Below are 288358 nucleotides of genomic sequence, written 5' to 3'. Positions count from 1 at the left end.
CGGAAAGGACGAAGAAGACAACAGGAAGAGGTAGGAAGATCATGGCGCGGAATGTTTTGCGAGCGATTTTTAATTGCGTTTCTTATTTAATGGAAACACAGTAACTGTGAAATTGTGTGTGTGTTTTTTCACGAGTGGACTATAAGTTTTACGCCCAGTTGTAAAGAAAACAGACTGAAGGAGCTCTGCGGTTCTGCCACAGCTTTATGGATGTGGTGGGAGACATTGTCCATCGGCGATGTTATTTTTAATCGGCCATTTGTCTCTCAACTACCTGCAATAGGTGGAGGAAGCATCCTGGGTCAGAGCTGGCCTTCCTCATTAGCTTTTCTAACCTCTTCCTCTCAGCCAAATCCTCTGGGATGGGAGGTGTGGATCTGGGTCTGAAAAACAAGTAGGGCTTGATGATAAGAGGGGTTATTCTGTAACTATTGATCTGGGAAACCAAGTAAACACTCTCAGTATCTCTTGCCACTTGAAACAGTGAAGAATTCCAAGGAAGACCTAGATAAACTTAGTCAAAAGTCTTCTTTCCTTTTTTTTCTTGCTATAACTTCCTTACTTTAAGGTCTGGAAAGTTAGATGGAGGAAAGAAACAGCTTAGAGTAAAAGAGTGTCATTGTTTTGTGGCTGCTTTGATGTTGATGCTTTACACAAGCACACTGGGTTCTGTGAGGAAATTGGGAATCTTTTATTTAAAAAAATAGATTAATGCAATTCACTTGACTAGTTTAAGGACGAAAATGTAGTTTTGTTGATAATGAAATAATTCTTACATAAAAAAAATAAATAAAAATAGTAATCTTCCAACATCTCTCCCTACCCCATTTTATTTCCTCAAGTCGTTTGATTTCAATAAATTTAACCCAAAATAACATTATTAACATCAAAGGGAAATAAATAGTTACGGCAGATTATAAAGGCTTTTCTATGGACATGTTGTAGATAGTGATGATAGCTGGAAGGGCAGGAAGGGTCTCCTGTAGCAGTCAGTAATACAGAGTTTGTGGATAAGCTTCTGGCTGAAGACACTCTGCTGTTGGATCCCAGTCTTATGGAGAGGATGCTCAGGGCTCCAGGGGGCGAGGGGACGGACATACTGTATGTGAAAAATCAGCTGTGACCCAGAATCTCAGACGAATGCAGCCATCTGGGTCAGACCTGACAGGACGAGGTACTCGACAGATAAGGCACTCGTAAATGTGTTATATCTTATCATTTCTGACTTCCACACACGGCAGACATGTACGCAGACAGAATGGTTCTCTCAGTGCATATTGTTCAGAACAGTTTCCAGATAATCTCAATTGATAACGAAGTATCTACCAGGATAAACCTTATGTTTATCTGCTGGAGTATCTATTCGGGACACGTAGCAGCGATATCATGGATTGCATGTAATGCATTCATCAATGCATTACATTCAGGACAGGACACCAACCATGAACTGACCCACCACTGTGATCTTGATTCATATTGTGTAAAACAGTCTGACTTGCAATACATTGCCCTTTTGATGCCCAGAGCTGCTCCTTATTCTTAAGCAAGTACATGCTCTCTTCTAATAAGGTGGCAGGAGAGAAATTCAGCTGACTCGCATTTTCATGAATTAAAATGAATGTGCAAAGTTTACGTCCTAATAATCCCCAGAGTGTCCAGAGCAGCCTCCATAGAAAAAAAGAGACAACCCTTCTCAACGAGCTTCTGCGACATTTTTTTAAGTCGCTGGCTCTGATGCTGCTAACCAAGTGATGACGATATTGAACAACTCTCCATGACAGACTTATAGAAGATGTGCAGCGTCTTGTACTGAGGGACCAACGCTTCCTCAGTAAGTGCATTCGGTTCTGATTCTTCTTGTGAACAGCTTGACTCAGGGGTCTCAAACTCCAGTCCTCAAGGCCCGGTGTCCTGCAACTTTTAGATGTGCCTCTGCAGCACCACAGCTGAATAGAATAATTAGGTCATTAAGGCTCTGGAGAACTGATCTACACAAGGAGGAGATAATTAAGCCATTTCATTCCAGTGTTTTGTACCTGTGGCACATCTAAAACCTGCAGGACAGCGGCCCTTGAGGAGTTTGACACCCCTGGTGCATCTAGGTGAACACTAGCATAGTTATACTCCTCTATAACCTCCACTCATCCTACCATGATTGAAAGTGTTTGATCTGTTTCTGGAGAAAACGAAAGATTTTTGCGCTATTTACATTCAGCATAAGATGGTTGTTTTCACACCAGTTGTCTCTACGCAGCTTCTTGACCACCTTTGGTACACCTGACAACTGCAGAGGCATCTGAGTATTTCTGCAAACGACAGGAAGATGTTTTATACTGGAAGTCGGAGAAGGAATGGTGAGAGTTCCTTGTGGTTGGACACACAGTCCGTCGGTTTCAAACTGTGGTCTGTTGTTAGGTAATCATTAATTCAGGTGATTCTAGAGATTCTGACAGAGCTGATTTGAGTTAAACTGGAGGGAAACAAAGGAACACAGGGCTCACAGTGTTGCCTGCTTTTCTCCTTCTTATGTACAGTGAGCGGTTAGCAGAAGGCTTAGCTGTGCCTCCATGTCCTGCAGTAGCTGTCAATCAGAAAAATCTGGATATTTGTAGAAGGGGAAGAAACTTTGTATGTGAAAACAATTGGGCCCCAACAAACCCATGTGTGATAGCAATATTTTTTTAGTCTTGCATCAAAACGTCCTTCTGCATATCCTGAAGTATTAGGTCGAAGCATTGGAGAACATTTTTTCCTGAACTCCAATCAGCCAAAAATGCTTATTTACTTTTTTGGTGAACGTTGAATACAGAACAAAACATACCTACACTCACCACATGCTTGTGGACACGGATTTGCATTTTCCCAAAACTAAATGTTTTCTGCACCATTTGGTGGCACCGTGAGGAAGGAGGAATCTGTGAGCCACTGCTTAAATCAGTTTAAATTGGGATCTTTCTCTTGATAGATGTGTTCCAGTAATAAATGTAATGCACTGCATGGCTTAAACCGGCTGTGTTCTGTGTACTCAAGTTTAAACAGAACTCACCTTTACAGATCTGCTCACAGATTTTCCGTACAACTGAGATTGGGACTTTGTGATGCTGCTCCGAAATGTAGACTTGTATTGTCCTTTAAGCCATCCTGGATTGGAGTCTTTGGACTATCTGCAGTTTGGAAGACCTATTTGTGCTTTTACTTTAACTTGGCTGATATTAAGAAATATTGCTTCAATATTTCTACATTATATTTGTTCCTTAAGATGGAGGTCTGAGGCTCACACACTTCCCCCTTTCTTTTGCAAACATAAAAGTGGTCCTTACATGATCTTATCTAGTTTATTTACAAGAAAATTACACAGAAATAATGTTTTTATTACTTTATTTCCAATAACATGTATTTTTTGACAGCTCTCAATAATGTAGTCAGGGGTACCAAGGTAGTTTGTTAGCTGTTTGTTGGCAAATTTTATTTTTCATCACATATTTTCCCAAAACTACATTATTATTTTTTCTGCATCAAGTTATAATACAGGTAAGGACATGCTTTTACAAACAATGAATGAAAGAGGAAATTTGAAGTCTTTTTGATTGTTGGTTTGAGCTACATTTTACATCACTGCCACTGAACGCTCAAGGCCAAGCACAGCACTTGCAGCTGTCATCGAAGACGGATCCGGTTCCGCAGATCCGCTCGTACGTGGTGCCTCCAGCGCACATGTAGAACTTGGCCCTCTCGTCGGGGTGGGCATAGAGGCCATCAGGCTTGCCGTTGCAGTAGCCAGATCCCGGAGCATGTGTAGTGGTGGTGGTGGTGGTGGTTGTAGACGTAGTGCTAGCGCCAGGCTTGGCGGTGGTGGTTGAGGGCATTGGTGGAAGCTCTGTACAGGCAGAATTGTAGTATTACCACATAAATACTACTCATAAATTCGTATTTCCCTCTTGTGAAAAGAAAACACTGAATAGCATTGATGAAGACATTGTATCTTTCTAGTGTAGACTGAGGTCGAATGCTACCATGCCTTACCGATGTTGAGAAGACTGCGGAGATGGGACAGAAGAGGGTGGCTTCCTTCTCCACAGAATTTTCCAGAAAAGTCGTCTAAATCAAGGGCCCAAACAAAGGCTCCACCAAACTTCTGCTCCTGCAGGTAGTTGACCTGTTTGACCACAAATAAGAGATGTTGTTGGAATCACCTCACACACACTAAGTGTTCTGGGAGAACTTCTACGTACCTTGATCCTGTAGCTTTCCTTGTTGTCAAATCCTACCCACTCATTGTTTTTAGTTGCATATGGAACTTTCTGGTCATCGATCCATTGGATGGTGGTGTCCTTCAAGAAGTTGCAGATCTAAACAATATAAAACATTGTCAGGAATATAGAACTTTGTATTTTGCTTGTAGGCCATTGCCCGTCAAATACTACTAATATGATACATAAGTAAGTATCCAACGGCAGTTGTTTACTTCATAGTAGGACCAGAATCCAGCTTCACGGGTGTATGGTCCGGCTGAAGCGGGTCCACTAGCAGGGGCTCCCACACTTGTGTTTGATGATGTTAGGCGGAAGGTACGACCGTAGGCTGCGAATCCCATTCTCAGCTTCTCCAATGGGGCGCCATTGTCTTTCCAGTACCTCATTGCGTAGTCCTAAGAATTTTGATTGAACAAAAAGGTAAATAAATAAAAATACCATGGTACCAAAACAATCCATCCATTTTCTGCACTTGCACCGGTAGCCCTGGCAAGATAAAAGGAATGGGGGCCCTATCTCATATGGATGGCAGGTGGGGTGCACTCTGGACAGGGCAATACAGATTCACTCAGAACTAATAATCTTGCACACAATCACACCTAATGGCAAGTTAGGGGACATTTAACCTGACGTATGTTTTAGGATGGTATAAGGATGCTAAAGGATTCTTACAGTATTGAAATAGATGAGGTCGCCTGAATCCTCAGATCCTTGGTACAGTGGGCTGTTATGGCCAGTGAACGTCTCCCAAGTTCCATGGAAGTCATAGGTCATGACATTGATGAAGTCCAGTTCCCTAGGTAAACAAAACCCTTAGTCAACAACTCCCAGACTTCCTGTGAGAAACAACTTGTCGCAGCGCTTACCTGGCAACCTCAGCGACCTCGAATCCACCATCGATGGTCCCCTTTCCAGCAGGCACTGCAGCAGTCAGCATGAGCCGAGGTTTACCTGTGGCTGCAGCCTCTGCGGCAAAAGCTGCAGCAAGTTCCTGCAATAATCACCCCAAAACTGTGAGGATGGAGGTCAAAATAAAACATGGAAATATAGTTTAGGTTTGCAAAAGAAGCCTCTTTTTTTTCCAACCTACCCTGCAGAGAAAAGTAAACTTCTGCTTATCCTCAGGGGGGCTTCCACGGGCACCTGGGTACTCCCAGTCCAGATCCAGTCCATCAAATCCATGAAGCCTCAGGAATTTGACTGAAGACTGGATGAACTTCTGACGGTTTTCTGGTGTGGACACCATGATGGAAAACCTGCAGGAGACAGATTTTAAGGACCAAGACACTTTTTAGACAAAGTCAGCCAATAGTTATCAAGGTCATTTGTCTCAGGAGTTTAAAAGACAATCAAGATGTGTCATCCTTGTGTCAGGAAGTCATATTTGGTAACATTTTGATTTGCACAGTTACTTACTGAGTGGAGCCAAAGTTCCAGCCACCGACAGCCAGCAGAGTCTTCAAGTGAGGATTCCTAGAAAAAGAAAAAGAAAACAGAGGATTTGAAGAGCCTATAATGCAGTGCTGAATAGAAGTGAAACTGCTTTAAGCTTTAAATGTTCATTGTAGCATATTCTGTCATCGAACGTAATGACCTCAAGTGAGTTGACTTACTTCAGCTTCAGGTCGTTGAAGGCCTTGTAGAGGACATCGTCGTTCCACTCATAGGTTACCAGCTCGTTGGCGTGATTGATGATGGAAAAGGCATAGATCAGACTGGTACACAGAAAGGGGTCTACGTTTTGTGGCAGGAATTTGCCTTCACCAGGCCTGTACTGAGACCAGTTGGTGAAATAGCACTCCATTCTGCTTGTGTATGCTGTGAAAGAGCAGCAAAATATGAAATTATATCCTCAAAGTGCAGTTCTTCAAAATTAAGTATGTTAGTCATGTCGGTTGATGAAAGTATATCATATCTTACCCAGCTGGACAAGCACCAGACACAAGGCTTTGGTGGAAAAAAAGAACAGGGAGACAAATTAAACCATACATTCAACAACATAGATGGACCTCATAATGGTTGTTGAACCACGATTTCTACAATACCTGTAAGCAATACGAGCTTTGCCATGTTGTAATTTGTTGGGGGTTTTTCTCACAACTTCTTCAGATGACTACAAGGAAAAAAATAAACAGAGAGTTTTTAAATGAGTAACACAGGAAAGTCAGCACAAAGCCAGTTTCAGCTAAGAGGATGTCCTTCCCCTCATTGACTCACCGTGGGACCAGACCGAAAATCCAAAGAGTGGCAGCAAACTGTGGTCTTTTATACACTGCTGAAGAGAGAAAGTGGGCAAGGGAGAGAGCGAGCAAAAGTTGTACCAACCTCCAACAAACTAGAATCGTAAATATAATGATTATTAGAACATGTAAAGATAAGACGGTACCATGCTACATATGGACAATAATTGACTTAGTCAGGGTCTAGGTGTCATTGAGATTGTGCAACAGATTACATATTATCATATCATTGATCAGCCAAAAAGACCTTTGAGCACTGTACATCAGTACAATATTGTTGCTGTTGTCATGAGAACTTGCTAGGGGAATAGATAGGGTCAAAATAGTGAAGCAAATAAAATACATAAGTCAGCCGCAGAAATGGCATCCTTTTCACAAAGATAATGATGTACTTCAATTTGCTATTATATTTATACATTAATTGTTACGTTATACAGTGAACCCTCGTTGTTAGGGGGGAGAGGGGGGGTGCGGGGGTTACGGTCCAAAAAGAACCCGTGATAGGCAAAATCCGCGAATTAGAAACCTTTATTTATACAATGAAATACTCCATAATACATTGAATCCAAAGAACAAAACCTTTTTACAGGCCCAAACATTTGTTTAACAAATAAAAAATACTGTATAAACTCTTTTTTTTTTTTTTTTTTTTACAAATAACTGCTGTACTGTAAAATAATCATTTTAATACGAACTGAAAGCGGATTCCTGTGCCCGAATTGCGGAGATCAGCGCCGCCCCACTGCGACCCGAGTCATTGGATTAGAATGGAAGAAAATAAAAAATGATTAGGAAATAAAACAAAACAAAGTACAGTAGGACAAATAGTGACTCACGTGTATTTCACTGCTCTTTTGACTGAGCCGCTGCATCCTGACTCCGCTGTGTAGTGGGTTTTTTCTTCTAAAGCCCGCGGTGCAGGTGTGTTTTTCGAGAGAAGAACATAGTTATCGGTAGCTGTTGTCGCTCTTTTTTCTTCTGGGCAAAAAGATTCTTATAAACCGACATGCCACCATCGGTTATGTTAAATTTGGCAAGCTGTTTTACCTACGTGTACATATTAAACCGCAACGTTGTTGACACACAGGTAGAGAAGAAGCGGAGAGACTGTTTAGCCAATCAGAATGCAGAACACAATGCACAATGCAAATCCGTGAAGCAGAGAGATCGTGAAAGGTGAACCGCGATATGGCGGTTCACTGTATACGTAAAAAACATGCAACAACATAAGACAGAAAATGGAATAACTTCAAAAGGGCGAGATTTTTCTATTTTGCGTTCACACACTGGCAAGCTAGCAGAAAGGCTAATGGAGTATTTATCCAGCATAATTTGAGTTTTTTTCTATTCAGAGCTTTATTTGCTCTATCTTCCTTCTTTAAGAAACCACTGACTGTCATTCAACAATATATTCTGCAGCTTACAGGTCATATTTCCGCCCTCGGTGATTGAGAACTGCAGTACGGATCCAGCCCGGGACACAAAACTGGGATGAAAACAACACAATCAGCTGAGCAGCTCAGATTCAGAGTTACATAAGGGGGATATAAAGCCGTCACAAATAAACTCGGCAATATTTGATAACCTGACATTTAATTGCCAGTTAAATTACTGGCAATTGTGATGAATCATTACCTTGATGCATATACCTTGCAGCAATAATAAAATCACAAATGTAATGCCAGATGTCAAAGCAAAACAAGAACATTAAAATATGATATATTTCTGTTTGCTTTCAGCGTGACAAATTGTTTACTGAGTGCATATTAAAGAGGAGAGACCACTTTAAAAATATCCTTAAGTATAACTATGTAAAAGTCCCGAACAAAACATTTTATTAAATTACTTTAGTAACATTCAGTTTGATAGTAACTAATAACATTTACTCTATTACATTTACTTAAGTATTTTTAAAAATGTACTTTTAGGAGTATTTTCACTACGCTGTACTTTTACCGCGTAGTCATTTTATTTTAGTATTTCTACTTTTATTTGAGTCATTTTATTTTAGTATTTCTACTTTTACTTGACTAAAATTTCTGGATTCTCTACCCACTGAATGAAAAACAAACAAAGCAAAAATTCACCAGACACAGACACACAATTCCAGTTTTTGTTAAAGTTTCATAAGGTGTTTTTATTACTATTATTATTATTATTGAAAGAAACTGATTTTGAACAATTTTATTTTGCATGATTTTGTTGTTTTTGTTACTTATGTGAATTATTGTCATTTTTGTCCTTAAAATACCAAAACTTCCGCTTGACTTTATATTTCGGTCCATCTGATCATGTAATATTTAAATATTAAATGATTGATATTTGGATCAGTTACTCAGTACTTGAATAGACTTTTTTACTAAATACTTTTTTTCTCTTACTTGAATAATTTCTTGGATGACTGCTTTTTACTTTTAGTTGAGTAAAAATATGTTGAAGTAGTGCTACTCTTCCTGGACTACTAGTTTTGGGCACTCTGCCCACCTTTACTAACATCTCATGTCAGCACAAAATTTTGTAATGAGTACTATCAACCTTCTAGTTCAAGTAGATTTATAGTTCAAATTTTATTTACCATGGTATTTTAATGTCTCTCTTATGATTACACAGTGTTAAACAATAAAATATAATGATACTTATGTAATTGATGTGCAGGACATAAACACCAGGATAAACCTGATGTTTATCAGCTGAAATCTTTATTAGAGTTCCAGGCCCTGCAGCAATGACGTGACAGCATCAACATGAAACTCAATACATATAAACCATCTGTGCAACAAGGCGACAAAAAGTTACTAATTATTGTTATATAGTTATTGAAGTTACGCACTGACATGCAAACACAAAGGCTAATTGAGAATCTCTCCAGCATAACTTGAGACATCAGTCAATTCAAGTCAGTTTATTTCTATGGCAGTAATTCACAACAAATGTCATCTCAAGGTGCTTTGCAGAGAAATCGTTTCAATTCAGTCACACGTACATTCCATTTGGCCTCAGTCTTCAAACAGTACAGTATGCTCAATTAATTATTCAAAGTAGATTAAAATGTTGCTATGTAAGGAAACCAAGCAAATAGCATCGAGTCTTTGGCTTGCAGCTTTCATTCTTCCTGGACAAACACGTAGGAACAATGGCTTGAAAATCTTGTTGGGGGAAGCAATTCCGTGCAAAATATTTTGTGCAGAATTGATATGGGTCAGTCGGTGTACACATGTTTGCACAAAACTACACATTTCGCGTTACTTTGACATGATTTAGAAACGGCCGCATCTTTCGACAAAATAAAGTCGGAAAAGACAAATACTTTTTGATCTTTAAACTTTCTGATATTAAAGGATTCTATAGAACAAACGGTGGTCGTCTTTTCAGGTTTCAGATATTACATGACTTTGCTACGGATTCCTTAATATAGAAAAACCTCTTTGATATCTCCAGTAAAGGTTCAGTCAAGATCAATGTGAAGTTTTGCCAGTAAAAACTACAGAAACAAGCAAAAGACAGGTTACGAAACAAATTTCAGCGATTCCTTTGAACTAGCAATTTATGCTGTATGTTGTCATCAACGTGGCCTGTTTATCTAACTGCGCTATAAATAGTTATTAGCGTGATAGCTAATATTTATTAGCGTGATAGCTAGTGTTGTTTCCTTGTCTTTGGGTGTCATGTTCTTCCTTATCACCGGTTGAATAAAGTCATTAATAAATGAAACTCCTGGTATTTTTACATGTCTAATAAATGATTGTTCAAGTGGAAAGGACGAGAATTTATATCAGGTTGGCGCAGATCAGCGTAAAGTGTCTTAAATTGTTGTGGTAGATGGTGGTGACGGTGGTAGGAGTTTGTCTCTCCATCGGTGGATTGCCCATTCAAGACCTCGCTCTGCCGTTGTGACCTTGGGCAAAACACTTCACTTGAGTTGCCTGCTGGTGGTGCTCAGAGGGTCTGGAGGTGCCAGTGCATGACCTCTATGACCCCAGCAGTCTGACAGGCTGTAGCTTACCACCATTTGGTTGTCAATGACTGAATGTAGAGTTAGACGATTCTAATGAGCCATCATTTGATCCAGCGTTAAACCAGGAAGAGAACTGAAACATGTAGGATGCTGGCCCTCGAGAACCCACTTTGGGCACCACTAGTCTAAAGGAAGATATACGGTCATTTGACCTTGGCTTCTCTGAATAGAGATCGTTGACAGCCGCTGAGTTGGAGTCCTGGGAAGTTGACCCTAAAGGTTTAAAGGGGCGGTATCCATTAGAAAGCAACAGAGAGGCTTTTATTAATGTGATGCTTCAATTGGTGACTGTGTTCTATGACTTTATATTGATTGTTTTTATGATGTAAAGCACTTTGAACTGCCTTGTAGCTGAAAGGTGCTATACAAATCAACCTGACTTGACTTGACTATGCATTCTGCGCTGCATTGACGCAGTAATTCATGCTAAAGGAGACTTAACCAACTATAATGGGCATATAAATTGAAACATAAGTTTACATTCAGTAGGATTACTATGCCTTTAAACGGTTAGGAAAAGCCCAGATGATTATATTATTATATAGTAACGCCGGTTCTGTCAGGAGGAATGGGCCAAACTTCCAGTAAACTCCTTTGAAGAGATTTCTGTAGGAAACCCAACGTACTTGATCCAAGTCAAACAATTTATAGGCCATCCTACAGAAATGTTCATTTTAAGGAAATGTTTGAAAACTTCAGAATTTGAAGAACTTTTTAACTTTGTTCATCAAAACTGGAACACAAAATCTTTAGTCTGATTCAATGCCAGGCAGTAAAGAAAAAACATATTACTTACAGTATTCATAACTATCTGGGTTCAGCTGTAACATTCTATTCATGTTAATCATAAGTGTATTTTCAAATAGCCTAGTCTAGAAAAATATATCTTTATTGAACAATGTAACTCTAAAAAATGCATACATACATATAAATATACACAATTATTGTATTGTGCATACAATACAATAATTGTATACACAATTATTGTATTGTAAAGTTGTAAAGTTGTTCAACTTTATGCATATAAAACCAATTTGATCGGCCTTGACTTTAATACCCTACAACTCCTTTCAGAGGGTCACAGTTCAAATACAGAATCTGAAGGAGGTCCTGATCTGTAACTGCCCTGATTTTCTCAGGCTGTGCCGATGACCTCTGGACTATTGTTATCTGTGCAGCTGGCGGCTCAAGCTTCAAGGATCTCGCCTCTGTGCGTCATCTCCTCCTCTTCTGAAATGAGACCTACTAATGTTGGGTCATCGCTTAAGTTTGCTGACGGTGTTGATGTGATGTGTGAAGAGCAGGTAATGGGTGTCACGAACATGGAGGACGGGGTCAGAAGTAGTAAGACCTGACACAGAAACAGAGACTAACTCTGACCAGGGGACTGATCTGTGTTCTTTGTGTGATTGTGTTGAAGTCAGAACCAAAGTCCATGAATAGGTACAGGCAGCAGTTCAGTCAGCCATTCAAAACTCAAAAACATTGTAGAACCAGATTCTTTTTTATTACATCATGTTGACCAAAATCATGCATTCACATGAAGTGTGTGTTGACGCTGTAAGACTGGTTGCCAAGGTGAGCTCAGACACTAACAGACATAATGGAACAACCATCAGTCTAGTGTAAGCTGAGGTTTTTGATCTGAATCCATATCTATATTGCCTTTATCTTTTATATTTCAAGAAACACAAAAGCCGTTAAGCTGGGTGTAAAAAGTCATTGTTATTTTTTATATCTTGTATCCTGTTTATGTAAGAGAATAAAGGTAAATGATTAATCTCTCTATTGATATCATACAGTAAGTGATATGTTGCCTATGCATATCACTTATGAAACCGTTATAAGGTATTTAGAACGGTTTCATTATGTCAACAAGCCACGCTTCGAAAGATCAGATCATTTCAATCAAATCTTTCATTATTTTTATTCCCCTGAATTTTTATTCAGGGGAATAAAAATTAAGTGAAAAACAAATATATTAAAATTCTGTCATATGAAATCCATAAGTTTCAACCTAAAGTCACGTAGGCTCCGAAACAAAACTACGTTGCTGTTTATTGGAGGATATCACTCAATACATCAAGCAATATATTCCCATATATGAGATTTCATATCTGGGAAATTTGTATTTTCCAATATATTGCCATATAAGCAAAGAGCGTATATGTATATATATTGATAAGTATAAAAAGTGTAAAACATTAACTACCTGTCATTCTTTTTAAAAGGCCAACTAACTGATTACAAGCTTGAAAACATCTGTGATGCTAATTAGAGGACACGCCTTTAACATGTCCCTGTGTTCAAGTTATGTTGTCTTTTTAGAGGTATCATCATCATCATCATTAGTTTATTATTTAGAATGATTCGAATGAATAATAATTCAAAAGTAACATCAGATTTTTAATCATTAATATTTTTTATCGATTATTGCTTTTTAAGTTATTTCAGTGCTCTTTGTGGGATTTTCAAACATTAACAGAAAGGTATTGACATTTTAATCCACATGTGCATCCAGCTCTCATTTATGAATGACTTCTGAACGTAAAGCTTCAGCAAAGCATAGAGATAATCTGGGGCCTACTAGATATGCACCGACCTGATACTAAAAACTATTCTAGATCTGGTATCAGTGACAATGTGGCCTATGCATAAGGTCGGATCTATTAGGTATCTATTAGGTCTGGATCTATGCTTTGTTCTCTGATTTCATAACAGCTATCTTCAAGAGGCTAATTTCCACAGAATTTTTTGATGAAGAAAAAAATGTATTAATCACCTTGAAAATGGCAGAAACATTTCTAAGTGATGTTTAAAATGGCATTTACTGACACATGACTCTCTTAATTCATAATAAATAAATAAACACAGCCCTAATAATGCCCTTTTTATTTTTCAAAAATTGTTTTTCTATTTATTTTTAATCTGTATGTCATAAGGCCTGTTTGTGTCCCTCAGCAATAATATTTAGCTAAATATAATAATTTAGCAAAATAAGCTAGTCTGGCTGCCCTCAGTGTAATAATGACTCTCAGAGCCTCCATGTTGTTCAGACTCCGGGTCCATGGTGAGGAGGAGGAGGGCGGATCGGCCCTCTAACTATCAAATTATGGGCAAGAATATTTTTTCATACACTGGTTTGTGAATAAAAATGTATGTCTGATGTTGACATTAGAAAAACTGTTTCTATTTATATTTTCATAATCGTCCTTGCAATAGCGGGACAAAACCCGCCTCGCCACTAAACACAGAAATGCTGCAGAGAAACTTCTGACTTTAACTTCATCATTCTGCTAAAGGCCCGGTTCACTACAGGTAGTCTGAGTCAGTCCCACCGACTGATATAAAGAATGTCTGTCTTTATATCAGACGTCCTGATATAAGACACGGTACTGCGACTATCACCACGAGTCGCGACGCACCTCAAAGCCCCGGTACCACCTGGTACCACCTGGTACCACCTGCTCTCTGTTCGCTCTGCTTCTCCTTAACGTTTCTACCAGGCAGGTTAAAGCCGCTGCTGACTGGATCTGTGCTGGAGGGTTGAAATAAGCAGACATAAACTTCAGAATGTGTCTGACCTCCAGTTAGTTTTAGTCAGGCTCTGCCTGTCCATCATTTCCCGGATGATCCGTCCTGCTGTGTCTTTGTTAATGTCAAGTTAATATATTTGCTGTGACTGATGTCGAGCTTTTTGCGCTCCAAAAAAACCTGCACACATCGAGACTAATATGAGCAGCACAATAATCGTGAAAACAGCCACAAATGAACGAGTCCGTAAAGTTGTGCAACTAAACGCCATTATAATTATTAATATTAAGAGAAGTGTCACAAGTCTGTACAGCAGGACATCTGGGCCGTAACGCAGAACCTGGGCGCCGGGGCGGGTTAAAATCCTATTTATAGTTTTCCAGTCAATACTGGAACACACAAAAACAAACACACATTACAAAAGTTTTTTTTTATGCTGTTGCAACCTTTAAACAATTTCCCCTTCAGTTCAACCTTATAACTGGAGATACATTGTTGATGTTACCATTATAAAATAATTTGCAATTAATGAAGTTTTGGCAAAGCTCAATGTAATTTTCACAGTGTTGTTGTCAGCAGCTGCTGAAAGTAACTAAAAAAGTTACTTTTAATGTAACTTAGTTACTTTCCAAATCAAGTAATCAGTAATCTAAGTTACTTTTTCAAGGAGTAATCAGTAATCCAATTAAAGTTACTTTATCAAAGTAACTATGCCATCATTGTATGCAGTAGGATCCAATTAAATTATTGATTAATATGGGTTATTGCTATGTTGTTTTAAGATCTTGTTCAATGTGCCCCTTTTTAACTTTGAGCCCCGGCCCCTCCAAAGGTCTCTGCACGGCCCTGCATACACTACAAGGTCAGTAAGCCATTTTCTTGTTGCCTGCAACATTAAATATTTCACACAGTAGAAAGTCCAGCCTGTGTTATTGCTGCTCACAGATTATCTTGCTAAGCGGTCTAATATTCAACCGCTTCTCAAAATGCTAAATTGTCTCCTTTACATATAGAAATATGTCAGTGCAGTTGTGAATTTCATTTATTAGCATTTCAGGTCAGTTAGGATGTTTAACTCGCCCAAACTGGACCTAGAACCAACTAACCTGTAACACAAACCTCCTTTTCCTGCCACCACAGGGCAAATGCTTCATTTGTCATAAGCGTCTGAGAGTTTTTATGCAACAACGTGAGGGAGGATTTGAGTCGCCTCAAAGCCGGTTGCGAAAGTGAATTGATAAATGTAACAGCACCCCCTAGTGTCTTTCTCGGGAACAACGGGATGAAAATATTGCTTGTTTCCACCTTTAACACTTTCTCCTTCTCAACGAACCTCCTGTGAATGGCCCAATACTAAAATATATCAACATATAGATGAAAGAGAAATCCTGTAACATCTCTAACTCACTTTGATGTAACACCTGCGACTGCTCTTATAATTTCCTTGTGGCTTCTTAAAAATGAACACATTTGGTTGTTTTTGCTTTTAGATATTGGTTGTTTTGTAAGACCTCGTTAAATTGCTTTTCATATGTTATTGATTCGCTCTAGCAGAAGGAATTCTCTGTTTTTGACAACCTTTACAGATAAAGTCCATTGAATGTGAGATTCTGTGTGAGAACCTGAATTTGAACACAACTGGGTCATTTACTGGGTAATTTACTGGGTCAGGGTTATCAGGCAGCCGGTGGTTTGTCTTATTATTTAAACGTTTTCCACTGAGACTGCTTTGCTGTTTTTTTTTTTCTCTCTGAACCGTGTCTGACGGTTTATATGACAGGAACCTCCTTTAAAAAACGGTCATGTAGCAATATTTCTTTTTTTAAAGCTAATCTCGACACAACAATGTTTGAAATTGCCACCAAAGTGCAACGACCGTCTTGCGTTAAACATTTTGTCACACCTTAGCCGGATTACACAAATTGTCTTTTAAAGCGATATAATATTGTGATATGGATCATATTTGTTGCATTTGTTCAAAAACGCTCTATTGTCTTCAGAACTGAGTCAGACACAATGAGATTTTATCACTGATTTATTTTGGGCTCTTGAGCAACACACTTGAGGTTAAGCAGTAATGGACACTGTGGACAGATTTCTCTAACATGTAGCTCTGGGTGTGAACATTCAATGAGATGTTATCATTTCTTGAGGATGCTTGTCTGGCTTAGGGCCAGTCGCAACACTTGCAGGAATCCCAGTAGACGAGACCAGGCTGACAGTGGTGGAGGTAAGTGTTTCCCTGGAAACACTGGAAGTAGGTGGTCTTATCAGCTGCATTCTCGTACAGCCCATCAGGACGGCCGACGCAAAAACTGGCAATGGGATCCCTGGTGGTTGTGGGTCGTGGTGTAGTGGTTGGCTTTGGAGCAAAACCTTCATATGAGGACAACAGAAAAAAAAATCAATCTGTAGATTAAGTGGTTAAAAAAGAACATGCTAAGAGATAGTAGAAGAGAAGAAGAAAATGTACCCATTGACATTCTGAGGTGGTTGATCAGGGGGTACGGTCCTTCTGAACAGAACGATCCGCTAAAGTCATCCATGTCCAGAGTCCACACATGAGCACCACCCAAAGACTCTGCAGTCATGAACTGGACCTACAAGAGCAATAGAAAAGGCCATCAGGTTGATAGAAACAGGAACTATGACTGAACCAATGAATGAAAAACAGCTTTAGTTACCTTGGAAGAAAAGCTGCGTTTGTCATCGTAGCCCAACCAAGCACTGCCGTAGGTGGCATAAGGAACATGCTGCTCAGAGATCCAGGAAACTACAGCATTGTTGGTGAAGTCGCAGGTCTGGGAGCAGAACCCAAACAGAACATTGAGTTATAAAGCAATTAAACTTGGCACAACTAACGTAAAGATCCAACTTTCTGCTCTAAATGTGTCTTTTCTCATTACACGTCGATTTTATTCCACTGTTTTTTACAAAAATTGCTCTTTATCATAATTATTTCTGACTTGTGCCAAAAAAGTGAACCGAGTTCGTTAATGTCGAAGCCGTACCTCGTAGTAGGCCCAGAAGCCAGCGGTACGGGTGTAGGGCCCAGCGTCTGCGGGGCCGTTGGATGGAGCTCCCAGGCCGTTCGCCGATGTGCTGAGACGGTAGGTCCGGCCGTATGTTGGGAAACCCAGGAGCAGCTTCTCCGCTGGGGCCCCCAGAGACTTCCAGTGAGCCACTGAGGAGTTCTGTGGAAAAATAGTTTAGAAAGTGAAAGGTTTTACAATGTGGATATAAAACAATCACTCAAATTTGATGAAGTCTGTCCAGAAGGCTGGTTGGGTTGACAAGCAACGGTAAACTAGGATCTTCAGTTTAGAATACAATATTTACAATAAATACCACCTTAAAGTACTGGTGACACTTTTTTATTCAATCTATATTCACACAGTGTGAATGTAGATTGAATACAAGTTATTGACTTGTATTTACAAGTCGGTCCAGTGTCCAGTGTGATCTAGTTCTAGTTCCTTACGATGTTGTAGTGAAATTGTGATCCGATGTCAACAGAGCTGCGGTACAGTGGGCTGTTGTGTCCAGTCACTGCCTCCCAGTGTCCATGGAAATCGTAGGTCATGATGTTCATGAAGTCCATGTGGCTGTTGGAATACAGATAGAAACAGCATTTTTGATTAACATGAAGGCAAAATTCATAGAAACTTAGAAAATGAGGCTGTTCTTAACAATTAGGTCCTGTGAGCGGCTGCTGTGTGGCTGTCTGCTGATCCCATTCACTTTGGTCAATGAACGATTTCAAACTATTTCAGAATCAGATTTATCTCAATGAAGAAAATTGGAACAGAAATATTTAAAAATATAATTTCTCTTTCTTACTACTTTCTTACTGCTAATATGTAGTTATTTTTTACAAAAATGGAAAAGCAAGAGTGAATTAGTGCACATATGCAAGTATTGATCTGTAAAAGCATTGTATATACACATTTTTTTTAAAACTGCATAGGATAGCAAACAATTTATTAAAAAAACACTTAATCTGAAACAAAATATGTTCTTAATATCTTCGTTTGCTGAGAATATTAAATTATGGTAATAAAACAATCCATCCTCCTTTTCTAGGGTCATGTGTTTAGGGGTATGACAAAAAGGATGTGATAGTTTCCAGGTCTTAAAATCATTTAGACTTGACCCCAACTGTACAACATCATGCGACAGGCAGCTACTTTTAATACTTGTTAAATAAAGATTAACCCTGTTTGTGAGAATCAAAGATCTTCGCTCCTTGTATAAAGCTTAAGAGAAAAATAAGCAGCAGGTGCTGCAGATTAAATTCCCTTTCTTAACAATCAGCAAGTGTGACTGCCTCTATATAAGCAGTTGCTTTTACTAGTTTGTTGATCTGGTATTTAAGTCTGTCTCTGTTCCTCTCAGTCTGGACCGGAATAGATAACGACTGCACATTACAGTACAAGCATAAATGACTTCAGGGTCGCGAAACTTACGGTGCGATCTTGCTGACGTCGTACGCCTTGTCAATGGTCGAAATGAAGCCGGCCACATTGGCTGAAAGCAGCAGCCTTGTCTTCCTGTTTTCTGTGGCGTCATCCTGGAACGCATTGGCCAGCTCCTGTACGCAGAAAGACAGACAAAGATTTCAATTTTTAAATGAGAACCTTTGTTTTGACACTGAAAATAAGCAACAATCTAATGTACTGTTCCATCTCCAATTGAATGATCCTATCTTACATAAGGACTAAGGACAAACTTCTCCAAAGCAGAAGTTAAATAACAGATAACAGCACATTAGAAGTTGCTGTAAGGGGTAGTGAGGAAGGGTCTGCTTACCGAGACCAGCAGAGTGAAGCTGTCCTTGTCCTCTGGTGGGCTGCCGTTGTGTCCAGGATACTCCCAGGCCAGATTCAGCCCGTCAAAGTTATGGGTGCGCAGGAAGCTGATTGCTGACTTAATGAAGGCTTGTCGAGTCTCTGGTTTGCCAACCATGGCAATGAATCTGAAAGGAAAACATTTTATATCTGCTATAAGGATTCAGTACTTAGGAAACATTCACTGCATTTTACAGTAAGTGTTGATAAATTGGGACTTACGGGCTCACTCCATTTACAGTGCCTCCGACAGACAGCAGAGTCTTCAGTGCGGGGTTGCTAAGTGACAAAGACAGGTAGAAAATAGGGCAAACCTTAAAACAAGTGAAGAAATTTGCCATCATAATCATGCCAGGCCAATGTAGTTTAAACAGCTTAGCAGTGAGCTAGAAAAATATAACATTTCTATCCATCCATTCATTACTTTGTGGTTATCTGGGATCAAGTCCAGGGGGAATCCCTGATGCCCCTCTCCTTTGTGACACCCACAACTCATGTTGGGGAATCCCAAGGATTCCTTGGCCAGCTGGGATACATAATCTCTCATGTGAGTTTTGGCTCTTCCCCAGGGAAATCTTCCAAAGGAGGCACAGAAAGCAAACTAATCAAATAACCAACCTCCTCTGAATGACTGGGCCTTGAGATCCTGTTCATTACAACAGATTGTTGAAAAGGTTTCTCCAATCCTAGATGCATCATACTCCTGCAGTATTCCCCCACAAAGTCCCCCATGGGACATGGCCCAAAGTTCAACAATTCATCTGAGTCTCTTCCATATCACCTGGTAAGGAAGGTACTGTCTCTTGAGAGTTGGAACATACTCTCTAGTCTTCTTTCCTAAAAGTTGGAACCATCGTAGGAGGAGTGCATGCTGCAAGTTAATGCTTTGGCTAACTATGCTTGGTTTTCTTTGATCAGGAGAGTCAAACTCCAGTCTTTGATGGCTGTGCAACTTTTTTTTTTTAAGGTTTTGTTGGCTCTAGAGGCCTTTAATTGATAGTTAACTGACAGGAACGTTGAAAAAAGGGAAAGATGTGCTGCAAAGGTCGCCAGGCCGGGAAGTGAACCTGCGACGGCCGAGTCGAGGACTAAGGCCTCCATTTATGGGTTGTGCTAAACCCCTGCGCCACCACAGCACACCGGCTCTGCAACTTTTAGACGTGTCTTTTTCCAACATGCTGGAATCAAAACGCTGAACTGCCTCTTCAGTATGCGGTCCAGCATTCTGGATAATGAAATTTGATTCAGATTTAAGGGTAAGTAACATACTTCCATTAGATTTGTCACCACAACAGTTTTGTTTTTATCTCTCTTGGCGTTGCTTTCAGGGTTCCATTATGTTTTTAGTCAATTTTGTGCCCCAGAAATAATATCTGTGGCCAAGGCAGACAGATGCTCTTGGACTTGGCAAATACAGACATGAGAAATTGTGTCGCTGTGCAGACTTACTATTTCTTGAGGCTGTCAAGGCTGGCGTACATCTCCTGATCATTCCACTCGATGGTAGTGATCTGGTTGAAGCTGTTGATGGTGGCCAGAGCATAGATGACATGGGTGCAGAGGAACGGGTCAATGTTGTCCGGGGTGAATTTACCACCGATGGGTCTGTACTGGGCCCAGTTGGTCATGTGACACACCAGCTTATTGGATGAAGCTGAGGGCATTTGGAGAGAAGCCGTAAAGATGGTCAGCATTCGGTCACAAAAAAAAAGCAACTTTATTATTTATTTTACAGCTGAAACTCACCGATGTGGGCGAGGACCAGAAAGCCCACGGCGGCTAACAGACAAAGAGAGAGAGGACGATTATAAATATAGTAATTATAGATTATGCTTTACTGACAAAAATAAAATGTCACATCTTAATAAAAAAACAGCAAGACCATGGCATTCATGATTGGCAGATAAAATATATTTGTTGTGCTCCTATGGTCTGGTCCATATTTGTTCCGGTATGTATCTTTTTGTATATATATATATAATTTAAATATTTCAACAGCTGTACAAATAATTCAATTCAATTCAGTTTATTTCTGCAGCTCTGTCGCACAACAAACCTTGTCACAAAAAACTGCAAAAAATGTAATTTTAATTCAATCACACATACATTCCAATTAATCTTACGTATTTATCAAACAGTGCATAAAACTCAGTTTAATATTCAAATAGTTTAAAAAGTTTTCTTGCATCGGCTCATTGGCCTATGATAATAATAATAATAACTAAAACGTTTCAGTTTAAATAAAAAATATAGCGCTGTTTTTGTGTTTTGGCCTTCAGTGTCCTCCCTGCGTTTTGAAGCAAGCCGAAAAAAACAAACTTCAAAGCTGCATTTTCTTTGTTTCACTGGACTGTTGACAGGAAATTCAGTTTCTTACATTTTTGTTCAGCCACAATTACAAACAAGGTTTTCATTTCTCATGTTGCCATGTTACTTTATCTCAATATTATAGGTATCTATAACTGAAAAGAAAGTTAGACCATTTCTCAGCTGCTAAGCTCTTAATGTTTGAGGTACCGACTCCTATATCATCTTATTATCTATACAAAATGATCACCTAAACAGTTCAAATCTATAATCCAAACTTTACATAATGATTATGATCATGATGAGCAGGTAGAAGGAGGAGCGGCAACAGCAGCTTGACAATCGTATATATTTGACATACAATAAAATCCATTCTTTGCTTTGAATGCTCATCGGCTTGAAGAGTGAATGAAGAAGGTTTACCTAGGAGTAGTTTAGTCATTTTGTCCCGTTTGGAGTTCCAGTCCCTTCACTGCTGCAGATCTGCAAGGAAATTAATAACAGAAAGGGTGGAGGTTTTGAGAATTTAAAAAAATTTAATTAATTTAATAAAATTAATATATATATATATATATATATATATATATATATATATATATATATATATATATATATATATAATACCAATTAAATTTCTCTCTAAGTAATAACATTCTGTTTTTACATAAGACAAAAGTCGGTACCGTTCTTCACGAGGAACAAGGCAGAGTCCTGACTTCACTAAAGAGGGTTCTTATTTATATTATTCTTATTAATGACTAATAGAAGGTGGCAAAGTGCAGCTGATAAGAACTCGGCGTGATGGAGAGCTGATGACATTGATTAATAACTGGACTTGAAGGGCAGAGCGGTCAAACATCTGGAGGTCCGGGAACATGTGCCGCAGTATCAGGCTGGGAAGGTGCAATCAGTTTATACAGCATCTCTATAAATGAAAACGATACAAAGAAAGGTGATAAAATAAAATATTACTAGTAAAGGGTTAGATAAATCTCTGAGAAGGAAACTTGCAACTTCCTGCTTGGAATGTTGATTTGCGTCGCGATGAACTTTGACCCTGGAGCCAGGCGCATTTAATGAGCCAAAGGGGAGCTACTATTAAAGGGGCAATTCCACACAAACACTACATTTGTTACGTTGCTGGCCTACTGAACTTTAAAACTACATTACAGCCAACTAAGAAGTTTTACACATAGAGTTTCACAAAATGACAATTACAAACTTACCTGAGTTTTTTTTTTTTTTTGTAATAACTGAGATGGTGTTATGAACAAAGACAATAAAGCTTTATTGCCTTTGTGATGGTTGCAAAAGTGTCCACACCCTTAAAGAAAAACTGGAATAACCTTTCAGGATTCAGACGTTATGTCAAACTTCCTGTCACTCATATTTACCCTGAAAGTTAATTCATTTCTTGTGTTAAATCAGGGGTAATAAGAGCAGAAAACCATATCATGTACAGTTAGTTCAGGTTATTAAAATTGAGTCAGTATGTCATTATTTTTAATTGAATCAACATGATAGTTTCTGACATTTTTAAAAACAAATTAAAACATGGTAAAAGGAATAAAAACAAATCGTTTTCTATTTCTATTTACATTTTACTTTTAAAAAGTGAGGAAAGATTCAAAAACTTTGAAAAACGACTTCAATCATGAGGCGGAACAATTAAAAAGATCTATTTAATTCATTGGAGGCCTTGTGATTAATATAATCACATTTTAAATTTAATACAATCAGGAAAAAAAGTTCTTTCAATTCCAATAAGTCTTGGTTAATGACTAAATCAGTAAATAGTTTTGAATGTTGTGGTTTTCCTGCTGTTCAGGTCCAGATGCTTTTTGTTGGTATTAAATCGGCAGATAAACGCTTCATGATGCTACATCCAGCAAATATGATGGACAAAAAAAGTTCAAACTCTTTTGTCATTTTTCTACATCAAAAAGCTGAATGATTTTTCTCGTGTTTCTCTCTTTGTGTCATGGCAGACGGCTGGTCAGCTTCCTGTTAAAGCAGTTTTCCTTTCCACTGTCACCACATGCATGCTCAGTTCATATCAATAGATTGAACTGACTATCTTTCTCTATACAATTGTTTTTTTTCCATGTTTTTCAGGCCACATTTGTTGTGAATCAGAGGATAGACAGACAAAGCAGAACTTAATGTGATGAATTCATACATCCAATCATCCACTTGGATTATGTATGGATTTAGGAATCATTCATTTGTTGAAATGGATGAGTTATTATTGGTAAACAGAGGGGAAAAAAACACTAGTTTTATTCTCTCTGTTCTTCATGTTGGATATTTTGGTCTTATATGAACATAATTGTGTTTGTACAAGAAATCCTTCCTGTCCAGTCATCAAGTGGCAAAAAACATTTGATTTCCTTTTGGAATTAATATCATATTTTTGAACTGAACTGAATTCACCAACTTTGTGGGGGTTACTTGCATTTTATTTGAATAAAATTAAAAAACAACAAAGGTCAGGCAGTGATTCTTATGAGTTGACATAAAAGAAAATAAACACTTTGCTCAAATATAATTCCAATGTGTTTATTTAAAAACAGCTTTACATGTAGCAACCTTCTTGCCCCTTCCATTCAGTTACAATAAAATAAAATAATAAAGACCCAAAGGCAAAATAAGCCAGAACTGATTCAAGCTCGTGACTGGAGCCACCTGAAGGCAGGTAAACTCTAAGCGTACAGCCAGGTCTGTTTGGCCAGCGCTCCCATATATGGTCACACATCCTTATGGCTCTGCGTTGAACACTGAATGCATAAAAAAACACAAAAAAACAACACTGTACAGAGTATCAAGCACAACGACACACACCATAACTATATTCAGTGGTTCTGACAACTGCTGTGTGATGCTTTACATTTGGGAGTGGAAGACAGAGCAGGCGTTAAAAGTCGTGTATAAACAGGTTATGTATTTCATAAGCTGTTCTGGATGAGGGGTTGAATGGTGGGTCACGTTGCCTCAGAGTAGAGCCCAAATTAAAAACTATTAGGCAAAATGGCAACCTACTGTCTTCAGAAAATGTAAGCACTAAGAGCATATAGATTACATATGTCAAGAAAAAAAAATCAGGTTTTCATTGTTTTCCCAGCTAATATAGAAAAAGTTTCCCAGGTTTTAACTTCACACCCACTGCTGGAGACAACCAGCAGCAACATTACACTGCACTCATCTGCCACCACCAACACCAACCCTACGCATCGCTGACTACAGGAAACGTTTCCTGTTACATCACAAACTGACTGACTCAAAATCATAAAACAGCAACACAAAATATGTTGAAATGACCTAATAAAGCATTTGCATGTGTACAATCAAGTAGTCTATCATCCAACCACCAGCAAAGTAAACAAGTCTGGCCATCAAAGCCATTTAAATACGAAGACGTTCAAGGATTTAGGCACAACTCAACGATAAACTAAAGGTTTGCCTTCAAAACGGACAAAAAGGTGACATTTCTACCCTTTTTTTGCATTTGATTTAAATATTAACTTTGCAGTCTTCCTTCACAATTCTGTCACTATATAAAGACTGCAGGTTATATATTTATATTCCTTTATTTAATCGGGTAAACCCCGTTGAGATCTAGATCTCGTTTTCAACAGAGGTTGACAACAGGTCAGACTCGTAAAACCACCTGTGTAGTTTAAGTCTAACTAGGACTTCATCTAGAGTTTGACGGAAACATTTGCACCAGGCTCATTTTCTTGTACGTGCTTCAGTCTTCACTTGAAGAGAAAGCGGACCCAAACTTTGCTGACTTCTTCAGATGAGAGCTTAGGGGCACAAACAGGATGCAGAAACAGGCTGTTGTATAACTTCCTGCCAGTTTATGGACTCAGATCAGAGGCTAATGGTCACAGAAGACTATCAGTAATAGCTGCCGTTTATTCAAATGATAAAATCAGCCAAACGTCTTGGATCATAATTGTTATGAGCAGAATTGCAGCTTTAAATTAAAACTAGAACGTTTCAAATCTGCTCTATGCACTGATGTTTTGATAAATAGGCTATAATCCCATTTTCCAGTCAGTGCAGAAGTTACAGAACAGCAACTCTGGGTCCAAACGGGCCAATTGAAACTAGAGATGAGTCACAAGATTCATGAAATAAAACAAAAAGATTTATTGGGATTTTTTTGTCTATTCTTTCACCTTTTCAACAATAAACAAACTTTTATGAAATATGAATGTAATCGAAGATCTAAAACACAAAAAGGACTTTCGACTGTTACCTAAGCAGAACAGACAATTTTAAATGTTTTGGGCCACAAATGGCCCCCCAGCCACACTTTGGACACCCCTGAACAAAATCCTGCATAACAAATAAAAGATGGTGCAAACATTGACCAAAAAAAATGGCACAAATATAAAAAAAAAATACAGTTCTCGGCAAAACAAGAAATATATCAATAAAAATCAACACATTGAAATAAATAAGGCAAAAAACAAATTTCAGCGATTCCTTTGAACTAGCGATTTATGTTGTATGTTGTCATCAAAGTGGCCTGTTTATCTAACTGTGCTATAAATATTTATTAGCGAGATAGCTAACACGTTTTACACGTCTAGTGTTGTTTCCTTGTCTTTGGGTGACATGTTCTTCCTTATCACCAGTTGAATAAAGTCATTAATAAATGAAACTCCTGGTATTTTTACATTTTTACATCTGTGTTCTTTGTGTGATTGTGTTGAAGTCAGAACCAAAGTCCATGAATAGGTACAGGCAGCAGTTCAGTCAGCCATTCAAAACTCAAAAACATTGTAGAACCAGATTCTTTTTTATTACATCATGTTGACCAAAATCATGCATTCACATGAAGTGTGTGTTGACGCTGTAAGACTGGTTGCCAAGGTGAGCTCAGACACTAACAGACATAATGGAACAACCATCAGTCTAGTGTAAGCTGAGGTTTTTGATCTGAATCCATATCTATATTGCCTTTATCTTTTATATTTCAAGAAACACAAAAGCCGTTAAGCTGGGTGTAAAAAGTCATTGTTATTTTTTATATCTTGTATCCTGTTTATGTAAGAGAATAAAGGTAAATGATTAATCTCTCTATTGATATCATACAGTAAGTGATATGTTGCCTATGCATATCACTTATGAAACCGTTATAAGGTATTTAGAACGGTTTCATTATGTCAACAAGCCACGCTTCGAAAGATCAGATCATTTCAATCAAATGTTTCATTATTTTTATTCCCCTGAATTTTTATTCAGGGGAATAAAAATTAAGTTAAAAACAAATATATTAAAATTCTGTCATATGAAATCCATAAGTTTCAACCTAAAGTCACGTAGGCTCCGAAACAAAACTACGTTGCTGTTTATTGGAGGATATCACTCAATACATCAAGCAATATATTCCCATATATGAGATTTCATATCTGGGAAATTTGTATTTTCCAATATATTGCCATATAAGCAAAGAGCGTATATGTATATATATTGATAAGTATAAAAAGTGTAAAACATTAACTACCTGTCATTCTTTTTAAAAGGCCAACTAACTGATTACAAGCTTGAAAACATCTGTGATGCTAATTAGAGGACACGCCTTTAACATGTCCCTGTGTTCAAGTTATGTTGTCTTTTTAGAGGTATCATCATCATCATCATTAGTTTATTATTTAGAATGATTCGAATGAATAATAATTCAAAAGTAACATCAGATTTTTAATCATTAATATTTTTTATCGATTATTGCTTTTTAAGTTATTTCAGTGCTCTTTGTGGGATTTTCAAACATTAACAGAAAGGTATTGACATTTTAATCCACATGTGCATCCAGCTCTCATTTATGAATGACTTCTGAACGTAAAGCTTCAGCAAAGCATAGAGATAATCTGGGGCCTACTAGATATGCACCGACCTGATACTAAAAACTATTCTAGATCTGGTATCAGTGACAATGTGGCCTATGCATAAGGTCGGATCTATTAGGTATCTATTAGGTCTGGATCTATGCTTTGTTCTCTGATTTCATAACAGCTATCTTCAAGAGGCTAATTTCCACAGAATTTTTTGATGAAGAAAAAAATGTATTAATCACCTTGAAAATGGCAGAAACATTTCTAAGTGATGTTTAAAATGGCATTTACTGACACATGACTCTCTTAATTCATAATAAATAAATAAACACAGCCCTAATAATGCCCTTTTTATTTTTCAAAAATTGTTTTTCTATTTATTTTTAATCTGTATGTCATAAGGCCTGTTTGTGTCCCTCAGCAATAATATTTAGCTAAATATAATAATTTAGCAAAATAAGCTAGTCTGGCTGCCCTCAGTGTAATAATGACTCTCAGAGCCTCCATGTTGTTCAGACTCCGGGTCCATGGTGAGGAGGAGGGCGGATCGGCCCTCTAACTATCAAATTATGGGCAAGAATATTTTTTCATACACTGGTTTGTGAATAAAAATGTATGTCTGATGTTGACATTAGAAAAACTGTTTCTATTTATATTTTCATAATCGTCCTTGCAATAGCGGGACTGTTAGAGGCTGGAGTTTTTTTAGAGAGCTGTTTTGTCCACCAGGGGGAGCCACAAGGAGGCTTCTGGAGGAGGATGGTCACCGCGCACCTGTGTGTTATCAGCCTCATCAACACCAGCATAAGAGGAGCGGGTGGCCAGTTCGCTGGCGCCGGAGCGTTATACCTGTTTTGGTACCCTGAGCCCCTCTGAGCTTTGTTCTCTGAGAATTAATTCGTGTACTCTGCTAATCTGAGCCTTTTTCCTCTGACCTTCTCTCAGGATTCCTCCCGTGGAACCGTCCCTCGGTCGACTACGGTCCGATTCCCTGCCCGCCATCCGACGTGCCTCCCTTGGGCTACTCCCCGCCATCGGAACCCCTCTCTTGTGCAAGAACCCGGACTCCAGCCTCTCTACGACCTACCTCCCTGGCGAATCCTCTTCATCTCTCCCAGTAAGCCCGCTCCATTCCTCCTTCCCCATAATTACTACTACCCACTTACCGGTCATCTCTCCAGTCTTCAGATCACTGACGCCCCGGATCCAGTGGGGGCTCGAACTTGCTCACATTTCTCACTGTTGATCTGTTCATCAATAAATTTTATTTATCTGATTCCTTCATCTCCTGTTTGTGTTCTGCATGTGGGTTAAGCGAATAGCGTCCAACATGACAGAACACTCCGGCCTGCATACTGACCCAGCGGAAGCACTCAGGAGAACAGTAGCAGAACAAAACTCACTCGTTCAATCGCATGAGGCAGCGTTAAGGATCCTTGGCAACCAACAGCATGAAACCAACCAGCGTTTGGACAACCTGGCTAACTTGTTACAAAGGGCTCTTCAGCAGGGCGCTGCTGCCGGCGCCGCTCCAGCTCCCAAACCAGTCCCTGCTCCAGACTCGGCTCCAGATCCATCACCTCCAGTCCATCCCGGGTTTTCTGAGACTCGCCCGCCCAACCCAGAGAAATACTCAGGTGAAATCAATCGTTGTGGGGGATTCCTTTTACAATGCTCCCTAGCTTTTAATAACTCTCCACGGAGTTTTGCTCATGACGGAACTAAGATTTCATACATAATTTCCCATCTGTCAGGGAGAGCTCTGGATTGGGCAGAGGCTAGATTTAAAGATCCATCCAACTTTGGCTGCTCGTTTGACGAGTTCCTGGTGGAGTTTAAACAGACTTTCTGTCAAGAACCCGATAACACCTCTAGTTCTAGAAATCTATGGTCTATTAAACAAGGGCCAAGATCTGTGGCAGATTTTGCTGTAGACTTCAGGATCAGGGCAGCCTCTTCAGGATGGAATGAACGGGCTCTGAAAAGCATGTTTTTTCAAGCCCTTAATGAGTCACTAAAGGATGAACTAGCCACTACAGATGAACCAAACTCTCTGAATGACTTAATTTCCCTCGCTATTCGTTTAGACAACCGCATGAGGGATCGTAATAAGGAAAAGACCAGGAGGAGTCCGCCTCTGAAGTTTGCTCTCTCTCCAGTGTCACAATTATCTCAACCTCCGTTTCCCTCACAGACCCGGTCAGAACCAGAACCCATGCAGATTGGGAGAGCTCGACTGACTCCCGAGGAACGGCAAAAGAGGCTGAGTTCCCATCTGTGTCTGTACTGCGGGTCGCCAGGCCATTACATCGCTGCCTGTCCTAGTCGGGCAAAAGCCCAGGCCCGTCAGTAGATGAGAGGAGGCTGGCGGGCCAGTTAAAATAAGAAAAGAGAGATTCTCCTCGACTACTTCTCCCTGCCACACTGTTTGTCAGAAATGATTCTTTAAATTTTTCCGTACTCATAGATTCTGGGTGCGAACAGAATCTCATAGATTCCACCTTAGTCAAACAGATGGCAATTGAAACCATTCCCTAGTGATGGTGAGATGAAGCCTCATGAGGCATTGAACCACTTGAGCCAACTGGTTCGAGAAAGGGTTCATTTCTTGAAGCTTCATGTGCACACGAAACCACCTACTGGCCAGGTGTATAATCACAGCCAGCTGTATCTTAACACGTGTGATGCATTGAATTTTTGTCTATTAAGGCTCTTGGGAATGACTTCACAAAAGGTGTAGGACGAAATCATTTGTCTACATAAATTATGTATACACATATGTGTGTAATAAAATATTGTTTGAATGTATTCTCTGTGTGTAATTATTCCCAAAATAGTAGTGTCATGTGATATGGCATGTTGTGTAATAATGTTTTTCTGTGACTCTAGAAAAATGGCCTGGGCTTAATCAGACAGAGGACAGTGAAAGTGCTTGTGGAACTAGGGAGGGGGTCGTGAATAGGCTAATGCTTGTGTAACTTGGATGATTTCATGTATTTTTATTAAGAAACAACAATTTCTCCACAGTTTTTGGTTTCAAACGATTTCTCTTTTTTGTCACTACATGGATGAGGTGTTATTATTGTACCCCAACTCCTTGGAGCACAATAAACACCTCACCTTTACAGTAAATAAGAAACAGTGAAAAATACAGTTCCTCATAAGCAAACTAATGCATCTGCAAATATTCAGTTCACCTTACCTTGTTAGGGCTTATCAAATCAAAATGTTCCCACATAGGGGAAATCCTCCTCTTTCTCGCCGGCTCCATCCTGCTCCTATCCTGTCCTCGCGCTCCTAAATCTATCTATCTCTCTCCTAAACTCTCCAAACACCAAACTAACTGTCTCAAACTAAATAACCACTATCCAAACTCTGCTATCCAAACTATCAAAACTCTATCCACTCTCTCAACTGACCGCAACTCGCCTACAACAACCCACATTTTGAATGGAGCCTGTGGGGTTTCTAAAGCTGTCAAACCCCGCGCCAAACTCTGAGCCACTTCCCGAAGCAGTCACGTGGTACAGCCGGGCAGCGAGGCTTCGGACGTCATCGTTTTCGGCTCCTCCCCTAAATGAAGCAAGCTTCGATACAAGCTTTACGGAAACGCCCCCTCCATTACTTGACACACGCCTCGAAGCCTCGGCACATCACGTAACATCACTACCATTCCCCTTTCGGTTCCTCTCTGCGTTACCGCCCTAGACGGTAAATTTCTACCGCCAATAACTCACAAAACTAAACCACTAGGATTAGTCATTTCGGGTAACCACAGTGAATTGATTTCTTTCTTTGTCTTTCCGTCAGCTACCTCCGCTATAGTCCTGGGATTCGATTGGCTTCAGAAGCATAACCCTCATATAAACTTGGCAGATTCGCATATTGAATCCTGGTATCTCCGCTGTCACTCAGATTGTCTCCACTCTGCAGTGCCTCCAAGTTCACCACCGGCGGTTACGCAGGAGGTAGACCCTTCCGACATGTCCCTAATCCCTGCGGAGTATCGGGACCTAGCAGCAGTCTTCAGTAAGACTAAAGCGCTCTCACTTCCCCCTCATCGACCATATGACTGCGCAATAGATCTCCTCCCCGGAGCCCCTTTACCATCCAGTCGCCTCTATAACATCTCCCGTCTCAAACGAGAGGCCATGGAGACCTATATTAAGGACTCCTTGGCTGCAGGCATCATTCGTCCCTCATCCTCTCCTTTAGGAGCGGGATTTTTTTTTGTAGGGAAGAAGGATGGATCGTTAAGACCATGCATTGATTATAGGGGATTGAACTTGATTACAGTTAAAAACAAGTATCCATTACCTCTTCTTTCTTCCGCTCTAGAACCTGTTCATGGTGCTACGGTTTTCACAAAACTGGACCTACGGAATGCTTATCACCTGCTCCGCATCCGCCAGGGGGATGAATGGAAGACTGCATTCAAGACCCCTCTAGGTCATCTCGAGTATCTAGTTATGCCCTTTGGTTTATCCAACGCCCCAGCCTTTTTTCAGGCCCTAGTTAATGATGTTCTCCGAGACTTTCTCAACATTTTCATCTTTGTTTATCTCGATGATATTCTTATTTTTTCCAGGAACATTGCAGAACACAAAAGACATGTCCGGATGGTCCTTCAACGTCTCTTAGAGAATAAGCTTTTTGTTAAAGCTGAAAAGTGCGAGTTCCACCAAACATCTGTGACGTTCTTAGGGTTCATACTCGAGGGCGGGCAGGTAAGGACAACAACGGAAAAGATCAAAGCAGTGTTGGAGTGGCCAGTACCGCAGACCCGCAAACAGTTGCAGAGATTCTTGGGCTTCGCTAACTTCTACAGACGTTTTATCCGAAACTACAGCCAAACAGCCCTACCCCTCACCGCTCTCATTTCCACCAAAATACCGTTTGAATGGACACGCAAAGCTGAAAGGGCTTTTCTCCACCTCAAATCACTTTTCACTCAGGCGCCGATACTCATTCAACCCGATTCTAATAGACAGTTTATAGTGGAGGTGGACGCCTCTGAAACAGGAGTCGGAGCCGTACTTTCTCAGTTCTCCGACGCTGACAAAAAGACTCATCCGTGTGTGTTTTTTTCTCGCAGACTGTCACCCGCTGAATGTAACTACGATGTGGGCGATTGTGAGTTACTAGCCATCAAGCTGGTGCTGGAGGAGTGGCGGCATTGGCTGGAGGGTGCTGAACACCCAGTGCTAGTCTGGACGGACCATAAAAACTTAGCCTACCTCCAGTCTGCCAAACAACTCAATCACCACGAGTCGCGACGCACCTCAAAGCCCTGGTACCACCTGGTAACACCTTACACAAATTGTCTTTAAAAGCGATATAATATTGTGATATGGATCATATTTGTTGCATTTGTTTAAAAACCCTCTTTTGTCTTCAGAACTGAGTCAGACACAATGAAATTTTATCACTGATTTATTTTGGGCTCTTGAGCAACACACTTGAGGTTAAGCAGTAATGGACACTGTGGACAGATTTCTCTAACATGTAGCTCTGGGTGTGAACATTCAATGAGATGTCATCATTTCTTGAGGATGCTTGTCTGGCTTAGGGCCAGTTGCAGCACTTGCAGGGATCCCAGTAGACGAGACCAGGCGGACAGTGGTGGAGGTAAGTGTTTCCCTGGAAACACTGGAAGTAGGTGGTCTTATCAGCTGAATTCACGTAGAGCCCATCAGGACGGCCGACGCAAAAACTGGCAATGGGATCCCTGGTGGTTGTGGGTCGTGGTGTAGTGGTTGGCTTTGGAGCGAAACCTTCATATGAGGACAACAGAAAAAAAAATCAATCTGTAGATTAAGTGGTTAAAAAAGAACATGCTAAGAGATAGTAGAAGAGAAGAAGAAAATGTACCCATTGACATTCTGAGGTGGTTGATCAGGGGGTACGGTCCTTCTGAACAGAACGATCCGCTAAAGTCATCCATGTCCAGAGTCCACACATGAGCACCACCCAAAGACTCTGCAGTCATGAACTGGACCTACAAGAGCAATAGAAAAGGCCATCAGGTTGATAGAAACAGGAACTATGACTGAACCAATGAATGAAAAACAGCTTTACTTACCTTGGAAGAAAAGCTGCGTTTGTCATCGTAGCCCACCCAAGCACTGCCGTAGGTGGCATAAGGAACATGCTGCTCAGAGATCCAGGAAACTACAGCATTGTTGGTGAAGTCGCAGGTCTGGGAGCAGAACCCAAACAGAACATTGAGTTATAAAGCAATTAAACTTGGCACAACTAACGTAAAGATCCAACTTTCTGCTCTAAATGTGTCTTTTCTCATTACACGTCGATTTTATTCCATTGTTTTTTACAAAAATTGCTCTTTATCATAATTATTTCTGACTTGTGCCAAAAAAGTGAACCGAGTTCGTTAATGTCGAAGCCGTACCTCGTAGTAGGCCCAGAAGCCAGCGGTACGGGTGTAGGGCCCAGCGTCTGCGGGGCCGTTGGATGGAGCTCCCAGGCCGTTCGCCGATGTGCTGAGACGGTAGGTCCGGCCGTATGTTGGGAAACCCAGGAGCAGCTTCTCCGCTGGGGCCCCCAGAGACTTCCAGTGAGCCACTGAGGAGTTCTGTGGAAAAATAGTTTAGAAAGTGAAAGGTTTTACAATGTGGATATAAAACAATCACTCAAATTTGATGAAGTCTGTCCAGAAGGCTGGTTGGGTTGACAAGCAACGGTAAACTAGGATCTTCAGTTTAGAATACAATATTTACAATAAATACCACCTTAAAGTACTGGTGACACTTTTTTATTCAATCTATATTCACACAGTGTGAATGTAGATTGAATACAAGTTATTGACTTGTATTTACAAGTCGGTCCAGTGTCCAGTGTGATCTAGTTCTAGTTCCTTACGATGTTGTAGTGAAATTGTGATCCGATGTCAACAGAGCTGCGGTACAGTGGGCTGTTGTGTCCAGTCACTGCCTCCCAGTATCCATGGAAATCGTAGGTCATGATGTTCATGAAGTCCATGTGGCTGTTGGAATACAGATAGAAACAGCATTTTTGATTAACATGAAGGCAAAATTCATAGAAACTTAGAAAATGAGGCTGTTCTTAACAATTAGGTCCTGTGAGCGGCTGCTGTGTGGCTGTCTGCTGATCCCATTCACTTTGGTCAATGAACGATTTCAAACTATTTCAGAATCAGATTTATCTCAATGCCTCTCCTTGGGTTGCCACCTTATCGTGGTGGAGGGGTTTGAGTGCTCCAATGATCCTAGGAGCTATGCTGTCTGGGGCTTCATGCCCCTGGTAGGGTCACCCAAGGCAGACAGGTCCTAGGTGAGGGACCAGACAAAGCGCAGCCCGAAGACCCCAATGACGGATAAAAACATTGGACTTGGCGTTCCCTCGCCCGGACGCGGGTCACCGGGGCCCCACTCTGGAGCCAGGCCTGGAGGGGGGGCGCGATGGCGAGCGTCTGGTGGCCGGGCTTTAACCCATGGAGCCCGGCTGGGCTCAGCCCGAAGAGGAAACGTGGGTCCCCCCTTCCATGGGCCCACCACCTGTGAGAGGGGCCAAAGGGGTCGGGTGCAGTGTGGGATGGGTGGCAGCAGAGGGAGGGGACCCTGGCGATCCGATCCTCGGTTGCAGAAGCTGGCTCTTGGGACGTGGAATGTCACCTCTCTGGTGGGGAAGGAGCCGGAGCTAGTGTGTGAGGTCGAGAGGTTCCGGCTAGAAATAGTCGGTCTCACCTCGACGCACGGCTCTGGTTCTGGAACCAGCCTCCTTGAGAGGGGCTGGACATACTTCCACTCTGGAGTTGCCCAAGGTGAGAGGCGTCGGGCAGGAGTGGGCATACTTGTTGCTCCCCATCTCGGCGCCTGTACGTTGGGGTTTACTCCGGTGAACGAGAGGGTAGCCTCCCTCCGCCTACGGGTGGGGGGACGGGTCCTGACTGTAGTTTGTGCTTACGGGCCGAACGACAGTTCAGGTTACCCACCCTTTTTGGAGTCCTTAGAGGGGGTACTGGAGAGTGCTCCTCCTGGGGACTCCCTTGTTCTACTGGGGGACTTCAACGCTCACGTGGGCAATGACAGTGAGACCTGGAGGGGCGTGGTTGGGAGGAACGGCCCCCCCGATCTGAACTCGAATGGTGTTCTGTTGTTGGACTTCTGTGCTCGTCATGGATTGTCCATATCGAACACCATGTTCAGGCATAAGGGTGTTCATATGTGCACTTGGCACCAGGACACCCTAGGCCGCAGTTCGATGATCGACTTTGTCGTCGTTTCATCGGATCTGCGGCTGTATGTCTTGGACACTCGGGTGAAGAGAGGTGCGGAGCTGTCCACTGACCACTACCTGGTGGTGAGTTGGCTCCGGTGGTGGGGGAGGAAGCCGGTCAGACCTGGCAGGCCCAAACGTGTTGTGAGGGTCTGCTGGAAACGTCTGGCGGAATCCCCTGTGAGACGGAGCTTTAACTCCCATCTCCGGCAAAACTTTGAACACGTCCCGGGGGAGGTGGGGGACATGGAGTCTGAGTGGACTGTGTTCCGTGCCTCCATTGTTGAGGCGGCCGGTCGGAGCTGTGGCCGCAAGGTTGTCGGTGCCTGTCGCGGCGGCAACCCTCGTACCTGTTGGTGGACACCTTCGGTGAGGGATGCCGTCAGGCTGAAGAAAGAGTCCTACCGGGCCTTTTTGGCCTGTGGGACTCCGGAAGCAGCTGATGGGTACCGGCAGGCGAAGCGGCATGCGGCTCGGGTGGTTGCTGAGGCAAAAACTCGGGCGTGGGAGGAGTTTGGAGAGGCCATGGAGAAAGACTTCCGTACGGCTTCGAAGTGATTCTGGTCCACCATCCGGCGTCTCAGGGGGGGGAAGCAGTGCGGCACCAACACTGTTTATAGTGGGGATGGTGTGCTGCTGACCTCTACTCGGGACGTTGTGGGCCGGTGGGCAGAGTACTTCGAAGACCTCCTCAATCCCACCAACATGCCTTCTATTGAAGAAGCTGAGCCGGGGGACTCTGGGTTGGGCTCTCCAATCTCTGGGGACGAGGTCGCCGAGGTGGTTGAGAAGCTCCTCGGTGGCAAGGCTCTGGGGGTGGATGAGATCCGCCCGGAGTTCCTTAAGGCTCTGGATGTTGTAGGGTTGTGTTGGCTGACGCGACTCTGCAATATCGCATTGACATCGGGGGCAGTTCCCCTGGACTGGCAGACCGGGGTGGTGGTCCCCCTGTTCAAAAAGGGGGACCGGAGGGTGTGCTCCAATTATAGAGGGGTCACACTCTTAAGCCTCCCTGGCAAGGTCTATTCAGGGGTCCTGGAGAGGAGGGTCCGTCGGATAGTCGAACCTCGGATCCAGGAAGAGCAGTGTGGTTTTCGTCCTGGTCGTGGAACACTGGACCAGCTCTACACCCTCGGCAGGGTCCTGGAGGGTGCATGGGAGTTCGCCCAACCAGTCTACATGTGTTTTGTGGACTTGGAGAAGGCGTTCGACCGTGTCCCTCGGGGAGCCCTGTGGGGGGTTCTCCGGGAGTATGGGGTACCGGGCCCTTTGATACGGGCTGTCAGGTCCCTGTATGACCGGTGTCAGAGTCTGGTCCGCATTGCTGGCAGTAAGTCGGGCTCGTTTCCGGTGAGAGTTGGACTCCGCCAGGGCTGCCCTTTGTCACCGATTCTGTTCATTACTTTCATGGACAGAATTTCTAGGCGCAGCCAAGGTGTTGAGGGGATCCAATTTGCTGGCCTTAGGATCTCGTCTCTGCTTTTTGCAGACGATGTGGTCCTACTGGCCTCATCAGGTCATGATCTGCAGCTCTCGCTGGAGCGGTTCGCAGCCGAGTGTGAAGCGGCCGGGATGGGGATCAGTGCCTCCAAATCCGAGGCCATGGTCTTGAGCCGGAAAAGGGTAGAGTGCCTTCTCCGGGTCAAGGGGGGTGTCCTGCCCCAGGTGGAGGAGTTCAAGTATCTCGGGATCTTGTTCACGAATGAGGGAAGAAGGGAGCGGGAGATCGACAGGCGGATCGGCGCAGCGTCTGCTGTCAAGCGGGCGCTGTACCGGTCCGTCGTGGTGAAGAGAGAGCTGAGCCAAAAAGCGAAGCTCTCGATTTACCGGTCGATCTACGTTCCCACCCTCATCTATGGTCATGAGCTTTGGGTCATGACCGAAAGAACGAGATCGCGGATACAAGCGGCCGAAATGGGTTTTCTCCGTAGGGTGGCTGGGCTCTCCCTTAGAAATAGGGTGAGAAGCTCAGTCATCCGGGTAGAGCCGCTGCTCCTTCACATCGAGAGGAGCCAGTTGAGGTGGCTTGGGCATCTGGTCAGGATGCCTCCTGGACGCCTCCCTGGTGAGGTGTTCCGGGCACATCCCACTGGGAGGAGGCCCCGGGGAAGACCCAGGACACGCTGGAGGGACTATGTCTCTCGGCTGGCCTGGGAACGCCTCGGGATTCCCCCGGAAGAGCTAGAAGAAGTGGCCGGGGAGAGGGAAGTCTGGGCCTCCCTTCTGAAGCTGCTACCCCCGCGACCCGACCTCGGATAAGCGGAAGAAGATGGATGGATGGATGGATGGATGGATGGATTTATCTCAATGAAGAAAATTGGAACAGAAATATTTAAAAAATATAATTTCTCTTTCTTACTACTAATATGTAGTTATTTTTTACAAAAATGGAAAAGCAAGAGTCAATTAGTGCACATATACAAGTATTGATCTGTAAAAGCATTGTATATACACTTTTTTTAAAAAAACTGTATAGGATAGCAAACAATTTATTAAAAAAACACTTAATCTGAAACAAAATATGTTCTTAATATCTTCGTTTGCTGAGAATATTAAATTATGGTAATAAAACAATCCATCCTCCTTTTCTAGGGTCATGTGTTTAGGGGTATGACAAAAAGGATGTGATAGTTTCCAGGTCTTAAAATCATTTAGACTTGACCCCAACTGTACAACATCATGCGACAGGCAGCTACTTTTAATACTTGTTAAATAAAGATTAACCCTGTTTGTGAGAATCAAAGATCTTCTCTCCTTGTATAAAGCTTAAGAGAAAAATAAGCAGCAGGTGCTGCAGATTAAATTCCCTTTCTTAACAATCAGCAAGTGTGACTGCCTCTATATAAGCAGTTGCTTTTACTAGTTTGTTGATCTGGTATTTAAGTCTGTCTCTGTTCCTCTCAGTCTGGACCGGAATAGATAACGACTGCACATTACAGTACAAGCATAAATGACTTCAGGGTCGCGAAACTTACGGTGCGATCTTGCTGACGTCGTACGCCTTGTCAATGGTCGAAATGAAGCCGGCCACATTGGCTGAAAGCAGCAGCCTTGTCTTCCTGTTTTCTGTGGCGTCATCCTGGAACGCATTGGCCAGCTCCTGTACGCAGAAAGACAGACAAAGATTTCAATTTTTAAATGAGAACCTTTGTTTTGACACTGAAAATAAGCAACAATCTAATGTACTGTTCCATCTCCAATTGAATGATCCTATCTTACATAAGGACTAAGGACAAACTTCTCCAAAGCAGAAGTTAAATAACAGATAACAGCACATTAGAAGTTGCTGTAAGGGGTAGTGAGGAAGGGTCTGCTTACCGAGACCAGCAGAGTGAAGCTGTCCTTGTCCTCTGGTGGGCTGCCGTTGTGTCCAGGATACTCCCAGGCCAGATTCAGCCCGTCAAAGTTATGGGTGCGCAGGAAGCTGATTGCTGACATAATGAAGGCTTGTCGAGTCTCTGGTTTGCCAACCATGGCAATGAATCTGAAAGGAAAACATTTTATATCTGCTATAAGGATTCAGTACTTAGGAAACATTCACTGCATTTTACAGTAAGTGTTGATAAATTGGGACTTACGGGCTCACTCCATTTACAGTGCCTCCGACAGACAGCAGAGTCTTCAGTGCGGGGTTGCTAAGTGACAAAGACAGGCAGAAAATAGGGTAAACCTTAAAACAAGTGAAGAAATTTGCCATCATAATCATGCCAGGCCAATGTAGTTTAAACAGCTTAGCAGTGAGCTAGAAAAATGTAACATTTCCATCCATCCATTCATTACTTTGTGGTTATCTGGGATCAAGTCCAGGGGGAATACCTGATGCCCCTCTCCTTTGTAACACCCACAACTCATGTTGGGGAATCCCAAGGATTCCTTGGCCAGCTGGGATACATAATCTCTCATGTGAGTTTTGGCTCTTCCCCAGGGAAATCTTCCAAAGGAGGCACAGAAAGCAAACTAATCAAATAACCAACCTCCTCTGAATGACTGGGCCTTGAGATCCTGTTCATTACAACAGATTGTTGAAAAGGTTTCTCCAATCCTAGATGCATCATACTCCTGAAGTATTCCCCCACAAAGTCCCCCATGGGACATGGCCCAAGGTTCAACAATTCATCTGAGTCTCTTCCATATCACCTGGTAAGGAAGGTACTGTCTCTTGAGAGTTGGAACATACTCTCTAGTCCTCTTTCCTAAAAGTTGGAACCATCGTAGGAGGAGTGCATGCTGCAAGTTAATGCTTTGGCTAACTATGCTTGGTTTTCTTTGATCAGGAGAGTCAAACTCCAGTCTTTGATGGCTGTGCAACTTTTTTTTTAAAGGTTTTGTTGGCTCTAGAGGCCTTTAATTGATAGTTAACTGACAGGAACGTTGAAAAAAGGGAAAGATGTGCTGCAAAGGTCGCCAGGCCGGGAAGTGAACCTGCGACGGCCGAGTCGAGGACTAAGGCCTCCATTTATGGGTTGTGCTAAACCCCTGCGCCACCACAGCACACCGGCTCTGCAACTTTTAGACGTGTCTTTTTCCAACATGCTGGAATCAAAACGCTGAACTGCCTCTTCAGTATGCGGTCCAGCATTCTGGATAATGAAATTTGATTCAGATTTAAGGGTAAGTAACATACTTCCATTAGATTTGTCACCACAACAGTTTTGTTTTTATCTCTCTTGGCGTTGCTTTCAGGGTTCCATTATTGTTAGAGATTTTTTAGTATTATCATTTTATTTTCTTACTCTAGTTCACATTAAGTCTATAGATCTTTGTGATTTTCTGTTTAAAGTGTTCTCTTCTTTAAATGACCTGGAGGTCACTACTGTCTGTTCAACTTTACGAGAAATAGATAACACTGAGTTTCTCAGACTTTAAACCCTTTTGCAAGAACACCTCCTAATTTAGTAACCACCTGTGAGCAGTCGTATTTTGTTTTCTTGACAGTATTGACCGAGATTTGAACCGGGCTCAGACCTTTGATCAGATATCACATCTGGACCTGGGTTGTTAGATGTTTGGGTTAGAAGCTTTACGACCTCTGTTGTTTTTCCTGACTGCCCCCTTGCCTGTCCTTCTTAGACAATAAAAACAGGAGCCGTTGTAAGGGAGCCCAGAATGCTCTGTGGATTCCTCGGAGAAAAGGTTCTCAGAGCCTTCTCCCAAGAGTTCTCAGAGCCTTCTCCTTTTGCAAAAGCTCTACATAAAATTCATATACGTTGTCTGTGGTTCTTTCTTTTATTTAGGTTCGAAAGGAAAATACCTATCAATTATGTTTTTAGTCAATTTTGTGCCCCAGAAATAATATCTGTGGCCAAGGCAGACAGATGCTCTTGGACTTGGCAAATACAGACATGAGAAATTGTGTCTGTGCTGCTTTGACAGCATTTTTCGTTAATAGTTTATGGTTATTGTGTTAATGCCATTGTAAGTTATTTGTAATCGCAATAGGTGCGAAGGCTTTTATTTTGAAGAATTACTGTGTTGTCTGCCACGGACGTCCTGTTTGGTAATTTCCGGTTTTCTCCGTGAGCTGCAGCAAGCATGGCTGAATGTGTTGTGTCTTCAGCATTTAATCCTGTGCCATCCGCGAGAAATTAAGGCGAAGCAATGCTGTAAGTGTTATTTTCTGATAACATACATGTTGTGTAAGATGTATCAGATATTATTTTACGAAGATGTTAATGTTTAGTTATGGCGGCGGATATTCTTGTTTAACCATTCATAGTGGATTGCATATAACTGGAGAGTTTATGTATGTACTGTAAGTTTCTTCGGACACATAACTAAGTTTGTATTGTTTGTTCTGTTTACAGTTTTCACCCAGCTTATGATACGTGGAAGTCGACAGTAAATGTTCAATCTTGCTACACGTCTCCCTCTCATCAATTTGCTGTGGTTTACCTTGGTGTTTAGTCGGAGTTGTTACACTTTTGATGAGAACACTACAGTGAAAAAGCAAGATTCAAGGTTTCAAGTGGAAAATGGCATCCAGCAGCAGGTCATCTTTGTCCTCCAGTACGAAGACGTCAAAATCTTCAGCCAGTGTAGCTCGTGCTAGAGCCAAAGCAGAGGCTGCCAAGGTAAGAGCCTCATATGCAAGCCATGAAGCTAAACTCAAGCTGGAGAAGGCTGTCAAAGAGGCAGAAAAAGCTAAAAGAGATGCTCAAAGTCAACTGGAAACTGTACAAATTGACACAAAGCTGGAAATGTTAAAGTTTCAAAAAGAGGCTGCTGCAGCAGCAGCTGAAGCTCAAGTCTTAGAACAGGCTGAGGCAGTTCAGGTTTTGGATGAAACGGGGATGTCTGATTCGGACAAAGTGAAACTTGAACGCACTAGCAAGTATGTTCAGTCTCAAATTGAACTAAAGAATTCAGATCAAGCTTCTCTGCAGCATATTGATTCACATGCTAAGGACTTTCCAAAAGAGACACACAGTACAAAAACAGAGAAATCTGAAAATGTGGAACCTCGTGAACCAGTGTTTTCATCCAAACCTCAAATAAAATCATACAGCGAAAAAGACAGCCAGCCTTTGTATCCTAATTATGTCCCATTGGCTGCCAGGTCTAGAGAACCAGTAAACAGGATAGTGACTTCTGAGCCGTTAGCAGAGTTTTTGGCCAGACGCGACCTTGTCAGTTCAGTTCTTTACCAATTCGATGATAAGCCTGAAAATTATCGAGCATGGTACTCTTCGTTCAACAGTGCTGTTAGTGAGGTTCGACTCACAGCAACTCAGGAATTGGACCTTATGACCAAATGGCTTGGAAAAGAGTCAAGTGAACAGGTTAAGCGGCTACGTTCAGTTCATATTGGAGATCCTCAAGCAGCTTTGAACAAAGCATGGGAGAGACTTCGTGAGTGTTATGCTGCTCCAGAGATCATTGAAAGATCTCTGTTTCAAAGACTGGAAAGCTTCCCTAAAATCTCCGCTAAGGATAACGTCAGGTTACGAGACCTTGGGGATTTACTGATGGAAATCCAAGGAGCCAAAGAGGATGGATATCTCACTGGACTTGCATACCTGGATACTTCACGTGGAATCAGCTCAATTATTGAAAAACTTCCGTTTGCACTACAAGAGAAATGGATCTCTGCGGGTTCGTGGTATAAAGAACAAAACCACGATCGCTTCCCTCCTTTCAGCTATTTTTCTGATTTTGTGTGCTATGAAGCAAAGAAGAGGAACGACCCAAGTTTCATGAGTCAAGGAAACGCAGTCACGTTTGTCAAATCAGAGAGAGGAATGAGTAAGAGTTTTAACTCACACAAACCAGTTTTGGTTTCAAAAACTGATGTCTTAACCAATGATGATCTCAGCAAAACTTGTCCGTTACACAATAAACCACATCCTCTCAGGAAGTGCAGGGTTTTCAGGAATAAATCATTCAGTGACAGAATGGCCTTTCTGAAGGAGAAAGGAATTTGTTTTAAGTGTTGCTCCTCTGTCTCACATTTTGCTCGAGATTGCAAAGCCTTCCTAAAATGTTCTGAGTGCAACAGTGTAAATCATGATACAGTTATGCATCCTGAGCCATCCACCAAGTCAGCCAAAGTTCCTTCATCCCAGCAGGACAATGGCGGGGAGAGTGATGGTCAAGTCAGTGAGGATATCGTTTCGAACAGTTGTACAGAAGTTTGTGGTCCAAGTGCTTTGGGGCGATCATGTTCAAAAATCTGCCTGGCAAAGGTTTATCCCAGTCATTCCAGGCATATGGCAATTAAAACTTATGTCATCTTGGATGACCAGAGTAATCGCTCCTTAGCTAGACCAGAGTTTTTTGAACAATTTAAAGTGGAGAGCAAACCCTTCACATATCACCTTCGAACGTGCTCAGGCATGATTGAAACATCTGGAAAAAGGGCAGAAGGATTTCAGATTGAATCAATGGATGGGAAGGTTCAGATCTCACTCCCGTCACTCATCGAATGTCCAGAGATTCCAAATAACCGATCTGAAATTCCAACACCAAGTGCGGTACAACATCAACCTCATCTCTGTCACATGGCAGATCAAATTCCAGAACTGGATCCAGATGCAGAAATCCTACTTTTGCTTGGAAGGGATGTTTTAAGAGCACACAAGGTCAGGCAGCAGGTTAACGGACCACACAACGCCCCTTTCGCCCAACGTTTGGATTTAGGTTGGGTTGTGATTGGAGAAGTTTGTCTTGGGGATGTACATAAGCCAATGATAAGCACATACAAGACAAATGTGTTGGAAAGACATCGCCATTCAATTTTTCCACCCTGTACAAGCCTCATTCATGTTAAAGAAAGTGATGAAACTCTTAGCAGATTCACCGAGCCAGAAAAGATGCTCGGCAGCCAAGTATTTGTCCAAACAGAGAATGACAACAAGCCTGGTCCATCTCTGGAAGATACAGTGTTCCTACATATAATGGACAAGAACGTTTACAAAGACGAAAGCAACAACTGGGTTGCCCCACTCCCATTCAGGGAACCACGACAACGACTACCTAATAATAAAGAGCAGGCAGTCAAACGGTTTGTATCTCTGCAGCGAACTCTTGAACGGAAACCTGAGATGCAGAACCAGTATGTGACCTTTATGGAGAAAATATTCACCAATGGACATGCAGAGTTAGCTCCACCATTGAAAGAAGGAGAAGAGTGTTGGTACCTTCCCACGTTCGGTGTTTATCATCCACAAAAACCCAACAACATCAGGGTGGTTTTTGACTCCAGTGCCCAGTATTTGGGAATCTCCCTCAATGATGTACTTCTCTCAGGCCCTGATCTTAACAATTCTCTTCTTGGTGTACTGTTACGTTTTAGGAAGGAAAAGATTGCAATAATAACGGACATCCAACAAATGTTTTATTGTTTCCAAGTGCGTGAAGAACACCGCAATTTTCTGCGTTTCTTATGGCACAAAGACAATGACGTCAACAAGGAAGTAGTGGAGTATAGAATGAAGGTCCACGTTTTTGGCAACAAGCCATCTCCTGCTGTGGCTATATACGGGCTTCGGAGAGCCATCAGAGAGGGAGCGCAGAGGTTCGGTGCTGATACCATCAACTTTGTAGAAAGGCATTTTTATGTGGATGACGGTTTAATGTCAGTACCATCTGAGGCTGATGCAATTGACCTCCTGCACCGGACGAAAAACTCACTGGTTGAGTCAAACATCCGTCTACACAAGTTTGTGTCGAACAGTCAGTCAGTCACAGAAGCTTTTCCGCCAGAGGACCGTGCTCCAAGGACCAAGGATCTCGATCTTGAACAAGAAGCTACACCCACTCAGCGCAGCTTGGGTCTTCTTTGGGAGATTACGACTGACATGTTCACTTTCTCAGCATCTACTACAAGCAAGCCGTTCACTCGTCGGGGAGTTCTCTCTACTGTTAACAGTATTTTTGACCCCTTGGGGTTACTAGCCTCTGTCACCATCTATGGAAGGGCTCTTCTGAGGGAACTAGCAACTGAACCGAATGAATGGGATAGCCCACTACCAGAAGAAAAGCGTCTAAAATGGGAATCCTGGAGGGATTCACTTCAAGACCTGAAGCAGCTTCATGTTCCCCGGATGTACACGCAGACCTCACTCAGTACAGCGGTAAATACTGAATTGCATGTGTTCTCAGATGCATCAAATAAGGCCATTGGGGCTGTAGCCTACCTGAGAACAGTTCAAGAAGAAGGACAAACTGAGATGGGTTTTGTTATGGCCAAGGCTAAGCTTGCCCCTCAGTCTGAGCCTACAATCCCCAGGCTAGAACTGTGTGCTGCGGTCTTGGCAGTAGAAATGGCAGATCTCATTCAAGAAGAGTTGGATGTGAAAATAGATGAAGTCAAGTTCTATACTGACAGCAAAGTGGTCCTTGGCTACATATGCAATGAGTCGAGGCGGTTCTATGTCTATGTCCACAATAGAGTGATGCGCATTCACCAATCTTCAAGGCCAACTCAGTGGAACTACGTGTGCACAGACGAGAACCCAGCTGACCATGCCTCACGGTCTGTGCCTCCATCCCAGCTAGCACAGACTTCGTGGTTCACTGGACCCTCTTTTCTCTATCAATCACCTGAAGGCAAACAGTGTACAGGTCAGAGGTTTGAACTGATTGAGCCAGAAAAGGACATTGAAATCAGACCACAAGTTCAGACCTGTTCTACTGTTATAGAAAACGCTACTCTTTCTACAGATCGCTTCAAACGGTTTTCATCTTTTAGCTCCCTGTTGAGAGGAGTTGCATATTTGATCCACATGGTGAAATCCTTCAAGCGTTCCAACCACAAGACTGAGTGTGTAGGTTGGCACAAATGCAACTTACCCCGCTCTGCTGAAGAGACATCTCAAGCTAAAAAAGCCATCCTAAAAGCAGTGCAAACAGCTTTTGCAAAAGAAAGGTCAGCTCTACTGGCTAAGAAAACCGTGTCAGGAAATAGCCCTTTGCAGAAGCTAAGACCAATCTTAGAAGATGACCTGATTTGTGTTGGAGGCAGGCTGAAGTTCTCTGATCTGACACCTGCCGAAAAGAATCCCGTAGTCCTACCTAGGGATGATCATGTATCACTCCTTCTAACAAGACATTACCATGAGCAGGTTCAACACCAAGGTCGTCACCTGACTGAAGGAGCCATAAGAGCAGGAGGCTTGTGGATATTAGGAGGCAAGTCTCTGGTAAAATCACTTATCCATAAGTGTATAACTTGTCGTAAACTACGTGGAAAAATGGAAGAACAACAGATGGCAGATTTGCCACTGGAGCGACTTAAAGTATGTCCTCCTTTTACCTATGTGGGCGTGGATGTTTTTGGGCCCTGGTCTGTGACGGCAAGGCGCACTCGAGGAGGGCACTCAGAGTCAAAACGATGGGCAATTCTTTTCAGCTGCATGACATCAAGAGCAGTCCACATTGAACTAATAGAATCTCTGGACACATCTAGCTGCATTAATGCTTTGAGACGGTTTTTTTGCATTAAGAGGACCAGCCAAACAGCTCAGATCTGATTGTGGCACAAACTTTATTGGGGCTTGCAAAGAGCTACAGATGGACACAAGAATGCAGAAGTACCTCACCGATCAGGAATGTATCTGGGAATTCAACCCGCCTCATGCCTCTCACATGGGGGGTTCATGGGAGCGGATGATTGGCGTGGCAAGGAGGATTTTGGATGCTATGCTACTCCAGCAAAACATCTCCTTGACTCACGAAGTCCTGTGTACTCTAATGTCGGAAGTTACTGCCATTATCAATGCCCGTCCCTTAATGCCTGTTTCTACAGATCCAGGAAATCCTTTCATCCTGTCACCTGCAATGCTTCTTACTCAAAAGGTTGGAGTCCCACCACCTCCTGGAAATTTTCCTGATAAAGACTTGCTTACAAGGCAGTGGAGGCAAGTACAAGCATTGGCAAATCACTTTTGGACTCGTTGGAGACGAGAGTACCTGCCATCTTTACAACAACGTTCAAAATGGACAGTACCCAAAAGAAACCTAGAAATAGGTGACTTAGTTCTTCTGAAAGACAAGCAGGTTCCTCGCAACTGTTGGCCACTGGCAAGGATCACTGCCACATTCCCAGGACAAGATGGATATGTAAGAAAGGTCGAGGTCACAACAGCAGAGCAAGGCAACCCAAAATCATATGTTAGACCTATCACAGAAGTTGTTTTGCTTCTGCCTAATGAATGACCTATGGACTAATGTTTGATGATCCTACGACACAGTGACCTCACAGAGGTCAGACGGGGAGTGTGCTGCTTTGACAGCATTTTTCGTTAATAGTTTATGGTTATTGTGTTAATGCCATTGTAAGTTATTTGTAATCGCAATAGGTGCGAAGGCTTTTATTTTGAAGAATTACTGTGTTGTCTGCCACGGACGTCCTGTTTGGTAATTTCCGGTTTTCTCCGTGAGCTGCAGCAAGCATGGCTGAATGTGTTGTGTCTTCAGCATTTAATCCTGTGCCATCCGCGAGAAATTAAGGCGAAGCAATGCTGTAAGTGTTATTTTCTGATAACATACATGTTGTGTAAGATGTATCAGATATTATTTTACGAAGATGTTAATGTTTAGTTATGGCGGCGGATATTCTTGTTTAACCATTCATAGTGGATTGCATATAACTGGAGAGTTTATGTATGTACTGTAAGTTTCTTCGGACACATAACTAAGTTTGTATTGTTTGTTCTGTTTACAGTTTTCACCCAGCTTATGATACGTGGAAGTCGACAGTAAATGTTCAATCTTGCTACACGTCTCCCTCTCATCAATTTGCTGTGGTTTACCTTGGTGTTTAGTCGGAGTTGTTACACTTTTGATGAGAACACTACAGTGTCGCTGTGCAGACTTACTATTTCTTGAGGCTGTCAAGGCTGGCGTACATCTCCTGATCATTCCACTCGATGGTAGTGATCTGGTTGAAGCTGTTGATGGTGGCCAGAGCATAGATGACATGGGTGCAGAGGAACGGGTCAATGTTGTCCGGGGTGAATTTACCACCGATGGGTCTGTACTGGGCCCAGTTGGTCATGTGACACACCAGCTTATTGGATGAAGCTGAGGGCATTTGGAGAGAAGCCGTAAAGATGGTCAGCATTCGGTCACAAAAAAAAAGCAACTTTATTATTTATTTTACAGCTGAAACTCACCGATGTGGGCGAGGACCAGAAAGCCCACGGCGGCTAACAGACAAAGAGAGAGAGGACGATTATAAATATAGTAATTATAGATTATACTTTACTGACCAAAAATAAAATGTCCCATCTTAATAAAAAAAACAGCAAGACCATGGCATTCATGATTGGCAGATAAAATATATTTGTTGTGCTCCTATGGTCTGGTCCATATTTGTTCCGGTATGTATCTTTTTGTATATATATATATAATTTAAATATTTCAACAGCTGTACAAATAATTCAATTCAATTCAGTTTATTTCTGCAGCTCTGTCGCACAACAAACCTTGTCACAAAAAACTGCAAAAAATGTAATTTTAATTCAATCACACATACATTCCAATTAATCTTACGTATTTATCAAACAGTGCATAAAACTCAGTTTAATATTCAAATAGTTTAAAAAGTTTTCTTGCATCGGCTCATTGGCCTATGATAATAATAATAATAACTAAAACGTTTCAGTTTAAATAAAAAATATAGCGCTGTTTTTGTGTTTTGGCCTTCAGTGTCCTCCCTGCGTTTTGAAGCAAGCCGAAAAAAACAAACTTCAAAGCTGCATTTTCTTTGTTTCACTGGACTGTTGACAGGAAATTCAGTTTCTTACATTTTTGTTCAGCCACAATTACAAACAAGGTTTTCATTTCTCATGTTGCCATGTTACTTTATCTCAATATTATAGGTATCTATAACTGAAAAGAAAGTTAGACCATTTCTCAGCTGCTAAGCTCTTAATGTTTGAGGTACCGACTCCTATATCATCTTATTATCTATACAAAATGATCACCTAAACAGTTCAAATCTATAATCCAAACTTTACATAATGATTATGATCATGATGAGCAGGTAGAAGGAGGAGCGGCAACAGCAGCTTGACAATCGTATATATTTGACATACAATAAAATCCATTCTTTGCTTTGAATGCTCATCGGCTTGAAGAGTGAATGAAGAAGGTTTACCTAGGAGTAGTTTAGTCATTTTGTCCCGTTTGGAGTTCCAGTCCCTTCACTGCTGCAGATCTGCAAGGAAATTAATAACAGAAAGGGTGGAGGTTTTGAAAAAAAAAAAATATATATATATATATATATATATATAATACCAATAAAATTTCTCTCTAAGTAATAATATTCTGTTTGTGCATAAGACAAAAGTCGGTACCGTTCTTCACGAGGAACAAGGCAGAGTCCTGACTTCACTAAAGAGGGTTCTTATTTATATTACTAGTAAAGGGTTAGATAAATCTCTGAGAAGGAAACTTGCAACTTCCTGCTTGGAATGTTGATTTGCGTCGCGATGAACTTTGACCCTGGAGCCAGGCGCATTTAATGAGCCAAAGGGGAGCTACTATTAAAGGGGCAATTCCACACAAACACTACATTTGTTACGTTGCTGGCCTACTGAACTTTAAAACTACATTACAGCCAACTAAGAAGTTTTACACATAGAGTTTCACAAAATGACAATTACAAACTTACCTGAGTTTTTTTTTTTTTTTGTAATAACTGAGATGGTGTTATGAACAAAGACAATAAAGCTTTATTGCCTTTGTGATGGTTGCAAAAGTGTCCACACCCTTAAAGAAAAACTGGAATAACCTTTCAGGATTCAGACGTTATGTCAAACTTCCTGTCACTCATATTTACCCTGAAAGTTAATTCATTTCTTGTGTTAAATCAGGGGTAATAAGAGCAGAAAACCATATCATGTACAGTTAGTTCAGGTTATTAAAATTGAGTCAGTATGTCATTATTTTTAATTGAATCAACATGATAGTTTCTGACATTTTTAAAAACAAATTAAAACATGGTAAAAGGAATAAAAACAAATCGTTTTCTATTTCTATTTACATTTTACTTTTAAAAAGTGAGGAAAGATTCAAAAACTTTGAAAAACGACTTCAATCATGAGGCGGAACAATTAAAAAGATCTATTTAATTCATTGGAGGCCTTGTGATTAATATAATCACATTTTAAATTTAATACAATCAGGAAAAAAAGTTCTTTCAATTCCAATAAGTCTTGGTTAATGACTAAATCAGTAAATAGTTTTGAATGTTGTGGTTTTCCTGCTGTTCAGGTCCAGATGCTTTTTGTTGGTATTAAATCGGCAGATAAACGCTTCATGATGCTACATCCAGCAAATATGATGGACAAAAAAAGTTCAAATTCTTTTGTCATTTTTCTACATCAAAAAGCTGAATGATTTTTCTCGTGTTTCTCTCTTTGTGTCATGGCAGACGGCTGGTCAGCTTCCTGTTAAAGCAGTTTTCCTTTCCACTGTCACCACATGCATGCTCAGTTCATATCAATAGATTGAACTGACTATCTTTCTCTATACAATTGTTTTTTTTCCATGTTTTTCAGACCACATTTGTTGTGAATCAGAGGATAGATGTCATGATTCCAGCCCTCCAGCTCTGGCTTGGCTGTGCTGATTGCTCATTGCCCTCACCTGCACTGAGCTGGTCCCTACTTAAACAGCTGCTCGTCACCAGCTCAGTGTGAGATCGTCTGTTGCCACTGTCACAGCCTTCAAGCCTTGTCTCATGTTTCAAAGTGTTTTCTGGTTTCTGATCCTGCCTGTTTTTGACCACAGATTTTTGCCTTATCCTTTTGCTGTTGAAAGTCCTGTTGCTGACCCTGCCTCCTGCCTTCTGGATTCTGGATTTTCACTGCCTGAGATCCTCCCGTGCATGACCCTGGACCGTTTCACGACTCAGCCTCTGGTTGGTGGATTTTGTCCCTGTCGTCTGTTTGTCCCCTGAGACCCCCACAGCTCTCCCCTTGTCCATTCACCCTCCCCTCCCCCGGCTGGACTCCTGACCCCTGTGGATTCCTCGTCCCTGACCCACTAGTGTGACCACATCCTTCTACACCATTTACTTTAGTAATAAAACTTTTTGGTTAACCATCCTCTTGTTGTGGCTGCGTTTTGGGTTCTGGCTGATTCTGCTTTTACCATTACAATAGACAGACAAAGCAGAACTTAATGTGATGAATTCATACATCCCATCATCCACTTGGATTATGTATGGATTTAGGAATCATTCATTTGTTGAAATGGATGAGTTATTATTGGTAAACAGAGGGGAAAAAAACACTAGTTTTATTCTCTCTGTTCTTCATGTTGGATATTTTGGTCTTATATGAACATAATTGTGTTTGTACAAGAAATCCTTCCTGTCCAGTCATCAAGTGGCAAAAAACATTTGATTTCCTTTTGGAATTAATATCATATTTTTGAACTGAACTGAATTCACCAACTTTGTGGGGGTTACTTGCATTTTATTTGAATAAAATTAAAAAACAACAAAGGTCAGGCAGTGATTCTTATGAGTTGACATAAAAGAAAATAAACACTTTGCTCAAATATAATTCCAATGTGTTTATTTAAAAACAGCTTTACATGTAGCAACCTTCTTGCCCCTTCCATTCAGTTACAATAAAATAATAAAGACCCAAAGGCAAAATAAGCCAGAACTGATTCAAGCTCGTGACTGGAGCCACCTGAAGGCAGGTAAACTCTAAGCGTACAGCCAGGTCTGTTTGGCCAGCGCTCCCATATATGGTCACACATCCTTATGGCTCTGCGTTGAACACTGAATGCATAAAAAAACACAAAAAAACAACACTGTACAGAGTATCAAGCACAACGACACACACCATAACTATATTCAGTGGTTCTGACAACTGCTGTGTGATGCTTTACATTTGGGAGTGGAAGACAGAGCAGGCGTTAAAAGTCGTGTATAAACAGGTTATGTATTTCATAAGCTGTTCTGGATGAGGGGTTGAATGGTGGGTCACGTTGCCTCAGAGTAGAGCCCAAATTAAAAACTATTAGGCAAAATGGCAACCTACTGTCTTCAGAAAATGTAAGCACTAAGAGCATATAGATTACATATGTCAAGAAAAAAAAATCAGGTTTTCATTGTTTTCCCAGCTAATATAGAAAAAGTTTCCCAGGTTTTAACTTCACACCCACTGCTGGAGACAACCAGCAGCAACATTACACTGCACTCATCTGCCACCACCAACACCAACCCTACGCATCGCTGACTACAGGAAACGTTTCCTGTTACATCACAAACTGACTGACTCAAAATCATAAAACAGCAACACAAAATATGTTGAAATGACCTAATAAAGCATTTGCATGTGTACAATCAAGTAGTCTATCATCCAACCACCAGCAAAGTAAACAAGTCTGGCCATCAAAGCCATTTAAATACGAAGACGTTCAAGGATTTAGGCACAACTCAACGATAAACTAAAGGTTTGCCTTCAAAACGGACAAAAAGGTGACATTTCTACCCTTTTTTTGCATTTGATTTAAATATTAACTTTGCAGTCTTCCTTCACAATTCTGTCACTATATAAAGACTGCAGGTTATATATTTATATTCCTTTATTTAATCGGGTAAACCCCGTTGAGATCTAGATCTCGTTTTCAACAGAGGTTGACAACAGGTCAGACTCGTAAAACCACCTGTGTAGTTTAAGTCTAACTAGGACTTCATCTAGAGTTTGACGGAAACATTTGCACCAGGCTCATTTTCTTGTACGTGCTTCAGTCTTCACTTGAAGAGAAAGCGGACCCAAACTTTGCTGACTTCTTCAGATGAGAGCTTAGGGGCACAAACAGGATGCAGAAACAGGCTGTTGTATAACTTCCTGCCAGTTTATGGACTCAGATCAGAGGCTAATGGTCACAGAAGACTATCAGTAATAGCTGCCGTTTATTCAAATGATAAAATCAGCCAAACGTCTTGGATCATAATTGTTATGAGCAGAATTGCAGCTTTAAATTAAAACTAGAACGTTTCAAATCTGCTCTATGCACTGATGTTTTGATAAATAGGCTATAATCCCATTTTCCAGTCAGTGCAGAAGTTACAGAACAGCAACTCTGGGTCCAAACGGGCCAATTGAAACTAGAGATGAGTCACAAGATTCATGAAATAAAACAAAAAGATTTATTGGGATTTTTTTGTCTATTCTTTCACCTTTTCAACAATAAACAAACTTTTATGAAATATGAATGTAATCGAAGATCTAAAACACAAAAAGGACTTTCGACTGTTACCTAAGCAGAACAGACAATTTTAAATGTTTTGGGCCACAAATGGCCCCCCAGCCACACTTTGGACACCCCTGAACAAAATCCTGCATAACAAATAAAAGATGGTGCAAACATTGACCAAATAAAATGGCGCTAATATATATAAAAAAACAAGAAATATATAAATAAAAATCAACACATTTAAATAAATAAGGCAAAAAAATAAAATAAATAAATAACAGCAAGAACCGTCAGAAACAACAGAAGGCGGTGAGCGTTCCAGAGGCTCGGTGGGTTCTGGGAACCACAGAGGATCAGACGTGTTGCGTCAGCGCCGGTGGCCTGACCACAGCTCAGTAGTCCTGACGACTCTGTCATCTCTCCCTCTGATTAGCCTTATCGGCAGAAAACGATCGGCAATAAACACATCGAACATGAACGTTTTTTTTTTTTTACACTGCAGGCACAAATCCATCACTGATAAAAAGAGCGAACATGTTCTGCTGTCTGCTGCGGCTACAGCAGAGACAAAAACACAAACAAAGCGAGTCAGTTTAGAGGTCCGTCCGATTGCTGCGGTCAGAGCAAATGGCAGAAAGGACATTTATTTTTCTAATCTACGGGAACTTAAGTTGTTGTTTTGAAGGCGTCAACTTTTTTTTTTTTTTTACTTAAAGACAAAAGCCTATATTCTGTATTTAACACTTGCTACCATGAGCTAATCTGAAATACGAGCGCAACAGAAACAAATCATTTTCTTCTGCCGTGCTGAGGCACTAACCTGGCGGCTACAGCGGTTTGTTACACAAAACTCTTCGTTTTCATCAGAGTACAAAATTCTGATTTTCTTGGTTTCAGAATGGCCACAATATTTTTAGAGCTGACCGCCCCAGCTGTCCAATCATCCTCCCTAAAATATCTGTGAATGCAGAGTGAAACCATATTAACCCCAGAAATGCCATGCTTATTAGGGCAAAAAGTAAAAAAACAAAACATATATATATATATATAAAAATATTTTAAAGTTAAAAGCTTCAACTCAACTTTAACCAGTTTAAAGCATGTGCTTAGTCCCTGGTTTTGCAGAAACAATTAAGACCCTCCTCTCTAAAGATGGAGTTGCAGCGGTGTTGGGGTGGAGACGAGGGGATGGAGGGAACAACATGCAGCCTTCATTCCGTCGGGTTACGCTGCTTCATGCATGTCCAGGATAACAGGAAGACAGTGAGACCTGGCATGCAGAAAACAACTGCAGCAGATGAAAGATTTTTGCCAAATTAAACAATGTAGATAGCTGCTCTTAGAGTGAATTTCAGATCACACATCTAGAAGTTAACAATGCTGACCATCCACTCACTCGGTTCTGTTTGTACCTTAAGAGCTTATGTTCATAAAGAACCCAGAGCGGTAAGTTCTGGTTCCCTCCACTGCATTGAGATGTTAAAACTGTTATTATTAGGAATGAAATCTAAAGTCCACCTGCAGCCTTCGCTTCACTAACAGTAACAGACAGGATCACAGGAGGCTGAGGGCCAACAGAACCGGGCCAGTGGCCATGTGGAGGAGGGAGCTGGTCAGGGCGGAGGAGGCGTCCTTCTGCACCATCATTCCGGTTCCTGTGAAATGGAGAGAGAGAGCAGCACGGCTCAGTGTGGGTCAGAGTGTTTTTCTGTGTCTGTGGGGCTGAATGGAGGAAAGAGTCTCAGCTTTTTGGTTTAAACTGAAGTATTCAGACTCACAGAGATGGATCTACATACAGTCAACTGTTCTTAAGTTGTTGTTTTTTTTGGTTTTTTTGTATTTTGACTTGCCAAAGGTACAACAGACAAAAATTTGTTAAAAGCTAAAAACTGGTACAAATAGGCCTGTCACAAGATGAAATTCTGCTGGATGATAAATTGTCCCAGATGTTATTGCGATACACGATAATATTGTTGTTTTGAGACCATTTTCAAGTAGCATAATGGTTATGACAAAATAATGCAAGAACACATTCTCAAAGATCAATAAACTTTAAATTCTAATTAACATTTAACACAAACACTACAACAGAAATATCAAATAAACTGAATTATGATGTGTCTGAAAACAAAATTGTCCTTCGAAAAATGGGACAATTGAGACCAAAGCAACAGAGTGAAGACTTTTATCAATGAAATCTTGGACAGAAAGAGAGAAAAGAAAAAAATGATAAATCATCCAAATGGAAACTGTTGAGTTTGTTTTAATTTATCATGTGATTATTTGATTTATTGCTGTCCATTTCTGGGTTTTTTTTACCATGTCCTGTCTGGTAATGTGGCTCTCAGCGTTGTTGTTTGAATGATAGTTAGATTTTCTTTCACAAGCAGAGTGTTACAGATTATATGTATATATATCTAAAAAAAAATTTTATTTATTCAAATTTGCGTTTAGTTTATTTCAAACATAAAGGACACAGATATGGTATAAAAAAGAAGAAAGCTGCGACAGACTGGTGACCTGTCCAGGGCCTCTCGCCCGAAACATTGGCTGGAGATGGGCACCAGCGCCCCTGCTGACCCCACTAGGGTCAAGGGTGTTAGAAAATGGATGGATGGAAAAAAGGAGAAAAATGGGGAAAACAGTTTAAAGCAGAAAAAGAAGAGTGGGTGTTCATGGTAACTTCTTCTGCTTCCTCTAATAATCTCATTTTACTTCTCAATAGTGAAAGATGTCACTCAGGCTGTCACATCTTACCGGGGTCCTGGGACACGATAACCTCATGGGACGGCCCGTCTCCGCCCTCGCCCCACGTCCGGATCTCCAGCAGCGTGTAGCCGTAGTCTTTAGTTAGCGGCAGGGTCACTGAAGTCTTCGACTTGTCCAGGAACTTTATTACAGTCTGGTCTTCGTGTCTGTACAGAATCTGAAAAATAGCAACGCAAGCAGCTCTTAAAAAAAACACACACAAAAAAAACAACATTAGGCTTCATAGGGAAACGGCGAGGCAGGATCTTCAACATGAATGCATCTGTAAAGTCTCCTGAAATAAAAATTTACTTTCGCTACAGGGACAGGAGAGCATTTTGGAAACAGAAGATTTGCATAAAACTAAAACGAACCAAAATGGAAGAAATTCCTTTGTCCTGTTGTTGTTTTGAGCTGCAGCTGAGGTCAGTGCTGACCAGTTAGACTTCCTGTGTTCAGAGAACTGACCTTATAGCCCAACACGGCTGACTCGTTGTGCATCGCCGTCACATGACTCCACTTCAGCGTTACTTCAGAGCCTTTGGTTTCAGTTGACACGTTGCCCGGAGGACGATTGGGAGCTGAAATTGAAGCACAGGTGTTAAAAATATTATATATAAAATACTAAAATTAACTAAGGCAGGTTTGGAAAATGGCAGAAACGATCCAGTTTTCTGATGAGTCGACAAAGTTAAGAAAATTTGCATTTGGGCTGTATTTGCTCAGAGATTCAAATTCAGAGTTATATATATATACTGTACATATATATATATATACATATGACGTATATATCATATACACATAAGGTATTATATATATACAGCTAAGGTATAGAAAGTCTGCCCTGACTAGAGGTGACCAGGAAACATCCAGACTGTCATCACAATTAGCTTTACACTTCTGTACAATTTTTGTTACTAATTGTAATTTATTTGTCTTTTCAATGCTCAAAGAAACATGCACAAAACAACGCTTTGTTTTTTTGTTGTCTTTTTTTTTTGGCTGGCTTGGTTGGGATTGTTCTCTAGTTTCATTTTCAATAAAAAAATGTTTTCATTTTGTTGAAAAAGCAACCAAGAAGGGCTGAAACTGGTGCATTGTATTTCTGATTTTCTAAGTGTGTTGATGGGTGCAATAAGAATTGTGTATTGTAATTTGTTTGTTTGGCTCTAATAAAAAAGATTTTGTTTTTTAAAACTGCAGGAAGCCGAAGTAGCAAAGCGAACAGAATAACTGTATACTGGATTTTAGGTAAAGTCACTTTGTGAAAGCCTAAAAAAGCTCTCCAGGCCTGAGTGGTGTTGGGACTGGAATGCATGCGTTGCTATTGGAGAACTGCGGCCGTACGTGGTTTCCTGGTGGTGACGGCAGTACGAGGCGATGGAGGCCCCGTGCCGGCGCTGTTGTACGCCAGAACGGCCACGTTGTACCGCGTGCTCGGTCGAAGGCCGGACACCCGGGCCGTCGGCTGCAGCCCGGCCGTCCTCACCCGGTCCGCGGCCGCCTCTCTCTCGTGCTGCCGCCAGTATCGGATCTGAGGACAAACACAGAACGCAGACACTTAGGTTTCCTCTGCCCCTTCGTTCGTAGTTAGGGTTTTCCAGTCTTTGCACTGCAAAAACACAACATCTTATGCAGTAGTTTTGGTCTAGTTTCCAGTGCAAATATCTTAATACAGTTGAAATAATACAAAACTAACTCATAAGTAAGTTTCCAGTAAGATACAGGAGCTCATTTCAGTGAATAATGCCTTAATATTGATGAAAACGTTCTAGTTCCAATGGCAAATTATTTCACTAATAAGAATCTTTTTCAGTGTTTTAAGTTCAATAATCTTCTAATGGAACAAATACTTCATCAATATTAAGAAATTGTGTACTTTAAACAAGCTTCTATATCTTGCTGAAAAGTTACTTGTAAGTCAGTTTTGTCTTATTTAAAATGTACTAAGATATTTGCGCTAGATAATAGACCAAAAATGCTGGGTGAAATTTTGTGCTTTTGCAGTGCGCACGTAATGACCAGCTGAGGTTGACAAACAGGAAAATAAAAATTGATTGTCATAAATCTTATCAACCAGTAATCAGCTGCTGACATCAGCTTTCATGTCACTAATAAAAATGTTGCCTTTGCTCTGAACTGGACTGGAACCAAAAAAGCTGATAATGTGAGCCTGGATTATGGCAATGTGGAGTAATAAACAATCAGTCCACCTTTTACAATAGATCAAAGCAATTTATCTGCATAAGCAGCAATGAAAACGGTCTGAGAGAACAGATAGTGATTTATTATCCTGCTGGCTCTTTCATCAAACAACTTTCCTTTCATAGAAATTACACCAGATTACCAGAAACTGAAACGGTTCATACTAACAAATGCATATATTTGGTTGCCAAATGCACCTCGGTTCTCTGACGCTGCCCTGACTGGGCAACTTGTTGACTATAAAACCCCCTTCAACTATTTGGTACAGGTTGCTCTGCTTTGGGGGCTGGTTTTCCCATGTAAACACACAGAAATGACCATGGCATTTGATTTGCAGCCATGTTAGTGCGAGTGAAGCTGCTTACCTCATATCCTCTTAGGATGCCATTGCTAAGCGGCTGGATGGGTTCCCATGACACCTGGATCTCAAAGGCTGACAGTGCTGTGGCGTTGATGCCTGAAGGTCTCACAGTTGGCTCTACGGAGGGGCGACAAACGTCATAAAGCAAACTAAATTATAATATACCAACTAATGTTCCACAGGGGTCACGACTTGACCCCGCCAGTCTGACCAATTTACTACTAAAGCAGCTAAATCTGGTGTGGTTTCATGTATACAGTTCTATGTTGATGACACAATTCTCTACTTGTGTCTTCCAACAACTTCAACTTAGTCTCAGTGCAATCCTTTTGAAATCTTCAGATAAATACCTTTAAGACCAAAGTCATGTGGTTTGGTAAAAACAAACAAAAAAAAAGCCATTTACAATCAACTATCCATACCCTTGATGGGATTTCTTTAAAAAAGGTTCCTGAATGTCTAAATCTGGGAGTCGGACTTGACTACACTCTGTGTTTTTTAATACACTGACAGTTTGCAGACAAAGATCAAATCAATCTGCAAACTTCATTTTGTTATCAGCTCCTAAAACTTTGTAACAGGCTTGTTGTCCTTTAAGTCTGATGCAGGAAATCCAGACACACTCTCATCTCCTCAGATAACAAGCGATAACTAGTTTATTGGGTTCTTTTATGTTTATATTGTCTAGTTGTGTCACTTTAAATGCTGCTCAATGTTATAACTCCTTCTCCGTCACCTTCCTTTAGTCACAGTTAAAAAAGCAATTTCTTCTGGATAAATAAAGGTCTTATTTTTATGTACAAACTGACACAACATGTAAATATTTCACGGTTGTGCCAAAGCTGTGGCTGCTCTCTAGTGGTGGAAGAGAACATTGCCCTTGGAGACAATGTAAAGGAGGATTTTCCTGTTCGTCTTACAGTGGGGAGTTTCTATGACCATCTATGGCAGGGATGTAGAAAGTGTGGCCCGAGAGCCATTTGTGGTCCTTTGACAATACCTGTGTGAATGTTTCCCCCCCCCAAAATGATCTCACTGCATATATTTAGAGCCCAACTTCCAATGCATTTAATCACACTTTAAATTAGATCTATTAATAATCTCAAATGATCAAACATTGCAAGAATCCACGAGAATATGATCGGTGAGAGTTCAAAGCTGAGCTGAAAGACTCGCCTTCCTCTGCGGAGTAGACGTCTGAGATCTGGCTGAACGGACCTTCACCTCTGCGGTTATACGCTTTGATCTTTACTTCGAAAGGAGTGTAAGGCGTCAGGCTTTCATTGTAGTAGACGTAGCGGGAGGACTCGACATGCGGGATTTGCACCTCCGACCACGGTGGCGTGTCTTTCTTCCTGAAGGCCAGGATGTAGCCAAAGCCGTCCCCGTTCTGGTACTCCCTGGCCATGGGCTGGACGATTCAGGGCAAAGCAAGAACAAGAAAGGCAAAGCGTCAGTGCGATAACAACGGAGTTGTTATTGTTTGCATTACTAGCCTGTCCATTAAATTCAAATATTAGTCTCTTATTGTCGTTTTCTTTGTCCATCCTAGTGAGAAGGGAGGTGCTGTTTTGTAAATGGGACTGGCCACAACAAAGTCATGAACACATCTACTCAGGGTCGGTTTGAGTTATTTACAGATTCTGTACGTGTGGATTCAAAACTTTCCAATTATGTCAACTACATGGAAATCAAAAAAGAAGAAGTTGTTCTTTACTACCAATGTTTGTATACATTAATAACATTTTGGTGCTACCTGTAATTTAGAAACACAATAAAAGAAAAATAAAATCGAGTTACTTTGGGAGAAACAAATATCCTCTTCTGCACCATTAAATATAAAAGTTATCCACCATTTTCAGTCAATTGTATTTATTTGTAGATTAAATCATTTTTAATCAAATAAAAAAATAGCTAGCTGTTGACGTGAGAGCATAGCATTATAAGCAAGCATAGTCGCAAAAAACAGAACAGTTCAGACCAACAGAGACTCGCTCAAAAGAATCGAATCTCTCACGAACGTCACGCCAATAATCTGAGCACGTATGACTTGGCTTCCTCCGATCATTCAGTATTTCTGCCATCTTCAGTCTCTCTTTTGAGTGATCCGGTTTTAAGTCATTTATCCATTATTATTTTTAAACACAATCTTTTGGTAAGCTAAGTTTTGAGCTCACGTTACAGCAAGTAAATGGTCGTTTCCATGCAGTACCTCGCGGACCACGAGGGGGCGCCTGCGGACCGCAGTTTGAGAATGACCTGACCAAGATGTAAGTGGTCCAAGATCAATCTGTTACAATCACTCTGTGCCAAACTGGCTCAAAACATAATTTAAAGACTCCATTAATTGTGTAATTAGGCCTGTCACAATAGCAAATTTTATTGGACAATAAATTGTCCCAGAAGTTATTGCAATAAATGATAATATTGTTGCTTTGGGACTATTTTTAAGCAATATAATGGTAAAGGCATAATAATGTAAGAACACATTCTCAAAGATGAATAAAGTTTAAATTTTAATGAACATGTAACACTGGAACTGGATGACATTTTAAATATCCAAAATAAACAACAGAAAAACACAAATAAAATTAATTATGGAGACTTTTATCATCCAGTTTTTGGTAGAAAGAGAGAAACGATAAATTATGCAAATAAAAATTATTGAACTCATTTTAATTTATCATGCAATTAATTGATTTATTGTTTATTGTGACAAGCCTGCGTGTAATCTTGCGTAATCTCTTCCTCTCAATACCAAAATCCTCGTCTGGTTCTTGGTTTGGTTCGTCTTGGAGACTGGAACCTTGACGACGAGTGGTTCCCCGAAACACCCCACCTGGTTTCATCATCATCATTGAACCACTGCTGAATATAATAGATATGCCACACCAGAACCATCTGGCCTACTGCAAACCCACACAAAGTGGCCCAGACTATCTTTTTTAAAGTACTAGAACTTTACCACATTAATTATGGAAAGATATACCCCAATAAACAATTTGCCACTTCCTCCATTGTCTGTGAGCAACTGATGACAGCAGGGGGCAGCATCCTTGTGCAGGAACTCAATGTCATCAGGTATTTAGTTGTAGCATAGCTTAATGACATTGTTAAATGTTGAGTGATTAAACATGGGTGGACAACAGAAGAGCAAGAAAAGTTTTAGTGCAATGAGACGTTCTGATTTGATTAGGTGAGAGGAAATAAAAGTTGTGAATGGACAAAACTTATGGAGAGCTTTTCCTGTCAAAACAAGGCACTTGACCCCTGTTTACGCAGCAATACACAGATTGGTAGGCAATTTGGAGATAAAGTGAATTGGAGCACATTGACATGGCGAGATTAAGGCGGATCACTGAACCTACAACCTTCTAATTACAAGACAACTACTCCACCCACTAATCACTTTTTGGTTAATGCCAGATTCAATCTGGGGACTGAGGTGCTAAAAATGAAAAATTTCATATAAAAGATGAAAAACAAAATCTATGTATTAATTTTTCTACATGGACTATAAAGAGTGAGGCTCTTTATAGTCGGTGTGTATAGATCCTCCTCTGAATCAATACATTCTATGAGTACAGAACTAAATAACAGAAAGTCTGTCCTGTATGGAAATATTGGTCTTTTTTTCTCCAGTAGAGTGTGAGGAGTAAAACTGCTGGGGCGTTTTGAGCACAGCTGCGTCTGGAAATGTGTGGTTGGACGAATCGCAGCGTAAAAGCCAAAACATGACAGTTTCCACTAAATTCTGGTCAAAATTGTTTGATATCATTACAATCCAAATTGTATGCATATGATTATTGATTAAGTCACTTGTGAAATTAACAGGAATTTTAAGACCATTGTGTGAAACGTTGCTATTAATGTGACAAGTTGTAGTTACACAGCCTTTCTTTGTGCCTGTGTTACCCTGTAAGGTCTACCCCATTCTCTCAAATATTATCAGTAAATCCTCAATGGAAGGGGGAAAATTAAATAAAATGTGGTTTTGTTGCAGAGCAGCACTCTACTGTGAATGTCACATGAATAATAAGACAGTGTGTAGTCATGGACAACACAAAAGCTGAAGACCAGCTACTCACCGTCCAGGTAATAATCAGTTCATTGCGGTTTCCTCCCCCTCCACCGAGTCCACTTGGGGCCACCGTAGGTGCTGTGATCCAAACATGAGAACATAGAACACAAGGTGTGAAACCTCTAGCTTAGCCGTTAGCTTAAAAAGTACAATCTGCCTGGAAAATAGTTAAAGCATTTAAGGGAGAAGTAGCCTTGGAAACAAAATATTTCCTAACATTTGCAGAAGTTAAGAACTGCACAGTTCTGGTCGTCAGAGGTCCGGTAATTTATTTCCTCACTAGCTCTGGGTGAGCAACTCCAGCCTCGGCATCTCTAACATGTTGGCTTTCTATGGTTTTAAAACCCTAAAACACAAACACAACTCTTGAGTCTCTACTCAAACGTTAATGTATCCTAATTATTTGTTAAGTTTAATAATTTTTCAATGGTTTGGCTAGGCCGCTCTAGAGAATTTCACTTACAGCAAAAATGACTCTGCGTTGAAACGGTTGCCACGGCGCCGGTGTGAGACTGGGGTCTCTTTTTGGGACGTTACCTGCTTGCTTTGTGCGGATGACGTGGGACGGCATGCTGGGCTCCCCGCTGCCCAGAATGTTGCTGGCGATGACCTGGAATTCATAATCCATCCAGGGAATCAATCCGGTCACCCGCGCCGACTCTGCATTCCCCTCGATGTTCGCTGGTTCTGGTGTGAACATTAAAGAGTTTATTTCTATGGGCTTTACGGCGTATTTCGAACGACGAGGTGGAACACAGAAAGAAATGTGTCAAGATTTTGTTGTTTTAAAGAACAGTGGGTTACATTTGGACTCTCTTTAAATAACCACAAACAACAGCAAAGGACGTAGCTGTACAGCACATCGCTTTTACATTTCTCACCCTGCCTGAATAGCAGATGTATGGCTGGGACGGCCCATCATATAATTTGCGATACCAATTTTTAAAAAATCATACATTTTATCGCGATGTACTGATGACACAAAGGCTAAACATCAAAACACAGACAGTCAGTCGTTACTTCACTGGAAATGTCCGGGACAGATGGAGGAAATGAAAATGAACATAGTTTCAGGGGCCTCATGCATAGAAGAGTGCGCAGTTTTCACACTAAAACTTGGAGTACGGAAAAATTTAGAGCGCAGCTGCTGGTCCGCCCTGTCGCCGCCATAAATACATACATAAATTAGTATAAATACCCGGAAGTCTGCCACCAGGTGAAGCAATAACCATGGCAACATCCAAGTTTGAAGCAGTATAAGTATTTCTAATAATAATTATTATATATTTTATTTGAAAGGTGCTTTGAGGACACATAATGTCACCTCATAAAAATAAAAATACATTTAAAAAAAAATGTTTTAACATAAAAAATATGGAGATCGTGCAAATGCCTGTTAGAACAGCAGCGCGTTCAGCCGGGATTTTTTTTTTTCAGACAGCGAGTCAGAGAGTCATTGAGTGGGAATGTGGACGATTATTCTAAATACTAGAATCATGTGCATGAGTTGGACATTTACAGAATAGAGATGCTTCATGTCCATAAAGGCGCATTCACAAAGCGGGCAGCTCAACTGAAGGATGACTTCAGCTGGACCGGTACCGGTACCGCACGGCTTCTTCTTTAAGTTTTACTCAGAGCTCCAGGATGATCAGTCTGGATTAATCTAAACGCTCATAAACCATCATCTACATTTCCCAGCAGATCAATATGATCTCTGATCAATCAATCAATCTGAATCCTTCCATTGGCGATGTTCTCCATCAGAGCCAAAGCTCCACAATTACGCGGCTCACCAGCTACTTATATACGTGTGTTTGCATACACACCTTGATCACCTTAAAACTATTATTTTTAATCAGCAGGTTTGAGTTCATCTGCTGATCCAAACCTGTTTTCTTCTTTTAGTGAGAATGAAATGACCCCATAGATGCATTTCATGCGCTGCGGCGCACAGACCAATGCGTTACATCTTTATGAGACAAAAACTGAGGAAAAGTACTATTTACATTCGAGCGAGGTTTTCACATACTTTTATTTTCTTCATTTTGTCTGCGTGTTAGCTTATTGTCTGAGGATAAATGCGGTTCAGTTTCATCGTTTACGTTTAAACAATAACATATTAAAACCATGAAAAACATCGGGTTTGATGCTTCTTGGTCTAAATAACTGAATGTCGTCAGATTTCAGTGTATTTCGGTGAGTTTTGACGCTTTGCAGTTTGATATTGTCCACAGAAAAGGTTTGCGTGGCTGACGCACATTTTCACGCCAGTAAAAAAGTGTGCGTATATTTACGCAAACTTTGACACAAAGTTCATTTTTATACATGCCGACTCGTGCTTAAAATATGGCGCCGCACATTTTTTTTGCGCGCACGCTTTATGCATGAGGCCCCAGGTCACTAGGAAGTCCGCTCAAGTTTTTACTGTTTGCAGGTTGTTGTTTTTTTTATGTGACATATTTTTTGAGCATTTTTAAAAGGAACACATCCTTTTAAGAACATTAATCAAGATTCTTAGTTTTGCACTTCATGATTGAGTTTTGCAAAAAAAAAAAAAAAACATGGAGGAAGAAACACTTTTTAACATCTTGTAAAACAAATGTTTAGTTATTGTTTAAACGTAAACAATGATTTGCTTAATTTGTGTGTTTAAGTCTTTAATTTCTATTTGGTAGGACAGGCTGGTTTTTTTGTTAGCCCAATTGGTTTCGTTTTCTACCTCTGTGCCATCACATTTGACTAAAAGGTCAATGTGTTAAGTGTTGTGACACTTTCTACGTTCATGTCTTTAAATGAAATGACGTGGCTTATTACTTGTTACCCTGTCACTTCCACTCTATTGTGTGAAGTAATAATTTGCACACTGGAATGGTATTTTACTGAACGTTCGGCACTTGATGATCTCGCTATTCACACTGTAGATGTTCAAGGGTTATTGTCAACTAGAGTTTGGAAGCTCAAACTTGACATTTTGTTCATATATACTGTAGTTTACAGAACTAAAGTCCCTTGGAGCTACATTGTAGCTGCTAATAATGGAGTGGAGAGATTCTATTGAATGTGAGAGGACGATAAATCGCTCAACAAACCTCTGGAAAATTTGTCTCTCTCACTTTCTGGCTCAAAAAGTGATTTTGCACATGACGACATTTTGCCCATTGGACCAAACGCCACATCATCACACACCTGTCATCATCTTCCTCCACTCTGACGAGAGAGACGATCGACCCATTATGACGTATCTGCCGATGGGACTGTGGTTGTCATAGCCACGGCTCCACTTGAGTTCCACCGACGTCTCGGCCACGTTCTTCACCAGCAGACCACCGGGTGGTCCTGGGGGTCCTGGGCACCAAAACAGCACGTTGTGTCCACAGTATTCACATGAATCAGTCGGAAGTTGGGCTTTGACTCCACGCCTCAAATCAACATGGTTAGCAATTTGTCTCTGCAACTGCAGAAATTCAGCAGCAGATGCAAAAAAAAATAAAAATCTTGTATCACATAAATGTAAGTAAATTATCTTACAGCAGTCGACATGTAGAGCAAACCGCAGCTAAAGCTGTATGGCTGTGAGTTTAGTGTTTAAACTGCAAACATAAACATGCTAAAACAATAGAGATGAGCCGATCAGCCGCATGGTAAATTAAAATGAGCCTGATTATTTCCATTCTGATCATTAATATTTTCCTGACAGCAGTTTTGTTTACAGATAAATGATCCGTTTTATTTGTGGATTTGGATGCGTGTGGGATTTTGTTTGTTTTATTTTGGATATTTAAAATGTCTTCCAGTTCCAGTGAGGAGTGTTCTTTACAACATGGACGTGTGTTGATCTTTGAGAGGGTGAACTTGCATTATTATGCCATTATCAACATGTTACTTTGAAACTGTCTCATTTCCCAACACTTTCAACATCATTAAACATTCCAACTCAAGCAGGTGTTAGAAGCTCTGATGTTACTCACCTCGCACAACCAGTTTAGCAGAAGAAGAAGCGCTGTCCACCACAGTCTGAGCTGTGCAGGTAAATATTCCGGCCTGACTCAGCTGAGCGTTTACAATCAGCAGGTCGCCGATGTTTTCCTTCTGAAAGGACAGAGGGACAGACGGAGTACATCGGGAGTTACTGTAGGTTCTGCTCTGGCGACGGAAAACAATCTGCGAAGTCACTAGCGGCGTTTCCATCAAATGTATAATTGCGCAAAGAGGAATTACAAAAATTAATTCGCTTAATGGAAACACGGCAATTTCGGAAAAAACAACACCTGTTTTTTTGTTTTTCTATCGAATTTGGTTTTTTGCGCCAGAATGAGGTGGTTTTTCATCTGTATCGCGTCACACGAGTCACGTGATCAACATCCCGACGGCTGCTTCAGGCGGACGAGACGAAGAAAAAGACCGGAAGTAGCTGGAGCATGGATGATATGTTTTTAATGACTTATCCCTTGAACAAGTTTGTTCACGCGTGATTGTCACTGCGCAACTCCGCAGTTACAAAATCTCGGAGGGCGCCAGAGGGGAGGAAGGGGGCGATTCGAAATTAGCGGAATATATCAGAAATGTTTCGCGCCCATATGTAGCGGAAAATGTAGCTAGTGGTGCACTTAGAGCATCTGCCTTTAAGAGTACATTAAAAATATTTCAGTACAAATGAATGAAATAAGAAACTAATCAGATGTAGCATCTCCTGTGAAGGTTCTTTGCTGTAAAGTCACCAAGCGTTCTATTTTAGTCACATGCAGCTGAATCCTTTGTGTGATGTATAGTGTAATTTTATTCTTATTCATAGAAGGGCCATACTTGAAAATAGAACAGTAATGAAAGCGCTGACTGTGCTGTGAATTCCAGGTGTGGTGTAACAGAAATCAGCAGCAGAGTGCTAACATAGAATATGTTTTCTTTGCAATTTCTCTACCTTGTCACCTTCAATCATGACCATGCCTGCTATGCCTGTCGGATAAGCAATTAATCAATTACATAATTAATTAAAATGACCTCAATATTTTTCATTCTGATGATTCATATCTTTTGAAGGGGAATTTGGTTTACAGAGACTTCGTAATCCGTTTTATTTATGGTTTCAGTTGTGTGTAGCTCTCCTTTCCTTTATTTTTTAAATTGCGTTTGGTTGCTTTATTTTGGATATTTAATAAAATGTCTTCCAGTTCCAGTGTGAAGTGTTCTTAACAAAATTAATGTTTATTTGTGTTTACGGGGACACACTTGAATTATTATGTCATTACAAATATATTTCTTGAAAATTGTCTGAAAACAATAATATTATCGTTTATCACAATAATTTCTAGAGCAATTTATCATCCAGTAAAATGTATTGCGACAGGCTGAGGGGTACTTGGATTATTATGCCGTTATCGTCATATTAGTTGAAAATGGGGTCAAAATGACAATATTGTTATGAATTACAATCATTTTTGGCACAATTATCGTCCGATACAGTCTGTTGTCGTGACAGGCCTAATCATGACAAATGGATCATAAAAGAATGAGGATCCCACAGCAGACTGAAACGTCCTTCTACAATCAGGACTTCAGGCTGTGCCACAGAGATGAGGTTATGAGGCTCTGGGTCACGGCGCTCACCGCCTCCACCCGCTGGTACGGCCCAGCCGAGTTCTCCAGGTCCAGCGGAACCCCGTTGAGGGCCCAGGTGAAGGTCAAGTCCATGGTGGGGTCATGGGAGGCGTGGCACTGCAGCGTCACATTCTCCCCCTGGTTGATGTCAGCGTTGGAGGGAGCCAGTGTGATTTTGGTGGCATCTGCAAGTTAAATACATGTCTGTAAATGTGAAGAGATAATATTGAGCTGGGCTAGCAAAGTGCAAGAGGTAGAGATTCTCTCTTTAGGGATCGTTAGTTATCTTCTCGTTCCTGAGAGCAAAAGCTGGGACAGACGGAAACACAGTAAGAAGAGTGGCATAGAAACAAGTATTGAACCAAACCTGGTTGGCATTTTAATCTGCAAAATAATAAAAAAAATCTAGGTATATGTAAATGACGGAGCCTTACACAGATGGTTCCTAAAGTTTCCAATTTGTTGCAAATATATTCCATGCAAACTAGGACCAGGCCTTGATTTTCAGACAGTCATCAACACAGTATGCCAATTATCAGCAGTTGCTAATATTTAAATTGAACAAGTCCTGTGTTCGCTGTAAAGTCACTCAGAAGGGAGGAGGCCATTATTCAAAATGAAACAGAAGCAGAAGCCAGATTAGAGATTGAATAAATGCACTTAGGGAAAAAGCTACAACATTTTTTGAGGCGACGTTTGTGGTCGGATGAAGCTAATGTTGAAAAGTTTGGTCAACATTTAGTCACAGATCACAAATGAGTTGTCATGATCTGTTGATTACAGCAACAAAGTGTTTTTCTTACACAACAGGTAGCATCTGATTAGCATCTCAAAAGCTCACATAGTAGCTGAACTACAGTCCTAGATATAGCAGCAGAGTTCAAACCATCTCTTCCATCAATGATAATGGGCAACATTAGATCTGCGGCAAACAAATTGGATGAACTTCAAGTGGCAACAGGGACCCAGCCAGAGTGCAGAGTGTTAGGCATCACTGAGACGTGAAGCCACAGTTTACCTCTAACAGACAGGTGTCCGGTGCTGTTGGCTTTGCCCAGGTAGTTCTCAGCAAAGCAGGTGTATTTTCCTTCATCTGCCCGGCTGATGTTGTAGATCCACAGCGTGCCATCTGGAGTTACTGTGATTCTGGGAGGAGACAAACGCAAAGCGTAAAACACAAACACACAGCTGGATAACCAGAGCTCTGCTAACAGATATAAGCACAGTTTTCTGTCTTATTTTCATATCATCTATTTATCGGTAAAAAAAAAAAAAAAAAAAAGACTTTTTAATTTATTATGAAATTTCAATGTCTGACAATATGTAGATTTTTTCAAATCTGACTCGATTTAGCATAAGATCAACTTCTTTTCTGATGATTAGCAGAGTATGGCAGTGTGAGCAGGAAAATGGTTGTGCCCTGTAATATACAACTTTTTATATACCGTAATACTCCGCTGAAGGCACCAAAGTTTGCCTTCAGCATTATGACTTTGTAAGACGTTGTTGTGGAATGTCGAAGGGGGAAAAAAAATCAAATCTCAGAAATGTTTGTCTTTTTTCTGCCTGGGAGCAACAATGTATGTTTTCCTGTTTCTGCTACAGTCTGGTACCTGCTACTGTTGGTCAGAAGCTCCGTCCCACGGCTCCAGAACAGGATGGGCTTTGGTGCCGCACGAGGGCGACACTCGATCACCACCTGGCCGCCTCTGGCCGCCGGGATCAGCTTCCTCACCGGATTCAGCCTGAAATCCGGAGCCTGGACTGGAACAGGGACACGGCATGCAGGAAGTCAGAATGCAGCGTCATTCAGTGTGTAAACACATTTTATTTATGCAACTCCTTTCCCAGATAAAAAAAAAAAAAAAAGAAAAAAAGATGATTCACAGTAAGTTATAAAATTATACAGTATAAAACAGCGGTGCACAAAAAGTATTAGAAGCAAATGAAAAAGAGAAAAGGTAACAGAAGTGGGTTTAATGTTGTAAGGCTAAAATTACTTCAATGACAAGATACAAAACGAAACTCCAGAGTAACAAACGAATGGACAAGAGCATTACCCCATTTTACAAAGAGCTGCTTTTTTTTTTTTTAAAAAGACAACTGAGTCCACAGTTCTCCAACTCACAGAGAGAGAGTTCACATGGTGTTTAAAAGCCTAACACAAGCATTTTTAAACATCTGTAGCCGACCTGGGGGAGTTTCGTTAATAAAAAATAAAAAAATCAAGCTCCTTTGTGTTTTTCCTGTGGTCCTACAGCCATCTGCTGAAATACAACGCACTGTCAGAAACGACCAATCGGAGCCAAGGGGAGGGTCTTATTGCAATCAGTCAGTTTGAGTATGGGCTGCTCACAGCCTCCTCCTTCTTCTCTGCTTTGCTACAGTTTAGTCCTGATAGCACAGCCTACCATGAATGCTAATGCTAGTTAGCATACCTGACAATGATGGCGGATAAAGAGTTTTCCTGGAAAGGTAAGTTGTTTTCTGCCATCAGCACATTAAGCAACGAGTGCAGAAGGTTGACTGACAGCTCTAAGACCCTCCTCCTGGCTCTGATTGGGTGTTTCTGACTGGCATAAAATCCTTAAAAAATTTCACACTTCACTTTATCGGTTTGTCCGAGTGTGCGGTTAAAAATGTCTCTGACTGCATTGCCTCTCTTACCTTGGACCCTCAGCTCGGCAGATGAATAAATAGTGCCGTGTTTGTTCTCAGCCACACACTGGTACATCCCTGAATCCTCCAGGGCCAGGTTGCTGATTTTCAGATGCACTCCGTTCACCATCACCCGATCCTTTTTCACGACAGGAAGCATGAACCAAATAACGTGAAGGAAAGAGTGAAGTAATTGTCAGTACTGTCTTCAACTGAACAGCAAAGCGACTGAGCAAGAGCTAATTTAGTTATGGATAAAAACCAAGAAGCTCACTGCTGTTCTGCCAGAGCAGCGGTAGTCCTGATCAATCCATCCTAAATGTAGCTGTAAATTATTTAAAACTAGAATTTCACCAGGGAAGTATGACGTAAAATCAGGACTCTCTGAGCTCAGAAACAAAATATCTAAAACAGGATATCGAAAGGAGCAGAAATGATCGACAGAGGTTCTGTTGTGTTACCTGTGTGGTGAGAAACAATCCGTTGCGTATCCAGCGGACAGCGGGTCGAGGTTTTCCAGCAGCTAAGCAGCTCCAGTGAAGCTCTGAGCTGATCTCCACCTCCGAGTCGCTCATCACCTGCAACCACTCCGGCTGAGCTGCAGGAATGGAGAGAAAGAGAGAGAGAGAGAGAGAGAGAGAGAGAGACGGAGAGGCTGGTCAAACAGAGACAAGACACCCCAGATAAATGGCATATTTCACTACAATCTTCTATGCGTGGTACCTTGCACAATGATGCGTCCCTGGAATGTGTCACGTCCTTCTGAGTTATAGGCTTCACACTCATAAATTCCCTCATCATCAAAAGAGAGTTCAGGTAGGGTGAGGGTGTGACTCTGTGTAGAGTGTAGTAGACCTGCTTTGGACGGCATTAAACCATCGACCTTCCTCCACCGAAGCTTTGGGACTGGACTGAAAAATACAAAAGAATTTAGACATACTTACAGTCAGAAAACCAACAAATCAGTGAGTCACGAATAACTGCTCAGTCACTGAAGCGATGGCAAGTGAGTCTGGATTAAAACGCAGGTTTTAATGGATGTCTGAAGCTTATCCAGGAACTTTATGAAGTTGTGAAGCTACTGAACTCACAAGCCAAAGTGGTGGGTTTTTCATTTGAATTGAATGATAGCGTTTCATTTCTACGGTTAAGCTGCAGGGGGCATCATTACGCCTGACTGGCTGCTGGATTGCTACAAATTCCATAATTAAGACAAGGCCAGTTTATTTATAGAGCAACATTCATGTTAAAACCCAGGCAAAGAGCTTCACAGGACATCAAAGGAAAGACAACAAGAAAACAACATTGATCTGTGGGAAAAGAAAGCAGTAAAACTTCTAAACATCACGTACAATGGTCAAAACACCAATAATAAAGAAAACTTTGTGTCCAAATTGAGTCTTTACCCTTGTGCTTAACAAAGGCAAACATTTCATCGTTCAGAATCTGTGATCAAAATGTTTTTAGTCGCAATTTAAAGGAACCAACAGTTTCTGCATAACTCAGATCTTTCAGTGACGATGTTCCGACGGAGCCTCTCCTCATTTAGGTCTGAACATGCTGAGTCAGCAGGTCTCTGATACGACTGATCCTACTGCACAGATTTACTTTCACAAGAGGAGAATTACTCCTTGTGAACGAAGTCATTCTCTATATATGAATTTGTTTCTAAATAAAATTATATTTTTTTAATAAAACAGTACATATTTATATAAACAGAGGTCCTATGTGTTGCATATATGTCGTTCTATATATGAGAAATTGAGCTAAAACCCATTTTACCACATTTTTCATAAGACGCTGCTGCCTGATTTCATTTTATTTTACCACTGCTGCAATAATCGGAGCAACCTTAAATAAAAACAAGCTCCAGTTTTATTGTTTTTAAGTTAAATGTTTAATGTGTTAAAGACCATCTGAGTGCTTACTTTCAATCTCTCTTATAATTTAGAAATTTATAAAGTATTTTTATATTAGGGCTGCACAGTGGCGCAGTTGGTAGCACTGTTGCCTTGCAGCAAAAAGGTCCTGGGTTCGATTCCCGGCCGGGGTCTTTCTGCATGGAGTTTGCATGTTCTCCCTGTGCATGCGTGGGTTCTCTCCGGGTACTCCGGCTTCCTCCCACAGTCCAAAAACATGACTGTTAGGTTAATTGGTATATCTAAATTCTCCCTAGGTGTGAGTGTGTGAATGGTTGTTTGTCCTGTATGTCTCTGTGTTGCCCTGCGACAGACTGGCGACCTGTCCAGGGTGTACCCCGCCTCCCGCCTGGAACGTAGCTGGAGATGGGCACCAGCAACCCTCCCGACCCCATTAGGGACAAGGGTGAACAGAAAATGGATGGATGGATGGATTTTTATATTATCATTTTGTTTATTTATTTCCCTTCTTTCATAATTGAAATGTATTAGTGTAATTACCAAAAAAGTTCCTTCCTTATCATTTTAGTGACTTGCACTGACATAGTATATAAACCACTATAGTGTTGACATATAACTTTACAGAAATTTTGAGAATAAATGTATTTTCATTTTAATAATATACAAAGTATATATATAAATTCCTGTTCCATGTACAGTGTGCAAATTAGGCTTCCTAAAAAAAAGAATTATATTGTACCGTGTTTTGAATAAGTCGTGTATTTTTACAGATTCTTTGCTTTTATCCACCCTCTGATCAAGTTCTGTTCTGCTCTAAAAAATGAAGTTAGAGGTGAGTTGAGTTAAAAATGTCTCCATTAAAGTTCTTCTAGAATATTCTCTAATTTCTTGTTGAAAACGTACTTTCCGTTCGCAAAGCATTCCAACTGGGCGGTGTGTCCAGCAAGGGCGTAAGTCTCCGCTGGGAAGCGCAGTCTGATGCTTGGTGCTGACCTCCTGGGATTGGCTGAAAAAGAAAAGCAAAACAGATCACTTAATGGTGCAGAATTAGTTGGGGCTTTGACATCGAAAAATTATCAAAATTCTGATCCAATTACATGAATAATAAAGTTCTTTAAAATCACTATAAATATGGACAGACATGAAACATCAGTCACAATAAAAGCTCTGGAGGATTTGAAGAGTCATAAATGTTCTTTATACTAAACTTTCTCAAAACTGAGACAGAAATGTTCTGCTCTCCGATTTCTCAGAACCAAACTTCCAGGCCCCACTTTGGACGCCAATTCGTTGGTAGTGGAAAAGTGGCAAATATCAAAACTTCATCATCAAACTGGACTCAAAATAAAAGTTTTATGTCATTCAAAAATCTTTCATACCAAGTGGGGCGTATTTATACTGAATCCTTTCTTATTGTTTGTGTGTGGAATTTTCAACCAATCCAGTCTGTTCACTGATGTTGTAAGTTACCCTGGACTCTTAATGCAACTTTTGTAAAATTTCAACAGCTGTAAAATTTCAACAACGTGGCTATGACTGTTGAAATCTATCTTTTTATGTCAGGTGATCAGCTTCACAGGACAAAGTGGCTGGTTGTGTTGCACACACACACACACACACACACACACGCCCAGACACACACCTGATGTGTACATTCTGATAAAAATGCATGCTTGAATCCTAAAACTGAAAAACAACCAACATAATTATTGCACCACAGTAGCAGAAAGACATCCGGTGATCTTACCATCTGGCATTACAGTGAGCAGGCTGCCCTTGCTAAAAGTGCTTTTGGTGCTGATGTCCATATTGATGGTAGTAAAGCAGAAGTAGTTCCCAGTGTCATTTAACTCTGCTTTGGCCAAGTACAGGTTCCCAGTGACCTGCGACACAAACCAGCGTCCGTCGTCCTTTCTGATGAAGTTGGGAAACTCGTTGAAGTACCAGCGATAGGACAGAGCTGCAGAAGACAAAGAGGCGATACACGGTGAAAGATATCGCAATCAGGAATTACACTGATCACTTATGTGGGGTTATGGTTACAGAGAGTTGCATGTTAAGGGCATTTCAGCTGCTACTTGCTCTTAGTCCAAAGAATTTGAAGGTTTTTACCCAACAGCTTTAACCTACAACTCATTTTTCAGACACATACATCTAATTTACTCTGTTATGGTTCCAATGAAAAGAACTTCAAAATGTATTTTTATGTTAGAACTTAAAAACGTGACTTCGTACTAGTACAGCTGCTTTCTGATGACTTGTAAATGTCAAAGGGTACTTTGCACATGGTGATTTACGTCACACATATGACAGTATATAGGTAATAAGACATATGCAAGTGTCAGGGTTGTCATGGTGATCTCAAACGGGGCTCACAGGTTTGCATTTCCACTAAGAAAGTAAAAAAATATATTAGATTTTACAAAAACAGGGATCATGTCCAGTTTATTATCTATTCCAACAGACACTTGGAATAGATGTCTGTTCCAAGTGTCTGTAATACTAAGTAACACATTAGTATTACTTGCTGGGCTAGTGTGAATGTTGGCAGCATTATGCTGAAGCACTGCAGCAGAGGTGCTACCTGGGTAATGTGGGGGCGGATGACAGGCAAGGAAAGTGCCGGCGCCTTCAAACACGGTTTGTGACGTCCTGCTGTCAGGAGGGAAGTCATGAAGGTCTGAAGAAAGATGAGATTAAGGTGGAAATATCAAACACCAAAGACTCCTGATACATGGAGGGCTTAAAGGAGGAATAATGTTTTAAAATCATGAAGATTTGGTACTAAATTAAACAAAGAGCAACTCATCCAGAAAGGTCTGACTCACAGCCAAACTTGAGATTAGCAGCTCGGCTGATGATCGTCCCACACGGGTTCTTAGCCAGACACTGGTACGATCCGGTATCTTGGGAACTGTCAGGGCTGCTGATCACCAGGCTGCCAGCCACCAGAGTGAGCCGGCTCAACCCCAGCTCCAGGACTGTGCCGTTCAGTTTCCACCTGCAGGGTCAGAGTCAACGGAATAAAAACAAAACGTACAAATTTCACGTGTTTTACTTTATATGGGCCACCAGTCAGTTTCTTCTCCAAGATTTAAACTGGTGGTGTGCTTTACTAGCTGCATGTCTGTTGACCAGATAGTTGTGCAATTTGACATTCGGAAAATAAAGTTGCTTGGTGGAAACACAGCAATTTTGAAAAAACTCGTTTTTGGTCAAAAGTTTTGGCGCTAGGATGAGGTGAGTTTTTTGGGGGGGGTTTTTGGCCAAATCAAATCGGTTTCTTTCACAAAACTACAATGGAAACACATTTTTTGTATCACATGAGTGACGTTATTAACAACAGGATGTTTCTACTGGCACAAACCACGAAGAAGAAGATGACAGGAAGTAGTTAGAGGATCATAATGGTTTTGTAATGACTTATCACGAGAACAAACTTATTGTGTGATTTTAATTGCGCTTTTTGCTTAATGGAAACACTGCAATTGTTTTGACATTGTGTTTTGTTATATTAGCTGAATAGTGACAAAGTTTTGCACACATTTGTAATGGAAACGCAGCTACTCTCAGACATTAACTAGTTCTCCATACAGATGTAGAAAAGTTGGACTGCATCTAAATAAAACTTGTTTAGAGCCACAAATGTTACATTAACTTTGGAAAGAAGAACATCATTTTTCAGAAATAGACTTTATAGGAAATTCTTCTACTTTTAGGTTTTGACATAAAAACTAAAAAAAAAACTTTTTTAAAAGATGAAGGATGTATTTCCTTCGATCGGATGCCGATACTTCAACAAACTAAGTAAAAGGATACAATTTGAATTTACAGTAAAATACCTTTAAATACCTTGTAAAAAACACTAAATATCCTGCTGTGTGTGTGTTCATCCATGTTGTTATATGGATGAAACCTCAATAACAGTAAATGTGAACCTTTCTGGTTATTAATTTGCTGAAATGTTTTCAATCACTCCATAATTACACACTTTTGGGGTTAGTAAGTACAGTTAGGGTAAGAAAAAATGTCGATGTGTTGGTCATGCATAAACGCAGTTAAAATAAAACCAAAAATAAATGGAAGTCAACACAGTCTTAATATGGGTAGAAACACAAATTTGTGTGTGTGTGTGTGTGTGTGTGTGTGTGTGTGTGTGTGTGTGTGTGTGTGTGTTACCCACGAGTAGGTTGCGGGTGGACTGGCTCTAGCCTGGCAGCTCAGAGTTATTTTGCCTTCAGTCAAGCCCTCTGGGTAAATTAAGTTGCTTGGCTGCTCTTCAAACACTGGTCCTCTGTCGTGACCCGACACACACACGTTTCCTACTGGAAACCAGATTTCAAGAAGGACAAGGCGGATCAGAAACATCTCCACATTTTGCTTTGTTGTGCAATATTAATAACACGTTAAAAAAAGAAAAAAAGAAGAAAAAAAAAGCTAGTTCGCATTAGTGAGATGTTTTCCAGAGGAAACTTCTCACTCGCCTTAATTTGTGCAGTGAGGTACTCAAACATTGCCTCATTTTGTCATATAAAAATCAGAATTACAATTGTTAAAATTTTGCTGTAGGTGTATTATTATCACTATTAGGAGTAAATCAGCAGTGGTGCTTTTGGTAATGAAAGAGTAGAAGACCCAAAAAAGATATGAATGAGGGAGAAAACATCCAAACGTAAAACATGCATCTTGTTTCTTCTGCTAAAAATTACCTTCATAACTTTGCTTGCAACAAATGCATCTCACAAAGGAAGCTAAATATTTTTATCAGTATCAATATGACTGTAGGGTCCTTTGCCTTTATCTCATGACTTACAGTAAAAGTTGTACTTCATGAGGTAAAAGTTATTTTCAAAGTTTCATGGTGTGGCATGAGGCTATTTTTAATACTTTTGTGTCACATAAATTAATGTAGATCACTTCTGTTTCTAAATCTGCAACTTGTTACATGAGCAATGTGGTTGTTAAATCTACACTATTAACTTGACTTTGTTGTCTTTCATTTTTAAATTCTTAAAAATTGACGTTTTAAATCTTTGGCATTTTAGAACAGGTTTCAGAACCACAACTCGAGTTCAACATGAATTTAAAACTTAATATTTATTTCTGAACATGCATTCTGCCAGTGCGTCAAAAAAAAAAACAAATGTGTAAAACTGTAAAATTAAAACTGCACTCTTTATTAACCTTTTGTCCTTTAGAAGATGCTACAAAGTAGAAAGTCTAGAAACGAAACGTTTTACTTTTGTCCTGCTTAACCAGATTGGGAAATTTTTCAGGACTGTGTAGGAACCATGAAAACATTCATATTTTTTGGAACATGGAGAGTGATGAAACTCTTCACCTAATATGATTTAATTGTCACTACGATCATCATTGCAATAAATACCTCCAAACGGTGCGGTAAGGTTTCAGGAGTGTATTAGTTGTTGCTGCTCATGTGTGTGTTTGTCAGCAGAAACATTAATCTGTCTAATAACTCAGAGGTGTGAAAATTGAAACTTACCAGCTGCCTTCAGAGCGGCAGAACTGAGGAAAAGCAAACCCAACAAAACGTCCATCCTCTGAATCCAACTGGGTCACAATCAGCAGAGAAATCTCTTCCTCCCAGGAAGGACTGCCCGCTCTGTGCCCGAGCAGAAATGATGAAAAAATACTTTCAGAAAAACCTAAGAACGTGGAATCCCAGTTACTGCTGCATGAACGTAACCAAACAAAGCGCATGTACCGGCAACACTGAGCAATTTTCACACAACTGTAGCACAAGGTGAAAACATAAGAGTCAAAAAACATCCTCTGAAAATCTACCTTTAAAACTGACTCAGAAATTACACTGAAAACAGAAAACAGGTAATCCACTTTAAAAAAGAGTTAATTTGTTACAAGTAATACAATTAAGTTTATTCGAGTGACTATATTAAGTTCATTAAGTTGTCATGTCAAACAAACATAAACAAATTAAGTTTAACAAACTTCGATTACACGTCACAAATCAACTCAGATTTTTTAAACAACCTTTATTGTCGAAGTGAATATGGATTTCTGCAAAAATAAAGACAACTAAATAAAATATTTAACCTAAAATGTTAAATATTCACCCACTTCAAGTCAGTATTTAGTAGATGCACCATTGGCTGTAATCGCAGCAGAGCCTGGACAGGTTTCAATCAGGCTTGCATATTTGGACACTGCAATGCCATTACAGTGAATATTCATGCAGTCACTTATGCTATGTTAATATTTTTACTTAATAGGCTTTGTTTGTAGAAATCAGTCTTCATTTTGACATTATCGGGTTTTTGGTTCATGTTTTTTTTCTTTTGTTGTCAGAAAAGCTACATTTTCTTGACTGTGATTTAATTGTGAAAGACCTTTTTACTTTGAGCTAATTGAACTATATTATATAATTATTCTGGAGAGAAATCTACTGGCACATCAACCCCACTAAGATTTTTTTCACCAGCCACCACTGCTTTAGCATCTAGAGGCCCATGTAAAAAGCTGTGGCTCTTCTATCGGTGAGCCATCGTTCCTTCCTCTGGTCAGTTCTAACAGATACAGACCAGGAACTCCCCACCACAGCTGCGCTTTTGAAGACGCTCTGAATTAGCCAACATAATATGAACCGTTTCAAACTCCCTCAAATACTTTTACTATTTATTTCTCCTTATAAGGTCAGCTCTGAGTAGGCCCTTCACAATAGCAAATGTTGCTGGACGATAAATTGTCTCAGAAATCGTTGCGATACACGATAACGCTGTCTTTGAGACTATTTTTCAAGTGATCTCTTTCTGATCAATGAAAATTCGCCCTCTCGAAGACTAATAAACTTTAATTTTGTGCAGAAAACTCCACTCTGCAAATGGAAGATATTTTAAATATACAAAATAAAACACATGAAAGCCGATAAATGAATCTCACACAACCGAAGCCATTAAGTAAAATGGATTATGATAAATTGCCCTTCAAAAAATATTAATCGTCAGGATGGAAATTATCGAGCTCAATTTAATTGATCACTGATTAATTACTTATTGCAGGTTTAATTCTGAGGTACTAATAATAATGATTTTGCTGCCTAATACATCCCGGCCACTAACATGTGCCATGATCAAGCGATCATGTGAGATTAACTTTATCTCTCGGTGGTCATTATAATTTGCCTGATCTGTGCAGAGGGACCAGACCAGCAGCCTCAGACTATGAGGACCCTGGAAATGGAGCCTGGAGTCGTCAGGTTTGTCTGCAGGAAGCTCTGCTCGATGGAAAACAATAAGCTGATGTGTTATTGTGTAAACCCCTGGCTCCATACCGCAAAGTAAGATAAAAAAAAAAAAAAAAAAGAAAAGCAGCAGCATCCCGGAGGGGAAGATGATCTGGAACGAACCGGGGAGGGGATGGTGCTGTCGGGCTGTTTACCTTTTCCAAGATGCTCTGCTTGGAGCGGCGATGCGGACGGAGCTCCGACGGAGGTCGCTGGAACGGAAGATGGAGGGCGGCTGTCCGGCCGGCCGGGCTGGCTGTCCTCCGCGCTCTCCTCCCGGGCTCGGTCCTCGTCGCTACCGTCGCTTCGTCTCTGCCAGTGGAGCCCAGTTCCGCCGCTGCTCTCTGCCTCTGTCTGATCACTTCAGTGTCATCCCTCCTTTCTTTGAATCGCGTTCTTGTCCCATCACTGTAGTCAAGTTTGCGGAAATTCAACGACTTCCGGTCTGTTATCGCACACAAAAATCTGCAGTACGGCCCTCATTTGTACGACCAGTAACAACAGCCTTTATGCTATTTCTCTCTCAGTCTGTCAATAAACTCGAATATTATTGAAAAGCCCATTTATTGGAGCTTTATTACTAAGAGAAACACAACATATAGATGCATTACACAGAGATGGATGTTTTGCTTTATGATGGAATTCTACCAATACAAACATGACATTTGAAATTAGAATTACATCAGACCAATAAAAAAAATACTAGTTATAAATACAGAAAAATTGGCTTAAAGTATGCTTAATTAATACTACAGCAGGTCGTGCTTCAAATCACTGACTGAGGAAACTTCACTCTGGATATGAAGCATCAGAGATGCATTCAGTGCCTCTCTACTCTTCCTGCAGATTCTGGGACCTTAATTTGCAAAAGAAAAAAAAGAGAACTTATCTGACAAGATATTGACTCCTTGTGAGGCTCCTGTTGCTTATGACACCATGACTTTCCAAAATTTGACAATAGTAATTTTTTTCCAGCAAAAAGTGAATAAGGCGGCTTTCATTGACTGTAACCAATAAAAATGTAAAGAAATAAAGACAGGTTTCACTTTCTGAAATCACGGACAAATGATATCGAACTTTTTCACAATAAAAGAAGTTTGGATTGTCTAGATTTACCTGTATATATTCACTCTGCCGAAACATAAACTCAAGCTTTTATTCTGAAGGCAACGCGGGCCAGTTTCCGGTAACGGTTTGGCTCCCACAGCCTGGTGCGCATAGGGCGACGCACCAGCGCTGCAGACCACCGTCAGCCCCAACACCACCTGAACGACCCGCACACCTTGTGAAAGTCTTTTACGTTTTTAAAAAATTTAAATAATAACGTTACTGACGGAGAGCGCATGCGCAGAAAACAACGGTATAAGCTCTATTCAACCAAAAGAATAATAATATTTAGTGTACGAGTTGCATGTAGTTTGTGATTGATTTAGGTTAAGGTAAGGGTAAGGATGCAGGGAGGGTTGTAGGTAAAGCCTGGTAGAGTTGGGGCCCTGGTAGAGTTGGGGCCCTGGTAGAGTTGGGGCCCTGGTAGAGTTGGGGCCCTGGTAGAGTTGGGGCCCTGGTATAAGGGCCTCAGAATGGCCTCCAGCAGCTTTATAAGGCAGCTTCTCCTGCCCCTGGCTCTGGGTCAGTTCTGCCCCATTGTGAGATCGTTGAGTCCCAGCCTCTCTCCAGACAGTTTCGTCCACTTCTAACATCAAGCTGCTTGGCCTGTAAGCTATAATTTAAAAAAAAAAAAGATAAATTACTTCAGCCGTTACTAGAACTCATTTTCATTGATACTTTTTTTTCGTTTTCTGTTTGGATCTCTGACCAGACATAAACTATTTTAAGCCTCCAGCTGATAAATGTGGTTCATTGTAAAATATAGGATCACATTTGGTTACCGTCGATGTGAAAATGACAGAAAATCTTAACTTCTTGACTCTTCTCCAGACTTGTTTGGGTGCTTAGCAAAACAAAAGTACACAGTGACGAAGGAAAAGACCAGCACCAGTCTGAGCTCAGTTCAGGACCGGCTGCAGACCCATGTGAGCGTCCTTTGTTTGTGGGCCTTGGCTGCCTAGAAGTGAGGCAGAAGCTGGGTGGCAGGTGCTGTCTCAGCTCCTCCTCCTCCTCCTCCCATGCTCTTCCTCCTCCCGCTCCCCTTCTCCTCCCAGGGGAGCTGGGCTGTGGGTGGAGTCGTCTTACCAGTAAGAAGAAAGAGGGCTCTCCAGTTCTGCACCGCAAGCAGATCTGATTTGGGTTGGGAATGTCACACAATACTTCAGAAATCATCACATAATTCCAATTTACTGTGTTTGTGCAAAAAACTCGACAGTCGTGGCTGGTATATTCATGTAAAGAAAAATTCAAAAAATAAAAAAAGACGAGCCTTTCCTTTCTCCCTGCTCATAATAATCTGGAACAAAACATTTTTGAAAAAGGTTGAACACAGAGCCAGCTCAGGCACTGCCACAGTTAAACAGCTTTTTAATGTTCAATTTTTCTTTGTACCTTTGAGTTGAGTTTAATGTGTAAAAGTTTGATTGAAATAATAAGCGGTGGGGACATCCTGCTTGATAAAAGGCTTGTGAGGAATCACAAAAGTTTCAGCAATGAGCGACATCTTAAATCCTTAGTGACAGGTGAAGAGGATCATCATGGAGGTTGAGGGGTGGAGCTTTAAGAGAAACTCTACCAATCCTTCAGACTGTTAGGCTGTTTCAGGGTCAGATGTACAGAATATGTATTCATTAGCTGTTCCAGTTTTGGTTTATGGTGAGGGCTCCATGTCTGAGTTCAGTCTGAAACAGGCTTAAAGGCTTAAGTGAGACTAGATTGTTGCGATGAAGGCGGAGTTTCAGAAAAAGCAGGAGCTTCTTAAAGAGACAGAGGCCCAATTTCAAGGCACTAAATTACAAAGTCAAATTTCTTTTAAGTCATTTTTGATATACATAGCATTTATATGACAACTGATGGTAACATAGTTACTTGATTATGCTATAAAATGGAACTATGTGCCTGAAAAACTACATAATACCGGCCCTTTAATGCAGCAGGAAGTCCCCATCAGCTCTTGAGACTAAAACGTCTGCATGTTTTTCTTTGCTAAACAGCTCAAACTCCTTCAGGTTGAATAAAGAGAATTTCTGAGCAGCAGTTTTGAAGTCGTGCCACAAATTTTAGGACTGAGACATTCTAACACATGACTACGTTTTGATGTAAGTGTTAATGTAGTTGGCCTCAAACTCTAATCCATTGATCAGTGTACCGCTGTTCAACAGTAGATTTGTGTTTTTTGTAGAACAGCCATCAATATCCCGGCTTTGAGACTGTGAACGTAGTCGTTGCTTGTGGGAGTAACAGTTTTCTAGACGTAAATCTTGCACTTTGCATCGGTCATCACCGTCTAGAAAGACTCACACTTCCCATGTACAGGCTATCATATTTCCGAGTTGTTAAGGACAGCAAGGCAGGTCCAGCTGTGTCCTGAGACTGAATCCATCTGTTGGCCACAGCAGCACAATCAATACTGCTGATATTAATGATGGTTAAAAGCCTACGGAGAAACCGGAGAGATGTTCTTTAGCATAAAGCACGGGGTGTTACCCCAGGGGATGCTGAATGTCCTGCTTGTCCAATAGTCAGGTCCAGCTAACCACCCTAAAGTTATGAGTAGATTTTTGATGGGAAATACAGTATATGTCTGCCTTCATTTGAATGTTGTAATAAATTGTAAATGTAGCCTGTGACTTCTTGATGACTTCACACAATCAAAAAACGTCTCAGCTTAACGATAATAATCTATAAATGTACAGGCTGCTCCAAGTTGTTCTACAACTAAATATTTAATATGCTGCAAAAATATGAATCCCAATTGTAATTGTAATATCAATGTATTACAGTGGATCCCGTGGTATTGGTTGGGATTAGGCACCACAGCCATCCCCGAACAGCTAAAATCTGCAAACCCTTGAGACGGCTTTTAAAAATGCTTAACGCTGCCTATTTTAAATGTTCAAACATTAAATATACTTTAATATGCATTAATATTTTCAATGGAAACAACATAAGCTAACATCTACGGTTTTTCATACTTACACTCTTAGGGGTGCAGCCAATCAGAGCCCAGAACAATGAATGATGCTCCCAGATTGACTGCTTTGCAGACGCCAACCAATGGGATTTCAAGTATCATTATGTCTTGGTATTCTAGCTTCCTAATTGGCTGCACCCACAAGAGCAGAGATAAAGAAGACAGCTTGCTTCTGCAGTAGTGCCAAGACAATTTCCACTGTACATGTTATTGCATATTAAGGTGTTTGAACTATTAAAATAGGTAGCTATGTGTTTTAAGAGGGAGTCTCAAGTAACCCCCGTGAAGGCTGGGGTTCCACGGTAACTCCATGGATTAGATCTGATGTGATTGTATTTGAATGAGGAAGTGTGTCTCTTTATGCACAAACTTTTCACAGTCAGTCAATCAAGCTTGTTTGTGTCGCACATTTCACTAACAAGGCAGTTCAAAGTGCTTCGCATCATAAAAACACAAAAACACAAAGTCACAGAACACGCAGTCAACAACTGAAACATTACATCTTGTCAAGTCAAAAATCATTACACATCAAAATGTTGGTCAGTGTTTCATTTATTATGATTTAAAGGGAACAAAGTAGGTGGGTGTTTAGTCTAGATTTAAAGGAACTCGGTGTTTCAGCTGTTTTGCGGCTTTCTGGAAGTTTGTTCCAGATTTGTGGTGCATAGAAGCTGAAAGCTGCTTCACTAAGCACTATAGACTTCCTTGTACGGCTGGCTGTGAGCTTCAGGGAGAACTCCTGATGGAAGGTTCCTCCTGTTTCGCCACCAAACTCTTCCATCTCCTGCTACATGAAGCGCAGCTAATGTGTGCCGTCATCACAGTGTGACACATTAACGCCCACCACCTTCCTCTGCCCTCCATCTGTCTCTCTCTTGGGGCTTGCAGAGTGACTACGTAATGAGGTGACCCGAGTACAGCCAGATAATAGCAGATGACCATTAGATCTATTACACCCGGGGAAACACCAGCCACAGCAACAAATAGCACTCCTATTGTTTTCCTGCCCCGCCTCTTCCACTTTGCCTAATCAGAACATTTTTGGGACTGAGCCATAAACAGGTGGATCAATAATAAAAATGTAACAGCATTATTTTCATGTCTATGAGTGAAAAGGCCGCGTCAGCTTCATCTCTGATGTCAACGGAAGCTCTTCCTGTTGCTAGCAGACTACACCGAATGAAGGAAAGCACACTCCTACTTTAATTGGTCAAATTGTGTTGCTATAGTAACAAACACTGAAGTTTAATCTGACTACTGTCAAGTGGACCGCTACCTGCTGCAAGGATTTTTCTGTGGTACGTAACTACAAATAATTTTTAAAAATCTACTTTATCTGTAAAATAGATTTTTTTTTTTTAAATCTAATTGATGGATTTTTTTTTTTGTAAAATATTTTAAATGAAGTACTGCTTAGAATACTGAGATACCCAATATCTAAACCTAGGCTCAATGCTGCCTGATTCACTATCGGCTGGATTCGCAAAACAGCCAATCCTGGAGCTGCATTCATTTTCCTTGGCTCTGATTGGCTGAACCCTGATGAATAGAGAAAATGTAGACCTTAGCTGCTGCGGTAGTGTTAAGCTGTTTCGTCTGTGCGTATTGATGCATATTGAGGAATATTAGGTATTTAAGATATTTGTAAAAGGACCTTTTAAGCACTTTGCTTAAAAATAGTGGTCCCTATTCTCAGCGAATGGCGGTCCACTGTATACACTGTAATCCTTCATAGTGTTTACACACTGCAGGAAATAAGCTGCTCCCTCAACCCTCCCTCTAAAAACCAAGACTTATTTATTTTTTTTCTTCTGCCATATAAAAGGTTTAACAGTTGTCTGACATGTCAGCTAGTGTAAACAATGTTTCCTCTGACTTCTTGTTGCCCTTCTGTTGATCAAAGTTGACAGTGTTATGATTTACTGTTTCTGATTCAATTTCATCTAACTGAAAGAGACGAGTTATAGAAAGGATAAATGATGGACCTAGTAGTCCAGGCTTGACGGAACAAATACATGAACTAGTTTTTCTCTCTGAATGATATTTTTAATTATGGGAATATTGCAGAGGTGAAAAAAAGTAAGTCATTTTAATGCTGCTATGCCACTATTCCCTTGATCCCGGCAACGTATTACTTTTCAATATAAAGCCACGCAGGCTGAGATAGCTTCAGAAATTATATCACTATTTTACAACTGCATTCTGCTTATACTCTGTTACCTTTTATATCAAACAAAGCTATAAAAATGTGTCCAAATCCAAATTTGACCTGCAATAGTTTTTGATTGCAAAGTCTAAATGAGCCAAACGGTTCTAATTATCGTAATTCTGTTATCTTGCAGCAAATCTCAGCACTGTGAAAAGCACCTTATTAGCTCAATCATAACCAAATATAAAAGCATGCTAATAACCATAAACTCTTACATGTTTGCATAAGCTTTTAAAGCAGCAAAGTGTGAGAACATGTGGGTGTTTATACATGAACATTTGTTAACTTGCGATGCCCTCGTTCTTCTCTGACACCCAAACCCTCAGTGGCACCTTAGATAATAAATCACTGAATTTAAATGATTCATAAAGATTGCTTTGTGTCCCCACTAAATAATTTATGATGCACTTGTTTTGACCTCGGCTCTCCCCGCCCAGCCCATTCACCTTCACCCATCCACCATGCTTGTCTAGACATCCTGTGCAGTAATTCCCAATTGGGGCTGGATGTGTGGGTAAGTTGTCTGCTTAGTGAAGCACTGCTAGCCATGCGGCACCACCCGCCCCGACGGAGGAGTGGAAGACAGGGACGGAGCTCGCATGGGAGGAGGGGAAGTGAGAGACAGAAGTTTGTGCAAGGCCTTCTCGCTACACGCTCTCCGTTTGACGTGATCTCTGTCTCAGGGTCTGCAGTCTCTGTGGGCTGGTCTGAGTGATGTTTTCGAGTGGAATGTCTTTTGACTCTTTATAAGATTGATTGATTTGACCCTTCCACCAGTAACCAGTCTCTGACGTTGCTATGTTATGCTAGTCGTCGGTGGAAGAGTTCCCATTTGTCTTGTAGTGGTTGCGTTGTGTCGGGTGAATCACTTATTTCGGTCTAAAGCTGTAACTAGCATCTTTAGCGGAGGTCGGTGGAGGTCATTTAGGTCCGTCATTGTAACCCAGAAAACAAACAGAAAGCTTAGCTGATTCTGTCAGACGCTCCTTTATGCTCATCATTTGTGTATCTGACAGGATACATAACTGTGCGCTTGTGGATTTGTTCTTCCAAATCTGGATTTTTAATTTTGTTGACCTTCTTGGGAGTGAATTGGAAAGACATACAGCATCTTTTAAGTAACCCCAAACACTTCGTTTAAACTTAGCGTTTAGAGTTGCCTAGGCTGCTCACGTACCGGATTGGCTTCTTCCTCTGCTGCTCATTAGCACTACCAGACTGTCGCTAGCCTCGAATAAGCTAGCAACCAGCAAGCTAAAACTTTCTCAAGAAATATGGTTGGGATACAATATCTGTAAGCTGTAATGGCTAATGACATTAGCATGCTCTAGCTTAAAAACAATACTCAGATTCCTCAAACATGGACTATATAACATACTATTTAAAACCTGTTTGTGATTTGTGAAACCTTTAGCTGATGAAAGTTGAATGAAGGGCCATAGTTGTGCATTCATTATTGCACCAACTCATTTTAATTAGTTTAGGGCTAATTAAACCTAATTTCCAAAACTATTCAATTCAAACCACTTTCACATTTATCCAGTTATGTTAAGGTGAACCATAATCTTGACTCATTCTGATGTAAGCAGAAACAGTTGTGCTGCTATTTGCTTGGCTTATTAAACCATAAGTTTGATTAGCTCAAAGGGACAAAACAAGTTCTACAAATTACGTGACAGAAATCACGGATTGGTCTGAAGAACTCCTCCAGTAAAACTCTGCCACTCCCACCATCCCCACAAAGGAGGAGAGTCAATAAAACAACAAAATCCCAGAGGACCAAAGAAATCAGAAGACAGACATAGAGAAAAGGAGATGGCTTTACTATAAAGAAGTTGTTGCTAGCAGAAGTTGCAACATCTCATACACGCATATATGGTGAGTATACTTTTTTTTCTTGAGTACTTTACAAACGCTTTACTTTGCATGTTGAAGCAAGACTTTAACAAGCTGCTGTGATGCACATGGTAGGTAAAAAAAACGAGAGATGCAAATATGACAGTTCATAAAAAGCCATACATCATGTGATCAGTCATGTACAAAACCCAGAATCAAAGGTGTATTCTAAAGTTTGTAGCATTTGGAAAGGAAGGGGGAAAAAAAGAAAAAGAAATTTACATTTTCTTTCAGAATGTGTAACAAATCGGGGGTCGGGGGGTGGAGGGAGAGAACCAAACTAAGAATAGAGGAATGTGCAGATTGTTGCTCGGTTTTGAAGCCGGTTTACTTTTTTGCCCCTGGGGTCGACTCAGGAAGGAACATGTAAGCAGACGCAGCAAGATGAGCGTTTCCAGACTACATCTTGAAGAGAAGGGGAAAAAAAGGACGAAAGTTCCAAGCTGGATCCTTCACTGCTTTCCCTTTCCTTGCTTTCTGCTGCCGCTCCAGTTTCAAGCTTGTCAACATGTCAGTTTAAAGCAACAATACACTACAGAACAATGGCATCCAAGACTTCATCCAACTCATTAAAATTTCACAAAGACAGAGGGGGGGAAAAAATGGATTTCAGAATGGAATAATGTGGATTTTATTTTGTTTTGAAGTGAGGGTGAATGAGGAAGGCAGTCTGTTAGAGCAATGTGTTTTAGTCTAAAGATCACCTCCTCACAGTTCTGCACATGCACGAATCGTTTTTACAGGAAACCTTCTCAAAGGTTTCTGGAAGAACTTCCTGATTGTGTGATTGGCTAGAGAACACAAACAGTGAAATTATGTGCAAAAATTCTCATTGGTGGCTGTTACGCAATTTGCCAGCAGGCCCTGTTCTATTCTTGGTCTTATTAACAACTCTGAACAAGCATTGGAGCCGGAACACGTTCTGTTGTAGCAATTCAGATCATGAGATATGCTGATGGCTCGGGTAGGTAACCAACTAAATTACACTGAATAGCACAAGAGTGAAAAAAATGACATTTAATTTTAGAACCTTTAGTATGTAGTTGAAGGAAAGATTTGCAAACAGTGGCCGTTTTTCCATCAACGATTTTTATACACATTTTGAAGCATCGCATTAGAAAATTTGAAAAAATAAATTCCTCAATTTTGCAAACATTTTTTAGCTGTTGGCTTTTCTGGGGAGGGGGAATAAAAGGCCAATGCGCTAAAGTAGAGATGCTGAATGTGCATGAAGACATTTGCTGAATAAGTTCTGACGTAGCGAACCTTGCCTCCTGGGATGGAGGGTCTGTGCCTTAAAGAGGCACAAAACCTGGAAAAATGTCTAAGTCCAACATTACGTTTGCATAATCTGGTTGCTTCGTTCCACACTTGTAGATGGAGATGTGCCTCATTCGCATTTTCTTTTTAATTTCGTTTTTGCAAATTTAAAAGTTTGTTCAAAATTCTCGTGACAATTGGATGGAAACGAAATAAATTGTCAGAAAAGGTACCAACTGACCCGCACGAACGGGAAGAATGTGCGCTACCAACATTTATAGAGTAAAGAGACAACAACATGGCTGCGCATACAAACATTGCTTTGCGGCTTTCAAATGAGATCCTGGAAGAAAATGAAGGGCTTTCCCCAAGTAAAACCAGTCTGAGGTCATTCAGGACTGCTGCAAATCTTTGTGCTAATTCCAAATAGATATTCGATTGAATCAAAGGCCAGGGAGATGCCTTGCTGCTTTGCCTGACAGTGCCGGATGGCTCTGTAAAGGCAGCGACGCAGAGAGAAAGTTCACATCAGGTGCCTCACAGATCTCAAACACAACAGAGTCGAAGTAATCTGTCACAGGCTAGAGATGCTTTGGGGATACCAACATGTGACTTTGTCTTTCTAGATAAGAACATATAAGGGGAAGAAACAATAATTATTTACAAAATGGTCGGAGATCTTCTTCCAGGACCTGCATGTACAGAATAACTGCCAAACAGTAAATAAGAATAGAGATTTTCTGTACAGTGGGTGGAGTTATATTACATAAACACACAGCAAAAAAAAACATGATGGTGACAACAGGAGCAGAACAACAGACAGAAATGTGGCTGTTTTGATTTATTAAAAACGACATTTTGTTTATTTATTGTTTTGTATGTGTGTGTGTGTGTGTATGTGTGTATGTCTGTTTCTGAAAGGCCAAAATGTTTCTAAAGTTGTTTTTAAGTTTTGGTGTGATTCTATTTCTGACAATGAAATGCAGCCACCATAAAAGGCAAAAATGTGTGTTTTATTTTTAAATTAAATATGAATATAATGTAGAATTAATATTAATACTATTTCTGTAATAGACATATAAATTAAATTAAATATTTACATGGAGTTCCAAGCTAACTAAAAAAAGAAAGAAATCTGTTATTCATTGAAGAGCTAGACTATGTTCACACAGCAGGTCTAGATACTCAAATCCATTTATTTATTTATTCTGTTTTAATTCATATTACTAACTCAATCTGACCACAATCGACTTCTACTTGAACGGTTTACAATCCCAACGCGACTCACAGGAGAAGAAGAAGAACGCAGACGTCACAGAGCAGCGCTCTGTTTACGGCAGTAACAATGGACGCAGCGGTCTGTGGATCAATCTGAACATTTATCCAGCAGTGGGAGCCGACAGCATCGTCACAAGATCATGACAAGACGAGAACTTTCAGGATTATAGAGTAAAGAGACAATGCTCTCTTTACTCTATAATCCAGACATAGAGTAGACATTGTTTACATCCAGAGCTGCTGCTTCTTTTGGTGCAGCGTTACGACGCACGTCTCGAATCAATGGCGTAAAAGTCAGAGAAAATGCGACGCGACGGTTCACACCGCCGATGCTTCTTGAAAACTTTTGGATACGTATGTGATTCAGTACCACATATGGAAGTGGAACAGATCAGATTTTTTCGGGTTCGGTCTGAAAATGTTGGATATGGGTCATATATAGGGGGGGAAAAGGGGAAAGTCGAATTTGGGTCGCCTTTGCCTGCTGTGTGAACGTAACCTCAGATAGTGCCGTTGAGTGGAAGGAGCAACACTCTTGAGGGCTAAAATAAACTAATGCACTGAATAAATAATTTGGTAAGTAATCTTAAAGGAACCAAAATTATTCCTACTGGGGATTTTTTTGTTTTGTTTTCTTACTGTACACTGAATCGACCAATCAGCTTGGACAAATGTAAAATACTGAGCCTTCCTCTTCAAAAACATCATATTAGCATATGTCATTTTAAAGCGATTCAGTTAATTATGATCGTACTGTAAAACCTCTACTTTAATAGTAGCATGAGAACAAATGACTTATCATAAAGGCTCTGCACAGAGGCGCAAATGGCAGAAAAACACAAAGGTGTGGATTTGTTCATCCAGTGGGTTAAGACATAACATGAACAATTTTACAGGTCATGTGAAGGCAAAGAAATGCACTATTTTTATCTGCTTTTAAATGTCGTGGTGATGTGACAATATCTCACTCATTGACGTTTGCTTGGTTTATAGTGGAGACAAACATCTGACTGTTGGCTGTAAGGCAAAACCAAAGGATGCATAAACCCACTTTAAATCTGGACACACCTTGGTTTTTTGTCCACAGGGAGAATTTAAAGTCTGCTTTCACCGTCTAAAATGTCCAATGTGTGAGTGTGTGTGTGTGTGTGTGATGCAGATTTTTATTCCCTTTTCTGTCATGAACCCAAATGTTGTTGCTACAGATTTTGATGTTTTATTAATAGTGTGCAACACATTTGAACTCAAAATAAAAAATAAAAAAAAGTGAGGCGCCATGGCAACAAAGAAACAGAGCGGTGGTGGCTTGCCTGCTTATGAGGGAGTTAACTGGGTTTGATATTTTGGTGTTTCTTGCTAAAACTACCATTTCTGTTTAGTGCACATGTCTTACTATCATGCTCCAAAATATTAGTTTTTTTCTCATTATTATTCAAAAGATGGACTTTTTTTACAGTAGAATGCAAGAGGGGCTGAAGCCTGTGCAGGTGCTGGATTCTCTCTCTCTCTCTTTTTTATAACAAGACATTAAAAGGTTGGATTGAACATTGGAGACGAACATGTCAATAAAAACACGTGGTTTCAGATTTAAGATGGCTAACAGAAACCTAATGTTATGTTTTCATATACCAGATTAAACTCAAAATGTTATGGAGGTTGTGCATAGTTTCAAGGGGCACTAAAATGTGTGCCAGGACTGTGTACAGCATTTATTAGGATTCAATACATCATCTACCAGCTGTGGAAAACAAAAACAAAGAAGAAAAGAAAATCGTTCACTGCGCAGTAAGTATCAATATGATAAACATATCTGCCAGCATCTTGTTCAGATTAACGGTGAGAGGCTGATATGTCACAGGATGGGGTTGGAGTGGACTCGGGGATTCAGATTCAGAGGAGCATCTCAGGCAGAGCAGCGGCAAAATGACAGGGTGGGAGGGGGCGACAGAAAACCCAACAAAAGAAACCAAGACTGCTTGCTGATGCATCCAAAGCCGCCACTGAAGGCACACTTCAAAGTTTTGCATGGGTGAAGAGCAGACGAGCAGGCGCTCCGGAGACGACTTCTCCTCTCCGTCCAACATTCGCCTCCGACAGATCATGTAATCAGAGCCAAGAAACGGAAAATTAAAGGCTTGTGATCTAAGCTTACCCACCCTCCCACCCCCGTGTTCGTCTTTATTTCTACGGAGGACAGCCTGTTTAGTCTCCAGACAGAGCCTCCTGCGTTTCTGCGTGTACCGTGTTTAGATACTCGTATAATCAAGTGTGTGTCTTGTGTACAGTGAGGTGTGGAAAGGCGTTGGGGAGTCCTGCAGCGGCTCCGCTCCACTACGCCAGCGAGTAGATGGCGTTGACAGGAGAGGTGGCCTCGGAGCTCTCGTTTCCCTCCGTCTCGTCCTTGTCCTTCTTCACCGTGTACTGGCCGATGAAGGAGCCGTCCTCGTTGAACTGGCCATCGCCGCCTTCGCCGTAGTCCACGAGGCTGTCGTCGCTCTCCTTCACGTTGCCGTCCAGCGAAGTCTGGCTGCCCTGCAGAGGCTTGTTGTCCTCGTCGCTGCTGCAATGACCAGCAGAAAGGTTAGAGCTTCAGAGACCAGTGTGTCCTCTTGACATGCCAGTGGGACATAGAGAACTTGTCACCAGTTAGAGCTCCAGTATGCAGCTTTCATAAAACCATGTTTTTTACATATTTGTTAAAGCTGTCGCCGTGTTGTGCCGTCTGAAGAAACACACTGCTCCCAACCAAAAGCAACCAATCATAGGCAGGAGGAGGGGCTTAGCGCTGTCAATCAACCTCATGTATTCATTGCTAAATGTGCTGATGCCATTGAAACAACATATGGTTGATATCGGTGGCCATGCGAATTAGTTTAGTGTAGTAAAGAGCAAAAAAGGGAGTGGGGGGGGGTGAGCTGTACACACATGGGGATGATTGACAGCACTAAGACCCTCCTCCAGGCTCCTCCAATCAGAGTGGGAACCAGGGTTCCCAGAGTTCTCCCTGGGAACTCTGGGAGAAAGCAGAGGAGCTAAAACAAATTTCACAGACTATTTGTTACTATCACAACATTTAAACAAAATGTAAAAAAAAAATTACTATTTTTATACAAGTTAAATGCTGAGGCTTCAAAGGCATACGATGTAATGATTGCTGGAGAAGAATCATTTTTCTGGTTCACTTTGTCCCACATTTTTTTGAAAACTGGTTCTGGATAATCCACGCAACCCAAATGCTTCTCTTATCGTCACCACTGCCTCAACAGATTAATTATGTACTGGATACATCTTTATGTGCTGCTGTTCTCCAACTCCTTCACAATTTAATTCACGCACAATTTTTCTTTCAGCTACCATGATTTAATAAGATATTCTAAACCTCCCTCTGGTCTATTTACAAATCAATTTTCGTTTCAATAAACCATAAAACAAAGATGGAGCAGGGCAAGCAAGGTTGTGTTGCAGCACAATAAATGTGAAGTTTATGAAAGTGCAGCTCTGTTATAAGAAAATATTTCACAATTAAAAAAGACAATCAACCTCTTTGTATTTTTATATTTTTAATCAACTGTTCAGTCATTTGAAATATTTCACAGGTTTGTGTTTTATTGCTATTTTCCTGTGACAATCACAAGGTTTTTTTTGAGAGTTAAATGAGGGCAAAGTGTCGACATGCTGCCACCTGGTGAACCAGAAACAAAAGAACTGTCCTGAAAATATGCAAATAGCATCTCCATCCATCCATCCATTTTTCTAACACCCTGTCCCTAGTGGGGTCAGGAGGGGTGCTGCTGCTTATCTCCAGCTAACGTTCCGGGCGAGAGGCAGGGTCACCCTGGACAGGTCGCCAGTCTGTCGCAGGGCACAAATAGCATCTCTCTAGGAACAAATTTAAATAAGAAATTATGTTTCTGTTCGCCCATATTTATTTATACTTTTAGGCAAACTACAGCCAGAGAAAATTGCTTGGCTTTCTCATTGTTTGCAAATTGTGCAGAAAAAAAATACCATCTGCTGAAACCTAGACTTTTGGTGCATGGGTAAAAAAAAAACAAAAAGGGGAAAAAAAAGGGGGAAACAGTGACCTCTAGTGTTGATTGGTTACAAATAAAATGAGTCCCAGAAGTTCATCCTCTTCCTCTGAAGTCTAGCAGATACTATTTTCCTCATCTCTTCTCAAAACAAATAAGTTGTCAAATTATTTAAAAATCATGTTTTCCCTTTTTAAATACAAAAATTCCAACCTGACGAGCGTGGGACATTCCAAGAGATGCGTCGCATGCAGAGATCGATGAGCATAACAGAATGAAACCGAAGCAAATCCACTGTTACTGGGAAAGCAGTGGGATGGAGGGCTCAGCAGCGCGCCGCCATCGAGACTTAATAGCGCACAAGAGCTTTTATTATTCCCATGAAATTACAAGTTAGAAAAGAAATATAAATATAGAAGACATGACAATTTGTGATACGTTCAATAGTTTTTTTTCTCTCCAAACGAACTAGTGGCAGGGACGTTTTATTCTGGTGTCATTTACCATCCGCAGCATCTGTTGTTCATATAAAATTGACTTTCTGATGTGATTCCTATAATCAGATGTTTTGAAAAAGGACAAATAACGTCTCTGTGGCGACTTCGACTCCAGACCTCGGTTCCTTTGTCACAAGTCCTTGTACCCTTCCTGTCTGATTATTGTTAAATAAATAAAAAAACAGATTTTTTTTTTAATTAAAAAAGCTAAAGTTTCAATTGAGCTTGTATTGAAGCTTTTACTTTGGGATTTTTGTTTTACTGCCAAATTGTAACAAACAATTCAAACAGAAAACTAATATTGGTGGTCAGACTAAAAGTAACTTAAGTAATATCAAATGTCTGAACTGAATAAGAAAAAAAAGGTAAAAACTTGCATCAACCTTTTGGAGACCTTTTTAAGCGCAACAGATTTAAAAAGACTATTAATGCAAATTAAGCTGGAATAGAATTAAGAGCGTGTTTAAGTATTTAGAAATATGTTGTTTTTTTGTTTTTTTTTACCTTAGGACAAAGAAAATATGAATTTTTAAAAACGGAAGCAAAATCCATGCAAACTGTCACCTCTTTTTTTTCACCTGAGCTAAAGAGAGAACTTACCTTCTCCGTCCGTCTACAAACAGCTACGTTGTTCACCAACATTTTCGTATCGTTATGCTAAATACTACATAGCAAAGAATCCATCTAAAGTCATCCAGCTGACATAAACACAGATTCCTCTTTGCAATCTGACTGAAGATCCAACATTGCAAGCTCTTTGGTCTTCCAGTCCAAGCTCCGGTTGATCAAGCTTTCATCACCATCCCCTGAATGCAACCACCCCCCCAAAAAAAGCGTCCAGCCCCACAACATGCACAAGTCGTGCCGGCACCAATGTACCTGTTTTCATTTTCGTTCCTGTCGCGGACAGATGAACCATTTCCGCATTTGGAAGAGAAAGGGATGAAGTATGAGGAATCGTGGGAGGGGGAACAGTGAGGGCAGAAGAGGTGCAGAGAAAAAGATAGAAATGACAAAAACACGAGCTCCGCTCTGTGCATGCGCGGGAAACCTTCCACACACACCAACACACACACACACACCGGGTTAAATGGAGGGACTTCAACCAAAATTAACGTCTGATCTGGGATCAAAAGAAGCAAAAATCTTAGCAGTAATGGTGTGTAACGTACAGAGTTGATTAATAAACTAAACTTGATTAATCGGAACAGATTAATTGTGTTAACACAAAAGAGCAAATCCGCAGATCATTTATTACCTTTAGATTTACCTCGGTCTCCCTTGGAAACAGATTTTCTGAGGTTTTTACAACATTAATTATTCCACAAAACCAAAGCTACTTAATAATAACAATAACAATAATAAAAACAATATGAGAGGCAAAACCAGGAAGGTTTGTGGAAGCTCCAATGCACACAGTTAAGGGTAAATGTTATGGTGCCACTCTTCAAAACGAGCTGGAGTTTATTAACCACAGATTACGCATGTTTAATAAAAGCCATATTAGGTTAAAGAAGATGCTAGATGATACAAAACAAAAGGACAAGACCACAGAGATCAGTGGAACCTGAAAGAACCAAAAGACACATCACTTACAAAAACGGCTACAACACACAGTTCACACAGCAGGCCTGATGTGAGCCAGCTATTGTTTCCTCATCTACTGCTGTAAAGGTTTTCTGAACAGCGATAGTTTATTGCTGCTTGGATCATGACGGAGGAGACAGCAGGAACTGTTCTGTATGAACGCGGTCTAAAACTCTAGTTTTATTCTAAAGCCGCATATTATTGAATTTTGTAGAACGGTGTTCAGTTGCAACTCAGAACTAGTGAGAGATCATCACTGATTGGCTGGCTGGTTTCCATGGTCTAGGCACCATGAAGGACAATATGTAGCTATTTCATACGCAGAGCAGACATGATTTATCGACGTTTTGGAGCATTTTCAGATGTTTTCAGATTTTCATGATTATTCCTAATAAAGTTCCGATAGCCACTTGTAATTATTTGGTCATTTCTAATATATTCTGATAGTTAATTATGTTGTTTTTGTTGTTAGTTTTTTATTTAGCTGAGTAATTTTGAGAGCCAATTTAAGGAAGATGTGGAGCCTGCAGCTGTAGCGCTCACAACTGCTGTTGCTATGGTTACGGATTCTGAAGAAGGAGTTTGTTTGATTTCAGAAAATGTTGAGATTATTTCCATTTGCTTCCCAACTTTAAAATAGAGGAGCTGTTGCTTCACTGATCAGGTGCCTTGGCATGTATACATAAAGTAATGCAAATAGTCATATGGTATTTATCAGATATAGTCAGTAAAATGACTGTCAGATTTCCTTTTCCCACAAAGTGAAACAGTGTTTCTGCTTGTTTAATGTGATCCATGATGCTACTTTGAAAAGAGTTTTATACAAACGACTAACTTTATGTGATACACAGTGAAAGCAATGAGCTCGTTGTTTATACTTACTGGTAATCAAAGGATCCATCCTGATCTTTCTGATCCACTGGATCCAGGGGAAGATCCTTTTTGTCACGAACTGATAAAAAAAATAAAAGAAAGAAAAAAAGGTTTACTCAAAGTTCCACAGTTGGTAAAGTTCATGTATTGGTAGCGTTTTGGGGTCAGTATAAAAACCCAACTGTTTTTTTTTTTCTTTTCTGTTTTTTGGTCACACTTAAATGACTTACATCGTCAAATAAACCTTAATATCAGACAATAAGTGGAGTTTATACGAAAAAAAGCCATTTTCAGTTGATGGAGTGTTATTAAGGGAAAACCAATGAGAGAAAGGACTAGTTTTTCTTATTGGTTAGATTAGCCCTTTGTGAGTTAGCGTTAGCCTCAACCGCTTTGAGTCACAGAAAGAAGGTGAAAATGTCTGAGTGCAACTCAAACTTTAGCCTGACAAAAAATTTCACCGAGAAAAAAACAAAAACAATACATAGAATACAAAAGATTAAATAATCCTGTCAATACAAATTTAAGACCTGCAATTAAGGTATTTAAGGCCAACTTACAGTTTTTAATTCATTCAAGACATTTTAAGGCCATAATTTTAGATAGACTAATTTAATACTTTCTAAGGATGCACGCCAGGCAGCGTCTCCAGGTTTAGCGGACGATTATTTTCCCAGATAGGATAGCCTTTTTTTTATTTTTATGACTATTATCATCCTGTGAAGAATATATTTGATATTTACCGAGGTTACATTTGCCTGAAATTGAACATTGTTTGATGATCTGAAAAAATAAATATGAGAGAAATCAGTTTGGGGCCGAATACCTTCTGACATTCCTGACCAAGCACGATTTCACATCAGGTAATCTGATGAAGTTAACAAATGAAGAGAACACTTGGTAACACTTTATTTGACGGGGTGTGCATTAGACTGACATAACACTGTCATAAACATGAAGGAGTCTTTATGAATGTCTATGACTGTTGTCATGAAGTGTCGTTCGGTAAATAATGACACTTTTAATGCAAAGTTGTTCTAAAAGTTGCATTAAAAGTCAGTTAAAAGTGTCAACTTTGAATTATTTTGTAAATATTGACACTTTAATGCAAAGTTGGGACTTTAAATGGACTTTAAATGCAACTTTCCAGGCAACTTTGCATCAATGATGTCATTATTTACCGAATGACACTTCACGGCAACAATCATAGACATTCATAAAGACTCCTTCATGTTCATGACAGTGTCATGACAGTGTCTTGCACACCCCGTCAAATAAAATGTTAACGAACACTTTACTGTGATTCTCTTTCAGTGTAAATCATAAAAGTGTAGTTTAAAGATGGGTTATTTAGTTACTGCTGATTAAAAAGAGAAAATATGCGTTGTTAATTTGCAATTGCTCCCTGTCAGACTGACCACATCAGTAACTCGGGGGGCAGCTGGAGTCTGTATTAGAGGCATTTTGTAAGATCATCTGTCATTAATTCTTCACTCACAAAAAAGAAGAAGACCTGGTGTTACTCTGTCTGCATCATGTTAAGCCCCTTTCTATTAGTTTCATGTCTGATCCGTCACGGCACCTACCGAGGTATTTTGTGAAACCAGTCAAGAAGCCGGGACCTAGACATTACAGAAACTGCAAAACATTATTACAACTCTGCATTCTCTTCTTCCAAGGGTTCAGGCCATCAGACGCCCATTTTCTGATGTATGCGTTTGTGATTGTGTCAACAAAGAGATATTCTTTTAGTTTGATCTAAAAAGGAAAGTATTTCAAAATCAATTTGACAACATCTGCCAATCTAGAATAGAGAAGAATAGTTTTGGAGTCCAAGCCGGAGACCTAAATGTTTCTCCATCATACTGTATGTAGACAGACGTCTATTAATTACTTTAATAGAATTCCAGTTAGATGTAAAATACATATAAAACACAGAGAAATGCAATTGCATGACTGTTGACCAGCATGAGTCTAGAAAAAAGAAAACAACCATAAAAAAACAATGTAAGGCAAAATAATACAGTCTGAACCAAAAATAATTACACCTATGAATGAAATTACTTTTATTACCTCAGATTTAATGTAATGTTACCCGTTACGTGATCCAGTAAGTCTGGCTTTTGTGTACATAATCAAACATGTTTATTAGTCAGAAAACCGTTCAGTATTTCTTGTTTGAGATAAACAGCAAAAGGATTTTTCTCTACAAATCAAATATTCAGAGGGCTGCAGAGATTATCCAACAAAAACATATGAATGATTGAAAACACTTTGAATAGAGTAAATTTATAGCCTTACTTGGGTATTTGCCTCCACGACTCCTCTTGATGAAGCAGACAATGAGGAGGATCAGTATAATGAGGGCAATGGCACACATCAAGCCAATGAACCAGCCCTGAGTGGCTATGTCTACCTGGTCTATGTGAGCTGGACACACACGCCCACACACACACACACACACACACACACACAGAGAGAGAGAGAGAGAGAGAGAGAGAGAGAGAGAGAGAGAGAGAGAGAGAGAGAGAGAGAGTTTTCAGCATCAGTTGTAGTTTTCTCATATCTTGTCACATTGCTCAATTACTTAAGAATTACATTCATCCACAGCAGCAGAAATCTTCTTTCTCTACAAGATTTAACGTACACTCAAACAATTTTATGAATTTTGTCATTTATATTACCCATAAGCCTCCCTAATGCTCCCTTAGACATAGCAAAATTATAAAGCCTGTTTTTGGTTTTATTTTTTTTATTTTACTGAGGTATTATATGAGCGGTCTTTACGACGTGAAGCTGCAGCAGAGCTCAGGTTGAGATGATTTATCATCGGTTGTTTGCTTATAAATATCAAATATATTTCATCATTTACAACAGCTGCGTTTCCATGACAAACATGTGCAAAACTGTCAGTACCCTGCTAATGTCAGAAAAGCACAATTTCACAATTGTCTCCATTAAATAAAAAACGTAATTAAAAGCCCATGCTAATGATCTTGCTCACGCTCATTAAAAAAACACGCTGCTCCAGGATCCCACACCTACTTCCTGTCTTCTTCTTGTTGATTTCCGACAGAGGCAATATCTGCGACATGTTGATCATGTGAGGGGAAAAAAGTGTTTCCGTTGCAGTTTTGCGAGATAAACCACTTCTGATACGGCCCAAAAAAAAAAAAAACCAGCAAATAATTTTTTTCGAAATTGCAGTGTTTCCGTGAAACAACTTTATTTTCAAAATGTCAAATTGTGTGACTATGTGGTCAATGGAAGCACAGCTGGTGACGATGATCTGTCAACCTACATGACCAGAAGTAGTGTAAAACTGAACCTTGATAACTCCAAACAGTGATTAAACCAAGTCAGAGGTTGCATTATGTACTGATACCGTTACAGTTGGTTAATCACCGCTCGATAAATCTGGGTTGTGTTTCAAGAAGGGAGCCATTGTTGAAAGAAAGCCATCAGAAGAGTTGATTCAGACAACTGGCATCTGCCATGAGACACAGCAAAGCTGGAACAAGGTGCTCCGGTCCGATCAGTGTTGTTTCTTTGTTTACCGAAATGTAAAAACTAATTTGAACTAACACTGAATACCAGAATACCGAGAAACATGGTGGTGGCAGACCACTAAACCACTGACTCAATAGAAGTGAATCCAATGGCGTCCTTCAGTTGATTTTTATTTGCCGTTTTATTTTTTAACAATTTTCCTTTCATTTCATAACTACACACTACTTTTTGTTGGGTTACCTCATAAAATGCAGCATATCAATAGTTTGATCCATATTCTGTTGAGTTTGGAAGGCAGAGAGTTAAACAGCACAAATCACATTGCTTATGCCGGATTTCCAAACAGATACTGTAATATCACCATGTTCATTTTTTCATGTTGTTTCAATGAACTGTTCTTCTTATATGAATGATAACGATTAGCAACAAACAGACGTTGCAGTCAGTGTGGCGGCTGATCAAATATATTTCCATCATCAGCGCAAGTCTTTAAAAACTCTGTTTTAGGTCAGTTTTGTTCATTCTCATTTTCACATACAAACACACACACACACGCATCCACACACACCCAACAAACAAAAGTCATTTACTCGTAAACAATAAAGCAGTTAGGCAGTAGTTATGTTTGTTACATCTTAACCAACAGATATGCATGCCTAGCTAATTCAAACTACAGTTGAAGTTCAACTAGATATCTGTCCTGGTCCCAAGTAGGCAGCCATTGTTGAAGCTGAAAGAGTCAGAGTCTCTTTCAGCTTCAGGTAGCACTGGGCCTTTTTCCAGCTGACCTTTTATACCACGACAGAAAAAGGCAGAACATACAGTGGAGCCCCTGCTATGCGGTTCAGTATTCAAGGGTTTTTCTGTGGAATGTAACTTCAAATTATTTTTCCTGTAAAGGATTTCTAAAATATCTGAACAAAAATGCAGCTTGGGAAGATGAACTACCTCAGTGCGATGCTGCTTGATGCTGCTATTTGCTGGTGTTTGGTAGGAAACGCCTTTCATTATTCTTGGCACTCACTTCCCAACAGCCAAGATAAGTAAGACCGTAACTATGAGATGGTTCCCACTGTGCGTAACAATGCATGTTTGAACTGTTCAAATGGGCAGTTTTAAGTGATTTTAGAAAGGGCCTGAGTTATATTCCTTAGCATTTAGCTAAAATCCTCAAATGCTGAGGTCCTATTCCAAACACTAGGCTGTACAGCCATGTTATTACAAGAGGTGTTTGAAGCAATAATGTATGCATACAAATGCTCTACATAATTGAATTTATCAATAGTTTTAAAACATTTACATTGTCAATGCATTGTAAAAGTTGTAAAATTAATTATATATAAACAGTTTTTTTTTTCTTTTGAAATCTTGTCGGACAAAATCAGAGTCTATGGAGACAAATTCCTCGTAGACCCAGTAGGAAAAGAATGACCTCAAACAGCTATTTTTACTGTGATGCAGAAATCTTACTTTGCATCCTGATATTAATAAACAATATTGCAAGCTATCAATAATAGTAAATCCTCTCTCCCTTGCACTGTCGATGGTGTTTCTGGGGTGAATATGATTGTAGATGTTTGGCAACACCACTACAGCAAGTTATTTACCTGTGTACAGAGTGAACAAGGTTAGTACTGTAGAAACTATCAAAACACATGAGGTCTATCAAGCAATTAAAGAACTGTCTGTAAATAAATCTATAGAAATGGATCTTATTTCAGCTGAACATCTCCAATTTGCAAGTTGAAGGGTTGTCCCTCTTCTTGCCTTTCACTGGCTTTATTATGCATGGTTTTATTCCTGAAACCTTGATGAATGTTCTTCTACTTCCTGTGAATAAAAACAAAGCTGGTAAAATTGACAGCTCTGATAACTATAGACCTATAGCCCTAGCTAGTACACTGTCTAAAGTCTTTGATCTAATTCTTTTGCCAAACTTTGCAAAGATAGTTTTATCTACAGACAATCAATTTGGGTTCAAGTCCAAACATGGCACTGATATGTGTATATATGGCCTAAAAGAATTACTGAATAATTATAACAGCAAAAATTCTACAGTTTTTCTGTTTTTTAGACGCCACTAAGGCTTTTGATCGTGTAAATCATAGAAAACTATTTTTAAAATTGTTCCAAGCTGGTGTGCCCAAATATATAGTGAGATGTCTGTCCTACTGGTATGCTAATCAAACTATGCAGGTCAAATGGGACAACTGTGTGTCTGCATCCTTTTGTGTCGGTAATGGAGTCAGACAAGGAAACATTTTATCTCCTATGTTGTTTAATTTTTATATGAATGACCTCTCTAAGCAGCTAAACCTGTGTAGAACTGGCTGTATGGTTGGTGATACTATAATTAATCATTTAATGTATGCTGATGACATAGTGGTTTTTAGTCCAAGTTCAGCTGGTCTTCAGAAGCTGCTTAATGTTCAGCATATGGTGAATTACTTGATGTTAAATTCAATCCATCAAAAAGTATCATCTTGATTTGTCGCACTAAGGAGGACAAAAATAGAGTATTTCCAAATTTCAAACTGTCTGGGACTTTATTGAATGTCTCAAATGAAGTACAATATCTTGGCCATGTGTTGACAGACCATGTGTCAGATGATGAGGACATTTACCGTCAGGTTCGAATGTTATACACTCCCTAAGTTTGGATTCTGTTCCGATGAAGCGAAACTGAACTTGTTTAGGTCATATTGTACATCACTGTATACTGCACATTTGTGGTGCAACTTTGAAAAAGCCAGTCTTCAAAGATTGAAGGTGACCTATAATGATGCATTAAGACTTTTGTTAAATAAACCCAGATGGACCAGTGCCAGTGAACTGTTTGTTCACGTCAGCACTTTGATGGCTGTTTTAAGAAAGCTTATGTATAAATTTATTTGTCGTTCAAACGAGTCTAATAATAGAATTATGCTACTGTTGACTAATGTTAAATATAGTGCAGTAAAATACTCATCTGTACTCTGGAGACATTGGTATGATTGCCTTATGACTGGTTAGGAGTTGGTTTTTATTGTACCTTTGATTCTTTTATAGTTTTTGTTTTCTTTTTTATGTAATTTGGACTTTGAGTCTGTAATAAAATCTATCTGTCTGTCTGTCTATCTATCTATCTAACATGTCCATTTTAAGTTTTTACAAGCTGAACAAGCTGTTTGTGCGTTTGTCGATGTCCACCCCTACGCTGGATTGGGCTGTTTTAAGTTTCCTTAAATTTCATTAGGCCAAAATCATCTGCAGACGTTTTTTTGGTGTCGACAATCAGCTGGTTACGCTTTCAGCTGGGTAAAAGTGTCACAAAACTAAACAACGGAAAATCAGTAAGCATTGTCAGGCTGCTTAAACCCTCTTCTCCCAGAGAGAAATTTACCATGTGAGAAAGAGTAGCCATGCTAACTCACCCAGCTTCCACTGAGCTACCTTTGACACTACAGAGACAGAAAGGCATCTGGATCAGCCCACCGGTCTGAAAGCAGCTCTTCTCTCACCTGCTTTAGTTTTAAAGGTGACAGATTTGCTGCTGACACTGTTGAGCTCTTGGGAGTAAACCCTCAGATGGTACTTCTCACCAGCGATCAGAGCCTTCAGATTAACGGGCGGCTGTTTCACCTCTTCAACTGTCACTGTCTTGTTGCCTTGGAGACACAAGAAAGGTGCCAATCACACTCCGGAGGTGTCACTATGACTGAACAGCGATGGCTGTCGTGTGCAGCTGAGATCACGGCGTCACAAAGTGCTTCAACAGAGAGACCAGGTTTGCAAAGCGCAGTGTGAGTAAACGGTTTGCTGATGAGAACAATGCATTGCCATCACAGATAAAAAAGATACATTCATGTACCTTTGGCATGTTTACTTTAGCGAAAATAAATTACACTTCTTGTAGAAAGTAAATTGTTTCCAAAGGGCCCAATTCTCAAGAAAGATTCTAATAAAAACGGGGAATAATACAGAAGCACAAGGCTACTTCAAAGAAACAGCATTGTGTCAAATTAAACTGCAGCTATGGGTCTGGTTTTCGTCCAGCTTTATTAGACAAAAGTGAAGGTTTTGGGTGGCAACGCATTGTTGATGTGAAGTTATTCTCACAGTCACACTTTAATATTCTGAAAGTCCAATCAGAACAGAGCAGCACTATCATTTGCATCTTTGGGGCAGGACGGCATGCCAGTCATGACTGGGGACGAGCGACATGTCATGACTCGGAAGTGGCAGCAAACAGAAGGGAGTATTAGCTGATGACATCAGGCGCCACGTGGTCAACCATTTCAAAGGCGTGATGTCATCTGACAACATCAGCTCAAAGCCATTCTACGCGGGAGACATGCAGTTCACATGCACAGACACACAATACCGAAATACATCGGTGCGCCTCTATCGAGGTTGTGGAAAAATAAATCAGTCTGAGTCCACTCAGATTCTAAGTTGACCTTGTGGAAGTGAAGGACACCACAGGAAGTTTCTGGTTATCCACAATCTCTCAGCTGATCTCATCTCCAAGACCTGAACTCAGTCTGCATTCCCATCCGGAAAATACTCAGGGGAGCATAAATGGATGATGATGATGATAATTATGATGGGATGAAGGACGTTGCCAGGTAGGCTTTCTAAGAGTCAAAGCTTTTAGACTTGACCCTGGAAAGCACATGGGATTAAAGGAGCAGCAAATCAATCCCATCATTCCCCTTTTGTTCATTTCTTCCTTCCCGATCCGTTTAGGGGCCGGGGTGCATTCAGGGCTCAAACTGGACAAGAAACAGAAAACCTTCATTCTCCTATTCATACAGTCATAGTCTGAGGAAAGAAAGCGTACAAAAAATTTTAAGAATAATGCTTCAGTCCCTTTGTAGTTAGAACTCAGAAATTTCAACTTCCCAGTCGTAAAAATCCACCGGAACGTTCCCCGAAGTCGGACTCAGACTACTTCCAGTTAGGAATTTTAAGGCCTACTTCACGTTTCAATATGGCCGCTCCTAAATCCGTTCATTTTACAAAACACATTTTGAAACATGCTACATGCGCCTGCATCTATAAACTGAACAACTTAAAGTGGTGTTTGCTTATGGAAAGAAATATTCCATTACCACCAGCCCTGTTTAAGAGACAGGGTCATTTAGACCCCACAATTTTTTTTTATTCTGTGCACACTCTCACTGACCCTGTATGCACTTTTACAGGGTCTTTTTTTGTGTGGTTTTGGAAACTGACGGTCTGACGGGACAAATTCTCCCGCTCCCCTGACATTTTTCACGCTCAGCGTGAAAGGCTTAATCCAACTCCAGCTCCGTTTGCCTAGAAAGTCAGGTTCGTTTGGGAAGGGGTTAATCCGTAATCGAACACTGATGCAGACCAAAAAAAGCGAACTGTAGTCCACCTAAAAACTTGGGTCTTGATTGTAGTGAAGTCGGGGCAGTGAAAGTTCCTCTAAGTGCCCAAAAGTATTATTGCAGCGCAATAATCTACCAGCTACCAGTAACCTAGCTGAACCTACTAACTAGGTTACTGGTATACTCTTCAGCTCTAAAATATGGCAGGTTTTGCTCCGGGTTATTTAGTTCCTTCATCAAGTTGATTTCAGAAATTATCGCTTTGTCCTGGACAATCATACTCAATAAAACAAATTATGTGTTTCAATGAGATTAAAAATACCTATTGAAAATACAAGGGAGGTATGAAACATACTTTTTTATTAATTCTACACTTCTGTCTTAAAGTTTTTTGTGACATCTGGCTTATGTTATCGCATAACTTGACTTTCTAATTTTGTACTGTGTGGAGCTGACAGATCATTACAGGAAATGTATTTCAACACCTTCAAATATCAATTTTGTTTAGCCATAAACATAGCGAAAATGCTTTCTGCCTGCCACGCAAAGATATTCACCAAAATAAAATCATGCAATGGGTCTCAATAAAGTCTCTGTAAATCCAAAACAATTCAACCTTAACCAGTTCTAGACCTTAAAAACAAAGGGGATGGATGTGCTTCAGAAAGGAAAGATTCAAAAGCATCTAACACCGGTTCCGGAAAGAAATCAGATTACTATGACAACATGGGCGGTCAGAGCAGTGGCATACTCAAATAAAAGTCCATGTAAAGCAGTCAGAGTGGCCCATGTAAAGTGAAAGTCCAACAGGAGGCATTCCAAGCCAGGCAGCAGCATGAAGAGAGATGGCACAGAGAGCTAGAGACGACATGGTGAGGGACTTTTTATAAGAAACCCAAACAGTCCCCTCACGTCTACACAATATTAGAAATTAAATTATCAAGTTATTTCTTTGTGTTCAGGACTTATTTAGTTCAAATAAATGCCATAGACATGTACCATATGATTTATAAATGTGTACAAGAAGTTGCAGGAAACCTCATTTCATACAAATATGTAATCAGAAAACATTTTTTAAAAATCCCAAATGCACACATTACAAACTGATGTGGTGATTAATAGTTTGTATGTTAAATAGAGTAGTGATTGAAACATTTTTCAAGTCTGGTGTATTTGTTCCCTGAACATCTGCGCAAACAGTTTTTATATTTTCCGGTTTCTTAATGAATGTTTTTAGATTCAACAAAATCTAAAAACAATTTAGATTTTGCAATTGTACTTGGAAGCGAATGCCTAATCTTGAGATGTGTGCTCATGAAACTAGAACCGACCAGTATGGTCATAATGTTCATTGTTACTGTGGCGGCCACATCATGTTTGGATGGTTTTCTGCAGAATGAACTGGAGCACTTCATAAAATATTAATAATAATGACATCAGCCAGGAAGTTAAAGCTCAGGGGCAAATGGGTTTTCCAAATGGACAATGGCCCCAAGAGCCTTCTTGATTCTTGAGCCAAAATGATAAAGTGGCTTAAGGACAACAAAGTCAATGTAGCTGAGTGGTCATCATAAAGCGCTGATCTTAGTCCAGTAGGAAATGACTGGGAGACTAGAACTGATACATGTGAGCAAAGCAGCTTATGAACCCCAAATCCCCACAAAAATATTGTGAGAAGCTTGTGGGAAGATAAAGTTTAAAAGGGAATTCTACCAAATACCGAGGAAACACGTTCAAAATGTTGAACTTCACAAAGGTTTTCAAAAATAATTTACATCTTCTCTTAATTATTCTGGCATTTAGCAAACAGGCAACTCTAATTGACCTCAACAAGGAAAGTTTAGTCTGATTTATTGTCAGTCAGAAAATAGGTACCTCTGATTTCCTACAGTTCAGCAAACATTTAGTACACATTTGTAAATTATGTTTAGCACAATCACAGCAACACTAAGATCATGTTCTGGTAACAAAGGCGTCCGAATTTTACTCTTCAAACTTTGTGTGCCATCCCTGTGAGGGGTTCACTCTCAGACGAGCAAACATATGTTTGATGTTTTGATGTTTTCGGAAGTTTGGCACAAGCTTTGTGTCTTACTGTCCAGAGTGACCTCTAGAACAAACTTGCTGTCAGCTGGGAAGTTGTGACTCCAGTTGACGTTAGCGTAGTAACTGTTGGGGACCACCGTCAGATTCCAGATCTCCCGCCGAGGGATTACTACACAGATGGGTGGTTGGGGGATAGGATCAGAGGCAAAGGGTTAAAGGTCGGAAGAAAAATGTAACACTTTATTTGACGGTGTGTGCAAAAGACTGACATGGCACTGTCATAAATAATGACACTTTTAATGCAAAATTGCGTTAAAAGTCTATTAAAATGGTCAACTTTGCATTAAAAGTGTCCTAACCCTACCCTAATGACCGACTGGTTTTGATTGTGTAAAATGACTCTAGTCAGCCCCTTTCAGAACCATGAAACTTCCCTTTCATGTCGTACCTCTCATTCTCCGGACAGATAACGGTTTGTGTGTGCTTTCAGAGCACGCAGCTAGGAGAAAGGATCAAATAGGCGTGGCCTACAACTTTAAGAATTGAGCTGGGCAGTATGCTAAGTGTTCAGGGTTCTAACTTGCTAACTTGTGTATCTTACCTCTCATTTAAGTAAATAACGTATATAGATCTTTTCACAAATAGGATCTTAAGTTGTTTTGCAAAAAATAATAATCATGAAATAAAAAAAACTTTAAACATGAAAAAGATTTATAGATTAAAGTAAATCTGTCGTTTTCAATACTGAATCAAGACGATGAACGTGTACTCCACAGGTCAGGAGGTAACGCTTGACCGGACGGATCGCCACAGGTTTCAGAACACATCTAAGGAGCCAATTGTGTTCTCAAGGTAGGGTCTGAGTCTGAAGGTCTACAACAGCTCAGAGATGTCTGTACGCTTCAGGATGCAAAGCCATAAAAGTTAACAGCAGGAGTGGAAACGTAACCAGAGAGGAGACATTGGGACAAGATCCAGGTGTGAAAACAATCAAGCACCTGTCTCCTGTTTGTCCAAAAGAACTCAGTTCAAGAAACATTAATGTGTGCCATAGCATAGCATATTCTTATTTGCACAAATTTGCTCATCAATTTACTTTATGTCATCTTAGGAGGACACTGGGCAGCTCTCTGATCTTTATGGACCTGTGGACTTGCTGGAGTTTTTGCTTTGCATCGTATCGTTACATCACACCCTTACGAGCTGACTCTTGCAGCTCAAGTCTCTGACTACCTACCAAGTAGATTAGAGATGTAATATTGTTACGTTGACTTTACATTATCCTCCCATATTCCATATCTGTTTTTAGTGCAACAGGTACAGCACAGCCTATCAGGATGCATTCCTGACATACCTTCCTGTTTTTTGTCAGGTGGGAGAAGGCAACCATATTCCTTAAAACTACAAAGTGAGATTCAGTGAAAAGCAGTAAGAAATAAATGTACCCAAGACATTCTGATCAACTCGTTTGGTGGTGACCAGCACAGGAACTGTGGAGGGTGTAGTTGCCTCAGTGGTAGTAGTAGTAGGAGGGGTTGTTGGAGGAGGGGTAGGAGTTGTGATACTAATTGTTGTGGGAGGAATGGTAGTAGGAGGAAGGGGAGGAAGAGGAGTGGGAGTAGGAGAGAAAACAGAAGACAGGGTGGCGTCCGTAAGCTCAACTACAGGGAAGGAAGAAGGAGAGAGCAGAGGGTTAAACACAAGGCAAAAGGAGCATCACATAAAACTGTGACACACTGACACTCTGGACAATGGAGCATAGAACTGAACGCCATCATGTTCCCATCATTGGAGCAATCACAAAATCACCCACAAACCACAGATGTTTTCATTTCGTCACTGTTGTCATTCAGTCAGATGCTAGAACAGAAGACAGCCAGGACAACCTTTCGTTTTCCACTTCCCTTCTCTTGTGTGTGTGTGCGTGCGTGCGTGTGTGTGGTGTCTTTTATTTTCTGGTCCTCAGAACCTGCAGTCCTTTCGATGTTTTCCTCCTTGAAAACTCCACATTCAAATGACCTTTCCTGAATGTCCTCAAGGGCAGCACAGACACGTTCAGGTGTGCCGAAGCTGAGAAACACCTGAAGCATGCAGGGCTGAGAAAGCCAAAACACTAACACAGCTCAGCAATGCTGCCACCAGGTGGTGAAATATTGGTAATACAAGTGGCTCTTCTTGGCAATTAACACAGCAGCTACTGTATGTTTAAAATACCATAGTCATTAATTTTTCTAATTTCACTATAAGAAGACAAATTTCTTCAACTATGAAGTCAAAAACAAAACTAAAACTTATGGGTTCAGTCTGGATCCAATAACTTCAATGCTTGACATTAGAACAAATCTAACCAATCTGAATGAAGCTCTCTGCACAGATTTTCATAAATGACATTGAGTAATAACAATATGTGTATGACCTTTAGTGTGTCTTCTGATACTCCGGTAGTTTCCAGAAGAACATGCATTAATGTGGAACCGTTACAAGGAAACAGTTTGAGTTGCATTAGTTCTTTTAACCTGAACACAATGATGTAGCGGCCAGACTCATGTGAGGAACACCCCAAACAACAACACCCCAAACCTCAAACAGCATGCTATTGTCATGCATTTCGTGCATACCCTTAACCAGCACGTCACTAAATTACCAGCGTTTCTAAGCCATGACAGTTCAGTGGCATCATTGGTCACTTCAGGAAATGGCTTCATGCTACGTTACTTGTCACAGTGGGAAGTTGCCAATGATCCACTGAACAGTGGTGATCCATAAAGACGACATCATGACAGATGTGCAGAAGCTCAAAACCAAAAAAAAATAAAAATGAAGTCACTGGATGACTAAGCAATCCAAGTGTTGTGTACCTCAGCATTCCCCACAACTTGCACACTTAAATAAATAAATAAATAAATAAAACATCATGTTGAGAGGCAGCAGCATTAATTTCCTTTTGTAGCAACAAAAGCAGTGCCAAAAATAAAAAAAAATAAAAACCTTTAGCTGCTACACAAAGTTCCCTTGCATCGCACAGCAAAACTGTGATGCAGTCAGGCTGCATTACACAGACGCACCAGCAGGTGCCAGTGTTTCAGGAACGGAAGTTTATAGTAAGCAGAGGCATAAATAGATTTAAAAGCAGTTATGGATTAGAAGAAATGATAAAAGAGAGCATTATCAAATGCAGCCAAACTGGTAAAACGCACACCATGCCTGTTAGACCCCTGGGAACACACAGCAGCAGCAGCGGCCCAACAACGGCTTCAAACAAAGTGGAAGGATGATCAGACGGAGACAGGAAGCCACATTATTCCTCATCCAATATATCGCAAGTGTGTTTCAAACTCCTTATTAGTGTGCTTTCAATGAGTTTACATAAGTATGATGTGCAGATGGACCCCTAGATTGTATTGCTCTTATTCTTGGCAGAGTTAGCCTGCTTAGATTTTTATCAATATTATTATATTGTTATTATTATTATTTCTTTCTTTATTCTTTATCTTGTCTAAATTTGATTTAGACATACATACAAGTTCCAAACCTTCAGTGTATGCATGTTAATGTCTTGTACACCAATTTTCTTGTGTTTTCTTTCTTTTTCTTGTATAGAAAAAAAACCTGCCAGCCTGACATAAAGCTTCCTCCTTCCATAACAGAGCCAATTCGTTCACATGCTGCTGTGAGCAGCACTGAAAATCCTGTCTGCATGAAGCCACAGTGGGGTAGCAACAGAACCGTCGCTAAGGGCTGTAACAGTGACTACACTGCTGCTGTTGTTAGATGGACAGATAAAAACAAAATGTCAGTGTTGGACAGCAATGGTCAATGAGACTGTGCTTTTTGTTCCCCCATTACCTACATCTGTAGCATCAGTAAAGTTTTCTGCCGGTGGAAAGAGCAGAAACACAGAAGACAGGAGAAGAGTGGGTGAGACAGGAAGGAACAAGAAAATAGAGTCACTGAGTCACTGGTATAAACTAGTGAGGCACAGAGAAATGGGCTGGTGGACATCTTACCAGCCTAAACACTTGTTGAGCGAGAGCGAGAACAAGACTCACAGCAGGTAACAGGAAGGCTGACAAGAGTCATTCTGTTTCGTTAACTGGAGCTTTCAACTTCTCTCAAGCTGTGTTTCTATTACAAATGTACGCAAAACTTTGTTGATGTCCTGCTATTGTCAAAAGAACACAATTTCGCAATTGAATGAATAAATCTGTTTACGCATTACAAACGACGGAGGCAACAGATGTAATCTCTGGTATGAGATATATTCATATTTCAACCATGGCATTATGGCACATTGTCAGCCATCAGAGGAGGCGTCTGCATCCTATTCAGGCGTTGGAGTGAGAAGTTCTGTATACGTGTGAACGGCTACGTCTTTGGGAAATTTTAGTCTGTGATTTCACAGAAGAGTTATGGATTCAACACTTTAAAATGACAAACTCAACTTTTGACAAACTGTTCGATGCTATGAGAGCTCTGGTGGAGCCAGCTGCCAACAAAAAAATTATGTTCGTGCTGTATAGAAACGGTCATGACTCGTGATGAGAAAGCGCATTTATTTTGCTAATTCGAATTTGCACAATTTCATCATCAGTAGAAACTCAGCTGTTGCTAAGGAATGTGTTTGAGTTTGACAAATTGGTATCATTTTTAAACTCTTTAAGTTAAAGGACAACATTCTTTAGGAAGCACACACAGAGACTGTTGTTTCAGCAATGCTCCCGTTGCTAACAACTCTAACCCATATTATAAGTTACTGATGCCAGTTTAAAGCTTTAACTGAATGGACATTTTTTCTTTGTTTTAAAATATTAGTAAAGCAACTGGTCTCTCTCACACAAGGCGCACCATTGTCTCTGTTCGCAATGTAATTAATGACAGAAAAAGGTATTGCCAACATTGTTCTTATATATTCCTATGCAATAGTTTTTAAACACCAGGTCAAAGTTCACAAAACATACAATATACACAGATGGAAATTTAGATGAGTGAATCTAAGGAGGCATCTATTTAGACTTTCCAGATTTAACACATTTCCAATAAGGTCAGTCATATAGCATCTGTCCAATAGTACAAAAAATTACAACTCTATCTTAGTCCTAAGCTTCTATGCATCAGGACTTTTAAAAAATAATCTCATCAGTAACCGGCTCTTGAAATAAAGACTTTTAACATGTTGCAGCAAGTCATTATTTATTAATAGCAGCAATAGCTGCGCTTAAAAGCAGGCAATATGTAAAAATAGTGACAGTTCAAGAATCTACAGCTTGCAGAACGAGGTTTGGAGCCCAGAACATTAAGTGTTCAGGTGCTGTATGACCTTTTCTGTCTTTGACGTTGTTGTGCCAGTGTTTTATCTAAAGGTGCACCAGGTCATTGTAGCTTGCAGACATGTTTTATGCGCAGCTTCCTTCAGCTTGCTACGGGTCGAGGACTGGGCCAACATCTTCAGTCATTCTGCTGTAAGTTAGCTGTTGTACTGAGGATTATTACAACTCGGATCAACCTGCATTTGTCACTTTGATGTCCACATTATGAACTCAATGACATTTGGGTCTATAGAAGACTTATAAACAACAAATATTAGCTTAGTGGTTGTAAAACAAACCCAAATCACTGGTTAGATGGGTTTGTGCAGATACAGACTGAATACTTTTCACCCATAATGTCACTGTGTACAAGAGCAAAACATGCACTGTACACTTTTAACTTTCCGCTGCACTTTTGACTGCAGACAACTGGAGCTATGAAACAAAGTTCTTTTGGCGACAGTAAGCTTTCTCCCGGTTATCAATGCAAAAAGAAAAACAGAAGCTTTCAAATCATTCCCTTTTTACCATCTATCCTCTCATATCATTTAATTTTCCTTTAAATTTAGCTGCGCTTTCTTAGTACAAAGACAAAAAAGGAAATCTGACTCTGACTCTGTGTTGAACTCTCCTGTTAAATGATTAATGAAAATTCAAAACTCCAGTATTTATTAGCTGAATTCAGTTATTTAACTGTCCCGCAGCTTCCTGTGTGTCCCAGTGAGTGGAACATCCGGACCCAGTAGCATGAGTTTAAGTAGTGATATTCTTCGGGTCAACACTGCAGTTTTATCAGTCACAGTTCTGTTGGTTCTGTATTCATGATACATCCAGTTAAGAACAAAGATTTTCACACCTATTGACAGTTAAAGATTAGGGTGATGGCAAGGAGAGCTTCCAAACTGATAGACTTGGATCTCCTGACCATAGGTAATTTGTCAGAATATTAGAGAAAACATGCAGAAAGCTGCTCAGTTATTATAAGAAAGACTTAGTGGCTGTGACACCAATGAAGATTTTTATATTGATTATTAAGAAGATTATCCTTCTTTTAATTAAATATAAAGAGACATTGAAGTCATTTTGGCTTTATCTGTTATTATGAATATACTTTATAAAAGGAGTTTAAATTATATTCTCAGACTGATGAACAGCTGATCTGAACTCTTTCACCATTCCTTTTGGCAAAACTTCATCTTTCTTAAAAATAGATTTTTTTTTAAAAATGTTTATTTTTTGAATGGCAGAGTCAGCAATGCTCACCTTCATTGGTAAAGTGCGGCGACTCCTCGGCATAGACCTCTCCCGTTCCCACCTGGGTGAGCGCTGACAGGTTGAACTTGTAGCGAGCGGACCGGTCCGGCAGGCGCAGGATGAAGTGTGTCACGTTGGGACGGAACGTCTCGATCTGCTGGGGACCCAGTCTGGACCCGTTCACTGGACACAAACACAGAGCATGGTCGTGATTTACTGTGGCATCAGAACTTCTCAATGTTAGTGGGCTATAATGGCTCCGCAGAGATGATGATTGGATTTCATGAATTCTTTTACTATCCCACAACCAGTCTTAGTTTTGTTTTTTTTGTTTTTTCTTTGTAGTGAAAATTGTGGGTAAAACAGGAAACGTCACACCACCAGTTTGTAGGTAATTCAGCTATTTAAAACAAAGAACTAAACCTAATCAATAATATTCAGCCATATTGTCCAGGCCTAGTTGGAAGAGTCACAAAGTAGATGAAGTCACCTCTCTGGTATACGAGTTGGTATCCAATTAGAATGCCGTTGGGTTCTAATGGTTTGTCCCATTCCAAGTAGAGTGTGTCCAGACTTCTGCGGTTAATCCTGAAGAACCTGGGAGCATCCGGAACTGCAAATATTTCAAGTCACAAGAGAAAAACATGAAAAGAACATGAGAAAAGAAACAAAGAAACACGGTTAGACCAAATACTGGACATAAAATTCTGTAACTAATTACTAATGACTAGTGGCTACAACAAATCTCTCAACTTTATACCAGTGCTGTCCAGTCAAAGCCTTTAGGGGGCACTGTGGTTAGTCTGAATCACAGGATGGTTTATTTAAAGGAAATAATTATGTGAGCAGTTCTGCAAATGTTAAACATATCCATCGTATACACACCCTATCAATTTTAATTAGATATTTGAATGAGCAAAACATATGAAACATACAGGACAGCGTATGCTTTAAATGTCTTTTTCCAGTTTTACTAAAATGCATCTAAAACTAAAGACTGTCATGGTTTTTAAAGTAACTCCGTTCAAAAATGTGTTCAAGTTCAGATTGAGGATGTTTTATTTTCTGAAAGTAATGTTGTTGTTTTTTTATAAAACACAAATATACAATAAAATCATCAAGTGCAAATGTTGTTGACAGGTTAGCCTGATTGACTGTCCACAGGTGGTGACATCTTCTCCCATCACCCTGAGCAAAGGCATAAACCACAGGGGCGTATGCTGAGTCGCAATTACTAGTTTGACGACGACGAAGAAGACAACAGGAAGTGGTAGCAGGATGATGGTTTGTTTTTGGGGGGCCTTTTTTTTGGACAATGTGCAGCTGGCGCCACCAGAGCTCTCGCAGGATCACACAATTCATAAAAAGTTGCGTGTCAATCCAACATGTTGAATCCATAGCTCTAATGTAAAATCTCAAACACAACTAGTGTGAATGTCAGAGACAGTTACAGTATATAACCTGAACATACCAATTAAAGGGTTGCATGACTCTCATACGACATGGATGTTTATGATAAAGTGTGGTTCGTTGGGTCCTCACCGCCCTCCGCAGTGGTGAATTCCACACTGTTGCTGGGTAGACTCTCAAAGCGACTGTTGGCCACAACCATGAACATCTTATATTTAGAGTAGGGCACCAAGTCTTTGAGAATCCCAGACGGCTCTGGCACAGTCGTGTAGAACCCAGTGGTCTTCTTCTCCTTGCTCACCACCAGCCCTGGAACCAGACTGGACTCGCGCCAGTAGTACAACTGGGAATTACGAAAGAGAGGACGCATGGGTAGGATAAAAAGTCAGAAAGTAGGGGAGGGTCTACAGTGGAGTCAGTTCTCAATTCAAAATGTTCCTCGTTCTCACTCTGTACTCTTTGAACTCCCCCTGGACAGAACTCAGATCTACAGGCTTCCAGTGGATGTTTGCTCTGGTGCTGCCAACCTTCAACACCCGCAGCTCCGAGGGTGAATCAGCGGGCTCTGAAAACAGAACCATCAGCCCGATATGTTTATTCAGGAGTTTGTTTTTGGAAACACGAAAGGTTTTCACAAAAATTATTATAATTTTTTTAATATATTTGTTGCATTTCTTATTTATACTCACTGTCCTCTCCAGAATATCCGATGACAATGTTAGACTCGGGTCCTGATCCCAACTCATTCCTGGCCTGGATTTTTATCTCGTAAGGCACATATGTTTCAGTGTAACGAACAACGTATTTGGTCTCAGACGTGGTCACGTTGGTCCAGTCGTCCCCGGAGTCTTTCCGTCTCCACCACACGTTGTACTGCAGGTTTGGGCCGTTTTTCTCCAGATCGCGCAGCGGCTAGAGAAACAAATCAAGCTTCAAGTTCAAGCTGCCGGTTTGACGATTTGAAACGTCTTAATGTGACATAAAACAGAAAATAAAGAAAAATCAGAAGGAATCTGTAAGGAGCTCAATAATAATAACAAGGCGAAGAGTTTAAAAGGTTGTGCCAAAAGATTAAGAATTTAAATATTAATAAAATTAACATAAAATATAAAACTAGACTTACAATCAGACTTTAACTACTGTGTAAAGTTATTTCTAACTGCAAGTGGAAAAGCTGGATTGTAATGTTTATGTTTTGGTGCTTCATTAGTCTTGAATCATGTAATGGTTTAGAATTTACTCTGTATTATTGTAGATTTATTTTGATAACCAGTGCTTCCGATGCCGACACCTAAATGTTACCATAAGGATTTTCAGGCAAGCATGTAGTTCTCATAGGTCAACAGCAGGGGGTCACTGGAGCTATCTAACTTCAGGAATGCATTGAATTTTTTAATGTATTTTTCGGCTCTGGTGGACTGTATTTCACACTAGACTGACAGGGAAGACGGGTTATGAGAGAGTGGAGAAGACATGCAGCAAAGGTCAACAGGCCGGGACTCGAACCCGTGGAGGTCTACCACCCGCGCCACCGACAAGGCTGATTTCCGTTTTTAAAACTAGTTATGATCTTCTTCTTCAAATATTTTTTACTACCAGTCACTCTGAATGATGAGCGATTTGCTTCCCTGATTCTGTTATTGCGTGGCGCCTTACCTCCCAGGTGATCTCCATGTTGTCCTTATCGGATCCCCAACCACGTAAATCTCTGGGAATGGCATCTGGGGCTGAATTTCAAAAAGATATCAAATATGAGCAAGTAGATGTTTTCTTGCAATAATTTTTCTAACCTAGGTTTATAAACACGATGGAGTGTGCTCTTGTGTTTCCCATGTTACAGACTGGCTAAGATAAAATGGGGCCGCTGAGTTTCATCCCAGGCAAACACGATGTGCCTTATCACTAGGTAACTTTGATCAAATTACCATTTTTTACAAATCTTCACCGGGGGTGCCACATGGCACTGTTTGTTGAGATCTTTACTAAATAAAGAGCTGTTCCAGTACAGCAAATGAAACATTTGACCAAATTATCGTCTGGCTCAAGCCAGAGGCACACACAGAATGTGATTTTAGATTTGATGCTACTTACGTGCCGCGGTGGTTTTGTACCGAGGTGAGGGCTGACTAGGTTGACTCCGACCCACTGAGTTCCTGGCAATGACCCTGAACTGATAATTGACATTAGGGGCAAGCTGCAGGATGACAGAGTTGAGGTCTCCGGGGAAAGAGGACAGGTCCTGCCATCTGCCCGGCTCCCAGCGGTTCTCCTCGAACTGGACCAAGAACTCTGCAGAAAGCACAACGGGCTTCAGAATGAAACCATGTAAGGATGACACAGTAATAATCCGGAGTCCTTTGAGGATGTTACACTTCCTGTCTGACAGTAAGCCAACTACAGCTTGTCCTGAAAATATGGCTTTCATCCTTGCCAGAGTTCAAGGGGGGCAGCCTCTTACCTCCAGTGGTCATTGTACGAGAGACAGGGGTAACAAGTGCTAGTTCACCATGGTGACATAAGCTGCATTTACATTAAGCATAAAATTGCGCAACATGAAACTACAACATTAAATTTGCTTAATGGAAACAGAAATTCAGAAAACGTTGGCTTTTTCAATAAAGTGTTTTGGAGCTAGGGATGAGTTGGCTTTTCAACCGTATCGAGATAGATGCATTTTGCAAAACTGCACTGTAAGCACTTTTTTCGCACCACACTAGTCACGTGGTCAACAGCCGGATGTTGCCACTGGCAGAAACAACAAACAAGACGACAGGAAGTAGTAGGAGAATGATGGCTTGGTTTTGTTTTTATCTGACAATGTGCAACTGGCTCCAGCAGATCTCTCAGCTTCACACAGTTCATATAAAAGTTGTGTGTCATTCCAAGGTTTTGAATCCATAGCTCTTCTTTAAAATCATAGACTACAGTTTCCCCAAAACACTGCATACTTAGCTTGCCACTCCAATGACTAAATAAAACTCTGACCTCTTCTCTGATGTCTGATAGATGACGAGCGCTAACGCCGTGACTGAGTTATGAATATGTCTCGTGTTTACATTTGTCGCCAAGATTCTAATCTCTTATCACGTGAACAACCATGTGATTTTCATTTCCTTTCTTATTTAATGGAAACACCTCGATTGCAAAGTTGTGTTTTTTTGACATTAGCAAAATATAGACCAAGATCTGCACCAGTTTGTAATGGAAATGCTGTTATTGAGACACAAAAATGAACACATTCGGACTTTCCGCCACAGGCAACTTTTCTACGAAAAGGCAGTTGACCTAACGTGAATGCTTTTTAGCTGAGAGAGGAAGAATACACCTCAAAGAAAGCACAGGTTCAAGCGGCCAGAACGTACCTGTGACAGGGCTCCTGCGGTCGTTCCCAGGAATCCAAGTGAGGCGAACACTACGGGCTGATGGGTCTGACAGATCCAGATCTATTGGTGGGTCTGGACGGTCTGCAGAGGAACACAGGATAATACCGCTCAGAAGCAGACACACAACAACCTTCATTCATGGCATACTGTACACTAGGACTGCCTATATTTGGTTAGACGATCAAAACCTTTAGAAAATAAATAAAACGGAACAAAAACAAAACCATAAAAGTAATAAAAGATCATAAAATTTGTCTTGTACTCTTTTCAACCAACGGGGAAAAAAAATAAACTTTCACTGATATTTAATTAATTCCGTTATTCCAACAATTGAAAATTGTATTTTGTTCATCACAACTACAAACAACTGCACATGTTATTGGGATTTTATGTGATAGGCCAAAACAAACGAAAGTGCATACTTGTGAAGAAAATTTGTTAGAGGCACCAAAGGACACATAACCTTAGCAGCAATGGAATTTACTTTTTTACTTTGCCAGGAAGTCTCTTGAGACAACATCTCTTTTTCAAGGAAGACCTGGAAATTGTGCATATCAAAGCACAAATTCATCTGTAGAAAGACTCATTTCCACAGACAATCTTAATCCATTCTGACTGAGTGGACACTTTTGTAAAGACAAATGAGCAACAAGGTGAGCCACAAAACACATCGTTAGCTTGTAGCTTTTCCCACTAAAATCAGATTTGTAGCCGGCACACAGTCTCCGACTCGACCGTCCGTCCGTCAACGCACCACCAGACTATGAACCGGAAATCCTGCCAGAGTAAACACAAACCGGTCCGCCAGTAAACCCAAGAGCTGCTCGAACAAGATCACACTTTCGCTCTTTCATTTTTTCTGTACTTTTGAGCTCCCATTGTGGATAAGTAGTACACTACTATTTTCTTTTTTTTTACAAGTAAAAGATTTGAGTTAGTATTTTTTTTTCTCCAAAACAGATGCATTTTATTTTGCCAACGGGTCTCACTTCCTGTCTGACTCGTGACAGTCTCAGGGAATCGCTGGCAGCCTGCTAGGGTCCATTGACTTTAAGGCGTTGTAACTGCTGCCAACATGATCCGACCTTATTTTCCGTCGGATCGCATGCCAAAACAGATCCGTTTTTTTAGGCCTAAGTCTTTAGATGTAGAGATACGTATGTTACATTATTTTCATATTTGTGCAATGCCGTGCCTCGTTTGACTTCTGCGTCACAATTCTGTTCTGCTGTGGACAGACACATAAAAATCCCAATAAGAAAATAAATTAAAAATTGTGATTGTAATGTGACAAAACATAAAAAAGGAGGGAAATTTCAAATGCTGCAGATATAGAGACAGAAGCAAGAACATAAAGTAGACAATAAGGCATCAGGACATGAAAAAAATAACAGAAGAGCTTCCAGCTGAGCCACATGTTACCTGGAGGCAAGGCACTAAAGACTGAGGGGTTGAGGAAGGCGTCCTCTGTGGGTCAGGAGGTGGGGATAAAGGTTAGATTAGTTAGGTTAGTCTACAAGCCAAGAAACAGCAAAGGAGAACAACAGTTAAAATATAACTTGAGTATCATTACAATTGAATTGTATGTAGCTTCTGATAAAGACATTCATTTCATGTAGTGCTTAGAAGATGATTAAATAGATTACCTTCTTTAATTTGCTACATCTCAATACATGTGAAGCAAATTTCTATCTGGCTAAATGGAAGATTTAGTGTTTTCTACAAGTTATTCAAACCAGCTGGCTTCACTACAAACAACACGTTATTATTCTATCATTGAGTTCTTCTTGTATGAAATACACACTGTTGTACTGTTGGTTATGCGGATTTTCTTCAGACAATACATTCCATCACTATGCACAGTGATCTATTCTACATCTATGAGTCTATGTGAAGACACCGAGTTAGCTATATTTTACTTAATGAACATCACTGGTACAGGGAGTTGTGTTTCTGTCAGATCACATCAACGCTTTGCAGCACCATTCTATACACTAGTGTACCTAAGACAGTGAGGCGGGCTGAGGCTGAGTCCTGGTCTATCTCAGATTTAACAGTGCAGGTGTAAATTCCCTCATCGTTCTCACTGACAGACGGGATGGTCAGGGACTCTTCATCCTTCTTCAGCCTGGAGGACAGAAAACGGATCAGTTGTTAAGTAACATCCAGCAGCGTGTTTACTGAAAATTACGGTAGAGTGGCACAAGACTAAATTGTAGGCCCTCTGCTTTTTTCCCTGCATATGATAGGATTGATTAGTGACAATCTGGGTTACAGTTGCCGCTTGGATCAATCGTAGCCCAGCAGTGAACATTTACGTGCTGCTCTGTGTACAAAATACAGACGCTGGGGTAATCAAGCTTTTTCTGTAGCCACACCTCAACTGTGGAACCAGCTTCCACTAGATCTCCAATCTGTAACTGAACGGGATCTTTTTAAATCAAAGCTAACAATGTTTTTCTATTCAGACCTTTGCAAAATTAAAAATGTGACACCACTTCTGGTTGTTTGTACTTGGGTTTTTCTACTTTCTGCCTAGTTTTAACCTTGTTTTTATTTTTTTTTCTTGTATATGTTCATTTTGTCAAGCACGTTGGTCATTAATATTGTGGATGCTTAAAGGATTATATAAATGACTGATTGTTGGATCAATCGATTGCTTGGCTGGTTGGTTGGTTGAATTTGATGCAATCTCCACAATCTGGCAGTTGGAAGGACGGAAAGCCTGCCTACATTAATGACCTTGACCCCACTGAACACTAGAAAGGTAAACTTTGGTCTGCTGTTTGTTGGTCGCAGTGACCAACACAACCACACTGCTAGTGTTAACTTGCTACAAATGCTGGTTGAGGATTGAGATGTCATCCCACAGGAGTGTGTGACCTAGCTGGTGGCCAGGATGAGGAGGCGTTTCAGGTTGTTGTGGTATTGCGTATGACTGAGCAACATACCTATTTGTTAAATAACTAAATTGTTAAATCGCCAAAGTATCTTGCTTCTTCAGACTTTAATCATCCGATTCAATAAACGACACCCAACGGCAGGATGAGCTGTTTAGCCGAGAGGGTTTGCCAAGTTTTTTATGGTCGCAATCCATATACTGAACTCTACTTTTCTTTACTAATGATTGACCATTTAAAGAGAAATAAACAATCTTTCAGATTTATTGACAAACTGGAGACATCATATTACAACAAGCTCAAAATTAACCAAACACTTATTGGGCTGAGCATGTGATGACTACATTCAAAAAGTGAAAGTAGGAAAAGTGGACTGACATGCAGCAAAAATCCCATCCAGGAAACAAATTTAAAACCAAAATGTTCTGACTCTGATATAAACTTTAAAAAAGGAGGCTTAATTGGTAAAAATAATCAGGTGTCATACCTCCATCCCAGATCCAGGCGCTCTCCGTCCTTGGTCCACGTCACCTTGGTGGGCAGGCTGGGGTCCGACACCACCTTACAGTGGAAGCTAGCTTTAGAGCCCCTCAAAACTGACTGGTGCGTGGGAGCTTGAATAATACGAGTAGGCTCTAAATCAGAGTTAAAATGACAGAACAAACAGTAGAAATAGGCACACTGACAGTCACATAGTCACATCTAAACAACATCTTTGAGCGACTTCATCAACACATCTCTATATCGAATTCTGTTTTACTAAAGGCCTTTCTCCCACTCGCCCTCCTCTGGCTCCTTCTCGTTCAGGGATCACAGACTAGTTAAAGTGGTTCACTCCCCTTAACACCTTCACCTCTAACAGAAAAGGAATAACATATCTGAAGAGGAGAGGCATGATCAACTGGTAGAAACAAAGTTCTGAGGAAATAAAATAAAACAATTAATTAAAGACATTCTTTCTTATGGCCAACTATTCCTGGATCAGTAATTACCATGTACAAAACTCAGATATTGTAAATGTACTTCCATAAAACATATTCACTCAGTCAGTTTTAATCACTGTAGATGATTTTAACTGATGAGTTTAAACTACCAGTTTGTCCAAAACTCTTTTCCGTATCTGTTTTTCATTTGAGTTTTGAAAGATGAAGCCATTTTTGGCTGATGGTGTCACGCTTTTCTTCTATTTAACAAAAAAAAAATCTTTCCTGATGTCTTTTAATTGAATTAAACTTGGAATGCAAATGGACACACAAGGTACGTCAAGAAAAGGCACCAAAGAGCTTGACTTGCCCCCAAACAGCAGGCTATTTGGCACAGGGAAGGAAAATGTTCAAACGATCGTGACAGTTGGTGTTTAAGCAATGCAATGTCTGACCTTTGACCTCCAGCTGGACCTGGTTCTCAGCATTGCCCAACATGTTGTTAGCCACACAGGTGTAGATGCCCTCATCCTCCTTTCGAGCGCGTTTTATCTCCAGGGTGCCGTTGACGTAGACCCGGTACTGACCCCCATCCAGCCCACTGCCCTGGCCATTCTTAAACCTTCAGAGTAAAGGTGAAGGTTAGCTTTGGTTAACAAAACAATTCCCTAAAACACATTAATACTAACAATCCGATATAGCTTTAAATTTAAAATAAGAAACACTAACAATAAAAAGCATTGCAGAGACACAGGACTTACATACAGCTAAACTGTGTGACCTGTCAGTGACTTGGTAAGTCATTCTACATCGCAGGAGCTGTGTTGGTTTGAAAATACTATGAGATGCTCACCAGCGAAGCTCGGGTAAAGGAGAGCCAAAGAAAGGGCAGTTGAGGAAGGTTCGGTTGTTCATGATGACTTTGATTAACTGATTTTTGGGTCCCAGCATCCGTGGAGCCATGTCTGTAACATGGAAGCTAAAGGTAACAATACTGAAGCAATGGCAGAGAGCTGCAAAGTCATTGGGACACTTTTTAACGTTTCTAAGAAATTATATCTCGGTGTGCTTCGGAGGTTGAACAAACAAACTGGTCCTGATATAAAGCTTTATCGATTTACAGTTTTGTCCCCGATCCTGGCAGTTTGTGGACATTATGCAGGAGCAGCTGCAGCTTTTGGTCATGTCCACTCAATTCATAGAATGAAAGAAAAATGTTCATTTTGCTCAAACATATACTTAAAATCAGAGAAACTGATCATTTTAATTATATATACACACACGCACACACGCCAACACGTCCACACACACACACACACACACACACACACACACACACACACACACACACACACACACATATATACTGTATATATGGTATATACAGTATATGTCAGTTCACATTCAGTGAACTGAATGTGAATTGTTTGAAAACAATGTAAAAATGTAGGTCAAAAACAGAATAAGTTAAAGGAATTAGTTTAGTAGTTTGTAAAGCCATATATATATATATATATATATATATATATATATATATATATATATATAGTATATACTGTATATATGCCATGTTTAGGGCGGACTAAACATTCCCACATCTCACCGAGAACACTGACGAAGGCGTTGGCCAGCAGGTAGCCGTGCTGGTTGGAGGCGTTGCACTGGTAAACCGCACTGCTTCCAATCTGCACCCCGCGGAACAGAATGGTGTCACCGAGAACTTCTCTGTTTGCGCTTGTTGGAGTTTCTGTGATCTCTGGAAAAAGAGAAACATAAGGAGAAAATGAAGAGAACAAAGTATAAAGATAGTTAAAAGGCCAAAGAAAGGGGAGCAGTTTTACAGCTTAAGACTTTCTCTAGAGCAGATTTTATTCATCCGTTCATCCATTTTCTGACCTCAGTTAATCTATGTGTTGGAACTCATTTTGACTTTCCAATCATGTTGAACAAGAAAGGAGAGCGTTCCAGGTGTGGCCACCTGTGTATTGCTTACACAGGTGGGCAAGCAATGCTAAGATGGCAGTCGACCTATCAGAAGCATCTGAAGCCATGACATCATCAAGTAGGAAATGATGTCATCTCCTACGTCGTCCACTGTCCATTGCTTAGACAGATAGCTATCATTATGTATGTGAACTCCTGATTTCGAAGACATTAACAAATAAATAAATAAAATATCTTTCTCTCATTATTGTGGAATTTTACAAATAAAAATAATTTTGATCATTCTAAGTGATTTAAAATGCGGGAAGTTTGGTCTGATTTAACTTCAGAGGATGAGGACCAAAAAAGTCTTTTCATTGGTTGTATATCGATTTTTGCTTATGTAGCACAAACCTTACTTCAAGATCTACAACTTCTCAGTAAGAAATCTTTTTTGTTATATTTTTAAGATGAGAGGTCACTGAGAACCACGTTATAACTGTAACATTGCAAGATGTCCGCCAGACATTAAATTTCCCCTGTTGATTGGGATACAGAACCCAAAGAGCTAATAATATGGGACACTTTGCTGTATCTCTTTAAACGTCTAAAATAGTGATCAGATTTGTTATGGCACTTGGAGACATCACATAAAAATGATCCCGTATAGTTAAATGTGGCTCTTCTCAAGACGGATTAAACTAATCGCTGAAAGTGCATTTGCCCCAAATTTAACAAAAACAACAAAGAGCTAAGGGTAAAACAAAACGAGTCAAAAAAGAAGCCGTACTGTTTATTGGCTCGCCGTTCATAAGCCACTGGATGTTGGGCTTAGGGTTGCCGTTGGCTCGACACACCAGGCGGCCATTTTCCTCTGGGGCCAGCACCAGGTTTGTGGGTTTGTCTAACCAGTAAGGAGCAGCTGTGGGGGCAAAAAAGGAGCCAGTTTAGCCTAATAACACAGGTTCCTTCATTTTGTTACAACAAGCACCGTCTCATCCTCACCTTTAACTTGGACATCAATGGAATGGCGTATACTGCCCAGACGGTTGTCTGCCATGCAGACATACTCCCCAGCATCCTCCTCTGACACACTGAGAATTTTCAGGGTCTTATTGAAGTTCTCAAACTTCACCTTTTGTGCTGGCAGGTCTCCCCCTCTCTTAAACCACTTTATGGAGGGAGTCGGACTGCGAGGAAAACGGGCGGAGAGAGACACGTGTAAAACTTTGACGTAATAACTCTGTTTGTTGGATTACATCTAACATAGCAAGAAGAAACAAAGTATCTCTAATCCTAACCCTAACAGATGGGTTTAAACTGTTTAGCTCTATTTCCCAAATAATCTCTATACTTCAAACATTGTCTGGACTTTGTTTATGCATTAAATCTTCAGTATGTAAATTTTCTATATTTTACAATTGACACTATGTCGTGACATTTTTTATCACAGTTTTGGTATGATAATTCGTAAAAAAAAAATGGAGCTCTTCTGCTTTCTCCCAGTGATAACTAGAAACGACCAATCAGAGCCAGGAGGAGGAGGTCTTAGTGCTGTCAATCACCACTCTGTGTGGTGCTGCTCCATGCTCTCTGCTCCGCTACAGCTAGCATACCCTTCAACAAATGCTAAGGCCAGTTAGCATGGCCACCTTATGACAGCGGATAAATGGTTTTCCTGTAACGGTAAGTAGTTTCACCACCATTGAGCAGCGAGTACGTGAGGTTAATTTACAGCGCCAAAACCCACCTCCTGGCTCTGATTGGCTGTTTTTGGTTAGGAGAATTTCTTCAAACAGAAATAGTAGCAGAGGGAGGAGATAGCTTTTTTCACATGGCGAAGGTTTTACAGTAGTAAAAAAAGCATCTTTTTTTAAAAGAAAGTTACATATTGCAGCTTTAATAGCATTGGGATTGTAGAAGTTTTTTACTATTTTTTTGTTACAAAAAGCAATAACTATCAAATGTATGTATGGGGGCGTGGGTGTGTGTGTGTTGGCGTGGGGTGTTGGGGTGTGTGTGTGTGTATGTACTGTATGTACTATGTATGTATGTATATATGTATATTTTTTAATTTCCTCTCACTTGTACTGTATTTATATGCATATGTATGCGTGTGTTTGTGCTCACAGCCCAGCAGCGATACACTCCAGCAGCAATCGCTCATCTCGTAGCACCATTTTGGAGCTCCCACTCCCTTCAGGAGACAGGAAGGACGGCGGCGTTTCTGCTACTTTGCGGCCTGAAAATGAGAGACGATGGCAGGTTGATTTGGGGACAAACACATTGATTGTCCCTGCAGAGTGAGTCGCGTCCGACCAGCAGCTGGCCATCCTCCCTCTCACGTCATCTAACAATATTATTCCGATCATTTCCTCGTGGCTGAGTTTCGCCTGAGGAAGAAGCTAACATCCTTGATCTTGTCTGACAGGAAGACATTAGAAAAGACAGATACAGCACAGAGCTCATTCATCCTCACTCTCATTGGGTTAGAAAAGCAGCACATCAAATTAGCCAAGCATTTGGAAACATATTTAATTTAATTACTAATTGGCCATTAGTGCACTGATGAAAAATGATAGTAATAATTTCCAAAAGAAAAAAGAAAAAACAACCTTGATGTTTTTGTGTTCTTTTGAATTCTAAAGTTAAAAGAAAGCATTTCTTTTTATTCTGTTTTATGGTGATTGCTCCAGTCTGTTCTCCAGATGAAACCTGAGTTATTCTTGCTACTCTGTTCCCCCAACATCTGAAACAAACCTGGTTAATCCAGGTGACATCTGAGCATCTGATTTGGTAATAGAAATATGTCTCTATTACCATAGGTCACAGGAAGTTATCCTGTGTAAGACTTGAACTCGTAATGCCCAAGTTCATCACCACAACTACGTCTAATTATTGTAAGGAATTTGCACTTAAGAAGCGAGGTGGGTAGGTTTGTAGAAAAACACATTATTCACCTGGAGGCAGAAACGTTTCTATTACAAAGAATAGAAAGTGGTCATTTACTTTACCACTCAAAGGCCATAAATTATACAGTCGATCAACAATAAAGACTGTTTTAACCTAACAGAGGCTGCATTTCCATTAACCATACAATTGCTCAATTTGAAATGAGGAAAATAAATTTGCTTAAAGGAAAGACGCCAATTTTGAAAAAACCTCAGGTTTTTCTACAAAACGTTTTAGCGCTAGTATGTGGTGGTTTTTCAGTCATGTCAAAATATATACATTTCGCAAAACTGCAAAAGAAAAACACCTTTCTCACATCACACAAGTCACATGTTACTACTGGCGAAAACGACAAAGAAGACGACAGGAAGTAGTAGGAGGATGATCCGGACAATGTGCAGCTGGCTCCACCAGAGCTCTCACAGCATCACACAGTTCATAAAAAGTTGTGTGTCATTCCAACGTGTTGAATCCATAGCTCTTCTGTAAAATCGGCGTCTACAATTTCCCCAAAACGCCACATATGTAGCCGCTCCCAAGTAGGCGGGGCTTGTTGCTCCAATACCTGAATGAGACACCAACATCTCCTCTAATGGTTGATATATGATGAGCGCTAGCGCCACGGTAACTGTTCACATCTGTCGATACTATGATTTTTAACGACTAACAAGCTTATTGACATGGGATTTTAATTTCATTTCTGTTTAGAGGAAATGCCAAAATTGCGTAATTGGGGGGGGGGTTCCACATCAGCAGAATGTAGACAGAGATTTGGGCACATTTGTAATGGAAACACAGACACAACAACCTATAGCAACAGAGCAATGGAAAGTTTAAAGAGCCTGTAGATTAAGCAGTTAGTTTAGGATAGGTTCAGCTTCGCTAAGCATAGATTAGTGAATAGACCATGTTATTGTGTAAACCGACTAGCAGGTTATTAGGAAGTAGACCACTATGATGTAAAACTCACCACCGAAGGGATCAGAGGCATTGTAAGATGTGTCATTATATGGCTCCGCTGGAAATAGCAGGCACAAACAAATGGCTGATCAGTGCAAAAACTAGTTGAACCAGGCAGTGGTACTGAATAAACCTGGAAGATTTATTGAATTTGTTGAGTGCCATATAGTACTTTATCAGTTTGAATAAGTAATATTGGTTGTTTTTCTTGTAAACCAGTTGTCTTTTATTAAAATGGCATAAATATTACTCATGTCTGGAGAAACACACAAACATATGTGTTCTTATTAGATTCATGGGAAGCACATTGAAAAACACAGATTTTTTTTTTCTTTTGACAAGTAGATGGGTTTTTTTTTTTTTATTCAACAGAAAAGCACTACCACAGTGGATTTAAACGTAGGGAGATTTTAGAAGATGATACAGGAGAATTGTATCTCTTCAAAACACTTGTAGGAAATAAAATAAATAAACACAGCATTAAGCTGCTAGCTGTCCTATCAGATTACTTCCATAGTGCCAATTTTCAAACTTACTTTATAATAAATATATAAATTTCTTATCATGTTAAGAATTTTGAGTTATCATTGTTATGATAATTTCCAACAAATTATGTTTAAAACCCGCTAAAACTGTCTATATTTCAGGATTGACAACCTTTCTTTTTTCTCCACTGTTTGTTCATTAAGCAAAAATAACAACAACAAAAAACAACAAATTTGAAAATACAGTTACCAAGTGAAGTATACTCATTAGAAGTAGGAATGTTTTTCAAGAGCAGTATTTGTGTTTGTGGGGCTGTAATTGCTGTGACACACAGTTGTACAGCTGCCTACAAAAGATGTCACAAATACTTCTTATTGTCACTTTTATCATTATCACAATAATGCCGCGAAACATCGTGATAAAACTTTGCGTCCACTGGTGTTCGCATGACGTCACTTACTGGTCTGAACTTTGAGGTTGAAGGGGTTCTTCTGCTGGATGGTGTATGTGAAGTTGAAGCGAGCGTTGCAGCTGTAGTCATTTTGAGCGTCTTGGACCAAAACATTGGAGAAATACAGGTCTCCATTCAGACCCATGGAAACCCTCCTATCCTGATGGATGGGGATCATGTCTGTGGGCCAAAGAAAGGAAAACATTAGCACTATAGGAAAGTACAAACAAAATAACTCAGCGTTGCTTTCATTTCTATCTTATTTAGTTTTCATGATTCCATAGATGTGCTATATTAAATTGATGTGGGAGCTTTTAATTAAGATGTTTGTGTCATATCTTTCAATCAAACATTGGAAAGGTTATTGTATCCTAAAGATTTTCCTGAGTGGAAAATAAAATCAGTACAATAAATAGAAATAGATATAAATATAGATATAAACATGCATATGCCAGAGATCCACACAAAAAAATCCGTTGGTTTTGAGTCCGGGTAGATTATTGTAACCCCAATCGGGTGAGCAACTGATTGAAAGCTCAAAAACCTGATCCGATTAGAGAATGTACTTTCTACGAGAGCTATCAGGTCACAACACTCTTCTGTACAGATGCTGTCACTGCAGAAAGAAGATTCAAAGTTAGCTAGTTTCAATGTCAGTGAGGTCTTTGAGAGTAAAATCTGAATCTGTTTGTTTTTTGGGGCCAGGGTAAAGGTAAGGGTACAGAGGCAACTGATTTTTTGTTAGTAATATGTTAATTATGCTGGTTTGATCTGTGGATTTAAATGGGGATAAACAGACTTTCCAATGAGATGTTTTACTTAGTTTTCTTTTTGTCAAGAGACATTATTAGAAAGAAAAAATAATCTACCAAAAAAAAAATATATATATCTTTTCTATTTTGCTTCATTTCTTTGGTGGTGACTGGCCACTTAGTCATAATGAGGATGTTAAGTTTTAAATAACTGAATTCTCTCTTTTCACTGTTTGGCATAAGCAAATCTGTTTTTATTGTTCCACACATATATGTTAAGAAATATCACAGCATCAGCTGCTTGGAAAAGTGAACAACAAAAAAAAGAAAGATAAAAAGTGTCAATAAAAACAAATCACTTTCAAGACCCTCAGCGTTTTCCTCTTGCTTTCCTGATTGGGCTAAAACAAGCCTAAATATGCTGAAGCTTGCACACATTTCTCTTTGTGTGATGAGAGTGAAGAGGAAAAACAACAGATACTTCATTTCTTTAAAAAAAACCAAAACAAGTATGCTCTTCTTCTAATGAGGAAATAGCAAGTCTATGAGGAAGGTTTGCTCACTGCTGTCCATCCAGAATATCAATGGAGGAGGCAGGCCAGGTGGTGGGTTGCAGGGTAGGACCAGAGGGGAGCCTTCAGTCACCGGCACCGGGGCCAGCACTTCCTTAGGCCATAACGGGGCCTCTGAAAGACAAAGGGCGACAGACTCAGAATTCATTTTATTGTCATTGTGAACAAAAGAAAGCACAATAGAATTTAAAAAAGAACTCTCGAAGGTACGTCAAATAATTTAAAATAATAATGCATAAGTATGTCTCAATAACTATAAAGATATAGTAGAAACACACAGAAACAACTGGAATGTTAAAGAAAAATAAATAAATAGAAAATGTCCCTCTGTGTAGTCTCACTCGCCCCTGTACCATTTTCTCTCTCTCTCTCTCTCTCCTCCTCAGCTTGCCTTCTGCTCTCTCCCCTCAAACCTGCAGCCTGTTTCTAATCATCCATCTGTCTCTGTGGTCCCTGGTTCCTGTCATTTTTTTTGTTCTCCTCTGGCTCCCTGTGCTCCTTTTGATTTTTGGAAGTTTGTTCCTGTCTTCTTTTTTTCACTTCATGTCATTTTTCACTATCATCCCTGCTCCCAGCTCCAGTGTGCATTTTGGTCCAGCCATAAACTCACAAGTCATTACAGATATAGATTCATTTATTACGCAGAGTGGAATATTTTGAGCTCTTGTTTTTTTGTCACTTTGATGATTCTGGCATAGAGATCATGAAAACCGAGAGTCTCCGAAAATTCGAATATCAGAAGGGATCAACAAAAAAGGACATTTTTAATAGAAATGTCATTTTTCCTGTTCATTTCTATGCCCTCAGTAATTGGTTGGGCTCCTTTTGCATGAATCACTGCATCAATGTGCACCAGTTTGGTCGCTCTTCTTCCTCCTTACAATGCTCCACAGATTCTCTGTGGGGTTCTGGTCAGGACAGTTCGCTGGCCAGTCAATCACAGTCACCACAGTTACTCAAGCAGCTATTTTGGGCCGAGTCCTGCTGGAAAATGAAATCAGCATCTCCATAATGTCCATAAAACCTGTCAGCAGAAGAAGCTATGACGTGCTCGAAAAACATCCTAGCAAATGGCTGTGTTTACCGACAGCACTCCAAATCTGGGTTCTTTCTTGTGGTGGTGTTGAAAAATGCACAGAATTATGTTAAAAATTATGAGTGTTTACATGTTTAAACTATACAAAAAACACTCAAAGTGTCACTAAATAATCTTGATGTGGACTGAAGAGAAGATGCTCTCTGGATGCCATCAGGGGCCAAATTCAAGGCTGTCAGTAGAAGAGAATCGTACTTTCATGGCGCTGACAGGAAGTCCCCGAGGCAGATCACAATCAGAGATTCAAACGAAATTCAAAACAATTGTTATCGTGAATATGATATATGGTGAAGATCCTGGAATTACATATAGCAAGCAGCGTAATGACAAGATCTGGTCAGTTTGAAAAGCACAGGCGTAGTCTACATCGACACTGACGTTGAAAAATAAAACAAACTTTAAATCGTTTAGATGTTGCTTAGATGTATTTTATAGGTTTTTTCAACAAAATGCTCTCAGTAAACACGTACTTAAAACAATTAAAAAAACGTTCTTACTGGAGACGCGGAGCAGTATTTTGTTGGACAGGGCCACACCGAGCTCATTTGTGGCGAAACACTGGTACTCTCCCTCGTAGTCCTCTGGTCGTCCTCCGCTACGGAATCCTACCTCCAGGGTTCCTGAGCGTTTTCTCATAGTCACTCTGGGGTCTTTGCCAATGTTGAACAACCTCCCACTCCTCCTCCATGAGAACCTGAGGAACATTCGGGGAATTAAACGTTACATTTCCAACATTTAAACTGCATAAGAAGAAACAACGTATGCCGAGCAAACAACAGACAATGTCTTCTACACAGCAACAGAACGGAGCATCACACAACTTAACCCAAATTCTTAATCTAGGAATGATGAGTTCTAGTTGTACTCCAGTGTCATAGCTGTCAACTAAAACTGGAAATATTTGTAAAACTTGAAACGCTCTTTGCCTTTCCTCACAGTGTTTGACACAAGAACCGGAACAAGAAGTGATGGGAAGTTAAGAGGCTATAAAGGATTCTCCAGTCAGAAGTTAAATTATACTTTTATAAGACGTTAGGCCTGTTAAAATAATCAAAGACTTCTCTAATTTCCAAGGTAAAAAACAAACAAACAAAAAGACTGTTAAAGTTATGGTAGTTAATGTAGTTTAGCTGCAGGGAATTACATGATGAGTGGCCATATATTCAAATGCAAAATCTTTCACCTGGATTTTGCATCCAGGTGTTCTGGAAGTTCTGCTTCCACCAGGAACTTCCAAATTATTTTTATATTTCTAAAGAACAGTGGATTTTTTTTCAGAAATAACTTCAGTAATCAATCATCCAATCAATCAATCAGGTTTATTTGTATAGAATAGTTCAGCAACAAAGCAGTTGAGAAAACCAGTAAATATTACATTTTGCCAAGTCGCTTCCTTTCACATCAAATGTTGGTCAGTGTTTCATTCATAAACAGCTCTGACCAGGTGGGTTTTCAGTCTTGATTTAATGGAACTCAGTGTTTCAGCTGTTTTGCAGTTTTCTGGAAGTTTGTTCCAGATTTGTGGTGCATAGATGCTGAAAGCTGCTTCTCCATGTTTGGTTCTGATTCTGCTGGATGCAGAGCAGAACCAGAACCAGAAGACCTGAGAGGTCTGGAAGGTTGATACAGCAACAGCAGATCTTTAATGTATTCTGGCTCTAAGCCATTCAGTGATTTATAAACTAACAACAGTATTTTAGAGTTTATTCTCTGAGCTACAGGGAACCAGTGGAAGGACTGTAGAACTGGTGTGATGTGCTCTAATTTCCTGGTTTTAGTCAGAACACCAGCAGCATTCTAGATAATCTGCAGCTGGAGATTGATGTTTTAGGCAGACCTGTGAATACGCTGTTGCAGTAATCGATGTGACTAAAGATAAACATATGGATGAGTTTCTCTAGATTTGGGATATTAGACCTTTAATCCTGGAAATGTTCTTCAGGTGATAGAAGGTTGACTTTGTAACTGTCTTTATGTGGCTCTGAAGGTTCAGGTCAGAGTCCATCACCACACCCAGATTTCAGGTCTAATAATTAAAGCTGTGTGCTCACTCTAGATCCTTCCTCTTTAGGTCCAAAGATAATAACTAGAGTTTTGTAAAAACACAGGTTAAGATTAAATGGGCCATGAGAAAAGAGCCAACATCTAGATCAAAGACACCCCTTTAAACCAGTGGAACCAAGTTTTCTGTGCTGTGTGTTTTCAGTGACAGAGTGGTGACAACTGAGTGAGTCAGTAAGGTCTTTTGGTGACAATTTTATAAGCATGAATGGTCAACTGAGTGCATTATGGGAGTACAATGCTCTTCCTGTGAAAAGAAGAGCCAGTTTGTGAACAGAGCAGCGAACAGTGTCTGTGTGCATGTGGCAATGGAAAGTCCCCACAAAGACAGCCACGCAAACCATGTGGAATGTGTGTCTTACGTAAAGCTGAACTGTATCCAGACAAACAATGTCCCACTGTCCTGAGTGGTCCTTGCCATGATGATGTAACGGAGTGTGTGTCCAACGCTCTGACAGGCTGGACGTTTCAGTGTGTATGTTGAGTGGCACTAAGACTAGATTTGGAAACTGGACTAACAACAACTAAAACTCTACATTGCTCTAATGGCTCCTCTGGCTCATGTTAATATAATTATTGCTAGATAATTGTCACATCATTTACTCCTGAGGTCCACTGATGGGGATCGCTTCATGAAAATGTATCTCAAAATATTATTTGCAGAAAATATATCTAAACACAACTATGGACTTTCTCAGAATGGACTATAGTTATTAAATTATCTGAATGCAAAAAAATTAAATAATAACAAAACCCGAACTGCAATAACTTCAGTCAGAGATGATTGTGTTGGTTGTGGATGATTTTTCATTTGAACTTTAACCATTTCTGGAAAAACATAAGAAGGAAAGAAACAAAGCAAACAAACAAACTGCAGTTTTGCAGTTTGTGCTAGTGTGTGAGAGTTAGGGACCACAACCACGTGTTGCCAGCTAAAATCTGTGAATACCTGAGATCCCCCATAAATACCATTATTACTGTCCGTTTTAATAACTCAAACACTGAATATCTCTGAAGATGGAGCAATAAACACAGTGTAAACTGTCTTAGCACGACCACAGGAGCTAGCATCCATCATCTCCGCTTTTAGGGCAACAGCCAATCAGTAACAAGAAAAAAGAAAGGTTCTCCTGGATTGGCTGCTTTGCAAATGCCAGCAAATAGAATATCAGGTTGCATTGTGCCCATTTATTTCATCTTCCAAAGCTGAAATAAAGCTTAAGACAGAAAACTATTTCAGCAGGTGAAGCCATTTCTATACAGGCTAGCAAAATAAGCATAAATTATTCACTTCTACTGAACAAGTACTCTGCTGGACTCCCTGTGTCGTTTGGAAAGGGAAGTTTAATTTCCCTGTTTGATCTCCAATGAGGGAGCCGAATCAGAGTGTGTGTGTGCGGGCGTGGGGGTGCGTGTGTGTGTTGCGAGGGCTCTGTGAGTGTTCACTGCTTACGTTGGCACTGGGTTGCCCTTGGCTTCACACTCTATGATGATGGTGTTATCTCTGGGGTCGACGATGTAGTCCTTCACTGACTGTTTGATTATGGTGGGGGGCTGCTTCACTGTGGGACGTCCAGACACAAAGCTTATACATACACAATACAGGTAGACACACTCAGGTACACACACTGCTCTAATATCTACATTAACCCCAAACCACAAACAGCATTAAATCCATTATTATTAAGTATTACAAAGTCATTAAATGAGCTATGCCGGAGAAGGAGGAGGAGATATTTTTCCCCACAATAGAAATAGATTTAGAAAACATAAAGAGGACATCACTTTGGACCAGTTTGTAGGCTTTTATACTCTGAAGCAGCAACCTTTAACCCCAGAGCCATTTTTTACCTTTAATCCATCTGCAAATAATCAGTTTAGAACCACAAAAGCTACATGAAACAAAGTAGATTATTTTAACTATATCTGCTACAGGAAGTGTGCCTTGATTTTTAAATGAGAAGGGGGAAAAATATATATATATGTGATTTTAAAGTAAAATAAAATTTTAAAAATCATCAACTTTTACATAAAGGTAATGAATTTCTTCAACAAAATGTCAAATTTATCAAAATTACATCAAAGTAGCAACCAAAAGACAAAAAAATTACATTATAGAAAATAATATTCCTTAGACCATTATTACAATTCCTTGTAGGAAATGCTATAAATATGCTCCATGAAACAAATGCTAAAGCTAGCAATGTTTACTAAAGTCATATTTTAAAACACTAATTCTTTAGCGTTTCTTTGACCAAATTTATTGAGACCAACATGAGGCTCCGGAGCCGCAGGTTGAGAAACCTCAACTTCAGAGCAAAAACAGGAAGAGAGGACAAAATAACTAAAAGGGTAAGAGAATCTCCTGAATCAGGTTACACCAGATGTTAAAGAGAATTTCACATCTGGCCCAGCATATTTGCTTCCCAGCTGTACGCCAGTCTTTTCTTTTTTTCTTCTTTCTGCATCTCCATTACGTTAGAAGCATTTGAAAGAAAATAGCATGCATGACTTCAGCCAGCATTTAAAATGTTTAAGCCTGAAACCCCCACAAAAGCCCTAAAACATTAAAGCTGATGAACATCTATAATTCACTGAAAACCTGCGATCCACTCCAACGGTATAGTCAAAGCCAGGCCTTACATGGCGGTAAACATACTCTGGTCGTGGGGACGAGGCGTCGACTTCAATTGTTTTCCAGCTCTTTTATTCTTCCTTGCCATTTTTGTAATGAAATGTAACGTCCACATGAATCAGTTCATAGTAGGGGTGCACTGAAACATGAGCGGTGTAGTTTTTTATAAAAGGAGCAGCAACTCCTTCAATCCTAAAAAGTCTACAAACGTCGATAGTTCCGATATGATCCTTTGGATTTTATATTGTCAATTAGACAGACATTATATGCTTCTTGGTAAAACAGATATTAACTTGTTTCACTGAAGTTAGCGTCTGATTCAAAGCTTTCAGTTTTGCCAGAAAGTAAGAGAAATAGCTCTTTATTCCACTGGTGAATCTGAACGCCATCTTCAGTGCTCTAAAAACATGGTCTATTTGTACAATTCAAAGTTAAAGAAAGGTAATAAAAAGTAACAGCAGACATTGGATAATGTCATCAGTGAATGAATGTAACACAGTGATCTGAGCTCTGACTTCAAAGACTAATGGAAACAACCATTGAAGTAAAGGCTGGTTCAGACTAGACCATCATGGAGCAGCTTGGGGGGAAAATATAAATTCTGGAACCAGATTCTGCCACACTTAGTCACAACAGATTAAATGTGATTGTATGAATGCCAGAACAATGGAGAATGTAAATAGTTTCCCCCTTTTTCTTTGTGGGGTTCCAACCTTAACTGGGAGAGTTATTCAAAGTGCTTCACATTTACAGACTGCCTGGTGTGGTTCATGCAGGAGCCCTAATCAGCTGAGCAGCAAAAGGTTACAGTTGGATCTCACTGGCTCGACAGTATAAGGCGCTCAGTAGCTATGGCTACATATGATTGCCATGCAAATTTAGAGCAAACTTTATAAATTTCGCAAAAACAGAAAAAAAGAAAAACGAATTAGGCATGTTTCCATCTACTGGTGTGGAGTGGATCAACCAGGCTACATAAAGCATCATTACGACCGATGTCGATGTTACGCATGGCTGTAATAAAGTTAAGTGCTCGCTACGTCAGAACTTATTCTGAAAATATGGTTCCACCTCCCCTTTAGCGCATTAACGCATTAATGACTTAGCAGCTGAGTTGATCTGGAAAAATCCACTCAGCCGAGTCTACAACCTTTATTGTCATTTCTTAGTTTTGTAGTTTTCATCAACCTTTCCAGATGTGCCATCATGGCAGATGTGAGCTATGCTAACTGCGGGGGGAAGAGGTGCAGAAGGAATGACATGCTAAGAAACACTTACAGTCTTGCTGGATCTTTGCTGTTAGTCCGGTGTGAAACAGAAGCAGAAAGAGAGAAAGATGTGATGGGGAGGTTAATATTAATAAAGACATTAATTGTGCCATGTTAAAACTGGAGGATACAGGTTTTGGAGAGCTCCCAGCTCATCCATGCTATCTGTTTCTGGCAGGTCACAAGCTGCTAGTTAAACTGAGTTAATATTACTCATCAACATGTTCAGTCAGGAGTTAAACTGAAAGTTATTAGTATACTAATAACTAGTAATAACTATACTATTTATATGCTTTAGCATAATGCAGGCAATAATCAATGACAATATCAAGCAATTCAAATATGTACGCTTCATCTCCTTCTGCTCATCTCTTTAAAAGTATCTACGTGAAATATGGCTGATATTCCGACTTAATTGGAGGAAGCGGCACAAATCAAGAAAATGTGGCAAGTTGGAGCTGAGAGAGAGTTCAACCACCTGAAACCACCTACTATAACATAGTTAGGTTATATAGTATATGATCTATGTGACAGAAGAAATGTGACATTTGGACTGCAAAAGAAGCCGAGGACACTCACCTGGAAGAGGATTCCATACCAGTGGAGTTTCAAACCACAAGCAGTTTCAAACAGAGAAAACACACACACACACACACACGCACACACACACACACACACACACACACTTTGTTAGAGCGTTCAGAAAAAGAAATTTACTAACACAATGTCTGTCCGTTGAACTGAAAGAAAAGAATATGAAACTGAGGGAGAGAACAACAGATTTAAAAGATCCACATAAAAAGGCCTTTATGTATGCACAACCATAACTATACAATGTACAGTCTTAGCGCACTTCTACCTAAAGTAGGACAAAATGACAGAGCACCAAATAATGATTTAGTGATGTGTGATGATTTAGTGATATTGGTTTGGTGTTAATTCTTTGTTTTAATAACTTCTATTTTCATCAGTGTTTCTGTTTTACTCTGCAATAACGGCTGCTAATGACGACGCGACTGCTTATTGTTAGTCATCAGTGTGAGTAACGTGTCCCTGTTTATAGAAGGTGTTTATCTCTGCTGTCGCCGCATGCTTGGTTAGATGCGCCTCGTTTCGTTAGGCGGTGTGGTACAGGTCAGCGCGGTTTGGTCAGATGTTTTATGGTGACTTCAGGAGAGCGTTTCCTCCGTCAGTTGGAGGAAACCCAACCCTAACGTTCCATCATACGACGAATGTGATGCATTATCATTAGCACATTTCGTGCTCGCTAGCAGTTTTCCTGTCCTTCAATCAATGGACTGTGATGTGTGACCCCAGTATCTCCACCCTTACTGTACCCGTGTCATTGTCCTTCACAGATCGACAACTGAAGGGGTCCAGGAGCGGCGAGGTTCGAGTCTGACGCATGGGCCGCTTTCACATTAGAAAGAAACAAAATAGCGCACCAAAACACACCCACCTGGTCCTCACTGCTCTGTGGAAATGAGGTATTACAGGCATTGAGGGAAAGTCAGTGACTGTGCAGTTTGCTGTGTTTCCTTTATTTGATCATTTCTTAATTTAATCCGTCTTAATTTAATCAATGGAACTGGACTGGTCCACGTAACAATCTGGATTGAGTTGGACTGTGCTTAACTCGTTTAGAATGCCACTCATCTAGTTTTCCTCTAAGGGGTGGACGTGCCAGTATGTCGACAGAACCTAATAGCCTAGGGTTCAAAGGTCAGGCACAAAAGAATATCAGAGTGAGATGAGAAGAGGGATGGAGCAGTTCACAGCTGACAGAGGTTAGAGGTCAATGCAAGTCTGCCCATGTGTGTCCATGTGTGTAAAGATGCATAAGCCAGGTGTGTTTAAGGCCCTGACAGAACCAGATACAGAAACAAAAAAAGGCAGTCTTGCTTTTCCCCCTTGGCCTTTTTTATTTACTGCTCTGGGTTTCACAGAGGTAGACAGGTGTTGCAGCCAATGTATCTGTAGTTTCAGGCAGTATGTTTAATTATGATAAAATGAATTATGAATATTGGACTCATATGAAGACTGATAATGTTTTAATTTAAAACAAAAGAGTCCTTACACTATTATCCACAGATATGAGGTGATCTGTTCTGATCACAATCTGAATGAATGAGATTCTATCTACAGCAGAGGTCTCAAACTCCAGTCCTCAAGGGCCGCAGTCCTGCAGCTTTTAGATGTGCCTCTGCTGCACCACCTGAATAGAATAATTAGGTCATTAAGGCTCTGGAGAACTGATCTACACAAGGAGGAGGTAATTAAGCCATTTCATTCCAGCGTTTTGTACCTGTGGCACATCTAAAAACTGTAGGACAGCGGACCTTGAGGACTGGAGTTTGACACTTGTGGTCTACAGCATCACAAGTTTTCCTGTCATATGGTATTTGTAATACCATATGACAGTATGGTTTTACAATATAGTAATACCATACTGTAATACTAATATAATATATTTACTTATTGGGTCATATCATGTATTTTATAATGACATATAGAGGCATCATTATTGAAGGGGTTTTGCAGAAACCATGATGGGTTCAGGAACCCACAGTCTGGCTGCGTAAAGAGAAAACATTGCTTTCTGTTCTCTGCCTCTCTGTTCCGGCTCTAGCTGTCTCTTGTGAAATGTGATTCACTTCTAAAAACAAAAAAACATCTGGCTTGTTTTCGTGTCAGAGTTGATAAAAAAAATACGAATCAGTATGTTTTCATGTAAATAATTTTTTGTAATTGGGCTGTGTTTACACTTTTCTGTCTGTTGAGTGACTTACGATCTAGAGGAACTTCGATGGCTGCCGCTTCTTGCCACAGCAGCAGTAATGACAGCAACGTCAGGGCTGCATGCCCAACCTTTCCCAACATTTCTCTCCCTCCAACTGCCCGCATGCAATCCTGCCTTCTGCTGATTGGTCAGACGGTTCCTCTGACAGCTCTGGAGTGGGGACACAAATGCAAATTTTTTAAGAAAGATTAAGATAGCACAGCAGAGCAAACTACAGTATTATATATAGGTCATGGAGAGGTGAGCGTGCAACTGTCTTTCAGGTCTGGCCTACATTCGCAGCTCAGTTGCTCTGTGGCTCTCCAGAGAAAAGTGCTTAGAAAACAGGAGAGGAGAGGATGAGCTGCTACGAACGGGATCAAGCCGCATTCCCAGGAAGAGACGAGGCAGGATGAACATGTTTATGTATCCAAATATATATCAGCAGGGCTGTCAAAGGTATTGTGGATTCTTAGAAAGTCATATTTGGCAACAATATAATTCCTCATAAGGTTGAGCAAGTATCATGTTTGCGTTTTAGTTTAGTATAACAGTAGTAGTAATTTTTCTCCATTTTTCTTAGATGTCGATTAGCAGTACTCATTCAGTCATGAGAATATTGTAGAAAACTCATTTCACCAAGTTAAACAAATATAGATTCATTTCACAAGTCTTTATTTCTGTTTTTTAGTGATTGTTATTAATTGTTAATTAAGTATTAATTGCAATATTACATCAGACAAACCACAATTTTATACAGCAATATGAAATGCTAAGTAAACAAATTGTGGTTTAAATCATTTCAGGGCACGCATATTTGTCTATTTATGTTTTATCTCAATTATTTTTGGATTTTCAATCAAATAAAAATAAAATAAAACCACATTTTTGACTTGGCGAATCTGGCTACGGTGGTAAAATGTTTGGACTCGGCTGTGTTTTAGTCCCTCCTGTTAAACTGACCATGAGCGACAGACGGATCCAGGAGCGTTCTGGTGTAAAGTGTTTCCTAGACTGCCCCTGTCAAACAAACACATCCTTCAGACAGCAGGTGTGTGTCCCAGGTTAATCATGACGGACTCTGTCTTTCTAAATGCTGTGCGCGCTGCTGCACTGACTCACGTTGGCTGCTGTTATATTTCCTTCCACTCTGGCAACTCTCCTCACAGACCTGTAGAGAAATAAAGAAAATACATATGAATTAACAATACATCCATTCTTTTGGTGGGGGGAAAAAACACAACCAGGAAATTGTTAGATTACATTAGATCATCCTTACAGAAGAAATCTGAACGCAAATTATATTTGAATCAAGAAGGGCACGGCATGGATTACACTAAATCGGACATTTAGTGACTTAAACAGGCTCAGCAAGAACTGAACTCTGTGGGAGAAACACGCATCAGAAACTGCTTAAGATGGTCAGTATGGAAAGATGCAGAAAAATACAGTACGGCAAACAATGAAAGCAGCAGACAGCAGCTAAAGCGTTCACGCCTCAGGACTGTCTGCAGTAGAGGGGAAACTTCTTCATCTGAACAGTGAGGCTGCACCATAAAGAGCCGGTCTGTGCAGCAGCAGCTGCTGCTCCCCTCAGGATCAGCCTCGCCTCTTTCTGGGTCCTTATTTACTCACTCCTCCGAAAATACACACAAAACACCCGACGTGAGGACTACCCGCGGGGAGACCCCTCTGTGGAAATGTAGGGAAAGAAGAAAAATTAAGGAGTTTCTTTCTCCATAAACTGAAGCAATTGAATGTATTTTTCTGGGAGGTTCCTTCATTGTTCGCTCCACATCTGCAGCAGCGGCAATGAATAGAAGACAAGCTGTGTGTCTGAGCACACGCAACCAACACTCTCTACTCCATAAATGCCAAAAAATACTTTTAAAATACCTGTTTTTGTTTTGATTTTTTTCAGTAGAATAGAAAACACTGTATTGATCGACCCCCAAGTGAAAATTGCTTATTAGTTGACAAGCTACTCCATCTAAGGTAAAAATAATAAAAATACTATTTTATAAGTAATAAGTAAGTAATAAGTTATATATATAAGTGACTCATTTGAGTCACTTATATTACTTATATTTTTCTTATATTACAACTCAAGACAATATATATATATATATATTTGTGTGTGTGTGTAGAAAATAACAAGCATACATGTGCAAATATGTTAATCCATAGATAATCTATAAATGAGTAAAGAGAAAATTTTGATTTACTTTAGGAAGTAAGCTTCCTAATGTAATTAGGCCTTAAATTATCTGCTCTAGTTTATTCTGACTCTAACCTCAGATATGGGTCATTTACGGCAAAGCTAAAAGATGAATCACAACTTATTTGCATTAATTGCAAACGGAGCAGAGAAGAGATAGCGATGCTGCGAGATACTATCAGGTCGTTTGAAGGAAAACAAATTGTGCAGCAGAAAGGAAGAGGTCGTCAGGGGCAACCCGGGACTGGCTTCTGGGGGGGATTTAGGACTGGAGGGACGCAAACTGTACTTTGGCCCAATTCTCATCTTCCAGGCTGCTGGTGCTCTGCTTGTCTGATCTCAACTCAGACATAATGTAAATGTACCTACTGGACTTTTAGAACTTCTTAGTAATGATGACAGCCTACTCATTAATAGGCGTTATTGGGAGATGAAAACGACTTAGCAACATCATCTAAGAGAAGTTCACGAAGGTGAAATGATGTTGCCTTTGACACCAGGAGGACATGTACAGAACATCTGGGGTAAAAAATGTTAAATGGGTTAAGTGTGTTGCCAGAGGCCACAGCAGCGGTCTGTCCTACTTGAGGAGAGCGGCTGCCATGGTCACAGGCTGCAGGCTGGCAGCTCACCCAGCAGCACTTCCATAGTGTTTGAACAGAACCCAACCTGAACTCAGCAGCGGAGTCACAGAAAAAAAAAATTGAAGATCTGAATAACAATGTTTGGTTTCCTAAAAAAAGCCTGCGACATGGAAACGCACATGGATTAACTCTCCATTTTCTGCAAAACCTCCATTTTCCTATTTTGCAGAAACCTGAAACCTTAAAGCCAACAATTTGTTTCAGATATTTGTCAGTAAAACTAAGAATTTTGTCACATTTTACATTTTAATCTTGTACTTATCATCAGCATAAATAATCAGTTCGGTTCATCAATTTATTCATACAGGCCAAATGATAGCTTCAGTCTGGTCAAATTCACAGCAAAATGAGCATTTCCAAAGCAACATCAATTCAGTTCAGTTTCAAAGATATATTAATGATCCATAAGGCAATTAAATGACGTCATAACTCCTGTCTTTCAAGTGTCTACAAAGAGTCACAGGATCACTTCACACTGTAACTCCAACCTTACAAGGCCAGGAGTTCTACTATTGGACCTCGACCAACAGTTGCATCTAGTATTTAGACCTGCTAGATGCAATAAAGGGCACTGACATTTCTTTGTCCTCGTTCAAAAATTTAAAAAATCAAATTCTGGCACACTGTCTCAGGGTGGATCAAAAATCTGCTGTGCAATTCCTCATCCAGAGCAAGCAACCGTCAAAAGAAACAACTCAAGACAAAATCTCATTTAATGAGCCAGCAGAACCAGGCTCATTAAAAGAGAGACTGGGAGGCCGGACCCCGACACAAGAAAGAGTAGAATTCTACTGGGCCAATCAGCGAACAGACGGAGAAGTCGTAAAGGATGACGTCGACTTTCTGCGCTGTTTTAGAATTTCAGTCTCCCTGTAGTTTGAACAATGGCAGTGGAGGAAGTGAATGAAGTCGTCCAGTCCGTGTCGGCCACCTTCCCAAGCATTGGTTTCACATTAACAGCCGCCTCGGCTCTTCTCTCTTTATAGAGGAGAGTGGCTGCTTCCAGCGCAGGCAATTTCCAGTAAGCTTCATAGCATCGATCTGGCACATTATATATGTCACAAATAAATGTAAAAGCAAACGTTGGGTAAAATTTAAAACATAAACACAGTTCATGCCTCCAGAAAGCTACCGTTTCTCAGTAGCCAAGAGTCCAGACCCTATGAACGAAGCAAAGCGTAGAACAAGCAGCTGGTTCTTATCTAGGAACATATTTCCTTCAAAATTTACCTTCAAGGTGTGACGTGTTTTTCTTTCCACCACACATCATAGTACTCCACATTAAAATGTAGAGTGTAAGGTAGACATGTGTGTGTTTATTGTGTGAGCACATCATCCTTCAAAAGGTATTGAGATTATTTTAAAAAGAAAACCAGCAGACGAAGTAGAGCCGACGTCCAAACATCAGGACAAATGGCAGTGAAAATAGAAAGGAACAGGAGTAAATGTTACTGAGCAAACCATGAGGAACCGAAGAAAACAGTTTTATTTCAGAACAGCAGAAAAAAATAGAGGAACACAAAGAGACACAATTCTGGTCTGGGGATGGGTCAATGAAAAAGGCTCCTACTGGTGGAACAAAACCATGATGTTTACAGTATGTGGCGTGATGAGATAAAGGACCAAATGTTTCATCACTCATTAATAACTGAATTCGTTTTCACTACATTTGAAAGTCTTTGCTTTTAAGTCAAACTAATTCTTGTGATTAATCTTATTCAAGTATGTGGATGAAGCCCTTCTACAGCAGCCACTTCAATATGAGGACAAAGTTGGCTCTGTAGAGTCACTATAATAAAGCACCTTTCCATCTTGAGATTCTACCTTAATAAGGTCTTATGACAGCATTTTAAACTCACTCTAAGTTATAGAAATCAGCATCTATGTAAATCATTGCATTCAAGACAAAGTCTTAATGCTACAAAATGTGGGTTAAACGTTTCAGGAAGTATTACTAATCCATTTTTGCGTTACATTAACAGACATACCATAAATAATTAACCTCCCATGTGTGTCATTACCTCCACTTTCCCGTAAAAGATCCATGTCAACTCCCATGTCCACTACACAGGAGAGGGACAAAACAAAGTGGCGTCGTATTTCAGCCTAACCCTCGGCACCCCGCGCAACCTCCAGAGACAGTCAGATGGAGGACATGAAGAGAAGAAGAACCAGTGGGTGCGGGGTGAATGCACGGTTGCCAGGCGATAAATGTGTGTATCTGGATGTCATGCTTGGGAAGAGCCGTAGCTCACTGTTGCAGAATGACCTAGTTTTGATCAAAAGCAAGAGCAAGTGTGAGCAGAAAATTAGGGAACATGAGGGAAACATGGAGATGCAGCTGAGAGGCGAACCGTTTCAGTCGACGTATTCTCCAGAAACAGCAGGAAAAAAAGAGCAGGAAACACAAACAAACATAGAAAAAAAAATCATCCTACAGATCATCTAAGGAACATAAAGGAGCCGTTCATCTGCCCCCCCCCCCCCCACACACTTGTCAATCAACTTCAGATGACTACAGGGACATATTTCCCCCTAAAAGTCTGATTTTTTGTAGAAAAACTGGGGGATATTCGTAGAAGAAATCAAAGACAGTTGACAGACGCCACGCTTCAAACTCCACTCATTGCTCTGCATGTACCAGAGGAAAACTGATGAACTCAGCTAGACATACAGTAACCAGGCTGGTAGGAGGGACGTTCTTTTACTGTCCTGGTTTTACAGGATGGCACTTTATTAAGGAGAGAGGGTGATCTACATGAAATAGGATTCAGTCATCCTAATGTAATCTCCTCTGTGTCATATTGGGTAGTTAAGGAAGACCAAAGTGCAGAAAGTATGACTTCAAATTTTTTTTTAAAAAGAACAAAAGGAAACTGACATTGAGAACATGGAGGTAAAACACAGGAGGGAACAATAGAGACAAACAGATCGCAACAAAAACAGTCGGAGGAGAATGATGAAAACCAAAATACTGTATATGCACTGAGGAAGGAGCTAATCGGAAGAGGACAGGGGACAGCCGAGGAAAATTAGGAGATGGAAAACATCTGGGCCGGGAAGCAGGCTGACGGGCTGAGGAAGGGAGAAAGAAACCAAGCGGAAACACAGGGACGCCATAGATAATGAGATAAGATAAGATAAGATAAGATAAGATAAGATAAGATAACTCATATCAGTAGTCATGTTTCCATCAATGTTTTTTTCCATGTACATTTTGAAGTATTTCATTGGAAAAGGTTGATGGAAATAGCCACATTCAAAATAACTTCCTCAATTTCACATAAACGTGTTCACGTTCGCATCAGGTGGCTTTCAGCATTTCCAAAAAAATAAAAAAACAAAATTAATGCACTAAAGTCCAAACCTCCCGTTCGCAGAAGGACTCTGAGATGTGTGGTCCGTGCTAGTTTTTAACTTCTACTTCCTGTTTTTTACCCCCATGTGACATTATGCTTCATGTAGCCTGGCTGATTCGCTTTAAATCAGTAAAACACCTAACTCACATTTTCATTTCCTTTTTTTCTGACATTTTGAAAGTTTCCTTGGAAGTCTTAAGACAGTTTGATGGGAACATAGCGAGTGTGTGGCCACTTCACGTTCCAAATTAAGAAAAATAAAAACAACACCAATTGACAGAATAAACCTATTAAAAGATCTTGAGCTGGGATGCAATTGACTCAATTCAACTCTCTTTCATATACCTATTCCGTCTATACAGTGCGACATACTGAACCATCTACGTTTACAATTATCCAGGATCTTCTTTGCCTCTCCTAGGCACTGACTGCTCATATGAATACTGATCTGTACACCAAACAACCTTCACTGCAGCTAATACCAAACATCTTAGCCTTGATCTTATAACTAATGTTTCACTGGCCTGATATTGCAGTGTCTGCTCCATTTTGCTGCCCGATCTCTGCACGGTGTGGGTGGGAGGCAATGACTGAGTTTGACTATTATGTCTGCAGACAATAGAAGAAGTTTATTGCTCCTTTACAACTCAAGGTTAATAGAGTCACAGTCAATGGACGATTTATAGAGATTGTTGTTCACCTCTCAGTTTTATTATTTTTCAATAGACACTTTTGTGATGGAGTACTGAGGAGGAGCAACTCCTTCAGTGTCAGTGGACATGATTTAGTTGAACAGCACCACTGTCTCCATGCACAAAACAAACAGCCCACAGTACGCTGACGGTTTTGGGCAGGTGGGTTATGGGGATATAGGTGTCAGGTTGTCATGTTTTGTTGATTTACTTTTATGACCCAAATATGTGACTGGTGATCAATGCAGTGGCTGGGGAAAGGAGAATTAGAGGAGAATCTAATGGTGTTTAATGGCTTCAGATGGGCAAGTAAAGAGAGGTTTATTTTTCTTACTTTGTAGCAGAGAGGCAGCCAGCATGAAAGGGAGGCTGAGGATCTTGAGATGTCACAAAAGACACATGGCAAGACAAGTGGAATATGGGACAGAGCTGCATGACAGGAGGAAGCCTCAAACAGATGGCTGGTTAGGTTGATGGAGACATGGGTCCATTGGAGACATGGGTCAGTTGGAGACATGGGTCAGTAGGTCCATTGGACAACTCTGGTGGGGGTTAACTTGTATTCCGGTTGAGTGTTGAGAATGTTGTCTGACTAGGAACCAACTTGTGGGTCTGAGGAACGTTAAGGTGGGGGGTCGAGTTGGGTTCCAGGTTTTAGAATCAAAGGTACAAGAAGACAGGGTGTACTTTCCTAAGAAGATAACATTACGTGGGCCAGACTCCAGAATGTAGGAGAGTATCGGTGGTCTATTTGTTCTGTGGTGTTGATGAAAGTATGAACTGGAGATCAGCAAGAGGTTGGAAATAGAGATGGAACTAGACACACGTGTTAACCACACGATTACCTCATGTAAAGCATCCTTAAAGACACGGGACAGAATGAGATTCCGATTCCAGGCCAGTTCATAAAAAAAGCTACAACCTGTTGTTTGCTAACTGGTCTTTCTCTATTCTCTGCTAGATTTATTTCACTGCTCCATCTTTTATGCAATTCATTTTATCCTCTTTGGTCCCGGCTTCCTTAACCTTGTTTTCTCTGCCACTCATTTTTTTCTCCTCTCACCCATCCACCCTGCAGGCCTCCATCATCCACTGTTGACAACGAAAGTGTACCACGAGCCCCGATAGCACATCTGGGTTTCACTTTGTGTTTCTCCTCCAACCATTCATCCTTATCACACCCCCCATCCACACCCCCGTATCTTCATCCCTCTTCTTTTTCCAGCTGTCTTTTTTCACCTCTCCCTCTTGCCCAGACAACCCTGTGGTTGCCAGGGCTCCTTAGCAACAGCCCCACGAGGCAAAGGATGGATGAAGAAGGTAGGCGAGGGAACAAAGGCGTAGGAAGGGAGGGGTAAGAAGGGGTGAAGATGAGGATGAGGAGAAGGTGGTAAGGGGGAGACCAAGCATAGCAGCAGAACGAGGCTAGAGATATGGATTAGCGATACAAAATTCATGGCATGTGAGATGTGATGCGTCTCACTCTTCAGTCAGGTCAAGAACTGCATAAAGTGTTTTTGATCATGCATGTGCTTGCATTATGTACAGGATTTAGGAATTAATTCTATGGCGGACAACCTCCTCTCGTTTATTTGAAACGCGTGTTTCTATTTCGCATTCAGACTCCAGATTAAAAAAACGCCTGATTGTAAAGTCAAACACAGGGTATGAAATTCAATCAGAATGCCATGTAAGCTCCCAAGTGACTTATTTTAAAGGGTGAATGAATAAACATGAACCTTGCATCCAAAAGAGACCTGGTATAAAATTGGCCCTTTTGTGCTGAAACACCAGGGGAAAAAACACATATTTTCATGCTGTGCCCTTCATTCAGACTAGAGAAGTTTATGGTAAGAAAAGTAGAGACAAAGAAGTGAGGTCTATGAAAGAAAAGAAACCAGCGGTACCCAGCTCCTGTTCTTAAATTTGAGAAATTTCTTACAAAAGTTCAGTTCAAGCAAATTTCATCATGTGATCTCTAGTGCCAATATCACAAAATAAAAACATTGACAAGGGGTTTCTGCAGGCTTTTACAACTCAGATTTAAGATATTTTAAGACCACTTTGGATGAAATTTAAGACCTGTTTCATGACAGGGATACAGAAAAATAAATCCAATGTTATGTATATATTTGTAAGCATGGAAAATTATTGAGGAAGAAATGCCATTACTTGTGAGATTCGTATTTACTTAGTTATTTATTTAACGTCCTTTTGCCAAAAACTCCAGATCTCACTTCTGTGTGGGCAAAAAAATAATTACATATTATCACATTCTTACTTTTGTATTAGATATTAGTCATAATTTTCATCTATTTTCCTATTCATCACAGCTGTTGTGGCTCTATTCTCTTTTCGTTCCATGTTCTACTCCTTTTCCTCTCTTCCTCCTCCTTTAGATGCATTTCCCTTCTTAGTAACAACTTTGTTGAAATAAAATTCATCAAAAAGTCAGACTGGTGCTTGATCACCATGTTTAGAATCCACTAAGCCTCTGCCGGTCGGAGTTTGTGTCTCACCAAATGCTGCTCCTAGGTCAGTGCTAGTAGACCTAGGAGCTAAAGTTAAAGCTGGGGAGAGTTAGCCACTCCAGCAGATTAAAGCTGTGACATTTCCGTGGCTACTGACAGCAGCTTTGGGCTGCATATGGTTCTCTACAACCTTAACCCCTACAATGCCAAGCTTCTTAGCACAGAATGAATGTAGAATCTCATGGGATGGCAATAGAAGTGAGCCAGTGGTTGAAGACGAGCGCCGGCCAGCCAACCGGCAATAAATCACTTAAACTAGCTTGAACTAGCAAGCCGGTGGTTAGCGGTAGCCTCAACCAGTAGAATACAGTGAAGATATCTGCGCGTGATTCAAACTTTTGCCTGACAGCAATCTCCCACAAGAAAAAACTAAACTACATCAAATATAAGAGATTAAATAGTCCTGTCACATCAAAATTTAATGTATTTAAGGCAAACATAAGACACCTTAAAGAGTCAAACTCAAGATGACTGAGATAAAACCTGTCTTTGCTGGTATTATCTAGGCTTATGTGGCAGGTGTTACGCCTTCAGGGTAATGTTGTAATGACTCAACCAAAGTGTCTCACAAAAGCGTAAGTTTGTGGAAGCACCCAGTTACCTTAGCTTTTCATTCCCAGGGCTTTAAATCCTGCTGTTGTGACTTGGAGGTGGGAACTCTTCAGAACTGTATCTTGAGCATTTGGAGAAGCTCTCTGCTATTCTTGTTGTTGCTTCTTGCACCTCGGTGGCATCTCACTGCAGAAAAATATCCAACACAAATACACAACAATGGGGTTATGAAATATGCTGTAGTAATGTAGTACGAAAACTCTTGGGCCTGATTATATCCACTAATCCACTGGAATGAAGTAATTGCAAATATTCACTGTTTTTTATATTCAAGGAAATTCCAATCAGTCATTATAGTAAAATCACAGGTTAAAAAGAAAAAACTTCTATAGGATGCAAATACACATTAACATACATTAACATTGCTGCTTTAAAATTATTAGGTGTGTCAGAAGATCACCTAATGATTAGTCAAATACATGCCTGGGAAACAGAAGTAGCCATAAATTAGCTTAAAGCTGCTAATTTTAAGCTAATTTATGGCAGTTGAGCTGTTTCTCCTGCAGTTGAGCTGCAGGAGAAACAGCTCAACTGCGTCTAAAGAGCTACGAGGAAATCTATTGCCAGGGTACCACAAGATTTTTTTCCACAGATAGATTGTTCTTAATGCTGCTGTTTGGAAACATATCAGCAGGTTATGTTTCCATGACATAACCTGTTATGGAAACAGGTGTGTGTGTACCGTATGAAGTTTAAGCTGACAGAGCAGCTAACAGGCAGCTATCCACTGGAGGCCCGGATTGGTATCTTCTTATTTGTTGTCATTCTGAATATTAATTTGGTTGATAAGATAAATTTTCAGCAGAAAAACTTGTGTTCTGTAAATCTTTCTGTTCGCAGACTTTATTATTATATGAACATTTTTTGTAACCAACACAGGCTTTCAAAACCAACAATGTTCCCCAGAGCGGAGGCAGTGTTTACAGCACGCTTCTGAACTCTGTCCTTTATGACGACAAATCTAACAGGAATGAGCTAACAGGGATCATCATCCTTGGTCGTTTATTATAATAGTGCTTATTGTAATAGGACTGAATGAAGTAACTGTAAACCGATTTGCAGGATAGCAGCAACTAGCCAGCCACTTTGCTCAACGTGGATTTATGGTACAAAACTGAAACCAGTTTCAACATAGAAAACAGACGGTCCTGTTTCAGCATCCTGAGGTGTGTCAGATATTGATCGATACACTCACACTGTTCTCTTGTGCTCTCGTGACATTTGGCAGCACAATTTTTGAGGGATTTCCAGCAAAACAAAACATGCGAGCAAGCTGGAAAACATTTTTGTTTATGGCTAGTAATAAGAAAATTCACAATCTTTGTTCATTTTTATTTTGGGGAGGGCAAAAAATAGCTGGGACAAGACCTGTCAGGGTAGTGGTAGAGTTTAACTCAGAGCTGTGATATTTGTGATATTTATCAAAACTAACATTAGAAGAAAAGGGAGGAGCTTAAGTTCACTGAAAACAAGACAAAAAAAAAACCTCTGACTTTAATCTCAGGATTCCGGGTTTTTTTCTGTGAATTTTTTCAGTGGCCCTAATCCTCTTTTTTAAAAGGGGGGCCCTATTTGCAAATGAGAGCAATATTACAGAAATGTCTTGTTTTAGCTTCTTTTTGTTTACTTGTGTGCGGTTCTAAAAGCATGTCAACTGGGCCTCAGTTGGCAGCTCTGGATCGTCTCCCTGGAGGCCAAAACAATAAAAGCCATTCTGTGATTTCCTGGGCTGTCCTAAAGAGACACACACACACACACACACACACAAACACATGCTTGTCATTCCCAATTTGTCTGCCATAATTACATCATTACCAAATTTCATTTTCTACCTTCTTCTCTCAAAATAACATTATGTGCATTAACACATGTCTGCTCACCAATGGGGACACAGTTAATGGAAAACACTCTCTCTGTTCATTCATTATGAACAATGATACGACACATCTCTTATCTCATCTTCCCTTTACGCTCAAAATCTCAGGCGGCCTCAAATCAATGTCAGATATTGAGTTTTTCATTCCCTCGAAAAGCAAGTTTCCTCTGAGGAAGACGGTGAACCTTTAAAAAGTTGCATTGTTCACATTTTTCCCCAATGAACTTAGCTGTGGATAGAAACTGTGGCTCGGTGGGTGGAGAGGTTCTCTTGGAATCTGACGGTTATGAGTTTGATCACATATTTCTCTGTTGCCACATGAAGATATCTGGCTGGGAAAGGCATTGTGTGCATTTGTTAATGAAAACCAGTAAATAACTAGACAAGTAATAAACTTTCTTTAGAAAGGGACAATGTACAAATGTCACCATTTGATGCGCTGCAACAGATTATCTGCAGTCCCTTGGCAGGTTACAAAGATGGATATACTGTAGAATACAATAATAAAATAAAACAGGAAATATAATGCTGCGTGTTGCTTTTTAATCACATTGCACAGACAAACACACGCCTACAGGTGCTAAAATTAGTGAAATTAGTGAAACAATGACTGACAATAACAGGAAGATTTTGCTGGCAATCCACTGGTGTCATAATAAATATGGATGTGATCAAATTTTAAAGTTTAAAATTTAGATGCCGATTCCTAAATCTATTTAAAAAATGTAGATGAAGTCAGATAGATTAAAAAAAAAATTCCTTTGAAAGAATTACATATTTTGGGTACATTATTAATAAATGATTTAACTTGGTTATCAATTTCTTGGTGACTTTACATGTAAATAAGCAGAGACCCAGCAGTCAGCAGCGTGGGGCAGGGCTGGTCAGTAGTTTAAGGAATCCTTTTACGAGTGAGTGACACAACAGCCAATGGCGAGCTGAGCCTGGAGCCGAAACAGTCACTCAGTGGAAGAAACTGCTGGAGCAAGTAACCGCTTAAATAGCTCATTTAGACTGGGGTCAGGGGGAAATTATGACACATACTGAGAAGAGCCACAAGCATGTGCTTGTAGAGCTGGTCTTTTATCATGTACAGTAGGATCTCAGCCCTTCTGTTAGGATCTTAGGTTTATGGTTTGATTTGATTCTAATGTTCATTGTTTTGTGTTAGTTTTTTATTTTGATTAGATCAGTTTTGTTGCTGTTTTTCTTTAGCTCAGTTCTTTCTTAGTGATTCTAGTTTATGATGTTTATCTCTTGTAGCTAGCTATTTTTACTTACTCTCTCTCTCCTCCCCTCTCTTTCTCTTTCTCTCTCTCTGTTCAGTCTACCTTCTGCTCTCTCCCCTCACACCTGCAACACATTAGCTAATCAGCCCAGGTCCATTGTTTCAGCATTCAACCTCCCAGTACTTAAGCACCTCTTTCTCGGTCACTCCTCGCTGGTTCCTCCTGTTACTTCCCCGCTTTAACACATGTACCCTCTGTGTCTCCTCGATGGATTTTTTTGTTGTGGTTTACTTTTTGTTCTATTCTGGCTCCCCTGTGGTTTTTGAAAGTGAACGTTTGCATTTTCATCATTTTCATTAAATCTTCAAAGTTCACCTGACGCCTATGGATCCACTATAACCGCCACACATCATGACACCTACTTCTGCACAACAAACGCCACATATCAGAATGTTGAATTGTCCAACTTAATTTAGCTTCACTACTTGCAGCAAAATCAATATTATGACACTGCCAACATGCTTTGTTTTATTTTAAAAGAAAGTGTTAAAAAAAATAAGAATAAAAAGTGTTGTTTGATGCTTAAAATATTCACACCTCTGGCAGATTTAGTGTATAATCTTTTCATTTGACCAACATGTTTCTTCTAACTGAAGGTAACACAAATGTTCTGGAGCGGTTCAACCCTGTCTTGACTTGAATGTGAGAGCAAATCTGTGGGTGTAGCTAACGATCATAGGGTTATGAAGACTTTATAAAGACATTTTCTTATTTCTTAAGTGAAAACTAGCAAAAAGTCACTCAGCAGTTAGGAAGTGAATACTGTGGCTACGCAAACATCTGTTATTCAGACATCCTTTAATTTAAATGTTGATATAAATGTATTGATTTTTTTAAATAAAGCCAACTAAACCAGAGGATCAATTTTGGGGGGGGGAAAAATCAATGATCTTTTATTTCCACTGTGATTAAATGATGGCATTTCAGAAATTATTTACACCTTCTCAATAATCAGTGGGATAATCTCCATATGGATCAAATTATTCAAAACCTTCACTGTTAATTATATCCCCAGAAGATCCTCATAACTGACGCTTGGTTTCTGCTGCATGCACGCTTTCTGTCGTTTAAATATTCTGCCGATGAGGCTAATCCTCTGCTGGTTGGACACACGCACACACACCCCTACACACACACGTCTATCTTTGCAGAGGCTTTCCATCAATCTGACCCTACCCATAACCATTACCAGTATGACTAACCCTAAACGAGGGTCGTACATACATTTCAATCGATCCTAGTTACCAAATGCAGCTTTCACTCCTCCTGGACGAACACGTGGGAACAATCACTTTCGTTGTGTCCCTCATCCCAAGCATATGCATGTAGCGACAGTGGAGAGGAAAAACTCCCCTTTAACAGGAGGAAACCTCCAGCAGAACCAGAACCAGAACTAGCAGCCATCTGCCACAACTGAATGGAGGTTTGAGAAAAGAAGCCTGTTCCTCACACAGATGATGTGAAAGCAGACCTGGTACATCAGGTGTTCCACTAGCGCTTGTTCTAACAGTGCCGGCGCATCAACAAAGCTGAGGTTTATGACTGTGATTAATGCTTTGTCACCATACCAGGGTTCCAATAAACTTTAGTCTGGGAATAAATGTAAAGATTTGTGATTATCAGAAGAGTCGGGAGGTTTTAGGCTAAGATAGGATCTCTCTTTCATGTTCATAATCAAACCCATTAGACTGCTTCAGAGGATTTGAAACAGCTGCATGACAGAGGGGCTACTTATTGTCCTAAAATGCCACAGTACTACAACTTTGTATTTGTCAAAATTATTTACCCGAAGAAAGACTTCAACGTGTTTCCTGTCCTACCAATCAAAACGTGACAAACGTCAGAGGCATCGATTTGAGTGCAGTTCATTTGTGGGCTGATCACAGATGGATAATTTGTTCTGATCTTTTCCCTTTGGCCATGGAGAAAGGGGGTGGATGGAGGCAGAGGAAGGGGGATGGGACTCTCATGTCTGAGACCTCTTGCTATCAGATATTTGCTGTGAAAGCGTCGTCACTGTCCATTAGCGTTTCCCCCTCTCTCTCTTTCAGTTTTCTGGGGGCATTAACCTCCTCTCCACAGTGCTCCCAAAACAAAGGAAGGACTGTATTTTGCAATGAGAATGTTGGCGTGTGTGTGTGTATTCAGTTTTCTGCCATTTCCACAGAATATCCACTGTGTTGAAACACTTAGCAAACACCTGTCTACATCACAACACTACCGCGTACACCTGACCCAGTGACACAAAACACACCATGTGCATTCATGCCGTAATCCTCCCACAGACGGATGAAGCCTCTCAGAATACACACACTCACACACTTCCTAACGTGCCTTTTTAAGCACAGGGTTCCTAATAACTTCAGCTCTCATTTGAACACCAAACATTTCTGGCCTCAAATTGAACCACAGTGCAGAATCAGCTCTAGAAAAGACCTGAATGGTTCGATATGGATCATGACACAACTTCAGTGTCAGTGTTAAAAGAACAACATACAGCCACTGATAGTGCTGCTGACTAAGCTATTATACCACACGCACTCAGACAGACTGCACTCTCTTGAACTGTTTAAGTGCTTCAGCTCATTTCTCACAGAAACGTCTTTGTACATTTAGGAAACTGGTCCTTGAAATCTTTTACCTTAAACTCCAAAGTACCAAAAAAAGTTCAATTTTAGGTCTCAAACATTTCAGGCAACCTCCACATGGTGACCAAAAGGAGAGAAAGTATTTAGTTTTCCAGCTATGCTGATGACGCACCTCTCTGTACTGCTGACAAAAGGCCGCTAATGCACAAATTACCTGTATTTCAGGTAATTACATTTCCTGAAATACAGGACTACAAAATACAGAACAAACTAAGGTTCTAGTTATTGGCACAAACCCCCAGAGAGAGAAACGCATCTTCAAACATTGGTGAGGAATCAAAAACAGAAAAGACTTTATTTAGTCTTCAAGAGAACATTGCAAGAGGTTGGCCTGTTCTCTCTCAGTCGAGTGACATTAGCTTATGCTGTTACAATCTCGGAAATAATTACGTTAATGCTGCATGCCCTTCGGTCTTCCTGAGAAGAACACATCTTTAAAATGTAGCTGCAAGGATTCTGACGCAGACCAGGAAGCGAGCTGACATCACAGTGGAGAATGAGTCTTTGCAGGGCCGGCTGTGGCTTTTCGAATGGTTTTTTGGAACGCTTATTGGTTTTTAAAACTGTTAAAGCTATTAGTTCACCCTATTCATCGGATTTGCTTCTCTCCTGCAGGCCACCTGACCCCTCAGGCCTTCTGGTAGTCATTTTCATTTTCTCATTACGCCTTCCTGAAGGCCGGCTGCTGACCGAGGTGATCGTTTGAAAAACTTCTCGGTTCAGTCTGGGTTTTAGTTGGACTTTAATACATAGTCTTTTTTATTCATTTGGGTTTTATTATTTCCATTTAATTTCATATTTGAATTACTACTATCACTATCCATTTGATTAGATTACACTTTATTATTGTAGATGTTATCTTAGAGGGATTATTTTTCATTTGTTTTTATGCTATTTATAAAAATGTTTTTAGAATTATTTGTTTTATTTAGCGTTTTCATGTCATACAATTCAATGTCTTTAATTAAACTGTTCTGTCTTTTATTCTTAAGTTCATCATTGCTTGTGTGAAAGTAAACTTTCTGTTGCCATTTGTATGAAAAGCAAATAACATTTAACTGAACACTAATACATATATGTTTTTTTATTCATTCTTTACATGTTCTGTCAGGCACTGTAAAGAGAGAGAGCTAATAAGAGCTGATAAATGTGTCCAGCTGTCCAGGGGGAAATGTCACACACACGCACACACACACACACATGCCCAACTGACCCCTCAAACACACACGGAGTTACATAAATTGTTTGAGATATATTAATATTCTGTCTGATCAGGAAAGAGTCACACAGGATGTCTCTTAATGACCTCAAATAGGTCAAAGGTCAAAGTAAAGCACTCAAGGTTTCCCTGCTGGAGCCCAGTGGGGGGAACAGATGTAGTTCTCAGAGTGATAAACAGCTGATCACTGAAAAGCAGTCAGGCCTGAACGCTGAGAGGCCGGTGATAAACATAGGAAGTGAAAAGAGAAAAGACGTCTACCACCAACAACAACAACAGCACACGATCATAGAGAGAAATGAGACTTTTGATTCCTGTTTTAAACACACGCTGAAAGATCTGAATGAATCTTTACACCTGGGCTCAGACATGATTCAGTTTTATCAGAACATGAGCAGAGCAGAGCATCACATTAGCTAATGAGCTGAGCTATGTCCTATGGGGTGCTGTTTGCAAAAATTAACAGCAATAATTTGGGTATTTTAGCCTCACATAAGAGGAAAAGATATGGGAGTTAATTTTTCAAAGTCATGTATATATATATTTTTTTATAAATGTCACAGTTTCAAACTAAGTATTCAGCAAGCAAGCTAAATGTAGAGCTTACAAACTAAATGCTCACCTCTAAACTAAATGCTCAGTAACTAAATATTTAGTTAGAAAAATAAATATTTAGTTTACAAAGAAAATATTTATCGTGTTCAGAGCTAACTTAATATTAAGCTAGCTAAAACTAACCTAACTAAACATTTAGATTGGAGTCAAATATTTTGTTAAAAAAACTGGATATTTAGCTTATTAATTAGCTATTTGGATTGAAACTGTGGCATTCATCAATAAATCAATAACATGAAGAAAATATGCCTTCAAACATGAACCTCCATTTTTGTTTCCCCTTATAAATATAAATTATTGCTGTTAATTTCTGACTGTTGTAGTTTTACAAAAAGCACCCAGTGGTGTTGACATGATGCTCAACCCTCGAAACTACAAAGGCCTGTTTGAAACACGGCAACTTTGTGTTGTTTGAACCAACTGGCCAACAAACGGGCTTAACGCAGCATCTAGTTATCACACCTTAGCAGCGCTGCACATCCGGCATCTCCGCTGAGAGGATGGGGAGTATCAAAATATGCAGGCGAAGCAGATCTGAACTGGATGCATTTGCCGGCCGGGCGTTCAATGACATGCAGCATAGTAACTTCAAGAGCCACCAAGCTAACCACAGAGTAACACACCAAGTTATAACCAATAGTTAGGCAGTAAACAGACAACCGTGTTATCCTCAGTGTAAACTTGAGTATTGAAATTGTTGAATACCGTTTTTTTATTTATTTGTTTGTTTATTTTTTGTGGTTCATGTCTCCAGGTAAGAACATCCGCCAAGCTCGTTTCATCCACTGTTTACATCTGACTGTCTGACGTGCAAAACTGTGTGTCTTTCACATAATGACGTAAAGTCAATATGACAGCTCAGAGTCAAACAAGCATCAGATATAATCTGACTCAGGAGCACGTGTTTAAAAAGTCTGATACTAAAAATGATGATTTCCTGCAATATGTGGGTTAAAAATAAGATAAGCTAATAAGATTTTTTTTTTTAAACTGCAACTGGGGAACAAAGCCAGAAAAAGCATAAATTGTCAGGCAGAATCAAAAGCAATCATAACTGATGACCTGTGTGTGTCGGGCACAGCGTGAGCAGGAGTTCTTTTCTTTTTGTTTTGCTTCCTCTCTATTCCGCATCCTGAGTTAGAACTGCAATCCAAGTAAGGACATAATATAACAAAGACAAACATTAGATAAAGCAGGAATTATTGTTTATAATAAGGTAGCACAAAACAAAGCCTCCAAAAGTAAGACACACAGTACAGCAACACCACACAGGAAAGAGTCTGCTTGATGCAACAGAGATTTCCCATGTCACCTCTCCAGATTCAGGCAGGTAAACAGTGATGAGATGGAAGCCATGGTGGAAAAGGAGGACAAAGGTTGTGAGAAATGGAAACTGAGGGGATAGAGTGCAGTCTGTGTTTGATTCCAGTCGGACTGTGGTTTTTACAAACAGCAGAGCGAAGAACAAAGAACTGCATATCAGCATTTTATAATGTAAACAGCTGAGTTAATTATGATTATTTTGTGATTTTTGTTTTTCCAGAGAAAACTCAATTACCTTACAGAGTGAAGTGGTATAATCCTTGCATGGGCTTTGCTGAACCACACACAGTCTGCACGTGTTTCAGAGCCTCTGTCAGTGCAGCTTTCACGTAGAGGTGCTTGGTCACCGCTTTGTAGGTCCTGGTGTGTCAGTCCTTCAGCTTAAGGAAGGAAAAAAAGGAGCAAACACAAAGACTTGAGGTGCTGTCAGCTGAATTCAGAGCTGGGAGACAGAGCAGCAGCAGACGCTCCAAAAACAAAGGAAGGAAAAAGTCTTCTTTTATAGCATTTAATCTGTTTTCCTTTGCCCCCCACAACTCACTCTATACCTTTTCCTTTCTCTGAGCTCTCACTGTCTGTCAGAACGTTACTCTCTCTCCGACACACACTCACACACTGATTCTCCATCTGTCACCGCCTCCTCTTCGTCACCACTCCCCCTCATACATTATTAACGCATCTCAGACTCACGCTCCACTGCTATCACACATGCACACACACACACCCCCGCACACGCACACACACACACGCATGCATTTACATTACAAAATATAGACAAATGCACTACATGTTCATGAAAGTAAGATGTGACGGCAAATGGTTCCAGCCACAATGCATACAAAGGTAAAACTAAAACTTTATGATGCAATCATAAAAAATAAAAATAAAAATTTTTAAATCAGCATGTCCTATGATATATTTAGGGGTCTTTTCCAGAATACACACACATGCAAATAACAGTTGGCACATTGGGGACAATGTGGGCATTACACCACCAACCCCAGCCCTCTGGTAAATCTCCACCAGTCAGAGAGGTGAGTTTTTATGGAAACTGTTCAAAAGATGCCAGCAGGCTCATTAGTTAGGATTGTAAAATGGTTGCGTAGCTGGTTGGGTAATTATCCTATTGGTTGTTGTCATTAGGGGGGCTAAAAAATGTGATTAAAATTACGTTTTCACTTGATAATGACAAACTCTGATGAAACACTGAAAACTGAATGAGAGTGAGATTGTCACATTTGTTGTTCCATACAAAAAATGTAAATAATGATGAATGACTGTGAAGGTTTTGCATGAACCAGCCAGAGAGACGTTGATGAAAATTCAAAATATAATCTTAATTTATTAACAAAAAGAATCCAAAAATGATAAATTGGGCCCAAACTGAGGTCAACATAACAAAGTACAACTCAGGTGGTAGCAACAAACTCAAGCACAAACTGACCTCACAAACAAGACATGAGGGGAACTTAAATAGTGGCTGATCAGACCATTAACACACACTAGGGGGTAAATAAACACACAAAAACCTAACAAATATTGGTCAGAATATATACACACACGCCCACACACGGGGGTGGGCGTGTGTGTGTGTGTGTGTGTGTGATAAGTTGTATTTAGAACAGAAGTTGAGTTTGTTGGGCTCCAACCGTATGCGGTGAAAGATTTGTTAGTTGAAGTAAAGGCATGAACTTCTAAAAACATGTTTAATAGTTACTTTTATCATTGACGTACAAAGTAACACAAAATGCTGTGATGAAATTTTAAGTCCACACTGTCCGTCCCTGCTCCAGAGTAGACCCCAGCTGATTGGTCGGTGGTTGGCTTCTCTAGTAACTAGAAAAGCTGGGCTCCTCCCGCTGGGTTTGGGGTCAGACCTCAAGTAGAAGATGGATCTGGAGGCTGGGGAGGGACCACAGCCATCTATGAAGAACTGAAATACTTGAGATCCCCTCTAAAATGCGTATAACTGCGTGTTTTAATAGTTAAAACACCAAATATATCTTAATATGCATTAATACAAACAGTAGAAACTGTCTTGGTAGCACCACAGATGGAGCCTGGTTATTGCCTTCCGGTGCAATTCCCACAATTCTCATCTCCCTGGGATTTCTCCCATTGAGCTTGATTTCTCTGGTTGAATTTCAACTGCGCCAATCAGTGAACAGAATCCATTCAGTCCACGTCGGCCACCCTTCCAAATATTGAGCCATTTAAAGTCAAACGTTAGACACTGATTGCAGTTTTTCGACTGATCTTTAAATATAGCAAGAAAGTTGCTATATTGCTGTTGTTAGCAGCAAACGTGCAGACATGACCTGGTGGGCGGGGCTAACAGTCAAACCTCTCAGCAGAAGAGGACAGCGGTTGATATTTAGGCCTTTGCTGAGGTAGATAAGATCGGAGGATAAGATCGGTTTCACATGCAAGTATCGCCCAATCTCCAATCTCCCCAAATTAAGGAAATCTGTGCCGATAATCTGCCTTGCCAATAAATTGGTGCACCCTTACTTCTTAATAGCCGAGGATCCAGACTGTCTGTTCAAAAGAAAGCGTGGCACAAGTGGCTGGTTTTTACCAGGCTAACACAGAAGCTAACAACCACAGCCTTCCTTCTTTCCACTCTTGTAGATGCAGCCAATCAGCATAGAGAAAAATGAATGGCAGCACTACCCATGGTGTGTCAAGCTGCCTGTTTTTCAGCTTCAGAAGCTGCATTTCCTTTCAAATATTTAAGAAATGATTTAAGAGATTTACGGAAAAAAATTAATCTGTGTGTAGATAAAAGTATTTTAGAGTTACGTTCCACAGAAAAATCTGTGCGTAAATTACTACGTAAATACTACACCAGGAATGAGTGGGAGTCCATTCACGACATACTTTAATGAAGCAACTTTTTGATCAAACTAAACTATGTGTAAAAAAAAAAAAATCACATTCTGTTCTCACGCATATGTTTTTATACATCAGCACAGCATTTTTTACTAAAAGGTTTCTTTAAACACGCACATCATTCATGCATAAACAGAATTTTTCTTATGCGAGAAGACCGATCATGCATTAATGTAACACATACACATACACTGAAATCACACACACACATGCGCTGACCCACACACACACACACAGAGTTATCCACGCATTCAGTGAAGGAAAGGAAGCGTCCCTCAGCTGGAGTAAATCTGAGTTTTCTCATGGATGTGGCATCGCTGGGAGAAAACTAACCAGAGGACAACGAGCTTGGCTGGAATTAAAAAAATTATACATTCAAGATCCATGGGGAAAACAGTTATATAAGACCAAACACAGTCCAATAAACTCTTTTAAACCATCTGCTTACTTTTTGGTCTAAGTGGATGAATCTAAATTAATTTGGATCTGTAATTATGACCAGATTGTAAAGGATTAATTTGATAACATGCTTCTACAAACAAATTAAATGTCTTTGTTTTATGAAGTGCCTTGAGATGACGTTTATTGTAAGCTGGCTCTATAGAAATAACTTGAATTAAATAAAACTGTGAGCAATCTAAGTCCTTGATGTTTTTTTTTTGTTTGTTTGTTTTTTTTTTCATCAATCCAGTCATTAAAATTTAATTTTTATTTATGGCAGCCGATAGAAGTCTCAGTTTCATGCTGTTTGGTCATCACACCAGAGGAATCCACTACATTAAATCATTAGAAGATGATTGCTCACTTCTTTCTCCTTCCAAAATCCATCTCAAGTCAGACATTCAAGTTAGAATGTTACATTCAGAACTGATGTGCTGTATGTTTCGTTACATCTAGTTATTCACTGATTATTATTCAAAGCCATCTTTTTTTTTAGTTTTATTGAACATTTCTTTCTTTTGTTATATACGCTCTTCTTCGTTGTCATGTGGCATACCACAGGGTTCGATCCTTAAGCCTCTGCTGTTTGTATTTCCTGCCTGTGAACCTACAGGCAGCTACATGTAGATTAGCATCGGCTACCTCTGACAGGAGCCACCCAAGGTGATTTACACGTCACTACACTTCTATTGTTGTAATAATCCATATTTAGATATAATATTCACCAAAAACAAAAGTATTCAATAATGCTTTTATGTGCCAAAATCAATATGAACTGACCCAGTTTTATTTTTCTGAGTTTGGGTATATTCCACACAGTAGCGTTGCTAAAACGCGGACACTCGGCCCCTCCGATCCCTGACACGGCTCACCTGAACAATCAATCCTGAGGATAAAACCTTGAGCTGCTGCTGGGAGTTTGTGTGGCGTATGTCTGGAGAACAGACTAGATGACTTAAAAAGATCAGCAGGGATGCCTCTGTGTCAAAATGTATGCGTGCGCTTCTGTGAGCGAGACTGTATCGATGTGACTCTGGTGCAAAAGTCACTTATAAATGAAATGCTTTCGCAAGGCTTTTAACTTGAAAGGGGAGAAGCAAAACACTGCAGTTTAATCTTCACTGCACTCACAGCTTATCTGGTCTAGATATCATTTTAAATGTTATTTTCACAGCTTTAAACATTCTTACTTCTATCTCCATTAGAACCGTTTTAAAACCTGTTCTTAATTATCCAGTTAAGGATATAAATTTTGTTATATATAAATATACTGCTCTATTTTTCAATGCTTTGGTCATTTTTTAGTTTTTTTTATGTTGCACAGCAGTGCAGTTGGTAGCACTGTTGCCTTGCAGCAAGAAGGTCCTGGGTTCGATTCCTGGCCCGGGGTCTTTCTGCATGGAGTTTGCATGTTCTCTCTGTGCATGGCGGGTTCTCTCCGGGTTCTCCGGCTTCCTCCCACAGTCCAAAAACATGACAGTTAGGTTAATTGGTCTCTCTAAATTGTCCTTAGGTGTGAGTGTGTGTGTATGGTTGTTTGTCCTGTCTGTCTCTGTGTTGCCTTGCGACAGACTGGCGACCTGTCCGGGGTGAACCCCGCCTGAAACGTTCGCCGGAGAGAGGCGCCAGCACCCCTCCCAACCCCGTTAGGGACGAGGGTGAACAGAAAATGGATGGATGAATGGATTTATGTTGCGCACCTTCATTGGTGCTTGCTGTTTTTAATGTATTATGTAGTTAAAAATGGCCTGGCTTGGCTTTTTTAATGTGTTAGGGTGACTGATCAAAACTCGAATCTGAGAGAGAAAGCCTGAAGAAAAGAGAAGATTAGGGTGATGGTAAAGAGGTCTTCCACCCCCAAAGACCATCGTTAAAGATAAATCATCAAAATACCAGTGGAAGAAATTAAAAACCTGCTCAGCAGTTTAATGCAAAAAAAATAAAAATTTAATCATTGATCCTTTTCATAATCTCATTTTTACATAAAATGCAAAAAATAAAAATAAAAAAAGCGTTATGTCTTTCAAAACTGATATTTCTTCTATTATTTTATTATTTTTTGAGAGATGATATTTTAGTTTCCAATCTGAAAAAAACTTAGCATAAACAATTAAAAAAAATTAACATTTTGATCTACCAGGCCTATGAATCATTTTGGACTTAAATGTAGAATTTTAGCTATTATACAGTATACGGTTTCTAGGCAGATTTTACATCTCCAACAAGACAAAATAAACTACGTAGCAAAAATGTCTGAAAAAAAAAAAACATCTCCAGAGGAAGGCTAGAGGAAGGACTGCAGGCCTTCAGGGCCTCTGACTCCTCAACACACACACACACACACACCCACACACACACACACACACACACACACACACACACACCTGTTTTCATCAAACTATCTTTAGAACTGGCAAGAACCGAAACACTTCAAAAGTAGTAGCGATGTGTTTGTGAAGCAGTTGGTGTGTGTGTGTGTGTGTGTGTGTGTGTGTAAAACCCTGAGGGTGGATGGGTGTGTATCTAGGCTTGACCTACTGACCTCAACCAACATTTTCAGCTCCCTTCTGTCTACAACCAAACTCCAGAATCAATACCTCTCCACCGTCACTGCTGCCAGGCATGATATGCAAATACGTAGCGCATCTCATTAGAAATGATGCGCTGACAACAATGGGAAGGCCTAAGCCCCTTGCTGTTTCCTTAAGACGTCTTCAAGACGTTCAAGAACACAGCGGCGCACACAATCAAACACGCACGCAGGCATACACAGAAAAGCTGTCGGCATCAACTCTTGGCTGGATGGACTCCAGTTTTTGGAAATCTTCAACTGACAAGAAAACAGAATAGTGTACTTGAGTGTAGGCCAATAAGCAATAAATCAATTAATCGTATGAAAAATGAAAACAAACTCAATCATTTCTTTTAATTTTTAATTAATGATTTAGCGTTTTTCTCTTTTATGTCTTTCTACCAAAAACTGAATGATAAAAGTCTTCAGTTTAGTGTTTTGGTCTCAACTGGCACTTTCTTTGAAGGACAATCTTGTTTCCAGAGACTTCATGAATCATTTCATTTGTTGTTTCTGTTCCTTCATTTATTTTTTATATTTAAAACGTCTTCCGGTTCCAGTTGTCAAATGCTCATTAGAATTTAAAGCTTATTGATCTCTGAGAATGTGCTCCATCTGTACCGTTACAATACATGAAAACGGTCTCAAAGCAACATTATTATCGTTTACTGCGATAACATCTGGGACAATTTATCGTTCAGCAAAATTTGTTATAGTGGCAGGGCTACTTGGGTAGTAAAACATACTGGGAAACCCACCAATACAAAATCCTTGTGTCTGTTACTGTATAAGGTCTAGTTGACATGCAGCCAGACACATATTTATTTCAGCCAAACAATCATATAAATGATTTTTTTTTTTTTTTTTTTTTTTTTTTTTTATCTGACCAAAGTGGAGATTTGAGAAAACTCCATATTTACATGAAAAAAACTTAGAGTTTAGATTCTCACGACTGAGCAAATTAGAGATGGAGAAAACAGATGAGAAAGACGTGAGGACGGTTTGAAAGCCAGACAATAACCGGACCTGATGTACTGTACGCAGGAGGGGGACGGTGGGGGCGACCGCCACACGCCCAGACTCACCCGCATGCAGACCACGTCCGGCAGTTACTGAGCCATATGTGGGGTACGCATCACCCCAGGGCACTGAGACATGGTATTCTAATTAAACAGCAACAAAATTAAGCTCACGCACTCATAAACACACGCACACACACACACACACACTTAGTGGCTGACTGCAGAATGTAAACCCTGATGTATGAGTCAGTAAAAACCAGCAGGAAGAGGGTCACTTCAGTCACTCATTTCATAACGTCTTATGTTTTTGTACACTGCAAAAAGAAAAAAATATTATCAAGTATTTTTGTTCTGGTTTCTAATGGAAATATCTTAGTATAATTGAAATAAGAAAAAAAAATAACTTGCAAGTAACTTTTCAGCAAGATATAAGAGCTTGTTATAAGTAAGTAACTCCTTAATATTGATGAGAAAGTTCTTGTTCCACTAGCTAATCATATCACTTATAACATAGGAAAAATATCTTGTTATAAGTGAAATAATCTCCTAATGAAGCTAGTACCATTTTTATCAATATTAAGGAATTACTGGCTTACAACAAGCCTCTATATATTGCTGAAAATGCATTTTCTTTTCCTATCTCAAGTGTACTAAGATATTTGGGTAACATTTTATTTGACAGGTTGTGCATAAGACTGACATGACACTGTCATGAACATGAAGTGGTAAATAATGACACTTTTAATGCAAAGTTGCTTTAAAAGTTGGATTAAAAGTCCATTAAAAGGGCCAACTTTGCATTATTTTGTAAATATTGACACTTTAATGCAAAGCTGGCACTTTTAATGAGCTTTCAAACCAACTTTTAAAGCAACTTTGCATTAAAAGTTTCCTTATTTACTGAACGACACTTCATGGCAACAGTCATAGACATTCACAAAGACTCCTTCATGTTCATGACAGTGTCATGTCAGTCTTATGCACACAGGCATCAATTAAAGTGTTAACAATATTTGGACTAAAAACCACACCAAAACTACTTGGTAAGATTTTGTGTTTTTGCAGTGTATGAACATGATTTACTGAGATGTCAACATTTTACACAAACGTGTTAAATGATCCTTCAGGCCTGCCATGGATTCCGATGTGCGTCAAGATGCATGTTCATGTTTGTCGAGGGGAGGAAATATATGCTGAACTGATACAGTGTGCGGGAGGGCAACTATGAATGAGGCTCTGTTTCTGTCAACGCAAGATTAAAAAGACAGCAGCAATTGTGCAAGCGGTGTCCACCTCTGCGCCGGGTCACACCGCTGCCCTTTCTGCGCTGCACACAAGGACACGCTTACAGCAGCGACAGAGAAAATCTTACACAACCAGAGTGAACCGGACGAGGCGGAAAAACCCCGTCTGGTTAAAAGTTTTGGGGGTTTTCTGTCTCGTCCGGCTCACTCTTGTTGTGCAAGACGTTACATTCCACAGAAACAACTACAAGATTTACAACATAAACTAGGTCACTCACATAACTCTACATTTATTTTCTGTCAGTAACAAATAACGAGTCTCATCTGGATTAAATTCGTCGACTTTTCTGTGGAATGTCACTTCTTACACAACAAGAATGAGCCGGACGAGACAGAAAAAAAAACAACAACTTTCAACCACACACTAAGCCGGCCAGCTGACTTTGGCTAGCTGTGTCACAGCAACGTGGCGCCTCTTTGTGCCAATCTGAAGAACTTAAACTCAAATTTCAATTCATTTTTTTGTTTATCAACTACATGACTTACAACATAAACTAGGTCACTCATATAATTATACATCTATTTTCTGTCTATAGCAAATAACGAGTCTCATCTGGATTAAACAGCTGTTAAGATGTGAGTAAATCTCACATTTTGTAGAGCGTGTCTACAATATTCAAAAGAAAATGCATTTTGAGAAGCTGCTGCAGACACGCTACTGGCTGCCGTTTTCAGAGCAGCCAATCCAGGAGCGCCTGGATTTTCCCTACTGCTGATTGGCTGAACCACCAGGAGAAGAAATAAGGAAGATTGTAAATGTTATTTCTGTGGTATCTCTCAGACAACTTCCACTGTGCATATTGATGCAGATTGAGGTATATCTGGAGTTTGAACTTTTAAATTGAGCAACTCTAAATGTTCTCGGAGGAGGTCGCAAGTATTCGCTAGTTTCAGCTCCTCACCCTGGGAGCTATGCAGCTGCAGATCACCAGGAGCTTCTTTCACCTCATGTTTACTCAACTAAACACTCGTTCAGATGACGTATTGGTTTCCATGCAGCCATTAAGCGCCTAAATATTTTCCCTGTAATTAATTAATCAAAATTAATTTAATATTAATGAAAGTCCCAGCCCTAACGTAAATACAATCTTTCAGTAGTTTCTGTAGATTGTGTGATTAAAATTAGTCATTGTTAAGGACAGTTATTAGTTATCTTATTTTAGACATTTTTAATCATTATTATGTTTGCAATTTAGTTGAAACCCTTTTGAATGTATTTAAGGTGATTCTGTTTTTCCTGTGAATTGGATACCAGCATCTTCCAAACCCAGTTAGTAATCAAAACTCATGATAGATGTGCAGGAAAACTCCAACATTGGCCAAACTGGGTCATCAACAAGTCAGTGAGCAACACAGAACCGAATCTACAACAAAGTGGCTAAAAAGAAAAAAGAAAGAAAGAAAACTTAATCTAAGCCCTGCAGTGGTCTATTCAAAGTCCAGACCTGGTGTACATTTGGTGGCAGAGCTAAGCTTCTGCCAGAATTCCTCCACAATGATGTCATCAATCAGCAGCGGCAGCCATTGCTGTTAAATGTGGTCCTGCCAATAATTAAAACAGGGAATAATTATTTTTTATAATCTTCGTACAGTATGAGGATTGATCTCTTACAAACAAACAAATACCAACCTTTGATTTTACAGCAACGAATACCAAATCCCACAGGAGGTCAAATTCCTTATTTCACTCATTGACATGAAAATCAATCTCAATCTCACGTACAACACGACAGGCCAACTGCATCAAGTCAGTGAGTTTGTAGTAATCCCCTGTACTGACCAGTCACGGTGCGGAAGGATGTGAGAGGTGAGACAGCAGACAGAAGAAACTAAAGCTCCAGTCCAGAGAGGAAAGCGCAACAGACTGCAGACATCATGGCAGCACCAGCCTCCATTAGTAACTTTATACAGGAGAAAACACTCAGCCACTGGCCCAGCAGTACTTTATGGGGAGGATAATTGAATGAGTTTAACAAGTTTGACAGAAAGTGCCGACCAGTAGTGTGTGTCTCTCTGGTGAAGAAGGTTTGGACAAAGTTTTATACATCAAAAGAAAATGGAGGAAGACTGAGAGGCAGCGAGCAGCGAGGGAACGGGAAGCTGAACCAGGCTGTCTGGAGGTAACCATGACAGCAGTAATTTAATTACCGTTTCCATGGTGACTCTGATGCTGATCTCCGCTTTTCCACAGTCCAGAAACCAAACAGAGCAACCGCCTAATCCAGAGCCGGCTCATCTGTGCTGCTAGTTCTTCCCTTGATTCTGCCTTAGAAGGGAACATTGCAAACATGTTTCCCTTCAGTACATTAAATAAGCTTTTCACAATAAGTAAGGAAAAAAGGTGAGTAAAAAGAAAAGTTGACATATAAACAAGTAAACTGCAACAGGCAAGGCAGACAATCCACATACTGAATAAAGGTCATGTCAGGTCATAAACCTGGCCATGCACCCCCCCCTCAAAACCCAATCACCTCCTATGAACCATCAAACGCTTCAGATCCACACGTCTGTCTCCAGAGAATGAAGGAGGCCCCATTTTAGGACCACAAGGGTCAAATGGAGGAACGGTCAGAGATTTTTTTTTTCCTCATGAAAATCTCTGTGCCCTATCGTGACATGTAACAGAAAAGAGTTTCAATCTTCGGAAAAGCTACTTCATTATTAAGCCTGTCACGATAAATCTTGACGGCCGATAAAAAAGAAATTATTGAGATAAACGACAATATTGTAATTTTGAGACCATATTCAACTACTAGAATAATAACAATGGTTTAATCATGCAAGTATACCCACTCAAGATCAAGATCAATAAACTTTAATTTCTAAACAATATAAAGCAAAATTGAATTTCAACTAACTGCATCGTACTGGCAGTCAAATGTTCGCAGCGATTCTCAAATGGAGAACTTTTCAACGCTATTAAAGGGGAGCATCTCTTTAATATCTGTCTAAATGAAAATTATTATCATTTTAATTTATCATGCGAATAATTGATTTTTTTTTTTTTTGCTATCTGAGACACGCTTATTCAGCATAGAACTATGCAGACTCTGATTATTAAGCAATCACAGGACATAACTCCTGCTCCAGAAAAAAAAAAACAAAAAAACCAGAATGAAAACCTTCCAGTGAAATGTTTGAGACGTTGTTGTGGAACTCCAGCATTTTATGTTGCGGTTCTTTTTGCATTATCTGTGAGTGAAACTGGTTACAGCCGGATAACCACAAAGTGCGTTGACGTGAGTGTGGCTGTTTATCTGATAGCTGGCTCTCTAAGCCTCACAGAGCATTTCCCTTTTGTTCAAAACAGAAGAGTTTTTCCTGGACATCTAAAGATAATGGCATCAGAGTGGAACAAGAAGCAAATAGAAGAACTCCAATCAAAGCACTTACTACCGCTTGCTCAATCTTGCGGTACAATCTTGTCTAACACACCAGTCTCATCAGTGAGTAAACAACATATTTTATTGGACTGTATTTTGGCCTTGACACGTACACCCCTGCATAACTACACAAATACACCTTTTTTTTTGTTGTTTCTGATTTGCTTCACAAATCTCAAACGTTGCTTTAGAAGTTTTTAGTCCACTTGTTGCATTTTCATTTTGTTTCATTCTAAGTGAGATCTAATTAGCAGTTTTCTGGCCGATCGCCAAATACCGATCCTTAAAAAACCTGACCTGCCGATTCCGATTTTGGTCGATAAAATTTTTTTTTTTTTGACTGAAATGTTGCTAAATATACCAAGAAAGTTGATGAATTAGCAAGACTATTATTAACTAACAGTCAAACCTCTTTCATGGGAGAGCAGAAAAGGAAATTTTAGAAATTTGCTGAGGTAGAAAAATGGCGGATAAAATCGGCTTCACGTGTAAGCATCAGTCAATCACCAATCTCCCAAAATTCAGGAAATCAGCGCAGATTATTCTCCCAATATTGGACTTAAATTTGTTTTCTTTCAACCAAGAAATTTGTTTCTGATCAAAAAAAGACGTGAAAATGTTCTTTCATTGTCCTCAAATAAATCCAAACTGTGTTTTAAAGGACTTATGTTCACTAAAGAGGTAAACAGATTGAGGTTTGATCAATTGAAATACTGTGGATTTAAAAGTAGAGGTGGAAAACTGCAGTGCGGAGTCATTTAATAACTGTAAGCAGCCCTTCAGCTTAACGCCGTCATAAAGGTCTGGAGCAGATCCAGCACCAGAAGTTGCGAAACCCCAGAAACTTACTCTGGGTTTGTTTGTTTTTTTTTATCTTGCATAGATGTGTTTTGGTGTAAGAAGAGTGATTAGAACAGGTCATACCTGAGCACAGACATTTTTTATGTTTGATAGGAATTTTTTTTTCTATGAAAACATCAAAACGTCTGCTCTGTTTACAAGAATTAAATATGCACTGAAACTGGGGAAGCTGGAGTAAAAAGCTAAACGTTCCTGTTTAACCATTTTCTCTCTTTTATATATCCCCACACACACACAACACCATGCAGTCATTACGTCTGGTGACACAATAGCTTCTGGCAGCAGCTGGTCAGCAGTAGACAATTGAATCACACAAACACTCTGTGTGTACGCGTGTTTTAGGCAACACACACATACACACGCTCTCAGATTGAGCCCCTGCATGTCTAATGATGCGTCACGACGACAAAAAACACAAGGAGGGACAACCTGACTGGCCATCTGTAGAGCTTGGACCATGTGGAGCATCTGCACATGATCAATAACTCACTCAGTCTTCAACATTTGCTCATGACAACGTGGACATAAACATACCTGAGCCGGCTCATACAGCGAAGCACAGAATTACTCCTGTGATATTATCTGTGATGGTTGAAAGGCTTCCTTTATCTCCCGCCTCAGATTCTCTATCTGGGCTGGACTGGGACAAAATGTTCACATTCATTTTAGTCAGAGAATTTAAAGATTACTTCAGTTTCAATCTGTTAGGAGTTTGAATAATTTTGGCCGTAACTGTGTGTTCATTTCTGCTCCTGTCGTGATGGGCGGGTTTGCGGCAGGACCAAAATGCAGCCTGGAGAACAGAATTTTAACTGAGTTCAGGTTTATCGAAAAGATGGCAACAAAAAAAAAAAAAGCTTTCAATTATGGCGACAATGGAAAGCAACGGGAGGAGCCAGTAGAGAATAATGAGACCGAGGAGGAAGTGGAAATGACAAAAAAAAGTCAATCTAATTGCAGGGAAATGAATGCAGCTGGGAAAGGAAGCAGGAAGGACGAAGGAGGAGACGACTAACAGCTGGGAAGGAGAGAAAATGGACGGCTGAGTGTGAGAACGGAAACGAGAAAAGAATCGGGGAAAGAAAACCTAAACAGTAACAGAAATAAATACTAAATCTAACAGAACAAGTCCAAAAATTACAAACAATAAGAGAAAGTGAACTAACACAAGGAATAAACTAGAATGGAAAACAAACAACTAAAACAAATCCAAGGAGTAAATAACTACACTCCATAGCAGGGGCGCCGTATAGGGGGAGAAAGTTATGACAATTCCAAGGGCCCCTGACTGACAGGGGGCCCTCCGCAATTAGTTGGTTTTTTTTGCATACAAATAAAACAAATAAAAAATTGGGGCCCTGCCAATTACAAAATGAATCATATTGTGGTTTCTAAAACTGTTTTTAGCTGTAAAAATCAAATGTTCCCCCTCCCAGACCAAAAAACACACATCCATATTTGCACTGAACCCCCCTGCATGAAATGGTTCGTTCCTGCTTGTAGCTTGACGGTGACGTTTTCAGCAGCAGTCAGTGGAAGACAAGAACGACTGTGGCTGTTACTGTGCCGCCAAGAAAAATAATAAAGTCAGGTTTTCATGATAAATTGACATATTTTTTTATTAAATTTATATACTGCACCTTGAATAAAATGCGACTACATAGCATTTTTTAAGTCTGGATTGGTCCATCTGTATTTTGCTTTTGACTGTTGCTTGTGGGGAGAGACATTTCAGTAATCTAAAACTAATAGAAAAAATTTAAGCAACTACTTGCACACTGTATGGGAGCAGTAAATATTGTGCTAGTTATCAGTATTGAACCAAAGAAAGCAAGGCAGTTGCAAGCCTTTAAAATTGTGACACTTTTGATGGGTCAGATAGACTCAAGAAATTGTAAAAGCAGCTGCGGAGGGTTGGAGGGGGGAGGGGGGGCCATGGGGGCCATGGGGCCCAAGATTCCTGGTGGCGCCCCTGCTCCCGGTTTAGACCGAATAAAGACCAAATTGTGACCATTGCTGAAGATGTGAAAATAAACATTAAAATAAATGGATGTTATTCCGACTCCACTCTTTACAGCAGCTTAGCAACTGTAAAGGTTCGATTTACAGCTCCGACTTCGGATAAGTCAGCGTTTTTATGGTCTTATTGGAACTAATTCCTGCATCAAAAAAATCAACACATTTTATTTGAATTGTTTTAAATAAAAAACAAGTTTTATATATATATTTTTTAAAGTTATATTGTAAAAGTAATATTCTTTTTTTTTACTGTTAAATGTGAAATCGTGACAGCAGTTCTTTTTAATTTTGTCAAATCCACAGCATTTATCTTGGTTTCCTAAATGTGTTTTTTTTTTTTTATTTCCATGAGATTTGATTTTTTTTTAAATTATGAAAATGTTGCATGATCATGGACAAAAAAACATGGGGTGGATGATGATGATGAGGAGGGGGGAACAGTTTGCAGCCCGATGCACAACATGTGTCATGTCGTTTTGTCAATGAAGTCAGAAGACGTGGCAGAATCACTTACTGATTGCCAATTATACAGAGAGAGAGAGAGAGAGTTGCTCACTTCAGGGAAACACCTGCAGCCATGTTTGTACTTAACGGACTGATGGGCATGTTCCCACTGCTGACACTCACAGACACGCACATAAACAAACACGCACGCCGCACGGTTTCATAGAGACTTCCTGTCTGTTCCGTCCAATTATCACCTCAAGTCCCTGATGTATTTCTGAAGATGTCGGTGGCAGGCTGGGGGGCGGACTTCTCTGTGCGCCGCCCTGTCCTGACCTCAGGGTTGAAGTTCCACGCTTAGGAAGATTTCACCGGAGGCCAGGAATCACACTGCGACAACTGACGCATATTACCAAACATTTTCATCGGTACATTATATTTGCTTGGATTAACACTATCTTTTCTATCATTTACAATAAATTCATATTCAGTAAACCAGTTAAAAGAACAATGTTATATATATATATATCATTTATAGAATTTATAGGATGTACATTGGCAAGGAGATGGTAATTATTCTGATGCTGTATTTCCACTTGTTATTTACAATTATCATTATTGCTATTCTTATTTTTATTATGGGTCTGTATATTATTTTTGTCTTGCTATGAGAGTCAGCTTGTACACTTCAAAAACACAAAATCTTACCAAGTCATTTTGGTCTAATTTCTAGTGCAAATATTTTAATACCCTTGAAAAAAAGACAAAGTAACTTAAAAGTAACTTTGGCTTGTTTTAAGCAAATAATTGCTTATTGATGAAAAAGCACTAGTTCCGTTGGCAGATAAATTAACATATACCATGGGAAAAATGTCTTGTTATAAGTGAAATTATCAGCCAATAGGACAAGCACATATTTGTCAATAATAAGGAATTATTGACTTAAAACAAGCTTCTATATCTTGCTGAAAAATGACTTTAGTCAGTTAGTTTTGTCTTATTTCAAATGCACTAGGATATTTGCTCTAGAAATTAGACCAAAATTACTTGGTAAGATTTTGTGTTTTTGCAGTGTAATCATTTTGTTTATGTACCGGTAATATAATTTATTTGTTCGTTGTTTAGCACAGTATATGAACAGGTATGTGAATACCAAAACACGGTATCCATATACCATGTTTTAAAATTATCATTATTGAGTCGGTAGGTAATATATTTTATTAAATTGAGATAAGGAGTAGGATTACTTCCTACTCCTTTTCAAACAGAAAAGTTGTGGTAAGATAATTAGTTTTGATATGGGTTATATTCACACAAAATTAAGATATATATTTTTTAAAAATCAGTTATATTCGAAAAGTAATTTTGACTATAACTATTTTTCAAATTTATTCTGACATGTAGTACAGGACCTTTCAGCAGGCATCCGAAGCTACAGACCACGCTAATGGTAACAAAAAGACAAAATTCTTCATCAGAGGTCAGTGAGATTGGAAATTGTTGGCTGAGTGCTACTGCTTTAAAAGAGGGAAATGAAAAATACAGACATGAACAGGTCTGTCAGCTGTGCTGAAGAGTGTGTGAATGTTTGGAGGTAGTTGGGTGACCTACATGTACCAAAGGACCCTTGGGCTTCAATTATACTTGGTCATGGCACCCATGAACTCAACCAGTAAGGACATATCCATACAAACACACACAGACAGAAACATTCTACAAATTGTAAATGAAAATATCTGAGGCTGCTGGAGGTTTGTTCCTGTTAAAACACGGCAGTTTCTTTCCACTGGTCTTATGTTGTTTTTTGGGGGGGGGGTGAGCACATTTTGAAGTATTGCATTACAAAAATGTTAATGGAAATGGCAAAATTCAAAATAATTTCCTCCATTTTGCACAAAACCTTTTACGCTTGCTCGAGGTGGTTTCTGGCTTTTCCAAAAAAGAGTTAATGCCCTAAGCTTAGGATGGAAACACAGATGCCGAAAAATGTCCAACATAGGCCATTGTTTCCATCCATTGGAGGGTCTGTGCCTTACCAGAGGCACAAAGTCCAAGCTTCCGGTTCAGAAGCTGATTTCTTCTGATGTCCATGCTAGCTTGCAACTTCTACTTCCTGTTTATTACAGCCATACGTAGCATCAACATTTGACGATGTTACGCTTTGCATAGCCTGGTTGGTTCACTCCAACCAGTAGATGGAAACTCACCTAATTCTCTTTTTCTTTTTTCTTTTTTTTTCCGACATTTTAAAAGTTTGTTGAAACTTTGCATGACAATTGCATGGAAACATTGTTAGTGTCACTACAAGCTCGCTTAAAACGAGTTGAGGAATGATGCAGTTGACTAGATTTCTTTTTACCAATAAGAATCATGAGATCATCTGAATTTGAATTTCGTCATAACTTTTCTGAATTGAATTGTATGCAGTTTGATCCAAATTGGAATGAACCAAATTGATTTCAGCTGATTTTAGTTTAAATTCCCGTTATATGGAATATAAATTCTGTATAACTGGATATGAAGTTGAAGTGTTTGCCATGCAAGATACCCTAAGATGATATCTAGTACAAAACTAGATATCAACTCCAGCTGAAGTTAACATGCATTCTTACTGTGCATATCAGTAATAGATCTAGTCACCTAACGGTTCTTCATTCCCACATCTGATGTATGATTGTTTTACTGGTTGAGATAATAAGGATTCCATATGAGTAATAGGACATTATGTAAAAGTAAAAAATAAAAAATTGAGAGCCAGAAAATGGTGGGTCGATTAGGTCGTACATATTTTCAGCAACAGCATCACAACAAAACATTTCCTGACACGGTCCAGGTTCCTCGCCTGCGTACAGCAGCACTCCCTGTGCGTTTTTGCCGTTATGGTTAATGAGACGTACAGTGCGACATGAAGGCGTTTCACTACACATGTTCTGTTTTTGCACGCATGAACAAACCGTGACACTAGGAAGAATACGAATGATTGCTTTGCATCACAGGCTTATAGGTCACGGCAAGTCTGCATGGCGATAGGTGAAAGATCGGTCTTTTATGGGAGATCTTCATCTTTCACAGATTGTTGAGCAGGAGTGTGTCTGTCTGTGATGAAGTGGAATTGAAGTGACTGTGTGGTTTAATGTCCTTCACTCCACGCTGCCACGCTCCACTGACTTTACACCACTCTGTACTAGCTGCCCAGCACACACACACACGCACACACACACACACGCAGAGGTTCACACATACTCATATAAAACTCAGTTATCTTGTCGGTGTACTCAGCCAAACATGTGGCTTAAAGAGCTTAAGCTAGGCTCTCCTGCTGCTGAATTTGGGCCCTCAGGGTATTCAGAGAAAGCCTTAAGAGGTCCCAGAAACAAACATAATCACAATAAATAAATACACATTCATAAAATATAAAAGCACTATTTCTTTAAAATTGATTCAAATGATTAGAGCAAAGCTTCTCTGTGATTTAAGGTGTAAAATAAGCTTAATTTGCAAGTTTCTGTGAGATATTTACACCTTACCGTGATTTTATATTACAAATAAATAAATAAATAAATAAGCCAAGGGTGACATTTGAGAAAATGATCAGTCCATCTTTATCTAGAAATTGATATCCTGGGGAAGCTTAACTGAAACGCAAATGGGGATACGACGGTTCATGGGAGAATTATTGAGTTAATAAATTCCAAATACTGGACTGCTGGTCTAGTGGATAGGTCATAACTATATATCACTAAAACCAGGAAGACAGAGCACATCAGCCCCATTCTAAAGTCCTTCCACTGGCTCCCTGGAGACCAGAGAATAGACTTCAAAATGTTGTTGTTAGTTTATAAATCACTGAATGGCTTAGCATCAATACATTAAATATCTGCTTCAGTTGTATCAACCTTCCAGACCTCTCAGGTCTTCTGGTTCTGCTCTTCATCCCTCTCACCACCAACCAGGCTATTTAGTAAGAAGGAAGAGCCGGCCACCTGGATTTGCCTTGAAACTTTTTTTTTTTATACAGTAAAACACTTTGACCTGTTTTATTCATTTTGTAAAGTAGAAACATAGTGACCTAAAGAGCTATGCTGAAATAAATTAAATTGAAGCGAATGTCACTATTACAGGGCTTTTTCTGGCCCTCTTTTATTACGATCTGAAGAATAGTTTCTGCTAACCCCAGAGAAATTAGCACTTTGGTCTCATTTAAATCCCCTTTTCTAGAAAATGGTGACATTTTTAATGAACAGCTGCAGGGCTAGCTGAACAATGAGACAAACCCCTCTGACATTTTCTACACCTGCTTGGTAGCATTCAGGGTCACAGCAGGGGTGAAGAACTTCCCAGCAGTCACCAGGAATGGAGAGCCTGGACAGGTTCCTCACAGGGCCGGGAAGGAGACAACAGTTGTGTTTCCATTGCGGAAATGTGTGTAAATCTTTGTCTGTTATCTGTTTTAAAAATTTGCCACAATTTTGCAATTGTGGCTTTTCCATTAAATAAGAAATTAAATTAAAATTACACACGAATAAGCCACTTGGAAGTCGCTACATATGTGCTGTTTTGAGAAAATGATAGCCGGTAACTTTACAGAAGAGCTATGGATTCATGGTGTTTGAATGACACACAACTTTGTATGAACTGTGTGATGCTGTGAGAGTTCTGGTGGAGCCAGCTGCACATTGTCTGAAGAAAACAAAAACAAATCATTGTCCTCCTACCACTTCCTGTTGTCGTTTTTGTCATTTTCACTAGTAGTAACATCCTGCTGTTGATCACGTGACTCGTGTGATGTGAAAAAGTGTTTTGCAAAATACATCTATTTTGATATTTTGAAAAATCACCACATGCAAAGAGTTTGTTTTTTTTAAACTGGCGTATTTCCATTAAGTGAATTTATTTTTGTAATTTCAATATGCGGAATTTTATGGTTAGTGGAAACGCAGCTAGTGGCAACCCAAACAACACTCCAATCAAGACAGTTTTCAGGTATAAAATAAATACATACGACGAAGGGTTTCTCTTTGTTTTGGCTAACTGATGTGTGGAAGAAATTGATTAATGACAGAGTGAAAACATGAGGATAGAAAAACTCTGCATGTACTAAACGTGATTTTATCAGCTGAGAATAGAAATTCTCTCTTCAGCTGTTTTCACCCCATAAGCAGGCAATGTGCAATAAACTATGAACAGTGGCAATCAAGCCTAAAACAAACATACAACCGTAGCAGAGAAATACTTATTACATAAAATTACACAGACAGTAAAAATAAAAGGTCAGATCTCATATTTTTTTCATGCAGGACTGTTGTCTGTCACAAAGGTCTTCTCCACATCAGGAAGGTTCTCCAAAAGATTCCTTCTTTTTAACATTTGTAGAATGTTCCTCATAAACACTACAGTGTCCAGCAACATCTTCACCCACACTCACATGTTTTGAGAGAGTTTTATTTTCTGAAGAATAATGTCTTCGGTCATCATCACATTTACGTTGATGTCAGGCACAGAAGGTCAACAATGAATTTTTTTCCCGCCACAGTCCAAACAGAAAAACTCAGGACATACCAAGTATGTCTAATGTAAAGTAATTGAACCCCTGTCTGAGATTTTATCCCACCCCCGGTTTCATTTTCAACTCTCTCCTTACCCTCAGCCTCTCATTATCTGTCTTGTATTCATATAATCCGACACCCCTTCACACCGTCTTGGTTTGGTCATGTTCTATCCCTTCCAAGGATTTCTCCGTGTCTCTTCGTCACTCCACCCCCCCTTGTATCCCTTCTGTCAGCGGCTGCCGTCTCTCTTAACCCACTTTTAAAGCAAAACAATAGAAACAATACAAAGTGAGCGCCCAGGGTGATGGGAGGGGATGCAGATTGGTGAGGCCGCACGAGTATCAAAAGCCTGCTCCCCACAGAGAGGGAGACGCAGGGAGGGGCAGTGCTCTCCATCTGCTGAGGTGCAAACAGGAAACAAGGCAGTTATGGAGCGTAATGACAGACTGCCAATAGAGTAAGTGCGTGGGTAAGTACCCAATCTACTTCTCTTTCTGGGTAATTGAATCACCGGTGTTTCCTACAAGATGAGGCGCTCCAGTTTATCTGGATCTCAGGTACAGTTGATAAGTTCTTCTCTGTTGTTAGGATGTAAAAGAACCAGTCAGTTGCCAATTAGTTTATAATTTCTGAACGAAACATTAAGAAAGGCAGTAGATTCAGTCATCTTTCTCAAACAGGACTTACATTAGGCCAATTGTAGGACTTAAGGTCCGTAATAGGGGGTCTGGGAGTCCAGTGAATGCAGCATTCTACGCTAACAAAAAATAAAGTCTAACTCAAGTGAGAGTAGCACTACATCAACACATTTTTACTCGAGTAAAAGCAAAAAGTAGCCGTCCAAGAAATGACTCAAAAGTAAAAAAGTATTTTGCAAAAAGTCTACTCAAGTACTGAGTAACTGATCAAAATATCAATCATTTAATATTTAAAAATTGCATCATCAGATGGACCAAAATATAAAGTTAAGTGGAAATTTTGGTACTTTAAAGACAAAAAAGACAATAATTCATATAAGTAACAAAAAACATCAAATTAGGTCAAAGAACAATTTTTCAAATAAATTTCTCTCAATAAAAAACTTCTGAAACTAACAAAAACTGCAAGTGTGTGTGTTTAGTGAATTTTTGGTTAAAACATGTTTGTTCTTCATTCAGTGGGGTGAGAATCCAGAAATTTTACTTAAGTAAGAGCAGAGATACTTCATAATAAAATGACTCAAATAAAAGTAAAAAGTAAACATAGTAAAAATATTACTACGTTGTATTTTCTTGAGTAACTTAAAAAGGTTACACAAGAGAATGTAATTGAGTAAATGTCTAACTCACTTATGTGAACTTTTAACAATCAAAATGCATCACAGAACCAAAGGTGTGTTGGACCAAGTTAAAGTTATAATTTTTGTGTTTTTAGTAGTTGATTTTGGCAATACAAGTCTGCCTTAACCTGTTGTTTCATAGAAGAAGAGAGTGGATAGATGTGTTACTTTATTGATCCTCAAAACAACAGTTTGAGGATCAATAAATTATTAACACATTTTATATCATTCTTTCCATTTTAGGGGGTTTCCATATGACAAATATGTGGCATTTTCCTAAAAAGACATTAAGCTAACATGCCATGAGGTGTATCTACCAGGTTTTATGGTACCTGCTTAGTGTAGACATGTGACAGACGCTGATATGGAATTTCTCATTTATGTTTTTGTTTCTGTTTTTAGTTTCACACTTCTTCTGAATAAATCTGCCAAACTCAACACCTTCCTGTTCCTCTGAGATATGGATGGAAGAAGAGCTTCGTGTTGGGAATATTCAGTATAGGCTGGCTCACTGAGAGGATATTGAGGAATAAGAGTACAAAGGGCGTGTGGAGTGGACCTCAGCAGGGTCAGTATAGCGTATTATCACACACAGTAGGTAGTGTATTACTTTACCAGTTTTGCTTCATTTTCAAGAATCGCTTTTATTAGAAGTCCACTGATATTTGTGTCATTTTCCTTGTTTCAGCATCGACCTTAAATAAATTGGAATGGTTCTTCTCTAACCTGTGTCATCAACTTCACCTGGACGGCTCTCAGCTAAAGCAAATGGAAAAACTTCTGTCACCTGTTGTTGCCAAAATCAGTGTCACTAGATTTCTGCTCAGACCTAACAGTGTGTTAAAATCCAGCAATCTGGGTTTGATTAATCAGCAAATATCAGGAAGCAGTATGGGTGAGTGGATATGAAAAAGCCTCATATTTACAGCTACATTTTGGGGCCACACTGTGAGTGCTTGTGAAACGCAGTCTGGTCACTAAGGCCATGCTATCTGGCTGCTAGACAGCAGACAGGAAACATACAGCTGGGATTTAAATCAGCCTTTTTTTTGTCTCCTTCAGCTCTGCATCAAAAAGGATCAATGAAAGGATTTTTGTGTACATGAGCATTGTTTTTGTTTTGTATGTGTACTGTGGTGTATCAGGGCGAAGAAATGCTGCGCAGGCCGTACTGAACATGGCATTAGTATCTGCAACAATACCATCATTGAGCGGACTGACACTCGGCATGTACAGAAAAAAGAAAAACGACCAAACAAAAGCAACTACTGTTACTGTTCTATACTAAATGCTACGTCATGCTGCTACGACTACGGCACATTTTTCCACTAATAAGAGTTTATCTCTGTAAGGTTGATTGATTGTGGTTTACAGCTAATAAAAACCCACAATTCTGTTATGTCCTCACTAGACAGAGCTGCATTACACAGCTAGGCTGTCAATTAACAGAAGAGTTGCTAAGTTTTGTTTCCTTTCTCACTTATTATTTCTCATTTAGTCTGTAAAGCTGTGAACACACAGAAAAAACATCAAATAACACAATATAATAAACTGTTAGCCTTATAGCTAACACATAATAATATGTGTTAGCCTCAGAGCTAACACATCACCAAGTTGATTATGTGTTAGCTATACAGCTAACAAGTTATGTTGGCCTTATAGCTAACACAAAATTAAGGTGGCTATGTATTAGCAATAAGGCTAACACATAGCCTGGTTAACAAATTAATCATTGTCACAACGTATTAACCTAAAATGAGAAAGAAAGATGTTCAGCCTTCCTTGATTTGATGATTCTATGTTTAAATTTGTAACTATAATAATTATTCTGTGAGTAATCAAGTCTATTAACTTTCCATTTAACTGTCAATCTTCTTATTCATATGTTTAATTACTCTCCTTTGTACAGTTCCTAACTTTATTTCTAATTTGAATTAGCTTTGTTTTTTGAGGAACTATATACATATATGTTTCAATTTTCTACCTGAGCTTCTTCTTGTAACACGATTCTTGGTGTTACCAGCAAAGGTCAGGAGGCATGCTCCAACAGTCTAATATTACATCTGAGAATCTAATATTAATACTTTAAACATCATGTTTAAAGTTTCGTATTGCCTGTGTGAAGAAACAGGAAGGAAGTATTTTATTGATTAGCTTAAGATACACAAACATGGTTCAACTCGTTGAAACTAGCTATAATAAAACCGGAAATTCAGAGTTCATCAACAGACTTAATGTTTGCAGAAGCTGCTTCCTGGAATATGACCAATACACATCAACTCACAAGCCAGTTAGCTGAGCAACTGACAAAAATGGCTCATCCTGATAAATAAAGCGGAGAGAATAGAAAGGGCCCTGCAGGCCTGCGCCAGAAGTAGGAAGGCTGTCCTTTGTTAACATGTTGGTGTGGCTCATCCTATGGATGTAAGCTTTTAGATCTGGACAATCCTCAGCTGTCAGTCACACGCAGCCAAACCGAGGCGCTGAGTGCAAGACAGAAACAGATGGGGTATTTGGTTGGTGATGCCCTTCAGGCATCCGGCTTTGGTCACTTTCAAACAGACTGGGATCAGATGAGAACACGCAAACCATAAACACAGTCTGTTCAGGCTCCACTCCACCCAGGTCCAAAGAGACCCGGTGTTAACAGCCATCCTGGCTCATCACATTCAACCACTATTCCCTCCAGGCATTAAAGTGTTCTGAGTGATCAGACACTTATCATGCAAAATAAAGCAAAACCTAGGCACAGAGTGAGCTGCTAGCTGAGCAAAAAACATCAGGTCAACTGATGTTTCTGTATTCAGTCACTTGAACTGCATAATTATGCAGACATCGACACGGCTGACATTTATCCGGCTCCCACTATGTGCCATAAATGCCTCATGAGCTATTCTGTCTGTTTTGGGGATGGGGGGGAATATAAATAATGTAGGCCTTTCCAAAGCTGTGTCACAGGACACATAAAACAATCCCCCACTAAAACAACTGACAGCTGGATTGCACACATTTCAGTGAATAAATACTTTGAGACACTTTCTGGGTTGCGAGTAGCCTGGCCATTGCCTTCCTACACAATTCTACCCAATTTTCATCTCCCTCCAGTTTCAAATTTCTCCTATTGACTTGGATTTCTCTGGTAGATTTTTCTACTGGGCCAATCAGCGAATAGAGAGAGGACTTGTGAACGATGACATCGATTTTCTGCCGTTTCTGTTTTCATTATGGACTAGCCCACATGGACCGTCCAGTTCAGGCCCTTTGACCTGCCTGCCTAATTAACCAGAATGAATGAAGCAAAATAAACCAATCATCCCAGCAACAGATCACCAACCTTCATGTGGCTTTCAGATGAGTTCAAGCACAGTGCGTAGAGAACTGAATGGAATGGGTTTCCATGATCAAGCAGCATCATTCCAGCCTTACATGACCAACTGCAATGCAAAGGGTTGGATGCAGCGGTGTAAAGCACGTCTTAAGAGACAAATCATGCCAGAATAGTTGAAGCTGTTAGGATAGGCTTCCACTCAAGTTCATGAGACACATATTTTTATATTTTGTATTTCTGGCATGGCCCATGATTTGAAGTTTGATGCGACCTCTCTCCTGGTCACATCAAGGGACTGACATATTATCTCTGAAAAAGAAAAAAAAAAGACTTATTATGTCTTTTAGGCTTCTGAAGAAAATCTGATTTGATTTACTGTTAGAGTGGTTTACATTGTCCTTTAACGAGAAATATTAGATTGTAAAAATACTCCTTCTCTGAGTAATATCCGCCCTGCACTACTTCCTTTTTACTTATCAGTTTAGTTTATTGGCATCTTAATTCATTTTTTTTTGTTTCTTCTTCTTTTTTTCCTCTGTTTGAGTGTTTGTTATATTTATTCTTGGTATATTTGTTTAAATGGAACTTAGAATTTTTATTTTTTTTTTACAGATGTGTCACTTTTAATTCCAGTAGGCACCGGCTCCCCTCTCCCACCTGCTGTTTAAAATCATGACGCATATTTAATGACCTTGAGGAGGATTTTTAAAGAACAGTACTTTCAAATAATTTTATATGCTCATGATACATTAAGTAGATAGGTAGATAAATGTAAAATACCACATCAGTAATCAGTTTAATCAAGAGAGACAAAGAACAGAGGCTATTAAAGCTGACTCCAACTTTTATTTGCATAATAATGAGTGCCGAAAAATCTGAATCTACCAAATCAGACATGGTGTCTGGCAGGATCAGAACTGCAGAGTGTATTTCGGTCCTAACCCCAGAGCAGCTACATTTGGAAAAGACGCCTTTGGCGAAAACATTACTAAAATATCATCAGTGTGCACAGACAAAGGAGAGTGTGACCTTTGTCTTCCTGCAGGCTTCGCTCTGTGTCTGCTCCAGCGTGAGCCAGCCCAATGCCACTGAGAATAATTGTAACCAATCCAGTCCGTCAGCTACGTCTGACATGATGCTACTCCACGGTTCGTACCGTGGGCCTGCTCATACTTCACTGCTGACGGTATAAAAACAGTCAAACTTAAACACCAGAATCGTGGCAGAAGAGTCTCCACAGAAATTCATACTATTCACTATTAAATATCACCGTTCACCTAAAACCGAGATCCAGAAAATCGGGATGCTGCAACGGCCTGATTAGATTTTTAATCCAGTTTGTAGTAGTGTTGTTATTATTATTATTTTACAAGCATTGTGGCGTTATCGTCCTAAGTTCACCGTCACTTTTCGACGAGGATGTTCCAGTGCCACCAGCGCAGCATGTAAGGTATTAAGGTTTCCCTCCCGGTTACTGTCATTAGTTGATCAGGTCTGTTGATGAGCAGCAGACTGAGGCCTGGAGCATCGTCAGACCCTTCCTCCTTCCATCTGCTCTTCCCATCCTCTGTTTATCCTCTGCCCGTCGCAGCCTGCCAGACGGCTGTGAGGGAAACTCACCTCTAATTCACTTGGGTAAAAGAGAGAGAAATTAACAGACAGCAGACCAGTGGGCCACTTCTGTGTGAAATACCATACTACAAAGTATGATTACATGTGAATTATTAAAAGGATGGACCAATGACTAAGCAGATTTCTTCCAGTTTTTATACACAGTGCCAACAGGCTGTGTATAAAAAAATACACCATCAGAAATAATCTTAACCTAGTGCCTTCCCACACTATATGAGCCATGGGTCTCAACGTTTCTTCCTTTTGCTGGGATGTGTGGTCCAGATAATTGGGCAACTTCAAGAAAAAGAATATCCAACTTATATTTCATTTATCATATGAAATACTAGCTTCTTTAAAGCAGAAAACAGTTACAGAAAATCTTCATGAGATAACACTTGAATTGACAGATATTGAATGAGCAGGTGCAGGTGCCACATTCAACCCAAAAATGGGCCATTCTTATGTGCAATGGTAATTCCTATGGAATTTTATCCAAAAATTTGTTAACTGTTTATTAACTGTAAATTTGTGTTTGGGTAAAAAAAAAAAAAGACTGTTGCTCTGAGTTTTTCTGCCTGGAAAGAAAGGGTTCATTCAGTTCAATTCAGTCTGTTTACAACATGTCATCTCAATGCACTGTCCAAAAAAAAAAAAAAAGGATAGCACTTCAATCCATTCATCCAGGGTTCCTGAAAGGAGGCTGCATAAGTCTTTTGTTATGTTCCAAATTGAACCCCTAGCTACATTAATTTGACAAAGAATTAAGGGTAAAAAAATATATATATCAAACAAGAGCACAAAATCTTTCTAGACAAATAATCCAGAACATAGAATGTCAGCAACCAGAAGCAATGACATTAGCAGGACACTGACCAGTACAATTGTCAAGCAAATTGTAATTCCACCAACCTAAATAAGAGTTTAAGGTATTTGAGAATTACTATAACCCCCAACATGACACAGCTATTCAAGGATAATTATGGTACATTGATGGGAAAAATAAAAGCTGATCTTACAATTCTACATTTTCCCTCATTGGGAAAATGAGGGAAATGTTCATTTGCATTGTTCATTCGAACAATGCAAATGAACATTTTACCAAGACTCTTCCAATCTCTACATCTACAGACTGCCAGCTCATTTTTAAAGGAGACAGGGGGATTAAATCTGCCTGACTTGAAAGAAATAGCTCCATGCTGCTCAGCTAAGATCAGTGGTTGCGCCAAGATAACATCAAATGGGTGAGGATGGAGCAGAGTGACTGCCCAAATAGCCAGTTGGACATAATCCCATTTATGAGAACAGACTCATGGAAAGCTGCCAAAATACATAATCAGAGGGTAAAAAAAAACACTTAATGTGTGGTCAGCAGTGAGTAAGATGCTAAATTTTTCCCCTCAATACCTAGAGCAAAGAAAGTAACGTATAAAATTTCATTTGTACCATCAATACCATATTGGCTTTAAACAATAGGAACAGGATTTGATTATTATTAGGGGAACAGGAGACCTGATGTCCTAGCAACAACTCCAACAAGTTATAATCTCCCCTCAAATGACTTAATACTTACAGCTTCCACAATGCTGACAGAAAAATGATGATTGAAAATTTTTTTGAGTCTTTCCATAAAAGACCGCTGACGAAAGGCAGATAAAATTACTTAGTGTTTGCTCCAAGTTATCCAAACCAACAAAACTCAGTCAGTTCCAGCTGAGAATATTATTCTTAATGGCTAAGAAGCCAACAACCACATCATAGTTAAAACCACACCCACCAGCAGTGGCCCAATGGAAAGAGAGGTTAAAAATGTATGCCATATAGAAACTATAACTGCATGGCCATAATTAAAAACACAAGAATGGATTTTGTAAGTTGGGATTTCATTATATATTATTTTTCTGGCTGGTATTTTGACTATTAATGTGCCCTTTCTCTTCTCTTTTGCTATAAAAAAAAAACATTTTTAATGCCTCAAACATGTGCATTTATATATGAGGAAGTAAAATTTATTAACTATTATTTACGAGAGTAATGCCTACAGCTTTATTTCCCTTTCAAATGCGCTGATTGCAATGCAACTTTGAAAATAAACTGCCTGCCTGTGTGCCGGCCTGTCTGATACTGACCTGAAGTTTTAACTACATGCGATCGCACTGTTCGCCGCAGGAAGCTGACACCAGACGGAATCTAACACCAGAAGATACAGGTAAATATAGCACCTGATCACACCCAACATTGCAAGGTGACCATGGTGACCAGCAGGCTGCACTAATACCAAATTAATTTATCTTGCACTGAACATCAACCCAATCTGGCCACAGTCCACTTTATCTTTGTGTGCCATCTGCACAGACTGGAGATTAGTCCCAAACTGATGCTTCTTACTATATACTTTATAGTATTTTTCTCAGTAAAAACTTAAAGGTACAAACATATATATATATACTGTATATACTGTATATACAGTACAGACCAAAAGTTTGGACACACTTTCTCATTGAATTCAATGAGAAGGTGTGTCCAAACATTTGGTCTGTACTGTATATATATACATATGTGTGTGTGTGTGTGTGTGTGTGTGTGTGTGTGTGTGTGTGTGTGTGTGGGTGTGTGTGTGTGTGTGTGTGTGTGTGTGTCCTCTTTGTATACAAAGCAGTGTGGAGTATCTTTAAAAAATTAAACATCTGATAAATGTTTCAAAGCTTCAACATCTACATTTTTCTACCATAGAGTTTGCAGTTGTCTTTTTGAGAATTAACCTCCAGTAGGCCTGTCACAATGAGCAACAAATCAATTAACCACCTAATAAGTTAAAAGTGAGCACAATAATTTTAGCCGTTAAAGAGATGCTCCCCTTTAATATTGTTGAAAAGCCCCCATTTTGAGCTCTTCTACTGCATTTTCAGCTTTTGAGCTTTCCCTCTTTTATAGCATCCAGACTGCTGATTAGATTGACACAGGGGTTTCAGTATTAAAATATTGAAATATCCTCTGCATATAACTATGCTTAAATTAAGTTAGCTGATCATTTTTTGTCAAACCAAAACAAAAACGTGAAAAGGTTTTTGTTGGAGATTGTTGAAGCTAAGAAGATCATTGATCTCTGTTCAGTAACCTAACAGCAATATAGCGAAACAAACGGAATCTATGAGGGAAGTATTTTGTACTACAACACTGACATCTAGTGGTCAAATACCAGCACTACAGCCTGGTGTGATCGAAGCCTATCAAAAAGAGGCTTACAGTAAATTAATATAGGATTATGGCAATTTGTTTTTTTTCCCTACATGACCTCACTTCACCTCTTGGGTTTTAGCTTTGCTGCATCAAGCTTTGCCATGTAAACAGATGATAGATGAACATGCTTCCTTTTTAGAGCTGTTTCAATAAGAAGCATGTAGAAAATGTGGAGTTGTTCAGAGACAGTCCCACCCATTGGCTACACTGCAGCTGATGCTGAACTTTCAAAGAAGAAAGAAATAACTGGAGTAATGTAAATCTTCCATGACTTTCACTTTTATCAACCCCTGATAAAGGCACTGGTTGAACTTCACCTCCACATATTGAGCTGATCAACGTGCTGCTTTGTTATTCAAATCAAACATGTCTCCCAGAGTGCACTAGCATCCCTGTATGGAGACCCTTTAACCCACACCGTGGAGACGATCGACTGCTGTTGGAACCTCAGGTGGTCCGAGAGATGACTGCATCTGTGATTATCAGACCACAGTGTTCTCATGTCATTCATCAGAGGAAGTCAGCTAAATCTGTTGACACCTGACACCAGAGGGTCACGTTACATTCTGTCCTGTATATATCAGCCTACCTCTGCTCTGTGTGCTCCTCCTTCATGGCTCCTCATCTTTTTTTAGAGCTGAACAAACATATTCCTCTCCTGTTGCTGGGGTACAATCTACATCCGTGGAAGAAAGGGGAAGTCACGTGCTTGATGCCACAGAGAGTCAGGGACAGTCTGTCTGGGATGTTAGTTTGTTCCCTTCTAAGACCAAACAAGACGAGTTATTGTCTCCTGGTACGATGAAAATTGAGGCAGAAATTACAAATCTGTGCAACCGTGTTCTCACCACTAACATGCGTAACAGTACAATATCTCCTCAGCACAAATTTGCACAATCTTACTTTAAAAATACAGTCAGTCTAAAACTCCAAGTGAAATTTTATTTTAAAGAATCATTTGAAAAGCCTTTCCTTGCATAATTCTTAAAATAAAAATAAAAAACATTTATTTGAGAATAACACATAATTTAAATGGTGCAAAAACCTTGTTTAGGCACATTTCGATTCAGCTTTAGTCTTGAGCCTTTCTGAATTCACACGTACGAACCTGTATTCTGAATCTAAGTAAAGATGGAAAAAGTTCTGCTGTCCTCATCCAATTTTCCTCACTGTCAAATGACAGTTACTCATTTGTATCCCTTAGGTAAAACCCTCAGGGTCCATGGCCATGAGACGTGGCCTCTGAGGGCAGAAATGCTTCAGCTGCAGAGAAAACGTCTGACTTTAACTTCATCATTCTGCTAAATGCCTGGTTCGCTACAGGTAGTCTGAGTCGGTCCAACCGACAGATTTATAGAATGTCTGTCTTTATATCAGACATCCTGATATAACACACGGTACTGCGACTGTCACCGTGAGTCGAGTCGCAGCTCAAAGCCCCGGTACCACCTGGTACCACCTGGTACCACCTGGTACCACTTGGTACCACCTACTGACTGTTCGCTCTGCTTCTCCTTAACGTTTCTACCAGGCAGGTTTTAAGTTTGATAGAGTTTCACTTCCCTTGGTACCTATAGTTGACATAGAATTGTGACCAAGATACTAAAGCTCATAGAGGGCAATAGTAATATTGTGATGAAAAAAAACAGACAGAGCCAAATGTTGAACATGAATGTAATGGCAGCAATAATTTCGACAAGAGCCATTCCAGGAAGGAGTCCCTTCTAAACAGAAATGCCGACCAATTGTAGTTGTTTTTTTTTAAAGTTTTTATCAAGACATCAAGATTTACTTCTGACTCAGAGCGTATATGTTTAATTCTCTTTCTTTCTGAGGTGAAGCCACAAAATGAGCTACTGCTACTGCCCACTTCTTAGGTTTCCTCAAGTTAAAGAGGAGTTTTATTTTCTGCTGCCGATACATGCTTGCCTTGTATGAGGGACTGATGCAAACTTAATGTCTTGATGCAGTCAGTTGTTACCATGGAGAGAAAATGTTTTGCCAACTGCCAAAAAAACCTCAACTTGACTGTATTATTTTACAACTAGGATTAAATGGAATATATATGTATGTAACTAAGTGTTAACAGCTACAGTCTGCCTATGTGATTGGATGGAACATACTTATATTTCTGTACTGAAATTGGAACTGATTGGTTTGTGAAGTGGCTGGAAATCACATTCGCTGTGAAGCAATGCTACGTATGTACAAAAAGTTCTGATAAACCCCAGCAGACGTAGAAGGCTTTAAAATCCTTCGCAGGTGCTGCCAAGAACACAAGTAAAAAATGCTTTCTGCCTTCAACACAGTAACCAACCACTGTTGGTAATTCCTGTGAAATCTTACAGTAAGTCACATGTATTTGAAGTTATGTATGATTAGGGATTAAGGAGAGCTAAAGCAAAGGAGTGCACATTTCTAAACATGAGTTTGGATAACAATGCAGAATTCAAGCTAATATTGCAAGTGATCAGTTTTCTAAGACCAGGTGCTATGCATGGCATTCTGATCAATGTTCTCCATCCCTGTCTGGTTAGCTGGACGTCCATGTCTTGGTAGGTCTGCAGTTGATTCATCCTCTCTCAGATGTCGGTTTGAACAGAGTTCTGGAATATCATTCTTGACTTGTCTGCTGTGTTCCTTGGTCTTCAGTATGCTGTTGGTTCTCTCTATGTTCTCTAGGAAACCTCTGAGGCCAGAAACAGAACATCTACTGATCCCGTAGATGCACAGGATCACAGAACTCCCTGTAACTTTCTGATTAAGAGTTGCAGGTAGTTACTACTTAGTAATTCGGTGATTATCTGAGAAAAAGGGCTGATCTGGATTTTATTTAGGAGTCTCAGAGTAAAGCGGGTTCCTTGTTCCTTGCCAAAACGACATTTTAAAGATTTTTATTTTAAACAACAACTTGAAACCACGTATCCTTCTTCTTTGCACTTTACAATTATGCACTACTTTGTGTAGCTTTATCACATAAAATTATAAAAAGATTTGTAGAAGTTTGTGTTACCAATGTGGCTAAATGTAAAAGAAAAAAAGGTTTAAGGGAGAAGATAACAGGCACTGCAGGCATCAAGACTATTTTTTTGTACCTCTACATTTCAACAAATCTCTTCAGCAATGACCTGACAGACCATTTCTCTATTGCTGTAAGACTGACTGGTTGAGGGCACCATATGCTGGTTACTGAAGAGGCAGAGATAAAAATCTACATTTAGCCTTTGCAGATGCAGAAAGTCCAAAGACATAAAAAGTCAGACTGTACAAACCAAACGAAGAAAGAACAAGACACTACGGTTTAGCCAACGACAAACCTTTAAACTTTCTCTTCTATCTAATCGACACTGTTTTGAGTCACACATTGTGTCCTAGTCCAAGAACACAGTGACAGTAACCGGAGCACGCACCGCCACATCCTGTGGCAATAACATGTCTGCACATTGGACCCTGGCACAGGAGCAGACAACGCGGTGCCTTAAGCAACACAAAAACTCACATACTGTTGTCCGCTGAGATGAATAATGTCCGATGTGCAATGAGACGAGAAAAAAAAAGATGAGACAATTTTACAGCTGGCTGCTAATAGAACAGAATGTATAAAATAAATATGAATACAAATTTATGTGAAAGTAATATCTGAATTCTAATGAAGGCGGTGAAGCTGTTTAGATTTATCCCAGCCTCTATAACACCATAAAGATTACCTGCAGAGAGACTAATCCAGGAGAATAGCTATTGTAATGTCTGTAGTCAGAGTTGATGTGTAATACTGCAGCACACACATGGAACACGGGACCTAGAACAGGACAGCAGGACAAGACTTTGATTTGTGCTCTGACGGAGGCTGTGTCCTCCATGATGTAATCACTAAGCATGATGTCCATGCGTTCATATCCTTGGTCCACCTCGAGCCAAACCACGGTGTGAGGATCCCAGGCTAGAACCCGGAGGCCTAACCGAACAAGCCCCGGCAGCCCTTTAAATGTCCTCGTTGTCCTCTGCACCGACACCTCCGCTCACACGCCAGAGACAGCCACGGGCCTCTGCGGATGCAGCCAGGGAGGAACAGCCTGCTCGTTTGCGCGGACTTTGGTGCTTGTGTTTGAGATTTGCGCAGAGCAGCAAAGTTATCCCAAAACCGCAGCATCATCCAGAGGATGCGCAAAGAGGCGAGGCCCGTTGCCCACACCGGGCGCCCCGAGAACACTGCGGCGAGACGCGAAAACACTTCTCAGTTTCAGCAGAGTTTGCGGCACTCTGTCCTGCTGTCATTATCTGTTCCTTGACGCCGTCAACTCTACAGCTCCGGTTCCTCACAACCGGGACACCACCCGATGGGTCAGCGCGACGTTTAAGCCCCAACTACGGGAGCATCGTGGAAAGATTGTGTCCGCTTACCTGCGCTGGTCTGCTGCGTCGCTCCCGCTGCGGTACCCGGCGCTGTCAGCTCCGCAGCGGCATCGCAGGACCTTCTCCCTCCTCTGTGCGGTCGGTGTGAGCGGAACGATGACTCCGTGTTTCCTGTGAGAGCAGCAGCAGCAGCAGCAGCAGCAGCTTTCCCCGTCTCTGTCTGTACCTCTGCCCTCCTCAGCTGTTTTCCCTCTGGCTCGCGCAGCGCGCATCCCTTCTCTGCTGCCGCGTGCACACGCTTCGGAGTCAGGTGGCGGGAAGCCGTGCGGCCGGAGGAAACCGTCCCGCAGGGCAGAACATCATGGCGGAAATTAAGTCCGAAAGCTTCAATCATATTCAATGAATTCTAATGTTATTACATTTTTATTATTTCACTAGCCTGCCCTAGTTGACTCGGTGAAAGACGCACGAATATTTATGCTAATGATTTTGTGGTTACATTTAAAGAAAAAACACTTAGGAATAAAATATTATGTCAGACCAATGAAAAAAGTGACAATATAGAAATGTGGACTAAATAGAAAATATTAGTACCTACTGAAAGTTTATTTTCAAAATGTACTTTTAACCTGACAACGAGCAGGTTAAAAGCTATATATATATATATATATATATATATCATCCCATTAGGCCATGTTTTACTGTGGCCTAATGGATTGTATTTATATAGCGCTTCTCTGGTACTGACCACTTAAAGTACTTTACATTAGAGCTACATTCAAGTCGCAAACAAAGGCATAAATCAGTAGATTTAATCCTAAACTGCCTTGCCCGTGGGTATAGATGTGACAGATGGAAGTTGGAATAGAACCCACAACCTTCCGATTGCTATTACTCTATACCACTGAGCCACAGCTGCAAGAGTAGTTGTCTTGCAGTCAGAACATTTTGCCAATCAGAAGTACTTGCAATACTCATTATGTTAAGACACTGGTGTTGCAAGGAGTGGCTTCCTGCCAATCAAGAAGCCCTTAACATTCACTTGATGACCTTATTGATCCTGAAGAGTCAATGTAGCATTCTTCTCTTCTACATCCAGCTTTAGAGGCTCCAAGGTTATCCCCCACATCAGGCTTTTTATCCCTCCGTTTACTGGAATCACCTAACAGTCTTGTGTTTAGACAGAAGCCACAGTACCAGAAGTGGTGTGTAAAACAGCTCCTTAACAAATGACTTTTTCTTTCGATCCATCCATCCATCATGTCCATTTATCTCTGAGGTCATGCAGCATAAGGCTGCCATACATCAGCCTTATGCTGCATAAGAGGGGGCGGGGGGGCATACATCCACATTTTTCATTTGATGAAATCAATTCAGTGCTTAATATGGTACTTGATTCAAATTTAAGTTTCATAAACCACATTAAAAATTTACAAAAAAAAACATGCATTTCCTCATTTGAAGAACATTGCTTGAGGACATCCGTTTTTCTCCAAGTCTACTGCAGAGACTTTAGTTTATGCTTTTAGAACTTGTAGAATAGATTATTAAAGTCTTTCGTTTCCAGGCTTCCTAAAGGAACTTTAGCTCCATATTGCAGCTACTTCAGGACTCAGCTACAAGAGCCTTCTGAGAAGGACCAGAAAGTGAGTTCACCTTACACCACATTTAAAGTCTTTGCACTGACTATGTGCACATTTCAGAATTGTTTTTCATGATGCTCTGAATAGTTTTTCCCCACCCAATTTGTCATATTTAGAAAGGTTCTCCTGTAAGTACTAAAACTTAATCCTTATATAGTCGTGTGCCTTAGCTAGAAAACAGCCTTTCTGTAGACCTGATTCCAGTTGAAGACTTGAACACATTTATACTTTTATTTGAAACTCATAGCTATTTTGCTCCTCTTAAAGTTTAATAAATTCCTTTCTAGCAGTCCAAAAACATGACTTCTGGATCAACTGAATACCCTAAAAAGTCCTGTAGGTATCAGAATGTGCATCTCTGTGTTACCCCATCATGGACTGGCAACCCCAGCCAATGACCCCTACAACCTATGTCTGGATGGACAAGCAGACATAGACAGTAGATGGAATTCTATCTTTCTCCTTTTCCAGCAGACATACATGTCCAGTGTTTCCTTATTAATGTTTCCAGTGTGACCTTAGTAATCTGTCCTGACTGGATTGCCCAGGAATTACAGTGCCGTGGATGATTATGGTCTAAGTCTTACAACGCATATCCTTTAAGCAGTTACAGTATGCCTTTCTAACAAAGGCAGATCGACTCCTAAAATTTTACTATCAAGCAAATAGTGCCTCTCTGCACAGATGTGATTTGCCTACATTTAAATTAGGGCTTATGCATGTATTGTCCCAACAACCTGGTCATTCTGGTGGACATGTATGTAAATTGCAGTTTGCATCGCATATATAAACAAAGACATATAATCTGCTGAAAGCTGGTGAAAAAAACAGGTAGGGGTCTCTGAGGGTGGAGGTGTTGCTCTGAATGAAACCTGTGTGATATTTTTAATCATTACTCAGATCAAATATAAGAGTTTTTGTGTGTTTTTCTGCACCTTGTTTCATTTGTTAGTTCTGTTTAGAGTGGTAGTTTTAGCTTTTCTTTTTAGAGACTTTAGGTCCCCATTTCAAATTTGCAGTCTAGTTTTTCTTGTGCACTGCTTTCTGTTTGGATGGAGTGATGGATCGTACATTTGCATATGATAAACTTACTTTAAAACCACAATTGTAATTTGATTTTTGTATCCATTTTATTTTGCACAAAAAGACACATACAATTCAACACTATTGCTGTAGATCGGTGTTTCTCGATTTCCGATCCTCAGGAACCAGTGACCTTTGTATTTCAGATGCATCTCTGCTCCAGAACACCTGGTTCAAATGATTGCATAACCTCCTCTGCATGTCACCAGAAGCCTGTTAATCACCCACTTGTTCAAGTCAGGTTTGTGGCAGAAGAGAAACGCCACAACCATTGCAGGACAGGGCTTGCCTTGGGACAGGAATTGAGAAACACCGTCGTAGAGGGTTTGAATGGGCACTCTGGCAAATGAAATCATTTTAAATCGTACAAGTGAGCCAGCGTCCGATGAGAGTTCACTTGCACAGTCCGGCTCGGCTCCAACTGGCCCTCTCCCTCGTGTGGAGCCTGTAGTGGGTGTTGAGGTGTGCTGACTGGTTGAAGCATTTCCCACAGACGTGGCATCGGAAGGGCTTCTCGCCAGTGTGGATGCGGTGGTGCCGCTTAAGCATGCTGACCGTGGTAAAGCTCTTCCTGCACACCGCACAGCTGTACGGCTTCTCTTTGGTGTGCCAGCGCATGTGCACCTCCAGCTGGCAGGCGAAGCTGAAGGTCTTGCCGCACTCTTTGCAGCAGTGCCACCTCTGGTTGCTCTGGCTGGGGTGAAACGAGCGCGACAGAGGCTGCTTCAGCAATCTCATGTTCTTGATCGGCAGTATGTGCATGCTCTGTTTGCTGTTGGAATAAAGCGCCCCCTTCCCCTGGACGTCAATTCTTAAAGGTTTCTGACTCTTTGCGGTAGAGACGGCCGCTGTGCAGTCTACGTGGACCGTCGTGGGCAACGATAAGCTGCTGGTTGGCTGCTTTTTCTCATTCTCCTCCTCGGCATTTTCCGTCTTTGTTTGCACACATGTCGGTGGCAGTGGGGAGACACCGGGGGCCGGTAGAGGACATGACTCCTGCGGCTCAATATGACAGCAGTTTCCATCTAATTGCCCAGTTGCCTCATGTGTAAAACTACTTTGTATCTTTCTAACTGTTGATTCTTCTTTGACTTGAGGAACGAGCTCCAAGTTGCTTCTCCCATCGGGCTCACAAAGGTGACTTTCCTCTTGAAGATGGATGGTGAGAGGCTCTGAAAGATCAAAAGCATCACATCATGCCAAGGTTACGCAAAAAGAGATGGTCGAGTCCCTGTTCTGAGGGAAACCTACACCTGAAGTGGAGCTAAACCTTAACTTTGATACCCAGAGTCTTGAATCTTGTGTCAGAATGGATCCTACTTTAGATTGTGCTTCTAATGGTGAATCTGCTGTCCAACACACCTGTGGCAAATCAGACTAACTCCAAATCCAAGGTCTAGATAAGAGGCGCAAGAAACATTAGACAGGAGGAGATTTAGAAATAAATGCCAGGGGCACAAAATGGTTAGGAGAGAGGCAAAGAAAAATAAAGAATGTCTTTTTGATGAGTTCCTAAATAAATAACTGTATATAAAGTGCCATGCTCTTTCAGTGTACAATTTTGGACATTGTAAAAATGTTGATTAATCTTTGTCATGATAAATTCCAATTAATAACGTTTGGAAAAAAAAAATTACAATCTATTGTCGGGATTGTTTTACTGTTTTCTCCACTGTTTGTTCAATGATTGTTTCAATCAGTGGCGCAAAAAGTGGGTATGCACTGTATGCAACGCATAGGGGCGCTGCACTAGAGAGGGCGCCAAAACGGGACTTTTTTTTTTTCTAGTGGGAATATTCTGTATTTAACAGTTGCTTTTGAATGTATAAAATGATCAATAACAGAGGAACAGCACTGATTAGGGGCCCTCCGCTCCTTCACCTCCCCTCCCACTACTGTATATATTTTAATCGTGTTATATAGTGCACTTGACAAGGTAAAGATGGAGGGGTAGGAAAAAAAAGCTCAGTAGTACAATAAAACAGTAAATGGAGGCGGGAGGAGGATAAAGATGTTGGAGGGTCAAAGAAAAGCTTTTCAAAAGGACAATGAAAGACACTGACATTACTTACCTATAGATTATGTATATGTTTACACACACACACATATATATATATATGATTCAAAACCCCCACATTGGGGGAAAATGCCAATATAGTTGGCATTTTCTATATTTAACAGCATGAAATGATCAATAACAGAGTAACGGTACTGATTAGCCCCTCTGCTCCTTCGCCTTCACTACTGTCGCTCTCCCTTCCCACACAGGTGGCTTGGGCACACGCCCCTAAGAGAACGCACTCCGGCGCGTTTTTTTTTATTTTTATTTTTTAAATCTTAGACTACCACTCGTAGTGCACTTGACAACAAGATGGAGCTGTAGGGGGAAAAAGCTATCCGGGGTGCAAAACAGAAAAAGGAAACGGGAGAAGGATAAAGATGTTGGCGGGATGAAAAAAACCTTTCATTGTGGTTGAAAGGCAGTAGGTAAGTACCGTCAGTGTATCGACAACAGGACAGGAGGGTTGTAAATATTCAGGTTAGCTAAAGCTAGCCTAATACGGAATCATCCCATATTTGGCTGTTAAACATTTAGAGTCACAAAATAAACATCAGAGAAAATATTGTAGTAATAATTAGAACCGCAGCAAAAAGCCAAACATGCCACAATGAAATGAATCAAAATGTCTCCAAAGCATGTTTGATGCTTTGGAGACATGTTTGATGTTAGCACCTCTGAGTTCTAGAATTATAAGACTGATATATCAAGGCAAAGAAAACTCAGTAGCTGCTTCCAGGGGGCCTCCAGACATTCAGGGACCCCTAGAAATGGTTTAATTGTAACACAGACCTTAGATCTAAAGCTGTGGCATCATTTATAGAGAATGACAATGTTATTAAATTTTATTTAATGCATTCAGCTGAGAAAAAAATAATACATTTAGGATTTAATTAGGAAGTTTACTTTGTAAAAGTTTAAAGAATCGTCTTGATAGTTTGATTGTTGTGTTACCATGGCTACAATATGGTGTAATTTTGTGTTTGCGTTGAGCCTAATATAACTCACGCCTTTGCCACAACCATTGGTGTGTGTATTACTGGCATTACTTTCTTTACGATCTTCTAAGCTCACTCATAATGAGGGTTTTCAAGCAAACTGAATTTAGCAGACCAACAGACGAGAGAGTGGTTGAATACAGAATCAGATTCCACTCTGCTGGCTCTTTCCAAACTGAATTAAAACCACCACCGCAGAGACAGAAAAGCTCTGCAGCAGGAATCTCCACCGCTATTCACCTGACTGCTGCAGCAGCAGCCGCTGGACGGCTGCGTTCAGGAGCCTCTGGAGACGGTCGTTCTCCTCTCTGGAGCGCAGCAGCTCGCTCTGGTACTCGGCCACCGCGTCTTTAACGGCCCCGAGGATCTCCGCCGCGGCAGCGCTCAGCCTGTCGTTAAGGAACACGCTTAGCCGGTCCAGCTTATTCATATTTTCGACAGTGTCCATCTGTTACCGTCCAGCCTGCTTGTGCTTCCGGTACAAGCAGGCCGGCGGCTTCTGCTTCTGCTGTCAGTAAGCTGGAAAAACTAGCGTAGTGGCGCCATCTTGCGGTGGGCTGTCGTCTTCTTTTTCTTTCTTTTTTTTTTTTTTGTTTGGCGGTTGGCAAACGGTTGGTGTGGGGTCCTTGCTAACGCTCTAAAAACACTTTTACTCATAGGCGTAAATCCCGGGAGGGTCCCAATCTTGGAAAAGTTTAGAATTGCCCCCCCCCAAAAAAAATAATTGAAGGAACGTTTGCATTTAAATAATATCAATATGAAAAGGCAAAAGAAACAAAGAATGAACTAAATCTGCCATTTATCTCAGAAAAAAAATAAGAATTATTTTTTACGTCTCCCCCTGCCATTGTTAGAACAATGGTTCAGTCCAACTTGAAGGAGGCGCAACAGCAGAGCTGAACGGCACAGGCTCCGTTAGAGCCGCTGAAGTGAGGAGTTAACTGATAGCTGTGGCTCTGCAGCACAAACAAAAACCCCTCCATTAAGTAAATACTTAAAACAAAAGATATGTAACACCTTTTATTTACATTCACTGCTCAATAAGTAGACACACTTTAACAATAAAGATCAGACTGCAGTTCGTTATTTTTCTAGTTTGGCTGAATCTCGATGTCGCAAGATTAGTTTCTGTTGTACATCTAGAGTAACGGTAGTTACACTTCCTGACCACTGGGGGAGCCCTAGGAAAGGACACACAGAAACGAGTTCGAATAGGAAGTAGTTCATGTTGTTACCTGATGTTAGAAGCAACAATAAAGAGCACGGCCTTTCAACGGGATAGCTTCTCCTGTCTTCCCTCATATCATGACATGGTGTCAGAATTAAGGACTTAAACGCCTACAGAGAGAGCACAATGGCAAAGTTTGGACCTCCGGAGCCGTTTGACTTTACGCAGCCTGCGGAGTGGCTGACATGGCGGCAGAGATTCTCCCGCTTCAGAGTTGCGTCGAAACTCGACAGGGAGAGCAGCGAGGTGCAGGTAAATTCGCTCCTGTACTCCATGGGGAGGGATGCCGAACCTATTTACGGCTCTTTCATGTTTCCTGCTGCAACGGAGGATATGCCACATCCAGAGTATGAGTTCGCCCTAGTGATGCAGAAGTTTGACGAACACTTTGTTCCGAAAAGAAACGTCATCCATGACCGCGCCTGTTTTCACAAACGGAGCCAGAGGGCCGGTGAGACAGTTGAAGCTTTCGTGCGGAGCTTATATGAGCTCGCGCAGCACTGCGAGTTCGGCGTGGGGAAAGACGAGCAGATTCGGGACCGGATCGTTATTGGAATAATAGATAAAGAGGTTTCTCAAAGACTTCAACTAGAAGCGGACCTGACTCTGGAGAGAGCCATCCAGCTAGCACGTCAGAGTGAACAAGTGAAACAGCAAAGTGCGGAGCGCCTGGAAACTACAGTGAATGAGGTGAGACAGAAACAGTTTAGCAGCACAAGGAGGAGCTTCGTGAAACCACGGCAGAAACAAGCACAGACGTATGGCGAGAAAAGACAGAACTGTCAGAGATGCGATAGGATGCACGACAGAAAAGAAAACTGTCCCGCCCGAAATAAAAAATGCAGAAAGTGTAGCAAAATGGGACATTTTGAGGCTGTGTGTAAAACTAAAATGCTAAAACAAGTCAGAGCTGAAACTGCTACATGTTCAGATGAAGATTCATTCTTTATTGGTGAACTGTTCCTTAGGGCAGCAGCAAAGTCAAATGTCATCGAGGAGTCAGACTCAGACATCGACTGGGACATAGAGCTGCTGGTGAATGGTAGCCCAGTGAATTTTAAAATCGACACTGGTGCTGATACCACAGTCATGACAGACGCAACTTTCAATAATCTGCAGAAAAAACCAAAACTGCATAAATCCAGATCAACAGTGTACAGTCCAGGTGGAAAAGTCAGATGCGTGGGCACGTTCCTCGCTACCACCACACACAACGGTCAGAAATACCAGTACTGGATTACGGTTATTAAAGGACAGTTTGTCAGTAACCTATTAGGCAGAGCAGTGGCAAAGCAAATGGGACTGGTCAAACGAGTCAATGCCATCAGTGGGGACTATTTGTTATCCAGTGATGTGTTTGGGGAAATAGGAATGCTGAACTGTGCGGCAGTTCAAATTGAGCTGGCGGAAGAGGCAATTCCATACAGCATCAGTACGCCACGCCGAGTCCCTTTTCCCCTCCTTCCAAAGGTGGAGAAAGAACTAAAGCGGATGCTAAATCTTGGGATCATTGAGGAGGTCACTGAACCAACAGATTGGTGTGCCCCAATGGTGCCTGTTCCAAAACGCAACAAGGACGAAGTTAGGGTGTGTGTAGATTTAAAACGATTGAACAAGGGCGTTAAGCGGGAACGCTACATTTTACCTACATTAGATGACATAACACCTAAACTGGCGGGAGCCAAGATTTTCTCCACTCTGGATGCCTCTAGTGGGTTTTGGCAAATTCCATTGGACCCCAGCTGCCAAAGACTGACCACATTCATTACCCCAATGGGCCAGTTTTGCTTCAAACGCTTACCATTCGGGATTACATCTGCTCCTGAGATTTTCCAGCGACTGATGAGTAATCTACTTAAAAACCTGGAAGGGACTGTTGTCGTGATGGACGATATTCTGGTTTATGGATTGTTACACTGAGAGGTGTGGTGTGGAAGAAAAAACTCCTCAAAGTTGGCTGTAGCATAAACAAAGGTGGTTTATTAGGCCTCCTTCAGCACAGCATGGCTCACAGACAAGACAAAAATGACATCTTCTCAAGCTTTCTCCCTCTTTTGGCTCAGCCAACAGTCCTCTTATATACTGTTGTCCCCACCTTCTCAATTAACTGCCCAGCCAATCAAAGTCCGGCAAACATGGACCTTTCTATAAAAGAGCTGGGTTTGAGGCGGGCCTCCTCTTTGGTAGGTTCCAAGATGGCCGCTACAAGGACACACCCAAAAGGTAACAAACATTTCACAAACAAAAGGATCACATACACATTCTAGAATTTAAATGTTACAGAAAATATTATTGCTTCTTAACATTTACTCACTTCTTCCCCCTCTGGTTTACAAAACTCAGGTAAACGAGAAAGGTAGTCAGCAATAAGATTTTTCTTACCTGGACAATGCTGTATGGTGAACTGGTATGGCTGAAGGGCGAGGCACCAACGTAATATACGGGCATTCTGATGCTGCTTGGAATGCATCCACTTCAGAGGTCTGTGATCAGTTTGCAGAGTAAACTCCCTTCCTAGGAGATAATATTTTAAAGAGTCCAAAGCCCACTTTATTGCAAGTCCTTCCTTTTCTACTGTGGAGTACTTTTTCTCCCGGTCAAAAAGTTTTTTACTTAAGAAAAGGACAGGTTTCTCTTCACCAGCTTCTCCCTGAGCTAGCACTGCTCCAAGACCAACATTTGAAGCGTCCACTTGAACAATAAACGGCTCGGAAAAGTTAGGACTCTGTAAAACAGGAGCTTGACAAATCAGTTTCTTTAAAGATTGAAATGCATGTTCACAGTCCTCCTTCCACATAATTTTAGAAGTAGACCTTTTTGTCAACTCAGTCAGAGGGGCTGCCAAAGTTGAGAAATGGGGTATAAATCTTCTATACCACCCAACTAAGCCCAAAAATGATCTCACTTGCTTCTTTGTTTGAGGTCTGGGAATCGTTTGAATGGCTCTTACTTTTTCAAGTTGTGGCTTTATCTGTCCATGGCCAACAAGGTAGCCCAGATATGTTACTTCTTCTTGTGCCCATGCACACTTGTTCACATTCAGAGTGAGACCAGCATTCTGGATCCTTGCCATTACCACCTTTAGATGTTGTAGGTGATTCTCCCAAGTTTCACTGTAGATCACAACATCATCCAGGTAGGCAGCAGCAAACTTTGAACAGTCACTAAGAATAATGTCCATCAACCTTTGAAAGGTAGCTGGTGCTCCATGAAGACCAAATGGTAGAACCGTGTAATGAAATAAACCCATTTCTGGAATCTGAAAGGCTGTGTATTCCTTACAGGATGGATCTAAAGGCACTTGCCAGTAACCCTTACATAAATCTAATGTTGTGATGTATTTGGCTTTCCCCAGTCTTTCCAGTAGCTCGTCAATGCGTGGCATGGGATAAGAATCAAAACAGGAAATGCTGTTTAACTTTCTTAAGTCAGAACAAAAACGTAGTTGATTTGAGTCTTTTTTAGGAACCAACACAATGGGATTTGACCACTCACTTCTTGATGGCTCTATAACTCCCATTTCCAGCATCATCTGGACCTCTTTTTTCAGTGGATCCATCATTCTTTCTGGAATCCGGTAAGGCTTAAGACGAACAGGTGTTGTATCTTTCAAAGTTATTTTGTGTGTTATAATTTCAGTTCGCCCAGGTACATCTGCAAACAGGGATGGAAAAGACTGTTTAATCTCACCCAGCTGTTGCCACTGATCAGGAGTCAGATGCTTAGGAGCCTTTTCAGATTTGGTCAATTCTCTGCATGGACTCATTTCAGCTTCCCCATCTTTCAACACAGCACTGTCTTCTGGCTGAACATCTTGTACCATCAGGATCTGCTTCACATCCATTTCTGGAACATTTCTTTCATGATACTCCTTTAATAGATTTACATGAAGCAGTTGCTTTGACTTTTGTTTTTCTGGACAGATAATTTCATAAGTCACTGGTCCTGCTCTTCTAACCACAGTGTAGGGTCCTTGCCATTTAGCAAGCAACTTACTTGGCCCACTGGGCAAGAGTACTAAGACTTTCTGGCCAGTCTTCAGCTCTCTTTCACGGGCACGTCTGTCGTACCATACCTTTTGCTTATGTTGAGCCTTCTCCATATGATCTTTAACTTGTTCTCTGTACTTTTCCAGGTTGTCTCTCATCTGAAGTATGTAGGAGATGATGTTTGTTGGTGAAGCCGCTTCACTGGACCCTGATGCCACTCCAGCCACCCAGTTCTCCTTCAGCATGTCCAAAGGGCCTCTAACCTGTCTTCCATAAAGCAACTCAAAAGGAGAAAAACCAGTTGAGGCTTGTGGTACTTCTCTGTAAGCAAACAAAAGGAAAGGCAACCATTTATCCCAGTTTTTGCCAGCATCATCAATAAACTTTCTCAACATTTGCTTTAATGTACCATTAAATCGTTCTACCAAACCATCAGTTTCTGGATGGTATGGAGTAGTCCGAATACCTTTTACACCCAGTTGATCATAAAGAGTTTTCATCACCTGTGACATGAAATTGGTACCCTGATCTGTCAGAATCTCCTTTGGGATACCAACTCTGGAGAAAAGGTCTACTAAACACCGAACAATGTGTTTAACCTGCAGAGAACGTAATGGATAAACATCTGGATATCTGGTTGCATAATCACAGATGACTAATGCATATTTATAGCCATTACTGCTCTTAGGTAAAGGACCTATGATATCCATGGCGATTCTCTCGTAAGGAACACTCATTATAGGTAATGTCTGCAACTGGGCACGGTCTGAAACGTTAGTAGGGGCCACCAGCTGACAGTCATGACATGTTTTGCAGTATTCAACTACATCTTTATATAATCCTGGCCAATAAAAACGTTGGGCAACACGATTATAAGTTTTTGCCTGTCCTAAGTGCCCTGACCACGGTATAGTGTGACCCAAATGCAGAATTACTGAACGGTATTCTTTTGGCACAACAAGTCTGGGTTCATCAATGTCTGCTAGATACAAAAGTTTATCCCTTATAATGAAAGGCTCTCCTGCTAAACTTTTAAACTCAGCAGCACTCTCTTTTCCACCATCTTTATATGCTTTATTAAAGAGAGGTTTCAAAGATGGATCATTTTCTTGTCTCTCTTTAAAGTTATTAGGAATTTTCCACTGGAAATCAATACATGGAGTTAATGGCAATGCAGGTTCAGGGTGTTTTGACCTGCTTTTGTTCCTATTTTTCTCCTGTCTACGCTGTCGTTTTGATTTCCTGATTTTGTTTCCTACTTCATACAGATCATCATCTACATCTGGCAGAGGTTCTAAACCCTTTTTCATGGAACGTGTGGTGACAGCACAGGAAGAAGCCACCGAGTTTTCTTGAACCAAACTGTCTAGGATTGGTAAATCTTCTCCTAGGATAACATCATATGCTAACTGATTCAAAACTCCAACAGTCAACATAAAAGCTTGTCCTTCAACATTAATAGTGACATCAGCAGTTGGATACTCTTTCTGACATCCATGAACACAAGTAATGTTTACCGGTTTGTTAAAGTTAGGCAGTACATTACTCAACAAGGATGATTTCACCAGAGTTTGTGAGCTACCTGTGTCTGCAAGAGCTTTTACAGCTTTGCCATTTATCACCACATCAACTACATATTTATGTGGAATCATGTCATCAGAAAGTTCATAATTATGTTCTTTGGAAGGTACCACACATAACTCTACTGACTTACTTTTTCTTAATGGACATAAAGAAGCTTTGTGACCAGGCTGCTGACAATAGTAACAAATGAGACCATACTTTAGTCCAGACTGTGTATACTTCTTACCACCCCTCTTGTCCAAGTTGTCAGCCTTAGTTGCACCTGGAGGTTTTACCTCCATAGACCTTGGTCTCTCAGTCTCTCTTGACTTAAAAGGTTCTCTGTGAGCAGCCAGGTAACGTTCAGCCAGGTCTGCCGCTTCTTCTCCAGTCTTTGGATTGTTCTCCTTCACCCATGTGCGGACGTCTGGTTGAAGCACACGAAGATACTGCTCCAAAATGATTGTTTCCCCAATCTCTTCTTTACTCCGACTGTCAGGCCGCATCCATCGCTTGTAGAGTCCCTTTATCCGACCGTAGGTTTCACGTACACTCTCCCCCACTGGAACACTGATGCTTCGAAACCGGAATCTGTAGGTCTCTTCTGTTACATTAAACTTAGACAACACAGCAGCTTTAATAGCGTCATAAGAGTCAGATTGGTCCTCATCCATTCCAGCATATGCCTCAAGGGCTTTTCCAGTCAATAATGTGACCACTCTAGCAGCCCATTCAGCTGGTTGCCATCCCCATGTTTTAGCAATGCGTTCAAAACGTATGAAAAAACTTTCAGGATCCTCACCCTCATTAAAGTCAGGTATTCTCGGATCACCTCCACGGGTTGGTTCCACTCTTTGTGCTGGAGCTCCTTGTGCTATATGCCGCTGGGGCTGAGATGGAGAATGAGGTTCAGCTTGGTAATCAGAGGCTCCTTGGACTTCCTCTGTTGCAGACAGCTGAGACAGTGTCCTAGTCTCTCGCTTTGGGAAAGCTGCTTCTGTAGAAATGCCAGTCTCGATAGACAGCTCATGTTCAGCATAAACATCACTTCGCAGTTTTGGCATGTTACTGCGCAACTGTTTAATCTGATCAAACAGTATTGCTTCTGTTCGTTTAGAACGTCGCATAAATTCTCTTATTTCATCAAAGATGTCAGATTCAGAATGTTCTTTACTCACAGCACCAACTGTGGTCTGCTTAGGCCGCACAACCGGTTCAAAAATGTCTTCCCCAGCCATGGCTCCTTCAGGTAATGAATCCGGCTCTGCTGGTCCTCCGCTTTGTCCTTCTTCCATCTCAGAAAGGGGGCTTTTCTTTGTCCCACGAGTTCTACCACGTCCTACTCCTCTCATTTAGCCTGTCGTCTTCCTTCATTCACAGGCGTAAACCATCCCACTTCTGACACCACTGTTACACTGAGAGGTGTGGTGTGGAAGAAAAAACTCCTCAAAGTTGGCTGTAGCATAAACAAAGGTGGTTTATTAGGCCTCCTTCAGCACAGCATGGCTCACAGACAAGACAAAAATGACATCTTCTCAAGCTTTCTCCCTCTTTTGGCTCAGCCAACAGTCCTCTTATATACTGTTGTCCCCACCTTCTCAATTAACTGCCCAGCCAATCAAAGTCCGGCAAACATGGACCTTTCTATAAAAGAGCTGGGTTTGAGGCGGGCCTCCTCTTTGGTAGGTTCCAAGATGGCCGCTACAAGGACACACCCAAAAGGTAACAAACATTTCACAAACAAAAGGATCACATACACATTCTAGAATTTAAATGTTACAGAAAATATTATTGCTTCTTAACATGGATCTACCAAAGAGCAACATGACCGCCGACTCGATGCAGTTTTGCGGACGATCAAGGCGTCCGGTCTTAAGTTGAACAGGGCCAAGTGTCACTTTGGGAAAACTGAACTGCAGTTCTTCGGACACATCATTAGTGCTGACGGTGTAAAGCCTGATGAGAGCAAAGTGGATGCTATTGCTAGAATGCCTTGTCCTTCAAATGTGGAGCAGCTGAGACAGGTGCTTGGGCTGGTGAACTATGTGGGGAAATTCCTACCAGGTCTGTCTACAGTGCTGTACCCACTGACTAATCTGCTCAAGAAAGAGACTGCATGGGTTTGGGATGAACCCCAGGAGCGAGCATTCAACAAGGCCAAAGCAATGCTCATAGCTGCGCCAGCCCTTTGCTACTACGACGCCAACAAACTGACAGTGGTTAGCGCCGATGCCAGCAGTTATGGCCTTGGTGCTGCTCTGTTACAAGACCATGAGGGGGAGTTGCGTCCTGTTGCCTTTTGCTCGCGCACACTTACGGATACAGAGAAGAGGTATTCACAAATTGAAAAAGAGTGTCTGGCGTCAGTCTGGGCCTGTGAACGTTTTGCTCGCTACATACAAGGGATGGGCCATGTCCGGTTACAAACTGATCATAAGCCACTGGTACCACTGATCAACTCTTATGATCTTGACAAAACACCACTAAGATGCCAGAGACTACTTATGCGTCTTATGAGGTTCAATGTCACTGCTGAACATGTTCCCGGTAAACAGCTCGTAGTCGCTGACACACTCTCCAGACATCCGTTGGAAGACAGTTCTACTCCAGAAACTGAAACACAAGTAAAGGCATACGTCAACACTATGGTGGCTAGCAAGCCAATCAGGTCACCAAAGCTGGAGGAATTCCACCAGACTACACGAACTGATGCTGAACTTCAAAAAGTAATCATGTTTATCAGAAAAGGGTGGCCTCGCTATATGGCAGAGAGCTCACTACTGCACAGATACTATGCAGTCAGAAGTCACCTATCAGAGTTAGATGGGCTGGTCCTTTATCACGACCGCATTGTAGTTCCAACAGCACTCCGAGCTGGTGTTTTGGACCAACTACATGAAGGCCACCAGGGCCTCACCAAGTGTCGTGAGCGTGCGAAGTTGACAGTGTGGTGGCCGAAGATTGGTGCACAGATTACAAGCAAGGTGAAGTTCTGCGATTTTTGCAGAGAGCACAAACCTACACAGAGACATGAACCACTGATGACAACTTCCCTGCCCAGTGGTCCATGGCAGAGAATTGGAGTCGACCTGTTTGTGCTTGAGGGTAAGACGTATCTTGTTGCTGTTGATTATTTTTCCAGGGACATTGAAATCGCTTCCCTCACCACCGCTTCCAGCACTCAAGTTATCAACAAGCTCAAACACATGTTTGTGAGATGGGGCATCCCGCTAGAACTTGTCAGCGACAATGGGACACAGTTTACGTCGACAGAGTTCCAAGACTTCAAGCAGAGGTATGGGTTCACTCACATAACCTCAAGCCCCCATTACCCGCAATCTAACGGAGCTGCAGAAAGGGCTGTTCAGACTGCTAAGCACGTGCTTAAACAACCTGACCCCTGCTTAGCCCTTATGAGTTACCGCTCCACACCGGTAGCGGCAACAGGTTACAGTCCAGCGCAACTTATGACTGGCCGACAGATCCGCACCACTGTTCCTGTCCTGGAAAAAACATTGATGCCAAGCGCAGTCAACCCAGACCTAGTTTACTTAAAGGATGCCAAGGCTAAAGATTCTTACAGATCCTTCTACAACCGCAGATATTCAGCTCGCCCTCTTCCCGACCTTCTCCCTGGTCAAAATGTGAGAGTGAAACTTGATGGGGAAAAAGGGTGGACAACGCCTGCCAAAGTCATCAGCAAGTCCAAAGAGCCAAGATCCTATCTTGTAGAAATGGCCAACGGGAGCGTGACCCGTCGCAACAGACGTCACCTTCAGGAGGTTCCTGCGACCGATATTCCTGTAGCACAGCATTTGGCTGAGTCTGCAGTGCCACAACAGAACTGCAGATCCCCAACTACAGAGGTGGCCATTTCATCTGAACCGCCATCAAATCAGCCAGTAGCGAGCCCTCCTTCAGAATCGTCCTTCCCACCATCTACTCCTGTGAGGACAACTTCCAGGGGACGCGAAATAAAGCTGCCTCTGAGATTCAGAGACTAGAAGGTTTAAAAGGGCATAATAATCCCTATCGGGGCTGAGGGCAGTCTACCCCTGTGATGTCCTGTATTGTTTTGTATGGAATTTGTTAAGGCTGTTATTGAAAAAAAAAAGTTCTGAAAACAAGAAGCCTTTGTTGAAAGAAATGTGACAGTTAAAGATTGAGTTAATTGGAGTAATTAATTGTATTAGAGAATGTACCATTTACTATCCTTTAAGACATTGAAATAACTTGCAGATTTTGCAATCTTTAACTTTAAAAGAAGGGAGATGTCGCAAGATTAGTTTCTGTTGTACATCTAGAGTAACGGTAGTTACACTTCCTGACCACTGGGGGAGCCCTAGGAAAGGACACACAGAAACGAGTTCGAATAGGAAGTAGTTCATGTTGTTACCTGATGTTAGAAGCAACAATAAAGAGCACGGCCTTTCAACGGGATAGCTTCTCCTGTCTTCCCTCATATCATGACACTCGATAAGCTGCCTCATTAGCAAAACTGCTACACGGCTTTCATAGAGTTGAGCTTTTTTTGTCAAAAGCAGCAAACATCTCATTCATATTTTAGGTCTTTAACTTTTAGTTAATTAGCAGAGTTTGAAACGGGAGTGAGGGGCTGAGGAGTGGCCGACAGCTCTGTGTGTGGGAGCCGAGAACAGATAGAAAAACTAGAAAATTCCTGAAGAAATGTAACCGGGTCCTGCTAAACTGTGTCCGTCGGTTTGGACCCAGCGTTACGATGCTAAAAATTAGCATCAATGCTAAAGAAAGCTGCAATGTAATCAATAGCACACGGAGAATCACAAAAATGTTAACTCACCTGGATGTGAACCATTCAGCTAAAATTAGCCAAATTGCTAATGTTAGCGTGAATGCTGTCAGTAGCATGTGGGACAAAACTAGCATGTTGTCTGTAATTGACTTACTCCATTCAGTATACTAAACATGTCTAATAAGTAAGAAAAATAGCTAATAGCTAAGGTAAAAGGCTAATGCTGAGAATTAGTGTGGGAGTTCCAGCATTGCCCATAGCAATGCTTTCCCTCTGCATTGTTATGGGCAGGCCCCCAAAAAACAGAAATCTGCTTTTATTTCTCACTGTCTTCAATGTAGAGCCTTTAAAACCACAAAATAAAAACTGAATAACTTTCTATATAAACCCTGGTGCTTTAAGTGTTACATTTAAGTTATGATACTCCCCATATATTCATTTCTATCTACCTGCTGGTCCTCAGTCATCCGGGGCATGGCAAAACTAAATAAAAAAGGCTTAAAAATCAAGCAACTTAAGTTATGATTTAAACAGCCCATAACTTGTATTGGGAGCCATTGCAATAAATCAATGTTTATGAGGAATTTTATTAAGAGCAGTTATTCTTTAAAGTTTTTTTATTTAGTACCTTAAATTTTTGTAAAGGTGTAGCAGAGATTAGATCAGTCAGACTGAACAAAACTCGTATCTAAGCAACATTTGAATTTTAGTTTTACTTCTCAACAGGTTGCTTACTTAGAAAAACGTGTTTGATGTGCATTACTAGTCATTTTTTGGTCCTGCAGCTTGAATGTAGTTTAAAAAAGTTTTAAACCACATTTTACGTTACATTTCACTGTAACTATGCCCTTGATTTTACTCGCATATTAAAACACAGTACACTACTTGTACTTAAGATCTTTTTATTAGTAGCACATTTGTTGGAATTTTATTGTAGAAGTGGTATTTTATGGTCTTCAGATACTTCAAACAACTACATTTTTAAAATCATTGATATATCCTCTGGAGAATTTTTAAGACTTTGTTTCGGTATGTAAAAGATATTTCAGTAATGACATAAAAGTTATGTTTTTTTCATTGCAATAAAGTAAGAGTTTTTGGACTATTTTCTGTAACTGGTTGTTGCAAGTGATGCGATATTTGTTGTGATACTTCAATATAAAAAAGAAGAACTTTTCTGTAATGCCAGTGTCTTTGGCAAAAAATTACAAATTCTGATGGGTTCACGCAATTCCATGGTTTTTATTGCCATTTTTGAGTCATATAAAAAAATCTGTTAGAGTTGTTAAGACAAAAAAGCACAAAAATATTCCATGTTTTCCCTATTCTAATGCAAATCCCCACTTTCCTAAAACAGAATTTTGACCAAAAACAAGGACAAATATAGCACTTCTCTTTCTAAAACATGTTTTACGCAAGAAAGAGACAAAAAAAAAAACACACACTTCTGTCAAACAATATTATTTTAGGAAATAAGTGGCAAAATGTTTAGGTGGCAAAATGTTTCAATATAGTTTTAGTCCTTGTGTTTCTTTTTTCCTCTATATTCATTTCTCTTTGGCATTTCTATTTCTACTAAACTGCATCACCTCTGTAAATTTCATGTTTAGACTTTCAACTCTGTAGTAGTTGTGATAAAGCCTCCAGTTAGTAGCTTGGGTTATCAAAAAGAAGGACATTTTTACCTTAGTCATTGGTAATTACTGAAATCCTTTTTTGTTTTTGAACACATTGTAATTTTTTGAAATGCATCTGTTTAATGAGGATTTTTTTAGTTTTGGAAGATGGGAAAAACCACAGAGAAAATGTGTTGACCAACTTGGTTAACATGAAGTTCAAATTCCAATTTTTTTCCCAATCTTTTATTGAGGAAACAAAATAAAGTTGGAGGTGTATTAACATAGGCACATAGTGCCAAGGTGACCGCAGTGAATTTTAAATAAACTGAATCCAAACCAATACTGCTCCAACTTGTCAGTAAAAGTGTTTTTTATTTACATAGATGATTTTAAGATCATGACAAAGCGTCATGGAGGAGCAATCACACATAAGGATCGTAAAACCAGTATATCATCTACCAGAATACATCAATATTTTTAAAAAAAGAAAAGAAATAGAAGTGTTTTCTTCTACAGAACTTAGAAACACCACAAAGACTCCCTGAGGTATTCATTATTAAAGTATGCAGAGTGCTGAGGATCTCGGCAAGGATTGGGTTTTTCTAAGTGTTCAGGACGAGACGTCTCAGTCCAACATGATCAAATCCACCCGTGACAAACGGCAGGAGGAATTCCACTTGCATGCTAACTCTGATCACAGGGAACCTGGGCAGAATTGTAACTCATAATACAGGAAGTGGAGGAATCCACCTAGACATACACAACAGAAAAATACACCAGCAGAAGTGCCCCTATGTTCATTAGTTCTATATCCAGCTTGCATACACAGTATACAGATAAGACTCCCCGGCTAAAACGCTGCTTTCCTCCATCAATTTCTGACATACTGCAGCTCCTATAAACATTTCCTTTTCTTTCTTCTGGAACTTGTCAGATGCAAAGAAGTTGGGAGAATGTTCCCACACAATCCAAGTCTGCAGATTTTCACACGGCAGAGCATCCGACAGAATGGTGTGCGAGAGACGTCGTCTAAAATGTGACAAACGTGAAGGTAATACGTGAAATGAGCTGAATTCTTTACGACGCATCTCCGACTCGCCGGTTCTCTCTCAGCTGTCGATCATTTCTGACAGCTCCTGCAGCAGGTCGTCCTCTCCGATGGCCGGATCCACGTCGCCCTCCAGGTGGTCATCGGTGAACTGGTTGATCAGATCCTCGAAGTCGTCCACCGAGGAGCCGGCGGCGTCAGGGTTGGAGGTGGAGGCGGTGCGGGATGCCGCCGCACTGGATCTGCGTGCCCTGGGCTGGGTGGGACTTCTGACGACGGGACTGAAATGAAAGAAGGGAGGCTGCCTTGTTCATGTTCATGAAGTAACAATCTGACGTCCGGAGGATCCGTGTTGATCCTTTGAGATGGTGGAAGGTAGGTAACCATCTCTCTGTAGTATGCAACTTAGAAACAATGTTTTTCTTTCTACATATTTGTTAAAATTGTCATAATGTTGTGACATTATATTATGAGACAGATAGTGTGATTAAAATAAATAAATAAATCAAGCTCCACTCCCTTCTCCCAGTAGTAACAGCAGAAATATACAACTCAGTTAGAAACAACCAATCAGAGCCAGGAGGAGGGTCTTAGTGCTGTCAGTCACTCTCATGCTCACTCCTGTCCCTTTCTCTCTGGTGCTCTACAGCAGGGTCACAATTACATAGTCTGCCATGAATGCTAAGGCTAGTTAGCATAGCCACTGTTGTCCACTGTTTAATGGAACAGCAAGGTACACCGTGTTCCAAATTATTATGCAAGTGATATTTTCTCAGATTTTCTTAAATGGTCAGTGCAAATGATGGTCAGTATAATTTTAAAGTCATGAACTATTACAGTGTAAATCAAATTTTACTGAACAATGCTCCCCAGTATTTTTTTTCAAAAATAAAATACTCAAAATGCACTGTTCCAAATTATTATGCACAGCAGATTTTCTAAACATTTTATGGATTATAAAGAACCTCAAACATTCATTCTTTGAATGTGCAGCATTAAGTGGTCACATGTACTAAAATCAAAAGCTACTTCAATCAAAAACATCTTAATAGACCAAGTTACATGTTAACATAGGACCTTCTTTGATATCACCTGCACAATTCTTACATCCATTGAACTTGTGAGTTTGTGGAAAGTTTCTGCTTGAATTTCTTTGCAGGATGTCAGAAAATCTTCCCAGAGCTGCTGGTTTGATATGAACTGCATTCCACCCTCAGATCTTCTGCTTGAGGAAACTCCAAAGGTTCTCAATAGGGTTGAGGTCAGAGGAGGATGGTGACCACACCATGAGTTTCTCCACTTTTATGCCCATAGCAGCCAATGATACAGTGGTATTGCTTGCAGCATGAGATGGTGCATTGTCTTGCATGAAGATGATTTTGCTACTGAAGGTACGGCTCTTCTTTTTGTACCATGAAAGAAAGTGACCAGGTAGAAAGTCCATATATTTTGCTGAGGTCATTTTCACTCTGAAGGGGCCGACCAATGATTCTCTCCCCATGATTTTGGCCCACAGCATGACTCCACCACCTCCTTGCTGACGTCACAGCCATGTTGGGACGTGGTGGCCATCCACCATCCACCACCAATCCACTACTGCGTCCATCTGGACCATCCAGGGTTGCACAGCAATCATCAGTGAACAATTAATCTTCATGTACAGCAGGGCCCACTGCCACCGTTTCTGCTTGTGAGCTCTGGTTAGGGGCCCAATAGTAGCTTCATGCACCGCAAGCCTCTGGAGGATCCTCCACCTTGAGGCTCCAGAAGCACCAGCAGCTTCAAATACCTGTTTGCTGCTTTGTAAGGGCATTTTAACAGCTGCTCTCTTAATCCGATGAATTTGTCTAACAGAAACTTTCCTCATTATGTCTTTATCTGTACAAACCCATCTGTGTTCAGAATCAGCCACAAATCTTGTCACAGTACGATGAGTTTTCATTAAATATCTAATGTTTTCATACCGTGTCATACAGCACTACACTATCTGATGATTTTCAGCAGCAGAGAGATCCTTTCTCTTTCCCATATTGCATAAAACCTGTGGCCTGCTTAATAATGTGGAACATCCTTCTTCAGTAGATTTCCTTTAATTGAGCTCACCAGACAAACTAATCAACCAGCTCTCTGAAATTAATTAGAGTGATTCAAAGAGCCCTGACACATAATCCCATCTAGAAATGTAATAGCACAACAAAAAAATGTATCTTTATGACACTTAACTACAATTTGCATAATAATTTGGAACACTGTGTATTTCTTTGCCATTAGCACATTGAACAGGATTGATTGACAGCATTAAGCCCCTCCTCCTGGCTCTGATTGGTTGTTTTCAGTTGGGAGTGATGCATTTCTTCAGACTGAAATAATAGCACAGAGAGGAGCTAATATTTCACAGATTATCTCTCTTATAGTATCACGACATAACAATTTTAACAAATATTTAAAATACATTTTATGTAACAAAATACAGCTTTAAAATGGGATTATTTTTTTTAAATGATATGGATAGTAAAAAATATTATATATATCTTCTGACTGAATAAACTTCCAATTATAGAATATTTTACTGAGCATTTATTACCACAAAAGCAAAGGTACAGCTCAGATTAGCATTCAGCTTCAAAAACATTCGGCCTAGTCCTGTGTACAGCATCACCTCTGATAAAATAGATATTTCACTGAAGAGTGAGTGTGTTTTCACATCTGACAGTCCAGTAGACTCGCTTTAATTGGTGACCAAAATTGCAATGTTTGTTCTATTTTCATTGCTGTGGTTTCCGGGCCGCATGGTGTTCACATGTGCATTCTAACCACACCAGAGTTCACTTTAACCGAATCCAGGGCTAGGGTTTTAGGCGAACCAGAGTTCACTTTTTTGGTCTGGATCAAAGTTTGACTGCGCAACAAACCAACCAGACTTTCCAGACAGACGGAATGGAGTTGGATTAAAGTGGACTAAACAGTTCTGGTGAGAAAGCAGCCTTGGTGTGAACTTACCTTTGTGGAACCGGCCAGGTGTCTCTGACTGCATCTCCACTGGCGCCTGCCTTGATGTCTTGACCCTGAATCTGCGTGAAGACAGGAACTGTCTGAAGCTCGTCCCTCTGGGTGCTGGGGGTGGGCGGCACAGCAGACATTGGCTGGACCTCTTTGTTTGAAGACTGGAAGGGGAAAATTGGCAGAGTGTCAGTGAATTCAACTGTAAAATGGCTGATTTGAGATAATGACAAATGTTCTAAACACAGGAACATTCAGATATAATCACAATCATCTATCACGGACATTTCCGATGAAGCAATGACTGACTGTTTTGATTTCTAGCTTTAAGGTCATTAGCATGTCCCGATAAATTTATATATTTTTTTCACCGGTATTATCATGAATTATGCATAGCTCAGCCATAAGTGGGAGCAGTCTACCTGCTGAGCAGCGGTGGAGCTGTTCATGGGTTTCACAGCTGCAATAGCAGAACCCTCCACTCCTCTCTTCTTCGGAGGCGGCTTCACCTGCCCTACAGGCTTCACCACTGATGGCTTCACATTCAGCTTAGGCCTCACTGCAACAAAATGAAAAACAAACAAAAAAACACATTAAGGGATGGAAATAGAAGTGCTTCTCTTCTCCTAACTGTTTTTTATAGTAGATTCTACACATGTTCAGACTGCAACCAGCTTTCCGTCCACCAGAGGTCACCAAGCTTTCTAAAACTTACTTGCAAACACTTGTTTTGTCCAGCCAAGTAAAAAAATTCCTTAACATTGATTGTACTAGCTCCATGGCAGATTATTTAACTTATAACGTGGGAAAATGTCTTATTAAAAGTGAAATAATCAGCAAATGGAAGTAGAAATTGTTCATCAATATTATGGAATTATTTACTGAAAACAACTTCTAAATCTTACTGAAAAGTTACTTGTAAGTTAGTTCTGTCTTATTTCAGGTATACTAAGATATCTGCAGTAGAAAGTAGACAAACATACTTGCTAAGATTTTGTGTTTTTATAATATACACATCCATGTTTGGGGTTCATTAATATTTCAGATCAACTGAGTGGAGGATATAATCCTCAGAAAGAAGACCTGCCTAATAATTGTGCACACAGAAGGTGTGTATATTTGTCATGCATGTCTGATCACGTTAATGATTCCTCTGTAAAACGATCGGTGACAGACCAGGACAGGAAACAGATTTGTCTGGACAGAGAACATAATCTGTTATTTGTTTCTCCCCCACCCCACACCCCAACAGTTTTGAATAGTTTAATCTAAATTTAGAGGATTTGGATTAAACTCAGTCCTGATCCCAGCAGGTTACGCTTGCTCTAATCAAACAGAGAAAGTCCAGTTCTGTCTCGTCTCACCTTTGCAGCTGCCTGGATGCTCCAAGGTTTTGGTCTGATTAGAGTCTGCCAGGAGTTCTGCAGGCTGACTCGACTCCCTCGTTATCAGTGCAGACGGCTGTGAGACGGTGCCTCTTTTGGTTTTGTCCAGGAAGTCTGTGGAGCTCTGCTTTGGTGAGTCTGAGAGCGCCATTGCCATGGCAACGGTTTGGGGGCCAGGAGAAGCTGTCCTCTTCGGAGGCGATGGTGCTCGCGGTTTTAGGGAGATGAGTTTCCGAATTGAGACTCTGGAAGGCGGCGGGGGCTCTGCCAGGGACTGACAGGTCGTGGTAGGGGTCTTCCTCTTGAGGGCGCTGCTGGTGCTGCTGGCGCTCTGCTTCTGAGACGAATCGGCCTCGGCAGGGCTTTTGGCCTGCCCCTCCTGCTCCTGTCTGCGGAGGCGTTTCTCCTGCATGATCTCCTCAAAAGTCTTCACCTTGATATCGGAGGCCTGCACAGACGGGAAGTTTCCGTTACTTCACGCCTGGCAGAGCAGCAGCCAATCAGACGAAGGCGCTGAAGGACCAGACATACCTGAGCAGGAGATGCTGCAGCTTTCGCCGGCCTCTCTGCTGGTTCAGCGCTCCTTTCACCTGCCGTGTTGCTTTCTATCACACAGGAGAAAACGTAACAAAATCAGCTGGAATTATCCTCCATATCTGCCACATTTTCATTTTGGGTCATATTAAGATCATGAATGTTCTTAAAGGGCCGGTAGTGCCAAGACATGTTGATAAAACCACTAACAGATTGTTAAAATATTAATAAAAAAGCTGTCTGCATTCAATAAGTTCCTCTTGAAGTGAAATAATATTAAGCATGTTTTCACACTGATCAGTCACTTTCTGGATTTTACAATTGTTTTTGTGATTTTTACAAAAATCAGAAATTACTGCTTTTGTGTCGTCAATTAAATATTTGCAAGAAACTTTGCGATATTTGTGATTTGGCAAAAAGGCGACTCAAGTGCAGAGTTACTAATTAAAACATCAATCATTTAACATGATAATGTTTTAAAACTTACATCATCACATGGACCAAAATATAAAGTTATGTGCAAAGACTGAAATTAAAATAAAATAAATATCAAAATCACAACGTTTCCCAAATCAGTTTCTTTCAATTCTGAAACTTTAACAAAAACTTCAGGCGTGTCTGTGTTTGGTAAAAATATGTTTGTTCTTCATTCAGTGGGTAGAGAATCCAGAAATTTTACTCAAATAAGAGCAATATGTCATAATAAAATAACTCAAGTAAAAGTAAAAAGTACAGCATAGTAAGAATACTCCTAAAAGTATATTTTTTCAAACAAGTTACTCAACTACCCAACTCTGCTTAAACACAATGTTTTAGTGGAAAATTCGCACCAAAAAAAACCCCTCACAAAACGTGTGGCGTTCTTGTTGATTTTGTGTGAATTTCTGTGAAATTCCACAAAAAAATAGAGGGACTAACTTCCGTAATTTGGCAGTAAATAGATAAAAATGGCTTTTATCCGATTAATAAAGTAATACGTATGTACACAAATGCTACCCTGAAGGCTCTATTAAGCGGTGGCGGGCCAGATCTGCTTTGTGTTTCTTACGTTGGGTTGGGGACTTCTTGACCCGCAGCAGATGTGGCCTCTTTGCGGCGCTGTAATCGGGGTCGGGGCTGTCGGTGGTCTGCTGGGCCTGGACCCTGGCTGCTTTCTCCCTGCGGATTTCCTCCAGTGTCTTCACTCTCACCTTCTCCACGTCAGCAGCGTCCGTCGGCCCCGGGCACTTGGCTGGAGCCTTCTCCTCTGGGTGCTCTGCCTTCATCGGGTTGGGGTTCTGGTTCTGTTCCTCCTCCTGCTTCATCTTCTTCTCTCGAATGATCTCAGAGAAGGTTTTAACGTGGCCGATGGGGGCGTCTGTTAGAGTGATGGATCTCTTGGTCGCCTTGGCAGCCCTGACCGGTTCTGTTTTGGTGGTTTCCGCTGCGTCGGCTGCAGGAACGTCCTTCTGGCTGCCGGCCTTGGCCTGTCTGATCTCTTCTAGAGTTTTGATGCGGATCCGATCGGGAGCTTTGGTAGACACTGGGTTGGCCTCAGCTGGAGAAACGTGGGAAGGGTTTGTAACTTCCAACATGAGTAAGAGGAGAAGTGGTGGCTCTAGTCTTACCTCCATGAGCACCTCTGATAGGTGGAACCAGCCCAAGTCTTTCTTTGATCGGTTTCAAGGCTGAAGAAGAAAAGAAAAAAAAGAGTTTGTTGATCTGACCTCAACCTATGTAACACGTTGCCACAGGAAGAATATCAGTAATCTGACTGAATCAGCAGCAGGATTTGCAGTAAGGAAGCACAGACTGCATGCTTGTTTTTAGCTTGACCTCTGACTGCTCCTTTTGTAAGCAGGTGCAACTTCCTCAAAATATTGTAAGAAGAATTAAATGATGCTGGTAGTGATTACTAGAAGGCAACGTGAATAAGCCAAAACCAGCAAAAACACGTCTGAGCTTTAAAACACGTGACAAACAGAACATTTTCAGACACCTCAACCAGTGCATTTCCCTGCTCACCTTTCTGAGTGTTGACCGGCGGCTCCTCTTCATCAACAATTCTGCCCAAACGCTCAGCCAGACTCTTCTTTATTGTAATCTGTCCCCCGCTTTGAAAATCTGAAGCAGAACCAAACCAGGAGCTTCAAAATGGAACTAGCACCATGTGAAACAGGAAGCATCAGCAGCAACAGCAGCAGGAGCTCCAAACCCACCTGCAGGGGGCGCCCTTCGCCCCAGCCGTTCAGCCACCCTGCCTCTGGGTCGCTCAGGCTCTTCAAAAACAACAGCGCCTGACATTAAACACACAGCAGAAGATCACTGATCTGAACGTAAGTGGTTCTCTACTGGCTCTTGATTGGAATTTACAGTGATATGTAAATGGTGACAGACAGGAAAATTAAAAAAATAACTAAATATAGAACTTAAACTTCATCAGAAGCATCATTCTGAAACGTAGAACTTTTTTCTTCGGATTTCCGAGGCCTGAATTATCCGAGGCTAAAGTAACTGCTGATGGTTCCAGGGTAAAAGCTGAGGGTAGAGGAAGAGCAGTTGTTGCTCACCTCCAAACTGTGAGTGGGCGGGCCGGTACGATGCCAGGCAGTTCTCCTTCTCTCCGTTGGTGGAGGTGTCGGCGCTCTGGAGGGGGTAACCCGCCCTCTTCATGCTGGACTTCAATGCCTTCCTCAGCCGGATCTCCTCCAAGGTGCTCACGCCAAAGTTCAGCGGCTCTCCTGGACAAAGCACGACCCTCGTGACCTTTCCCGGGCCTTCAGCCGTGGGGTCAGGGCTGCGGAGCTTGGTCTCACCTGATCTAGCCATCTTCCTAGGTGAAGGACCGACCTTGCCATCCTCTCCCTCCTCCGAGAACTGGTCTGAAACGCAAAGAGCCGAGCGGTCAGAATCGGAGCAGGAAGACGTTGTTTAACCTTCGTGCGATCTTAACAGTTTACTCCCCTTGTCCTACGGGTCAAAAATGACCCGCCCTACCAAAAGCCCCAAAATAAAGCAGCTTACTTGAATTTGAAATCCAAAATCTATTTTGCATGATGAAACAATCTGTTATTTATCAATTCAATTCATTTTTATGATGTATTTTTTGTTACACAACACAAAAAAACGATCAACAATATTACACTTTTCTTTTCACAACAAACCAACTGTCATAGGTTTTCTTTTACACAGTAAAGTTTATCATTTTAATTTTTTTAAGTTTATTATTGTAATTATATAAATGTAAAGTAACGACTGCCGAATCAGCTACACTGAAAGGGAAAAAACACAAGTCAGCAACTTTTTTGTGAACAGTTCATTCTTTTATACTGTATAGGACGCCAACTATGAAAATACTTCTCTCATACAACATCCTTCAACATGAAATTTTGAAGACGTTCGACATAAGGACGTCTGCAACATAAGATGTTGAACATAAGATGTTCAACATCTTATGTTTGAACATCCTGCAAAATAATTTTGCAGGATGTTAAATAATTTTGCAGGATTTATGTTCGCCTTGCAAACCAAGATGTACAAATTCTTATGGCCAAGATTTTGAACATACCTGACCATAAGCTGTTCAACATCTTATGTTGAACATCTTGCAAAATTATATAAGATGTTCAACGTCTTGTGGAGGACAGTATGTGTGAACGTACAGCCCATGACCTGTTGGACAGTGAAACAGGTCATGGGCCTCTGCAAGGAATCAACCAGGGGTATTTTGATTTAGGGCACCCTTATATCCTCTATACTGAATTTGTTTTTATTATGTCTGAGATTGTTTTTTGTTGTGTTTGGAAGCTTGTGTGATGTGAGGGGTCAGCTGCAGGTGCAGGTCAAATACAAGTTCAATTCATACATCAATCCAGTTTATTTGATGTGTGCGTGTGGGTGCATATGCGGGTGTGTAGGTGTCGGTGTGTGTATTAGAGACAGTTTCTGTGTGACCTTCAAACTTTTTTCTGCTGTTTAAATGGTTTTAGAATTCACGGGTCAGAAATGACCCGTAAGACAATCCTTGTACCCTAGTGGTCTACAGCCCACATGGAAACATAAAATTTCAAGTTGGAAAAAGATAGTTCAGGGGGTTTTTTTCTACAGCTAAACATGCTAGTGGGTCACTTTTGACCCGCAAGATAACACAGAAGTTAAAAGTGATTAATAGATTAGGAAAAGATGATGTCAGTTCAAAACAAAACATACCACTATTTTATACTACCTATATTCTATATTTGCCAAACAGAGAAAATATAGAACCGGTCTACAGGACTGGTTTAACAAGAGAGCCTGTCCAAACAAAACCAGTCATCCAGCCTCTGCAGAGCAGCTTGGACTGAACTGACTGGTCTGTGTTCAGTCATCCAGAAGGTGAAATGGACCTAAATGGACTGATGTTTATGGAAACTCTTCCGAAGAGCCATGTACTCCCAATTGTCAGGTGACAGTCTGGCCTCTGCGACATTTCCTATCCAAACAGCCGTTTTTGCTTTCATTTCTGGCAAATTAAACTCTGAACTGAGTTTAGAAGCACTAATTTCACATAACTTTGGGGGGTGCGGGGGTCACAACGTTTTTTAATGTCTTCTGCAGGAAATTTGTCGTCAGTGTTAAAGAAACGTCAATTTATTTCTATTGGTAGGTTTTATTTTGAAGGAAAAAAAATTATCCATCATATAGGATGTACAGTATGTGGTGTCCATATTCTTTGAGATGTTGGTATTTGCGGAAAATTGCAGAAAACACACACAGTTTTCAATATAATCATGAGGAAAAAAAGAAAATGTTAGAAATTTATTGCAATTATCCCATAAGAAACCTTCCGAAACATGCATTTTCAGAACTACGTTTAAAACATTAGTTGGTTTTTTGACTTTGTCTGGTGTTTGAAATTTTTAAGTGGTCTTCAAAACAGTAGAAGGTTCTTCATTATTGCAAAACATCCACCACTGTTCCTGTGGCTCCATCATCCCTAGGAAGTCACATGATTACTGTTGATAAAATTCTTTAGATTATGCTTGCTAGAACAAAACCTGGATGTTACTTTTTCTAAACCTAAAGAATAAAAAAACAAGTCAGGATATTCTGAACTGTAATCCTCGTCAATCCTTTCCCACCTAACAGGACGTTTTTGTACCTTGTTTTTGTAAATAGTTGTGTTGGAATTAATTTAATTTAATTTCTTTGGTAGGAACAATGCAAGTTAGTTAACATTTTTGTAAATTTAACAAATTTAGCCAAAAGGTTACTTTTCAGCTGTTGTCCCTGGACAGGGAATAATTTGTCTTGCTAAAAACAAACGCTACAAAAACAAGGTTAAAATGACTTCAGTACACAAATTTTGTTCATAAATGCAAAAAATACAGACAGTAAATACAAAACAAAGAGAATGCACTTGTTATTTAAAATGTTGACAGATCTGAGGTGTTATGAACCAGCTTTTTTTAATTGTTTTTAAATAGATGAGTCCAACTTGTGCTGAATCACAAGAGAACTCTGTTATTTCCTGGCTCCTCGCTGCTTTTACTGGATTCATAATCTGTTTCATCAGATAGAAATATGGATGTCGTTGTTTTGTGTTTAACTGAACAGACAGTGGACTGAACGTAAAACAGCCTAGGGCTCACCTTCTTCATCCTCGTCATCATCTGCTGGATTAATGACCACGGGTGGATGTGTGGGGCTTGGTACCGCCTCCTGTGTGTCCGTCTTGATGACCCCTCGGAGCTGAGGGTTGGCTGCATTGGGCGGAGCGGCAGCTGGCGGCGGTGCCGGCTCCTCGTGCGGCGGCTCCTCGCTTTTGATCAGTACTGGAAAAACAGCAGCCGTCAACTTAAAGAGAACTACGTTTCTTTAGAGCGTATTGGTGGGAAGAAATTCAACTTACCTTTATCAGGAGGGACAAAGACGCCCTCTATGTAGCGGGGCCTCTCATGGAAGAAGGCACAGTGTGGTTTCTGGCAGCCAGCGGGCTGGTTCTCCCAGTAACAGGGAATTTCCTTCCTGTTTTTCTGGTTTTGATCAAACACAAACACACGTGGCACTGTGAGCAGACAAGATCTTCGTTTGGGGTTACTTTAATGTTTCTTCTAATATAATCCAAACTACAGAAGCCCATAATCCTGAATCTGTGTTGTAAGAAAACCTGGAGTCTGAAACCAAACATACAATCCGACTCCAGCTGGAGAGAAGGAAGTAATGTTTGGATCAGAGTCAAGCATGAAGACTTACTGGAGGTTTTAAACTTCTGACAGCTTCTGCACAGGTTTTACAGGAAGCGGCTTCTCTTTCCTCCCTAGTAAGGGCTGTGGCTTTAACACCTTCATTTTGATTTATTAACTCCACAGATTCTGACGCAATTAATCACTTTTATTTTGACACATGGTTTTGGTACGTGTCAAAATATTATAAAAATATGGTATGACGCACAAGTGACAACCGCAACATTAATCTGATGGTTGAAGAACCTAAATAACAGATTAGAGACAATAATCTTTGTTATTGAGCTCATATGTCTATTTATTCAATAATTTAACAGCGAAACAGTTTTTGAAAATATTGCTTATTTTGTCGATAGGTGGTTTTTGAATGTGATTAATGACAGACCCTGCACTTGATATGAGTTAACTAAAGAGTTAGAAATTTTAACGCAATTCTTTTTTTAATGTGCTAAAGTTCCCACTGGAACCTTTGTACTCGCATGTTTTTGGTATGCCAATAAATCTGATGCACAAACAACATCCACTAACAACAGCGATGGAAGCTGCTGGGGGTTAATTTTGTTTTTTTTTAAAACGATCTAATTGGATGCTGGAAAAGACTATTGTGTTCAAGTTGTGCTAAAAGTGAGTAAAGGTTTCTTTAAAGTTGACAGGAAATTTGAAAATATTACTCGATAGCAATGCATTTTTGTAAGATTGGAAGACTAATACCTAAACACCAACCACAAAGTATTTTAAAAAGGCAATAATTTACAAAAAACCTAAGTTAAATGAACAATGCTATGCCTGGTGGGGCACAAAAAAAGCCTGGTGGCCCACCAGGCTTATAATACACTGAGGGAAACCCTGCTATCAGTGAAGCTATTCAAGCCTGAAATAGCATCTCAGTGCTAAACATGTAGTAGCACCACAGACGTCCCCAGTGCTAATGCCAGCATCCACAGTCCATATTTTTTATCAGGAGTTCATAAAACATTGGAAAGCTGACTGCCTAGAATATTACTCATCTTCAGTCAGATGGTTGAATGCACAATAAATATCTTTGTTCTTAAGCTCATCTATTTATTCAATAACTTAGCAGCAAAAAGTGTCTTTTGAATTGAAAATGTTTACGTCATTGATATGTGGTTTTCGATTAAAATGCAATTAATTCATTACAGTTAAGTTGATTAAAACTCTTCATTGGCTTCAAGCACTAATTATAAGACGTTAAATAGATTAAAACCTAGCTCCTGTATAAAAGAAACCGGAATGAAAAGACAGGGATGGCTAAACCGGGCTTACTGTGATCTTCATGTGGCGAAACTTGCAGACAGTACGGAAGCAGCGTCCTTCCTGCCAAAGGTTGCAGACAGTCTCGTTGCCCATGGCAGCCTCACAGTGTCGGAATGGGCAGCTGTCACCCTGTTCAGTAAAAAAACAAAAAACAAGCTCACTTTCTCTGCTCTCATTGCAAATCAGCTTCAAAACAAAGGATGAAAGTGCAGAGTGCATCAGAGGTCTCTGGTCTTACTTTAGAGCAGGTAGAGTAGTAGAAGAAGTAGCAGTCGTCTCCATGGTTGGTCATAGTAATACGTGACGAGGCTTAAGAGGCGGCAGTGACCCAGCAGCTGGTTCCCTTCTGAAACGATCGAGACTCTCCCTGAGATCACAAAGAGAAAAAAAAAAGGCTCCCTCATTACTTCTATTCCTGTTATGCATCAGACCAGGGAGTCGCATAATGAATCTGTCCGCCAGTGTTTACATGGCAGATGGACTTCCTCCGACTTGAAGGGACGTCGGAGGAAATCTCTGTGCATCGGTTTTAAAATGTGACTCAAAAATCCAATCTGTTCAGATGACAGATTAAAGTTTGCGAACGAACGTCAGTAGGGCCGTTCTGCTGCTGCCATGACGACCTTGGAGAGTTACTATGGTGTTTGAGACGACTAGTACTTTTTAGGGTGGCAGGGGGATAGAAAACTGTGGCAAATGTGTCAAAACAAAGACCAAGTTATTGATTTATTTTTATGGAGAAACAACTTATTGCTCTATGGTGCTGACCAGCACACAATTTAATGTGGACCGTTTAGATTTGTCACAAGGTGTTCTGTCGTTATTTGGATTATTTTAGTTCTTTTTATAAGTTTTAACCACAGCTAAGCTATTACCCAGTTGGAATTATTAGCCCAGTTTTTGGCCATGTTTTCCCATTAATGAACTGTTGGGGTTAAACCTTAGACTGTTCACAGTTTGATTTTTAATGCTTAGAATTCAGAAAATCAATTTTCCTGCTTACAGTTTAGTTATTAAACAGCCCATAAGCACGCCTGCTACAGGACAGATTTTTCATAACTATCATATTTTAATTGCTCAGAATTTTTGTTTTATTTTACATTTACTCTTATTTCGGTGTTTTCACATCCTAATTTACTTTTTATCATATTCAATCAAACTGAACTGCATCACAATTTGTTTGAAAACAACATACTGAATCGCAGTGAATTAAATCGTAGCAAATCTGGGTTTACTCTTCCTGTATAAATAACCAATCATGTTGTTGCAATCGTAGGAAGTTAATTATTATGTGGGCTACAAATCAAGAGATGCATAACCCCAACATAGCCGGGCATTTAGGCTAGAGAACATCTCTCAACAGAATTTAGTTTAAGTTTTTGCAATTCCATCGACACCTATCAGCTACAACTGACATCGGTTCACACTGCCCCACTTTACCTGAGGTGCCTTTGCTGGTGTCTTCCTCTTGAGTGCACTGCTGGTACGGTGTCTCCGGAATTATATGGAGTCCTGAAGGAACACTTGATCCATGAGATAAGAGGAAAAGTGGGGTAGGTCGCCCAGAAAAACTCGTCTTCCTATGTGATCCCTGGTCTCAGGCGATGTGAGACATCTGTATCTCAGCCAGACTGCTAAACAGGACTGACAGAGGCTGCAAAAGTCCTTTTTTTTTTTTTTTTTTTGGTATGAATAAATGAAGTGACTAATCGAGGAAATATATAGGGGGAATTAATCAGCCAGACGAATGGAAAGGACCAAAAAAAAAAACTTTAAACTCAAGTGGAAAAAGTTGGGTTGATGTGTAGCCAAAAAAAAAATCTTCAGGGTCTTCTTGTGTCTGGGGGCATTTTGTTTGTCGGTGTGGCAATATATATTTTTTTTTTAAAAAATGGGAGAGAAATCTGGGCTTCTAGTGATTTTCAGCTGCTGCTTAACAACGCTGAAATGGAGTCTTCTGCCTACGGATTGTGATGGGTGCAAACTATCCACATCCAGAGCTCCCCAGAGAGGGTCGAGACGGCTGGCTCTAAACCTACAAATCAATCAAAAACACTTCCCAACAAACTGAAAGTGGGTTAATATGAGAAAAAGAGAGAGAGAGAGAGAGAGAGAGAAGGAGAGAGACAGCACAAACAGCTAGAACATTTCAACATAAATGGTACATTTATAGCAGAAATACACTCTTGATATTGACTCTGGGGTATAGCAATATTTGACAAAAATCAAGGTGCAATGCTAAGACAGGCTGCAGCTCTGTTAAATGTCACTTATTTATTTCGTGTATGTTTTTGCTACTTAGGAGCCTCCATTTTGCGCTGTAGATCAGCTTGAACAGGTTTGGCCTTGTTCTGAAGGTTTCCAGGTGGTTCACATCTTCACTAATTATAAGCCTTTCCCATAATGTCGCCACTCAAACCATTTTGTACTAATGTATCAGTTTATTTCTCAAGAGAGCTCAGGATATTGATAAAAACAGATAGACAAAATACAAAACAATTGTGGTTCTGATCACCACCATACAGATCAGTTGACTGAAACTGATCCCCGACCAAACCAGAGCAGCTCTGAACGAACTCCAGCCTGCAGATTTTGATTTCGTTGAAGAGCTCAAGATGTTCTTCCCAATAACACGAGTAACGTGAAAACTCCCCGGGTTTACGTCGCGCCTTTCTCGTTCTACCTCTCAAAGTAACATGTCTATTCAAACCGGATTGGCATCAGGGAGGGAACATTTGCTTTAGTACCTTGCCCAGTTGTAGTTGGGTACATGGCGAGGCCAGCTGGATCACAGCCGCCCCACTTTGGTGAAAATAACCAAAGTTTAAAAACAGACAAAATGAAGAAAGCGATGACATACTTACTCTAAAGTGTGTAAAATAGCTTTAAGCTAGCTGGAACGAGCTACGGGCGATCCCCCTGCAGTGATGGAAATTTGACTATAACGTAAATTTATGAACTGATCACGACTCTTTATGGTTATCAAAAAAACTAGAAGCAGGGATAACGAACTATTCCTAATACTTGTCACGGGTTTGTACGACAGAACTTATTTTAGCACATGCTACATAACACAGGCCGAGACCTTCTCCTTAGCTAAAATGTTAAGATGGCTGTTTATGTCGTAATTACCGGAGAATGTACTCTCCAGCTTCAACGTTTCCAAATAACAACAATTAGCATATAAACACGATGTATGATGTTAATTACCAGTTGTTGTTTTTTTTATAGATATATTAAAAGTTCTGAAATACGAGAGTTGTGGTCCCGGGTCGCTCAGGTCCGAAGAAGTACGGAGACAAATTCAAAATGGCGGCCGCAGCTAAAAATACGAGTGGGCTCGGCTCAAGTGTTGCGTTCATGCGACGAGGGAACCTCAGATATTTAACTACTGCAAGCTTCTGTGCAACTCCAAAATATTTAACCAAAGTTTAAAACATAATAACTTAAACAGAAAATGTTAAATTCTGTGAAAAAAAATTCACTTATGTTTCAAGTTGTTAGTTTGTATGATTTTGTTGTTTTGAAAGGTTGGGTCTTTTTTTGCCGTGACGCTCAAATTACACTACAGCCTGAAAGGGTAGAGTACCCAGAAATAGTCCTCAAGTTAGAGTACTACTTAAGCATGTTTTTCACTGAAGTAAAAGTAAAAAGTAGCCATCGAAGAAATTCTTCAAATAAGAGTAAAGAAGTGTTTCGATTGAGCTCCGAGAAACTGGCTAAGACATCCGATTTAATATTTTACAATTATGTTTTCAAAGAGACAAAAATAAAACCTTATGTGAAAATTCCGGTAAAACTGAAATAATACAAATACTACGAACAAATAACGTGATTGTACGAACGCTCGGACAGATTAGCGTTGTATAAAGATGATACTAATGTTCAGTGGCAAAAACAAACAAAAAACAGCCCGCATATCCCGCCTCTTTTTCCACTCGCCGTCACTTCTTGCTGGGAAAATGCAACGGTAAAAGGAAAAGAAGCGGAGCCAAAAAACCGGAACTTGTGTAGATTTTATTGTGGTGGGTTTGACATCCGCTGGCTGGTTGAGTAGGGTTTGACAGTAGCTTGCTGTTGTATCGTATGTCAGTTCGAGTACTCAGTAAGTTACTCTAAGGTTGATAAGTAGCTTAAGTGACAGTAGTAAAATTTACTAGACGACATTTTACTCCTAACCGTCCCTATGGCGTCTGTTCAGGTGGGTAAGTTGTAACAGTGGAGTAGCGTTAGCATTTCACCAACATTGAGGTGGCTAACGTTGTGCAGATAGAGCTGGTTGTTGCAGTTTCACAAACAGTAGCTGATAGAATGTCGTAATAAACTGTTTTATTCTTGTGCAGCCAATGAATGTTGTTCTTTTCTGTTCCGGACTTTGTGTCGAGCAGAGTTTGGCGTCTGGGTTCTCTCTGGACCTGGGGCCACTGAAAGAACCTCTCGGATTCATTCGTGTCTTAGAATGGGTGAGTAAAGCCACAACACAAGAATTGAGAGCTGGAGAACACTTTTAGAGCAAACACACACACACACACACACACACACTCCCGTCCCACAGCTTTGTTTGAACACATGTTTAGAGTTCAAATTTAGCGCAGTTTATTTTCTAATTTGTGAGACGAGTCAGCCGAAATGAGGTCACCATTTACAGTTGCTATGGCTTTATCACCGTGGCATTGTGCGATGCTGAGATAGTGCGGCTTGTCTTTTCAATCCGTAACGCAACAGTACGGCGATGGGCGTGTGGTCAACCGACACAAATCTTTTGAAATCAAAAGTAGAAACCCGACATAGCGTTTTGTGAAACCGGGCATGATGAATGAATGCCTTTTGCAGAGAATCTCATTGCTTGAGTACATGTGTGTTGCATGCTTAAGAGACTTTACGTCTGCTAAGACACAACAGCTCAGGTGTACCAGGCTGCTGGATTTTCTGGGTATACACCACTACTCAATTTAACTTTACAACCGATAGCACTGTGTGTGTTGAAGGTGTGGGCATCTGTGTCCTGTTGTTGATTAACATACTTTGGGGTCAGAGGTGGGCAATAACTGGTTACATTTACTCTGTAGTTTCCTTGACATTCGCACTGTATTCATCATTATGCGCATCGGAGGAGTATAAACATACACTAAACTGCAAACTGTGTATCACCAGAATTGTGACCAGGGCATGTTTTTTGTTTTAGCTGTGTTAATGGATTCTATTGTTTATAGTCAGCCAGAATTTCAACAAGTAATCATCATGTTGGACATTTATTCAGGTCATCTCTTTTCAGATGAATTAACACAATATCAGACTCCTACTTACAATGCAGTAAATCATATCCATTGAACTACTTATTTGCTTTATACCTCAGAGTACTATTCAAACTCAGATGTAACAAAAACACTATTCTGGAGAAAAAAAATGAGCCTTTTACAAACAACAAAAGCAGACCAATACATTGCCCTACGTCCAAACAACCAAAATCTGAATAACGTACCACGAGAAACAAAGCTAAGTTGGGTTCCGTGTCTAGTCAGACTCTTAATTTAATAATCAGTTTTTTATTAGTTTTGTATATTCACACATTAAACTGTAAAATTTCCTCTAGAAAAAGAAACAAAACAACAAGCCTGGACTTTTATACAAGAGTTGAACATTTAGATAGAAGTGATTAATAACAGAATCACTTCCAATATGGAAGTGATTCTTTTTTTTTGTTTTCGTTCTCTTCTGACAAAATCCTTTTTGCAGATTTGAGGGGAAAAAATAAGCATAGAAAATTTGTTGTCACGATAACAAATTTTGCTGGTCGGTAAATTGTTCCAGAAGTTTCTGCGATAAATGATAATGTTGTTGTTTTGGGACCATTTTCCAGGAATACAATAGTAATAATGGCATAATAATGCAAGAACACATTCTCAAGGATTAATACATTTTAAATTCTAATGAACATTTATCTCTGGAACAGGAAGACATTTTAAATATCCAAAATAAATAAATAAAATATCAAATAAAATGAATTTTAAAGTCTTTGTCATCAAAAATCTTCAAATAAAAAAAGGGCTAGTTGAGACCAAAGCACCAAATGTAAGACTTTTATCATCCAGGTTTTGGTAGAAAGAGAGGGAAAAAAAGAGAAACAATAAATTATACTAATGGAAATTATTGAGTTTGTTGTAATTTATCATGTGATTAATTGATTTATTGATGATTGTGACATGCCTAAGTATACATGCTAGCTATTTTCTTTAGTTAGCATGTATTAATGCTTTGTTAGCGTTACAGTCTGTAGTGCTAACAAAGGCCTTCAAAGTATAAAATTATTAGTTGACAAAGTCACAATTTGGTGGTGATGCAAGGACTACGTGTTTTTTTCCAGACTTTCTTAAATTTGGCAGATTCTAATCTGACAGGAAAAAGTAAACTCTTTCAATATATTAATATTCAGCATTTCTTCAACCCAGTCTGCCCAGTTAGAGGCCTCTGTTTTCAGTTGTTTCTTAGTAATTGCTCTCTTACTCGCCATTAAACATTAGCATGTCTCCTGAACTTGTTAATCTTTCATTTGCTTTCTCAGCATATAAGAAGTCAAATATGAAGGGAAATTTCACCTTCAAGATGTAATTCATCAGACTCAGTTTTTCTGATTGTTTCAGTTTGTTTGATCATTTCAGTTTTTCCGATCGTTTAACTCGGTAATAAAATCTGGGCAGGGGGTGGGAGGTTCTGTTTGACTTCAACCTCCCTAAACCGTGGGCAAAGACGACAGACAAAAGTTATCAATATAACCAATGGAACCCAAGTGTGGGGATAGTGACCACAGCTTCCCACGAATACTTGAGACCAACTTTAAAAATGGCAAAAATTTTAAAAATGCTTAAAATGACCATTTTATTAGTTCAAACACCAAATATGCATTAATATGGCGAGTGGAAACCACTTTAGCACTACAACCAATCAGTACCAAGGAAAATGAATGGTGCTACTGGACTGACTGCTTTGCAATATTTCAGAGAATATCCACAAAAAACATTTCTGTAAATTCTTAATCACATTCCACAGAGAAATCTGCGAATTGAAGGGCTTACCCTCAGATCAAACTTGTCAGATACAGAATTGATAATTGGTTAAACTATGTTGTTTTTGTTGTCATACATGCAAATTATTATTTATTAACCTTTTATTTGTTGATCTTTTAGCCAAGTAATGACCTGGTAGGTATTGTTCTTGACACCACAGGGGAGACGTTGCTAGTCACCTGTCAGCCTGCTACCTGTGTCAACCTTAGCGAAATGAGTTAAACTTTAACTTGATGCAAAGATCGACACGGTTACCTTACCACCTGCCACTGAATAATCTCACAAAGAAACTGAAAGCAAAACAGAATGGAGACGTAATTAAGGTCAGGATATGCCGTACTTGGCTAGAATGGAGAAATTAGCTCTTTTCCTGATCGCTCTGAGGACAACATTTCTTTGACTGGGACATTTCATTCTTTACAAGAGCCGAAGTTCAAAAGTATCAGACAGCCTTCACAGGTCCCTCCTACTGCAGCACACCCACCTCATGTTTCTCAGACTCCACTCAAAAAAAACAACCTCTGCCCAGAATATGTGCAAAGAAAAAACTGGAAGACCAGAATGAGATTTTCTTCCTTTCTGCTCCTTTTAGAACATTTACTCTTTTTACTAAGTTGGCAGTTTGCCTTGTGCCACTGGAATATTAATGCTGAAGGTTTCAATTGGTAAAATGTTACAACTGACACTGCTGCGTTGGATTAGGTGTAAAACAGTGCGGGTGATTTTTATTTATGTAATATCAAAAAGATAAGAAGTGTTAGTTTTAGGAGATGTACAGTATCTAAATCCAGTCTGCTTTACCTTTACTTTACTAAATACAGTGTAGCCAACCAAAGATTAAAAAACGAAGACTGAGTCCTTTCTAAACTCCTGGTGCTTATCAGTGTTCAGTCTGATCTTCGTGCTTTCTTGGAAAGCAAAGGTTAATTTCCTGCACACCTCCAGTGAAAATGAAATGTGCGCAGTGTCTTTTCTGATTACAGCAGTTGTAATGAACTTTTATACATTTTTCCACTCACATCGTCTAAACAGTACCGTAAGCCTGGCAACACCAGAGAACAGCAAAGAATAAAGACGGTTTGTCACAGGTAGATATGGATCAAAGGATGATAGAAAGTTTATTAATGTGATATTTGGAGCAAAGTTTGTCATTGAAAAGTTTGTAATTTCTTTGCAAGAGAATGATTATTTTCATTTATTCCTCTTTCTATTTTTTATGCAGGCAAGACAAAGGGCATGACTTCCACTGCACCACTTTTCTTTCTGTGGTTTTTCAGAATGACTGATTGAATTAATGTGGTCCATTGATGTTGGTAGACATTTTTTATAAAGTGGCTGCATGAAATGACCTTTGCTGTGACTTGACGCTGTTTACTTAAACAAAAGAAACCTAAATCTAGGAATGTGGTTGCACTACTAGGAAAGTGAAAATGTCAAAAGAACACTACAATACACTGCAATGAAAATAAACTTATCAACACTTTAATGTTAAATAATTATGTTTAGATAGGGAGATTAAAACTGTTATAGGGTAAAAGTTTCACAGCTAAATTAAACTTCTTGAATTGGATAATGTTGGTTAAAACCACAAACTTTGACTTTTTATTAACTGCACTTTTCCTTTTATTATATTTTCATAGTGAGTGTAGAGAATAATCATATGCCATACTTTATGTCAAAGCAAGACCTATAAAGCAAATTTTGGTGTTAGGCTAACACCTAATTTTACAAATGCTGTGTTCATATTTATGTCAAGGTTGCTGACAGAGAATTCTTCGCTCATTGTCGTTTATTTAAATGTGTTTTATTGTCTTGTCGGTGCCAACACTTGTTCCTGTAAGAGCTCTTCACTCAGTGAATATGATTTCTATTGGTGCAAAGCGTTTTAATGATCTTTACTCATTTTAGTTGCTTTGAGTTTCCAAAGTAAAACATTGAAGCAGAGTTTTGACCTTTGTCGCCTTAATTTCTCAGGTTAGGTTTGCTGCATGTCAGCTTCCGTAGACCAAGTCTTTAGGGTTAATTGTGTTTGAATGTATAGTTTTAAAACACATTTTGGACCTCTTCGTATAATGTGTCCATACTGCCAGATAGTCACTGTCTGTGCTACAGCCTTCAAACACGGACATTAGCCTGTAGCAGGAGTGTTTATCCCGTCAGGCATCCAGTGCTCTGGTTATTTTTGCTTTCTGTTGCCACATCCTCATGATGTGTTCTTTATAAATATAGGTTGTTGTATGAAATACTATAGAACGTGCCTTACAACCTCGTGACTGGCTGCTCTGTCCTATTTATGCTGCCACTCCCTGACCAGGAAATGGGGTCTGGAATGTGTTAGACTTTGGAAGCCTGAAAGTGGACACAGGGGTTATGTAGGGGGAATCCCTCCCTTAAAGTAGATCTGATAGAGGCTGCAAGGTGGGCCAAACACCGGCTGAGATGAAAGCTGGAAATGTTATGGAGATAAATATAAATCTTACAAATATAAATGGTACCTAACCATTTATTTTAGGTTATATTATTATATTATTATTATTTTGTTATATTATTTTGTTTGAGACTTTGTTTGCCTAAGTTGTCCAAGTGAAGTTGGAACATCTCCATGGAATTTCAGACATTGGCTTTGGTAGGTGTAGTTAAACAAACGGTATTATTCTCTAGGAGAAAGTGAAGATAATAGAATAACATCCTTATTGGAATGTTTTCACTGGAGGAATGGTATCAGATTGTAAACTGTTGCTCAAGATGAATGTTCACATTCCAATATCACAGTTTATGACACATAAGGTTAAGTTCTTGACATTACAACAATCAAGCCCTTATAAATGTTCCTAATGCAAGTCCTGTTTCTAGTGCAAATATCTTAGTGCACTTGATAAAAAGACAAAACTAACTTAAAAGTAAGCTTGTTTTAAGTCAATAATTCCTTAATATCCTTAACTAAAACATACTAGCTCCATTGTCAGATTAATGTACTTATAACAAGACAATTTCCCATGTTATAAGTGAAATAATCTGCCAATGGAGCTAGTACGTTTTTCATCAGAGACAAGGTTTATTTAAAACAAGCTTCTATGTCTTGCTGAGAAGTTACTTTTGAATTGGTTTTCGTTTTGACAAGGAGACGCTACACTGCAACAGCTCTGCTGTTTAAGCTTAGACTAACTTCACACTGTACTGTAGAATCAGTTTTTGTCACAGGTTAAAAGAAGTGCTCTTGCTTAGCCCCATTCTTTCTCCTCTTCCTGCTTATGTCCGTCTGTGTCAGCATACTCAGCAATATCAGCTTATCCCCCTCACCCCCCGAACAACCCCACCCTGTTCTGCTGGCTTTTGTTTTTCCACTTTTCAGAGTTGTCCCACCTCCCACGAATCGGATGCAAGTTCAGTCCAATTTCATAACGTCAGATTGATCCGGTATGAAAAATGAACGCATTTTAAAATTCTGTTTCTCAAAGGCTTTCTGAGTTAAAGATTATGATTCAATCCCCTCCATCCTGAGGATGAGTAGGGTTAGCTGGGGTGAGTGTAGAGGAAAATCTCCCACAGACTTTTTGACAATAAATGTCTTTTTTGGTATAAAAAATAAGACGACTTTGAATTGTTGTCTTGTGATTAAAAACTACAGTCCTTTGCAGGAACAGCCCTAGCAGTTTCATAGCCTCTCCATAGTTCTGTCCTTATTAAATAGAAGTAGAGAACATTGACTGCTAATGTAGGATTTCTTTTTTTTCCCCCTCATGAAAAGAGCTGGTCCATGCTGCCCTATATGAATGTCAAATGCAGATAAATACAAATAAACACTGTATCTGTATTTATTGTAAAATATTGTAAAAGCCCCCATTTTGACTCAAATAAAACTGTGACCATCATACCAGATGGTGATGCCGGTCCAGTCTGGGTTTGGGTTGCTATTGACTTGATTAAATAAAATGTGTGGAATAAAAATGTGACAGCAGCAGTTTGATTATTCTCCCGGGAAGCTCAAAGGCAAGATTGAAAAAAAAAAAAGTGTTTTATTGATCAAGTAAGAGAAGCATCATGAGATCTGTCTGATATGAAAACTCTTAAAGGCCGTTGTGTTCAGCAACAGATGCACATTATTCTTTGTGTCACATTAAGTTTGATTTCTTTTTAAGCAAAATATTAGAGTTTTTTTTTCTTCTGCCTTTCTAGGTCTTTGCTATCTTTGCGTTTGCCACCACCGGAGGTTACTCTGGAAAAACCACCATAAAGGTCACCTGTCAACCACCATTAAGTTCATCTGATGCCACAGCTGTGTTTGGCTACCCGTTCAGGTATTGGAGAGAACTAGTGTTTCCTATAATAATCATCTATGCTACAGCATTTTGCAAATGATCAGACTGACACATGCTAAACTAAAAATTCACGTTCTTGCTGGATCCAAAGTTGTTTAATTTTCTGATCAAAGTAAGCAGGTTTAATGTCAGACTGTCTCCTGCTATGTTTCAACTGCTGTTTGGGGTTTTGCCATTATTAAAAAATTAATATTGTAAAACAGTTCAATGTTTTCACATCGTAGAGTGAAAGTCATACATCACATTGATTCATTACACATGGAGTTAAATATTTCAGACTTTTATTTCTTGTCATTTTGATGATTGTGGCTTATAGATAACCCAAAATTGAGGGTCTCAGAAAACTGGAATATCAAGAAAAAGTTAAGGATTGGAAACTCATGGATTGGAAACTCATGGTGTCGCATCCCAATCAGCTAAAAACTCAGGGTGTCACATCCCAATCAGGCTCAGGAATACCTGAAAGGATTCCCAAGCCTCTAAATGGTCTCAGTCTGGGTCAGGACTGACTGCACAAATGCCCAGAAAATGGCCATTAACACCTACACAAGGAGGGGCAATCACAAAAGGTCATTGATAGAGAAGCTGGTTCTTCACACAGTGCTGAATTCAAGCATTATCATAGAAGGTTGAGTGGAAAATTGGCTTCCATTAAGCCATGCATATCAAATTTATAAATGACAACAGGCTTAAAATATTACACTCTGTGTAATGATTATATATTATATATGAGTATCAATTTTTGAAAATCTTTTCACAATATTCTAATTTTTGGAGCTGTACCTCTTAAAAATTAAACGGAAAAGACCTTCATTAGTTTCAGTGTCACACCGATTATGATTCATTTTGGAAAATGACACAAAATGCTAACTATCTAATTACGCTGAAACAAATAAGTTGCCAGGGGTTTGTAAAACAAACATTTCTTTTCTTTGAGGCAGTAACAATATGGCCAGGCCAGCTTAATCACATTTGGAGATAGTAAATAAAATGGTGCTAACATGAAATTAATATGTTTCCTTTTATTTGTCTGGATGAATCACAATGAAAAGGTTCTTCTAAAAGAGTTTTTTTCTGCACCCATCTGGGGTCTGCTAGGAAAGAGCATTTAATTACAACTAAAGATGAGATCAGGACCACCAGGGCAGGAGCACTAACAACTCGTAAAATCAAATATAACCTACAGTTTATAAGAAAATGACAATGTAAATGTTACTTTTGTAGGATTTCCAAAGAACAAGCATCAAGTAATTCTCAACATGGCGTAGGTTTATTTAGGCTGCTTCCATTATTTCATTTTGCCCAGAGAAATAAAATGATTCCACAAAAGGCCAAAACAGCCAGGGTCAAAATGAATTATATACTGCTGAGAACAACAAACCACTGTTACGTGTTTTAACTTTGTGATCCTTAAAGCTTGACTCACCAAGTTAAAACATCACTTCTGTGGAAGAGACACCTTCAAGTCAGAGTCAAGTATGCTAAGGACATCTTGTAGAGAGTATGGTGGAAGCATGTCCTCTGCTCAGATGAGTCGAAACGAGAGCTCTTTGCCCCTAGACATTGCTTCTGATTGCAGAAAGAATAGAGAGGAGTAGAACCCAAACTACACTGTCCCATCAGTAAAACATGGAGACTTGCGTGAGTCTGGAACTGTGAATCTTATCGCGGTGGAAGGAATCATGAAAAAAGGGCATAAGAAGATTCTGAAAGACAACCTAAAGCAGTCGGTATGTCATGGGTCTGGGCTATCACTTTGTTTTCCATCATGGCAGTGACCCAAAACATACATTGCTACTGCTGAGGAACTACCTCCTCAGGAGGAACATAAACTCTGATCGGCAGTGATCGGCCCTCATGGCTGATCGGAATCGGCAACAAGAAACCTGATCGGAGCATCCCTAATCTGATGATGTCATTTTTAAATATGAAGTCATTTATGTTTTAACCAGTTACTCAGAATTTGAGTAGCTTTTATATCACTACTTTTTTAAAACTCTTACTTGAGTAAATTCTTGGATGGCTACTTTTTAACTTTTACTTGAGTAAAAATGTATTGAAGTAGAATTATTTGTACTTGAGTACAATTTTTGGGTACTCTGATCTAGTACAGGCTGCCTGAATGCATTCACTGCTTTAAATACAGCAGTGAATACTTGTTGTTCTTGGTTGTGTAAATGGCCTGGCAGAATTTTTATGAAATTCTTTCAAAGTTCACATCATTGTTTCTCTCTTGTTGCTCTCCATGGAAAGTCCACTAATGGAGGTAAGGACATAAAATCCACCATTAAAACAACTTCAGTCACAGCAGCATGTTAAAGAATTCTGTCTCTTTCTTTTTTTACCATCAGATTGGGAGCGCATCCATTTGAGATTACTATTTGTAACAGCTCTCACATCACCAGCCACCTCCAGGGCGACTTCTCCTCCTCTGCGGAGTTCTATGTCTGCGTTGGTGTGTTTGGGTTCCTTTACTGCACCGCTACTCTGATCCTCTACTTGTGCTACCAGAGTGTCTACCGTCAGACCAGCCGCGGCCCCATCATTGTAAGGACACATCCTGGTCTCAGTAGTCATGAACCGCTCCCAGCGTTGGTTTCCAATCCAATCCCTATTGCTGAATTTTACTTTCTGTCCATATCAACATTCTCTGATGCAGACATTTTTACTAAACCATTTATTGTTGCTTTTAATGCATGTGACGCAGGGTTCCCTCCAATGTATTATAAGCCTGACAGGCCACCAGGCTTTACTTGCCTGGTGGCAAGTAAGCATCATTTTGTTTATTTTGAAACTGTTTTATTTAGTGATTGTAAAGGTGGATTTAGCTAGGTTTATACTAGTTGACGCAGTGAACTGGGCGCGAGGGCGTGCGCACCAATTTCGCCGTCCCTGAAACCTGACCATTGGCTTCACATACTATTATTTACAAATATGATCCCTGCTCATGCATCTCTGAAGTTTTGTAACTTTTAACATTTTGTAGCACAAAATCACAGTGGACAGCTGGTGGACTGCCCTGGTGCCCATCAGGCTTATCAGGATTTCTGTGATGCATGCAAATTACAGCCGTTTTCAGTTTAATGCCTCTTAAAATAATTTGAGTTGAATCTGAATTCCATTTGAGAGGGAGGACTGGGTGGCAAATAGCACTTTGTTCTTGGAAAAAGCTACTGATCCAGGCCTTACTGAGAGGTACTGTGATTATGAAGAGTTAAAAATCCAAGTTAGCATAAAGGCAGCACAACAAGCAGCTTTTTGATGTATATTTTAGTTGATTTTCAGCACATATTCAGATAAATAAGCTATATTAATGCCCATGCTGTCTAAACAAATTATTTTCTTTGTTCTGAATTGAAGTTGAAATTACTTTTTTGCAAATGAGTCAACAGTGTCTCATTTACCTACCCTGATTACACAGTGCTTTCTATATGCTTATGTGTATGCAAAACATGCTGAGCTTGACTTGTTCTTTCTGCAAGGACCTGGTGGTGACTGTGCTCTTTGCCTTCCTGTGGCTCCTGTCCTCCTCAGCTTGGGGCAAAGGTCTGACTGATGTCAAGTGGGCCACCAACCCCGACAACATAGCATCGATATGTGATGATTGTAAAGCCGGAGAGTTTCCGTCCATGGGTCGCCTGAATGCTTCAGTGGTAAGTTTTGATGAAGTTAGGCAGTGCAGGATCCTTTAACTTCTATCACTCAGATTTCTTAACAAGTAGAAGAAGTTGGAACCCCTGGTAGTTCTGGTAGGCATTCAGGTATTTGTTACTACAGTACGACAGACACAGGAGAATTTATGTTAGAACTTTAAAACCAAGATTGAACCGAGTCATCTAGTTGCTAGTATCTCAAGCACTCCTTCAGTCAAGTTGGTCTTTAGGTTAACTGGGTCTTTCACTGAAGTCATTGTGAGAACCATTCTACCCCAGAACACAACCCTGGTGGGAAGACATAACTCAAAACATGTTCAGTTGGGAGCATAACCACTGTGAAACATTTAGAGGTTAACGATTCATTGGTGTAAAAACTGCTTCATAACACGTATAGATCTCTGCTGCCAAGCTGAATACAGAACTGCGGTAGTGGCATTCATTTAAACTCTGGTAGTCGCACTGTGCTGCCCGTCCGACTCAGTTGTGATCAGATGTTCCAATCACATCTCTTCACACTGTTGATCTGTGAATGTCCTCCCTTCCAATGGGTGTGACCTGTTTCTCTAGCATCATAAACGTATTAATGTTGTGAAGATAAAAAATTTGCTTGTTAGTCTGATGGACAGTTGTACTTTAATTTATATCCTTTCTCAACAAGGTAAGCCATGTACTCTATTTAAATTATAATAAGTACATTAACACAACTTGATCGTCCCTCCTCTTTTGGCTTCCTCTGTGTATGTACTGCAGGCTTATTCAAAGCGCCACAGAAGCCCGACCCACCATCAGGCAAATGGGTTTTGGCTTGAATTTCGGGTCAGGCTACAGATCTAAATTCTAGTGAGAAATGCATCTTTCTAATTTGTTAAAGCAATGCTCCATTTATGATTTGTTGAAACAGTCGGAGTAATAGTAGACTTAAAAAGAAGAGAAATCCTGTTCCAAATAAAGTACATTTGTTTTCAAAAGTTATTGTGTGAATTATGAGTACCAACTTGTTCACTTTGTATCGAAACCACTTAAACTGAAGTACTGGTACTGGTCTAGACACATTAAATACTTCCTTATTGATTTAGTAATAAGTAGTATACTAATAATTAATTGGATTGCCTATTAATAGTTGTTTTTTATTATTTTTTAGAACCCATATGAACAGCCATGGTGATATGTATTACTTGATACTTGTATATATATTTACATTTTTCAGCAGTAAAATATCTGAAGAATAAAACAGTAACACAATAATGGCTGTGCTCGAAATGGGGTATTTTATTAAAACTGAAGTAAAGTTTATGTAAATGTAAATAATTCTCCTTTTCTTGTGGAAACTGAGATAATTAATGTAATTTTCCAATGATTTTTATTCATATTTGAGGAATACTGCCATTCTGACCTGCACTCCTCACCAGTAGGTGGCAGTAAAGCACACTAATTAGCTTGCCAATAAACTAAGAAAAGAAGACAGTTATAACAACGTCACATCCACCTATTTACATCATAAACCTAGTATAAATATAAATATTGCAAGATAAGCACAAGCTTATCAATTTGAAGTGATTGTTGTATTTTCTCTGTGTAATACAAAAGAATTTGTGTTAGTTATGAATACTTGATATAAAAAAAACAAATTAAGCAAATTTGGTTTTAAATGACTAACTAATTATTAAACTCATTTGTTATGTTTTCTAGATTTTTGGCTTTCTCAACTTGATCCTGTGGGCAGGAAACTGCTGGTTTATTTACAAGGAGACCCGTTTCCACAAAGACCCCAGCCAAGCAGCCACGGTGGAGGAAGGCGGCGCCCCAGGGCCGTAACCCCGTCCTCAGCAGCCTTAAGCTCCAGCCGGCTCTTATGTTAGCCTGCTGAAATGGAAACAAAGGAAGGCCGACCGCCATTTATTTTCTGTTCAGCCCCACCACGTAGCTTAAGGTTTGACTTCTCTCCAAACAGCTCTTGATGTCAAGTCGTTAAAAACACTAAGTGCAGACCCAAACTTTAAATGCTTTCACACTGTATAACCTGGAACTTCCAGTTGGTTCGATTTGGTTGAAATATGCAACTTTATGGATTTCGGTGAAGCTGACTAAACCAGACAACCAATGCTCTAAACTGCTGAGACACACTAAAAAAATGTAGTTTTTTTGTATGTCTTTTTTTTTTATATATATATATATATATATATATACATATATATATATATATGTTTTTTGTTTTTTTTAGAACATCACATCAGCTGTATGTTTTACGTCAAAGTTCTTTTTTTTTTATTTCAGCCGAGAAAGCAAAACTTTCTAAAGTGTCTTTGGAACAATTTTGTGTTTTTATTGTTTGTTTTCTGTTGAACTCCAGATCCAGGCAGACTGGAGTGGTTTCCATGAGCTCACAGTAGAGGTGAAGCATCAGGGCAATTTCCTGGGTTTATTTCCTGTAATGTAATGTTGAACCTGTTCAGTAACACTAAGAGTCATCTTCATTTGAACCAAAATGTTCCTTACTGTGATATTATTTATATGCAGTTCATGTGAATTTTTGTCAACACTAATCAGGTTTCTGCACTTTTTTTAAAGTTTCCTTTCTATTTTCTCTGAAGAAAAAAGTTCCGTAGGCAGCTTCTCTGTGACTACTTTTATTTCCTTCTCCTCTTTTTTTTTTTTTTTTTTTTCAGTCCAGTTTAAATCCTTGGCTAGGTATGTTTAGTCTAATTGTCAGACTTAAAATCCCAAACATGCTTGACAGGCAAAGGTCAGTATCTCTTTAAGTGGCCAGCTATGAACTGTAAAATGTTTGTAACCAGACAGGCACAGCCATCGATAATGTTTCGGTTTCTGATTCTTGAGGGAATAAATTCTTGCATTGTACCAGGAATGAATGTACCTGTGCGGAGGGAATATTGGTTGACATGTTTTAAACACTACCAAGGGCAATATGTCATATTGAAAATGATTGATTTATACCCTCAGCATCAGTTTTAAAGATTTACTCAGACATAATGATGTATTGTATGTTCGTCTATAGGATTATTGACAATGAAACGTAATGTTTTTATGCCTCATTTGTGCAGAAGGAAGCACTTGTTTTTCTGTACTGACACAATAAATACGAGAGCTGCGCAACTGGACGGTCTCCTTTTTTTTCTACATGAACTGGTTTGATTTGGCAGATCAGTGCTGGACATGTGAACATTATGCAAGTATATAAAGTCGGCACCACAGAGTCGGGAGCAAAGTTACTATTACAGGCAGCGACTGAAGCATCCGACACTTGGTTAAAAAAGTACCTGTGGATAATTAGAAAGTATTACTGGGATGTAGCAACACTTTTCAAGCAATAAGGCGTTTGGTTCACAGGAGCATTTTATTTCAATAATTTTTTTTCCATCTAGCAGGTTACATATAAACTGCAGGTTCTGCTCAGAACCAGTTAATGCATTCACTTGAATAACTTGTTTGAAAAAAAGAAGTACTTTTAGGAGTATGTTTACTGCGCTGTACTTTTTACCTTTACTTGATTGTGAAGTATTGCTATTGAACAAGTTTATTTGAACCAAAATTCACCAAACACAGACACACACCTGCAGTTTTTGTTAAAGTTTCAAAGGTTTTGCATTGAAGGAAATTGATTTGGCGAAATGTTTCTTTGGATTGATTTTGTCTTATATGATTGATATTTTGAGTTGCCTTGTTACCAAATGGTTTTTTACTCTTATTTGAGTAATTTTTTGGACTGCTACTTTTTACTTTTACTCAAGTAAAAATATGTTGAAGTAGTACTACTCTTACTAGAGTATACGTTTTGGGTAACTCTGCCCACCTCTGCTCAGAGCCAGGATCGCTTCACATACAGCAAGTTTTACTTGAAGGTGATGCTTCATGTGTTTCTTTTTGCTGTAAATTAAAGATGAATGAAATCAAAACAGGATAAAAAAATCTTTTTTCATCTATTAGTGCAGCACTGTTACCCAGAGTATAGTTTCTACACTACAACAAATGTGCTCTAAACTTAGACAGGCTTCTCTGGTTACAGGCAGTTATTTTAACCAGGTATGTTTAGAGGCAACTTAAATACTCCAGCTGTCACAGTCTGAACTGTTTCCCACATTTCCTCCCCTCCCTTAATTCAATTTTATCAAGGCTATTTTACAACATAATTAACATATATCACCTTTTTGTATTATTATTAAATATGACTGGAGCATGTTTATTTGTTTGGGATTTCCCAGAAGCTGTACTAATAGTCTTGCCTTAACCTGATCCTGGAGTTTGAAAAATAAACTCTTACACACAGACCTGTTCAGCAAACTGTAGTGTTATTGAGAAGTCAATTTATTTGAGGAACTTTATCACAAAGGGAAACACATAATGTAGATTAATTACACACATATGACTGCAGGCTCTTAGGAATCACAAACCCACCTACAGTCTGAGTTCAAAGTGCTCCAACAGAAAAAAATGAAAATAAATTAAATGGGGAGATAGTAAACAACTGAGCTGCACTGTGGATCAACTTCCCAGGTGTTACTAGATTAATGTGGTTTCTTTTAATCAGTGTCATCAAGCCTCTGCAGGAGAACATTGTGGTCAAGCTCAACATTGATATTCATAGAACAGTTAGTCGATTAGGAGCTTATTGATAACATTCCCTCTTGCTCCTCTCATCACAAACTGCACTACCAAGTTGATGCGCTGCTTTAACTCTCTCTATGGCTTAAGAACCTACATGGACTAAAAAAAAACAGGAAGGTGTGCCTTCATGTCATGTGAGGGGGAGCTGGAGACTTATCACAATTTAAGAAAAACATGAACTCCCCGTTCCCTGCTTTTTTCTTCTTCAAATATTTAACATTTTTAGCCAACTGAGTCAGTTGAATTTAAATTCAATTTGCAATTACACCATTTCCAATGGTTTAATTAGAATTTGTGGACATTTTTAATCTAAATGTCTTTATAAACCCAGAATCACGGGAACTTGGATAGTTTATGGTAAACTGGCAAATAAAACAAAAGTGTTTATTATTGTTCACACTTTTAGGAATGCGTGAACACAACACATTAATGTCGAAATGTATCAACACTTTCCGAATGATAAAACCCAGTTCACCTGTAACCAGTTCTGCTCATCAGAAAGGTTAGAAGAAGAAGAAGAAAAAAAAACACCCTCAACATTAACGTCGCTTCTCACGGCTTCCTTCAGAGCGCGCACGCAGGAAGTTCCTGTCCTGTCTAGAACGCGAGATATGACGTAAGCCGTTGCCCGCGCAGCGATGATGGCGGTGCGTGAACGCGCAGTAAAAGTAATGGCTGCTCTGGATCGGCGGGTACCTAGCCTCGATGAATTCGTTGGTCAAAGCTGGACTGCCTGGGCCGACTGGGCCAGTGTGACAGCGGCAGATGGTAAGGAACCATCCTGACACAAACAGCAGCAGCTGCGGAGCCGGTCAGCCATCCCTCCGCCATTATTTTTCTTCAAAACGGATGGTAGAACTAACCATGTTACCCAAACAAAGACCCTGCCGGGTCCTAGTGCTGGGTGGATAACATGTTGCTCCCCTCTGCCTCCTTCTACATGCATAGCCTTACAAGAAGATAAACCCATATTTAAAATGAAGTCATGGGCGCTGTGATGTGTGTGCTACTGCTGCGGCCATGAAGGAAGCTGCCAGTGCTTTAGGAACACGGTTCGGCTCAGGGTTAGCAGTCAGGCAGCAGCGGCAGCATAGCGGAAGGAGGCTAGTCCGACTGGCTGGGCGAGCAACTTCTCACCCTGGGAAGCTAAGCTAGCCCGGTCCGCCGCTGTGAGGCGGTTAGCCTGGGATGCTAACGCTAGCCGGAGGATCAGAGCAGACACCGGTGACGGAGGAGGAGTCTGATGCCGCTGCCACCATGGAAATACTGGCCCCAATCTCTGATATTAGCAAACGTTACTCAGTGTTCTCATTGAATTGTGCTAATATTTCCAGCTTTGCGGCTTCAGCTATGCCAGTGTATGACACCGTGTGTTTGACAGGAGACCTCACCTGTCACTGATGCACAGAAAACCCTCCTGCCTTTGTCAGTTTGAAGTATTGTGCGCTAACTCAGAGTGTTGCATCTCCTCTGCCGATGTGGTGGCTGTGTGATAAAGTCCCAGCTGTTGCAATGAAACAAACAAAACACACAGAAAACCCCCACAGAACTGAAGCAGCCGAAGTGGAGAAGCTGCTGACCTACAATCCCATCATTTATGCAGCACTCCATAGGGAGGTGTGAAAACATAAATGAATGAGAACAGAGGCCTCTCTCTAAAGCTGAACATGTATGTTCTGACGTTTTTAGGGCCTGATGTGGACGACTGCAGCAAAAATGGGAAGAAGGCTGCAGAAGCTATGTCACTCAGTAAAGAGGGTAAGTCGTTTTAGTCGAGTTTGCATGTGACTTTATAAACCTTCAGAAGTGTCTGAGAAAGTGACTCGAACCCCTTCAGATTATATATCCAGTCGGGAAATATAATCTGACAGATCCACAGCATATGTGTGACGTGAGAAATCAGCAGAATTTGGTCCAGGTGTGTGCGCCTCACTGAGGATGCTGCACAACAACTTTTCTTTTATTAGCAGTCCTGAGTGGACTTGAGCATCCTGCAGGAGGGTTGCATTGCATCAGCACTTGAGTCAGATGTCGTCGCTTCCGTGATCCCAGCTGGATGTGCTGCATGTGCACCGTTTAATCTGCCAGATATTAGAATCCTCCGTTTTCTTTTGATCAGCTCTGATTGGATATCAGAAGATCAAAAACAAAACAAAAAAAATCAGATTTTGTTTTTCTTTTTGTTCTTTATATTCATCAACTAACAACTCAGTTTTCTGTTGATAAACGCATGAATCAACAGCATAAAGTTTGATGCATCTTGTCTTAGTTTGTGTTTTAGTCACTTTGTGGGGGGGGGACGAATCAGAATTGGTCAAAACGGCAAAATTGGACTCGACTAACAGAAAAACAGAAATTAGCATCAGTTATGCGAAGAGCTAAGTTTTATTAGTTATATTAAGAATCAACTTTAAAATATGATTTTACTAAATACTAATTTCAACAAAAACACACACTAAAAGAGAATCTTCTCTGCTACGCTGCCTCTGTCTCAAATGTAAAAGTGACTTTGTTGTAGACCTGCACTTGATCTCAGTTTCTATGCCAAAAGCATCTTTGTGAAACAGACTTTTTTTTTATTTATTCAGGTACAAAAACAATCAAACTGAGTCGCCTGTGACTTGTTGGCTCTGTCCTCTGTGGTCCACTACCTGCTAATACTTCCTTTATAGACGAGGGTTTCAGTGTTGACTCGTGGGTGGCCGCCATTTTGTTTCCGGAGGGCTGAGCTGACTTGGTTAAATTGATCGAGGAAATATTTTAATAAGCTGTTTAGAGAGGTGGTGGTGTTTAAACTCTTGTGTTCTGCAAGATTAAATTAAGATTATGAATCACTGAATGTACACCTTGTGTTGTAGACTTCATTAAATGACTTTTTGGTAATATTGACTTTATAAATAACTGCTAAGTTTGATTTTTTTTATTTTTTGTTGATGCAGTAAATGCAGATCAGACTTATAGTCAGGGTTTACCTTTTGATGCAGCGCTAAGTGCTGCTAAAACTCTTTCTCATGGCAGTAGCCAAATATTAGCAGAAAGTGAGATTTGAAATAAATCTGTTCGTAATTTTAGTCTCAACGTCATAAACTTTTTAATTAGGCCGCCACGCAGACAGGAAGTGGAACAAGGGAACTGCAGAACACACTGAGGACAACAGCTACCGGACACACTCGCTATCTCTAACTGGCCTGTTGAAGCCTCTTTCACACAGTTCAGTTGAGTCTATTTGTACGATAATATTTCACAACTTAAGACGCTTTGCAAAACCGACCAATTCAGTTTCTACATAAAAATATATAATATGGAGAGATTCAGATGACTTATGATTCAAAATAAATCCCGATGATTACAATGTGAAGCAGTTTACATTAATCTATCGATTTTTCTGACGATTAACTGATTAACAGGATAAACATTTGTAGGATTATGCAGATTTTTGTATTGAATCACTTAAACTTTTTTTCTTTTACACAATATAAGAAATGTATTAAAAATGCCAATAGACAAATGCTGAAATTCCTTTTTTAAATTGGAAAATAAATATTTAATTGACTAAAATGCACCAACAGCGTTCCTTTAGTGAACATTTGATCATTTGTAGCAAAGGAAGCATCTGCAGCTAAAAAACTGTCATTCTAACATCAGAGAAGTTGAGCTCTTTCTGCTGAACTTTTCTGCTTTCTGCTGATCATATTTTGGATTAGCTGCATAAGCCAGCAAATGGTGCTTAATGGGAGATTTATTTGTTTATTTTATTTGCAGATATTGAACCAGGTAAAGCTAAAACTTTACCTGGTCCACTTGAGGAGTTCCGGGTAGAACCGATTTACACATTTTTAAAAAAATGTATTTATTTTTGTCCAAAATGCAAATTGTATTTATATTTTTGTACAGTTTTGACTTAATCACAGGTCTGAGTTTGTGACTTGTATACTCCAGTTAACGATTAATCGATTAGTAAATTATTTGAGGGTTATTTCAACAAATCACTCTTGATTCTCGTTCTCTTCTCATTCTCTCTGAATGCCAGACATGTCCATCTTTGGCCTGTACCCGGGCCACGATGACTTCTACCTGGTGGTGTGCAGCCACTGTGGCCAGGTGGTGAAGCCTCAGGCCTTTGAGAAGCACTGCGAGCGGAGACACGGGCCCCAGGCCAAGCTCTACGGCAAGCTGCGCTCTCCCGCGCCGGCCATCCAGCACCAGAGACCCTACCACGGCCACTCTCCCTCGCACGGGGTCAACCCCCCCTCTGCGTCGTCATGGGAGGCTCGAGGGCCGAGCGTGGGACAGCCGCGGCCCGCGCCCTCTTCCCCGTCCACCCCGCCTCAGTACAGATACCCGAAGAACGCCAAGGACGGAGTACGGTAAGAGACCCGAGGGTTTCCCCCAGAAATCCTGCTAAGCCCGGTGGTAGGGCAGTCCACCGGCGGCCCTACCACCATGCTTTTGTATTAAAAGATATTAAAAGTTAAAAAAATTCAGACCTGCATGAGCGGGCATCATAATTTGGAAGTAATAGCGTGTGAGGCCAAGTTCAATGCGTCATCTATAAATAACCAAATAATGCTTACCCTGGTGGAGGGGCAGGTAAAGCCTGGTGGCCCGCCAGGCTGACAGTATACAGGGGGAAACCCTGGACTAGAGGAGGGCCCATCATTTAATAATGGGTGTGGGGGTGGACTTAAAGTTTTATCATGATACTTTGTGGTGCTATTCTGATAGTGATGAATGTCAATCAATCACCTTTATTTACACCATTAGGTAGATTTGGTTACTGTGAGGTGAGCCAGCTTTCTTGGCAGACAGGAAATTTTACATAGACACACAATGAATATAAATATAGCATGATTAAAAATGGCCTGGTGCTCAGTCCTTTACAATATTAAAGAAACCATAAAACCAGTTAAAAAATTTAAAAAACGGCAATAAAAAAACAATAATAAAAAAATAAAACAGTAACACTGACACCCTGTGTGCCCTGAATTAGACTGTGCCAGGCAGCCACAATAAGAACTACTTACTACTTCTTTGTTGGCTAATTGCATGGCTCAGCAGTCATAACCCCACAAACCCAAAGAAAGCTCTAGAAACATGTTTAATTTCCAGTAGACTCCTCTAGGACACCAGCCACACAAACGTGTGATGCTGTGTCACTAAACTGTAACTGAATTTAATCATATTTTCAAACTTATTAATACCATTATTGAACAAAAAGTGGAGAAACAGTAAAGCTGACAATCATGACAATATGGACAGTAGGTTTTTTTTTTCCTTTTTAAATGTCATTGTGATGGACCGAGTTAAAAACAGGAGGAGTCACAGGATATATTAGATAAATAGGTTTTTTATTTTAACCCAAAGATTATAAATGACAAAAAATAAACTGAGCTCATAAAAGAGGTCAAAGAAACAAAACTGAACTCAGGCAAAAAAATCTAAACAAACTGGCTGCACAAGCAAACATAACTGACCTACCAAAGAAATGACACACAGGGGTTTATATACTGGCTGATCAGACCAATTAAGACACGATAGGGGTAACTAAACAGAATACAATTACAAATAACACAAAAACAAATAACAGTACAGCTAAGTTTGGCTAAACTAAAGACCCAAAACTGAAAATCAAAAATATTAAACTTTAAATACTACTATTTACTTAAATACAAAACTTATCTAAACAAAGAAACTACAAATCCCACCTGCCAGCAGGAACTAGTGGTGCAGTCCAATCAGCATTTAAGCCTGCTGAGCCCTGGCCTCCATCTTTTGCCTGGCAACTCCAAGGCAGGCAAGTACCGGCAGGAAAAAACAAAGAGTTAATCTTAAGCAAACAAAATTAACTTTATGTTGATATAAATACATATGCTAACAAATAGAGCAAATGCATCCAAATAAACTAATAAATGTTTTTATTGAAACTAAAGTGCTGTTGTTTGTATGAAAAAATAAATTGTGCATAAAAAGAGTTACCGACATCAGAGTGTGGCCATGGATTTGGCCATCACAGTCATTATTTGGAATCTATTGTGACAAAATCCTTATAATGACAAGAAATTGAACAGACGTATTGTAGTTTGTTTTTGTTGTTGTTTTTCCACTTGGTGAGTTGTCCTGATGCTGAGACTATCTCTCCTCCCGCCCCCCAGGCTTTCGCCCCTGGAGAAGTCCTTCCACAGCAGCCACAAAGAGGTGGCCGTGTTCAAGCCGCCGCCGCCCCTGGAGCCTCCGGTCCTGTCTCCGCCTCCGTCCCTTCGAGACCCTCCCTGGCCGCACGGGGCCCCACCCGCTTCCCGGCCAGCGTCCAGCGATAAGCCGCCCCCGCAGAGGAAGGACTCGCCCCAGCTGTCTGCCGTGATGGGCCACCGGGTCCCGAGGCCCTACAACAAAGTGGCCTCCAGTAAGTCGACATTGAGCGTTCAAGCACAGGACTGTCTGGTCAGCTTAGTCTGACATCCAGATATTAGATATGAGTCATATTGATATTAGTACATTTATGGAATGTGACTGTATGTTCTGATATATGAAATATGTTTGATCTGTTGTCATAGTGATTATATTTGGAGTTTTATTGCAGTTTTGGACAAAAGAGTCCAAAATGACAGAACTGGTGAAAAGAGGATCATGTTGGCATGGAAACAAAGTAAGACATCCTGACAACAGTTTCCAAGCGTTCTGTGTTTCACAGGTTACATTAATGAATGACTTGGGCTACGTTCACACACCGGGTCTCAATGTTCAGTTCAGTTCTGTTTTTTTGTTGCCAAAATCCAATATTTATTTATTCATTTTTGCGTGGTCGTTCACACTTCTGTCAGACTTCTGTGTGAACGGAAACCCAAAGCGACCGGCATGCGCAGAAGAAGAACGTAGACGTCGCACAGTTGCGCTCTGTTTCTGGAAGCAATAATGGATGGAGACGTATATGGATTATATGACGAAGGAAGCTAATAAAAAAAGAAAACACAACTAATGGCGATTAACACTGACTGCAGCTTCTGTGGAGAAGTCTTTTAATGTGTTGTAACACAACTCCTGGTCTCAGTGTGGTGGCTTTATTTTGATGTGACTTCAGTTCAACTCAAAGACATTTTCTTTCCCAGAGGTAAATGAAAAGTTGTCGTAACTCAGTTCATCCAAGTGTCTTCAAAGAGGTGTGGTAGATGGCTGATGCTGTGGGCTGGAAGAATCTCCAGTAGCATTCAGTCTTGCAGCGAATCTGAAGAGGCCTCTGACTGAAAACACTGTTGCTGTATGACAGCATCATGCCCATCATGACAAGCTAACAACTCAGTTTCAAGTCAGCAGATGAAATTCCACAGCAACATGTTCTGGATGACTCAAACAGAAGTTATCGGTTCTGATAATCCACCTCGTTTGCTCTTGCCGCTCCTCTTCAAATCTCCCTCTGGTCATAGGGTTAGTAAGATGTTGGAGTAGGGGATACGATTGTTGCGATGGGCAGAAGAGATGACTTGAACTTCCCTCTTCTTACTGCTTTTTGGTTTTCTCTATTGTATTTTCTTTTTATCAACTCATGTACATGGCATTATTGCCACATTGTTTTATATTTATTTTCACTTCTAAATGTTGCATGTTTTTTTTTTATTAAACTGCCATTCTAATCATTGCCCTTCTCTACATGTCTTGAAACAACTAATTTGAGTATTTAACATGCATTTGAAGGCTTGGATGGCATAGTCATGCTTTTGTCTGTAACTCAGTATTTTACAGGATTTTTTCCCCCCAAACATTAGCTTTTTATCTCAAACGTTACCTCTATGCAGCTATATCTGGGCCTCCACTCTTTCAGACCCGTCTGATATTTGACCAAAATGCTCTCTGTGTCCTCAGAAAGGGAGTGCGATCTGGATAAGCACTGCGGTGTCCTCGACCCCGACAGGAAGAAGGTCTGCACTCGGCTCCTGACGTGCAACGTGAGTAACACGCAAACTGGGCTAGCCTGGTGCTAATGTGCAAAGACGAGAAGACAAACCTTTCAGTAACTGCAGTGAAAGCTGGTTCTACAAAGCTCTGACTCAAGGATGTTCAGACTTGAATGTATCTTTCTACTTCACTGTTCTGCACTACCTTCCGTGTTGATCTTCCACTTGAAATCCCTCTAGAATGTGTTTGAGATAAAAGTTGTAATGTGACAAAAGGTAAAAAAAGGTTTGATCTGGACAGGAAGACTCCTGTTATTATGATTGTTTTTTGGGTTTCTTTTTATCTGAAGTAGCATGTAAAGGTCAAAGGTCATGTCCAGACAGGATGACTGTCTGATTATCAATTCCTGATTAACAGGAAATGACTAAATAAGAAGTTTGCTTCTGTTAACTCTTAGCATCATGTTGACATTTTAACTTCACATTGAGAAGTTCTTCAAAACAACATAAAACCAAAGAGCAGCACAAAGAATTCATCCTCATTGTGTCATTAAATTCATTTTATTTCGATAAATTATTGTCTGTGGTGAGCAATGGTGCTCAAAATAATATTTTCAAGTATTTACCTCCAACATCTACAGACTCCTCCAGATAAAAAAAAAGAACACACTGCCTCTGACACTCCAGCTCCCAGCTAAACACTAGGACAGGGTATGTTGCTATAGTAACTTGACTCAGGGTTACACTAACTGGCTTTCTGAAACCAAATCCCCATGCACATACTTATCCCTGAACGTACTGAGCTTTAAAGGGGCAGAATTATGTAAAATTGACTTGTTTGAGCTTTATATCATGTTATAATGTTATTCCCTCATCATAAACATTCCTGGAGTGTTGCCTTGATTCTTTCATGCATTTTTGAGAAAAATCCCTTAATCTCCATGGCAACCACTCAGATGTGCGAAACGTCTGTTGTGGAACCTAGAACCGCCTTCGAGACGAATCTCATCCTCAGAGCTGCAGTTTCCAAGCTTTTGAGCTTCCGCCTCACAGAGCAACTCTCTCACTCGGCTCCTTCAGACTAGCCAGCAGCAATTAGCAAACACTTGGTGGAAGTCTGCATCTGCTGAGCTCATTAAAGGAGCTACTTCTTAGTGCAAAGCTGGTAAAAATGTTGTTAAAGGGTTAACAGAGGAGCCATGTTGTGATGACTTCCGGAAGGCGGAGTTTCAGAAAGAGCAGGAGTTTCTTAAAGAGACAGAGGCCCAATTTTAAGGCAGTAAATTACAAAATTGAATTTCTTTTATGTCATATTTGATACAAATAGCCTTTTTAAATCAACTCAAGACATCAACACAGTTACTTGATTGTGCTATAAAATGATATTATGTGGCTGGAACACACATACTTATCCTGTAACTAACCCTACTTTCTAATTCCGGATCTCTGCTCTCATCCGTTTTCTAAAGAAATAAAAAACTGATAATCAAATTAAATCAGCATTTTGTCTCACCAACTACAAACTGTTACTAGTTGCACAACATTTGGGGCCCCATCATGAATTGGCGAACGCACCTTTTATTTTCTGTTCTAAGCCGCCTGCTGTGTCCTCATCTTTTAGATCCACTCCATCCACCAGCGCAGGAAGGTGGTGGGTCGCAGCAAGAACTTTGACCAGCTAGTGGCAGAACTTAAGATGAAGGTCCGAGAGAAGGGAGCCCAGGCCCTGGATGGAGGCTTCTCTACCGGAGGGTCACCCAGTCCGGAGGCCCCCAGGGAGCAGGCCGGTGTCCCCCACTGCAGGAGACCGCTGGCCAGCCTCCCTGCGTTCAGGTCAGGACACACAGAGCATGTGGATTCAATCGGCTTATTTCACCTCAGCATAACACGCACCAACGAACCGTTGTTGACATTTCCAGAATGTAGCAGAACGTTTTGACATTTCTAGTTAATCTTTAGGAAGTTTTGTGCCTTTCGGACAACACGATAACTTTTCAAAAGGAAAACCTTTCTAGCTTCCGTTGTTGGGGGCAACAACGATGTTGTTGTTGTTGGAGGAGGAGTGGATTCCAAATCCCAGAACCTCTTGATCATCACACTGGTTCATAAAACGGGTTTGAAAAACCCACTACCGCCCGTCGAAGCTGTTAAACGGTAGAAATGACCGCAAAGAAACTAAATATAGCTGAAGAGCAAATAAGAGAGGATTTAAGTGAGCTGATGTTTGGTGTTCATTAGGGCTGAAACGATTAGTTTGATTAATTGTGATGAATCAATTATTGAAATCGTGCACTAATTTAGTTATCAATTAACTGGAGTATACAGACGGAAACGGGCCACTTGCTGAAAGAATGACACATTCAGAGCAGTAATTAAGCCAGAACTGTACTAAACATACAAACATTTTATATTTAAGATGAAACAAAAGCCTTAGTCTATAAATCTGTTGTACCCAGAACTCCTCAAGTGTCAGTTTGAGCTTCACCTGGTTCAAATTTTGTAAAGAAAAGAAGAAAACCCATCTAGCATCTTTTGGATGATTTTTTTTTAGCTGCAGATGCTTCTTTGCTACAAATAATCATGGAACTGAAGGAATGCTGTTGTTGCATTCCTTATAAATATTTATTTTCTTATTTAATTAAGGAATTTCATCTTTTGATGTATTTCCAACATTGTGTAAAAAAGGATTAAATGGAAAATCTGCACAACGTGCCAACATCTGTATGACTAATCATCAGAATAAACGCTCGATTCTTGAAGAACTAAAATAATGGTTATCTGCTTCCCTAGAGTGTGTGTGCGTGTGTGTTTTTAAAGCGAGTGTGTGACTCTGTGTTCCAGTCGGTCCATGGCCGTGTCGGAGTGCGCCCCGGAGGAGGAGAAGCAGTGGCAGGATGAGGCGGGGCTCCGGGCCCCGTCCCCTCTGCTGCATGGACACATCTCCACTGACGACAGCGAGGCCGAAGCGGCTGAAGAGCTGCCAGACTTCCCTTCGTCTACCACACACCCCACACCTGCAGCGGTAACACGTCCCCCCACTCAGCACGCACTTCTGCTTTAAAAAAACAATATACACTGGGAGAAGAAACCCTGACACTACTGAGATGAGACCAGAATTGTTCATTTCTCTTGTAGGATTAGTTAGGTTCAAAGTGACAACTGTACGCATTGAGGCCCCTCGTACATGGAGCCGCTCTTCAGTGAAACTGTAACATTTCTGTTGTGACACCAGAGTGAAACTTTTCTGCAACACCCTCCAGGGAGGTGTGAAGAACACAAGCGCAGAACGCGCGGCGGTAGCGAATGAACAGGCAGGAAACGACAAAAACAATGGCCGATAGCGTTGTGTTGTGCTACTTAATCTTTTCGGTTAAGCACAATTTCTGATAAGGAATATATGAGTCACAGCAGCACTTCGTTTATCGGAGACAGATTACTGTTTACAATGAGGTGGAAGCTAAGGGTCAAAAGCACATGCACATTCGATGACATACTAAAATCACAGTGTCACCCAGTGGTCTGGCATGACAACTACAGCGTATTTAATGCACCATCTCATGGTGAAACTTTTTCCCAGACCTATTAGGGCTGGAGAATAAATCAGTAGCAATATGAATCGCGTTAGACATTTGATCAGTATCAATAGATGATACATCTGATAGAGTGTTCAATATATAGCATATTCTTTGAACTCTGATCCAAAACCACACAGCATTCTGGGGGACGTAGGCAGAGGAAAGGTTTATCCATTCAGCCTCACAGCCAGCTAGGGTTGGTGGCATCAATTCACTCACTCACTCTTTGGTTAACCAGCAACAACTTGCTTGATAAGGAGCCGTTTCAAGAGCCCTCCCTCCCCAACTGTCGTTACCTAGCAACAACCTGTTGAGTAACTTGTGCAGCAGCAGTTTCAGGTTTTGCAACCGTGTCTCATTACTTCTTAAAAATAAAAAAACAAAGGCATGGAGTGAAAACTGGATAAAACAGGAAGGGTCAAGCCACCAGTTTGACTGTATTTCATATATTTAAAGCAAAAAAAACCCTAATAATTATCAACATCGATGATTATTATGTGAGATATTTGTCGTGATAAATTTTCCAGCCATATTTTCCTATTTTCTATTCATATTTAGAATCAATATTTGCAAAACTATAATGTCAACATCTCACGCCGAGCAGTGATTCATCATTACGATATTCACCTGAACAATAATGCAGAAGTTATTGTTTCTAAAAATAATAGCACGGTTAGATCCCTCCCAAAGCCCCCTCCAGAAGTTAAAGGGAAATTGCAACAGTTTGACTTCCTGGCTTTCAGGAAGTTTTTAATTGTGTTTTTAAGAACAATGCCACCTTGGTGGCAGAATCCTCTGAATCAGTGGATTCAATAGTTAGTGAGAAATGTCTGGATCACCACCCTCATCAGATACTCACTGTTCAGACTTTTGCTGAAAGAAAAAATAATTATTCAGAAAATGAGGGGAAAAAAAGAGGAAATGCAGTTATCCCGTAACCATGACGGGATGATGATAACATGAAAGCAGAAGTGTTTTGGTTCCTTATACCAGGTGCAGTGTAACAGAGATAACGTGAATTTAAACGGTCCATGAAGAAACCTCTGAACGGCGATGAATGGATTTGATCAGTTACTGAATTGATCAAATCTGTATTTGAAGATTTTTGATTCTCAGAAGAATAAATTCTTGTTCTGATTCGCCAAAAATCTCAATGTGGTCTGTTGTTGCTCATTTTGATAACGAACGCATCTTGTGATCCCGTCTCTGTAGGTGTGCTCGTTCGGCAGCCACTCGTTGGGTCACGGGATCTACACGTTTGACAGAAGGCTTCACCACGTGCGATCGGCCCTCAGCAGCATGCTGGAGCAGCACATCAGCGCTCATCTATGGAAGTAAGAGTCCCAACCTACCTTTATGGGAGTCCTACATGCATCTTGCAGCCTGTAAATCTGTGTTCACGTCATCTGAAATAATACGCTGGAGTTTTAGGATCTTACCTGGTGAGAACCAGCAACAAAAACAAGATATTTGTGCTATTTAAAATTAATGTCACTAATAGCATATGTTGGTTCTATGGCTTTATTTAAAATATTTTCAGATTTTTGTCTCTTTAAACTTTTTTTTTTCTTTTTTTTTTGCAAAAACAAAATCTTACCAAGTATTTTTGGTCTTGTTTCTAGAGCAAATATCTTATTTTACTTGAAAAGTTACTTGAACTAACTTTCAAGTAACTTTTCAGCAATTTATAGGAGCTTGTTTCAAGTCAATAATTCCTTAATATTGATGAAAAAGTACTAGTTCCATCTAGTTCTATCCATCCATTTTCTAACACCCTTGTCCCTGGTGGGGTCAGGAGAGGTGCTGGTGTCTCTCCAGCTACGTAATGGTCGTCACCCTGGACAGGTCGTCCAGGGTGACGACCATTATCATTGAAATGATAATGGCAGATTATTTCTTTTATGACAAGACACTTTCCAATGAAATAATCTGCCAATGGAACTAGTACTTTTTCCTCAATATTAAGGAATCATTGACTAAAAACAACATCCTATAAATTACTGAAAAGTTTCTTGAAAGTTAGTTTTATCTTATTTCAGGAATAAGACGTTTGCACCAGAAACCAGATCAAAAATACTTAGTAAGATTTTGTGTTTTTTGGAGTGCATCTACCGCTGAACATGTCTAATTAGTGGAGGGTGGAGGAGGCTGCAGCTCGGCGTTTTCTGTTGCACTGCCACCTCTTTGCCAACTAGTTAGACCAGAGTCTAAATTTCTTATATGATTTATGTCTGTTCTGATATCCAGGCTGTAAATGTTTTATATTTATTATTAGTTTAAGTCAGATGCGTTTTATTGAATGCATCATAGATTTATTCATGGATCCTTTTCAGCTTTTTTTTTTTTTTTCCCCAGGAAAATACCTCAAGCCACAGACCTTCTGTCACCAACCTCCTCAGCCAAGTCCATCATTTCTTCCTCTCCTGTCTCCATAGCAACATCCTCCTCCTCTTCGTCTCATTCTAAGGTTCGTGCAGGCAGTCACATCAGCTCGTCTCTCAAAAACACGTCGTCCTCTCCCAGCCGGGGACCGGGCAGACCTCTGACCGCGCCGCAGTCGGAGAACTCTGGCGGTGGTTTTGCCGGTTCTGGTTCTGGTTCTGGCTCTCACCCCCTGTCCTTGGGAAAGCCTGGCCTGGGGCGTCAGGTGGCGGCGGGCAGGTCCAGGAAACCAGTGGGGCGACCCAGCAAGCAGATGCTGAAGCTGCGAGAGGAGGCGGCCACCGCCGCCGCGTTCCGTAAACACAAGGCCCCGTCGCAGGAAGGAGAGCACTCTGGCCCTGAGAGGAACTGCATCATCCTGCAGGACAGGGGACCCCCACCTTCCTCCTACTCCTCTTCCTCCTCCAAGGCCCCCTCTTCCTCCCTCCACCCTCATGGACAGACCAATGGCACTCTCTCCCCCAGCAGTAAGCCCCGCCCCCAGCCGCCCCCCTCTGAGTCCCACTTCCCCGCCGCCAAGGCGGTGTGGACTTACAAGCGGACTCTCCCCCCTCTGAGCCACGCCTCCCCCCCAGACCTCTCCCCTGCCACTAACTCCCACAGTCGGACCGGTGTGGGGGACTCGGGGCTGCTGGGCCAGGGCGGCAGGGGGAGGACCTTTCTGGAACATCGGGGACTGAAGAAACGGAAGGGGGGAGGCATGGAGGAACATCCGCCCTCATCCAGACTCTCAGTGCCGCGCCTGCCTTCGTCCTCCTCCAGCTCTGGCTCCTCATCCTCGCCACGCTCCACTTTCTACCCCTGGAAGGACAGCAAGAGTGGCGGTCTGGACGGAGACATGGACAAGAAGCTGGCCTCACAGAAGGTGGGTTTACCTAACCTCACCAGGAAAATAACACCGGACGCATTTACAGCTGTGTCTGAGGAATATTGATGATCCTTCAAAGTAAAAGGCTTTACATCCTGAAACTAAAGCAGAGACAATCTGATATTTAACACTGAAGCATAGTAAATGTTTTTTCTCCCCCAAGAATTCTAAAATGTTTATTTTGTCAATTTGTCAGAAGAGACAAACTGACCAAATAAATATAAATATATTTTTATATTAAGGATTTTTTTGTTGCTCTAGTGACCTTTATTTGATAGAGAATGGACAGAAAAGTGGGTTATGAGAGAGGGTAAAGGTCAACAGGCCAGTAATCAAACCTGTGACAGCTGCGTGGAGAACCGAGGCTTCTGCACATGTGTCCCGCTCTCTATCCCTGCAGCACGGCTGCGCCTGAGCAGAACATGGGGAAAAGAAAAAAGGAAACTCTCTGAGCAGGAAGCTATGTGCTCTACTGAAGGGAATAATGTCTTGTTTTACCAAGAGTGTGATGAATACTGGAAAAAACAATTTTTTAACAGCTCGGCTGCATCAATGTTTCACACCTCTTTCCAGTGATTAGGTGTCAGGTGACTCCCAGCAGCTGGTTTTTACTGTCATGCTTGCAGCGAACATAAATTAGGTGTTAAGAAACCCCAAACAACCGAAACTCTCCCTGGAAACCCCGATCGTCTTGGCAACTGGTGAGCTCCTAACACCTGGGATTTAATATGTCTGTAAAAAAAATTATTTCCTCATTCTGATCTGACCTCATCCCAACTCTGTGTCCCAGTTCAAACACATGGTGCAGGATGCTGCTAAGGCCTGTTGCTCTAAATGGAATGAGTCAGAATGTCCACAGGGGGGCGCCGTTTAATTCAAGACACTCAACTCTTTGGTTTAATCCAAAGGCCTTCTGCCGATTCCCCCCGCCCCTATTTTTAATATAAGAAACGCAGTGATAAAGGCAGCATTGTGTGAAGCATGAGCAGAAAATGCAAATAAAGTCCAACTTGGACATTTTACCATCATGTGGTGTTTTCCTCATGTGGAGAGATGAGAACGGTTAGGAAGCAGCGCCGAGGCAAAAACAACCAGCTTCGTTTCATGGTTCAGATTCAGCCGCACTTTCCTTCCTCTTAAAAACCATCATGGACACACAGCAGTTTTCTTTACAGAACCAAATCCCTGTGTTGCACAGCCTACCCAAACAGATGGATACATTGGTGAGGAGAAATGAATGAGTGTTTGGAATCTTGTAGTAAGATTCAAAGATGGCACCAGCAAACCCACAAAACTGAGTTTAAATAGAAGTGTTTGTTATGGATGCAGTCCAACTTCCTGTTCCCTTACAGAAAACCAATTTGAAGGCTAAACTGAACTTGAACTTGAATTGCTTGATAACCAGGATCATGTTTGGAATTGATTTAGAATCTGTCTGTATGATGGGTTTAGATTTGTTGTGAATTGACGCTATCTAATAAACAAACAAATTAAGTTTCATAAAAGGAACATAAAAGAAAAAAAAAGTGTTATTTACATAGACTAAAAGACTTGATGTTAACACTTTGGGAATGACCCTTCAGCAGAGCTGACCGCCATGTTGTGACTCATTCTATGATCTTCACAGCCGTCGTTTAAGCTATGGAAACCATTCAGTAGCTTTTGGCCTAGATGACCCACTGAAGAAGAAGTCGTTTTCTCTCTCAGACTTCCTCATCCTCCTGCTTGCTGCTCCAACCTGTCAGATGTTGGAATTCTCTCTTAACTCTGAACTGTTTTCTTCTGTCTTACAGCCAAAACTGCACCATTAAGTGTGCTTGCCTTACAAGCCACTAGGAGGGAGCCAGCTCCACTCAATCTGTGACTGGGCCAACAGGACTCTGTGTGAGTGGGAGTGTGTGTGTATGTATGTGTGTGCCTTTGTCTGCCGAGCGTCCACTCCAGTGTGAATGGGCCAGGTTGTGTTTGTGCCGTATTGACCTGTTGGTGTGCTGCGTGAGGACGGATGAACATGGGTGAGGATGCTGGGATCAACCATAGAATATGGATTTAGAAATACCTCAAGACCATCTGGTTATGCTGCTACATTGAATATGTTGGTTTATTAAAAGAAATTTATTAAAAATGTCATTTTCACTTTGTTTCTGTCCCTGTGACTGTTATTTTACCTTTTGTGCATTTGATCAGAGGGTACTGGTCAACGTCCATGGTGCTGCTTGTTAGGAACATGAGTGTATTGGGAGTTTATCTTCGAAATTATGTAAAGCATATCAAACGTATAACACGACCTAAACTAACAGTTGAAATAGTCAAAAGAAATGGCTAACTTTAATTGAAAAAGAGTGGAAATGCTGAAAAAACTTGATCAGAAGTGTTTGGAGAATTCTGCCGGATTTTTACATTTTCACCTGTAGTTTTTGTTTTTAATGGATTGGGGAGGAATACTATGTTGGAAACTGACTTTTCCTTTCCTTGAGACGCACTAACTCACCCCAGGTAACGTTCTGTCAGCATAGAACTCAAAGATGGAGGCGGGAGACCAAAAGTATGGGACAAGGAGCCACAACAGGTGCTGGTCTGTAGCCTCCTGACTCAGCAATATACTAAAATACGTGGGCACCAATTTCAAATGTTGTCATCACCACGATCTTAGCAAAAGTTTCAGAGGAATGTTCCAGAAATCCCATCATGAGTGGGGGTGATGTAATAATAGATTATATGAAATTAGATTGGTGTGTTTCCCATGTGATTTAGATGACGCTGAACCTCAGACTGGTGTCGGTCCATAGGTGTAAATCCCAGGGGCATCGGGGGGTCTGTACCCCCCCAATCTTGGAAAAGTCTAGAATTGCCCCCCCCCCACCCCCCGAAATTGGCCTTAAGAAATTTTCCTGTTTATGGTTCTCCCCCCAATAATGAGATGGGATTTACGCCCTTGTGTCGGTCCCCTATTTAGCGTATTGTGCCGAACTTCCTGGTGTGGTGGGACGTAGATGGGGTACAGAGAACCCTTCCTGCCTCTGTTGAGCTGGAGCCTCAGCAATGCTGACCGCAGGATTGCTGCAAACCTGCAACTTTTTGCAGGGTCTCATGAAGGTGTGCTGATTGTCTCCAGCAGTCATTGGGCGAGAGGCGGAGTCCAACCCAGACAGGTCACACACCTGGTATTTTAAAGACCAGATAACCTAACAGTCGTGGGCAGAATATAGACTGAAGCAGGATACATGTTATTTAATCCCACAGTTCTGTTCGGCTTCCACTCGCTCATCAACTCCCCTTATCTTAGATTTAAGATCACAGTTTTATTATTGTGTGTATTATTAATAAGCTTTACATCAGTTACAGAACTGGTGCTATTAATATAAAATTTGCCCGTTCTGAACAGACCATTTGGCGGAAGGAAATATTTATGCAGATCAGTCGGGGATAAATAATATAGCATGCTGTAAAACTGTAATTAAATCTAAAATTGCTCCATGGTTATTTGAATTGCCAATAGTAAATTTAGAAACCAAAAAAAAGAACAGTCCTGTGGAGGTTTGTATCAAATTATTCAGCAGTATTTAGAAATAATGTATGAAAATATGACACAAACATATACAGATAGATGCATCAAAAGAGGAAAATGGTAAAACAGGAATAGCAGTTTTTGTTCCGAAACGAAAAGTTTTTATAAAAAGAACAACGGATAATTTATCCGTTTTTTCAGCGGAAATGTTAGCAATTATTTTGGCATTGCAATGGCTGCTGGAGGTGAAGCCCAGTAAGGTAGTTATCTGTTCAGATTCAATGCCTTGCTTAACCAGTATTATAAGTGGAAAATCTGAAAGCCGTGAAGATCTTTTAGATGAAAGATCATATATTTGATATATGGTATAAAGCAACAAAAGATAAGTATTCAATTCACATGGGTTCCAGCACATAAAGGAATTGTAGGAAATGAAAAAGTAGATAAGTTGGCTAAAGAAGCAGTTAAGGCAAGAGAAAAAGAATATGATGTCCCACTAAGGCAGGGGTCCCCAAACTTTCTCCTGTGAGGGCCACATAACTTGTCCCTTCTCTGATGGGGGGCTGGGGTCAGTTTGTAACAGAAAAAGTGTGACAATTGTAAGAGTGCTAAACATAAAAATGTATTGTTTTTCAGAAAGCACAATCAAATAACCTTTTCTGGATTCTTCAGAGAACAAAAGTCAGGAAATAACACTATTTATGAAATAAATAATAACCAAATAACACTGGGTTCTCCACATAAAAAAAAGGGTTAGGGTCAATTATATGCATGTATAAAATAGTTACTAACTAGTAGTTAATAATAAATAAAGTTCATTACTAAGGAACATTTATTTTATTGCAAAAGTCCAACTTATCAAATAAAAATGCACATATATGAAAATACTCTGGTATTGTTCAGGGGGCCGGACCAAATGTGGAGGCGGGCCGCATCTGGCCCGCGGGCCGCAGTTTGGGGACCACTGCACTAAGGAGAGCAGAAATAAAAGTAATTATTAAAGATAAAATAAACAATATATGGCAGGAGAGATGGAATTTAGAAGAAAGAGGAAGGCATTTACATAAAATACAGAACGAGGTAATCATAAAAAAATAATAGCATAATGAATAGGAGAGAGGAAATATGGATAAACAGGTTGAGGATTGGGCATACTAGCTTAAATAGTGGTTTTAAAATAATAGGGAAACATCCATCAGGTGATTGTTCTTATTGCGGGGAAACAGAAGGAGTAGAACATGTGTTGATTTATTGTAGAAAATATATAAAAGAGAGGAAAGACCGGAAAAGGGTAATGGGGAGTTCAGTAACTATGGATAATTTATTAGGGAAGCATGGATCACATGACATAATTCAAGCACTTATTAAATATTTTAAAAATACAAAATTAGCTTTTTTTTATTTGAAGCTGTATAGTAAAAAATTAATTTCTGAAGTTACATGTCCGTCCAGTTGATGGCGGTAATGCACAAAGTCTGTCTACTGCTATAAAATTCAACAGAAGAAGAAAAAGAAGAACAGACCATTTGGAGACATCACTTCCTGGAATACACCGGAAGTGGCGTGGCGTGTTTATTTGTGACGCTGCAGTGGCTCCTGTCAGCCGCTGGTCTCCTCTTCCTTTTGCCGCGGATCGGATCTCCCGTTCTCCCAGTTGACAATGCAGCGTATGGGGCGTCACTTCGCCCGCGCCGCATCCCAGCCTTCCAGCACGCCACTTCCATCCAGCGGGGTTGACGCAGCAGCGGCGGCGGCACGATGCCGTCTGACGTGGAGTACAGCCCGGTGGGAGAGGGGCTAGGGATGCGGGACTTCTGGATCTACGTGTGGCTGCGCAGAGCAGCTTTGATCGCAGCTCATGTCACCGGTCTAGGCCTTACCATCGTCATCTCCGTGCTGTCCAGACCCGGAACCAGTGAGTGTATTTAAATTGAACTCTTGTCAGCACAAGACTTGATTATTTGTTTCCTGGAAGGAGTCACAACATGACTGGTCTTCTCAGTTCCCTACTAGCTTCCATCGAGGAGCGACGCTTATCGATATAAGGCATGTCGAATTCTGATCCCATCTGAATTTGCTCCTCAAGTCAAAACTCGTTGGATCAGGCAACATTTTTCATGCTCTTTTGACCAAAAAGTGCAGTTTTCTGTTTATGGCTGACAGGAGCAGCACCTGGTCTGTGTTTCTGCTGCTGTATTTCCGCAACTGCTTCAGGGTCTATCTGTTATTCATTCAGAGATGGTTTTCCACATTTGGGTGCAGTTATTTAAGGTATCTATCGTCTCAAACCATCCTACTTTTTTGCCTCTGACATCAATAGGGCATTTTTGTTTACATCACTACACCTTATTGGATGGCAGTAAGCTTACACAACTCTCAAGCTTACACAAGCTCTCAAGCTTGTGTAAGCTTGAGAGTTGGTTGTGTGTCAAAATCCCAGTAGGCCACCAGTTTCTGAAATACTCAGATCAGGATAACAGAACTCCTCACTCTGTCTCTTAAGGCTGAGTCCAGTTACAGGCCAGAGGAAGTTCATTTCAGCCACTTGAATCTAGAATCTCATTGTTACAAGTGAAGGTCGGAACATAGACGGTCCGGTCAATTTAAAGCTTCACTTTAAAAAAATTAAGTTTTTTTCATGAATCCACTGGCCTTTACTTAACAGTTGTCAGACAGGAATGTGGGTTATGAGAGAGGGGAAAGACAGACCTCAGACCATCAGGCCGGAACTCGAACCTGTGATGGCTGCGGTGAGGACATGGGTTGCACACTTGACCTTTTTTCTGAGTAGCTCTTTCTTTATTCACCTCAACAGAATGTAGGAGATGAAGCCCCAATCTGTTTGTCTGATGCCATCCTGCTATCACGCACAAAGTAAACACTTAAACTCCTTTCGGAAACCTCAGATTTAAGGAACAGATTCTCATCCCGGCTTGCTTCAAATTCAGCAGTGAACTGCTCTGGTGCAAGTTGGAGGTCATGACCTCCAGAAGTCAACAGAACCACATCGTCTGCAAAAAGCAAATATGAGATCCTGACGCCCTCCTCTTTATGACTATGCCTTAAGATCCAGTCTATAAACACTACAAACACTGTCAGTGACTAAAAAGAGTTGATTAGGAGGAGCGACTCCTCAAATGAACATTTATTAGTTAATTTAACAAGAAGTGACCTGTAGGATGACGATGTTTAAGCATCAGGTGGGGAAAAAGGAAGGCCTCTCAAATAATTCACCATCCAACCAAAGAACAATTTCATCTGTTGATTATCTTGGATGAGAATGTGTAAATAATGTTGGGATTTCCTGCAGCCGTAGATCTGCTTTTAGACTCCGATGTCTGTCACAGCTGCAACAGAATAAATGTTGCCACATTCTTAAATTTTTTTTCCTCCTGTTCTGAAAATCAACTTCCGTTGAGTCTGAGGATGTGAAACGCTCACTGATGCCTCTCTGTCTTGCAGGTCTGTTTTCTTGGCATCCACTGTGCATGTCTGTTGCTGTAAGTCTCACACACACACACACACACACACACACACACACACACACACACACACACGCACACACCAACTGATGCATCACTACCACCAGGGACGGTTGATTACATCGACTTGTTACCATGACAGCAATCTCTCCTCCTGATTAAGCATTACTAAATATTAACAAATATTGTCAGAAAACACCCACTCTGTGATGTTCGGCCATGTTGGTACCAGCAAAAAGAAGTCCGTTCATTCAGCTGAATTCAGCCTACAGAGCTTTCATTGAACATCAAAGACTTTTGGTCCGTTGTTAGACAGTTCAGCACATCAATCATGATGCGTACTATCCGAGTTAGTCTGACCTTTAGTTCAATATTTCAGTTATTTTTCCTGAATTTTGTACACAACAGGCTGCTGGGACTCTAACTTCATTTTTAAGCGTGGTGTTTATTCCTTCATACCTTACTAATAATGATCGCTTCACTTTAATAAAGTTGGACAGAGTCTACTTAACTCAAATTGCGTTTTCACCACATCTGAAGTAGCTTTACAGTATTTGCTGATTCGGTTTATTGATGGGTCCAGCGCGTTTTGAACATTAGCGGCAGGGTTTCTGTTGACTCGGCAGCTTTTTCAGCCTCTCGTATCGCCGTCATCTTTCCACTGTAAATAATTGATGCTGGTGGAGTCGTCTGAAATGAAACGCTGCTTCGGCTTCTGTTTCACCGACGTCTCAGCAGTCTGGCAGCGCGGACATGGCAGATCTGTGATAAGAACTTCATTGGATCAACAAGCCGACATTTATGCGAAGGAGTATTGAGAACTACTGTAGATTAAAATGACTTTACCCTGAGTGCAGCACCACATCAGACACAATGGCAAAATATGTTTTCCACAGGTGTCAAACCTGGGGCCCGCGGGCCAAATCCAGCCTCTCAAAACCATTTATATGGCCCTATAGAACCGAAATTTAACATAACAATTACATCGATGTGAAAAGCTGTTGATTGTTACATTTTTAAGAAGTAGTACTATAATATTTTAACAGTAATTTTAATTAGGGGTGCATGAAATGCAGTGTAATGACCGATTGCCGATTACCAATCTTTTATAAAGCCTAACCTGCCGATTCCGATTTTGGCCAAAACCAATTCTATTTGTCTGAAATGTCGCTAAATACAGCAAGAAAGTCACTGAGTTGGCAACAGTGGGGTGACTGTTGCTAACTACAAATGTGCAGACCTGACCTGGTGGGTAGGGCTAACGGTCAAACCTCTTTCAGGACAGCAGAAGAGGACGGGACAGATTGTTTAGATCTTTGCTGAGGTAGATAAGATTGGCTTCAGACGGAAGTATCAGCCGATCACCGATCTCCCAAAATTAAGGAAATTGGCACCGATTAATCGACTGGCTAATTAATCTGTGTACCCCTAATTTTAAATGGTGTTTTTATTAAGGCATTCTGCCACGAGCGGTCCGTTTGAGAACATTTATGGACTGGATATGATGAAAATGAGTTTGACATCCCTGCAGCAGCATCCCTGACATCGTTCTTCTTTCTGCAGTACTGCTTGTGCATGACTGAAGGCATCCTCCTCTTCTCCGCTGAGGGTACCATTTTCTGCCTGAAGTCACGGAAGAACAAAGTGCGTTTCCACTGGCTGTGCCAAGCCCTGGCGCTGGTAGCGGCGGCGGTGGGACTGGGCTTCATCCTGGCCAGTAAGGTCGTGTCTGAGCTGCCCCACCTGGTGTCCTGGCACAGCCTGATGGGCTGCTGCACCCTGGCTGCCTCCCTGCTCCAGGCCGGCTGCGGCACCTGCCTAGTATTCCACAAGCAGCTGCGGCTCTCCTCATCCCCGGCCAGACTCAAACTCTACCACGACACCTGCGGCCTGGTGGTGTACCTGCTGGCCACCGGCACCATTATGCTGGCCATGGTGTCAGACTGGTTCCAGGCCACGGTGAAGGGGGCAGCTTGGTGGCTGATGGCCGTGCTTCCCCTCTTCCCTGCCCTGGTGGCCATGAACCAGATCACCAACGCCTACCTGCCCCGCAAGAAGATAAGCAGCTAGGCTGCAGACGGATCACGGTGCAGAGTCGGAACCGGAAACGAATTTTCTAAGCTTTTGATGGAGACTGTTTTCACGCTTCGGGGATTCATTGAGTTCTAAGCAGATTTTTGTCCAAACATGTTCCTATCTGAAGTCTGCAGCCAGCATCTAGTGGTGAGTGGAGGAAATGCAACATGAAGCTCTTAAGCACTAAATCATATGTGACTCTGTGGATGAAGGCAGAGCCTCTGAATGTGTTTTTGTATCGCTGATGCAGTGAAAGCAATGAAGGCCGACCGGAAACCTGACAGCAGCTTTTAGATTCCTGATCACTTTAAAGCTGCAGTCTGTCACTTTTATAAATAAAAAGTATGTTGTCGTGACTGTATATGAGACCAATAATCTGTAAAAAAAAAATATTTACCTCCTCTGCTCTCTCCCAATGCTAACTAGAACTAACCAATTAGTCCCAGGAGGAAGGTCTTAGCAGTCTCAGCATATCCTGTTGTGAATGCCAAGGCTAGTTAGGATGGCCACCAATGACGAAGGATAAACGGGTTTCCTGTACTGGGAAATTGTTTATCCGGCATTAGCACATTTAGCAGAATAATAAAATTGATTGACAGCGCTAAGGCATGCCTCCTGACTCTGATTGGTTGTTTTCGGTCGGGAGCAGTGCATTTCTTCAGACAGAAATAGCAGCTCAGGGAGAAAGAGGAGGAGATAGATCTTTTCACAGTTTATTTGTCTCATAACAAACTGTCATGATGTGGTGACAGTTTTAATAAATATAGAAAAAAACTGCTGACAGTGCCCTTTAATTGTTGTTTAAGAGGTTGGTAAAATAAATAGAACTGGATTGATTAGATAATGGGTGTCCAAATTGAGGTTCATTTGTTGTCCCTTGTGTCGCCTTCCAACTGGATAAATGGATGCAGACGGAGACATTTCATTTTTAATCAGGGTAAAAAATATTAGACACCATTTTCGAACAAATAAATGAACACAACATAAAGTATTTGTCTTTTTATAGCCAAGTGTTTACAACATGTAAGCTATCTTTTACTTAATTCATTAAACCTGAATAAACATGGCTTGTGCTTTGAGAGAAGGTGACCCCTATCGTGTTCTCATTACTGGAAATAAATTTGTCGAGTTGAGCGCAAAAGAAACTGAAATCCATTTTAAGTTTGGATCTCCAACGAGTAACGTCCATTTCATACAACAAAAAAGGGAATTTCTTTATTTGCTTAATTTTACGATAGTTTATTTCTTCAATGTTTTCTTGGCCTGCGAGAAGTTCAACTTGACAATTTTGGCCACTTGACAAAACGTTTGGACACCCCTGGATTAGATGACGTACTGTATGTCCTTGAGCTTTAGTTTGTGTGTGAATTGGCTTCATACGAACAAACTGAATGCAGACTAACCTTGAATGGCTCAGGTGAACCTAATGTACACACATCGACCAGATTTACTACCAGTTTGCTGTATAGAAATATGAAAACTACTGTTTTGTGATTTTTAAAAAAAATCTAAAAAAAAGATTTCATTTGTGTTTTTGTATTTTCTGCTCCTCTTTCTTTACCTCAGGTTTTCTTTGCCTCTCCACTGTAAAGCACTTTTTTTGTACCTTTTCTATGAGTTAAAGGTAAATAAAGTGACTGGACTGCACTGGTAGATTTTCAGGACATTCTATATGTATTGTTATTATTATTATGTGTCTGATTAGTTTTCAATGTTCAAAGCAATAAAAGTAGAAAATGGGAAAGACGTTGTGACGTTGGCCTTGTGAGCTGATCCGTTTTGTGTTTTTATGATCTGATCAGGAAGCAGCTTCAAGTGTTCCTATGGTAATAAGAAACACTCGTTCAGATGGTTGTTCGTGTCCAGGCAACAGAAGAGGACCTTTCTTACGGTAACAATAAAACCACAGAAAAAAATAATCTGATCACCTCCACATTTAAAAAAAAAAAAGTTTTTTTATTTTTAACAGATTGACAAAATCCTTACAGTGGAATTGACCAAATTAGATCAAGCATCAGAGTAGACAGGCCTTCAATCATTTCGATCATACACCGCTTGGCCAAAAAAACAGTGACTAATATTTGGTTGGGCAGCCTTTAGATTGGTTTATAGCCCATATTTGCTCTGGCATTGTTTCGGGAAACTTCTGCAATGCTGCAAGATTTATTTAAGTGTTCGTTTTTCACCAAGATCTTGCATTGATGATGATGATGATGATGACGATGGAGTCTGACCGATGCTGCCTCCTGCTCCATAAATCTCTATCACGATCTCATCCCGATGAAACCTGCTGGCGCTGTCATCTTGGAACATCAGGCGTCATCAGGGAAGAAACAATCCAACGATGAACTAACCTAGTCATTCAGTACATCCAGCTGTTGCTGAACTTTAACCTGACTGACTCCAGGAACCCCAGACTGTAGCACTGCCTTCACAGCCTGCTACAGTAAACACAAGGCATGATGGGAGCATCACTTCATCTGCCTCTCTTCTTACCCGGGAAGCGCCCATCACTCTGGAAGAACTCATCAGATCACATGACCTTCTCCCAACCTTTCTGCTCCCCTGGAGCCTTTTTCTCCAGTTAGCTTCACTGATCAGTGGTCTTCTTCTGGTTCAACAGCTGTTAAGTCCCAATCCAATGAGTTCCCTTAACACAATTTCACTTTTCAACAAAGCAATGAGTTCTACTTTTGTTTTCCCTCGATTTGACGTCACCAAACGTTTAAATGATCACTAGTGGTTGATCTCGGTCATCCAGGTGGTATTGCTTCCTCATAGACAATGGGTCTCTTCCAGTTTTTAATAATGCGGTGATCGGGGCGTGCTGTGGTGGCGCAGGGGGTTAGCACACCCCACGTTTGGAGGCCTTAGTCCTCGACGCGGACGTCACGGGTTCGACTCCTGGTCCCGACGACCTTTGCCGCATGTCTTCCCCCCTCTCCTCACCCTCCTTCCTGTCTGCCTACTGTCGAAAAAATACGAGCCACTAGCGCCGCAAAAACTCTTCAGAGAAAAAAAAGAAAAAAAAAAAAAAGCGGTGATCAGTTCTCAGCCCAAATGTAAGCGTTACTGTATCTCTTTCGATGATTCCTCTGTTTGATGCCGATCATCGACCCTTCGTAAAGAGACTAACGTCCATTTTGTGAGGAGTTACCCGTTGCATCAGCTGTGGTTGAATTACGTGTTGAAGCTCCATGCAGAAACTGTCCAATAGGAGGCTCAGACCTATATGTTCAGTTAAATTCAGGTGGCGACATTTTATTTTGGGTCAGGCAGTGTGTGTGCATCCAAGATTCAACAGTACATGTTCCTTTAATGTGGTGAAATCTTCCTGTACCATTTGCAAAGAAACATCCCCAGAACGTAACGGTTAAAAACTATTGTTAATTTTCTTGGAGGAGTTGACCTCTTCCTCTTACACTGAACACAGATATTTTTAGATTTTTGTAAGGAGGTAAACCTGAACTGAACAAAGGATCGAATCATGGGTTCTCCCACTGAATATACACACACTCAGTTCTGGAAATATCCTGAATTCCAACTACAGTTGTGAGTCCTCTCTAAAGTAAAAACTTGCTTCTTAACATCAGAACTGGCCCCGGAGTTCTGCAGTAGTCAGACACTGAGTTATATGAAACATGCAAAGCAGCTCCAGTCCAACCCAGACATCCAGCTGGGCCCTGGGGTCCTCTGCTAGGTGTTTTGAGGCGACTTCTTGTCCTGGCATATGAATGCCATGGAGCTGCTCAGCAGCTCGTTGATGTTCACCTCCACCACCTCACCTGCTGACCCGCCCTCTACTCCACCGCTGACCGCTACAAGCACGTGCTGGCCATTTCCCAGGGTGCTTTGCTCCTCAGACAGCATGTTGGAATCCTCCCCATCCTGCTTGTCTCCTGACGAAATCACCTGAGGGACAGACAGGCTGGGTTGGTGCACTACCTGCAGACCATTCTCCAAATCACTACCAACATCCCTGTTCCAGCTAACATGGAGGATTCCGTTAGGAGGTGGTGTTACCGTGTAGGTGGTGGAGCCCTGGCCCTCCGCCCCTTCCTCCAGCTCCATGTGACAGGACAGCAGGTGCTCCTGCAGCTCCAGCTGGGAGACGCAGATCAGCGTGCAGAGGGGGCAGCTGCTGGGCGGCTGGCTGCAGACGTGCTGCTGCGCCTGGTCCCCGCTGCCCAGTTCGGCCTTACAGTACAGGCAGGAGACGGGCGCCGGCTCCGAGCCTGGGGACAAGACAGCGCCTCTGTGAGGGACGGCAAAGGAGCGCTACCGGATCACTCTTCAGTCACATTCTACAGGAGAGACAATGTAGGGCTGACAGACAACGAGCCCTGAGGGATCCCTCACATCCTGACTGTGGAAGTGTCTGGGAATAACTGGCATCATGTGTCTCTCATAATGATGCCAGTTAGTCCATCAAGACAGGAGACATGTTGATGATGATGACAACGACGATGATGATGATCATGTCTCTGGCGGCCGGTCCTCACCCTGGTGCTCCGTGGCCTGGTGCGTGGACAACGTGGCAGCGTCAGGGAAGAACTTGAAGCAGAGCTCACACTGGACCAGGGTCTTGAGCTGCCGGGTGTGGCTGGCAAACACGTCAGGATGGTTGGTTCTGTTGTGGTACCACAGCCCAGACAGTTGCTGGGATACATGAGAGCAAGAGAGAGAGAGATGTAATTTAGCTTTGTCAGAGGACACTACCTAATAATTGTGAAAATTATTATTATTTTTATTATGGTTCACATCAAGGAAACCAAGCAGAATCATTTGGCATACAATAAATAATTTCTCTATATTTAACACAATGTTTGATGCTTGTCTATTCAATAAAAAAAAAACTTTATTGATCCAAAAGAAAAAATTAACTGTTGTTGTAACGCGTATTATCCAAGGATCTTCAAAGAGTTATTGTAGCCGCTGATGGCAGTGGGCAGGGAGGATCTCCTGAAGCAGTCTGTGTTACAACGATAGTGAAGAAACCTCTAACTGAAGACACTTTGCTTTATGACAGTCTTATGAAGAGGACGCTCAGGGTGTCTGTAAATTTCTTGATTTTGTGTCAAACTGTTCTTTTTTTATGTTCCTGGCTCTGATGCTGTTGCAACAGCAAATGATGCTTTTCATAACAGACCTAAAGGAAGATCTGCAGACCGTACTACAAGAAGTACAGTCTTCTATTTTTTTCCTTAATTTTCCAATAAAATTAAAGACAGTCTCCCATTTTCTCTCATAAAGAGACAGAACCCCGTTTCCCCAGAGTTCAGTTTTAGTATTTCCAGTTACCGTTCTTGTTTGTTTGATCTGGCCACACCTTTTCTTTATTCCTAACATTTATCATCCCAGGTTTGTGTATGTTTTGCATTTTTACAGATTATTTGATAGAACATCTTGATATGACTTTTTATTGTTTAATTTAGTCAGTTAACGTTAGGGTTTTGTTTGCCTTGGTTTTTATGGTTGTTTTTTAAAAACAAATACTTTTTTTTTTTCTCATTGCCATATTTAGTCTTGCCTGTAATATGGAACAGCCCATTTTGTTTTTAAGGTTTGAGTGTATTTAAACAAATAGCTTCAACAGGAGAGCACCATGCCAGTTTAGCTGTTTGTACATGTCATCCGTTTTGGTTGGTTTAAATTCAGTATTGTTTATTTCTGCCAACTTCTCAGTCATTTTTGTAGTATTTTGGTAACATGTTTTTTTGGTCACATTTGTTTGTAAACCCACCTGCTACAGTGGACAACACCTGTCTGCTTCCCTTCCTCTGCCTGGTTATCTCTCTTTTTGTCTTTAACCATCTTGTCACAGCAACAGAAATTCATCATCTCACCTGGTAGGATTTGTTGCAGAGCTGGCAGCTGAACGGCCTGCTTCCAGAGTGTGTCACATTGTGTTTCTCCAGCAGGGCGGCGCTCTGGAACACCTTGCTGCATGTGCTGCACTTATGGAACTCCTTAGGGTGGAACTCCTGAATGTGCTGCTGATGCTCCTCCAGGGTGGAGAAGCTGAGGCAGCACTTTTTACAGTCATGAGGTTCTGACAGGTCTGAGAATGACAGCAGGAAGCAGTCAGAACGCAGCAGGAAGCAGTCAGAACGCAGCAGGAAGCAGTCAGAACGCGGCAGGAAACAGTCAGTATACAGCAGGAAACAGAATGCAGCAAGAAACAGTCAGAACGCAGCGGGAAACAGTCAGTATACAGCAGGAAACAGAACGCAGCAGGAAACAGTCAGTATACAGCAGGAAACAGTCAGAACACAGTAGGAAACAGTCAGTATACAGCAGGAAACAGTCAGAATGCAGCAGGAAACAGTCAGAACGCAGCAGGAAACAGTCAGAACGCAGCAGGAAACAGTCAGAACGCAGCAGTTCACTCTGATTACAACATCTTTCTGTGTGAACCTTTACTGAGGGAAAGTGCATCAAAGTTAGCCATTTTCTGTATAAAGTCAGAGAAGGCACATAAATGTAAAATATTTCTAACACTGTATAAAAAAGGTTTAAGTGGTTAAATGAAAAATCTGCAGAATACACCAATTTGGTATACGATAGAATGATCGATTCGTAAAACAATTGTTAGTTGTGTCCCTGCTGTGAGCAATAATAGTGTTAACATCAGACTGAGTGGGTTCTTACTGTGGAAGGTCTGCAGGTGGACAGTGAGCCCGCTGGCCTGGCTGTAGCCCTTCCCACATTCTCGACACACATAAGGCCGGTCACCAGTGTGCGTCCGTACATGACGTGTGAGCTCAATGGACTGGGCGAACACAGCCTTACAGTACTGACACACATACATCTTTCCTGAAAAAACAATAAAAATAAAGTAATATTTTAAGATCTAAAACTAAGATTATTCCTCCATACTGGTAGTAAGAAACCACAATGCCAGACTGTCCTACCCTCAGAGTGTTTCTTCTTGGTGTGGTAAGCCAGTGCAGCGGCTACACTGAAGCTCATGTCGCAGTGCTGACAGTGATAGGGTTTCTCTCCCGTGTGCAGCCTCATGTGGTTCTTCAGAGAAGAGTTGGCTCCAAACACTGCGCCACATTCCTCGCAGGCAAACGGCTTCACTTCAAGGTGCTCTGCCTGTTTGTGGTAAACCAAACCTGAAACGTCACAGGTTTGGTTGGAGGCGAATTTGCATGAACAAAGATTTTTTTATTCTAAACAATATGACCTTGTTGTAGGTAGTGATCAATATTGAACTTAGCTAACTGAATTCAACACATTATTGAATTAACACTGACACCAACATCACATTCAGCTACAGAACAACCAACTGAGTGGGAAAGAAAAATTGGACACTCAGTATATTGTCAAATTAATTTGAAAGTAGCTCAAAGACGAAAAAGACTCAACTTTTTAGAGCAGCAATCACAAACCTTGATTTCAGTCCCATACTATCTTTTTCAAGTGAGTTTGAAATGTGTATGAGCCAAGGGGCTCATACGCTGTCCCAACTGTCCCAGTTCCACCAGCTCAGTCAGTTTGCTGGTCCAAATCTCAGCAAACTACTGTGAGAAGCTTGTGGAAGCATGTCAGAGCTCAAAAGGTAATCCTACCAAACACCAACAAACCAAGAGACTAAAAATACATGTCCTTCTGGATATTCTACCATGTAGCAAACAGAAAATATATTAGTAATTCTAACACATAAAACAGGGAAGGTTTAGTCCGACTCAATGTCACAGAGAGATAAAGGGTTACAGGTGTATCAATACTTGGAAAAATACAATGGAGTCAATAACTGTTTTAAAGGGGTAGTATTGTGTATTTTCCAGGCACATAGAAATTTTTTTAGCTCAATCGAATAACTATGTTACCGTAAGTTGTTATAAAAATGCTCTATAGATCAAACATGAGGTCTGTCTCTTTAAAAAACTTCCTGCTCTGTCTGAAAATCCGCCTTCAGGGAGTCATCACAACATGGCTCCTCTATTAACCATTTAACAACATTTTGACCAGTGTTGCACTAAGAAGTAGCTCTTTTAATGAGCTCAGCAGATGTGCAGTTTCACCAGATGTTTGCTAATTGCTGCTGGCTAGTCAGGAGGAGCTGAGTGGAAGAGTCACGGGGGAGGGCTGCTCGGTGAAACGGAAGCTTGGAAACTGCAGGTCTGAGGAGGAGCTTCATCCTCGAAGGCGGAGCTAGATCCATCCAGGCTTTTCTGCAGCTGAATGGTTGCCATGGATATTAAAGGATTTCTAAACCATGCATGAAAGAATCGAGGCAACACTCCAGGTATATTTTTGATGTGGGAATAACATCATAACGTGATGTCGAGCTCAAAAAAGTTGATCTTATATAATACTGCTCCTTTTAAAGTTACCATGACAGGAGAGATCAAAGGTCAGGTGACTCTCACCTGACGGGTGGGCGAAGCTGCGTCTGCAGATATCGCATGCCACCCTTTTCTTGACGCGTGGCGTGTTGCGGTGAACCTCCCCGCAGTGGCGCTGCAGAGCCCGCTGATTCGGCAGCTTCTTGGGGCACTGCGGACACTGGACCCTACACTCCTGTGACAAGGAGCAGCGCTTCACATGGGCTAACATCCGGCACTTAAAGTTAAAAGTCTTCTTGCACCACCGACAGGGGTAGCGGTTGGAGTCGGAGGAGGGCAGGAAAGAGGAGTCTGCCGCAGCGTCGGCCTCCGCCTCATCCTCCGCCTCATCCTCATCGCTCTGGTTCTCGGTGGTCTCCACGTCTGCCTTCTCCTCTGGGTTTGGCTCCTTTGCAGAGTCGTCTGGCACCTCTGAGTCAGCTAGAAAACACGGAGAAATGTCTGATGATGCGTGAAAAGCAGGGAGCAGTGCACAGGTCCCGTGTTTTTCCCTCTACCTGCAGCTTGCAGTGTGTTCTCGTCCGGATTGTCCAGCAGAGACCGCAGCGGTTCAGGGAACGCCAGCAGAGCTTTCTTCTGGACGCTGCAGAGTAGCTGGAGGAAGGAGCCTTCGCTGATTCCTCCGTTCCTCAGTCTGCCAATCAGCTTCTCCACCACAGAGGCTGGATCCCTGTCCTCGTAGCACTGACTCACCACCTGGCACAGACACAACGTGACCTCTGAACTTCAGAGAGCCGCACCAGTGGTTTGGATTAAAACTGAACCTTTAGTGAATGTTTGATCATCTGCAGCAAAATAGCAACATGTTAAAAACATGTTAAAAGTTTAGGCCTTTCTGCTGAACTGAGCATCAACACAGAGTAGGCCTGATCTACTTTTTTATTTTATTTCTACTACTAAGTGAGCAGCACAATGTGCTTAAGATACCATATTTTTTGGACTATAAGCTGCTACTTTTTTTATTCCAAGCTTTGAACCATTATAGCCCGGTGAGGCTTTTCTGTGGATTTTTCTCCAACCACCAGCAGGAAGTGAATCATTGGAAGTCAAAATTGGTAATCAAAGAAGAAAGTGCCAATTTTCATTTAGAGCAAGCACATGCTAGCAGCAGGCACGACAGAGAAATGTTTTCAAACTCAAACCCCCTCATCATGGAAACAACACGAAGAAGTTCATATGATGCAGCTTTTAAGTTTAGGTCTATCGATCTGGCAGTACAGATCGACAGCCGCTGCACATAAGCTCGCGTGAACGAATTCATGGTTCGGCGTTGGAGACGCAGGGCTGCGTCCTTAATAGCAGGTTTATAAAGGATCCAGCCCTCTACTGAGTCCTTGTGGAAAACTGAGAACGGCGAAGACACCAGCGGCTTATAGCCCGGTGCGGCTTATTTATGTACGTTTCTAGTTTGTTTGGTTTTTTTTTAAACTTTGTGGGTGTGGCTTATAGAAAGGTGGGCTCCGTAGTCCAGAGAATACGGTATTTCTGTTTGTTTGTTGTTGTTTTTTTACAAATTTGAATTAGGTGAAGTTAAAAATGCCACTTGACGAGTTATGGGTGGAACACCTTGGAAGACAAAAAAGTTTTTCATTTTAAATGAAAAATGCACACATTTTTATTACAGTTTTGGCTGAATTACTGCTGTGAGTGTGTTGTTCTCTCAGCAAATGGCCTGTTTAAGACTCTGTGTACTCTAGCTATTGATTATTCAGTTGCTAAATAATCCTAGGTTGGTGATTATTTCAATAATCGATTAATCATGATTGCTTCCGCCCTAATCTTGTCCTTACTGTCCAGCATATTATTCCTAATTGTGTTTTCATAATTTTTTTAAATAAATGTATACGTTGGTGTGAAGCTGCATGCCTCAATGTGCCGTCACACCTGAACTTCCACACTATTTCTATTCTATTCTATTTTTTAATTTAAGGACAATCCAACCACCATGTTAAAGAAAAAAATTCATTCGCACATATTCATGTTCAGTCAGTTTAAATATCATCCAGAGATCTCCATCGTCTTGCTAGAAATCTAATTTTAATTAACTTTAGTAAATGTATTTACATACAATAACCTGATGTCTTTACATGAATAAATAAAAAAACTTAAACTGGCATTTTTTTGGGGGGGCAAAAAGGGGGGAAATCATTAACATTTAAGTTAATCCTAAGCAGTAGCAGCAGAACATGAAGTCTGCATTTTCAATATTTCTAACATTCTGGAGGAAATTTTTAACTTGAACAGCTTAGATTGAAGCAAAGGGGAGATGAAGACAATGGCAACAGACAGGCAAAGTTATAGACAGACTGGAGAAGCCTGTCAGTGTGAACAGGATTACGCTGTTCCATGGTTGAGAGGCGTGAAGCTGTTGTACCTGTCTGCTCTGTTCATCCAGGCTGCTCTGTGCCGCCTGGCTCAGCAGCTCCAGGACAGACGGCATGCTGCTGAGGAGCTCCACCACCTGAGAGGAATGTTGAAGCAGCAGAGCAGCAGGTCCCTCTGGCACCTTTGTGGCCGACGGGCTGCTTTCTGCTGCTGCTGCACTTCCAGAGGAGGAGGCCTCTTCAGGTTCTGGGGTCAGAGGGAGTAGGGGGGAGGACAACAATGTTATATGTCTTTTTCTGCTAGAAAAAGTACAGTGTTTTTAATCAGACGTGCAAGGTTTGTTTAATTGTAATTGCAGAAGATTTCCTGGATGCAATGTTACGGCATTAAAAGGCATCCATGTTTGGTAGCTGGAGAGACTTTCACTATCCCTGATGTGATGGAGAGGTGAAGGAAAACTCAGCAGTTGCTACAATTACATGTTTACCTCATTTCATGCAGCCAATTTCTATGCTGCTTAATCAAGGAAAAGAGAACCATCAGTACACAGGCTTACTGAGCCATTTGCACTGATTGGTTCCCCTGCTAAAGATGGTTCAACAAACCTTTGGTTAAATTACTGTAACATGTGGAAACAAACCTGAGGTGCCCAAGCCCTTTTCACAGGCTTTTCTACCAGTGGCATCCTCTTCATCCTTTTTGTTGTCACGGCAACGTTTGCCCTCAGCTGTCGTCTCCATCTTCTCAGAGGCCGAGTTGTCCTCGTTGGGTGATGCTGAGCGTCGGGTGCTCTCGCTCCCGGCGCCGCTGGTCTCCTCCTGGCTGCTTGTCTGCAGAACCGGGACTTTCTGACCCACCAGAGTGGAGAGGACCTTCTTAAAGCCCACGGCTACGTCGAACATTTGCAGGCTGTCCGCGGCCGCAACAATGCGGCTCGCGTTGTGCTTCCCCAGAGGCAACCGGCCAGTGTAGATCATTTCCAACAGCGCCCCAAACTCCTGGGAGGAAACCACGGAGGTGTCGATGGAGATGGTGTCCGAGCTGTCCAGAAGGGACCTGCGCAAGGAGCAGAGGCTTTTTTTTTCTGCTGGTCCTGTCTCATCCCACGTTTCAAACCGAAGCAAAATGTGCTGAACAGTTCAGACGTTTTACCTGAAGAGCAGGCTAGAGGCAGCCAGTACGACCTTGTGAGCCCGGTGAGAACTGTCTCCCACCAGGATGGTGCAGTCACAGAACAGACCCTCCCTCCTCAGCGTCCACAGCTGCTGCAGCAGCTGCTTGCTGAAGTCAGGGAGCTCCATCATCGCGATGAATAATCTGCAGACCAAAAAAACAACAAAATCTGGTTCAACCAATGACTGTGAAAGACAGGGTTGGGCTTTGTTCTGGCCAGCTCAGTGCAATACAATCTATATTTAGCAGCAATTCACAACTACTGTAATGTCAAGGGACCTTAAAAATTGGTCCAAATCATGTTTAAATGGGCTTAAGGGATTCACACAGGATGCTCGAAAACCAGAACATCTGTTTTGTAAAAATCTGTAATACGATGATGAACCCCCTCCATCAAATGCTACATCTCCTGTAGCATATCTTAGCCAAAAGAAAATGAAAATGCGTCCAGGAAAACAAAAAATGCCTAATTACGTTTGGATCCCGTCCACTTCTGTCCATGGTTGAGGGGATTAACACAGACAATTTCCACAATTATTACAAATAGCATAATACTAACTCAGTTTTTCAATGTATGTGAATATCAGTTGTCAAATATGGGTGGGCATTTAATGTATAGTTTATTATTTGTTGTAAAAAAAATTCTTATCATGATAGAAGTTTTGATTTATTGTCATCTCAATAAATTAGTTGATGTAAAAAAAAAAGGACAAATGTATGTCTGAGCGCAGTTTGGTAATACAAATCATGTTTCTTTAAATGGCTGCTGAAAAAGCTTATTTTGACATAGGAATGTTATTTTTTTAATAGGAATGTTATTTATGAACAGTACTTGTGTTTGTAGCAGTAGTTATTAGTTCTAAACTTATCATCACAATTAAACAGCAAAATATCGTGATAACAATCTAAGTCCGTATAGACCACCCCTATACGGTGGTCTATACGGACCACCGTATAGGGGTGGTCCGTATATTAGAGACTTTTATATTAGTCTCTAATATTAAACATGGAGCTTGATTATTCAGTTTTATCTCTGAATGAGATTTTTATCCTGAATTTAACGGGTCACCAATGAGGGGAAGGTACATTTGGAGACATTTAACCTCTCCTCTCCTTTAAAACTGTTTTGCTGTAGAGCACATCCTCACACAATGATAACGGACCTTGAAGTGAACACAGGAGAAATCCGACTCTTTTAGGAAAACCAAAACAAGACCTGTCCTGGTCGACTTACAGGAGAAACAGGGAAACTTCTAGATCATGACTACAGCTAAAAAAGAGAATCCATTTATCCTGTGTGTCTGTAATAAGGCCGCAGCTAGCTTTAGCTAAAAATGCTAATGTAATATTAAGAAAGCAGCTTTACTAAGGACAAACTACAGGGAGAATGCACTGAGACGGGCAGTAGACTCAGGTCCGCCATGCTTCTGCTGGTTCTCTTTACCTTTCATTCAAAGTTCCAGCTCTTTATTTAAACTTCTTTAGTGGACAATTCCAGTGTGCAATAAAGCTTAGCCGTTTTGAAAATGGCGACCACAATACTCAAGTACTTCCGCCTTGTGTACGGATATCTTCTTCTTCTTCTTCTTGGTTTTTATTGGCGGTTGGCAACAAACTTACAGTAGCATTACCGCCACTTACCGGTATGGAGTGTGGTTCGAGATGGTCTATAAACTTGCACTTTCTACCTTTTCCCTCCATTAACTCCTGATTAAACATACCCCCACACATACACACCTGCTTATATTATCCAACTTGCTTATAGCTTTATATACCCCTCTTTGATATTCTTTACACATTCACACCCAACTTGCTCTACTCATATCCTATGAAATAGCTTTGTTTTTTTAAGATACCGAATAATTATTTGAATATGTCTACTCCCGAGATCTCTCCTCAAAAATTCTATTAAATTAAACCTTTCTTTAATACCTACACACTCTCTCAGCATGCATCTTCTCTCTTCTTCATACTTACAACACTCTAAAATAACATGCTCTATTGTTTCAGACTTCTCACAATAATCACACTTTCCAGTTTTATGCTTTTGTATTTTAAAAAGTGAATAATTAAGCCCTGTATGACCAAACCTTAACCTTGTTATTATTCTTTCCTCTTTCCTATTCCTTCTTCCTATTCTTTTCTCTCCTACAGCCACCTGAATTTTATAAAACCACCTTCCTGTTAACCCTTTATCCCACCTTCTCTGCCATATTTTCAACATCTCTTCTTTGACTTTACTTTTCCCTTCCGATTTACTCATCCTAACTGTAAAACTAATAGGATTATGTATTGCCTTCTTTGCCGTTATATCAGCCTTCTCGTTTCCTACTATCCCTATATGTGCTGGGACCCACACAAATGCAACTACTAATCCCAAATGTTGTATTCTAAATAGATTATGATATATTTCTAATAAAATGTCCATCCTACTGTCCGTATTATTATATTTTATGCTTAGCAAAGCTGAGCTCGAATCTGAACAAATTATTGCTTGTAAAGGCTTTACTTCCTCAATCCATTGTAAAGCCAAAAGTATTGCTAACATTTCTCCTGTATAAATTGATAGCCCGTCTGTGATTCTCTTCCCTATATACACTTTGAAATCTGGAATTGTACATGCTATTCCTATTTTTCCGTCGATTTTTGATGCATCTGTGTAAATTTGGACATGTCTATAGTAATTATTTAAATGTGATTGCACTGCATACCTTTCTGCAACATTTGACTTATCATGTTTTTTTACCAATATTGTTAAATCAACTATAGCTTCTGGTAAAATCCACGGTGGTATAACTGATATTGGATCTGTTTGACTAATTTCCAGAGTGTCCACTTTAAGTTCCTTCACTTCCTTTTCAATTTTCCATCCATAACTCTTCATCTCTTTCTTTTCCTTTTCCCAACATGATTTTAAAATTTCCCGAGTTGGATGTCCACATTTATTGCCCATCAAATTTAGCCAATAATTTATTCCTAATGAAGTTCTCCTTAGATCTAGTGGCATTTCTCCCATTTCTACTTCTAATGTTGCTGTTGGTGTTGTTTTGAATGCTCCGGTACATACTCTCAGGGCTTGATGTTGAATCCTGTCTAATCTATCTAAGTGAGTTTTAGCTGCTGAACCGTACACTAAGCACCCATAATCAAGATCAGCTCTAATTATCCCCGTATAAATCTGCTTTAAGGTTTTTCTCCCTGCTCCCCAATCACTACCCGCCAAACATCTTAATATATTCAATTTTCTCTTACATTTATCAACAATCTTTTGGATGTGAATATTCCACTTTAATTTCTCATCAAACCACAAACCTAAAAATTTTATACTCTTTACCTGTTCAATTTTCTGATTATATAATTTTAATTCTATAACCTTATTTGTTTTTTTGGGTTTTTTTGAAAATATAATTACCTTCGTTTTGTCCACTGAGAATTTAAACCCCCATTTCAATGCCCACAACTCTATATCTATAATAACCTTTTGTATTTTTTTAACTATAAACTCTATATTCTTCCCTCTTTTCCAAATAGCTCCATCATCTGCAAAGAGTGAACAGCCCATGTCTTTTCCAATATTTTCAAATATGTCATTTATCATAACAGAAAACAATAATGGACTAATAATACTTCCCTGTGGCGTACCATTTTCCACTACATATTTATCTGAAACAACCTCACCTATTCTTACCTGTAATTTTCTGTTTGTTAAAAAGTCTTTAATCCATTCATATATCTTTCCTTTGATCCCCAATTTGTATAATTTAATCAATAAACCCTCTACCCACATCATATCATATGCTTTTTCAATATCGAAAAACACAGCCACTACACTTTCCTTGTTTACTTGAGCTCTTCTGATTTCATGCTCAAGACATAATGTTGCATCATTAGTGCTCCTCCCTTTCCGAAAACCACTTTGATAATTAGAAATAAAACCCTTTTTATTCAAATAATACACTAACCTATTATTAATCATTTTTTCCATTATTTTGCATAAGTTTGAAGTTAATGCTATTGGCCTGTAACTATCTGTTTTTGAATGATCTTTTCCTGGTTTAGCTATTGGTACAATTATAGATTCCTTCCATAACTCTGGTAATTTCCCCTCCTCCCAGATTTTATTAAATAATTTCAATATTATCATTTTTGACTTATCACTTAGTTGATTTATCATTCTATACCAAATTTTATCTTTACCTGGCGCTGTATTTTTGGTCTTTTTAAGAACTCCGTTTAATTCCACTTTGGTAAACTCCACATTCAAAAAATTATTTGTATCTTCCTCATTCTCCATTAAAGTTTTATACTTAATAACAGTATTTTCTCTTCCCTTTCTTCCCTCTTCGCTAATGTTATTAGTACTATGTATCTTACTAAATACTCTTGCCAACACCTCAGCTTTATCCTCATCCCTAATTATATCTACATCCTCAATTTTTAATACAGGATAATCAAACTCTTTTTTAATTCCATTCATTTTTTTAATTACTTTCCAAATTGTCCGTTATCCTGCAATAGCTAGCCCCGCCCACTTCGTCACAATCCTCCGGGGCTGACTACTGACCAGTTCTCTGTCTAACAGGTCCGGAAAATCTCTAAGACCTGGGTATTACCCTAAAAGAGATCTATAAGAGATAATCTATTTAAACTGGTGTCGAAAGCGATTCGTCTAGCTCTAACTACCTCCAATCCAGAAGTTACGACCCTTTTCAGTTAAGAAACGGTCAGCTGAGTAGCCCTCACAGCTGCATAATTCCAATAACCACTCCTGTTAACGGTAGCTCGCTTTCTAAAATATAACTTGCTCTTGGAACCGACTAGACTAGATTTAGTGACTTGGATGTAAGTCCCTGGGTCATTATTTTACTCTCACCAAAGGAAATTATGAAGCCTCCTCTTTACTAGAACCATGTACATTAGTTTTACCTTTATTAAAAGAACTGAAAAAGGAGTAAATGACTCAATTAATTCCAATGTCCACCAACCTCATTAGAATTTTAGAGTATGAATTTATTAAGCAAGCTTAAGCAGGGATATGTGACATACAGATCAATAATCAATTGTATATAATTCAAGAGCAGTGTAATAAGATCAACATGTACAATCATACCCTACTGTCTCTTTTCCCTAACCTATGTCGCAGATTCTGAGATAGCTTTTTAGGAAGCAAGTTCGACTCATACCCAGTTGATGGTGGATCTTTAGCAACAGGAACGTCCGAAAACCTTGGTCTGAATCTTTGTCCTTTGTGTGGAAAATCCTCTTTAGAATAGAAGCAAAGTAGAGAGGGTTCAATTGTCTTGAAAACCCAACTCCTTATCCCTCCGGAACCTTTGTCTTTTCTCCAAGTCTGTTGTAATGTTTGGGTTGAGGCAAGACCGACGATCGAATCAGAAACCCGGGTTGGACGATTGGAACTTGTCTCCCTTTGGCGGCACGAAGCTTCAGCTTTTCCCGTGGCTTCTGGGTGTGGTCTGCTGTTGTTTCCTCGATCTGCTTCTTCGTGTTAGCTCTACTTCGGTGCCGCAGACAAAGAACAAGAACTTCTCCTTTTCCGTCTGCTTATATACAGTTCTCTGCCATATATGTGTATGGGGAGTGTTAGTTTACGTGTCTTCGGCTCCTCCTGTCTGCTGGCTGGGATGGAAAGTACCGTCCTGTCCTCAGCGTCCTGTCCTCAGCGTGTTGTTCTTAGCCAACCATACTGCCCCACCCATCCTGTGCGTCTGGCCATCTGTTCAGAACTGCTTGCGACAGCAGGAACTCACACG

The 288358-nt window shown here is 40.4% G+C and overlaps 12 protein-coding genes and 4 long non-coding RNA genes across 51 annotated transcripts; 7 read left to right on the top strand and 9 right to left on the bottom strand.

The window, feature by feature from the left end:
* Positions 1 to 3361: 3361 nt before the first annotated feature.
* On the bottom strand, positions 3362 to 6509 carry LOC114134927 (acidic mammalian chitinase-like). The gene is made up of 12 exons (XM_028001798.1): positions 6471 to 6509; positions 6299 to 6366; positions 6174 to 6200; positions 5867 to 6071; positions 5670 to 5726; positions 5344 to 5509; positions 5120 to 5244; positions 4926 to 5049; positions 4466 to 4648; positions 4233 to 4349; positions 4024 to 4156; positions 3362 to 3877 (listed from the first exon to the last, which is right to left on the bottom strand). The coding sequence occupies exons 2-12, from the start codon at positions 6321 to 6323 to the stop codon at positions 3630 to 3632; spliced, it is 1410 nt and encodes a 469-aa protein (XP_027857599.1). The 5' UTR covers positions 6324 to 6366; positions 6471 to 6509; the 3' UTR covers positions 3362 to 3629.
* A 9550-nt stretch (positions 6510 to 16059) lies between these two features.
* Positions 16060 to 21950, bottom strand: chia.1 (chitinase, acidic.1). The gene is made up of 12 exons (XM_028001800.1): positions 21880 to 21950; positions 21620 to 21679; positions 20636 to 20668; positions 20339 to 20543; positions 19112 to 19168; positions 18852 to 19017; positions 18509 to 18633; positions 17524 to 17647; positions 17054 to 17236; positions 16727 to 16843; positions 16516 to 16642; positions 16060 to 16418 (listed from the first exon to the last, which is right to left on the bottom strand). The coding sequence occupies exons 2-12, from the start codon at positions 21636 to 21638 to the stop codon at positions 16210 to 16212; spliced, it is 1365 nt and encodes a 454-aa protein (XP_027857601.1). The 5' UTR covers positions 21639 to 21679; positions 21880 to 21950; the 3' UTR covers positions 16060 to 16209.
* Positions 21951 to 23727: 1777 nt separating this feature from the next.
* On the top strand, positions 23728 to 25349 carry LOC114134899 (uncharacterized). The gene is made up of 2 exons (XR_003593490.1): positions 23728 to 24763; positions 24834 to 25349. It is a non-coding gene; the product is annotated as an uncharacterized LOC114134899 (long non-coding RNA).
* Positions 25350 to 32459: 7110 nt separating this feature from the next.
* On the bottom strand, positions 32460 to 49215 carry LOC114135924 (acidic mammalian chitinase-like). The gene is made up of 12 exons (XM_028003639.1): positions 49098 to 49215; positions 48899 to 48958; positions 47913 to 47945; positions 47616 to 47820; positions 38877 to 38933; positions 38617 to 38782; positions 38274 to 38398; positions 33922 to 34045; positions 33452 to 33634; positions 33125 to 33241; positions 32914 to 33040; positions 32460 to 32816 (listed from the first exon to the last, which is right to left on the bottom strand). The coding sequence occupies exons 2-12, from the start codon at positions 48915 to 48917 to the stop codon at positions 32608 to 32610; spliced, it is 1365 nt and encodes a 454-aa protein (XP_027859440.1). The 5' UTR covers positions 48918 to 48958; positions 49098 to 49215; the 3' UTR covers positions 32460 to 32607.
* On the top strand, positions 40795 to 41153 carry LOC114135925 (uncharacterized). Its single transcript, XR_003593692.1, has 2 exons — positions 40795 to 40901; positions 41103 to 41153. It is a non-coding gene; the product is annotated as an uncharacterized LOC114135925 (long non-coding RNA).
* Positions 47155 to 47512, top strand: LOC114135926 (uncharacterized). Its single transcript, XR_003593693.1, has 2 exons — positions 47155 to 47260; positions 47462 to 47512. It is a non-coding gene; the product is annotated as an uncharacterized LOC114135926 (long non-coding RNA).
* A 2109-nt stretch (positions 49216 to 51324) lies between the features above and the next one.
* On the top strand, positions 51325 to 52914 carry LOC114135927 (uncharacterized). Its single transcript, XR_003593694.1, has 2 exons — positions 51325 to 52328; positions 52399 to 52914. It is a non-coding gene; the product is annotated as an uncharacterized LOC114135927 (long non-coding RNA).
* Positions 52915 to 53875: 961 nt separating this feature from the next.
* On the bottom strand, positions 53876 to 80251 carry cntn2 (contactin 2). 2 transcript variants are annotated; one of them, XM_028003637.1, is made up of 23 exons: positions 79910 to 80251; positions 77997 to 78122; positions 76677 to 76818; positions 75322 to 75494; positions 75078 to 75173; positions 74241 to 74453; positions 73397 to 73499; positions 71337 to 71524; positions 71075 to 71211; positions 70623 to 70752; positions 69569 to 69719; positions 68974 to 69101; positions 67965 to 68140; positions 66329 to 66449; positions 65547 to 65705; positions 62895 to 63044; positions 62365 to 62435; positions 59453 to 59687; positions 58281 to 58393; positions 57058 to 57244; positions 56179 to 56291; positions 55720 to 55888; positions 53876 to 54617 (listed from the first exon to the last, which is right to left on the bottom strand). In XM_028003637.1, exons 2-23 carry the CDS (start codon positions 78049 to 78051, stop codon positions 54517 to 54519), a joined length of 3111 nt encoding a protein of 1036 aa, XP_027859438.1. In that variant the 5' UTR covers positions 78052 to 78122; positions 79910 to 80251; the 3' UTR covers positions 53876 to 54516. The 2 variants fall into 2 exon arrangements, with proteins under 2 accessions (XP_027859438.1, XP_027859437.1); XM_028003636.1 differs by having other exon boundaries at positions 77997 to 78116.
* A 10857-nt stretch (positions 80252 to 91108) lies between these two features.
* nfasca (neurofascin homolog (chicken) a) lies at positions 91109 to 195128 on the bottom strand. Of its 31 annotated transcripts, none has more exons than XM_028003610.1 (37): positions 194881 to 195128; positions 160731 to 160875; positions 151515 to 151651; positions 142592 to 142640; positions 141480 to 141640; positions 138701 to 138718; positions 136241 to 136349; positions 133224 to 133420; positions 131622 to 131744; positions 130316 to 130486; positions 129380 to 129427; positions 127588 to 127699; positions 126463 to 126647; positions 126248 to 126379; positions 125138 to 125290; positions 124388 to 124499; positions 123990 to 124156; positions 123099 to 123246; positions 121715 to 121839; positions 121134 to 121178; positions 119691 to 119792; positions 118420 to 118617; positions 117985 to 118055; positions 117018 to 117240; positions 116778 to 116893; positions 116461 to 116671; positions 115409 to 115531; positions 114928 to 115101; positions 112205 to 112231; positions 109804 to 110019; positions 108408 to 108527; positions 104477 to 104623; positions 99768 to 99896; positions 99053 to 99088; positions 97476 to 97545; positions 95886 to 95903; positions 91109 to 93038 (listed from the first exon to the last, which is right to left on the bottom strand). In XM_028003610.1, the coding sequence occupies exons 5-37, from the start codon at positions 141592 to 141594 to the stop codon at positions 92810 to 92812; spliced, it is 4170 nt and encodes a 1389-aa protein (XP_027859411.1). In that variant the 5' UTR covers positions 141595 to 141640; positions 142592 to 142640; positions 151515 to 151651; positions 160731 to 160875; positions 194881 to 195128; the 3' UTR covers positions 91109 to 92809. The 31 variants fall into 31 exon arrangements, 24 of the variants coding, with proteins under 24 accessions (XP_027859411.1, XP_027859416.1, XP_027859426.1 ...); XM_028003615.1 differs by lacking the exon at positions 194881 to 195128 and adding an exon at positions 142433 to 142489 and having other exon boundaries at positions 160731 to 161111; XM_028003625.1 differs by lacking the exon at positions 194881 to 195128 and having other exon boundaries at positions 99768 to 99792; positions 99883 to 99896; positions 160731 to 161111.
* Positions 195129 to 197580: 2452 nt separating this feature from the next.
* On the bottom strand, positions 197581 to 201247 carry LOC114136205 (zinc finger protein 234-like). The gene is made up of 2 exons (XM_028004056.1): positions 200856 to 201247; positions 197581 to 198730 (listed from the first exon to the last, which is right to left on the bottom strand). Exons 1-2 carry the CDS (start codon positions 201061 to 201063, stop codon positions 197952 to 197954), a joined length of 987 nt encoding a protein of 328 aa, XP_027859857.1. The 5' UTR covers positions 201064 to 201247; the 3' UTR covers positions 197581 to 197951.
* Positions 201248 to 203962: 2715 nt separating this feature from the next.
* LOC114135473 (uncharacterized) lies at positions 203963 to 208720 on the bottom strand. Its single transcript, XM_028002783.1, has 2 exons — positions 206512 to 208720; positions 203963 to 204045 (listed from the first exon to the last, which is right to left on the bottom strand). Exons 1-2 carry the CDS (start codon positions 208688 to 208690, stop codon positions 203963 to 203965), a joined length of 2262 nt encoding a protein of 753 aa, XP_027858584.1. The 5' UTR covers positions 208691 to 208720.
* Positions 208721 to 214016: 5296 nt separating this feature from the next.
* On the bottom strand, positions 214017 to 230545 carry zc3h11a (zinc finger CCCH-type containing 11A). Of its 3 annotated transcripts, XM_028002279.1 has the most exons (18): positions 230441 to 230539; positions 230095 to 230149; positions 228671 to 228742; positions 227469 to 227597; positions 227240 to 227359; positions 225622 to 225745; positions 225362 to 225544; positions 222548 to 222613; positions 222302 to 222472; positions 221951 to 222028; positions 221757 to 221855; positions 221360 to 221419; positions 220801 to 221289; positions 219750 to 219823; positions 219198 to 219666; positions 218256 to 218392; positions 217834 to 217997; positions 214017 to 215114 (listed from the first exon to the last, which is right to left on the bottom strand). In XM_028002279.1, exons 4-18 carry the CDS (start codon positions 227520 to 227522, stop codon positions 214895 to 214897), a joined length of 2508 nt encoding a protein of 835 aa, XP_027858080.1. In that variant the 5' UTR covers positions 227523 to 227597; positions 228671 to 228742; positions 230095 to 230149; positions 230441 to 230539; the 3' UTR covers positions 214017 to 214894. The 3 variants fall into 3 exon arrangements, with proteins under 3 accessions (XP_027858080.1, XP_027858081.1, XP_027858079.1); XM_028002280.1 differs by lacking the exon at positions 230095 to 230149 and having other exon boundaries at positions 230441 to 230545; XM_028002278.1 differs by having other exon boundaries at positions 228671 to 230149.
* A 695-nt stretch (positions 230546 to 231240) lies between these two features.
* On the top strand, positions 231241 to 245386 carry sypl2a (synaptophysin-like 2a). The gene is made up of 6 exons (XM_028003154.1): positions 231241 to 231431; positions 231619 to 231693; positions 238471 to 238592; positions 240965 to 241160; positions 242096 to 242266; positions 243959 to 245386. The coding sequence occupies exons 1-6, from the start codon at positions 231417 to 231419 to the stop codon at positions 244082 to 244084; spliced, it is 705 nt and encodes a 234-aa protein (XP_027858955.1). The 5' UTR covers positions 231241 to 231416; the 3' UTR covers positions 244085 to 245386.
* Positions 245387 to 247430: 2044 nt separating this feature from the next.
* Positions 247431 to 263807, top strand: atxn7l2a (ataxin 7-like 2a). 2 transcript variants are annotated; one of them, XM_028002557.1, is made up of 11 exons: positions 247431 to 247660; positions 248582 to 248650; positions 250923 to 251259; positions 253045 to 253295; positions 253473 to 253538; positions 254750 to 254832; positions 256403 to 256614; positions 257623 to 257803; positions 259569 to 259690; positions 260712 to 261663; positions 263460 to 263807. In XM_028002557.1, the coding sequence occupies exons 1-11, from the start codon at positions 247531 to 247533 to the stop codon at positions 263475 to 263477; spliced, it is 2421 nt and encodes an 806-aa protein (XP_027858358.1). In that variant the 5' UTR covers positions 247431 to 247530; the 3' UTR covers positions 263478 to 263807. The 2 variants fall into 2 exon arrangements, with proteins under 2 accessions (XP_027858358.1, XP_027858359.1); XM_028002558.1 differs by lacking the exon at positions 253473 to 253538 and having other exon boundaries at positions 247432 to 247660.
* A 2906-nt stretch (positions 263808 to 266713) lies between these two features.
* On the top strand, positions 266714 to 272476 carry cyb561d1 (cytochrome b561 family, member D1). The gene is made up of 3 exons (XM_028002559.1): positions 266714 to 267089; positions 268637 to 268674; positions 270220 to 272476. The coding sequence occupies exons 1-3, from the start codon at positions 266933 to 266935 to the stop codon at positions 270724 to 270726; spliced, it is 702 nt and encodes a 233-aa protein (XP_027858360.1). The 5' UTR covers positions 266714 to 266932; the 3' UTR covers positions 270727 to 272476.
* A 1552-nt stretch (positions 272477 to 274028) lies between these two features.
* On the bottom strand, positions 274029 to 284152 carry zbtb40 (zinc finger and BTB domain containing 40). 2 transcript variants are annotated; one of them, XM_028002555.1, is made up of 12 exons: positions 284032 to 284152; positions 282567 to 282731; positions 282055 to 282470; positions 281464 to 281660; positions 279587 to 279785; positions 279114 to 279509; positions 277647 to 277853; positions 277384 to 277548; positions 276579 to 276793; positions 275235 to 275391; positions 274756 to 274967; positions 274029 to 274644 (listed from the first exon to the last, which is right to left on the bottom strand). In XM_028002555.1, the coding sequence occupies exons 2-12, from the start codon at positions 282716 to 282718 to the stop codon at positions 274429 to 274431; spliced, it is 2532 nt and encodes an 843-aa protein (XP_027858356.1). In that variant the 5' UTR covers positions 282719 to 282731; positions 284032 to 284152; the 3' UTR covers positions 274029 to 274428. The 2 variants fall into 2 exon arrangements, with proteins under 2 accessions (XP_027858356.1, XP_027858357.1); XM_028002556.1 differs by lacking the exon at positions 284032 to 284152 and adding an exon at positions 283751 to 284005.
* Positions 284153 to 288358: the final 4206 nt, after the last annotated feature.

The sequence above is a fragment of the Xiphophorus couchianus genome, chromosome 20 (genome assembly GCF_001444195.1).
Source record: "Xiphophorus couchianus chromosome 20, X_couchianus-1.0, whole genome shotgun sequence".
NCBI classification, from domain to species: Eukaryota; Metazoa; Chordata; class Actinopteri; order Cyprinodontiformes; family Poeciliidae; genus Xiphophorus; species Xiphophorus couchianus.
The sequence above is the reverse complement of the archived record's forward strand: the minus strand, read 5'-3'. Positions and strand labels throughout refer to the sequence as shown.

Excerpts from the sequence above, each read along its gene's own strand:
- LOC114134927 (XM_028001798.1), bottom strand. The coding sequence starts at position 6,323 with ATGGCAAAGCTCGTATTGCTTACAG. Across the intron at positions 6,201-6,298 it reads AAAGCTCGTATTGCTTACAG|CCTTGTGTCTGGTGCTTGTC; the intron begins GTATTGTAGAAA and ends TTTCCACCAAAG. Across the intron at positions 4,157-4,232 it reads AGGAAAGCTACAGGATCAAG|GTCAACTACCTGCAGGAGCA; the intron begins GTACGTAGAAGT and ends GTGGTCAAACAG.
- chia.1 (XM_028001800.1), bottom strand. Across the intron at positions 19,169-20,338 it reads CTTGACAGCCTCAAGAAATA|CAACCCCGCACTGAAGACTC; the intron begins GTAAGTCTGCAC and ends TTTGTCACTTAG. Across the intron at positions 18,634-18,851 it reads GCTTCACTCTGCTGGTCTCG|GAGCTGGCCAATGCGTTCCA; the intron begins GTAAGCAGACCC and ends TTCTGCGTACAG.
- LOC114135924 (XM_028003639.1), bottom strand. Across the intron at positions 38,399-38,616 it reads GCTTCACTCTGCTGGTCTCG|GAGCTGGCCAATGCGTTCCA; the intron begins GTAAGCAGACCC and ends TTCTGCGTACAG. Across the intron at positions 32,817-32,913 it reads CCACCTCAGAATGTCAATGG|GTTTCGCTCCAAAGCCAACC; the intron begins GTACATTTTCTT and ends CCTCATATGAAG.
- cntn2 (XM_028003637.1), bottom strand. The coding sequence starts at position 78,051 with ATGGACGTTTTGTTGGGTTTGCTTTTCCTCAGTTCTGCCGCTCTGAAG. Across the intron at positions 76,819-77,996 it reads TGCCGCTCTGAAGGCAGCTG|TAGGAAACGTGTGTGTGTCG; the intron begins GTAAGTTTCAAT and ends TCTGGTTTCCAG. Across the intron at positions 55,889-56,178 it reads CAGCCGTGTTGGGCTATAAG|ATTCTGTACAGACACGAAGA; the intron begins GTCAGTTCTCTG and ends GCTATTTTTCAG.
- nfasca (XM_028003610.1), bottom strand. The coding sequence starts at position 141,594 with ATGCGGGCAGTTGGAGGGAGAGAAATGTTGGGAAAGGTTGGGCATGCA. Across the intron at positions 133,421-136,240 it reads AAGGGCAACCCAGTGCCAAC|GTTCTCATGGAGGAGGAGTG; the intron begins GTAAGCAGTGAA and ends AATGTTCCTCAG. Across the intron at positions 116,894-117,017 it reads CGGATATTCTGGAGAGGACA|AGCCCGCTGATTCACCCTCG; the intron begins GTGAGTATAAAT and ends TTCTGTTTTCAG.
- LOC114136205 (XM_028004056.1), bottom strand. The coding sequence starts at position 201,063 with ATGGACACTGTCGAAAATATGAATAAGCTGGACCGGCTAAGCGTGTTC. Across the intron at positions 198,731-200,855 it reads GCTGCTGCTGCAGCAGTCAG|AGCCTCTCACCATCCATCTT; the intron begins GTGAATAGCGGT and ends TTGATCTTTCAG.
- LOC114135473 (XM_028002783.1), bottom strand. The coding sequence starts at position 208,690 with ATGGAAGAAGGACAAAGCGGAGGACCAGCAGAGCCGGATTCATTACCT. Across the intron at positions 204,046-206,511 it reads AGGTCCTTTACCTAAGAGCA|CGGCCATCTTGGAACCTACC; the intron begins GTAATGGCTATA and ends GTGTCCTTGTAG.
- zc3h11a (XM_028002280.1), bottom strand. The coding sequence starts at position 227,522 with ATGACCAACCATGGAGACGACTGCTACTTCTTCTACTACTCTACCTGC. Across the intron at positions 227,360-227,468 it reads ACTACTCTACCTGCTCTAAA|GGTGACAGCTGCCCATTCCG; the intron begins GTAAGACCAGAG and ends TTTACTGAACAG. Across the intron at positions 219,824-220,800 it reads CAAGAAGTCCCCAACCCAAC|AAAGCAACACGGCAGGTGAA; the intron begins GTAAGAAACACA and ends CCTGTGTGATAG.
- sypl2a (XM_028003154.1), top strand. Across the intron at positions 238,593-240,964 it reads GTGTTTGGCTACCCGTTCAG|ATTGGGAGCGCATCCATTTG; the intron begins GTATTGGAGAGA and ends TTTTACCATCAG. Across the intron at positions 241,161-242,095 it reads CCAGCCGCGGCCCCATCATT|GACCTGGTGGTGACTGTGCT; the intron begins GTAAGGACACAT and ends TCTTTCTGCAAG.
- atxn7l2a (XM_028002557.1), top strand. The coding sequence starts at position 247,531 with ATGATGGCGGTGCGTGAACGCGCAGTAAAAGTAATGGCTGCTCTGGAT. Across the intron at positions 247,661-248,581 it reads CAGTGTGACAGCGGCAGATG|GGCCTGATGTGGACGACTGC; the intron begins GTAAGGAACCAT and ends TGACGTTTTTAG. Across the intron at positions 248,651-250,922 it reads TATGTCACTCAGTAAAGAGG|ACATGTCCATCTTTGGCCTG; the intron begins GTAAGTCGTTTT and ends TCTGAATGCCAG.
- cyb561d1 (XM_028002559.1), top strand. The coding sequence starts at position 266,933 with ATGCCGTCTGACGTGGAGTACAGCCCGGTGGGAGAGGGGCTAGGGATG. Across the intron at positions 267,090-268,636 it reads GCTGTCCAGACCCGGAACCA|GTCTGTTTTCTTGGCATCCA; the intron begins GTGAGTGTATTT and ends TCTGTCTTGCAG. Across the intron at positions 268,675-270,219 it reads CACTGTGCATGTCTGTTGCT|TACTGCTTGTGCATGACTGA; the intron begins GTAAGTCTCACA and ends TTCTTTCTGCAG.
- zbtb40 (XM_028002555.1), bottom strand. The coding sequence starts at position 282,718 with ATGATGGAGCTCCCTGACTTCAGCAAGCAGCTGCTGCAGCAGCTGTGG. Across the intron at positions 282,471-282,566 it reads GCCTCTAGCCTGCTCTTCAG|GTCCCTTCTGGACAGCTCGG; the intron begins GTAAAACGTCTG and ends CTCCTTGCGCAG. Across the intron at positions 277,549-277,646 it reads CAAGAAGAAACACTCTGAGG|GAAAGATGTATGTGTGTCAG; the intron begins GTAGGACAGTCT and ends TTGTTTTTTCAG.